The following is a 288,358-nucleotide window of genomic DNA, read 5'->3' on the forward strand; positions in this document are numbered from 1 at the left end:
ACAGAGGGATAAATGATTTCAGGTAAAGTATATTAGTTTGGAGGTTTGTCCTTAGTCCTCTTTCTGAAAAGTAGCCCACTTTAGGTGGGCCTCCAGCTCATACCTTTTTGTCCACAGTTCTGAGAAGGTTTGGAAAACTAACCGTTTGCCATTACTGACTGACTAGTTGCACTTTAGGTGAAATATAGTCCCAACAAAGGGACCTCAAACTGGTTCTTATGGCTTAAGCCTTGTAATCTATGACTGAAAAGAAAGATATAATCTTATTAAAAGAATTTCAGCATTTGCAAGGGGGGGAGATAGATATTTGTGAGATAAGACACTTTTTAAACTTGTATTTTGCCACTTTTAACCTAGTGGTTCTCAACTGGAGGGTGATTTTGTCCCCGAAGAACATTTGGCAGTGTCTGGAGATATGCTTGGTTGTCGGAACTCGGGGTTGGGAGGAGTGTCTAGTGGACAGAGGTTACAGGTGCTACTAAGCATCCAATAATGCAGGGCACCTCGCAACAGAATTACTGCCCCTGGTTGAGAACCATGGATCTAGCAGGTGAACTCGACTAGAGCATTTAGCTACCCTGTAAGTTGGGTTTGAGGGATAGGTGCCTTTGGGGGTGCTGGCTGAGTCTGCTGAAGGTCTGTTGAAGAGTTACTAGAGGGGAAGAATCATTTGGGACCTACAGAGTAAGGTATTTGGGCCCAGTTTCTCCATCTCCTCTCCCTAACTCTACCTGGATCTTGGTCTTAGCCCCAAGACACATGATACACATTTTATTTCTTCTTGTATCACCTATTTAGTGTGTGATGACTTCAAGGGGGGATAATCCCTGTGTCTGACAAAGCAATTTTTTTTTTTTAATGCAAGTATAATTTCTACCTCTGGCTATAAAATTTCTAATGTGGCCAGAACACTATTCTGTTTGTCAACAGAGGCATAGTAAGATTGATCTCAATCCAAATTAAATGATAGGTCAAAGAAGAAAAAAGCTGGAAACATTCTTTTCACTTCTATCAGTGAAGAATCAACTTTTGAACTAAAATTAGTGTTAAAGACCTTTTAATAAAATTTATAATTTAACAGACCTGACCAGTTATTCACGTTTATAGTGAATAATTATAATTAAATAATCTGCTAAATTTTATTTTTAAGTAGAAATGCATATAATAAACCATGTGTGTTTTGAACAAAGAGCTACTGCCAAATATATAAAAATAAATTTTGAAAGGATCACTAGGATTATTAAAAATGATTTGCATGAATCACACTCTTCACATTCTTATGGCTTAAAGCCATTTCCTATCTATATACTTCCTTCCATTATTCTTAATATCACTAGCATTTATAATAATGAATGTATATGTATGTATTCAAATATATTCAAATTCTCAGGAAAGCAAAAACCCACGAATAGCTATAAAAAGTACATCATTAAACACATTTTCAAATATTGCCACTTAGACATATTAGCTGATTTATTTTAGACTGTTGTTTCCAAACCTGTAAATGTATCAGAACCTGTGTAAGAATTGGGTGGCAAGGCTGGGAATCTCAAATTAATATAATGGCAACAAACTGCAAAGAGTTCTGTCACCTATTTGTGACCTTGTGTGTAGTTGCACTATTCATGCTTATGCTAAAGTAAGATTTACATGAAGAGGCCAGATTAAAGATACATTGGTAATGTTTGATACCCATAAATTCTTTAGGTATTGTAACTCTCCCAATCCCTTCCAATGAATAAAATTAGGTGGGAGGGGAGGGGGAAGAAAAATACATTAAGATGTGTTTAATAATCTTTTATCACAATAATGACAGTGATGTCAGTGCATCCAATTCAAATTAGGGAAAGGTTCCCTTTTTCTGATTCTTTGTGACGTGAATGGAGTAACTAAAACTGAGATTTTTAATTTGGTCCATAAGAAGCCATTCAACTCAAGATAAAGCAATAGAACCTACCAGTCTTACTGAATAACCTAATTGCATCTAGTCCCCAGAAACTTCCACATCAACCTAATAGCATACAAATGAATCACAGTCTTAAGTAACATTGCCAATAAATACGCTGAAGGACAGCTCTGAGAAAAAGGAATGTGGACTGAACGGGGTATGTAAGCATCCCAATTTCTATTTCTTCCCATTTCACAGTTTTCCTCTTTTTGATGTTGCCTAATAAACATGGACGTGTTTCATCCCCACAACACTGACTCAACTCAGGACTTTGAAAGGGGACACGTCACTGATAAATAGAAGGTTGCGTGGATAGATACTGTTTTGTTCTATGAATGACAAGTAGCTTCAGAAGACTGGTTTACAGGAATGCCATGTATTTAAAATAATGATAGGCGAGTGTTTATTGATCCTTTACAGTGTCTTAGGTATTGTGCCAAATGTTGTTAAGTTTATGATCTAATCGTAACAGCCACCCAATGAGATATGTACCATCACAGTTTCTATTTTACAAGTAAGTAAAATAGCAATTTTTCCTTTTACAAGTAAGGAAATCAGGGCACAGATAATTTCCCCAAATTTAAGTAGCCCATTAGTACTGGAGTTTCTAAATAATTAAAAAAAAAAAAAAAAGGAATAGAAAAAGTCACATGAAAATGGAAACACCTTGATTTGATAAAATTTTTAAAATCGAACACTACACTGTCCACCTTTCTTTTTTTTCAAAATTTTTATTCATTTATTTGAGAGAGAGAAAGAGGGAGAGCACAAGCAAGGGGAGGGGTGAAGGAATGGGAGGGAAGCAGAACCCCCAGGGGAGCTGGGAGCCTAAGGCCGGCCTCAAGCCCAGGTCCCTGGGATCATGACCTGAGCCAAAGGCAGCGCCTTAACCAACTGAGCCACCTAGGCTCCCCAGTGTCCACCTTTTTATCAGAGTATCTGATTTTCAGACAGCAAGCTATAGTGTCAGAAGAAGTCAAGAAGAACCCAAGATATGTGCCCACTCAGACTGTTTCCAACCCAGATTTGTATATGGGACAGAAAGGGCTAGGAACAAAATCATCAGCCCTATTTTCAGTAGGTACTCTATTTAACCTATTTAAATAGATTATTTAAATAATCTATTAAAAGTAATTCTAGAAATTTACATGAGGTCATCTGGCAGCAACGTACCAAGGGCATCGCTTGATAACACCCTTCCACTCCAACAACTTAAATCTGTCTGTGTTTTAAATTGATCAGGCTAGGGGCGCCTGGATGGCTCAGTGGGTTAAAGCCTCTGCCTTCGGCTCAGGTCATGATCCCAGAGTCCTGGGATCAAGCCCCGCATGGGGATCTTTGCTCAGCAGGGAGCCTGCTTCCTCCCCTCTCTCTGCCTACTTGTGATCTCTGTCTGTCAAATAAAATAAATAAAATCTTTAAAAAATAAATAAAATAAATTGATCAGGCTAAAGGAATAATGCCCAAAGCTCTCAGTAAGTTACTACACCCCTTTGCATTCATCTGCAGCTCAGCTTTGTCCCTTCAAGTTTTCAGTTACTCCACTGGAGCCACAAAGGAGAGAGCATAAAGGAAAGAGGTGAACAGTCCAGGGGAACCTATGGGGAACCGACTGGCAGTCCCTGGAATCACCTCTGCCTTTAGTCTCTTATGATTTTATCCTCGTTAGGGCCAGGTGTAAAAATCTAGCATGCGACAAGAGCCTCTTCTGTCAGCGGTGGCTCCCAGAACAGTGGCTGTCAACCCTGAGTCTCCAGGAGGAATTCAAACAATGTGGAACCACCCACAGCTGGAGGCTCTCCATCTGAATGGGGTGGTAGGGAGCAAATTACTGTTCCCCCTGGCACTGAAGGTTGGGCACTGCGCTATCCTGTCTCATTCAGCTCGTTATCTGTGGAAAGAACTTGGCAAACTTTTAATTTCTTAATTCACAGATTGCCCTCTTACTCTTAGCAAGTTGGAGAACTCTTGAAAAAAATGTCCTTGAGTTTCAAGAAAAACCAGCCATTAAAATCATTGGGAGGATTTGGGGAGAGATGATTTAAACTGGAAGATGATTTTTAAAAACGGTTTTAGCTGGGTGAGGGGTTGGGTTAAAGGGGGTGGGGATTAAGGAGGGCACTTGCTGTGATGAGTACTGAGTATTTTAGGGAAGTATTGACTCGCTGTATTGTATGCCTCAAACTAAAATTACACTGTATGTTTACTAACTGGAATTTAAATACAACTTTTAAAAAATAATAAAAACTGTTTTAGATGGACTTGTGGATTACATTAATGAAGGTATAAACATATCAACAACTTGTATTATGAATTTCATCTTTATCCTCCCTTATCAAAATTGTTCCTACTACTTGTAAGTCCTACTTAAAACAAATCCTTTTAGCTTTATGACTTATTATACTAATTAACAGGGGAAAATATTTTTCTTGTTCTTCATTCCCTTTACATTTTTTTCATTTGAATATGGTATAACAATGCTATATTAGTTTCAGGTGTACAACTTAGTGATTTGACAAGTTTATGCATTATGCTAATGGTCACCTCAAGTGTATCTACCATCTGTCCGTTATGTCGCTATTGCACTATTATTGACTGTATTCCTTAGGCTGTGCCTTTTATTTTCGTGACTTATTCATTGCATAACTGGAAGCCTATATCTCCTTCTCCCCTTCACCCATTTGGCCCAACCCATTCTCCCCTCCCCTCTGGCAACCATCCGTTTGTTCTCTGTTTTTAGGTCTGATTCTGCTTTTTGTTTATTCATTTGTTTGTTTGGTGTTTTGTTTTTGTTTCTTTGTTTCTTTTTTTTTTTTTTTTTTAGATTCCACTTATGAGTGGAATCATATGGTATTTGCCTTTCTCAGAATGATTTATTTCACTTAGCATAATACCCTCTAGGTTTGTTTTTAGATACACCAAGCATTGCAACTGTGTTGAGTAGAATAAAATGTTGTTGCTAATTGTGCTGTTCTGCAGGGCTGATAACATGCCATTTGCTTTATGTCAGTTTTTCCCTCCAGCAACTATTTCCAGTCAATGGTATCACTTTTATGTGTTATGTTCCAAAAAATAAAAATAAAAATTTGCAAAAGTATCTTCCCAAAATTAGGGAATTGCACATGTATTTAGCATCATTTACATACTAAATGGGGACACATCAATTCTAGAGTAAATAACAGTTTCAAAGGATTTTCATTTAATGGTTGTTATGTAAAAGGCATTTTCTTTCCCTTAAATGGGAGACATATTCATAGAAATAAACGTTCCTGCTAATTATTTTAAAGAAAAACAAAAATTTATTTTTAAATGTAAAATAAGATCAAATTGCTGTTTACTTAAAATGTTTAATGAATGTGAGAAGATGGTTCAGAACAAAGCTGGCCTTTTCCTGCTTTAATCTTGGTCTGCCTTCTGAGCGAAGGGGCTCTCCTACCCCTCAGGTCATTCCTCTTCAGGGCAGGGAATCAGGACAGACCCTTGGGAAATGAGCACTATATCTCATAACAATGAGAGTCCTTTCAGAGGTTACATATATTCTGGCCTTCTCCCCTCTAGATTTTATCTTCCCATTGGACTTTACATGTAAAAACCGTTCTATTTCAACAGCATTTTGCAGTTTCTTTCTTTCTTTCTTTTTAAAGATTTTATTTATTTATTTGACAGAGAGAGAGAGAGATCACAAGTATGCAGAGAGGCATACAGCGAGAGGGGGAAGCAGGCTCCCTGCTGAGCAGAGAGCCCTATGTGGGGCTTGATTCCAGGACCCTGAGATCATGACCTGAGCTGAAGGCAGAGGCTTTCACCACTGAGCCACCCAGGTGCCCCCATTTTGCAGTTTCTTAAATCACAAGCATCATCTCGTTGGCCTCACAAAAACAGTAGGGGACTTGTGAACCCTCTTCAGCAGGTCAACATTTCATGGGACTACTTCTCTCCAGCTGCCCAGAATGAGCCGACAGCACATTGCCAGACAGAAAAATGGTCAACTGTAAGCAAATTTGATAAATCAACCAAAGAAATTCAATTAGTTGCAGAGAGGCCTAGGACTCCAGGGTAGGAATGGACAGGAACAGTCAAGTACTGATCCCGACCTGCTCTCCTCATTTGTTCTGCCGAGGTGAACCAAAACAGGTCAGAGTCAAGAGACAGGTACATAGCAAAGGAACACTTTTATTGTATTCTACTAGTTAGGAGGGAAAAAAGTGTTTTTCTAGATAAAGAATATTTTAAAAAGACCAGTGGGTCTTTATTGGGTGATTACTACATGCCAGGCACTCTGCTACAAGTGCTGTGTACGTGGGTTTATTTATTTATTTATTTATTTTGTCCATTTAATTCTTATGCCTCCCACAAACCTGTAGAGTAAGAAGCATTTTTTTTCCTTTTTGTAATCACTTGTAGAAAATGAGGTAACTGAATCATAGAGAAGTCCCTTGCCCTAAGATCTATTTTCTGCCCAGCTTTATTGAGATCTAAGTGACATATAACATTGTGTGAACTTAAGGTATACAGTGTTGATTTGATACACACAGAAATAACAAACAGATTACCACAATAAGATTAGTTAACACGTCTATCCTTGTGTACGTTCTTTTTTTTTTTTTTTTAAAGATTTGATTATTTATTTGAGAGAGAGCATGAGTCAGAGGGAGAAGCAGACTCCTCACTGAGCAGGGAGCCTGATGCAGGGCTCAATCCTAAGATTGAGGATCATGACCTGAGCCAAAGGCAGACTCTTAACTCACTGAGCCACCCAAGCATGCCTATCCTTGTCTAAGTTCTAAAGCCAGGATTCCAACCCAGACAATCTGACTACAGAGAGTATGGTCTTAACAGCTAGACAGGCTGCCTCCTGATAAAATGTACTTCAAATATTAAAAAGAAATGAGAGTATTTTAAATTGTTTCTAAATATGCTTGTTAAAAAATTGAGTGACAAAGAGCCTTTATTTATATGTGAAATGTTTGCTTGCCACTACCTGGGCTCATGTAATTCAGAACGGCACTGCGACTGTGCCCAGGGCCATGCCAGACTGTGTACTTAATTACAGAAAAGATCTGAAGCTTAACACTGGGCACTGGTCAGGGGCCTCTGGCGAAGAAGAATTTCAAAAAGAAATAATAAGGGGGCGCCTTGGTGGCTCAGTGGGTTAAGCCTCTGCCTTCAGCTTAGGTCATGGTCTCAGGGTCCTGGGATCGAGCCCCTCACCGGCATCCCTGCTCAGCAGGAAGCTTGCTTCTCCCTCTCTCACTCCCCCTGCTTGTGTTCCCTCTCTTGCTGTGTCTCTCTCTGTCAAATAAATAAATAAAATCTTAAAAAAAAAAAAGAATTTTAGAGCTGGAAGGAAACATATAATTTAATCTCACTTTTTCATTTTATAAATGAGAACACCGAAGCTCAGATTAAGTGACTTTACCAGCTTGTACCCCGCTAAAGAGTAGCAGACCCAGGATTCCAACCCGGGCTTCCATCTGCATTCTCTCAGTTACTCGAAGCTTCCTTTCAAATTTCCATTTCCTTTTCTAATGTTTTAAGAAATGTCAAAAGCTAACGTCCATGTATTTAAGTACGTTTTTCTAGATTTATTTTTGCCTCTATTAAATACATTGGTAAATGAAAATGTGTTTGGATTTCCCAAGAGTACTTGAATTTCATGAGTTTTACATTTTCTACAAAGGGGCCTGGCTCGGCAATTTAATTTTCATGGACTAAGAGCTCTAATTAAAGCCTTCACCTCGACAAATAATTGGTTTTGAGAATAGGGGATAGGGCTAATTCAGAGATATGATAAGCATTCATTCATTTACTCAGACTTGTATTGCATGCCTATTATGTTTTAGGAACTATGCTAAGTACAGGTCATACAAATATAATTATTACATAGTTCTTTCCCTTTAGGAATATTTTTTCACTTTCTTTTCTATTAGCAAAGGATCTGATATATTCTTGCTGCTGTCAAATTAGGTTGATGTCTCCCCAAGGTATATGAAGAGTATTACTTGTGGTATGCTACATTTTGGATGGTAAGGGACAAATATTTCCAAAATATAGTTTTACGTTGATCTTACTGTATTTTAGAAAAATGAAAACAGCTCAGAAACCAGTATTTAATGGATGTTACAGCCTGGGACGCAGCTACTTATGCACACGATCCACTCTATGCAGACAAGACAACCTACAGGCATGATGCTCAGGCATGTTCTGCAACAATATGGATTTTTGAAAAGTACAGATGATATGGTTTAATGGCATAGATTCTGCATGTACCAAATTTCTATGTTCATCACTGCATTTTTAATTTTTTAAAATTTTTTATCTTTTTAATTTATTTGACACAGAGAGAGAGATCAGATGTAGGCAGAGAGGCAGGCAGAGAGAGAGGGGGAAGCAGGCTCCCTGCTGAGCAGAGAGCCTGATGTGGGGCTCGATCACAGGACCCTGAGATTATGACCTGAGGCAAAGGCAGAGGCTTAACCCACTGAGCCACCCAGGTGACCCTCATTACTGCATTTTTTTTTAATAAAATTTTTTTTTATATTTTATTTATTTATTTGACAGAAGGAGATCATAAGTAGGCAGAGAAGCAGGCAGAGAAGAGGAAGAAGGCTCCCCGCTGAGCAGACAGCCCGATGTGGGGCTCGATTCCAGGATTCTGGGATCATGACCTGAGGCGAAGGCAGAGGCTTCAACCCACTAAGCCACCCAGGTGCCTCCACTGCATTTTTTAAAAAGACGTATTGCATGGAGCACTGAGTGTTATACACAAACAAGGAATCATGGAACACTACATCAAAAACTAATGACATACTGTATGGTGACTAACATAACACAATAAAATAAATAAAAATACAAATGCTAAAAAAAAAAGATCGAATTGTGACTTCTGAAGTTGACTCTCATTTAGTATTGGAAGCATACTATATAACTTTTTTTTTAAAAAGATTTTATTTATTTATTTGACAGAGAGTTATCGCAAGTAGGCAGAGAGGCAGGCAGAGAGAGGGGGGGGAAGCAGGCTCCCTGCTGAGCAGAGAGCCCGATGCAGGACTTGATCCCAGGACCCTGGGATCATGACCTGAGCGGAAGGCAGAGGCTTAATCCACTGAGCCACCAAGGCGCCCCATATGTAACTTTTTTATGCTACTCATGCATAATGCCATTCTCTAAGCAATTTAGTTTTAGATACACACATTAGAATTGATTAGAGTTATTATTATTTATTATTTATTTATTATTATTATTTATCTTATTTTATTTGTGAAAGGTAACAATACCCTTTCTTGTAATTTTATGGTTACCTCGTAATTATGGCAAGTAATTCACTCTTTCATTTTTAACTCAAAGGTGTGTTCATACTATAAACAGTAAATGTCAAAACTAACCAGTAAACACAAGCCACGTTAACCGTAATTGTTTACTGAGTTGGTTGAGCTTCTAGTTAGCATCTGTAGCTTCAGTCTGCCTAGCCGGGCAATGGGCTTTCTGCTATATTCAAACCCTCTCCCCCACCTCCCTCACTGCTTCATAAACTCTTGAACAAAACACCAGGCTAGGTGAGGTGGAAAGGCTGCAACATTCTAGAGGAAGCTAGCGTCCTAGCTTTCCCAACTAAGAAACCCTGATACTATGATTTTAAGAAAGAGCAAGGGAGAAGGGGAGGGAAACAAGAGCAGACTCCCAGGCACAACCTCCAGGTCTGATTTAGTAGCTCGGGGCTGATTATGCTGCATTTAAAAAATTACTCATCAACATCAGAAAATTCAAAACTACTAAAAAAAAATCTATATCTATAGATATAGATAGGTACAGATATTGTGTAAAAAAAAAAAAAAAATCCCCACCTATCCCATTACTTAGATTGAACAGTTATTTCCTAGTTGGCTGTATATGTGCTTCATCTATTTTTGGGGGAAGGATTTTGGTTTGCTGAAATCCAGATCCGAACCAGTGCCATGAAGTGCATTTCGTTATTAGACAGGTTAGTTTTGTTTTTCAATGAAGAATCCCCCTTTCCCGTGATAACTACCACGAAGGAGTGCTCAGTCAGGCTGGCCCCTTGAGGCTTCTGGAAGAAAGCCCCTTGAGGCTTCTGGAAGAAAGCTCAGATTTAGAGAGGGGTACAGATAGCATTTCTCTTTCAACATACTTCTGCGCTCCAGGAGTTTACCAGCAGGGGTCTTTATGGCAGATATTAGACAGAATGCGGGTGAAAAGGCAAGAGCTGCCTGGATGTGCGAACCTTGGGGAGACACGAAACCCTACTCCTGAAGCAACTGCAAATTTTCTGTGCCCTCTTTCCCTGAAGTGTGTTAGAGAATATTCCGGCAATTAACAGTTTTTCTTTCGAATGGATAAACTTGTGGGAGCGCCACGTTGTACACCTGCAACCAACATAGTAACATTGTGCATCAACAACAAGGAAAAGTTTTCCTTTTCAAGCAGATCAGGAAATCTGCCCCCAGGCAGCATCCTCCTCTTGGAAGCTCCTAATGGGCATTTAATACACTCAAGGCTCTTTGGTGTGGCAGAAATTTTACTCAGTGTTTCCCAAGCTTATCTGATTATGCAGCTGGGCTTCTTTTCCCCCAGCAAATCACTTACTAACATCTTTTGGAACCCCAATTGCGGAGTGCATTGATCTATGCCGCTGTTATTCCTGCTTTTCTTTTCTTTTAAAGATTTTATTTATTTATTTGAGAGAGAGAGAGAGTGTGTGAGAGAGAGAAGGAGCATGAGAAGTGGGAGGGTCAGAAGGAGAAGCAGACTCCCTGCTGCGCAGGGAGCCGGATGTGGTACTCGATTCTGGGACTCCAGGATCAGGACCTGAGCCGAAGGCAGTTGCTTAACCAACTGAGCCACCCAGGTGTCCCTATTCCTGCTTTTCTTAGGTACACCAATGACCGTTTGTTCTGGCAAAGCACCTTATAATCACACTTGACAGTTTTTCCTCTCCCTCTTAAATCCTGTATTGTAAACTGGGATTTTTATTCCCATTGAAAGGTAAGTGCTATTAAGTGCACGATATGAGCCTGGTAACAAAATGCTGCCAGGGTTAGGGTTTAACTTAAAACCCTACATTTGAAGACTTAATTGGTAAAAATCCAAATAATCCCCAGCTACCTGACTGGGTTGGCTGTTGTCAGAGAAAAAGTAATTTCCTAATGATTACTCATATTCTCATCTCCCCATCCCCTGCCCCTTTGATCACATTTCTAAGCTACTTGTTAACAGCCTCGAATTTTGATGCTCTAAGGAATTGAAGAACTTAGGGAACTAGTGCCATTTCCCTTGAAATGAGACATGCTACAGATGAGTTCTCACTTTTTTCTTTGGTGATGATCATATAAACATTTATGAAAAATAAATGAGGTAAGAGACCATAAATCAAATATTCCTAATGATGGGGATTAATGAGGCTTCCACTCTGGAGTCTGTAAATGTGTTTTTGTTTTTGTCTTTTGGGGGAGTTCCTCCAAGCACCCTGGAGCTTTTTGCAACTGTTGCTCTCCATCTCTGTACTGCTGTGACCGCCACCATACAGGGATGCCAGGTGGCAGTGGGTGGCAGTGACATCACAAGAAATTCCAGGCACCCGAGGGAAGCAGAACTATTACTCAAAAGATGTACCAGTTTAATTCTGGAACTTCTTAGTTTCTCACCCTGGGTGGTAAAAATGTTGTCTGTGGATTTTCTCTGCACTCTCTGGGCAAGGGGTTTGAATGAACAATCTTATTTCAGCTGGGAAGAAATCAAAATGCCTACTCAATAAACAAGAATACCACTTCTCCCCATTCCTCCTAAAGCTGTGAGTTTGGTTCTTTGTCCCCAAGGTTTGAACTATGTCTATGTATAAGGCACCCAACTATGGCAATAAAGAAGTCCAACACCGCCAGAGAATTGTTGGGTGTATAATACAGGTATTATAATTGACCATGATAAATCTCATTGCTAAATTTTCTCATTAGTTAGCAGTTGCATGAACTTTCCCCCCTGCTCATCAGAATCTTCCTCCCTTATTTATTTATTCTCAGTGGGCACCGTGAAATAAAATTGGATTCCAACTAGGTGGCCTGGGCTTGAAACCCAGCTTCACTTATTAAGTGTGTGTCCTAACACAATTTACCAAACCTTCTCTGAGCTTTCATCACAAAATTATCTCAAGGATTATGAGAATTTCACGATCTAAAAAATATGAAAAGGTTCATCTCATATCCTGTACATGGGCAATTGGCAGATATTGGCTTATTTGCTTTCTTTTCTTCTTCTCTGCTTGTAGAGGATTTGTTTATCACCCAAGCCCATCGTTTTGGGAGGAAAATCAAGAATAAATGACTTTACTGAGTCTGTGGGCATTTCTTTGACCTGACACAATGATGTAACACTGCGAAAGGTTTATCCTAAAAAGCTCAGCTTCAGTTTGTTGGAGGAGAGAGGGAGAAGCAGCTGCTTATTTGCCTGGAGGAAGAACATGCTCAGCAGGGATCCTCTACCTCCACCCACATCAAGTGCTAGGTTTTCATTTTTGTTTTTAACTTATTCTAATTGGTCAAAACAAGAAATGGAAACTAAACATTTTCTTTTCTGCTTGTATAGACATCAAAGGGCTATTTCAAATCAGAAGGAGACTCTGGCCCATGCAAATGCTTGTGATCCTACTGAATGGGCATAATTAAAAAGACTGACTATAGTAAGTGTTGACAAGAAGGTTGACAAGGTTCCCTCAGGAGAACCTGAGATCCTCATATAAAATAGATAAAACATATTTTTCAGTTTGAAAAATAATTCGGTGGTATCTTAAGAAGTTAAACCTACAATCTCAGGGCACCTGGGTGACTCAGTCATTAAGCATCTGCCTTTGGCTCAGGTCATGATCCCAGGGTCCTGGGATTGAGCCCCACATCGGGCTCCCTGCTAGGCAGGAAGCCTGCTTCTCCCTCTCCCACTCCCCCTGCTTGTGTTCCCTCTCTTGTGGTGTCTCTCTGTCAAATAAATGAAAATCTTAAAAAACAACAAAACAAAACAACAACAACAACAACAAAACCAACCAAACAAAAAGCCCTCTCATCTCATCCAGCAGTTTTGCTCTTGGGAATCTACCCAAGAAAAATGAAGATATATATCCACACAAAGACGTGTATGTGACTATTCACAGAAGCATTATTTATAAGAGCAAAAGACTGGAAATAATTCAAATGTTTATCAGTTGGTACATAGACAATGGAATAGTATTCAGCAATAAAAAGGAACAAATGACTGATACATGCTGCAACAAGGATAAAATCCAAACACATGATGCTGAATGAAAGAAGCCAGATGCAAAAGTCATTGGATGATTCCATTTAAATGTCTAGAAAAGACAAATCTATAGAGACAGAGCATATTGGTGGTCACCTGGGGTATAGGGTAGAAATAGGGATTCACTAAAAATAGTCACAAAAGATTTTGAGGGGGTTGTCGGAAATGTTCTCAAACTGGATTGTGGTGATGATTAGATAATTATAAATTTATTAAAAAGTCATTACAGTACACATCTAAAATAGATTTTATAGTATGTCAGTTATGCCTCCATAAAGGTATTTATTTATTTACTTATTTTTAAAGATTTTATCTATTTATTTGACAGGCAGAGATCACAAGAGGCAGAGAGGCAGGCAGAGAGAGAGGGGGAAGCAGGCTCCCAGCTGAGCAGAGAGAGCCCAATGTGGGGCTCGATCCCAGAACCCTGGGATCATGACCTGAGCCAAAGGCAGAGGCTTTAACCCACTGAGCCACCCAGGCATCCCTGCCTCCATAAACGTATTTAAAAACAATGGTTATTGTTACACAATTCATGAGAAGATCTCTGTATCAAAAGCAGCAGAGATTGTGCAGAATATCATAATCAAGCTGTATGCCTGGTAATAGTCATGCATCTGACTTCTAGCTCAAATATCCAATATTCTATGACTCTGATTATAAATAACTCCAAAGCTCCAGCTTTCCAACTGAGTAAGGCATGGGGTAGTGAGCAAAGGGGAAGCAGAACTGGGTGATGTCAGCCACAGAAGAGAGGACACAGAGAGAAGGTGAGCAGGCCAGGGCTACTTCTGTTTATCCACATCAGGAGTGGAGATGGTAGGACACCTGCATGACCTGATCTTCTGGGACCGTGGACCCAATATGCCCAACCTGCCATTTTTCATCTTGGCCAGAAGTTTCTCTTTGCCCCACCTCTCCCACTCCTCCTTTTTCTTGATTTCCAACCTCCTTGGGCTGTCCTTTTATATCTGTCAGTCTTTCTGTCCTTTGTGCACCAAGGTGTCCTATCTGGCTAGACCTTCTAAAGTGTCTTAACCCCTATAGGCAACAGTTTAAACCAAGGAAAACCCTGTCTTTTAATCATTATTTTTCTAATACTTACAAAACTTAGGAAACTTCTTTCTAGGTCTCATTCACAAGCATATACTTAAGAAACTAAGATTATGAACTGGGAATTCATATTACTGAAGAAAGTGAATGTGGGTAAGAACCTCAAAGAATAGTGAAACATGACTATTTGGGACCTTGATAGCTTAATAATTCTCCCTTTCGCTTCATTCACTCCCAGTATTTCAGAGTAAAATTATCGAGAGAGGAAACACTGTAATCATGCAGATAAATGTGATATACTCCTAATACTGATGGTTGCACTTCTACAGGCACATAAAGAATAATCAGATTGGTGTGAATCAATTAAATATCAGATAATGTGTCATATAGTGCTTGTTTAAAGTAAAAGCCTGTTTAAAATCTACATAAGACTGAAAATATCCTCCCAAACCTGTATCTGCCAGTTGAATAATTTGGATTCTGAATTACATGGGTTTATTTTCTATAAGAAGCTTTAAGTATTTTACAAATAATAGCTAATAATTATTGATTTATTGTGATGTTCCAGGCACCTTATTTAATCTTCACACTAGACAATAATTACCCTCATTTTACAAGTGAGAAAAAAAATAGACAAAGAGGTTTTCAGCTCAGACTGACAGTTGATAAGTAACATAACCAGGATTCAAGTCCATGTCTTTCTGACTCCAAAGCCATTATCTTCAATCACTATACTGTACATCTAAATAGAACTCATGATGGTATCTTGCAAAAACTGTCATCCTCATTTTTAAAAATGGAGAAGCCACAGGGAACAGGGTGTATGATTCATTCAAGAATAGCCAACAAGTTGGTTCCCTGTAGATTTTTGTCTTTGAACCATATGGGCCTCCTCTTTAGTGCTTTATAAATTGTTCACTAGGCTATAAGACTCTCTTGAACAGGACTCTCTTCTTTTATAGGGTACTTACCTGAATTCTAGCTATAAGTCCCAGAAAGCAAGAACAATTCAGACTCTTCATTTTCTGGAAATCACTGGAGTGGCTGAAAATAAAAAGGGCCATTTGTGTTTAGCTTACCAGGTCATTAGAGATAATTAAGTAGCAGTTTTATTCAGTTTACATTTAATGCATAGATTCTGGCATTGGTCCCACTGAGAAAAAGACACGAGGCTATGGATCAATAACATTATCACATGGTGGATATATGCATATCTTTTAAGTTACTAAAAACTAGGCATTTTACTCAAGGTACATCATTACATATCAAATCTCCTTAAAAAATCTCTCTTTGGTATGTTTCAGGCTTATCTTCTTAATCTGACATCAGGCAAGAGTATCAGAGAAGAGAAATCCTGAGAATGGAATGAATGAATTACAGAGGAATATGCTTTAAAAACTAAACAACAGATGTTGGTGAGGATACGGAGAAAGGGGAACCGTCCTACATGGTTGGTGGGAATGCATGCTGGTGCAGCCACTCTGGAAAACATTATAAAGGTTCCTCAAAAAGTTGAAACTAGAGCTACCCTATGACCCAGCAAATGCACTACCAGGTATTTACCCTAAAGATACAAATGTAGTGATCTGAAGGGCACCTGTATCCCAATGTTTATAGCAGCAGTGTCTCCAATAGCCAAACTATGGAAGAATCCCAGATGTCCACCAACAGATGAATGGTTAAAGAAGATGTCCTGTATGTATATACAATGAAATACTATGCAGTCATCAAAAGAAACAAAATTTTCCCATTTGCAATTATGGGGATGGAACTACAGGGTATTATGCTAAGTGAAATAAGTCAATCAGAGAAAGGCAGTTATCATATGATCACTGATATGGGGAATTTGAGAAACAAGGCAGAGGATCATAGGGGAAGAGAGGAAAAAATGAAGCAAGAAGAAACCAGAGAGGGAGACAATCCATAAGAGACTTCATCTTAGGAAACAAACTGAGGGTTGCTGGAGTGGAGGGAGGTGGGAGGGATAGGGTGGTTGGGTTATGGACATTGGGGAGGGAATGTGCTATGGTGAGTGCTGTGAATTGTGTAAGACTGATGAATCACAGACCTGTACCCCTCAAACAGATAATATGTTATATGTTAATTTAAAATACTTTCCTTATGAAGATGTGACTGCTGCTCTATTAACTGTGCAGAACAACCCAGGCCTGATTTTGACGCTGATAAGGAGTTGCACAGGCAACTGGGCTCCTCAATAAATTTATTCTCCCTCAGTAACAGAAATCTCAAAATCCTTTAATTTATTTTGTAAATGAATACAAAATAGAATCATGATTTCCAGGTCTTGGTTTCACAACCGACAATGACTCCCATTTATTGAGAACCTACTACAGAGGAGGCACTCGCCTTGGCATTTCACATTTATTATTTCTCATCCTGATAACTAGGCAAGTTAGGGGTTCTTATTCTTACTTACAGGGAACAAAAACCCAAACACCTGAGGACAAGAGAGATTAGAAAATTCTGACTAAAAACTCACCTGCTTTCCATTGCCACTATCTTACCCTTCACTAAATCTTGGAGTCTCACCAAGCATTAGAGTAGTTTTGGCCACTTAAACAAACATTATCAGTGGCCTTACTGCGTGCCTAAATAAACCTAGGATATGACAACCTCCCCCAAATAAGACACAGACCTTTTTTCTCCAGGAACTCATAATTTAGTAAAGAGAAAAGGATGGAATTAAGTCATACAAGGAGTGACTCAGACAGCATGGGCCAGGGGAACCTGGAGAAGGCACAGTTATAAGCTCATGAGGGTAGCCTCCTCAAGTGAAGCCAGGCCCAGAACAGAAGGCATGGTTTGGCTTGCAAAGAAGAGTGGAAGAGCAGTCTACAAAGACTGGAACTAGGACCAGGCCTGATCCAGATGCATCAAAGAACAGTGAGGACACTCCCCTGTGGGGGGTCAGGGATGGGGTTTCTGCTAAGGAGCAAAAAGATTTGAATGTGACAGTGACTTGTCCTAGGGCAGCTTGTGGCACTAAGGGAATTCCAATCCAGTCAGGCAGGGCCCTGGGAATAGTTATCCAGGTGCGGCTTCCTGTCCTGGGTAAAAATATGTCTATTTTTTGCCCGCATTTAAGAGAAGAAAGAGAGTGGGCCGCCTGGATGGCTCAGTCGGTTGAGTGGCTGCCTTCGATCACGATCACGATCACAGGGTCCTGGGATTAAGCCCTGCATTGTGCTCCCTGCCTGGCAGGGAGCCTGCTTCTCCCTCTGCCTCTGCCAGCCGCTCTGCCTAGTTGTACTCTATCTCTCTGTCACATAAATAAATAAAATCTTAAAGAGAGAGAGAAAGAGTAAGTGTAATCCCAGAAGGGTCAGGGGACAAACACAAGGTTAGAAATCAGAATTTCCAGGTTTTGTTTTCATTTTCAGTCATTTATTCTCTGAAAACGCAACAGCAGAAATTACTGAAGCTCTTCTGAATAAGTTTTTCCTAACAGAGAAAACTATTCATCATCTCCCTCACCACACACACAGATTCATCCCATTCAAAATATGCAGATTGTTGGAAGATACCCAAGTATTCAAATTACTGATTTAGGTACTGAAAGTGCCCCCAAACTACCCTGTTTCATCCCCTTCCAGTACGTACTATGCTGGAGACAGGCTGGGTGGCAAATGATCTTTTAAAATTAGAACATTGTTGGGATTTTTTTTTAGGTTACAAGAGAGATGGTGCTAACCCTCTGCATAGTTTTCAAGCATACTTGCTAGATACAGTGTAATTTTTTTTACTGTCATAATTTTCCTCCTACCTGGACAACTTGAAAATTTTCCAATGTGTTTAATTACACAGTTATAATTGTGCAAGACTGGGGTGAGCAATTATTTTCGTGAGTTTTATGAAGGCAAGTTAGCCTCCCAGACAAATGTTCCCAAACTCCCGCAGTACTAATTTGGATTTTAAAAATTCATTTTACTAACTTGCTGAGCTTAAAAGATTTGGTGCTGATGTTCAGCTGTCTCAGCGCTACAGTTTAGAAGGGCAACTGAAGAACATCCCTCTGGGCTTTGGAAGCTGAATGGAGGCAGATCTAGACAATGCCCATGCCCCTGGCTAAGCTGAGCCTAGCAGAGCCCGTTTTATGAAAGACAGAGTAAAGGGATAGACATATATACTCCACAAAGGGATGACACACCCGTATACACCCATCCTACAAATGCATCTTGCTTTTACAGAGGCAGCAATATTAAAATCCAGGAATGAAAGGGACCAAGGGTAAAGGTTCAGAAATTGGAGATTCCAATTTACTCTTTTATGTCTCACTCAGGGCCTCCCAGACCCTTGAAGTTTTCTTTCATCCCAGCTGGGAAATAGTATTGTCCATATGGCGTGCCCAGTAAGGGCTGCAGTTTCTAAGTTGGGAAACACCAGAATAAGGTTCACAGGAAATTCTTGGAATTTTTTTTTTCAGAAGCTCTGAACCACAGCCTTTACCTTACAAGTGCTCTACAATGCCATCTTGCTTCCATACGTTTGTTCGTTTATTCCACATTTATTGGAGGTCTACTACAGTTACAGTAAATGTAGTCCCTATACTGAGACTTTTCGTAGGCCAGACAATAAAACTTGATGAGACAGTGTAGAAAAATGTGATATGATCATGAACTAGTTGTTCCTGATGACAGGAGGAGGACAGCAATGGCGAAGTCTTCCAGGAAATGGTGATGGCTATGGAAACGCTGGAGGATTAGGAAGTACAGTCCAGGTGGAGAAGAGGTAAAGCAGCTTTCTAACAGGAGAAAAGCGTGTCCAGAGGCGTGAGAAGATGTGCACGACCTTCACCAAAAGGTGAAGAACTGGAAGGTGGCAGAACTGGAAGAGGGATGATTGGCAGAATTTAGCTTTCAAAATCATTAGCTGGGCTCTGTTTTTCACAATATAATGAATCCGACTATTTGGACCTGTGGAATTCAGGAGCCCATTATTATTTTTACTTTATTTCATTTATTTATTTATTTATTTATTTATAGCATAAGCCAGGGAAGGGGCAGAGGGAAAGAATCTCAAGCAGACTCCGAGCATGGAGCCCCACCTGGGGCACAATCTCATGACCCTGAGATTGTGACCTGAGCTGAAACCAAGAGTCACATGTTCAACCAAGTGAGCCACCCAGGTGCCCCTCAGAAGCGCATTTAAAAGCCATTTCCTCGATTGGTAGTGAGGAAACATGATGGTAGAACTCTGAGGCAGAATTTCTACAGTGTATCCAGTTGGTGTTAAAACAAGAGCATCTCATTTCATTTCTCAAAGTGTGATCAGGAGTTTCAAGATCATTTTCTGTGTTATTCTGTTTTAACAATCAGCTGTCCTGTTCTCATATTCCATAATGCAAAGGTATTTTAACATGAGCGTAGAGGTCAGCTGATTTTAAAATCTGATCTCCTATTTTTTTGAGGAGCAAAATTTCATCTCCTATATCTTGAGGCATTAATTCATTTTCACTATACAGCCAAGAGAACTGAAGGCCTTATGATAAATGACAAAGCCAGAAAATTCAATGCCAACAAAGGATTAGATAGAAGAACTCCCAAAGCTTGGTCTGGATGAATCTTTAGGGTGCTGTGAATAGAAGCAAATATTCTAGAAGCTGAGCAGAGTATGTAGCGTTGGGGTTCAGGCAGCAGCAGAGCTGGGTCAGGGACTGACTCCGAGTGAAGATTGAGGGCAGGAAATAACCCTTCCAGTGAGTACTATAATAGTACCTGAGGCTCACAAACATGCAATGAACCATTTTCTCCTACATTTCTTCCTCTAACCAAGGACTCGAAATCAGGACCCCTGCGACCCCTTTCTTTTGTCTGTGACCCTCGGTTCCAGCTGGGAGATTGATTTTCTTCTCTGGAGCTGCCTTTAGTGATCATTTTGTCCTGATCCCATTGATATAAATATGACGAGGGTAAGAAAGTCTGATTTACACCTTACTGGGATGATGCTGATTTCTACTTCTCTTGCCAGACGCCCCCTCCCCCCTTCCTGGGCAGGTGCCCTTATTACAAAGTGTGGAACTTGAGGCTTATACAATTGGTGTAGGAGGTAGATGGTGAGAAGATGGATGCTCTTTAAAATAATAATAAATTATGTATGTAAAATTAAGGACAAAAATGAACAACTATTAAGGAAAGAAATCATAACAGATAATTGAAGGCTTGGAGATATGGAACTTTTTCTCAAATATTTTCAGGGCAATTATCAGTGATGCTTTACATAGAAATGCTTCCTGATCACACTCTAGTGTTCCCTCCACACCTGCAACACTCTACACATCTTGGTCATGCCCAGCATGCACAGGGACAGAGGAAGTGAGGAACCTGAAGCTTATGTTTCATTGGCTTCATGGTTCTCCCAGATATGGTATACCTGATGAAAGCTGCAGGAGGATGACTTGGCTACACATCCTGGTTTACCAGAAAGTCTCAGGTTATGTCTGTTACTCTTGCTTAAATTTGAATAATTCTCTTTTCATCCTGAATCAAACAAACAAACCAGTACTGGTTGGCACATTAAATTATGTGTTCACCCTATTTTTGTCAGTCACCTCTAGAACCACGCAAACCAGGCCCAGGTAGGAAGCTCTCCATTCTACCTTTGGCATCTTCATTGCCTTTCTGCCCCAACTGGACCTAGGCGAGTCTCTGTGTTCCAGTCTTAAAGTGGGGGTAATCACATTGACCTACTTAGGATGAATGGCAAGAAAAGCTCCTGTTGTGTGGGCTTTTTTTTTTTTTTTTATCTTCTTAAGTCACTGATATAAATTAAAACTTAAGAAAATAGTCATTGGTATGTAAGTCTTCTTTGGTTTAGAAACCCAAGAATCTGTAAGTAATACCATCTGGTCCAGTAGAATTAGTCCTCTCTGTTCTGCTTTCCTGAAGACCCACCCATCTTCTCACATAGCCTGCAGGGTGGAGCAGCAGGAAGGCCTGGGTCAAAAGATCACTGGGTGCCTGTCCTTTGGGTGGTCCACTGAGACGGAATGTGCTGGTGGACTAAGGACATGCTTTCCATGCAATCACTTCATCTTGGTGGGTCCCACTGTGTCCATTTATCCCTACTAGAGAAACACAAGCAGGAAGAGCAGGCAGAATGCTCCACCCGCACCTGGAGCTGCTTTGCATGGCTGGACCAGCCAGGACAACAAGACAGCTTCATCGTGGGCAGGCTACTGGATCCAACACACCACTTCAGAGCCTTTGAGTCATACGTCAAGCGCAAATAACCAGGCTTATTTTCCCTGCCAAAGTCACATGCAATGTCGAGGTAACATCAAAAAGTTGATTTAAAAGGCAGTTTCCTCTGAGTGCTGATTTAGGCACATAAACAGTGGCTTGGGTGAATGCCACTCTGTGTTTAAAGTAATTACACTTCAGCCCTGGAATGTGGTGATGGGGAAGGCCCACTGCTGCAAACAAAGTCGATTCTATCAGCAAACTCTGGAAAGTCAGCTGGCCCGGTTGCTGCTTCTCCCCGAATTTACTACTTCCTACTTGGGGGCTATCTCTGGAAAAGTCAGAACTTGAGGACCAGTGTGGGTACACAGACCAGATCTCTAAGGCTGGTGCCAGTTCGCAACCGACAATATGTCTGCAAGATGGCTTGGGAGCCTTGGCCTATAGGAGCTGCAGTTGCTCATGTTCAGTGGGAGCCCTTGGAAATACTGAGGCTCTTAGTCTCTGCATTACCCTGTCTGCCAGATCCTGCTAGGCTGGACAGCCACTGCTCAGCCAGCCAGAGAAATCCAGCTGGAGAAAGGCTGGTAGGTTTGGGGCAAGGCTTCCTGGTGGGGGGTTGGGTGACATCCTGAGGAGCAAAGAGATGATGGCTCTCGCTGCTGGTTCTAAAGGCCCTGTCTTGATGGCTTATGAAATGTCTGGTGTAGTCTAACTTCATCCTAAATAAAAGGACACAGGGGCTCTTTTATCCATTTCCACTTTGGAATCATACCTTTCTCTGAGAAAAAGACCTAATAATCACCTTTCTGCCCTGCGTCTTGGCAATGAATTCCCAACCCTGTGCCAAATTAGTGGAACTTTTCTTGTGTCTGGGAAGAATCATTTCCCTTTATCCTTACAGACTTCCTTCATAAGTTACTGCTGGCAACTATTTTCGTGCTAATTAGCTGCCCTTGATGGATTTATTTCAACCAGTTGTAAATTTTAGAGCAGACATTCCCAGGCCAACTTTAAAGTAGAAATCACAGAACAAGCTGAGTGGAAATCAGGTTTGGATGACCTCCACAGAGCAAGTCACACCAGTTCCCATGGGGTCTGAACACAGCGTTCTCAGGGATGCGAGTCAAAGTCCAGTGACAGACCTGGAAGAAATCTTAGGGAGATCTTTTAGTTTAGTCACTTCTTCTTACAATGAGGGACCTGGGGCTCAGAAAGTGACTGAACTTGCCCTGTCACACAGCTACTTACTAGTCACCTCAGAAAGTGAAAAGTCTAAGAGTAACACTAGGACTACAGGGGAAATTCCTGCTTGTCTTCAGAGACAACTTGAATACAGTTGTCATAAGCAAAGGCCTGGTCTGTTTTTCTCAAGATCGTCTTTCTTTTCACCTTCTAACTTTTTTCCATGGAATCATGTTGTATCCCCGAAGAAAACACATGGAATCCAGCTGATGTTTTAGATATTCCAAAAAGTATACAAAGAAGCTGATGTAATTTTGGTAGGTACACTGGACAAGCTGTTGGAAAGTACAAAGCTCCCCAAACATCTGGACTGATCTGTGTGGTAGGCTCCCATCATAAACTGTCCATTAGCTATAAGTCTCTATGCTCTGAGTCTGGAATATTCTCTGATTCCCCATCTGTCTCTGACCTTTTAGGAATAGTTAGGGAAGGTGGTGATGGCAGAAAGATTTGTTTTATGGGGTAATTGAGAAGAAATCTTTCTGGTCATATTTGGGACAACTCTTCCAAATGGCATTTTTTCTTTGTATGTTGGCCTCAGATGTATTAGAAGTGAATCAGAATTTTCTTTTTTTTTTTCTTTTCTTTTCTTCCTCATTTCCCTCCTCATTCCTTCCTTCCCTTTCTCCCTTTTTTCCTTCCTTTCTCTAACCTTCCAACTCCATCTCTTTATTTGTCCTTCTTGTCCTCTTCTTTCTTTTTTTCTCCTCCTCTTCCTTCTTCTTCACACCCCAAAGCCCAACTCTGCCATTTAACAGTCACCCACAATAAATGTTTGTGAAAGAGAGACTGTTATCAGTTGGTCACCTGTTGAGCCCTGGCCTCCTGTGCATGTATTAAAAATGAGCATTCCTTCATATTGCTCAGCTTTTATATAGACTAGAATTATTCACATTTTAATATAAAATATAAGATGACTCTTCATTTTACAGAGTCAAGATCAAGAAGTTTCAGTACAGAACTTTTTTTTTTTTAAGATTTTATTCATCTATTTGAGAGAGAGAGAGTGAGCAAGAGAGCAGAAGCTGGAGGAGGGGCAGAAGAAGAGGGAGAAGCAGACTCTCTACTGAGCAGGGAGCCTGATGGGACACTCGATCCCAGGACCCTGAGATCATGACCTGAGCCGAATGCAGATGCTTAACAGACTGAGCCACCTAGGCACCCCTTAGTATAGAACTTCTATCATGAGAAACTTCTGTTTTGAGTGCAGCTTTCTATGGTTAAATTTAAATGATGTCAAAATAATAGTCAGTCCCAAACCACCAGATGACTGATTATATTTTTGGCCACAGAATCAGTCTTTTGAAACTCTTTAAATATACGGAGTCCAAGGATCCTCTGGGCTTCCTTAATATTACTTTATGTATATCTGCATCAGTTGAAACCTTGTCAGTTCTTCATAAAAGATACATTTATAATTATATCATAATAATTATTTACTGATTGTGATGAACTTAACAATTTGCATTTCAATTAAACGATTCTGAAAACAAATCACAGGTAATCATCTTCTCCACCCAACGTGTTCCTCCTACAGACTTCCTCATTTCTGTTGGCCGCACCATCTACCTTCATGTTCAGTCCATCACCAAGTCTTGTCAATTTCACTCCCACATTATATTTTGACTCTGCCTATTTTGCTTCTCATCTATAAACTCCGGTGTGCCCAAGCCACCATCTGTTCTTTGCTGGACCACTCATCCCATAACCTCCCACCTGGTTGCTCTTCCTCCACACTGGCCTCTTCCCATCCGTTCTGCTCACAGCAACACAACAACCCTTGAAATGAGTGAACAAGGGCAAGCTGTTCCAAATTCCTTAACACAGGTCTAAATCTCTTGCCCCTTTTCTCTTGGATCCCTGAACTCTAGCACCTTTGGCCTACATACCACATTTCCTCCTTCTTCCCTTTATCCCCACTCCGTGTCTCACTAGTCTCTTTTCATCCTCAGATTGGTCTTAACTGAATGTCAATCCTCAGAAAAGTTTGGTACCTAAACTCATGTAGTTACCATTGTTATTCTTATACATAATAACTGGCTTTTCTCTTTCAATACTCTTACCACAGTTGACTGTGGATTTGTGTATTTATATTGTATCATAATGATATATTTTTATTGTACTATATATAATGTCTAACTTCTCCTGAAGACTATAAACTCCATGAGGGCAGATACCATGTATGTCCTAGTTCAGAGAGGCATTTAATACATTAATATGTATTCAATAAATGCGTGTGAACAAATGGATCATCATGGTAGTGCATTTGTACATTGCATTTTTTCAGTTTAAAGTGCAGGGGTATAATATGCCCCTAAATTAATAAATTTAACCTATTGACAAGATGACTGTATCCCCCTTTCACAGATAGTAAAGCAGGTTGTTTGTTTTTTTTTTTTTTAAGATTTTATTTATTTGTCAGAGAGAGGGAGAGCACACAAGCAGGGGGAGTGGCAGGCAAAGGGGGAAGGCAGGCTCCCAGCTGAGCAAGGAGCCCGATGTGGGACTCGATCCCAGGGCCCTGAGATCATGACCCAAGCTGAAGGCAGTTGTTTAACCAAATGAGCCACCAGGTGCCCCAGTAAATCAGGTTTAAAGAAAAAAAAGAAAAAATCAGGTAGGAAAAGTGGTTTAAGGTCCTCAAGTTCAGAGTTGCCTAATATAGAAAAACAATAATAATGATTAACATTTAATGCTCTCTTATGATATCCCAGCAGTGTTCCCATTATATTAATTCATTTAATCCCTATAACAAACCTGTGAGGTAAGTAATATTATTATCCTTTTTTTTTTTTTTTAAGGAAATGGAAGTTAGGCAACTTGTCTAAGGTCTCAAATATACACACACATAATATTAAATATTTTTTGGGTTGTTTTGTGTTTGTTTGTCTTTTTTTTTTTTTTAAACATAATAGGTATAGATTTATGTTGGTCATCTTACTGAAATACAGTTCTAACATACTGAGCTTTACCCAGCCAGGTTAGGTTCCATACTGAGGAACACTTCAGGTAGAATGATTTCCGTTCCTCTTGGTCATCATTCTCTTTCTTCTCTCTACATCCCCTGCCACTGCCCTCCCTACCCTCTCTCTTCTCTTCTCTTCTGTTCCCTGCTTCCCTGGGGCTCTTCAGTGGGAAAACCTCTGACAGAGCCACTTTTCTGCCAGGCCATCATATACAAGGTCAGTGTTTCCACATTCCAAAGGTAGGTAAAAATGTGTGTGGAAAGCAGGGAATTCTGCCAGAACAATGACTCACTGTATACATGCAAAATGGTTCAATAATAGGCCACTGCCTTAGCAAGAAAAATGTGGCCCATCCCTGTGGAAAAGAAGGGGGCAGGCCCACAGCACTCCTGGGATTTAGGAGAAGCCTCCTGTGACATACGGGAAAGACATACACTTCATAAACCACGTCCTGCCTTTTTATTTCATGGACATGAAAGGGTCAGAAAGGGATGGGCAGGAAATGTGTTCTTGCCATGTAATGTCATACGTATATAGAGGAAGCATGTTCAGCCCTCTCCAGGTTATTCAGCAATTAGCAATGTAAGTGGTGAAGCCTCTGGTCCTCTTGATTCTCCCAGACCCTTGTTTACTTGTTTGTTTTTTCTTTTTTGTCCAGATTCCTTTTCCTGGGAACTTGCACTGGGAGAAATGGAGGGTTAAGGTGGAACCGGGCTGGGCTGCTCCCTGTCTTGCTTTCTTCTAAGCTCAGGCTAGACTGCATGGAGATGACCTAACTCCTCTCTTGTACCTCAAGCCTGTGTAAACCCCACCTCAGGACCAGTTCCACTGCCAGCCTCCCATGCTGGTATAACACTGCAGCTGGGAGGGAAAAAACAAATGAGCCTTTGCAGATTGGGGCTCTCGTAAATCTAGGATCTGAAGACTTCCCTCGTCTTCAAGATGGACTCCCACTGATTTTGCTTGTCCTCAATTCCTTTTTCCTTTCCCCTCAGCAGCCGTTCCCAACCTATTCACTCCACTCCTCAACCCCCTTAGTCCAGTCTGAGCCAGTAGTTCTCAACCTGCTCAAGTCATTAAAATCATCCCACAACCTTCGAAAACTCACAGTGCCTCAGCTGCATCCCAGGCCGATGGTATCACATTCTCTGCCAGTGGGTCCAAGCATCCATGGTTTGAAGAGCTCCACAGATGATTCCAGTGTATAACCAAGGATTAGGCCCACTGCTTTCCAGCAGATTATGTCACTTTCTACTTCATCAGAAAATGTGAGGTTGTAAAGCACAAATCTGTCACAAGCTTTTCTATACCCACTCTGTTGCCCTTCCTTCCAGTCTCAGAGCTCGAGGCAAATGCCATCCTTTGTACATGTTGCCTACGATCTTCCAAGACCTGCTTTTGTCTCTAATTTCTTCCTTTCTACTGGGTCTTTCCCTTCAGAGGATAAGCAAGTTTAAGTCTTCCCCTTGTCTGATAAGAGCCCTGCATCTTTTCATCCCTCTGTCTCCAGCCTCACATCCATCCACTCTCCACTCAGTTCTTCATATTCTGCTAATATCTCCCTGAAAACCAAGCTTTCTCAGCCCGACCAGTTCTTACCCACCTTCCCTAGTCGGGCTCAGTCACTTTCCTCTCTCCATGAAAGGTTGCCAGATTCAACGGCTGAATCCAGACTTTTCTGCAAGCATTTAGTACTTTCAATGGACATTCTCTGTTTTTCTCTCTCAAACCTGAAGCTCTTTGAGGGCAGGAACCATGTGATTTTCATCTCTGTTAACATCAGCACCTGGCTTTTTGTAGGCATTCACCTGTGTTCGTCGAACTGATTCATACATAGTTCAGTTCAACAAGCACAGGTGAATGCCTACAAAAAGCCAGGTGCTGATGTTAACAGAGATGAAAACCCTCTTCCACCTAACTTCTTGGGCAGAATGTAGTGATCTAACCAGCTGTAAGTACATTTCATATAACCCAGCCCCCTTGCCTTTATTCCCATGAGTGACTGCCATATATATAACCTAGGGCAATTATCTGGACATTCTTTGGGCTTTAATGTTAAGCCAATAAGATCATATTTACCTGTTTAGGATAAACTTCTAAGTAAATCTAATACAGGATTCCTCTGATCAGCATGCCATACTTTTCACTCTTTTCAAGGCCATTGAGTCAACAATAATGATCATTAGTAGCCAGCTGAAATAAGAATGAACAGTTGTGGCTCATACTACATGTATGGTTTTAAGAAATTAAAATTCATACCCCAACATGGTCTGCTTTATTTTAGAATCTAGCACCATCTCTTTGCAGGGGCAGAGCTGACCTATCTCTGCAAAGCAGCTGGAACAGGCTGGGCCACGCCACTGAGATTTAAGCGGCAGCAGCTTACTAAAGTTTTCCTCTGCTTCCTTTTGTTTTCTGCTTAAACTCTGCTTCAAAAGTATAGGTTACTCCTCAGTCAGCCTTCCAGTGCAGAGCTCCCTCAACAGGGGAGCCAAATCCCTACCCTGCCTGATTAATTAGCTCAGTAAATTGAAGAAACTCCTCAGCCTTACGACCCTTCTCTCTACCAAGTTTTGTAAAATTCATAGGCTGCACGTATGCGTAAGCACAAGAAAACACCTGTGAGCAATTAACCAAATGCCCTTGATTTAGAGGCCTTGGAAATATGCTGATGGTCCCTAGACTGTTGGCACAGGTCTATAATTATGGGAGACCACAACCAAATCATCCCGACAGGCCACTTACAGGAAGGGTCATTCTTTGAAATATAACATGATGCTGCCTCTAAAAATAATTCTGCCTGAGATTTAGAAAGAAGCAGCTTTTATGAGGTGCTGCTTTATTTTTTCTTTCCTTCTTTCTTTAGGATTTTATTTATTTATTTGACAGAGAGAGACACAGCAAGAGAGGGAACACAAGCAGGGGGAGTGGGAGAGGAAGAAGCAGCTTTCCCACTGAGCAGGGAGCCTGAAGCGGGACTCAAACCCAGGACACTGGGATCAGGATCTGAACCAAAGGCAGATGCTCAACGACTTAGCCACTCAGGTACCCCGAGGGTGCTGCTTTAAAGGAAGGATGCATATAGGGTTTGGAAAGGAAATAGTGCCTCAGGCCATTTTTTTTGAAACTTGTACATAAACGTGAAAAGGGGGAAAAGAAACCACCAAAACCTATTTTTAAAAATGTACAGAATTATAAATCGTGTTTAAAATTATCCACTTAGAAAATGTTCACATAACTGTACTTTGGCCTAGAAACAATATCCACAGGGTACACACATTAGTCTGCCACCAAAAGTGTCCCATGAATATGTAAAAATCCATCTTGGGGAGCAGACAGTATACTGTAGAATTACAAACTAAAAAGTTTTGTTTAATCCTTTCTTTAATTTGCAAGAATGAATTCCTACCACTCTGAAGTGTACATTACTTTATATTCTGTGTAACTAGAATATTTAGAATTAAACATGATGTTATCGAAGAAAGCCATGGATTTCTAGAAAAAGTGTTCAGAAACCCTGAATCTCTAAAATCAGGAGTTCCTAACCAAGCATATACACACTTCAGGAGCTATGGGAATGCCTGGAATTCTAGGAAAATTCTTTGTGTGTGTATGTTTTTCAGGGTGGAGTAGTGGGACAGATCTATAGCAACATAGTCCAATGCAGTAGCCATACGTGGCTATTAAGCACTTGATAACAGTGGAGCCTCTACTGAAGTATGCTGTCAGGGTAAAATTCCCACTGGATTTTGCAGATAATGGTGAAATATCTCAACAATTATTAGAGTGACAAACATGGACGTTATAATATTTTGTGTGCACTAGGTGATGTAAAATACGTTATTAAAATTAGTCTCACCTGTTTCTTTTTGCTTTTTCAAATATGGATACTAGAAAAGCAGGAGCTATGTAGTGGATGTTACATTTCTTTTTTTTTTTTTTTTAAAGATTTTATTTATTTATTTGACAGACAAAGATCACAAGTAGGCAGAGAGGCAGACAGAGAGAGAGGGGGAAGCAGGCTCTCCACTGAGCAGAGAGCCCTATGCAGGGCTTGATCCCAGGACCCTGAGATCATGACCTGAGCTGAAAGCAGAGGCTTTTTTTTTTTTTTTTTAAAGATTTTATTTATTCTTCAGAGAGAGAGGGAGAGAGAGCGACCACAGGCAGACAGAATAGCAGGCAGAGGCTGAGGGAGAAGCAGGCTCCCTGCTGAGCAAGGAGCCCGATGTGGGACTCGATCCCAGGACACTGGGATCATGACCTGAGCCGAAGGCAGCTGCTTAACCAACTGAGCCACCCAGGCGTCCCGAAAGCAGAGGCTTTAACCCACTGAGCCACCCAGGCACCCCTGGATGTTACATTTCTATTGGATGGTACTGAGTCTTAGCTTTCGTGAGTTCATCAGGGTGCCCTCTTGCTGAGGGCAAAGAGGGCCTTGCTGAGTTCTAAATCCTCACGCTTGTCATTCATCTTCCAGACCCAGTTTCAGTGGACCTGGGGTAAAGCCCGCCAGCAAGGGCTCTGAGGCAGACAAGGCTCTCCTTGGCCTGCAATGAGAGACATGCTGCCTTGGAAACTCCTAACACTGCTAGTGTTTTCAGAGACAAATACTGACCCACCCATCACCTCTCCACGAGTACACGGATTCTGGAATCTCTCTGCCTCTGGTCTGGGCGGGACAACTACCCACATATCTGGGCTGTCTTCCTGGACGCTCCACGTAAACACCGAATATATTAGCACTTCTCACACCAGTCCTGCTCTTCTTGCACTTTTTGTCTGGTCACGGGCACCTCTGAATTCCTCCTCTCATTCCCTGCCCACGCCAGGACACACAAGCAGTCATTAAGGCCTATTGGTGTTTCTAATATACCCTTTTGTGTTTCTTTGTCACCCACTGCCTGAATTATTGTCGTAACCTCCGCCTCACCTCCCTTCCTCCAGATCTTCTTCCTCACCACGGTTGTTAAAGTTCATTTTATTTATTTATTTTTTTAAAAAGATTTTACTTATTTATTTGTCAGCTAGAGAGAGAGAGAGAGAGAGAGTGTGTGTGTGTGTCTGTGTGTGTGTGTGAGAGCACAAGCAGGGGGAGCAGCAGACAGAGGGAGAAGCAGGCTCTGCCCTGAGCAGGGAGCCTGATGTGGGACTTGACCCCAGGGATCATGCCCTGAGCAGAAGGAAGACACTTAACGGACTGAGCCACCCAGGTGTCCCATTAGAGTTCGTTTTAAAGGGACAGATCTGATTATAGTACTTCCGGTACAAAGATCATGTCATAACGTTTTCATTGTAGCCAAAAAGGCCCTCCATAAACTGTCCGAATCCCAGATTCATCTACGATTTATCCCCCACCCAACGTTCGCTCCAGCCCCACCAAATGTAATCTTCTTTCATACTCCCAAGCCTTGGCCCATGTGCTTCTGCTGCATGAACGCCTTTTCCTTGGCTTCCCTTTCAAGTCCCACAGTATCAGCATCTCTACCACATGTACTTCGGGGTCCTCAAGCACTCTCTCTCTCTCTCTCTCTCTCCACACACACACACACACACACACACACACACACACACACACATCTCCATCATGGCACATCTCCTGTTGTACTGAAGTATTTCACTGTGAGCTCCTCTGAGTCACTGTCTTGTCCTTGCTGCCTGGTACAGTGCTAAGAACTGTAGGAACGTATTTGACACCTAGACAAATGTCAAGTAATCTTGTTTCTATGGATTTTCCAAAAGTACAGTTCTCTACCCTCACAAGGTAGAGTTTGAAGAATCCTTGGAGATCTTCTAATCTCCCCTTGCATTGTCTGAAGGGCACATCAAGACCTTCAGAGGTGGCGTGAGTCATTATTTACTGAGTGCCCGCTACCTCATCTCATCTTCATGATAACCTCTGAAGCAGCCATTTCCATTAATGCCCATTTTACAAAAGAGGAAAATAAGACCTCAGTGAATTTAAACAACGTGCCAAAGTTCACACAGCTAGTTGCCTGGCAAGAGGAGACAAAAATTCAGGTCTCCTTATACTTGGCCTAGCCATCCTTCCCTTGTCTCACTGATTATTTAAAATTTGGGGGGCTGCTTGAGTTCTTCAACAGACACAAAGATTATATTTTTATAATCTACCAACAACGTGGTAGAATGATCAAATTAACAGCACAAAAGGACCTCAGAGAGCTCTAGTCTGTTGTTTCTCAAAATGGGGTCCTTGGACCAGGGACGTCAGCTACACAGGGGAGCTCATTATCAGTGCAGACTGGAGCCCCACCCCGACCTACTGAATTCAAATCTGCATTTTAAGGACATCTCCCGGTGATTCGGTGACTCGCGTGCACATTAATACAGGTGGGGTAGTGACTAAAAACAGTGGTTGTCAATCTGGGCAGCACTTTAGAATCTCTTGGGAAGGTCTTCAAAATCCCGATGTCCAGGTCGCACTTGAGTTTAAATCAGAATCTGAACTGGGGGAGGGGAGGTGGGCAAGCATCAGTCTTTGTAAATCTTGCCCTCGAAAGCCATAAAGGAAGAACTGAGTCCCTGCCACAAATCGATGAGATAATTCAGTAGCCTTCTCTCTGTAGGCTGGGAGAGGTTTTCATAAGGCATTCTATAAATTTCTGTGGGAAATTCTGGTAAAACAAGACCAACCAAAACAAAACAGAGCAGCAACAATGGAAACAAAACAAGACCCCACGATACTTAAAGGAAAATTTAAATTTAAAAATTTCTTTATTTCCCATTTGTGTTTCCTTTCTGTACCTCGATACAGTCCTTCTCCCTTTCCACCTCTCCCAAAAGATTCCTGGCCATGATTTTCTCTGGGGATCCTGCTCAGAGACCACAAAATGTGGGTTTCCTGTATCACCGTGCCAAGAAGCAATAAAAGACTACTCAATTTCTTCTCAGTAAGTGTATTGTCCTCGTACATTCTCCTACCCTCAAGCCCCAAATCCACCTTCTCCTATCTGCCCCTATTTAAGCAAGCCAGTGGATTTTGAGAATCTGACTCTATCTACACAAAGCCGCAACCATAGGTCAGTGGGAAAGTCAAGGTCATAACCATGAACCTGTTCTCCCAATTTTCTTTTCCATGAACTGACCACTTAAAAAACAAACACCTGTGTTAAGTTGGAAGACTTTGGTCTCCTAGTCCTGCGGAGTGTTTAACCATTTTTAATCCTGGGCCCAAGAGGAATACACTCTTTTTCAAAAGGAGGACTCAGCATTATTTCCCCTTTTTACATTAACTAGGATCATAGCACATACTCTGAATATCTTGACTTTTGTAGAGGATGTTATAATGGAACACTGGGCACATGGCATTGTATTTGGTCAATCAAAAGTGGTCAATCAAAAGTGATTTTTAAATTGTTTCATCTTTAACCCAGTTTTAGGGATTTTAACCATTCTGCTTCTAATTTGTTTCAATGCTCAGCCATAATTCAGAATTTGTTTAAAATTTTAAACTTTATTTTATGTTTATATTTAAAACTTTTCACTCTAAGGAATACAAAAAAAAAAAATTCTGAACAGATAGATGTCTTGCTGGTAATTGCCAACTGAGTATACTTATTTCTTTTTCCTCTCGATAGCCGCCATGTCTACACATGAAAGATTTTTTTTTTTAAGGTATAGAAAGAGCAGGGGATGGGAGCTATTGGTTTATTAGAGATTTTAAAATTTCTTGGAACACAGAAAGTAGTTGGAGGGATCGTATACTGGAAAAAGGGAGGCTGGGACCTTTACGCACTGACACCCATCAGCCCTGGGTCTGTAGGTTGGGGAGCTGCCCTGGGACTGACTAAACCTGTGTGTAAGTCACAGGAGGCATAGATGCCAATGCAAGGACATGTCAGAGCTTGCCCAGAACTGTCCACCTCCATGCCACTGCACTCCAAGGTGGCCTGTAGGGATGTGAAGCTGGCATAAAGCTGTCACTGAAGCCACGTACACCTGGAGGTGGAGAAGCAGGGACTCAGTCCTCCATCTGAATATGACATTCCTGCTTAGAACTTTCTGGGGCTTCCCCACTGCCTAACTCAAAAGAGGAATGGGAATGCGCTTCAGATCCTTTCAATCCTGAAACTCTGTGTGTTTGTGTGTGTGTGCGTGTGCACATTTTGGGGGATGAGAAGGTTCATAATTTTCATCATAGTTTCCAAAGGGTCGGTAGAAAAGTGTTTAAGAAACTCCAACCAAAAGCCCTAATCCTTAACATGGCAGTCAAGGTCCTGCACAGCCCAGACTGACAGACCTCTGCAGAATCCCAGGTCCTGCCTGTGCCCTCTTCTCAGTCTCCACCGCTCCGTGAAGGAAGACCCAGTCATGGAATTTCTCACCAGTCTTAAATGGGCCCTAAGCTCGTTAATACCTCTTGGATTTAACACACACCTTTCTCTCTGCCCAGAATGCCATTCCCCCTTGCCACTTCCTTGGCCCCTTCCCTACCTGGGAATTACCTTTTATCCTCTAAAACTCAGCAATAAAATCACCTCTACTGCTGTGCCCCCTTATCCTGCCTCCTTTCCTATTTCTTCCTCAGTGGTTTCCTGATCGGTCTATACACTGACATATGTGGAGCCTTCCCCTTGGGGTTTTCATTGTTCATGTGCTGGTTCCCTCCACGCATTGGTGAAATCTTGAAGGCACCGACCATGCCTCTCACCACCCCAAACCATCATCTGCAACAGCAAATCACACTCATTTTGATGCAATGAATAAAGAAGTGAATGACTTGCTTTATCAGCCTGGCCAATGGTCTCCTTGGATCTTACAGAGAACCTGAAGTTGAGAGGCTGGTACACTCAGAACCAGGTTCCTGTTCCAGTTGTTGGAATCTATCCTTGTCCAAATGTCATGCCTAGCTGACTCTCATACACTATTTAAAAACCTCTAGGATAAAAAAATAATCAGAACAAAAGCAGAAGACCTGATCATTGAAAATACAATTGATGACATCAAGCATGCAAAGGGAGGTTTGGAAGAGAGAGCTGGAGACATCTCCCAGGAAGTAGAGCTCTGCTGCAAAGCCCGTGGGCACGGCCTTCCTTGAGGAGTCTTGGATGAGCCTTCTCACCAGAGTACGTCTTTGCCACCACACAATAGAGCCAATGTCCCTCCTTCTCTCTAGACTCCCAAAAGCCAGGGCTTCCCTCAGAGCTGGGACCTGCCTCTACCTCTACCACCTACCATAGTGCTTGGCACATGGGAGGTGCTAACATATGCATGGCCTGAAAGAATGCATAACAGATACACGAATGAGTGGAGCTGAGCTTCACTGGACTTGAGGCTGAGAGGAAACTGGAGTCACCAGCTCTGAGTGTGTGGAAAAGGTGAATGAGGGCAAATCCCCGGGAGCACCCCCCAGGGAAGGGCCAGGCCAGGACCGGCTGGCAGGGGGCCAGCTATTGTAAGCTTGCCTGAACAGAGAAAGAGTGACTCTCTGGGGCAGGCACAAGCGGATGGAACCACCAAGGAAATTCTCAGAGATGAAAGGGAAAGCTCACTCAGCACCTAACATTTCATGAGGAATTACTATGTGCCAGGCGCTGTGCTAAGGACTTTTGGTGAATTCTCGCACTTCAGCTTCACAAAAGCCTCACAAGATGGCTATAATTTCTACTACATCCATGGTTCTGATGAAAAGGATAAGGTGTGTAGATAATAAATATCTGACCCAGCTTCTAGAGCTAGAGATGGAACTGGGATTTGAGAGGGGGGCAGGTCTGGTCACGTCTGTGTCGCTGAATCGCTGGGCTAGCGTTCCTGGTGAGAATTCCCATTCTCCTGGGGAAGGCCCTGCTGGGAGCCCAGCATGCTCCCTGCAGTTCACGGCTCTGGGACCCAGCTGAGGATCGTGGCCAATCCTCTTCCCAGATCACTACCATCTCCCTTTCCCAGAAAATGCTGTGTGGGAGAGAGTAAATAGCTGGGTTTGGGGCATAATGGCTTTCTTCTGTTTCGTGTTACTGGATTTGATGCCCAGAAAACTACCCAGAACCTCAAATAATTACAGTAAGTTGACTCTGCTTCCTTCATGAGGCCACAGCAGACACGCGGGAGCCCGGAGACACTGCAAAGTGAGTGCTGCCCCCGGAAGATGGGAAAAGGCAGGAGCCCAGGATCAGGAGTCTTGGGCAGAAACACAAGCGCAGCGTGGCACTTGGCAGAAATGGGGGTGAGGGCACCCCCTTGGAGTTTATGGACTTGTCGCATATTAAAAAATCACTTAATAAAAAGCCCCTTAAGGCATATGAGTAAGTGGGAAAAAATGGCAAGCCGTAAGACAATGGGGGCCATTTAGGACAGGAAAAGATTCAGTCCAGACAGTCTGCCGTCTGGAAGACCATTCGCTACCTGCTGACAGGGGTGGTCTCTGAGGAGGGGCCCGTATGTGGGAGAGACATTAGCCTGACTTGTCCTTTTTTGAAATGTTCCCAATACCACAATAATCATGGATTCGTGGGCAATGAAATATAGTAAAATAAATAAAGGTAGTAAGAATTATAAGGAAAACAGGTAAGTGAGAGATGAACCCTGTGGTCAGTCAAGATTAAAATGGGCCCTTCAGGATCAATGCCAATCCCTTCTTTGGTTGTCGTGAGGGATGAATGCCCCAGGTGCCCCCTCTGTGTTCAGTTGCATGCATAGTACACTTTCCACCACAAGGTGCCTACCAAACATCGATAATTTCATGGTGCGTTCTGAGCCAGAAGAGAAGAGGAGCTCCTCCACTCTGACGGTTTTATGGATTAAGAAAGGGACTCACACCCTTTTTCTGTCCGCCTCCCCAACCCCCCCAGAACTTCAGCCTTCCCACTTTCCAGCACTGGTTTCGGAGATTCAATCTTAAAGCTATTGGGATAGAAATAATTATGGACTGAGCCCAGGAGAGCCAGGGTCCCTAGATATTAGCCCCAGGCCAGTGTATCATTAGGGCAGAGGGGGTGGGAGAGGGCTGGGGGCTCGAAATAGTTCTTTGGAAAGGACATGCTCAGTGCCAGCCAGTGTGGCATGTGTGTAAGTGTGTGTTCGAATGTATGTGCATGTGTGTGTTTGTATGTGTGACCGCCTGTGTGTACGTATGTGTGCTTATAAGGGTGTGTATGGGTGTGCACAAGCATTTGTGAAGGTTCAGATGTATTACTGAATGTGTGTGAGTCTGTGTGTGTGAGAGAGTACAAGTATGTGTGTGGAATGGAAAGATCTTTCTTCCTCCAAACCAGAAGGAGGTGCTTCGAGGGGCTCAAAGACCTAATGCCACATTCTTGACTTTCCACAGAGGACTTGTGGGCCCCTCACTGAGGCAAAGGTGTGGTAGAGGATGGCCCCTGTTTTACCCCAGAGGGAACATGCTTTCCCAGCCTCTGGAAACTGACCCATCTCACTTCGGGCTCTACTACTAATTTTTAGCGAAGACACTGGTTTCTCTGACGCTCTGGAGAAAGCAGTGTGGAAAATGGGTAATTAACAGTCACTCTAGAGTAGCTCAGAATAGCCAGCATCAGCAGTGGGAAGGACACAAGTTCTGGGACTCAGAAGTTCTCGCTCCCTCCAACATACCCACTTTAATTGCTTTTATAGATGAATAAACTATTTTGTGATTCTAGGTGCTCTCCTTATCAATATGTCTCAAAACGTATAACATAACCCGCATGTTGTTACCAATCCTTGCAAGGCCCATATACTACCTCTAACTCTAGAGGCGGCCTTGCTATAGAAGAGGCTTCTTCCAGCTGCTGAAGAGAGTAAACCTTGTACAGTCTCCGTCTATCTAGGCCACTGGCGCTTCAAGGATATAATTCAAGGACTGAATCATATCGCATGCCAGTGTCAATAGTGAGCCGTGGTCTAGAAGGTTGGCATGTGTGGAGATGGAGAGAGCCTGGGAGACAGTAAAGGTGGGAATGAACGTTCAGAGCAGTATGTTCGCCGGAAAACAAGAACACGGAGGATGAGTAGAATAAGACGCCCTGTGGAATTCCCACTCGGCATCATCCTACCCAAGAGTTTAGTGAAAGCAATAAAACGGACCACAGAATCCTCTCTTCACCTCATCCTGTTCTCTTAAGCATTTAGCATCTAGTCCTCTAACTTCGCTTTCCATCTTTTAGTCGCTGTTTTCACTCCTGGCCCAATTGTTTCCCAATCGTTTCATCAAAACAGGTTGTTTTAACAGTATTTTGGTAATTATCTTCCTTCTTGCTTACCCTCAGTGTGCTAGCATTCCTTGGAGTGCTGCACAGGCAACCAGCGCCTCTCCCCCCAAATCTCTCTCTAAACCCGTATGAGACACTCACTCTAGAGCCATGCTTTATGCATCTGGGGAGTCCCAGCGCCCCTCACCTAACGGACACTCTGAACTGCTGAACTAAACCGTGAGCTGCTGCAAGAACTTTCCTCCAAGGCTCGCACCATCACACATATCGGCCCATACCCACTCCCCCCACCAGCCATCTAGCGGTCCCCAATTACTCTGGGGAGTAAGGAAGCTTCCTGACCAATGACAAAACCTGCATCTCTTTGGAATCATTCTGCTTTGCTTGTCCTCAGGACAGGTGGCATTCTCGTCCTCCACTGCCCTCCTGTTCACTCGCCCACCTTCCCCTGCTCCTCATGCCACACAGTTCATTCAGAGACCTCTTTGCACAAGAGAAATTGGTGCAGAATGTAGGGCACCTTTATAGCAAATAAACTTCATAAAGTATGCTGGAAACTGAGGATGCTGGAAACTGAGGTTTTTTTTTTTTAATTTAATTTTTTTTTTTTTATTGCTTGTGTGGCGATCACCAGATGAGTTGCTGGTTGTTTTAAATGCATTATTTTATTTAGTGTTTGAAAAAGCCCTGAAAGGATGTTTTCTTTCCTCACTGCAGAACTTGGAAAACAGACTGAGAGGCTTGGTTTCTGAACCCTAGTGGGTGGTTCCATGACAAGACCCTTGTTCCATAGCTCCAAGAAAATTCCTCCTTTTTCCCTTAGGGATGAATAAAAAAATATGTATTATAATAATTTTGTTCTATTTTTCTATCAGGGAAAAAGTTTTTTTTAATTATATATTTTTTCTTTTTCTTTTTCTTTTTTTTTTTTATATTTTTCCTTTTTATAAAAGGAACATTTGTTCACTGAGAACCATTTTGGAAATACAGAGAGGCAAAATAAGGAAAGAAATAATTTTTAACCCCACCACTCAGATGTAGCATGTCTAAATTACATGGATCTTTGAAGATATTTTTGATTGGAACATTTCTTGTGGGTTCATCGTGCTGTACAAGAGTTAATACTGGACTCAGAGGTCGATGTCAATAGAGTGGTCTATACCATTCGATCGTGTAGGTGTACCACACTTTAACCAAATGGTTAGGCATGAAAGGGAAGAAATGGTGTTCATTCATTTTATGAATGGCGAAAGGTTTTTCACCAAAATGTATTAAAGCTAAAACAAAAACAAAAACAAAAACACAAGAAAATTTCATTTGAGTCAAGAGTTGACAGGCTTTGTTTACCAGGGCAGGTGATAAATATTTTGGCTTTGCAGGCCATATGGTCTCTGTTGCAACTAGCCAACTAGGTCATTAGAGCACAAAAGTATCCATACATGATACATAAATGAAACAGCATGGCTATGTGTTGACCAAACTATTTATAGAAACTTAAATCTGAATTTTGCACAATTTCCATGAGTCATAAAATAGTACTCCTCCTTTTGTTTTTTTAAACCATTTAAACATGTAAAAACTATCCTTAGCCTGTGAACCACACAAAAATGGGGCAGGGTTATATTTTATTGACTTTTGCTCCAAATCATCCATTCATATTTAGAGCAGCACACCAGATCCACAGACCAAGTTACAGAATCAGTGAGGATTTGCTTTCCAATTCTTCCTTCTCCTGGATATTCACACACACACACACACACACACACACACACACACACACACGCACATAAGTATCTGGTTGAGCCAAAATCCTTCCTTTGTGGGTTGGCCGTTCAAAAATTCTCCTTCTGGGATCATCTGATTATCTGACCAAAGTAACTCACATTAAGGAGTGACTGTCAGGGATCAACCCTCCTCCTGGGAATTCCCATTTAAAAGGAAATGTACAGCTGTAGTGACCTAGATGCTGAGGGAGACATATCCAAGTAGGATATTCAGTTCTTCATTTAGAAAGTTCATTTTGAAAGAAAAAAAAGAAAGAAAGAAAGTTGATCTCGGTTTTATCTTGCCAAGGAGGGTTGGATAACTAATCTACCAGATGCTTAAAATCTGATTGTGGAGGTGGGACAAAGAAAATTAAAAATTCAAGTCAGAGGCTATTAACTGTCAAATGGATAGGTAAGTCGCACTTTAAGCTCTAGACTATCATTGCCCAGTGATATCAAGCCCAGACTTTTGGGGGCATTTCCTTGTATGTTGGTAGATGCAGATCCTTACTCCTTGCCTTTTGCAGCTGGATAATGGTTTCACATGTTCAGTGGCTCAAGGCTCTTCCCCAGCCAGAGTCCCTACTTTATGGTTTTATTTGTGCTACGGCATGCAGAAGCAATTAAAGAAAAATTTGTTTTTATTAACTGGCAACACAAGCTTAGGGGCAGTTCTTAAGCCTTTCACTAAATCTCTAGATATTTGTCAAGACAAAATGCCTTCATGAGTCTTTTAGTGATTCAGGCTAGGAGTCTCCCCACCACCTCTGAGCAACCACTGGACAAGCAAAGGGAAATAGGGCAACGTGTATCGACGCGAAAACATTTTCTGCAAGTCTCCTCTTACTAAGGAAGTGGAGAAGGGTTGGTGACCCAGACTGAAGTCACAAGAATCTTCTTTCCTGAGAAACACGTCTGAAACTCTGAGGCAGTAAAAGCCTCTTCAAAGGCACCACAGAAAAGTGCAACAAAAGCGTGGCGTCCCTACCTACCTAGGGTCTAAAAGCCAGTGGGGTCTCCGTTGGAGTCATGTTTGCTCACTAGCTTTCTAACCTGGGCAGAGGTCCCAAAACTGGAGCTCAGCTCTACCTGAAGCATAGGGGAGACCAGAAGGGGGTTCTCTCCAGGAAATGCCTGGAGATACCGTGGGGCTAGGAGAGGCAGCGCCAAGGTCAACATCTGGCCGTCAGACTGTTTCTGAAAGTTATCGTGAAAAATATACCTTCCCTCCACATCCTAAGACTTGCTGCCCAAATATCCTTTTTTTTTTTAATCACACAATTTTCATTTCAATAACAACTGCTAATAGGTCATTAAAATAATATGCACGTTACTAATCCAGGCTATTGGCACCGGTTGCCTGCGGCAAGCCCCTGACATTGCCTCCTGTATCCAAGGCTCCACTTCATCTGGGCTCCCTGCCTTTGGCAATGGCCGGGTTTTGATGGTTCAGAGAGAAGCAAATTGCCTAGCTAATTAAAATCTGTATTTTTAAAAACATTTTTCTCTTCTATTGTCAGGCAAAGTTAAATGGGTGCTACTTTCTTTGAGAAAGCCAAAAATAAATTCTGGGCTTAGATGGGGTAGATAAAATTGCGGTCTTAAATTCTCAATTGCAGAAAAATAAAGGCTTATCAGGAAGATTGTTATTTAGCTGTGACTGTGTGGGTGTAGGTATGATGCTATTATTAACCTCCTCCACAAATGGATGTGTCAGGGACTGCAAAGAAGGACCGAGAGTTTGGTGGCCAGTTGCCAGTGTGGTTAAATACCCATGGCACTCTTCACCCTTTGGTGATTGTTAATTCCACATCTGTTTCTGGCCTCTCTCCCCTTGGATATAGCACTCTGCAGAAGTCAGATGGATTTCAGAAATCAACTGCAAGGGAGTAGTCTGGATCCCTGTTGATAAATAAATTATGTCCCAATTACTGGTGGTGCTCTACTGAAATATGTTACTGAATGAAGCAAAAAAAAAAAAAAAAAAAAAAATTAAGCCCCTCAGCTTCAGCATATCTTCTTTTGCAATCCACTGTAATAATTCTGTGACTGTGTTCAAGTAACTCATTCCCTTTGGCAATTCAAAGGAGAGCTTGAGCTACGAAAAGGGATAAAATACAAACCAAACTGTTTCCTTGTTTATACCTTTTCTGGAGAAAAAGTTGAGATGCTGTAATTTTTATGAACTAGAATGTGATCAATGTCACCTTGAATTTATAAAGCACAGGGGCTTTTAGATTTATGATTTCAGAAGTCTTCTGACAACAGTTGGGAATCAGTGTGATAGTTGGACATCAGGCTGGCCAGAGGGAGCTGACATGGACACAACCATGACTCTTGGCTGCCTGCCCACAGCCTGAGGACCTGGCCGTCACTCCGAGAGGGGACTAGGCTCCAAAGGAAACCAGGGACAGAGAAGCAGGAGGGTCTCAAGCCCACGCTTGTCTTCGCATTTAACAGAGAGAATTTTACCTGGGAGGTCACTTATCATTCAGAACCTGAGGACCAACCTTGAAGAGAAAAGAGTGACTGAGAGAACGTTGTCTGCCTTAGAAACACAAAGAGATGTGACAGCAAGCCCGTGAGACTTTCCTACACTCCCCAGTCTGACAGCCTGTCTCATTAGTTCTCAGACCTCACGTGCTTCTGTGGTCAGCATGAAGGCAACGGAGAAAGGTTCGGCTTCTGGCGCCACTTTGTGTCTGTGACTACAGATTATAACCTTAATTTCTCTTTTTGTTTAGGTTTGGTTGTTTTTCTTTTTTCTTTTTTTCTCCTCTCTGCAGCAAAGCTGTTTTTCTCTCACTCTCGCTCTCTTTTAAAAAAAAAAAAATCCTTTATTGGCCAAAGAGGACAGAAAAGAATTGCTGAAGGAAATTCAAAGTAGGGAATTTTCCACTGGAAGAGGAGGATATGATATAAAAGGGCCTTTTTTCCCTTTTCTTCAAATTCCATATTGATATTAACAGGAAAAGTTAGAGGCAGTGGCCCCCTGTTTTCAGAGCCTTCTTTGTTTTCAAATCTCTGCCTCTTCTCCACTGTTCTCCAAAACTGTCCCCGGGTTTAGTGGGAAGCTGTCATCCTCCCTTAGAGACCACTCAGAACTCACAGTGGGTTTGCATGCTGGGTCCCTAGAACTGGAAGGATCATGGGGTCTTGGAATCTCTTCACTCCTTCTGTTAATAATGACTCAGATCAAATACTTAAAGAACACTCACTATGCATAGAATATTCTAAGGATGCATGCATTAACTCATTAGTTTTTCACACAGCCTCATGAAGTAGGCACTATTATTACCCTCATTTTACAGATGAGGAAACTAGGGCACAGAGAGGTTTAGTAACTTCCCTAAGATGGCCCCGTATAAGGTGTCCGAGATATCCTTGTGCTTTGCACGTTCCACATTGTCACCAGGTTTGCTGTATACACCCTAGATCTTCTGTCTGGTGCCCCTCCCTGCTCAGCCCATTCCCTTTGCCTGGAAAGCCACCCACCTCCAAACTCAGTATTGTCCAAATCCTGCCAATCCCTCGTGCTCCAGAGCATACGCTACCCTCTCCAGACAGCCTCTCCTAATGGTCTTCAGCTGGAGTCCATCTCCTCATTCCAAAAAAGCAAAGAACTTCCATTGTCTTCTGCGACCTGTGCCATGTTCTCCCCTGTATCCTTTACATGCCTCGTGTATCCTTAAAAACACAAGGTAGGCGCTCTATGGTATGAGGCACATCTGATTTATCTCCGTGCTCCCACATCAGCTAGCTCATGCCTTGAAACAGAGTAGACGGCACAGAGTAGATATCCGTTGCAGGATATATCACATGTTAGGAAAATCAATGCCTGAATGAATACGTACACCAGTGGTTATGTTACCTCACAAATGAATGCCCTTTCTCACAAATTGCAGTTAGGCTCATTGGCTATAGCAAATGTGTATTTATAAAAGGAATACTGACATGGCAGTCAAGTGCCATGCAATTTTTTTTTTTTGCATGTAGTGTCTACGTCGGCCACAATAGAGCAAGAAGAGTAAGGACCCCGTGGAGGCAGGCAGGGCGCGGCCTAGCCCGGCGGGACAGGGAGCCATGCTGCTTCTTGGCGTTCTCCCGTGTGAAAGAAAGAGCTTCTGTCTGGCCTCTGCTCCACCACCGCCCTTGCTGGGTCCCTGAACTTTTGAACCAGGGCAGCGGGGCTCTTCTCAGGATGACTCTGCCCTCCACCAGCATGCCCACACAGCAAGCCGTGTCCACAGGCCACAGAGGCGTCGCTGGTTCACCGTGAGCCTTGGGGCTCAGTCTCAGCCCAGGCCAACGCCCGCACGAGGCAAAACAATCCCGCTCTTGTATAACATAGCGTATTTAAAAAGTCATTAGTGAGGACACTTGGCACCTTTAGCAGCATAGTAATTTTATGAAGGAGTCTATGTCTCCTAATTTCCATGCAAGCCACAGGAGAAACAATCAGGCAGACAGGGGAATATGCACAAAATATTTTGATCTATGCGTTGGCCGATCTTACGTGGCAAGTATTGGTTTAAAAGAGAGGTTTAGATTGCCTTCCAATCCCAAACTTAAATGTTTGCAGATATTCACTGAAATCAATAAAGTGAGAGTTCTTGATTCTGGCTCTGCGTCAGATTCCCCGTGGAATTTAAACGTGTGTGTGTGTGTGTGTGTGCACTCACGTACACACACATACACCCCACACACGCTGGGCTCTCCCCCTGGAAGTTCCACAGTTCAAAATGCTGCATAGTTCTGTCTGATGTGAAGCCTGGGCTGAGAATTACTGTGACAAAAGAAGACATAAAAATAATAGCAACTCTCAGTCCCTGGTCCTGTCTCTCGCTGTTACTGCTTTTTAATCAAAAGGGCGAGAGAGGAACATCCGTAAGAACATTAGTTCTGCAAGTGGCAGGACTTCTATTTCACGGCTCCAGGAAACAGTGGGTAGCCAGGATTTCCACACCAGCAGACGTAAAACATTTTTCACAATTCCAAACCGAAATACACATGAACCCCCGCACACTCTAAGAAGGAGGAATTAGAAATTCAAGATTGTGGAACTCACATTCCGCTCACGTTCGAATACCATGAATTAATTATTGGCAATATTTTAGTAGCAAAAGAAAATCAGAATGTTGAAGATGCTTTTTTGTCTGAGACTTGAAGGAAAGCAAGTTACTTATTTTTTTTTTTTTTAAGATTTTACTTATTTATTTGACAGAGATAGAAAGTGATCACAAGTAGGCAGAGAGGCAGGCAGAGAGAGGGGGGAAGCAGGCTCTCTGCCGAGCAGAAAGCCCAATGTGGGGCTTGATCCCAGGACCCTGAGACCATGACCTGAGCCGAAGGCAGAGGCTTAACTCACTGAGCCACCCAGGTTCCCAAGCAAGTTATTTATTGAAAAATGTTAAGAAGTCATAGTCTAAACCAAATGGAAAAGTTAGTGTTTTCTATTCCACAGCATGGAATTGATCTGCAATATTATTTCCAGCGCACCCTCATTGACTGCCTTCTCCCCGAAACAGAGGGCCTTCCTCTTGCTTTCTTTGATTTGACGCTGTCAGGGTTCACCCTGTGTTCTCCTCCTTAAATATTCTTTTTCTTTCTGGTACTGTAGTGCAGGGGTGAATCTTCATACTGTTACAGATACATTCATCGTTCTGTTCACACTGGAAGCAAGTTTTGTTCTCAGCCTTTTTCATGTAATCCAACTTTACCAGTCTCATGTTCCATTATTCCAGAGTACCCTGTTCCCCTGTCTCTGTTCTGAGAAATCAGAGCTAATAATATAGATTTCCCGGGAACAAATGTGAGTTCAAAAGGATCTCTGGCAATAATACCCAAGCTTAAAACTCAAACCTGAAAAGGCAGAATTTCAGAGTAAGAGGATCGATGCCACTTTGCAAGATAGGTCTTTCAGAAACTCTCAATCATATTTTATAAGCGTCTACTAGTCTGCCTATCCCCAAAAGCCTGATCCACTGGTCCATGGGGACCCTGGGTATCCAGAGGGGGTTGGAGGATAGGGAGGATTCAAGAATACCCCAAACTCTCAGTTTCTAGCCGAGTCCAGCAGTCCCTTCCTCCTCTGTTGAGGCTGGATTATCCAAAGCTAACCCAACAGCCTATCATTCAGCTCTTTCTCTTCTACACAAGCTTGGGCAGTTTCCCTGACAACACCTTCTCTAAAGGAAGGAATGAAAATGCAAAGCAGTCAATTTTGATTTTGCTTAACAGCGCCGACCCGAAGTCCTGCTACCTGTAAATAGCAGGGACCCTTCCCACCATATTTTTCCATTTCTGAGTGTAATAGGGAGCTGAATTCCTGCTGTAAAAGATGATTCAAACATGCACGTACTTCCTGTTCTCAGCAAGACTCTGGACACAGGATAAGAAACGCCCGGAGTTCGTTCACGGTGCATGGATAACTTCATTCCGGTATTTCCATTTCACACGCCCTGCTTCGCTGTCTCCAAAAGTACACCTGTGTACACCAAGCCATTTGGCCCTATATTTGGTTTGGAAAGGATGGGGTTTCTATTCTTTGGAAGGAGGAGTGGAAGTTTTGTAGCAGTGGAGAGGTGGGCTTCTTATACGTGTATCAACCATATTTCAAATTACCATCTTCCATTTTGTACTGAAAATATCCAAAAAAGCGTCCTGGTATGCAGAAGTGGGAGTCAGGGTGGAAATGGATTAGTCTCTTTGGGAAAGAAGCACACGAGCTCCAGCACAGCAAAGAGAATCCACCGGACTTGCCGTCGGACAGCAGGAGTTCACTCTGCCCGCCCATGTGTGTCCTGACCATAGTCTCCTTAAGGAGGGGGGTGGGGACCCAAAGAAAAACTATCGTGAGGCACAACGGTCAACTGTCGGCTGGTAACCGACATAACCCTGAAAACAGTCACTTCTCTATTGTGACAGGCATGCTATCAAAAGCCTGCAAGGAGGGGAGTAGTTATTTAAGAGGCCGGGTGGGGGGACAGCTAAAGATTCTAGATCTATTTGGAAATTGTAATTTATTTGTCTTTGCTTTCATTTGTTCACAGGCTACAGGAAAAGGTGAATTACAAAGTCTCCGAAGGAAGACAGAGTCTTTGTTCGGTTGGGCTAGAGGCGACAGGACAAAAACCTCCTCATTGTCAGATGGGGAGATCCGCGCTGTTAGCCGGCAAATTGCAGAGGCCCTCTGCGCTCTGTTCTCTGGGTGACCTCCTTCTGGAGGTGGAGGTGTGGTGACACTGGCCTCGGTTAGGTCCCACTAAGCTGAGGGCAAGGCAATGAGATACCGTGTTTCAGGAGGCCAGGAAAAAGAAGAAGGTGCTCTAGGTTATAACTACAAAACGCACCGAGTATTTTTGAATCCTCCCAGGGAGGAAAATGGCATTCTATGCCTGCCACCGCACCCGCATCTCTGCGCTCCTGCACTGGTGCCTAAGCTGACTTGAGAATAAGTCCATAAAAAAGGCAGCGGCTTCCACCAGGAATGCACAGATTTTGTCTGTCATTGTGTTTCACATCTTTTGAAGAAAGGATGTCTTTTTAAGAAATTACCTCTGAGAAACGGAGTTAATTTTTAATAAATACTGTTTAAGAAACAGAAATTGTGGTTTCCATAACATTCACGACTTTGCTTTCATATGTATACATATAAAAAAATTAATCCCATTTGCTATAATCCAAAAAAACGTGTCAAGACTCTGAGGCTGCCTTACAGTTCCCATGGAAACCAAAAATGTAACCATCATGATGGAGAGACCTGTAGATTCTCAACCATTGTGCTGTTTGAAGAAGAAGAAGAATTCGATTTTTAATTTCATGAGGGAAACACATAAATAATTTTATATGAAGTTTCTTAAGACATGCTCAAATACCGTCTGATGCGTTCTTTGCTGTTTCCGGGGTAATTTTCCCCAGCAACTGCTGGCAGGGTTTTGAGAGCCAGGTTAGAAATATTTATTGAGCACCTATTATATATACAGAACATGATTCAGGGCTCCATGGGATAGGAAGGATAACACTTTATATATAATGTCTATATGTAATTAAGAAATCACAGACAGCAGTCCAAATGCCGTTATAGAACTCTATATCAGCAATAAGACATCTTAATTATATCTTGGTTGAGGGTTCCTCAGCCCATGACAGAGACCGCCAATCATATTTCCAATGGAGCTGAGTTTTAAACCAATTTTTATTAGAAATAATGATTTCTTCTTTGATTACAAAAGTGACATGTGCTAATTGTGGAACAGTTTGAAAATATTGAAAATTGCAGAAGTGAGAGTTAAAATCAGTTATAATTCTAATGCCTGTGCTTTTTGGTGTCTTCTCATCTAGTCATTTGTTTCTCTGGAGATACAGGTATAGGCAGTTGTGACTTTGCATGATGTACAAATAACCATGCAAACTGAAACCGTGCAAAGTCATTTCAAGAGTCAATGGGGAAAATCCAATTGTTCTGTGGCCTTTAGCGTTTTTTGTCAAAACATGAAGAACTCTCTTATTGTTGGTAATAAATGTGAAGGAAAATAGAAAATAATAAGATTCATATTTAGTATGCTATAACTTAAAATACTAGAAACAATGAAGAAGAAAATGTTTTACATTATTTTATAAAAAAAAAAAAAGGAACAGAAGTAGTTTGAATAGCACTTGCCTGTTTTGCATTGTGTAACTTACAATACAAAACAATCATTTCTAAGCTTTGGCAAATTGTCATAGTCTTTTCTCAATTTAGATCAGCTTCTGGTATTTTATCTTTTACACTTTCAGTGATGTGAGCTATCTTCAAGAGTTCCTTTAGTGTAAAGTTTTTGTTGTTGTTGTTTTGTTTTTTATTTTTGCCAGCACCACTTCCTCTAGGACATTTCGATCCCTTTCTTCCCAACCACTTTTCTCATTTCTGTCAGTTTTGCCTTCCCTAGGTTCCTCTGGCTCCATATGAGGGGTCTTTCCAACTGTGGTAGTGTCAACATTCGTGGGCAGCTATTTCTTTTATAACTCCACTCACACTGATTAAAATTCCCCTTCCACTTTTCATTTCCTTGCTGCACTTCCATCATTGTTGACCAATTCCCTCTTTCAGCGAACCATTTTTTAAAAATGCCATGTGGTTTATCACTGGAAGACAAGGAAGCAGCGCAATCAATCACACACTCTGCTTGTCTGTATGTGAACTGAATTAACAGGTGCATAGAGACCAATGACAGACAGACTTGGAAAGAAGCGATGTGATTGGTTGCTAATCCTGATATGCCTCTGTCATTTACATGGTGATTTGTGCTCGGAATTGCTAGCAGTGAAGTGTTACTTCAGGCAGTTCCTCACAATTAATATGCTGGGGTAACTGAAATTTAAAGGGCGTTGTTGAGACACCGCTGTTATTTAACATACGGTAATGGAAATTCACACATATCAAGCTTGTGCAAAGAGTGGTCTACCTGTGTGTATATTTATTAAATTATATTTTTAACGAGTCTGAGGTCATGAATATATAATTTTGTGCCTTTTTTTTTTTACTTAGTATTATTCATAGGATATTAACTAGTTCCAATAACTAGTCTCCAAAAATATTATGGAATAATGTAGGCAATTTGGAAAATTGCAAGAGAATGGTTAAAATGAGAACTTTGGATTGGCAAAGGGTGACTTGCTTCCTAGTGAGAAGCAGGATAGGGAAAGGCATAAATATAAAAATTTTTTGTTGTTATATCAAGAAGATTAATTTGGCTAGAACCTAGAATCTATGTTCTACTAAAAATGACAATAATGTGTGAAAGTCCATTTTTCTGGGCTTTACAAATGATGATAGTTACAGCTAACATGGATGAAGTACTTACGACCTTCTGGGTACTTCTCAGGCATTATCTCACCTAACTTTCAACCTAAGTTGCTGTCATCCTCATCGACACACTAGGACATGGGAGCTCAGAGAGGTCGCTGAGTTTGCCCAGGTCACACAGCCGTTGTAGCACAGCCAGCAAAGAGCCCCAGGTCCTCTGAGGTCTTGCTCCCGACTGCAGGCTCCACAACATGCTTTACAACAGCATGTTTTGCCTTTTAAACAGTTCTGCATCTATTCATACCACATGTGCTGCTGGGCAGCTTGTATGGTGTGCCAGGGGCTGGTGGGGGTGCCAGGGGCTGCAATTTAGCCTGTGCCAGTAGCCAAGCAGGATCAGAAACTTGCATACTTCCAGAAGGGGTGCCTTTTTCTAATTAACACAAGGCAGGCTACTCTTGGTCCTGCTCAACAAGAACAATCCTTGCCATAACGCTCAGAATTGACAGAACAGTTAGAATTGCTCCAATCTTCCTAACCCCTGTAAAAAACCCAGGCTCACATTGGGTAAGTGATCTAGCTAAGGTGAGAAATGAATCAGTGAGATAAAGACATAGTGGAGGAAGGGACTAGATTCTGGGCTGAGCAGGTTTCATTTGAGGCAAAAGGCAACAGAGGACAGAGAGCCATGCATAAACCAGGGTACATCTTTGACTCTGACAGAGTGTAATGGGAAGCCATGGCCATTACCTACAATAAATTGCCCTGGGCAGCTAGATGCCTTCCACCCAGAGAAATCATTTCTTTCCAGAATTTAGGTTCTTTCCTGCATTTGGAGCAGATCTTTGGAGACACCTTCATTTCCCTTGAGAGGTAAATATATAATCACTAGGATTTAAAAAGACTGAATCTGAAAGCAAATTTCCCTTCATCTCACTGCCTTCCATAATTGAACTTTATAGACCTCTTTTAATTACAGAGTTGTAATTACTGTTGTTACTATCTTGAGAGGATCCAGACCAAAGATTTTCTGTGCTTCTGAGCCACACTGTCTCTATCCTTACCTTCCAGAGAAATGCTGCCTAAAGCATACCCTTCAGATGTAAGGGGTCCATTGGAGTCTACCTTTCCTCTGTGAATTTAGCAGTTCTTCCGGGCTATACAAGCTTTATAAGAATCCTTGTTTGAAAAAAAAAATGGCTGGGTAAGATACAACTCAGCCTGCTTCCAAGACAGCCAAAAGATTACTAGGCATTTAAAGATGAAACACAAAATTCCAGGACACTGGCCCTGAGAAATGCAACTTGAAAAACAGGACTCTGGTCAAATGTTTGGAAAATTCTAGATACTCTACCTCCTCTTTGGAGAGTCACAGTACTCTTGCAGAATGCTTCCTCAGAGGTAAGAAATATTTTTGATTTTTACAAATTTCTTGCTTTCCATTTAGTTAGCTGAGATAAATTCAACATGAGTGAAGCCTTTTTTATTTTTCTCATTTATCATTTAATAATATCCTGATGAATGAGAATTCTGTGGAACAGAAATGCTGGACCATAGCCATGGATAAATTTGGGTATGAATAGTTAATTCTCTATTTAAACTCAGAGCTATTTCCAGTCCCCAAGCCTGGGGCTGGAGGGATAGTGATAGGAAATGCACCAGGAATGGCCAAGCTCTCTTTCTGAGGAAACAACAGCAGTTTGCAAACTTCAGTGGTGTTTTGTGTGTTTGAAATGAGGAGTGTGAGGCCAGGTGGCTGAGGTTCTGTTCTCTCTCACTCTTCAACCTCAGCAGCTCTGCTATTACCTGCTTTAGATACTGAGATTTCTTATAAGGTTTCATTAGAAAAATGTAAAATGTTCCACTGGCAAGACAAAAACACAGAAATTTAAAAACCAACAATAAAAAATAAAGCAAAATGGGTAGTAGTGTTTAAAAACCCATTCATGGGGGCACCTGGGTAGTTCAGACAAACATCTGCTTTGAGGGGCAAATGGGTGGCTCAGTGGGTTAAAGCCTCTGCCTTCGGCTCAGGTCATGATCCCAGGGTCCTGGGATCAAGCCCCACATTGGGCTCTCTGCTCTCTGGCGAGCCTGTTTCCCCCTCTCTCTCTGCCTGCCTCTCCACCTACTTGTGATCTCTGTTAAAAATAAATAAATAAATAAAAATTTAAAAAAAAATCTTAAGCAAAACAACAACAATGAAAACCATCTGCCTTGAGCTCAGGTCATGACCCCAGCCAGCGTCCTGGGATTGAGCCCAGGGTCCTGGGATAGAGCACTGCATGGGGCTCCCTGCTCAGCCGGGAGTCTGCTTCTCCAGCTCCCACTCTCCGTGCTTGTGTTCCTGTTCTCACTCTCTGTGTCAAATAAATAAATGAAATCTTAAAAACAAAACAAAACAAAACAAAACAAAACAAAACCCATTCACGAAGCCAACAAATCTAGAGGTAATAAATATTTTCTATGATATTCCATAGTCAATTAACCTCTCTGAGACTTGGTACTATGAACTGAATCCAAAACAACCATCCCCCCAACCATCCCTCACAACCAAAAGACTTATGTGAAGCAGTAATCCCCAGTGTCATGGTATTGGAGGTAAGGCTTTGGGGAGGTAATTAGGTTTAAATGAGGTCATTGAGTAGAGCCTTCATGATGGGATTAATGCCCTTAGAAGAAGAAAAAGAGACCAGAACTCTCCCTGTCCTGTGAGGTTACAGCAAGGACATGGTCATCGGCAAACCAGGAAGTGGGCCCTCACTAGATCGCAAATCTTCTGACATTTTGAACTTGGACTTCCCAGCCTCCAGAACTGTGAGAAATAAGTGCTTTTGTTTAAACCACTCAGTGGATGCGATTTTGTGATAGCATCCTGAACTAAGATACTCGGTTTTCCCATCTGTGAGATGGGAATAATAATGCTGTAAGGATCAAAAGACATTTTTGGAAGAAAAAACTCACAGCTCTATACTAGATTTAAGGTAGAAAGTGAGCAAGTAGGGGAGGATGGAAGAGAAAGTGAATACTTAGCATATTTTGGCTGCCCATCACCGGAATCCCCAACCCGTATTCTGGGGACTTCACCACTGTGTGGTTTGGGAGGAGGCTAATTGGGTGTTTGACTGGTGACTTTAATATTGGAGTGAGTGACATAGAGAACTCTGGACAGGTTAGGACTCATTTTAGTGGTGCTGGAAAACACTGTTTAGGGGCAAGAGTACAGCCAAGGCCTGTGGTCCCCAGAGAGGTGGTGCCTGAGCAAGGCTGTGTATGTGATAGGATACTAGGGTCTGTGAGCTCCCTTTGTTTGCTATGTGGATTCCAAGTCTGATTCTCTGACCTTTTCAGAGTCTGTGAGTATCCTTCTGTTTAATACCCTAAAGCTGAGATTAGTCAGAACTCTTCAAGCGAGAGCCGAGACAGGCACTGACGGTGGCATATCAGAGTTGGGGGGGGGGGGAAGACTACGGGTGTAAAAGCATTAAGAGATATAAGGCTCTCCACTAAAATTTGATTTAAAGGGAATGGGAAAACTAGAATCCCTGTCTGTGTCCCACCTCTGCAAATTATGGAAGATATTTCACCAGAGGTCAGCTTTCCCATCCCCCATATTTTATAATCTTCGTTCAATAATCAAGCAGAGACCTGTAGAGCACCTTTTTTATTTTAAAGTGCTCTATGTGCTTAGCTTTGTTAGTATTGAATGGAAATCCATCTCTTAAAATGTCTCAAATCAAATTAGAAGAAGACATATGACGCAGCAGAGTAATACAGACAGTAGGGATGCCAGAGAACATCACACAAAAGAAGGATATGTGTGGGAAATAGTCTGCTAGAATTCTTTTTTTTTTTTAAGATTTTATTTATTCATTTGACAGAGAAAGAGAGATCACAAGTACACAGAGAGGCAGGCAGAGAGAGAGGAGGAAGCAGGGTCCCTGCGGAGCAGAGAGCTCGATGTGGGGCTCAATCCCAGGACCCTGAGATCATGACCTGAGTTGAAGGCAGAGCCTTAACCTACTGAGCCACCCAGGCGCCCCAGTCTGCTAGAATTATAACCCAAAGAGCCCTTGACTACTGGCGACCAGGGGAGTTAATTTCTATCTTGCTGCAAAGCTAAGCTCCGCCGTTTTCTGATGAACGCCCAGAGGAGGAATAAGAATTCCACTGCCATTAAGACTGGGCAGAAGGACCCTCAAGGTTACCTTTATGGGCAGGCACAGTCGTGAATCTGGTGTCATTTGCACAGAACCCCTTAGAGATCTGGGGGTATCGCTTCCTCCTCCTCTGTGTTGCTAGAGAAGTCACCTCGCTCCACTTTTCAAATTCAATGTCAGAGGAAGCCAGCAGTGACTTGTCATGTCCAGCTTATCTGTGTACCTCTAAGAGCTTTAAAAAAAAAAAAAAAGCCTAAAACTGCTGCATGGCCTGTGATATTTTTATAAAGAATATGGGGAAAAGGCAGACAGTCCCATCGCCATATTGACTTGAGACCTTACGGTAGTGAAGGGTCTCTTTCTGCAATAGCTCAGTGGCTCATGGTGCTGAGTTGCTCTGGCCAACAGAGATTACTGAAATTCTTGGCTAGTGGCTCTGCCATTGGCACCTCCAGCCTGTGGAGCCAACATATCAGATGCAGTAAAAACAATGAGATTATGGTTTGGCTGCTGCCTTGTGCTGATGGCTTCTAAAGTTGTACATCGCCTGTCATCACCAGCAACAACTTGGTTGAGTTACTGAAGCAAAAAAAAAAAAAAAAAAAAAAAAAACCAAAAAAACCCCAACATAAAATCTTTCCACTGTTTTTAAACATTAGGTATACTCATAACTGGGTTGCTTTATAGTCATCTCCTTAATGACACAAGAACACCTGGAGGAGCTTGGAGGATGATGCTGTCATAGCAGCCGACAATAATGACAAAGTAATAATAAGAGTTTACTGAGCACTTACAATGTGCCAGGTAAGATGCTCTGCAAAGGCTTTCAAGCTTTAAAACTTATAACAAGCTAGATAGTGGTGCATAACTAGGAAATGTAGAGCTTGCATGTGCATCTAGGTCCTGCTGCCTCTCAGCCTTTGCTTTTAATCCCCCTTAGCCCTGCATCAGAGGTAGACCAGAACTTTCTCCCACATGGATGAGGATCACCATGTTCCAGCAGGTGCCATGAGGTACAAGCCACCTCTCTCTCATAGTACTAAACTCAAGCTGATGCTCTCTCTGCTCACATGGCACCTTTGTCCACTTTCCCCATTTCTGTCAAAGCTATGCCAAATTGGGATCACCCTGGGGTCATCCAATCAAATTCTCTCAATCCTTTTTTGGAAAGTTTACCATGTCCACGGAGCCCAGGCCCCTCATGCTTCATCTGGATTTTGTGATAATGCCCCATAGTCACCCAGCCTCTGTCTCTCCCTTCTAGGCTGAACTATATGCCTCTGCCAGGTGAACTTTCCAGAAGGGCCTGAAACATCAGAAGTGGCATTAAATGATGAATCAGGACAGCTCTGTTCTGTCTTAGCTCTGCCACCAGGTAAGTGACACGGGGAGTCACTTCAACCCTCCGGATCTTTGGATTCCTGTAATTACCAAGGGAGGAGTTGGAATTGAAGCTCTCCGAGGTCCCATTCAGGACTGTCATTATATCAGTGCGTGAATGAGTCAGGCCTTTGCTTTTACACTTGCCTATGGATTCTGTTTGAACTCTCAAGCTGGGTGCTCAAAGCCTTATAAAAAAGTTTTCTCACACCATTTTGCAAACTAGGCATTCCTCCTATCATCGCGTATTCATTTCCAAGTCCCAGCTTTTCTTCTTGCTATCCTTGCTTCTCAAAAAGTCCAAGTCTGGTGGCGCCAGGGGAGCTCAGTGGGTTGAACGTCTTAGTTTTGACCCAGGTTATGGTCTCAGGGTCCTGGGATTGAGTTCAGGTTAGGCTCTGCCCTGAGTGGGTAGTGTTCTTGGGATTCTCTCTTTCCTTCTCCCCCCGCCCCTCCTCCACACTCCCCTTCTGCCTCCCCTGCACGCTCTCTCTGTCTCTCTTTCTCAAAATAAATAAGCAGATCTTAAAAGAAAGAAAGAAAGAAAGAAAAAAGTCCATGTCCTCCCTCTTCACAATCTATACTTTATACCATCACCAAGGTTCTACTCAAGAACTATATCTTCCCCGACTGCTTTCCCGAGTGACCTCGGGCTGCAATATTTTAATTCTATACAGAATATATATACAATAGTAGGCCTTAGCCAAAGAGCCTGGACTCAAGAGCCAGCCTGCCTGGACTCAAACCCTGGCTCTACTCTTTACTAGCTGCTAGTTAGTTAATCTCTCTGTGCTTCAGTTTCACCACATGGAAAATGGAATCATAAAAGGGGCTACTTTGTAAGACTGTTGTGAGCATTCATATATGTAAGACACATATAGAGTTTCTGGCACATAGTAAATGCTATGTAATATCATCTATTATTATTACAACTAAATTTCACACACTTCAAATAACTCTTAGCACTAAATTGTTTCATGCATGTAGATATTGTCTCCCCAAGCTAATAGCAAGGATCTTCACTATTTTCTATTTTTTTCATGTCTTTGAAAACAATTGGTTCTTAATAAATGCTTTTAATGAACATATGAATTAAGTAAATGAGTAAAAAAAGAAAATGAATGAATTACCATTCAGCCTCAACAGAGGAGAACAAGGAAGAAGTGGGTATAAAGACAAATTTTATCTAATTCTGGAGGAAAGAGCCCAAATACACTAGACTTCTTTCATGTAACACGTAACAGTTTATTTAGTTTCTAAGGGTGCATGTCATACCGTTACTTGCTCTGTAGGAGGATGCTAGATGAGGAAAAACAAAATGAGAACAAAAATCAATCTAATATTAGTTCTATATCGATGGGGCTTTTCAATGTTAAGGAAGAGTTGGTTCATAGGAGGTATCTAATGATGGATAATATATTTCTTCAGCTATTTGGGAAGAGGAATCACATTTATTCATTGGGATAAACCAAAAGCTCGGAAAACCACAACAATGCATACGCAGGAGTTAAGAAACTATAGCTCTTGTTTTTGACAACTTATTTCTTTTTCTTTTTTAACAGAAGGGGAGAGAGGCAGGCTAAGGGCAGAGGGAGAGGGAGAATCCCAAGCAGACTGACACCCAGTGCAGAGCTTGATGCAGGGCTGGAGCCCATGACCTGAGCTGACACCCAAAGTCAGATGCTCAAAGGACTGAGCCACCCAGGGGCTCCAACAATATATTTCTTTAAAAAATGGTTTACTTTTACTACTAAATGCCTACATTTCAACTTGATGAGTCTGTTTCAAATCAGTAAGGGTCACCAAGTCGTGAAAAAAATATTAGCACAGAGTTGATGCCGCAGTGTCTAATTGTCCCAGTGGATGGACAGCAGAGTAAACCCCAGAGGATTGGTTCCCTGGGTGGGGAGGGAACTCAGAGCACAGCCACCACACATCTTCTTCTAAACAAACACCCGAAGGCAGGCAGCGGACCTACACCACAACTTGGAAGCATTTTGTTTTGGCAAATAAAGACATTCATGATGGAAACCAACAGAAGCAAGACCCTGCTGCTGTAGCCACTAGCTTCTCCTTAATGTCTTGGTTTCTTTCTGAATCTTTGCAGCCAAACTCTAAGATTTGGGAATGAGAATTTTTAATGGATTTATTAACACTACATAATTCAATATATAAGAGTATGAAATCCTCCAAAATGTATACGAGGGTCACTATGTTGAGAAATTATTATAGGATAGGAGAGAAGGTGAAAAACGGGTGAGGAATAAAAGGATAAAAATGTCCTTATTTCACCAACTCATCTTTTTACTTTTGTTTTATTGTGAGTTCTAAATATGTCCAGATGAAATGTGTTTATTTGGCCTTAAAGCTTCTCAATAATGGGGCATTTCATGAATGCTAAGCAATACAGATTTCCTGTAAAGCCACCAAGCTTCCTTAAGAAGTGCTCTGGAAGGAAAATCTCTCATACGTTTGTTACATTCCTCATCACCAAGTAAAATCAAATGCCAGTGCCAAGTCGGACAGGAAGAGGGTTGTGACATCCAGTTCCACATTCCACTGAAGGTAAGATGACATACAGATTGTGTTTTTCAGACCGAGCATGCTTCTTAGGGCACTTCCTGTTTGTGAATCAGTCTCTTAGGGGATCCAGACCAAGTACGCCTTGTGTGTGTGCTGGGGCAGCAGTATGGGACGGTGGGAAGGCTTGTCATGTCTTAATGCTTTTGTACAGCCTTTGGAAGACATGTGAGGCGTAGAGCCTTAGAACAGGCTGGTTACAACGTCTGAGGTGAAAATATCACAAAACCTCAAAGGTCATAGGTTCACTAGAGCTGGGAATACAATTAATCCCTTTGCTCACCACAGGGAAGATCAGATCACCTAATAGATCTACTCATCAAGTGGGATGGTCAGTGGGTCTCCATCTAAGCTGCCATGATGGACAAGGTTATTGATTTCATTCTGGTCTTCACTGATTTCTGACCTAACTCAAAAACAAACAGAAAAACCCCATAATTCTCCTGCCCTCCCCAAAATCCCAAACATTAACTCTAATGTCCCTTTCTCCAGAACATTAGGGAATATGACAGGCCATCTGAGAATGAAAAAGACTTCCACTTTGATCAGTAGAATAACATGTTCACAGATATTTACTAAGCCCTATCTATGCTGGGTGCTTGGGATAGGCAAGTGAGTAAGACACAGTTCCTACTGTAAAGGAGCTTATAGTCTACTAAGATGATCTTTCCTGTCTCAAGCGGAACATGTGTGGCCAGCTGAGGCTTCATATTCATAACAAGGGACTTTTTCAAAAGTCTTTCACCTGCTAGGGTTTCCATAAAATAATCTGCTACTTTATGTCTTTGGGGATTAAATTATTTTCATACTACATATAGCTGTCTGACTCAAGCTTCACACACTTAAGGGGGGGAAAAAGTCATTTCCAGGCTAGAATGATGTACACGTTTATTTTTCTCAACTGAACTTTTCACAAGCACTGGGTAGACTCTCTGAATCTCAAAAACACAGTAGAATGTGATGTCAAGAATTTGGCAAGTACCTAGAGAAAATCAACTGAACTTTAACTTAACACTTTATTGACTCCTCACCAAATGAAGAAAGGAAGAAAAAATACAGATATATAAACTTATTGATTTATAGCTTTTAAAATATTGTCTGTTTTTCTATAATGTATTTGTTCTTCTCTAAGTGTTTCAAATAGTTACTTAGTCCATATGGAAATGCACTGTAAATGTTTCCAAACAATGAGAATTCCTCTAGCTGGGGGGAAAGAAAGAGACAGAGAGAGAGAGAGAGAGAGAATGGTTATAAAACTTCCTGGAGAGGACTCACTTTGTTTAATCCCCCTCTAGGCTGTGAGTGACTTGAGGTTAAGGAATGCTTTACTCATCTTTGTCAACCGCATCTACTTCAAGGCCTAGGATATGGTAAGTGCTCCACAAATGTTTGTTGAATGAATGGATGGATGGATGGATGTCTACATCTTGAAGAAGGAGGTAATAGGTAGAGAAAGATGGGGAGAGGTTGAGGAGGAGGGAGAAACATTTATACAGCCTGGGAAGTATGGGAGGATGTGTGTTCAGGGAACAATGGCAAGTGACACTGACAGAGTTGCATGGGAAGAGGTGGTGGCAGAGGACAGTGCAGAGTCTCTCTGCAGTCACATTGGGAAAGATATCTTTCTATTCTATCATAAGGGACAGGTTATTTCTCTGAGTTGTCTTTTATTTAGTTTTTGAAGGCCACACTAGCTCAAGCTGCATCACTACATCTCCATTTGACCCCTATATTAATTTATGGGTATAAAGAAGTATGCCTTTTGGAGGTGTCATGTGCAGCTGAGCAGTCTGTGCACTGCACAATTCCAGGGCATACCCTTTGCATGCGGTACAATGGGTCGCAGCCCTATGCTCCCTTGAACTCCATCTATGCATAATGGAATACACTTAGACATTTATAAACATGCTGAGAAATACAATATGCTGGAAGATGCTTTTAACTAACCTCTTTACTTGTTCCTGAAGACCAAGCAATTCTTCCACTTTCCCCAGTTGTGAGAGTTATATTGTAAAAACAAATGCGTGTTTTGTATGCGTGTTGCTTTCACAGTCTAACTCTCGTAATTAAAGGGCACCTGCTTGGAACCATTCCATACTGGATGGAGTTCTGAGGCTGGAATGCTTGGGTTCTAATCCCGGCTCCGCCACTCAGTGTGTAATCTTGTGCAAGCTACTTTGTTTCTCTGGGCCTCAGTTTCCCTAGTTGCAAAAACAGGAGTAATAAGAGCTCCCACCATCTAGGGTTGATGTAAGAAATAATTGAAATAATCTGTGTAAGGTGCTTAGCACAGTGATTGGAACATAGGGAGTTCTCATAGGTATTAGCAATCAGGCTGCTAAAATTATTATTATTGTCAGTACTGGACTACCAGGTTTGGCCTGCTAGGCAGAACTCCTCCTGAGCCCCTAGAACTGGGACTGCCCATCTAGGGCCTTCCCCTTTCCAATGAGCAGGAAGATATCAACATTTTTCTCAGGTTGTTTATTCCACGAGAGTTAGCCAGACCATCACAAGCTGTGGATCAATCTCTCACAAATAGACACACACACTACATGTACACACACTTCCCCTGTACTCCAAGAACTGCTGACAACAATGCTAGAGAATAAATACATTGTGTAGGCAGCCCTCCCCATCTTTTTTTTCCAGATGAGTCTGTTCCAACATAATTGTTGGATTTGAGAGGAAAATGAGAACCGTGAGACTCAAAACATTTCATGGCTAACAGCAACAGAATGATGGTTTTTGGCAAAAGATGAGCACCAGAGGAGAGAAAGAAAACAAGTTTTGTTGTTTTTGGTGGTGGTGAGTGCATGCGTAAGTCAGACTGTAAGTAGGGTGGGAAATCTGTAAGATCTGAAAGGGACATGGAAATCAATGAGCAAGCTGATGTTGGAGGCATCTAGGGTCAGACAGACAGTTAGAGAGAGAAAACTCACTGGCAAGGTAAATACCAGAGTCCAGCAGTAAGAAACAAGGGATCAGAACACTTATTCTCATTTAATTTTTTACTCATTCATTTGGCAACTCGTTATGGAGTCCTGACTATGTGCTGGGATGTGTCAGATGCAGGCAATCAGTAGAGAACAAGGGACTCCCTACCTTCATGGAGCTTAGAGTCTACTGCAGACCAAAAGCACGTTCTCAGTGAGAAGCTGTATTCCAGAAGTAAGGGCAAAGCATTATGGAGGGTGGGGGTAGTGCATGGTCTGATGAAGTGTTTCGGAAAAAAGCTGGTGCTTTCTGGGAACAATAGAATGCCTGGGGTGCATCGTGGGAGTGGAGCAAGATGAACGTGAAGCAGTAAATGGGAGCAATGCCATGAAGAACTTCTTAGCTTAGGTTAAAGAAGTTGGTCTTGATTTTGAGAGTACTCTGTTTTGTAAGACTTAAATATTACCCAGATCTCAAGGACTAGAATCCAGGGGCGGGAATTGAGTGGCTATTTTCTTAAAAATGACATAATACATATGAAGAAAACTCCACTGGGAATATTTGTTGGACTGTCCTTCCTCCCCTCTGTTGTCATGAGAGCTGAAGGACTGTCCCTGCCTGTGGTGGAGCATTTGGCAAATCGAGCATCTTCAGCCCTTCCCAGCACCTCTCCCACTTTAGAGCAAACCTTGCAGCAGCCCACATGTTTGCTGTGGGTGAGTTTCATAAAGCTGTAAAGAAGAAAAGGAAGCTTATCATTTATTAGCTTCTAGTCGCCATGTTCCAATTCCTCAGCCTGACAAGATCCTCCAACCTCTTCCCCCTGCACTCATACAACCCCTGTGGATGGATCCTCTCTTCCAGTCAAATGAGTCTCAAGCCCTCCATGGATTGCCCTGCTTCAATGCCTCTGACTTTTCCTTTTAAGGTTTAGCCTCTCTCAAGGTATCTTATCTGTAAATTGGGGACCATCATAGCTTTATTCAGGATGCTACATGGATCATGTGTCTGAAAGTACCAAGCACAGAGCCTGGCATGAAAACATTGTTCAACACATGCAAGCAGTTGCCAATCTTAGGTTCTAAATCCTTATCCATGTGTCACCAACTTCAATACTGAAATGTTTTCAGGCCTGTGTATGAGATCAGTGTTGGGAACTGGAGTAGATTGGAGAGGGCACGACTGGCAATGAACATGCCAAGAAACAAAAACAAAAACTAAAACTACAAAAAATGAAAATGAAAACAACCAAAAAGCCATGCCTACAAGCTCATTTGGCTTAAGACTGCTATTTACTTTTTAAAGCCCACTTTTGACTTCTGCCTCTTTACTTTAGGTTATAATATCCTTCCAGTTGTTAAAAAAAAAAAAAAATCCTTCCTGTTGTAATCCTCTTCCGTCTACCCTGTGCCACTTGTTTTTCACTTAGTTCATATCCTTTGTAGCATTACTGATATCTCTGCATAAATTTTTTGACCTTCAGGACTGCTATGAGAAATTGGTCAAGCTACACGTATAAGGCATTGAGTGCCCGGCACATACATTTTAGCTTTATTGTTTTTAATAATGATAATGATGACAACAGATGTCTCTTAAATTCAGAGACCAGGTCTCTAAGAGTTCCAAGAATCTCCTTCCCACTTGTTGACTTGGCGAAGAATAATATTAACAATAATAATGACTACTGCTTATTGAATGACTACATGACAGGACCTGTTCTGAGTACTATATGTGCCTTAACTCATCTCTGCTCGTGGGAACTCTCGAGGTAGGCTCAACTGGTATCAGACAATATCATATTATAGAAGTAAGACAACTGAAGCAAAAGACATGTAACTAGCCAAGTTTGGCAGTTGGAAAGTGGCAGAGTTGGGATTTGAAATGGTTGGTTCTTCATTCTCTGACCAAGTTCTGTTCATCCTTGAAGGCCCAGCTCACGTGAACCTCCTCTCCAATTTCCCATACAGAATTGGCTGAGTTACTTCATCTTCTGTACTTCCAAGCACTTTGAATATATCTCCCCTACAGCAACATTCACACTGAACATTATTTACGGATTTATGAGTGTGTTTATGTGTATGTGAGTTTCTTAAGGAAGACTCTATAAATTATTCACTGTTGCATACTTAGCATAGGGTGTGGTGCATAAAATGATGGGCAAAAAATATGTGCTGAAATTTAATGAACTAGAGGACGTCGGTAAAACTTGATGTTCATGATGGTGGTAGCTATGAGAGATCAAACATGGTTTAATGGAAATGTCAAATGATAAGAAACGCAGTGCTAAGTTTTTGGCTGTATGATTTTATAATATTATTATTGCTGTCATCATTTTCTGAGTTGGAGTAGCTAAAATAAATCCTATCTAAGATGGCTCATTAATCAGAGGCCCCCAGTCCCTTTTAGTTACATGCCTTTCCACTCCATCCCTTTAGAGAAGTATCAGTTCATGGTAGATATGACTGCCCTGAGAAAGACACAGAAGAAATAAGAGATATGCTGAAACTTACACCACTTAGCAACAATTATGACTATTTCACCAGAGGTTAGACAAATAAACCAGAAGAATGATTAAAGGAGCCCCACCCCAATGTGAGCCAATGATCCATATTTTATTACAACAATACCTTCTGTAGTGTTTTAAAATTTACAATCCTCTCCTTTCCATTATTTCATGATTCTTATAATTCACTGGTTTAGGCAGAACCAGCTTAGGGGAAGGAAGAGATTACCTGATGTTATGCCAGTGGGAGATGGAATCAAGACAGGGACCTGTTTTCCATACAACATGTACAAAACACACCAAACAAGATGGTCAGAGAAACTAATTCGATATTGGGAGGTTGCTGTCCCTTGTGTGCACTGATCTGTACTCTTAAGACTCTGAAGACAGGGACGATTTTGCAGATGATGAGAAATGGAAACTCTGAGAACTGGGCCAGGAGACAATATGCTAAGGGCCCCCCCAAAAAAAGAAAAGATGGGGTTCATGAGTTTCAGCATAGAGAAATGTGTTAGGTAATGCTTACTTATTGGAGACCACAGAAAGAAGCTCTGTCACAGAAGGATGTCATATGTTGAATTTCATAGGATAAAAAATTTTTTTAAATATTTTGCTTCAAAAGGAGATAAGATAGGCATGTGTAAGGTGAGAAGACAGAGGAATTTTCAGTCAGTGTGTATGGCCTTGGCCAACTACATTATATTTAATGTTCATATGTGTGCTGTGAAAGAACTTTTCTTTCTTCATGTCACTGCTAAAAGAGACATCAGATTCTTTGTGCCTGTGTCCCTCATCTCAGTTCCCTGTTCCCATCTATATTGGACTTACTGTCAACCCTACAGGAATGTGGAGAAATTTAGAAGCAGGAAATGATTAGAATGTCTCCTTTGATGCCAGCACATAAGCTTGCCTTCTATTTCCTCATGCTTTGTCCCTGTGGTTTCTGCAGACTCTCTGGACTCTGGTGTCAGAAACCCTTCCTGTGGACAATTCTCCTGGGTCTTGAGCACCAAGCTTGCCCTGATCTTTGAATTATTTTTGAATTCCCTTTATCTTTCATATGCTGGCTGCCCCTTTCCCCATTGTTGACCATAGGGTTCAACGTGGACTTGCTTTGGCTTATGGTCACACTTATTTGTTGCCAACTGCCTGGTGCTGACAGGGATCTCCATTGTACATCTACTTTCTTAAACAATGTGTGATTATACCAGAAACTGACTGAAATAGGTGACGTTTTGGGACTACCTACTGATAGATTCATGTTTTCATGTTCACAAAGACACAGCTCATGTCCATGAGTTCTTGTTGGTTGAGACAGAGACACACAGAGACAGAGAAGGGAAGAGAAGAGAAGAGAAGAGAAGAGAAGAGAAGAGAAGAGAAGAGAGGAGAAGACAAGAGAAGACAAGAGAAGACAAGAGAAGAGAAGAGTAGAGTTGAGTTCCAGCCATCTGCAAATGAAAGATGAGGCAGAGACATAGCAATTCCAAAGTACAGCTGAATCCCATTTAAAAAATCATGTGAAAGCTCTGTATTCCTGCCATCGTGATGAAGAGGGAAAGCAAATGTCTGAAAGTTTCACAAAGCAAACATTTTGTGACCAGAAAACTTAAAGTTCTATAAAAATCTCATGAACATAGAAACAGTTTGATGGGAGCCCAGCAAGTCCATGAAGGATAGCCAACATAGGGAGGTCACCAGAGGGAAATCCCACTCCCCTCAGCAAAGGAGCATCTGTGGGAGGAAGTCAAAGTCAGGTGGGCTCCCTTAGCTGACGCAAGAACAAAGACCTGATGCACAAGGAGTGCAGACAAAGCTGTCTTTATATTCATAGCCCGTCTTTTAGAAAATTATTTCAAGTCAATAGATAATTAACCTTAATTCTTTTCTTCCAAATTTTTTCTTTAGATTGACTCTGGACCTTAAAATTAAATTTAAGCTGTTCTCACCAATAAAGAAGAATTAATTGAAGTGTTCCTGGTAGCCCTTTTGAGTGACTGGTGGGTATTATCTCTCTAGACTTCAAAAGAGTTACTTTTAGAGGCTTCATAGTGTGATGAAAGAAATCCAAATGGCTTAAAGCAACAGGTTTACATTTTATTTTAGTAACAAAAAAACCCGTATAGATCTAAAAATACACATTTTTTCTAGGGTAGTTTTAAAGATTCTGTGAATATTTATATTCTGTTTTTGCACATACACTGTTCTATGCTTGGAATTCTTTGGGACAATTAACTACCTAATCCAGAAAAGGGAACTAGAAAGGCCAAGCATGAGGAAGAATTATTATACCTTTCAGTGTGAAAAGATGAAGGCCGAAGGCAGAAAGGACGGCTATTTACAAAACCACAAAGGGTAGGGCAGGGAAAACACATCAAGGACCATCCTCAAAAATTGATCAAAGGCAGCTTTTGCATAAATAAAAGAAAGCATTCAGTCACATAGTGGCTATTAATTCTCTGGAAACTATTATCCAAAGAAATGCTCCAATCAGAAAATAAAAAATAGGTGGGAGAAGATGATGAATTTAACAATAACTAACTATTGTGGGATGCTGGGAATACCTCATAGAAAGCAAACTTATCTCCCCCATCCTTTCTCCCCTGCCTAACTGTTATTCTAGAATCAGGCTATTCAGTGTGAAAGACAACCAGGCCTGGGGCCTGAACTATAAATGGGATTCTTTGGTTCTTTTAGAGAATGACAGTCTTAGCAAGTGGTCATCTGCCCTCCACCTTACCTCCTATAAGGTAAAGTGGTCCGCAATCCCGAATTTAATAACATGGGAGTGAAAAAAAACCACAAGACATGGGGAGTTTCTTCAGTGTCATGACTTGAATACAAAAGATCAGCATGAGAGTGATTCAGCAGTAGAATCCTGGGAATTTAGTATGCCACCAGAATGTCACAAATACGGTTTATGCCTGATATATAATTCCATTCCATGGCTTCCCTGAGATCTGGCTCCTCACAATATTTGCTTTCTTATAAAGTATTTAAGAAGGGTAGGAAATTGATGATGGAGGAGAGAATACTTATTTCACCCCAAGATGTCTTCTTTTCCCCATCGCCTCCCTCTCTCCTTCTCCCTTGTCTGACATAGGCAGAGGAATCTGTGCCACAGGAATGAAATAATTCCGAGAGGTGGTTCCCTCAGAATCCCAACACCCTGGGTCACCTCATTGGCCTGTAATGCCTGCTCTCCTTCTAGAGAGTGACCAGTCCTGAGCGCCAGCAAGAGCATGTGGAAGCACCAATGGAGAACACAATAGGATTTAAGAAACCCGTAAACCCACCGGCTATTGCCTAGTCTGTCTTGGCTAGAACCTTATTCACAGAACTAATCTTTCTCAGAAATAACAAAGAGAAATGACCTCATTTGTAATTCTCGGCTGCATCCATAATAAAAGTAAGAGCAAAAGTCTAGGTAGATCCACCTCTATTAGATGATAATGATGGTGATAATGATTTTTTGTGGAGGAGGGCTGGCTATTGAAGAATCACACAAAATAACATAAAAATATGAAAAAAATGAGTCTTCTATCTCTCTCCAAAAATTTACTATTAAATTTCAGATAGCTCTGTAAGCCTTTGACTCCAACTTTGTATTGAAATGGAACAAAAGGACTCCTTCAAAGTGACAGCATTCAGCTTAGTTGATGGAAAGTTAAAAACTTTGAAATTAAAGATCTCCCTTTAAGGCCCTGGGGTTCTGAATTCAACTACATTGTCTTCTCAACCACCTTAGACATTTGTTTTAAATAAGCCTTTAGAAAGTAAACATTTTAAAAAAGGACCTCAAAACTGTTCAGACCAGCAAAATAAATACAGATTCCAGATGTTTCTCATTTTTCTACGTCACTAATTCAAAGTAAAAAATGTCTTGTTTATTGGACTTTTATTTAATCCTAATATTTTACATATCTCTCTTCTAAGAATCTCCTTTCCTATCTCTGCATCCCTTTCTCTAGCCAATGTCATCTCTGCAGTCATTTGTCATGGATGGAACTGGAACTTTGCAGCAGATACTAAGACATATTTAAACTTGGGCACAAATGAGACTTCATAATTGTATATAGCTGTTTTCTGCTTATATCTGTATCTGTAGGAAAAATCAGGGAAATTTCTTTCTGCCAAAATCTTTAAAAATTGGATATATGCAATGTTTTGTAAGTTGATTAGAGGTCAGGGAGGTCAATCACCTTTCAGGGTACCCTTCCAATCCTCTGACCTTCTGATGCCTGCCTTTGGGTCACCCAGCTGCCTTCTGGATTTTGCTTTAAGGGCTGATGGGTATTAGAGGAACTAATCTCAGATACTATTGGTGCTCTCCTAGCCCTACAGGTGGGTCTGGGGGAGGGATTTCTATACTTTACCATGTTCTTAATTTTACCTGGCTCCATGTTGGATTTCTAGCCACGGCCAAGGAACTAAGAGAGCAGAGAGCTGAAAACAGCGAATCTCCAATGGCAAATATAATGTAGTAGGGTAGGAATCATGCAAAGGAAAGACACTTTCTCCTCCTTACATGCTTGTTTTTAATGGGATGAGGTCTAATGTGACATTCTTGAATTTATAATTCTATTGATATAATTGTTTTTGATTATAGATTATATTTACTGAGGTAGGCACTGTGTAAAGTGCACCTGGATTATCTTCATTCTTTCTTACAACAATACCATTTTACAAATGATGAAACAGTCCTAGAGACTATAATACCTATTTGCTCATGAAATAGACATGCTATTGAGAAGAAATCATGTATATCTTTGAAAAGGAGGGGTGTCTTAAGCAAGGGCACTTGGGGGGCAGCATTTAGCAATCATTTCAGAATGACAACATAATTCATAGGTTTAGCAGACGATTCATAGATATTCATAGGGTTACAGCAAATTATATTAAGGTTGGAGGTGAAATGGCTGCTGGGAAAGCTATTAAGACTGGCTTCTGGAATTGGAGGTAATGACTACTGTACAGACCTCCGACATATCCTAAACACTACAAGAGAATACAAGCTCCTTTTGGACAACACAATCCTTTGTGAATGGCTTCAGAGGTGACAATACAACACTTCCAATCCACGTGAAAATATTAACTTGTAAAGAGAATGTCCTACAGATATTAGGTCTAAAAGGCAACCATCTTTAGAAGTTGGGCACCCTTTTACAGGTGTGTCTAGCGTGACTACAGAAGCATTCCTTCCAAAGGCTAAAAAGGGATTTAAATCAGTTAATTAGTTGACAACTTCTACTGCATACCTACTTTTGATGGAGTCCCATATTAGATAGCATTTAAATTGTCATAAAGACAGTAATTACAGGTTTTTAATGTATGATTTTGTGATGCAAACTTGAGCTTGCTAAATGACTAATGAAGGGATGAAGCTGCAGGAAGGAGGAAAAAAAAATCAGTGGAGAAAAGAAAGGATGAGATATCAAATCCACCAAATTTCTTCAATCCAGAGGAGATATTTTATGTTCCTGCATCCACAAAGCCTGTCTAAAACAGCAATTGTCAGACTTGTGTGTGTGTGTGTGTCAGAATCACTTGGAAAGTTTGTTAAAGCACAAAGAAGGGTCAGAGAGTTTGCATTGCTGGCAAGTTCCCAGGTGGTACTGGTGCTGTTGGTCTGGGGACCACACTTTCAGAACCACCAAAACAACTGGAGATCCTGCTGGACCTTTCCCAGTCTATATTCTAGATGTTTGTCCAGAGTCAACATATCTTTGGATTTTCTAAACTTGGGTTCTTTTGAACCAAGCTTTTCAGTTTCACATTTAGTACTTCTTACCTGATGAAATTTGGTACGTTTTCAATTAGAAGAGACTTCATGGGAAAAAACTGGATGTAAAGGCTGTGGAGAGAAAGATGAAGCAATCAAGAGAGGAAACAGAAAGTCCTCTATCATTATAATTCATAGTAACTTCTAGGTAGAGTAAACACCATTATCCTAAGGATATAGTCATTGTATTTTCTACATTACTTTTTATATAAATTTGCAGATAAAGAAGATCCAATTGGATCAACACAGTGACAAGTAAAAAAGGAAATGTCATGGTTTAGAATAAATTCTATTGAATAGAAGGTGATAATTATCAGAGATACAACTAAATATTCTAAACAGCAGTAATGTTTATTTTGACCCAACTATTGTTTGCCTAAGGTCAGGCATTATTATTATTATTATTATATATTTTTTGCATTACAAAATCTACTTCCTAATGTAATGATGTGGTCTGTTTATTTGACAATTTATTTATTTTTTGATTACTAAATAATATGTGGGACATTTTGAGAACTGTAAAGAAGTACCTGAAAGGCACATCTGCATGGGGTTTGTGAAAGTAAGTATGGAGAGAGAGCATTTTCAGTAAGAGCACTTTGTGAGTATTTTATCAGTATTTCCAAATAAAAAAGAAAATTCAATGCTTTTCTTTGGTCAGGCAGTCAATTTATACCAGAACAGGTCCCTTCACCTTAGCTTTTCGATTCCCTATCACATCAAGCTCAGTAGACTCAGGGATCCACAGGGGTATTGTTTTCACACTTCTTGATCTTCCACTGGGGCTGGCCAATTCGAAGCAAACACTATGCCCACTCCCAGGCGTACTTGTGGCTGGCCTGGCACACATGCCCAGCTGTTCTGACCCTGTACCCTGCTCTTGACAGTGGAGATAACTTGGTCCAGTACACTGCAAAACTTGCTTGTGGTGAGGGCCATTTCTGGGCCACTCACCCTCACTTCTACACAGGGACAAAGACAGTGGTCAATCATTTCTGGGGCTACAATACTCACTCCACTTCTCCTTTCTCTACCTCTCGTTTCTGGATTAAGGCTGATTACAGCTCATGCTTCTGCTGCTTCAAATCACTCTAAGATAACCCAAGAAGGTCTGACTTGTGAATGTGAAATATGAATTTGACCTTCTCTAAGTGAGCCCACCATTCTCTTACTGCCTAAATCGATGGAGGGCTTCCTGCAGACAAAAGGTGGCTCAGAAAATTTTTCAAAGTCAAGACTTAGAAAGGACCACATCGCCTCCATTGGACTATATACATCCGACATTTTTATTCTAGAAAAGACATCATGAACTTGTTGCTATTTTACCAAAGGCTTCTTCTTAACAATTTATGGCAAGTTCGTGCTTCTCAGCCCAGCAGGGCACGGTGTCCAGAGACTTGGATTTGTTAGCTTGCCTAAACTAGAAATTCAGGAACTTCAAGACATTAAACTTATTTCTAGTATAACTAAGTATTCATGTGTCAGCAAAGGCTATTCTTTTTTTTCCCTTTATTGAAAAAAACCTGCAAGTCTTTATTGATCTTCGAAGTTGACATAAAAGAAGTATTCAATATGATTTTTGCCCTGGAATTGCTTATAATGAGGTTGGACTGTAAGGCCTGGACATGTGGAATAATTAGAAACAATGAGAGAAAGGACAGAGTTTATTTAGTGTGAACCGTGAAGTACAGACCATCCAGCTGTATGATGTCAGAGTTGGGGACAGCTTTAGTAAAGAAGTGATTCAAGTAGATTAAAGGATGCATATGATTTATATAAAAAGATGGGTGGTCTTTCTCCCTGTTTTATTCAGAAAATGAATGCACTAGTTTATATAATTTAATACCACCCACTGATTATCTTTGCAGGGGTCTAGAAACCTCAAACTGGTCACCAGTGGGCCAAAGAACTTTTTATCTATCACTTGCAGTGTTTTGAAACATATTTGAATTAGTTGCCAACATTAGCAACTCGAATGATTTTACATTAAAGTGTGTAGATTTATATTTTTCTCTTAAAGAACATTGGACAGTCTGTTAAAACCTGGCATATATTTCTGCATGGTAACAATGAAGCAGATCTGAGTAAAATGCATCCCCATTCGATGGGACACTAACTACCCGGTCTCTACTGCCTGAACAAACCCTATTACTTCTCTCACCCACCGTGCTCTGCTCATGTGTATCACCTACGTGGCCTCTGTGGGCATTTGAGCTTGTGAGCCCTATTGTACCTTACCAGGGCCTCCTGCACAGGGGAGGTACGACCAGTGTTCCCCTATGACCAACTCAATCAAGGTAAGGGATCCTGTCCTCTTAGCCTTACTTTTGCAGGGTAAAGCAACTTGCACATGGAAGGACACTTGATAAAATATTGTTCTCAATCTACAGAGGAAAATATCATGGACAACACATGTGACGCGTTGAACGTCCAGTTCTGCCAGTACTTGGGTGATCACAAGTCCGAACGCACATTCTAGAGTGCAGGTTACCAGGCTGGGTTTATGTTCAAGGGACAGATGTTCCATTAACTCCTTCAGTTCATTTCATGTAGGGAGATCCATGCAAAGCACAAATTTGGAATGAGATAGCAGATGAGTTGACGTTGATTATTCTATCTTTCATAAAATGTACCTATTTAACAAAGAATTTTATTTAGACGGAGTTGTTCTTATATATTTGAAAGACAGTCAAGTTTACCTGAAGGTAGGCCTGTGTGTTCTGAAGCGGGGCAATCTATGTGACTATTTACTGTGCACAATCAATTTCTTATTGTATGCTCTGAGGAAATGTACAGAGCATCCAATGGTTGGGCAACACAAGCAGAATATATTAGATTTAGAATGAGTTTCACACTTGTATTGGAACAGTCATTCATTTGTTCACTTGGCCATCCCAAACATGTTCATTTTTTCAGCCCAGCCCTGTGGGCTTTGTCTTGGCCCTTCCATTAACTGGCTCTGTGACCTTGTCCATGTCAATTCATCTCTCCTGGTTTGGGTTCCTCAGATGAGCGAGTCATATTAAGTTATCTCTGAGGTCCCTAAAGATGAAACATGCCTCAGAGGAAGGAAATAAGTTCTCAAAGGAAGGTACCTAGACTAAAGGGAGACAATCTGTTCTGACTTAGAATTGGGCTGCAATCCTTCGCATGTAGATATCTCCATCCAGCCTGGTCAGTGCGCAGGCCAGGTATGGGGCTCTTACCCAGTTTGGAGCCACTAGTAAGGACTGCACTGGAGTTTCATATCTAGCTTCCCTTCCCCTTTGATTTGCCCTACAGTCCAATGGGAGATTCCTGGGATTTCTGGTTGTTAAATACTTAATCACTGATGCTCATGATCCCTTAAGAAGTCTTTGTTCCCTTTTTAGTTCTACCTCCTCTTGCTGACTAAGAGGATGGGGGTCCATCCTCCTTCTTTGAGGCCCCTGGGAGTGAAGAGGGGCCAACTTGCAATACCTCTTAAGATGGAAAAGTTATAGAAAACATTACCTGAAGCAGTTGAGTTGCTCACTATTTTAAGAAAAAGGAAACGGAATTCTGTGCTTTTTCCTTTTTTCTTTTTCTTTTCAAATTTCACCTTGTCTTAGCAAGGAGGGAGATTCTACTATAAAACAGTGTTGGGGAAAGGGAGCATGAAAGGACAGGGTCTCTTTATGGAATTGGAGTCTTGGGGCAGAGGCAGTGACTATAACTGTATCAGTCTTCTATTTAGAGCAGCCCCTAGAAGACCCCGGGAAGCTGTTGGCAGTGCTACCACCCTGGGCCTCATGGGTCTTTTCCTTTACACATTAAAAAAAGCAAAAGGTACTTATTGTAGAATAATTATGATATCTTCAAAATATAAGTAAATCCTCCAGATTTCTACCACTCTGAGAATTATACAGTTAACATTTTGATGTATATACTCCCAGCAAATATAAACATGTATATTATGTAGAGTTAAAAAATGGGATACTATCACAAATATTCATACAAATATATATGTATGAACATATGCATGTGTACACATTACATATACAAATATATTGTATATATACTCTATACATATTTATATCACATACATTCACTGTACACACACTTTTTTTAAATAGAGGGAGACAGAGAGAGAGAGAGAGAGAGAGGGACCTCAGAGATAACTTAATATGACTCGCTCATCTGAGGAACCCAAACCAGGAGAGATGAATTGACATGGACAAGGTCACAGAGCCAGTTAATGGAAGGGCCAAGACAAAGGGACAGAGGGAGAGGGAGAGAGAGAATCTTAAATAGACTCTATACCGATGTGAGGAGCCCAACATGGGACTTGATCCCACGACCCTGAGATCATGAGCTGAGCGGAAACCAAGAGTCTGATGCTTAACCAACTGAGCCACCCAGGTGCCCCATACACACACATATTATTTTGTAAACTTCTTACTTCACTTAATATGTTACAAAATTTTTTCTACTCCAGTAAATATAGAATTTCAGATAATTGGTAGTGAATGTATTATTCTCCATTGTACTGGCATATTATAATTTATTTAACCAATCCTCTATACTTGGGCATTTAGACTTTTTCTTTCCCTATTCCTAGTGCAGTTGGTAAGAAAGATTTTTTTTTTAAAGCTTCTGGAAGAATTCCACAAGACAGAAGAGGCACAAATGGATTGTCCTCCATGATGAAAAAGCAGTCATTCTGACATTCTGGGGACAGGAGAGAAGAAGGAGTACTGGGGAGGATCTGGGTTTCCAAGGGCCTGAAACCAGCCAGGAATCTGTATGTTAGATAGAAAAGAATCTATTTTCTTAAGAAAATAAATTCTTAAGAAATCCCCAAGGGCTTTTAAAACCAGGGCAATCTACTGTTATCCAATACTGGCCATCTATTGGACCATGCTGTGACAACTTCCTCCTGTGACAAATTGCTTTTTCTAAGAGACTTTGGGAGGGAAGTTACAATAAGTAACAGGCTATGTTACACATTTGAGGTGGCAAAGGGCAAAATGACACAAAGCTGTAGGATAAACTACATAAGTGTAGTAAAGAATGTCACGCTATTGAGGAAAGAGAATAAGAAGTACACAGTAAAGATGTTATGCCTCTGAGAGTCCTTGGCAGTGGGACATACTGAGCTTCCCTCTCCAGGGGGAAGATGGCCTCAGTCACTTTATGCTGAAGTTAGAAGGGCTTCAGGAACTTCGAGTATTTCGATATGCCCAGGCAGCTAACACAACAGTGAAATGAAAATCTTTACATGTTTATTGGCTAAATTCCAATTTACATTGAATTCTGAATTTCCAAATTAGAAGTAAAACTTAATGTACTTTTTTATATCCTTCTCCCTGATAGCCTTTCCCTCACCCATTTTCTCTTCTTTTCATTTATTCCTTTCTTTTCTCTGAGCTAAATAAAATACCTTTGCATTAGGTGATCCATTTATACTTGGAAAGTTACAAAAGGATCTGGAGAACAGGCTGAATCACACCTACGTAAGTCTACCTTGGTCTTCATTAGAGTCAATGAATGTTATCTGGTTGAATATTCTTCCAGATGTTCTAAGCATACATAGCACAAATGAATAAGAGCCCCTCCCTTTTTGTTTCCACAAATGGCTGCTTACTCTATGAAGAGTTTCTGGCCTGCTTTCCTCATTTAATATACCTCAGCAATCATTACATGTTCATACCCATAGAGCTGTAGCCAGCGACTGTAGCCAGTCCAAGTGAGTACGCATAACTTATCTAGCCACTCCTTTTTTGATGGGAATTAAGATTGTTCCCCCCCCTCCAAAAAAATTCTCCAACAGTATTGGACATATGTTTTTTCATTATGTGTGTGTACATCTATCTATCTGATAAAGTCGTAGGAATGGAATCTATGAATCACATTGTATGTTTTTCAAATACTGATAGATATGAGAGTATCCCTTTCCTTATATGCTAATCAAAATACTGTGATTGATTTTTAAATCTTTGTCCATCTGATAACTGAAAATTTCTATCCCATTTTAATTTGCATTTTCATATTGTAAGTGAAATATAGCATTTTTGAAGACCTTTAATTCCTATTCATATGTTCATTTTTACATTGTATTATTGGTTTCTTTCCTTTTTATTCATAGGAGTTCTCTACATATTATAGAAATTAGTTCTTTTCTATATAATGTACAGTAAACATTTCATCTGCATTGGCTCTTAACATTTTATGCTGTATCTCACTTAAATGTATTTCACTTAGTAAGTGAAATAAGTGTATTTCACTTAAACAGAAAATTTCGTTTTTGAGTAGTTGAATTTACTGACTTTTTCTTTTATGCCTTCTTTTTATTGTTTGTAGTTTTTTGGAGGGGGGATGTCATTATTTTTTCCTTCAAGAATTAAAAAATAACAACAACTCTATTCATATTTTCTTCCAGGACATGTACAGTTGCATTTTTTTACATTTAAGTCTTTGGATCCATCTGGAACTTATTTTGGTATACTCCTCTTCTCCTCAGATTTCCCTTCTCGTATTTTAGGTTTGGGCAAATTGCCAAGAAGTTGTGATGGCCTGTGCACAGCCCTTTCTTCTCTGGCACACTTCTTCACTGAGAGACCCAAGCAGAGAGTGAACTGCTCTGAGCCTTAGTTGAAAGGGGGAGTGGGGCATGGAGATTAGAGGAAAGTGTGACTGGGAATGGGACAGTCACAGGCGTCTTTATGCACTTCTTCCTGGAAGATTCAACAGCTTCTGGTTTAAAGTTTGGGAATGAAATTCCTGGGTGTATTCTTCAAGCCTTACTGCTTTAACCATTTTCTCTATGAAATTCTCCACAGAGGACAGAAAATGTGGAAATGAGATGGGATTAAAGAGAAAATAGTTTAGACATAAAGAAGAACTTATTGACAGAGAAGCCTACAATATGCTGGAAAGCCATGTGTCTTGAAAGATACAGTTGAACACTTGTCCTGGAATAGGAGTCCTTAAAACTCTTTATTTTTGGTTTTTCCAGCTTTCCCATCAGAAAACAGACAATTTTAATAAAGAGGTAGCATGTACATTAATATCTATAAGCCTAACACCATTAATAAAAGAGGTTGCAGAGGGTACCTGGGTGGCTCAGTTGGTTAAGCATCTGACTTTGGCTCAGGTCATGATCTCAGGGTCCTAGGATCCAAACCCGAGTCAGGTTCCGTGCTCAGTAGGGAACTTGCTTGAGATTCTCTTTCCTTCTCCCTCTGCCCATCCCTCCACTCGTGCTCTCTCTCTCTCACATAAATCAGTAAAAAATAACATCAAAAGAGGTTGCAGAAATATAAACTAGCATTATCACAGATGTCTTTTTGATAATTTTTGTAGCACATTTTAGAGTAAGAGTATTTCCATCTTGAAAGTTGAGGAAATTTGGTACACAGAGACGTAGACGAGCCCTGTCTCAGTACCACATTGTACTGCTCTTGGGCAAGTTACTCAAATCTCACATAAGAGACTTGATGATAAAATCAATTAGACAATAGTAGAAAATATCCAAACCAAGAACCAGTGGCTAATATAGAGAATTTTAACCTTCTGTATCGTGACCCTCAGAAAGACATACGTTTTACACTTTGATCTAGAATGACACTTTCATATACACACAAGACTGAAATTAAAGTTACATGAAACAGTATTCATCTTTACTTCATGCATTCTGGTTTTTGTTTGCTTTTAAAGCAGGCTCCACACCCACTGCGGGGCTCGAACTCACTACACTGAGATTAAGACCTCAGCTGAGATCAAGAGTCAGATGTTCTACCAACTAAGCTATCCAGGACCCTCCTATTCTGGTATTTTCTATTTGATTCTATTTGGTTCCATTCCATCCCACCCCATTCTTTTTCTTTTTCTTTTTTTTTTTTTAAGATTTTATTTATTTATTTGACAGAGAGAGATCACAGTAGGCAGAGAGGCAGGCGGAGAGAGGGGAAGGGAAGCAGGCTCCCTGCTGAGCAGAGAGCCCGATGCGGGACTCGATCCCAGGACCCTGAGATCATGACCTGAGCCGAAGGCAGCGGCTCAACCCACTGAGCCACCCAGGCGCCCCCATTCTGTTTCTTTTTAAAATAGGTGGCCAAAACACACTAAAGGGATGTGTCAAGTCTTTGACCCTCAGTTTGAAGAAAACTAGGCTAAAGGAAAATGAACATTCACCTGCCCCAACACATAAATTTAGGTAACAAATCATCATATATTTTAAAAAGTTTCCTTGTAATTCATGTAAGTGAAGCTAATAGATAACTGTATGATATATAAATATCACATATTTTCAACTATTTTTTTGTGTGTTTTAAAAGAACACAATGTGTTTGGGAACATTTTATCTGTAGAATCCAAATAGTTCTCTAGAACAAATTAAAACTCAGAACCTAGGTAAAATTTAAAGTCCCATATAACTGCTTCATAGCAACAGCTGTTATAACTTAGGAGTGGGTGATTTTCTGACCAACTGGACTACAGATAAATTCAACCAATTAGAACTCAACTATGCTTCCATCATTTGAGGAGTACATATAGCTGCTTAATGATATTGGTGACCAAAACTCATGAACCCCTAGCAATAACTTGGATCAATTGAAAACAGATTTTTTCCCCTGGCTATTATCTAAACATAAGCTAAGAGTTTGTTCATTTAAAACAAAAACAAAAACAAAAACAAAACCAAGGTCTATCATAAAAGAGAATATGACATAGGAAAATTTGTCATGTCAGACATAATAATAAAATATGCCTTACTCCAGAGTTGCCATGCGCCCTCATCCTCTCTCTTTCCTTTTCCCCCCTCTTCATTGTTAACAGAGGAGTTGTGCTGGGACCTTGGGGTCTCTTCCTCCCATGGCATGCTCTGGTTCTTGGTGATTCGTTATAACAAAGGGCGACCACCACTATCACCCCCCACCCAAACTCTATTTCTTGAAGACTGAAAACAAGAAGGGTTGTTTCTTTCAAAATATTTAAACACCTTTGAGTTTAGACCCCAAAACACCTTTGAGCAGGAACCCTACCATCCATTCTGGAACCAGTAGGCTAATCTGGTATTGTTCTAGGAGCATCTTGAAATTGACTAGGGCTCAACTACAGCTGCCCCTCAGTGGATTATAGTGGTAACTGGCAAGTTCACACTAAGTGTAGCAACTTCCAGTGAAGAAGTCATAATCAGTTTGGGAAAAATACATCATTTGACCATTTCATTTCCATTGTTTTGAAAGTTGCTAGACTTGTCCTGCTAGGCATTAGTGTCAAGAACTTTCATCTTCCTTGGCTCCACCTTCTCCCTGTGTATGTAGAGCAGAACAAAGGGAGGAGGCCCCACTGCGATGTCATCCAAGGAGCCAGAGGCCTGGGTTTTGAATGAATAATTACTTTTGAATTCTCAAAGCTTTTCCAAGGAAGTTTGCATTGATGACTTACTGACTTTACAAATAGAAACAAATCCAGGCTGGTAGCACAGGATTGGAACAGGTCTACAATGATTCCTGCTATGAAAGATAACTTCCTTGTGTTTTTTATTCTCTACAAACACATATGTAAGGGGCATATGCACATATTTTTTCCTATATTTTTATTTTAGAGAACATCTCACATGATGATAAACCTGTTTCTATAAGAGACATGGGTACCTGATTTTAGCAAATACAGACTTCTACATATAAGTAAAGTCACTGTAACTAGTAGGTGAGCTGCTTATTTAAACATCTGCTTTCCCTTATGCTTGGGAGAAGGCTGTTGCCCTGAGGCCTTTCAAAAAGGCCCTTGACCTCTCTTTCTAAGGCTGTTGTTCTAACTCTTCAGAGGAAGGTTGTTAATTATAACCTCTAAGCCACCTATTATCCTGAGCTACTGCAGTCCATAATCTAACAAAGTTGTTCTTGGTTGGATCTTTCTGGAACCACAGAGATCTGTGCTCAAAATGGAGGGGCCTCTGAATCTCCTTGGGTCCCCACAGGTTGCTCCATTTTACCTCCTCTCTTCTCAAAGGGGCAATTTCTTTTTCATCTCATCATTTAAAAGCCATAAGAGAGATTTTTTATCAAGAACAAGGTTTTACAATTTTCTTCCCACATTCATTATTATAGAGAGGAAAGTGAGGATCTGAGACAAACTGAAATCCTGTAGCGAGCACCTCACAGATCAAAGACACGAACAGGAATACATTTTCTTTCGCTCCCATGAGTAGACTATCCAGGCTTAGGAATTTATTTATTAATTTTAAAAGATTTTATTAATTTATTTATCAGGGAGAGAGAGATAGGGTGAGCACATAAAGGGGGAGCGGCAGGCAGAGGGAAAAGCAGGCTCCCTGCTGAATAAGGAGCCCGATTCAGTGCTCAATCCCAGGACCCTGGGATCATGACCTGAGCCGAAGGCAGACACTTAACTGACCGAGACACTCTGGCATCCCAGCCTTAGGAACCTAAATGCTTCAAAGTCATGACAAATATGAATATAGAACAAAGGAAGACTCTATAAAATGGAATATAAAACTTGAATATGACCAAAGTCAGCCTGTAGAGAAACGAGGATCTTTCCTTGGGGCATGGAGGGACATGGAGTAAGTAGTATAAATCATCACAAGAGTTATAATAAATGCAATCAGCATGTAGCTGCATTTCCAAGAAGAATTTTTCCATGATAAAAAGTTTAAACATTGGTTATAAAAGAATGGTTTTCAAGATGTAAAAGATTTAGTACCTAGAAAGTTTATAACTTATAATTCTAAGTTATTTATCTTGTAGGAATTCTGCAGATAGACTTGTTTTCAAATATCTCTAAATGTGCAGTTAAAAAACCTTACTATTAGTAAAGAAACCTGGACTTTCCAAGCTCAGTTATATCAAGCATTTCCAACAGCCCTCAGTATTGTCACAGACCTTTATCTTCATCTTATAGCTATCATTACTGAGATACACATTTAATCAAAGTTATTATAACAACCACTCTAGTCTTTTTTTTTTTTTTAAGATTTTATTTATTTACTTGACAGGCAATGATCACAAGTGGGCAGAGAGGCAGGCAGAGAGAGAGAGAGGAGGAAGCAGGCGTCCTGCTGATCGGAGAGCCCGATGCGGGGCTCAATCCCAGGATCCTGGGATCATGACCTGAGCTGAAGGCAGAGGCTTTAACCCACTGAGCCACCCAGGCTCTAGTTTTTTTTCTACTATGGCTCTAGTTCTTGTTAGTTATGATTTATATGAAGAAAGTGACTTTGAAACATATTTAAAGCACATATAAATATTTTTTGACACATGGAGAGGTGGGATTTTTTTTACTCCTCCCCTTGAGGGTGGCCTATAAGCAATATTCATTCTACTACTATGGAAATGACACTTTTTACAAAAAAAAAAAAGTTTTATAATACACTGCTAGGTCAGCAAAGGCCATGCAGCTTCCTCTTGGTTTTCATGGGATACTCACTCCTGGAGGACCTAGCCACTTTGTATGAAGTCTGGCTATGCTGAGACTGTCATGTTGGGGTGGGTGGGGGACCTACTTGGCACTTCGGCTAGTTGTGCTATGAGCTCCCAGCCTGTAATCAACATGAACCACTAGACAGGTCTGAAAGAACCTTTAGAATCAATCATTTCAGCTCCCAGTTATCAGGTCACCCTGAGCTGTTGGCTCTCCCTGGCTGAGCACCTTGACCTTATGTGAAGAGAAAGGCTGTCCTTACTATGTCCTCTCTGAATTCCTGACCCAGAGAATCCAAGGGCATCATAAATGATGGTTTTATGCCACTAAATTTGGAGGGCAGTTTGTTATGCAGCAACAGTAACTAGAATAATCCATAATCACTATAATGCAAATTGTATTTAGGTAATCTATGTTTAATTCCATTCAGCTTATAAAATCTTACGTTGGAAGCAAGACTTTACTAATTAAAATCTTCTTGATGATATGCCTTCCCAGCCCATTATGATTTAGCCATTGCACAGAAATTGCACTTGGATTCGAGGGCGGGTGGAGGGAGGGAGGAAGGGAGGAGAGAGAGGATGACCTGGATGTTCTTTAATAAGAAGTAAAAGGGAGAAGCTTTATCTAGGCTAACACTTCAGGAGTCATGCACAATCACCATGCATGACTGATTTGTGCTCCTAGTTATTCTGAACTATTTTGGCACCAGGACTTTCATGAAATTGTGACTCCAGTATGCATATACCTGGGCCAGCTTGAAGATCTCAGAGTGCTATGAAGCCTGAACAATGCTTCTGCCCTCTTCCATTATCTGATGAATGGCATCATGTATGATCCTGGACAGAGATAAATTTGTCTACCTGGGTGAGACCTATCTCTCATCTCCTGACCTACTTCCATTAGTCCCCAGATCTAGGCAATTACTGGTTAATATTTACATTCTGAACAAGAAAGCAAGATATTCATTTTTAGATCATGGAACCAATGGACCTAGGGGTTGGGTAGGATAGAGGTGTGGAGGTGAGTTACGGATATTTACTTCACACTGATCTATGCTCCTCAGATTCATTTTTCAACTCATCTTGAAGGAGAAATTTATGCTAGACTTGGGCCCTGGAAGGCTGATAAAACAAGCCAAAACAAGTCAAAGAGACTCTTTGATTTGGGCCAAATTCTACAGACTAAGAAAATAAAGTGAATTGGTAATGCTGGAAATATAGTTTTATAAAATGATTTAACACCAGGATCTTTCTACGAGATCAGATTTCCTAGGAAAGCTGAACTAATACATTATTAATTATTTTCCCAGTTGGGATAAGGTTACAAATGAATCTATAATGATTTTTTCCTTTTTCTTTTGAATGAATCATGATACTAAAAAGCTCAATTAAAATAGCCTGAAAGGATCATAGGCATCATTCAGAAGATGTTGATCTTCATTTTCACTGAATAAAGTTGGCATATCCATTAATATGGAAACCTCTCATCCTAGGAATGAGTCCTCTTCAAGACTATTTTCCTGAAACTCATCAGGTCAATGTTAGGTTGAAGTCATTAAAAAACCACCTAAGCCTATTGTCAAATGCAACACAGTCTTTCCTTACAAGTCTACTGCTGTTTGCCCACAGCTCTGTTACTTAAATGCATGATTCACAGCTTCAGACTCCGTTTCTACAAGACACATTTGTTTTCTTCTACTTTCTAAGCACAGGTAGTTTACAACACATCCTTAATCCTGGGCCATAGCAGGTTCTAGTACAAAGGAGGTCCCTTCCACTGTTGAAAGGACTTTAAAAATGAATCGTTTGCTTTCACTCAATTTCATATTCTAGCACTTAATGATTAAACATGCCTTTTCTGTAATAGGGTTAGGGTTAGAGGCCACAAGAAGAAGACCATATTGATAGTCTGGGAAAATAATGTTGTCATATATATAAAAGAATCACAGTTGGGGCGCCTGGGTGGCTCAGTGGGTTAAGCCTCTGCCTTCGGCCCAGGTCATGATCCCAGGGTCCTGGGATCGAGCCCCACATCGGGCTCTCTCCTTGGTGGGGAGCCTGCTTCTCCCTCTCTCTCTGCCTGCTTCTCTGCCTACTTGTGACCTCTCTGTCAAATAAACAAATAAAATCTTTAAAAAAAAAAAAAAAAAAAGAATCACAGTCTCGGTAGGTAACCTCTTTCCTCTGTAGTCACACATGGCTAGCTAGAGTCATCTGAATCTGCTGAGTCACCCCTGGAAGGCAGCTGGCACAAATGGCTCTTGCAGAAGAACTTCATCTGAGAAGAGTTATCTAGATTCAGAGGGCAAATATTCTGTATTCAGAATTAAGCTCAATTTTAATCACAAACTGTGACACTTACAATTGTAATAGCAAGTTGCTAACCCATAGTCTTATGATAGTAGGGGAAGGAACTTAAGAATATGGTCTTCATAGATGTCAAGAATTCGAGATTAATTTCATTCAATAAACTCTGTTTTTAAGGTACAAACATCAGATTATGTTTCCCCTAATAACAAGATGATAGATTGGAAACTTTATTCAGGAGGGACCAGGAGGAATTCTGGAGTTTAGAGAAATTTGAGCAGCATATGGAAAGGACCTTATCCTAGGACCCTGGATGTCTATAGAAAAGAGAGATCAATGTAAAGGAGTGGGATTCATTAGGGATCACCTGCCCACTTGGCCATTACACAAAACCCATTGGGGCTGAAAACTCTCCCCATGCTTCTTTTGACATGCTAATATCAGCCTAGATGAATATTACTACATTACTACAGTATTACATTTATGACTACATTCAGCCTAGATGAATATTAATTCATTTGCCATTCAATTCTTGTAGTTTGCTATATAAATTCATAGGACACTGGTATGAAAGCTTTTAAGACTTTATCAGATAGTGGGGGTGCATGGGTGGCCCAGTTGGTTAAGTCACTGCCTTCAGCTCAGATTGTGATCCTGAAGTCTCGGGTTCAAGTCCCACATTGGACTCCCAGCTCGGCGGGGAGTCTGCTTCTCCCTCTGACCTTCTCCCCTCTCATGCTCTCTCTCTCTCTCTCTCTCAAATAAATAAATAAATAAATAGATAAAGAGTTTATCAGAGAATATTCAAGTAAGTACAGAATTAAACTTAGTTTTATGTTGGGCTATGCCCATTTTATTGAATAGGTGAATGTCTGTTTTCTCACACCTAGATTGTGATATGGAAAACAATGATGCAAAATACAGATCAACACATACCTATTCTATGTCAACAAATGTATTGTAGCTTCCTAGTGTCTCTTACTGTAACTGAAGATGCAAAAGGATTCTAAAACATAGTCCTAATGATGAGTTTCAAAATATGAAGATAAAAGACTAACAAGTAACATAAAGGGGACAGAACAAAAAATAATGAATTACTATTTACCACGTAAATATTCTAGAAGCCTGAAAATGGCTATATAAGTCATTCAGTTTTTTCTACCTATAAACATAAACTCACACCTTTAAAAATTCCAGGGGTTGGTGCCTGGGTGGCTCAGTGGGTTTAGCCTCTGCTTTTGCTCAGGACATGATCTCAGGGTCCTGGGATAGAGTCCCATGCTGGGCTCTTTGCTCAGCTGGGAGCCTTTTTCCCCCTCTCTCTGCCTGCTTGTAATCTCTCTCTCTGTGTCAAATAAACAAATAAAATCTTAAAAAAAAAAAAAAAAATTCCAGAGGGGTGCCTGGGTGGCTTAGTCAATTAGGAATCTGTCTCTTGATTTCAGCTCAGGTCATGATTTCAGGGTCATGATTTCATGGTTGTGAGATTGAGCCCTGTGTTGGGCTCCATGCTGGATATGGAGCCTGCTTACGATTTTCTCTTTCCCCTTCTCTTTGCCCCTCTCCCCGCATTTTCTCTTTCTCTCTAAGAAAAAGTAAAGAAAAGAAAGAAAGAAAGGAAAGAAAGAAAAAAGAAACTTCCAGAAAAGGTGTTTCATCAGTCTGTGTAGCTCCTTTATACATGCAGTCTCAGGGAAGTAGTTGAACAGCTGGCAGGAATTAAATGTGCAGAAGGAAAATGGATGACTTATTTCTTTTTTATCAGAGAAAGATTAATGAAGGGGATAGAAAACATTCAAAAGAAGGTACTTGAGGGTACTGAAACTCGAGGATCTGGAGAGCAGAAAATTCAAGATAAAGTGGATAAGGAAAATGGCTGAAATGGGTAAAGAAAGCACAGAGGTCGAGGGAAGCTGGTTCAGGACAACTGTGAACAATGCCAGAAGGGAGACCAGCATGGTGTGGGAAACTCCAGTGTGCCTGAGCGTCGATCACCAGGGGAGCTGGTTTTCTTTAAAAAAAAAAAAAAAAAAAAAGAATTAAAGAAAAGAAGAGAAGGAGGGAAGGAAGGAAGGAAGGAGGTAGGAAGGAAAGAGAGAAAAGAAAAGCAAGTACTTAGACCCCACTACCAAATGATTCTGAATGGTTTGTTCAGGACGAGGGCCAAGAAATCCACACAATAACATGTAGATGAGTGCTTCTGACACAGTTAGTCCAAGGACTACACTGAGAGACATTCAGAAAAGATGACTGTTGAAGTCTTGCAGAGGAGGGCAAAAATTATGACCTTTACACAGAAGGGCGGGGCAGGGGGAAACAAATGATATTTTCCTAGCAAACTTACAGATCTTCTTTCTTTCCTGAGAGAGAGTTGGCACATTCCCTGGGATGAGAGATACCAAACTAAGTGAACCACGACTTGCTACGCTGTGTTTACACACAACTTTCTCTCACCTAGCAACTTCATTTATCTCAAACACACTCACGCTAAGAAATGGGGGAAAAAATGCTTCAGAGTGGACAAAAGTGACTTAAATCCATACATGGTTGTCATAAAATAACTCCTCAGGGACTGGCTTGAAGCCTATTTATTCTTGTTTTGGAAATGTCTAAAAAGCTGGCTCTTGGGTTTCTTAGCTCATAGCAGTTAAAATCATAAATTTTGGCAAGGAGAGGTATAGAAGGGGGTCAGGGGGTGGGGGACAGATGCTAGAGGCACAAACACAGGTGGCAGCAAGAAGTGATAGCTGATAGTGAAGACATCCTGACAGTAAAGAATATGAAAAGCAGACAAAAGAACTCATTTAGAGGAGGCACAAATTTTCCTCAAGTGATCAACAACACCTACGAGCTACTGTGTTACTCTTACGTTAGAGCACCCAATATTCATTTTTTAAAAGATTTATTTATTAGAGGGAGAGGGAGCATGAGTGGGGGGGGAGGGTCAGAGGGAGAAGCAGGCTCCCCCATGAGCAGGAAGCCCAACATGGAGCTCAATCCCAGGACCCCAAGATGATGACCTGAGCCAAAGGCAGACACTTAACCTACTGAGCCCCCCCAGGTGCCCTAGCAACCAATGTTCATAACAGTGATCTCTAAGTGGAAAAAATAAAATAAAATGACTAAATTATGTTTAGTATATTTTGTTGAAAAAGGCATGGAGAAGGGCACCTGGGTGGCTCAGTGGGTTAAGCCTCTGCCTTCAGCTCAGATCATGATCTCAGAGTCCTGGGATCGAGTCCTATATTCAGCTCTCTGCTCAGTGGGGAGCCTGCTTCCCCTCTCTCTCTGCCTATTTGTGATCTCTCTCTCTGTCAAGTAAATAAATAAAAATCTTTAAAAAAAAAAAAGAAAAAGGCATGGAGTTATGACATTTTTGAAGAATTCTTATTTAGGCTACAGTTGAGCTCTTGAGAGAGTCTGCTTTATTATATTATATACAGTCCATGTTATAATATTCAGCTATATTATATTATATTATATTACATTATATACAGTTCATATTATATATTCAGTTATTCATTAACACCTTACATGAGTATGGTATATTTATCACAATTAGGATATTGATACATTTACATACATTAGTATGGTATGTTTATCATAATTAAGATATTGATACATTTTTATTAACTAAAGTCCATACTTTATTCAGATTTCTTTATATTTTATTCATTTGCTCCATTATTACCTTACTTTAGTACCATGCAAAGTGCCAGGAGAAAATAACATGGTCCCTCAAAAAGCAAAATGCAAGAGTCTGGAAATGCAAGCATCTCAGTTAAGAAGAAAGGTCTGAGATCTCAATCAGGATTTGGGAGGGCTTATGTGGAAAGTTCTACTGAAGTCACTTGAGTAGTCACAGAGAGGGAAAGGGGGCAGCTCAGGGTGGAGCCAGGTGATGGCCTCACTCTCCAGGGATAGAGAAGGCATTGCTAGGTTATATGAAAGACGTGCTTCAATCCTTATACAACTAGGATGGACTATGAATTGGGAAATTTGGACATAATTATGGACTAAATCTTCTTTGAAATCAAAGTTTTATATAACGTTCCTCCTCACTCCCTTGCCCATCAAGGACCTGGTCTAAATGCGTAAATAGGATCAGAAATAAGAGCTGCTGGGAAGACAAAGTTGACTGAGCCTCCGTGTGATGAAGCAATTAAACAAATGTCACCAGAGAGCAAGTTTCAGCGCCGCAGGTTTGACTCTGATCATTGAGGCTCTCACCTGGTCATCATGTCCAATTTTGCAAAGTAAACAGGTGCTATGAAGTGTTTTGGCACTTTGAAGCAAAAGAAATACCTTCTAACTATTCGGGGATTGATACCAAAAATAAAGCACATGAAAAAACAAAATGTATAGTGCATTAATACACCAATCATTACACTGAGTAAACAAAAGCTTTCTAAATTTTACCATTGGTGTCCGGGGGCAGAAGGAAGTGGTAATCAAGATGGTGTATTCTGGGTTTGCTGTGATGTCCTGTCAAGCCTCCTACTAAGTCATAGCAGCAACAGGGTTAAACTTTAATTCATTCACTAAATGTATGGAACACCAACTCTAAGGAAGGCCCTTTGGTAGTTATGGGGGAGACACGAAGGTAAATGATACTTAGCCCTGTCTTTGAAGGAGCTTACAAGCACTTGAGGTACCAACAAATGACTACATCGGAAGGCAGGGAATGATTACAGAGTGCCTTTGCATATCTCCCATTCCAGCCTCTGAACAAATCACCCAGAGAGCTTTGGATCTTACATGGGATGTAAACTGAAACCAACATGTAATTAACAGTGATTTCAACAGCTTTATCTTTTCTTTAATACATCGCTACTATTTATCAGTTGACTTTTTAGCCAGGAGCAGATGGCATCAGTATCTAAGTAAAGCTAGAATTTATGAGGGCTTGGAATCAATCGGTTCCAAAGGCAGTTTCTATATAGTCCAGGTGTAAAAATCAAAGGCACGTGATTTATATATATATATAAGATATATACTTCTATAAAATATATCTTTATAATTATGTTAATATGCTTATATTTATGTATTTATTTTATGTAATGAATAAATCACATAATAAAGATAATAATATAATTATATAATAAAACAAATATTTATATTTATTTATATAGATCTGAATATAAATATATGTGCTTATATGTATAAATACTTCCTGGCACATAGTAGACAATCATTATTTACTTGTTGAATAATAACAGAACATAAAATATGGATTAAATTTGCTATGAACTACCTGAGTTGTCTATTTATGTGCATTAATTGTTATTACTTGAAACTGTTAAATTTATCAGAGTAGTTAGATAGACATAGTAAATAGAACTCTTCCTTGGAGATGAAATTCTCTCCAACATGTATCTGAAGATAACACGTTCAGCTAGAAAGTCAAGGGAATACACTTTGCCAAATGACAGCCATCAGGTGGCCCATAGGTGAAATGATGCCTAAGCTTTCACATCACTGCCTTTTTAAGCGAGAAAGCTGCCTGAGGAAAAAAATGCATTGGCTAAATAGTCCACGTAATGCAAACAATTAGCGTTTATTAGTGCAGGCTTGGGTGCTATTTTAAAAAAATATTTTAGGGGTGCCTGGGCGGCTCAGTGGGTTAAAGCCTCTGCTTTCGGCTCAGGTCATGATCCCAGAGTCCTGGGATCGAGCCCAACATCAGGGGCTCTGCTCAGCAAGGGAGCCTGCTTCCTCCTCTCTCTCTGCCTGCCTCTCTGCCTACTTGTGATCTCTCTCTGTCAAATAAATAAATAAAATCTTAAAAAAAATATTTTGGACTAGTTTTAGATTTACAGCTAAACCGGTAAAACAGTACACATATTTCTACATACCCCATACCCATTTTCCCCTATTAACACATTTATCACAATTATATTTATATATATTTATATATAAGATATTGATATATTTTTATTAACTAAAGTCCATACTTTATTCAGATTTCTTTAGGTTTTTCTTTTACATTTGCTTGTTTGTTTTTACCTAATGTTCTTTTCCTGCTCCAGGATTCCATCCTGGATATCACATTACATTTATCTCCTTAGGCTCTTCTTGGTTGGGGCAGTTTCTCAGATTCTCCTTCTTTTTTTTTTTTCCTAAAGATTTTATTTATTTATTTGACAGACAGAGATCACAAGTAGGCAGAGAGGCAGGCAGAGAGAGGGGGAAGCAAGCTCCCTGCTGAGCAGAGAGCCCAATGTGGGGCTCAGTCCCAGGAACCTGAGATCATGACCTGAGCCGAAGGCAGAGGCCTTACCCACGGAGCCACCCAGGTGCCCCTCTCCTTATTTTTAATGACCTTGGCAGTCATTTTGTAGAATCTTTTTTATTGGGTTTGTCTGACATTTTCCTTATGATTAGACTGTGGTTATGGGTTTTTGCAAAGAACACCACAGACATGGTACCATTGTCATAACATCATATCAAGGACATGTACTATCAACATGATATCATTCCTTTTTTTTTTTAAAGAGTTATTTATTTATTTATTTATTTGGCAGACAGAGATCACAAGTAGGCAGAGAGGCAGGCGAGGCAGGGGGGAAGCAGGCTCCCCGCTGAGCAGAGAGCCTGATGCGCGGGGAGCCTGATGCGGGACTTGATCCCAGGACCCTGAGATCATGACCTGAGCTGAAGGCAGTGGCTTAATCCACTGAGCCACCCAGGCACCCAACATGATATCATTCTTGATGTTGATCTTGATCACCTGGTTCAGGTAGTGTTTGAAAGTTTTCTCCACTATAAAGTTACACTTTCTCTTCTTTTCATACTGTATTCTTTGGGAAGAATTTACTGCACAACCCCATTTAAGGAATGTGGAGCTATGGTCCACCATCTTGAGGCCAGAGTTTCTACATAAACTATATGGAACGTCAGCATGGGACATTTGTTTGTTTGTTTCTTCTTCTTTTTTTTTTTTTTAAGGATTTTATTTATGTATTTAACAGACAGAGATCACAAGTAGGCAGAGAGGTAGGCAGAGAGAGAAGGGGAAGCGGGCTCTCTGTTCAGCAGAAGGGAGCCTGCTTCCCTGCTGGGCAGAGAGCCCAATGCAGGGCTTGATCCAGGACCCCAGGAACATGACCCAAGCTGAAGGCAGAGGCTTTAACCCACTGAGCCACCCAGGTGCCCTGGGACATTTTTTTCTTGTCCCTTTTATTTATTCAATCATTTATTTATATCATATGGATTTACGGATATTAATTTTGGGTTATAATCCAAACACAATTTCATTTTGTTGGTCAAATGTTTCTAGCTTTGGTCAGTGGGAGCTCTTTTCAATTGGCTCCTTTATTCCTTTGACATACCCTACTGGTTATAAGTTTCTGTTTTAGTTAGCACTTCTTTTTTTTTTTTTTTTTTTTTTAATGGCAGCTATCAGCCTTTTTTTTTTTTTTTTTAAGGTTTTATTTATTTATCAGAGAGAGAGAGGAAGAGAGCGAGCACAGGCAGACAGAATGGCAGGCAGAGGCAGAGGCAGAGGGAGAAGCAGGCTCCCTGCCAAGCAAGGAGCCGGATGTGGGACTCCATCCCAGGACGCTGGGATCATGACCTCAGCCGAAGGCAGCTGCTTAACCAACTGAGCCACCCAGGCATCCCTTAGTTAGCACTTCTTTACTGGCATTACAAGATGCTTCAGGTTCATCATATATATATATATATATATTTTTTTTCATCTTATATATTTTTGTCCTGTCCTAAAATCATCCATTTCTCCAAGTATCCCTGGTTCCTTTTATTAAAGAATGGTGTTAGAAACCAAAATCTGAGCACTAGCTGTATTTACTGTTAATGAGGTTTTAGGGTGATATTTTGATGTTTGGGTGGAAGCTTACCCTCATCTTCCTTGGGGTCCTCATTGTCCTGCTTCTCCCTTCCCACTGTATAGACTCACAGTCTGGTTAACCTCATTCCATTTCTTCTCTTAGTTATTCCTTATCAGCAACTCCTTCAGGGTTAAAGCAGCATTAGAAAGAGTCACCAGGAAAACGACATAGATTTTTGTGTCTCTTAGAACTAGTTAGTAGGCATCCGCAATGAAAATTGATCCATTCTTCTACCATTAGTCAGGTATTTCTGTTCTGATGCTTTTGGCTATAGCATCAGGTATCCACCACTTAGGGAAAGTGACCTTTCCTTACGAACAGAAAACTTGGCCCAAATAGCTAAAACAATACTGAAATTGTTAGCAAGTTCAGTGATCCAACAATGTCAACTAAGAACTTCTGAACTTTCTGCCATGTTACCTTAGTCCTTGTCCTTAGACTAGGTACTCTCATGACCTCCAGATGCTTGATGCAGGTGTAGGTATCATATCTAGATACATAGCGAATCTACTTCTTGCCTTTGTAGTATGAAAAAAAAACTTTCTATAAGCCCCCAACAGACATTTTCTTATGTCTCACAGGCCCAAACTGGGTCATATCTTCACCTCTAGATCAATCATTGGTAAATTACGTGGGATTATCATATTGCTTTAAACCAAATGGAGTATATCTTTGAGGTTTCCTGCGGGATAGATACCTAAATAAAATCCGGATTCTATCAGCAGAGAAGGGGAAGATGACTACCGGGTAATTCACCAAAAATGTGTGGTAGAACAGCTGAAGCATTATTACATTCCCTGACAATCCAGATTAAGTTGGATCTCCTTGTGTGTGTGTATGTGTGTGTGTGTACATGCACACATAAATAATACACACACACATACATACTTTCAGAATCATTATACATCTTCATAGCATGTCTTAACCAGGATTCATTGAAAGCAGAGCCTGAAAAAGGCTTACTTGAAGGTAATATATTTGGGGATTGATCTCAGGAAACAGAAGTGAGGGACTAGGATAATGAAATAGGGAAGGAGAAAAGCTGATAAAAAGAGATACTATTGATTTGGCCACTACTGATACTTGAACCTACTAGAATATTTTAAAGAGCCTTGCGAAAAACATCTCAAAACTGCCTATCCATGGGATAAAAGGAAGAGGCCATTAATTTATTATCTTCAGTCTCCCATTGATGAAAGGTGGCCTCATTAGTGTTAACCCCCTCCAGGCTAGATAATTGTGAGCTCTGAGTAGGTTCCCACACTTTGGCATCAGAAAAGCCCCAGGACAAGAAGCAAGAAGTAGCTATGGGCTAAGGACAGACACTGTCAAATTATACCTCTGTGAGGCTAGCCAAAGGCTGTCTGGAACCTGTTGCCACAGTAGTGGTTGGGTAAGAGGTAGGGCAGAGGGTGTGAAAAAGAGGAACAAAAGGAGTATCTGATGCATAGCATTTATCCTGATTATAATTATTCACCATTTGTAGTAGTAGTTAATATAAGTCTCCCCTGCCCCAGGCTGCAAGCTCTGTAAAAACAGGAATTGTGTGTGTCTGGATTACTTCTATCCCTGTGTCCTAGCACAGTGCCTGGCACACTGTAGGCATTCACTGAAACTATAGGAAGTGAATGGACAGATGGATGGATGTCACAAAATGAAGGAAAAGGTAAGCCAATTGCCAGACCCATCATTTCATAAAGAAAGTGTCCAGTTACAAACTCAAAATCAGCTCAGCCTCCCCGGGTATGGGACCAAATCCTCTAGGGCTCCCTAGGTTCCTGAACCCTTTGAGACATTTGGTTAGGAACAGGCTAGGTCAGAAGGAATACACTATCTAGTGTTTGGTTTGGAGAATACCTAAGGGGAGGTGTCCCTTTCTGCTGCATTCCTGAGTGTATTGATGTGGTTCAGGAGACCTACAGGAGTTCTCATTCAGACGTAGTTTCTATGGATATCTGGAAGTCAGTTCCTGAGGTTTCCTCAGTCCTCCTGGAACAGTTTAGTACAGACCAGGCCCCACCAATGGGCCATGGATCTATGGTGCATAAAGTGGCCATCTGATCTGACTTGAATCTCAAGTCAGAACAGTCTCAGAGAGTACTCGCTGATTCAGGACAGACAACAGAATCGGGTGTACTCCATGGCTCACAAGTGGCCACTCCACTGAGTAACACTACTTGGGGTGCCTCTTTGTTGTGTCTCTCTTCTTATACTGGTGGATTTATTGCCCTTTGTATATTGAAATTATATGAAAAAATTTCGGGGTAGGACCGTGTCAACCTCCATGTTTCAGTCAACTCTAATACTTATGGAAGCTGAATAATAAAGATGAATAACTATTCAATACCTTCATAAAACATTTTAACCACAAAAGAAAATGTTCCAATTTCTTTCCCATGTTGATCAGGCAACACACAATCCCCTGCTTTTATCTTGGTGTAACCCTGTATGAGAACCTGTCTGATTAAGGCCATGTGTCCATCTTGTAGAGTTAAGGGCATTTATAGGAAAGAATATATTTTAACATCCATTGTACAAATGCTATTAAGACTATTACCCTGAAATGACATTTCCTGTCACTTGGCTGGGATTTGTCTGTTTTTGACAGACCTGCTTCCCTTTTAAAATGCTATATAGACTTGTAACTTCAGTAGACCTCCAAGAGCAAATAAATCTGAGGGGTTTTATAATTTAGTCCCAGGAATATTTTTAGAAACGAGAAGAGCTTATTTGTAATGTGCTAGGACCTCTCTCTCTCTGACTGACTTGCCAATTCACTGAGTCAGGTCAAAAATTTTGGCAGCCTCCTCTCCTTGGACTGACATCACCTATGGTAATTGACCAGTAAAACTGACATCTCTGGACTTATTCCATTCACTTAGGATCTCCTGCAGGAGCCACTGAGAACCTAGGTCTGGTTTACAAGAATGACATGTTGTACCCCTTGATGATGGCAGGTACAGCCAGTCCTTTAAAGCAGTCACACCTGGCATTCAAGTATCTGTAGGCTTTCAGGCAATCTAACAGCTCACCTGCCTAAGCCAGATGCTTGAAGTTCTCAGACGGGAACTGTATGACTTGTATATGTTAGTGTTTTTGTCATACACTAATAATAAAAATAAAAATTAATAATAATGGGGCACCTGGATGACTCAGTTGGCTAAGTGTCTGACTCTTGATTTTGGTGAAGTCATGATCTCGGAGTCATTGGAGAGGGTCCCGTGTTGGGCTCCATGCTCAGCAGGGGTGGGGGGGTTGTCTGCTTGAGATTTTCTCTCTCCCTTTCCCTCTGCACCCACCTCAAATAAATAAATAAATAAATTGTACAAATGACATAAGGAACTAATGAAAATGATAAACAAATAACCCAACTAACAATGGGCGGAAGACCCACAGATGGTCAACGCTAAGCGACATATGAAAAAGATGTTCAACAGCACTCAAGATCAGGGAAATGCAAATCAAAAGTACAATAAAATGCCACTTCACACTTGTTAGAATGGCTAAAATAAAAAACACAAGAAATAATAAGTGTTGACAAGGATATAGAGAAAAGGAATGCACTGTTGGTAGGAATGCAAAACAATATGGAGGTTCTTCAAAAAATTAAAGACAGAATGTCCCTATGATCCAGTAATTGCATTACTGGGTATTTACCCCCAAATACAAAAACACTAATTCAGAGGAATACCTGTACCCCTCTGTTTACTGCAGCATCGTTTACAATATTCAAACTACAGTAGAAGCAGCCCAATGTCCATCAATAGATGAATGAGTAAAGAAGATGTGGCGCATATACACAATGGGGTATTATTCAGCCATAAAAAAGAATGAAATCCTGCCATTTACAACAATAGGGATAGAGCTACAGAGTATTATGCTAAGCGAAACAAATTAGAGAAAGACAAATACCATGTGATGTCACTCATATGTGGGATTTAAGAAACAAAACAAATGAATAAAGGAAAAAAAAAAAAGAGAGATTGAGAGACAAGCCAAGAAACAGACTCTTATCTAATGGTCACCAGAGGGGAGGTGGGGGCAGTGCATGGACGAAACAGGTGATGGGGATTAAAGAGTACACTTATCATCATGAAAATAAAATAAAATAAGACAATAAACAACAGTAACAATAATAAAGAGGGCAAGAGAAACCTTTTGGAGGTGCTGGCTATGCTGATGGCCTGGATTGCAGTGATGGTTCCACAGGTGTAGAGTTATCTCCAAACTCACTATTCATACATTAAGTGTGTGCAGCTTTTTCTATGTTAACCATCCCTCTATAAAGTGGTTTAAAAAATAAATGTGCAATTGCTGGGTCATAGGGCAGTTCTATTTTCAACATTTTGAGGAACCTCCATGCTGTTTTCCAGAGTGGCTGCACCAGCTTGCATTCCCACCAACAGTGTAGGAGGGTTCCCCTTTCTCCGCATCCTCGCCAGCATCTGTCATTTCCTGACTTGTTGATTTTTAGCCATTCTGACTGGTGTGAGGTGATATCTCATTGTGGTTTTGATTTGTATTTCCCTGATGCCGAGTGATATGGAGCACTTTTTCATGTGTCTGTTGGCCATCTGGATGTCGTCTTTGCAGAAATGTCTGTTCATGTCCTCTGCCCATTTCTTGATTGGATTATTTGTTCTTTGGGTGTTGAGTTTGCTAAGTTCTTTATAGATTCTGGACACTAGTCCTTTATCTGATATGTCGTTTGCAAATATCTTCTCCCATTCTGTCAGTTGTCTTTTGATTTTGTTAACTGTTTCCTTTGCTGTGCAAAAGCTTTTGATCTTGATGAAATCCCAATAGTTCATTTTTTCCCTTGCTTCCCTTGCCTTTTGTGTTGTTCCTAGGAAGATGTTGCTGCGGCAGAGGTCGAAGAGGTTGCTGCCCGTGTTCTCCTCAAGGATTTTGATGGATTCCTTTCGCACATTGAGGTCCTTCATCCATTTTGAGTCTATTTTTGTGTGTGGTGTAAGGAAATGGTCCAATTTCATTTTGGGTATTTACCCTAAAGATACAAATGTAGTGATCCAAAGGGGCACATGCATCCGAATGTTTATAGCAGCAATGTCCACAATAGCCAAACTATGGAAAGAACCTAGATGTCCATCAACAGATGAATGGATCAAGAAGATGTGGTATATATACACAATGGAATACTATGCAGCCATCAAAAGAAATGAAATCTTGCCATTTGTGACAACATGGATGGAACTAGAGCGTATCATGCTTAGCGAAATAAGTCAAGCAGAGAAAGACAACTATCATATGATCTCCCTGATATGAGGAAGTGGTGATGCAACATGGAGGCTTAAGTGGGTAGGAGAAGAATAAATGAAACAAGATGGGATTGGGAGGGAGACAAACCATAAGTGACTCTTAATCTCACAAAACAAACTGAGGGTTGCTGGGGGGAGGGGGTTTGGGAGAAGGGGGTGGGATTATGGACATTGGGGAGGGTATGTGCTTTGGTGAGTGCTGTGAAGTGTGTAAACCTGGTGATTCACAGACCTGTACCCCTGGGGATAAAAATATATGTTTATAAAAAATAAAAAATTAAAAAAAAAATGTAAATTAAATGAGTTGTCATTACTTTAGAATTAGGAATTTCCCATAAAAATTCACATGTTTGGCTTCATTGAGAAAATCTGACACCCCTGGGCCTGATATTGGCACATGAATGGGGCTCGGTAGTGGCTGCCCTTGGGAAAGAAGTGGGCGCTCCTGTGTGCAGACTGTCTATAGAAGGTGTCCATCAGCATCCCATTCAGTCTACTTATTCTGCAAAATCCCTACCCAGCCTCTGTTGGCAGGGAAGCCAGGTGGCACTTGTCACCGGTAACTGTCTGCCCAATCCCTAAAAACATTCCACTACTTATAGCCCCCAAGTTTCAAAGACAAATGTGTCTAGATTTACAGTGCTGAATCCACCCAAACTGGATACCGATTCTAAATCTGTGTGCAGTCCTGAGGTGATAAGTTACGGCAAAGGGGAGTCCACACAGTAAAGACCTACCTTTACCGGTGGTCACCTTAGTAAAGAATAGCTTTTTCTTTCACGTACATGTTGCATGAAAGCTCATCAACAAATTTACCTCAATGAAAGGAAATCCAACATAGAAAATTCAGAATTTACACAGAAAATAAATTAGTATATGTTCACTCATTTATTATATATGCACACACACAGAGCACCACTGTGGGCTTAGCAATATTCTAGGCACTGATCTGTTTAAACTATGACTTATATTCAATAGCATGAGAGATAATCAAATGAAGAAAAGTGGATCATAAATTCATAAGTATATTAGGATTGTGTCTCTGCATGTGTGATTTCTGATAGTTTCTATAAAGTTAGTGACAGAGGAAGCAAATATTTACACATATACTTAAAATGTATTAGCATACATTTCCATGATATATGTTAATATCCTTTATAGTATATGGATTTACTGGAGAATTTATTTATATAAAATTGATTTATTTGTATAATGTAGGCTCATTTGTATAAAGATTTTGAAGCCTAATGATTATCTGTATTTAAACAAAATTTTCTCTTCTACAATGAAACTAAATATGCCTTCAAGTCATTTTAAAAGATTATTTATAAAGATTATCTCAGCTTCAAGAAAGGCAAAAGTACTGAAGTTTAAAGAAGTATCCTAAGAACACAATCTGGGTCCGCTATTTGTCTCTAGGTCAGTTACCTGTAGCAAATGGGACAAGTCTTTTACTTGGAGTAGGAAGGGCAGGGATTTAGATACAGATGCTGGGATAAGCCAAGGATGTAGTAGGGGTCAGGGATGGGCAGAAAATATTCCAGGTGTTGAAAAAAGTGCACCTTGTAGATAAACCATGATGTTAGACCATTTTAGCGGGGACAAATGGAAGTTATTCCAATAGCACTCTTTAATCCAAGGGGATCTAGCACAGAGGAATGGGCTGTGGCAAATACACTGAGTGGCACCAGGGACCAGTCAAGTGGGAGGGAATTCAAAGCATTCATTATGCATGGTCTGTGCGCCAAGTACTAAAGGATGCAATATTATTATGCATCACAGGGAGGAAACTGAGGCTCAGAGAGGGAAAGGAAACCAGTATTTTGTTGAACACGGCACTGTACCATCCCGGACACGATGAAAACTGCCCAAGGTCATACAAGTAGTGAGTAGGAGAGTTGAAATTCAAATCCAGCTTTTCTAAATTCATGGCCGGGGCTCATAACACTCGCCTTGACCACTCTGCTTCTACCTCCACATCTTGAAGCTTCTTCCCAGGAATCCACTCAAGCTGGGATTCATGGAGTGTCTCTAAGCTGCTCTTTGATGAGGCAGGTGCTGGCACAGTCTCTCAGAACCCTTTCCCGAGAGCAGCATTGACACACAGGCTCAGAAGCCATTTTCATCCACGTCAGAGAAGCAGGAGCTACCCCCTGTTATATGATACTGGCTGGCTCTGACTGCCAACTATTTATTGAGTGAAAAGATGAACCAATACTAGGAGGACATCAGTACTTCTTTCAAAAGAAATGGTATTGGTGAACAGGTGAATTTAAGATGAGAAAGGGAAGGCATACATTCCTTGCTAAATGAACACCTCTGTGTTGATCATGTAGCTCTCATTATTAGCAGGCGTGGCAGGAGCGCCATTCTGGGGATGGTCAGGCCAGTGGACATGTTCTGGCTGTGGAAGAGCTGATGTTTAAGGCATGTTTCCTGTCTCTAAAAGGTTTATATTCTAGCTGTGGAAATACAGCACGCTAGAAAAAAAAGGTACGTGGCGACAAAGGGCCCCAGATGGAGAGTGTCAAATGAGCTCAGGGAAGGGAACATGGTCTTTGTTGGGATATACCCTTCCACGTCCCAGACCTGGCTCCCTAGGCTGATGGAGGTCTAGAACTGTCCAACCAATTCCTAAATAAGCCTTTATTGGCCTGACATGTTATACTATATGGTGATGATGTCATTAAGCAAGTCTTTCTTGATTAAGTAATAACAAAAAGCAAATTCAGCTTTGACTTCAGTTTTTTTTTTTTTTAAAGATTTTATTTATTTGTCAGAGAGAGCGAGCGAGAGCGAACACAGGCAGACAGAGTGGAAGGCAGAGTCAGAGGGAGAAGCAGGCTCCCTGCGGAGCAAGGAGCCCGATGTGGGACTCGATCCCAGGACGCTAGGATCATGACCTGAGCCGAAGGCAGCTGCTTAACCAACTGAGCCACCCAGGCGTCCCTGACTTCAGTTTTTTATATTCACTTTTACTTTCAAGTTTTTTGGAGGGAAGGGTACCATGCTCTTTACGCATCCACCCATCCATCCATTCACCCATCCACCCATCCTTCTACAAACCCATCCCTTCATCCATCGGTCCATCTCTAATATATCAGACAGTGAGCTACATGAAGGGATTCTAAGACCTGGGAGGCAGTAACTCTGCCTTCAGCACACACTTTCCCAAGGAACAACACTGCACCCACTTCTTTCCGAGGCTGCTTAACAATCATATCTGGAAATATGAATGCCTTCTAGAAAGAATGATAAGCTCTTTCGGTGGATTAACTATCATAGGCATGCATTACATCTGGTTCTCAAATGTTAATATGAATACAAATCATCTGGAGGCCATGTAAAAATGGAGATTCTGACTTAGGTCTGGGATGGCCAGAGTCTACAAATCTAATTAGCTCCAAGGAAATGCCCCAGGTCCTCGGGCTACATTTTGATAGGCTAGATTTGATAGTACATTACGATGACCTTGAGGACTTAGTAACACCAGAGTCCCTCTTCATAAATAGGAGGATCCACTTCTTTCCTGCTTCAAGGAAACATCTTTACAGAAGGGCTTCAGGCCTTCACTGAGATCTCCCTTCTCTTTCCCCACACATCCCCTTCCAAAAATTAAGAGTGTAGCCCAGTTGCTTTTCTATTTCCAAAGGGCGTCTTCTATTCTCTCAATGGCAAGCTGTGGCTTCAGAAATCCACTGAGCATTAGAAGCACTTGAGAATAAGGAGAGAGGATCCAGAGCTAATTACCCTAAGCCTACTGGGCTATGTTGCAGATCCACAGAGGCACCTGCAATTAATTTAGATGGCTACAAGCCATGGGACACCTAGCAGCTTGTGGTGATTAAGAATGAATTAGTAACCTGTCATTTAAAGGTCCCGGGGGAAAAATGGGGACAGATGCCAGATATGTATACATTACTTCCAGAGCTGGGCAATCACGAACATTCTCATTAATTTCTGGCAATGCTTCTTTTTAACTTTTCTGATTCTAAGTGGCACTTGTCCTTTGGAGCCACACAGACACAACCTTACTGATGCATTCACAAATAATGAGAATTCCTTTCTTTTGAAGATCCAGAAATCTTTAGGTGTCATTCTTCCGTAGAGGGAAAGAATTGGTAGTGACCAAGAAATTGGTAATGTTGGTCACACATTTCATTTTTTAGTAAAAGATAATTTCATGGCAACACCTCATTAACATTTCTGTGTTTTCAGGATGAATGCTGTATGATACTTATAAACTCTGGATTGATATGCAGTTTCTAGTTCAATTGCAAAAGACCCAAGATAGTTTTTTTGAGGGCCACAGAGTGCCAACAACTCTCCAGTCTCAGAATCTTTGAGAAATGTGCCCACTCTCCAAAATGCTTACAGATGTGACTCTTTATAATAAAATCCTCTTCTTGGCAGTATTTGGCATTTCCTTGGGACCATCACAGAATTATTCAGTGTGTTATATTAATGAGTAAGCACCACCATAATTAAAAACAAATCACATTTGGGTAGGACACTATACAAATGTAAGTTCCCAGGGGCAAGAAAAATGGTTCACTGAAATCACTCCATACTAATACGCACAGTGGGGCTCTCAATATATATTGCCAGAAGACATGTTTGGTTAGGGCACACTGGACTAGGATATGAATCATGGAATGACACTCCAAGACTATTACAGAATGTGCATATGATATAAACCAGAAAAGGCTGCATTTTAACCTCTGTGACTCATGCATTACAGCTTGTGGCTTCCAGAGAAGGCTACGGATCAGGATGGCATCAGGCGCAGGCTGAACAAACTTGCAGCCAAGAGAAACAGAAGCCTGGGCTTCCCGGCAGAGACCATGATGCTCAGCATGTCATATGTTACCTTAGATAGAATTATGTAACCTGTCAGTGGTAGGTACTCTGGGGAGAGAGCGGTCTGTACCTTTTTTTTTTCCTAGCATAAATATTTAAACTTCTCCATAACATCAGAGTCACAACTTACTTTCCTGGAATGAAATTCTAAAACAAATTGATAGCCAAACATTCTGGAATTTCTATGTGCCAACAGGTTTGTTTCCATTACAGAACTCTCTGAAGTTTTTGTGTCTCTCAATTTTTTACCATGACAATGCTTCCCAAGTCTCTAAGGTCATTGTCTCTGGGGCTCTGGTTCTTGGTCCACAAGGAAGGCACCAAGAGCATGCCAGGAATACCTATCATCTGAACTATCCATTTGAAACCTGCCTTTAAGGTGGTGGTATAATATTTTTTTCTTTTTTTGGCTAGCATTTGCTTTTGAGCACTCTTCTACCTGGGTTTCTCAAAATCAGTTCCTTCTGAAGATACCATCTCTATTTATGCCTCCTTATGACGAAGGTCTTTAATGCCCTCAGAAGTGGTAAGAGCCGAAGCCCAGCCTGAGAAGGAGACATCTGCCCATGAACTGTTCTCATCTTTATTCAATGACAGGGAAGATGATTTATAGTAGACAATTGTTTGATGGTTGCCCAAGACTTGCCTCATCTTACTGTACTAGCTCCCCAATGTTTTGGCGGGTCAGTTATCTCCTCCCCATTAGATGCAGTCTGTGACAGGGCTCTCAAACTAGAGTCAGGCTATGTGACAGTTCCCTCAGAGAGGTCTTCAGGAGTTGTGCAAGAACCACAAGAAAGGTGGTTTTTCTCTTGCCTGGTACACATGATTTCAGAAAGAACTTTCCACTTCAACAGTGGAGTCTGGAACTGCTGGGGCTGCCACATGGAGGCTGGGGATGGCAAACACACTAGAGGGCAGAAAAGAAATGAGCACCCATGACCTAGTCAGGGCCCCGTAGAAAACTGCGTTTAGAAGCAAATCTATCCCTGGATCTTGTTCTTTTGGAACCAATAACTCACTTTTTGGCTTAAAAGAATTTGGGTCAGGAATTCTACCATTTGCTACAGGAACCCCAAATGGTCAGATTTTCCTACCAACTATTTAAAATTGTTCATCATTGGGTCATCTGCCATTTATACTGAAATTCCAGTGAGCTGTCCCAAGAAAGACAAAAGGAGAGCTAACATTTTGAATTTAAATATAATCCCTTCCTCTCATTTTTTTCCACAACTTTTTTTCTTTCCTTTCTCTCCTCACATGTTTTGTCAAGCTGAAGATGCAAATAAGCACTACAATGAGTTGGTTAGGTCTTCTCTGCTTTATTTTCTGTGTCTGAGTGTATTCCCTGGCGTGCTGCCAGGGATAAATCATAGATGATTTATCAATTTGATAAGTAAACAATGGTGAGTTAGTTGCATTGGTTTTCAATGGCACACTACTACTACTACTACTGGCTAACATTTATTGAATCCTCTCTGTATGGCAAAAACCATACTGCTTGACAGAAACGAACTCATTCTATCTTTCAACCTATCTGGTAGGCAGTGCTGTGCTGGTAAACAAGCTCTGAGGAATGGGGAGGTAACCCAAACTTACAGAGCTCACCAGTTTTGGGGATATAAATACTGCCATCATGGCTGACTTTAAGCAGCCAAAGGTTTAACACTGGCTGGAAAAATTCTTGCATATTTAACAATCAGCCCTTGGGAACAGTCTGAAGGATTCCTGGAGGAACCTGAATCATGGAGAGACAATGTGGCTTACTCAGATCCAGTGGTTTGTAAACCCAGATTTGTCTTCCTCCAGAGCTCACACGCTCAATCTCTCTACTCCTTCCTAACCAAGAAGCAGGTTTTCACCATTTACTTTAGTAAAGCCTATGGGAATCCAAAGGCTCTTTGAATACCTTGACATACACAAGTGAAGGTAATTCAAATAAATAGCCTTTGCACTCAGATAAATTACTGAGACTATTTATTTTTATTTTATTTTATTATTATTTTTTAAAGATTTTTAAAAATTTATTTGACAGACAGAGATCACAAGTAGGCAGAGGCAGGCAGAGAGAGAGAGGAGGAAGCAGGCTCCCTGCTGAGCAGAGAGCTCGATGCAGGGCTCGATCCCAGGACCCTGGGCTCATGACCTGAGCCGAAGGCAGAGGCTTTAACCCACTGAGCCACCTAGGCACCCCTAGTGAGACTATTTAAAGAGTACTTGCATTTTCCATATGTTATGGGTAAAGAGCAAGAATTTATATTAAATATGATACCTGTATCAACCTCTTTGATCGTTACTAAATTCTTCTGGCTACAGAATGTTTTGAAGATATCTATGTCTCTTCTGTCTGGCAATGCTGATGAAAAATGAACAAATTATTTAAAAAGAATGGAGTACCAATTAAGAGTGACCTATCAACATGTGGCAGCTCTAAACTCTGTCCTAATTCAAGTGTTGCCATGTTTCTTAATCAAGAAACAAACCTGTCCATAAGTTTCCAGGAAGTTTGTGTGTGGGTGTTGAGCCCATGAAACATATTGACTTATAACCATGGATTTAAAATCATAGTGTGAGTGTGCGTGTGTGTGCATGTGTGCATGCGCATATGCGTGCATAAATACCAAATATTCCCAAACTGAGGAAAATGAAGTAAATTAGAGCTGGTAAGATGTCACGCACAGTAATTTCCTTTCATTACCCATGCAGGCTTGCCTACAAAGTCTTTCTTGGCTCACAAGTAAAGGATTATGCATATATTGTTTATTATTTCAATCTCAGCCTGAGAGCTGAAAGAAATAAACACTGGTGAACAGCAGATAATCCACAACTTTGCACAGCAGAGCTGAGTTCACTAGGTAACAGGCACGAGGGCACTTTGGAAAATTCAAGGCTTTATACAAATGTAAGGAATTGCTACTGAATAAAAACAGTTCAAAGGTAAAATTTCTCAACCGCCCGATTTACACTCTTTATGTTCAAGCTATAAATTTATAACAAAGTAGAAACTTCCCTAGCTAAAACACATAGAATAGAAAAGTTAATCACAAATGCGGTTCCAGGAACTAAAGATTTCGTATCTCAAGCAGCATTCATTTTAGTTTTTAGGAAACTGGCTCCCCTCTCCATCCCCTAACAAAAATATTAAGGGGGAAAAAAGTCTCTACAGAGAATAAGATAGAATTCGTTATGTGAATATAATGTAAATTCTTGACTTGAAAGAAAACCTTCTACCATGAAGAAGTCACTTTATTTAGGTAGTATAATCCTATTGAGATTAGACTTTAAAAATAGTTCTTATCCGTTGAAGTTACATAATAAAATATTTATGGATGAAGTAATATAGTGTCTGAGATTTCCTTCAAAGTATCTGAAATGGAGAAGGGGGCAGAGGGTATAGAGAAAATGAGATTTGGCCATGTGCTGATAACAGATTGAATCTGTGCTGATTAGATACAGGGAGTCTGTTTACTGGTCAAAGAATTTTTATGTGTTTGAAGCTTTGCATAATAAAAATATAAGAAAAACTCACCTCATGTCAATATTTGAAAGATCATAGAACATTTCTAGGGCTGAATACAAGGATATGGGGGAACTTGATTGCCAAAATACCCATTATTATTGACCTTAATGACTGGTTTGTGTCCATTCTAGTCCAGTCCTCTCTCACGTTGCTGCCGGAATTTTATTTCTAAAACTTAAATTAATTCATGGAATTCTCTTCCTCAAAAGACCTCTTTGGAGACCCCATCACCTAAAGGACAGTGAGTGATTCTTTCTTTTGTAACCCCACAGCACTTTGGAGTTATTCTCTCCTAGGAACCTCTTGTGTGGTATTGATCTTTATCAGCTTCCTGCTTTTATCTCCTGCAAGACTGTGAGATCCACAAGGACAGAGGACACATCTTTCTCTTTCTATTTTTAATACTTGGCACATTGTCTGGCATATGGTAAATGCTCAGTAAATTCTTGGTGAGTGGGATGAATGTGAGATACAGATTATATAAAAGTAAATGTTCAGAACAACAGAACTAGAACAGGTAGTTGTAATAATGATCAGACAGTTGGTACTTTTTTTTTTTTTTTTTGCTCTAGCCTTTCTGTATAACACATGAAAACTACTTATAATCAAGGCTTCGGCAGAAACAATACATACACAAGATACTTAAGTATCTTTTAATTGAAAAAAGGCAAGGGTGAATAAAATGCATATAATTTCTTAGCTGTTTTTAGATATACACACCTAAAGAAAATAGACCTATGAGGAATATACTATCTTCAACAAATAGTATCCTGGTAATACTGTCAGTACAAGATTGTCATGCTTTAGTGTCTAATCATAATCACAAAAAATCATAATCAACTTGTGTGCTTTCCCATGGGTAACAAAAGAAAGAAATGGATTAACTGGACTTCATCAAAATTAAAAACTGTTATTCATTAAAGGACACTATCAAGGGAGTGAAAAGACAACTCAGAGGATGGGAGAAACTATTGGCAAATCATAAGTCTTTTTTCTTTAGATTTTATTTAATTTATTTGAGGGAGAGAGAGAGGAAGTGCATGCACACAAGCGGGGTGAGGGGCAGAGAGGGAGGGAAGAGGAGAGAATCTCAAGCAGACTCCCCACTCAGCATGGAGTCAGACACAGGGCTCGATCTTAACCCTGAGATCATAACAAGCCAAAACCAAGAGTTGAGCACTTAAAAAACTGAGCCACGCAGGCACCCCTCCAAATCATTTTTTTGACAAGGGTTCAGTATACAATACAAAATGAAAGGAACTTAAGCAATTCAACAATGGAAAGGCAGACAGCTTAATTAGAAAATGCAATATCTACCTACAGTGGAATATTATTCAGCCATTAAAAGGAAATGAAATTCTGATATAGGCTATCACAAGGATGAACCTTTAGGACATCATGCTAAGTGAAATAAGCAGGACACAAAAGAACAAACATTGTATGATTCTACTTGTAGGACGTAGCTAGAACAGCCAGACTAGAAGAGTCAAATTCATAGACATGGAAAGTAGAATGGTGGTTACCAGGGCCTATAGGGTGTGGGGAGTTGTTGCTTAATGGGGACTGAGTTTCAGTTGGGGATGATAAGTTTTGGAGATGGGTGATAACAATGATTGCACAACAATGGGAAAGTACTTGACACCACTGAACTGTACACTTTAAAATAGTGAACTGCATGTAATATATATTTTCCACAATTAAGCAAAAAGAATGGAAAAAAGAAAAAAAATGAGGACAGGACCAGAATATACTTTTCTCCAAAGAAAATATACAAATGGCTAGCAAGCACATGAAAAGATGTTCAACATCATTAGTCATTGGAGAAATGCAAATCTAAACCACAATGTAATAGCACTCCACACCCACTAAGACGGCTACAGCGAGGAGCCCAGAGCATAACAAGTATTGATGAGGATGTGGAAAAAATCAGAGTATGCCTATGTTGCTAGTGGGAATGTAACATAGCACAACCAGTGTGCATAAAAGTTGGGCAGTTCCTCAATAAGATAACACAGAACTACCATGTGACCCAGTAATTCCCTTTTAAGGTATCTATCCAAAAAAATTGTAAAGAAGTGTTCAAACAGAAACTTGTACACAAATGTTTATAGAGACACTGTTCACAATAACCAAATGAGGAAAAAATTCAAGTGTCTATCAGTGAATGACTGAATAAAAAATATGGTATAGGGGCACCTGGGTGGCTCAGTGGGTTAAGCCTCTGCTTTCGGCTCAAGTCATGGTCTCAGGGGCCTGGGATGGAGCCCCATCAGGATTTCTGCTCAGCAGGGAGCCTGCTTCCCCAGCCCCCATCTGCCTCTCTGCCTGCTTGTGATCTCTGTCTGTCAAATAAATAAATAAAATCTTAAAAAAAAAAAACCAACATGGTATATCATACAGCAGAACATTATTCAGCCATAAAAAAGAACAAAGTTCATGCTACAACATAGATGAGCATACAGAACATGGTGAGTAAAAAAGCCAGATACACAAGGTCACACATATGTTTCTGTTTATAAGCTACATCCAGAAGAGTCAAATCCATAGAAACAGAAAGTAGATTAGTGATTGTCAGGGGTGGAGAAGAGGGAAGGATATGAGTGTCTGCTTAATGGATTTGGGCTTGCCCTCAGAGGTGATGAAAATGTTTTGGAACCAGATAGCTGTGAAACACATCACTGCGAATGTACTAAATGCTACCGCATTTGTAGTTTAAAATGGTTAAAGGGGGGAAAGTTTATGTATATTTCACAAAAATAAAAAATTATGCTTCCCACGTCCAACTTCCAGAGGTTCCAGTGTGGGGGTCCTGGTACGTATTCTAACAAGAACCCTAGTGATCTGATGCAGGTGGTTTTGGGAAAAGTACTTCGAGGAACATTGATATTCTGTTCTACAGATATTTAAATAACTTCCACGATAAAAGCCTCCTACCACATAATTTAGCAAGGAAAATGTCTCAGAGGCGTTGCACATTACCCTTCTAAAGTTCCTACTTTCTAAGATGAAAAATTGTTAACAACTTTAAATGATACATCTCCAGGGCCTGGTTACATAACCATGTGTACAGTCTCCCTTCTCAAAACTTATTCCCATAACCTCTGGAGTCACAGTCCCGTTAATTGATGAAGGCTCATCTCCCCTATGCCCTTGAAGGATGCACATGTTTCTGCATCCTAACAAAGGATCTCCTTTGACTTCTGCTCAAATCCATACATAGTCAAGAACCTCGAAAATCTGGTGGGTGTTTTCTTTCTCAATTTCTCTCTGCCTTCCACCTCCTACCTCTATCCTGATTTAATCCCTAGAACAACCTTAGGAGATATGTACTATTTTTATTCCATTCTACTATAAAGAAAATGAATCTTAGAGTGAGTGGTTGGGTGATTTATTCAGAATCATATAACCAGTAACAGTTAAAGTAAAAAAACAAAAACAAAAACAAAAAAAACCCGAACTTAATCTCTAGATCTCAAGTGTGGTGAGGGTATAAATTCCATAACAATAGAAACTTTGTGCCTTAAATAAAAAAAGAAAATAATGAGTACTGTTCTTTTCCCTGAATCCAGAAGAACACCTCAGTCAATGCTCAATGAAAATTCACAAACAAAACAGCATATAAATGATAGACAAATCTTTGAGAATATAGGAAATCTAAGAAAGAAAATCCAAGTTCAAGAATCTTGATCCGTACAGAGATATAACAGTTTGCAAATTACTAAAGTCAAGTAAAGTCACCCTGATTTGGAGGTCTGCCACCACTTTGTTCCAGGGAATCTTGTTAGGAAGCTACAGAAAACTTGTCCATGATCACTTAGAAACCGCTGGTTTAAGATACTTCACATCTATATTACGGACAGAGATTCTAAGAGTTCAGAAGGAAGGACTCCAAATTGGATTTCTTTTACTAGAGAGTTACTCTAAAATGGGAGATAGTAGCTTTTGTAGTGTTTACCTTAACATATCAGCCTAAGAAATACATATCTTTGAGTGTGGTGATTTCATAAACTTTCTCTTTCATTCTTGTTTCAATGTAAGTGCGTGGTATTTTAAAAATTTGCTCTGATGAGACATTTAGACACCATAACTGGCAAGATAAAATTTTTACTTTTGAATCATTCTCCTTTAAATTTTATTCTATTGGCAGCAAAGCAATGATTTGGTTCATTTACTTATAGAATTTATAATTAATTACCTATCCTAAAAAACTAAAAATTAAATACTCAAACTATTTGCACCCTGTGGTCTAGGAGATAAAATGGAATGATGAGTATCCGGATGAATAACAAAACAGAAAATGAGCTTAGTTTCCTGGACTATAATATCTAATTTGCAAAATTTCTTTGGCTTGCATCACCTTATGTAAGCTGTTCTATTGAATTTTCACTGAGCCTCTACTCTGAGCCAGGCATTGTGCTAGATCATAGACACACAAAGACAAACCAGAGTGTTCCCTACCATGATGGTCTCATAGATTCATATGGCAATGTTTCGCTATATCTAGCAGATCTCAAAGCCCCTGGAGCAAAACCTCATCTCAGATGTTTCAGAATCCTCTAAAATATGGCTCAAAATGAAAAAAATCTCTACTTCCCAAATTTATCTCACTACACATCAACATTTTCCTTCTCTCTGGCCTGACAACTGGAACATGGATTCCAAGAATAAGACAGGAAGTACGTTACACGCCAGCAAAGCTGCAGGCCAGCCTCCTCTTTGCTTCAATTTCCCACCCCTCCCCCCACCACTGATCTTTCCTCTTCTCTTATCACCCCGAAACTCCCAACTGAAGCACCAGAGTTGAACCCAGACTTTTAAGAGAATTCTAATTAAGAAACAAAACAAAACAAAACAAAACAAAAACAACACTGTTCTAACTATCGTCATTGATCTCAATGAAGCCCTCAGGACAGAACTGAAAGGCTCCAGGGCCCTCCTTTGGGAGGGTCAGCAGGTAAAGTGCGTTTTCTGTTGTAGTGTTCCAAGCAAATATTTTTCTTGCTAGTCACTGGAACAGCTGGTCAGGGATTTCCCTGTTTTTGTTAGAGTGAATTGATTTGGCAAGAAAAAGATGAATCTTTTCAATTCCCTCTCTCCTCCCCTTTCCCTCCACTGCCTCCTCTCCCACCTTCCCCACAACAAGCTGTACCTCAGGAAAGGTAAAAAGCTACTAAAGAGTCACACTGTGGTTATTCATCTGCAAATGACTCAGATGGCCGGGTTTTTTTTTTTTTTTCCTGTGTTTCTTACCACCAAGTAAGGAGATTTAATGGGGGGAAAAATCCAATGTTACTGGCTACACACTCAATGCCTCTGCCCTCCCAAGGCAACCACATTCCATTCCAGAACTTAATTCCCCAGAAGGAGGTCAGATTGGCTATACAGATGGTATGTGCCCCACCTTCAATTTGTTCTTCCGCCCCTCACCCCACCCAAAGTTCTTAATGATAGCCATATTTCTCCAATGCTAACCCTTCATTCTTCCTTTCATTCAACAAGTAGTTGTTAAGAATCCACTATGTGCCAGATATAGTGATGAGAATTATAATAGTGAGAAAAATGGGACAGCGGGTTACAGTCTGTTGGGGAAGAAGGATATCACTCAAAGTGTAACACAAATAAGAGCGTACACTGAGGTGTGTGTTGAGGAGAAACACAGTATTTGTGATGGTCTGCAGAAAAGAATCAGACCTGGACAGAGGTGAGGGGAGCAGTTCAAATCAAGAGAGCTGAGGTGCACCTGGGTGGCTCAGTGGGTTAAAGCCTGTGCCTTTGGCTCAGGTCAGGACCCCAGGGTCCTGGGATGGAGTCCCGCACCCTGCTGTTTGCTCAGCAGGGAGCCTGCTTCCCTCTCTCTCTCTCTGCCTGCTTCTCTGCCTACTTGTGATCTCTGACTGTCAAAGAAATAAATAAAATCTTTTAATTAAAAAAAGAGAGAGAGAGCTGAAGGCTGAGTTAACCGGGTGGAAAATGAAGCAGAATTGGTGAGATTGAGGTAGAGGATAGAGTTAAGGCCCTATGACAAGAAGGAGCTTGGCATAATTAGAGAAACCAAAAGCAGATCAGAAAGGGTAGAGTTCAGAGAAAGAGGGAGAGAAGAATACAAAGTGGAGCTAGAGGCACCAAAAAAACCCAGACAAACATAAAACAAATAAACAAAAAATCCTATGAGAAGTAGTAAGTGACGGGCACCTGGGTGGCTCAGCGGGGAGGTTAAAGCCTCTGCCTTCAACTCAGGCCATGATCTCAGGGTCCTGGGATCAAGCCCCACATAGGGCTCTCTGCTTAGCCGGGAGCCTGCTTCCTTTCCTCTCTCTCTGCCTGCCCGTCTGCCTACTTGTGATCTCTATCTGTCAAATAAATAAATAAAATCTCTTACAAAAAGAAGTAGTGAATTCAGCCAGGTCTCAGGATACAAGAAGAGGGTATATAATAAGTCAATTGTATTTCTACACAATAGCAGTGAACAATCTGAAAAAAATTAAGAAAACAATTTCATTTACAGTATCATCAAAAAGAATAAAACACTTAGGAATAAATTTAATTTAAAAAGTGTAACACACATTGAAAACTATACAACATGTTGAAAAAAATTAAAGAAGACCTACGTAAATGAAAAGGCATCCTATTTTCATAAATTGGAAAATTTAATCTTGGCAATACTCACCAAACTGATTTACAGATTCAGCCCAATCCCTATTAATGCCCCAGATGATTTCTTTCCAGAAATTGACAAGCCAATCCTAAGATTCATATGGAAATTCAACAAACTCGGAATACCCAAAATAATTTTTAAAAAGTTGGACAATAGAAAAAGAAAAAAACCAATCTAGACAGACTTTACATCCTCTACAAAGATTAGCTCAAAATGGATCACAGACCTAAATTTAAAATGCAGAAGTATAAAATTCCTGAAAAATAACATTGGAGACAATCTTGGGGATGGCAATGACTATTTAGACACAACATCAAAGGGATGATCCATGAAAGAAATAACTGATAAGTTGAATATCCTTAAAATTAAAAAGTTCTCCTCGTGAAGGCCATTGTCAAGAAAATGATCAAAGAAGCCAAGATTGGGAGAAAATACTGGCAAAAGATTGGCCTGATAAAGGACCGTCATTTATAATATACAGAGAACTCTTAAAATTCAACAATAGAAAAATAATGAACAGCTCAACTGAAAACTGGGCAAACGACCTGAACAATATCACCAAAGAAGATTTACAGATGAAAGCATAGGAAAAGACGCTCAACATCACAAGTCATTCAGAAATTGCAAATAAAACCAACAATGAACTGCTATTGCACACCTATTAGAATGGCCCAAATCCAAAACGGTGACAACAGCAAATGCTGCCAGGATGTGCAGCAGCAGAAATTCTCTTTCACTGCTGGTGGGAACGTAAAATGTGGCAGCCACAGTGGAACAGAGTTTGGCACTTTCTTACAAAGCTAAGCATACTCCTACCATATGATCTAATGATCACACTCCTTGGTATTTACCCAAATGAGTTGAAAGCACATCTATACAAAAACCTCTACATGAATGTTTATAGCAGCTTTATTTATAATCATCCAAACTTAGAAGCAACCAAGATGTCCTTTGGTAAATGAATGGAAAAATAAACTTAGGCACATCCAGACAATGGAATATCATTCAGCCTGACATTAGCTATCAAGCCATGGAGGGACAAGGAGGAAGGCTAAATATATTGAACTAAGTGAAAGAAACCAATCTGAAAAGTCTACGTACTATATGATTTCAACTATGTGACAGTTGGGAAAAGGCAAAAACTATAAAGCCAGGAAAAAGATCAGTCATTGCCAGGGGTTGGGGGTAGGGAGGGATTAGTAAGTGGAGCACAGAGCATTTTTAGGGCAGTGAAACTCATGTATGATAACATGATAGATATATGTCATTATACATTTATCTATATCAATAGAACATAAACTAACAACGAACCTTCATGTAAACTACCGTTTTGGTCCTTAGGTGATAATAATGTTTCAATGTAGATTCATCAACTGTAACAGTGTACTATTCTGGTGTGGGATGGTGTTAGTTAGGGAGGCTGTGCATAGATGGGACAAAAAGTATAAACAAACTCTCTGTGAACTTAAAACTGCTCTAAAAAATGAGGTCGATTATTTATTTATTTATTTAAAAGATTTTATTTATTTATTTGACAGACAGAGATCACAAGCAGGCAGAGAGGCAGGCAGAGAGAGATGGGGAAGCAGGCTCCCTGCTGAGCAGAGAGCCCAATGGGAGGCTTGATCCCAGGACCCTGAGATCACGACCTCAACCAAAGGCAGAGGCTTAACCCACTGAGCCACCCAGGGCCCCTCTCCCCCGCCCTTTTTAAAAGAATTTAAAAAATTTATTTCCTTGAGAGAGAGAGAGCAAATGAGAAAGTGAGCATGAGAGGGGGGAGTGTTGTGGGAAGAGGGAGCAGCAGACTTCCCACTGAGCAGGGAGTCCTTTGTAAGGTCCAATATGGTGCTCATTCCCAGGAACCCAGGATCATGACCTGAGCCAAAGGCAAATGCTTAACTGACTAAGCCACCCAGGCACCCCTACAAGGTCTCTTTAAAAACAAAAAACAAAAAACCCACCCAAATAAATAAGAAACACCATTCTGGGGGTGCCTGGGTGGCTCAGTGGGATAAAGCCTCTGCCTTTGGCTCAGGTCATGATCCCAGGGTCCTGGGATCGAGCCCCATGTCAGGCACTCTGCTCAGCAGGAAGCCTGCTTCCTCCTCTCTCTCTGCTGACCTCTCAGCCTACTTGTGATCTGTCTGTTGAATAAATAAAATCTTAAAAAAAAAAAAAAAGAAAAGAAAAGAAACACCATTATGTATCTAAGTCCACCATGCATTCTCCCTAATACTGCTAGGCTGGTTTCTGAATGATCAAATCTAGAAATTAAAATATTTCCCAAAATGCTTTTTAAATATGAGCAAAGATTAGAAAGAACATTTCTTCAAAGATGATACCTAGATGGGCCATAGACACATGGTAAAACCTCAACAACATTACTCACAAAGGAAAGCAAGTCAAAACCACAAGATACCACTTCACATCTACTACGATGATAAAAACTTTAAAAACCTAATAAAAACCTAAAACGGTAGATAATAGTAAGAGTTGACAAAGGTGTACAAAAATTAGAACCCTCCTATCTTGCTGGTGTAATTTTTAAATGGGTCAGTCCCTTTGGAAAACAGATTGGTACCTCCTCAAATAATGAAACATATTGTTACTATATAACCTAAAAATTGCTCTCCAGAGAGGAAGGAAGGAAGGGAGGGAGGGAGAAGAGAAGTTATGTCCGCATAAAGACATGTACATAAATGTTCATAGCGACATCACTGATAAAGGACAAAAATTGAAAATAGCCACATGTCTATCATCTGATGAATGGATAAACAATGTGTGGTGTAGCCACACAATCGAATACAATTTGGTCATAAAAGGAATGGAGCACTGACACAGCTCTAACATCGATGACCCTTGGAGACATCGTGCTAAATGAAAAAAGCCAGACACAGAAGAAAGTCACCATCATATAATCACATATCATGTGATTCCATGCCTATGAAATGTGGCAAATTCAAGAGGGACAGAAAGTAGATTAGTGGCTGCTTAGATCTGAAGTGGTGGGTTTGTGATGGAAGACAAAAATGTGTGAAAATTGTGGTGACGGTTGCGCATATCTGTGGATATACTAAAAACCACTGTACTGTGTACTTGAAGGGATGAATTTTATGTAAATCATATTTCATTTTTTTTTTTAAGTGGGGTTATAAAGGTAGGCAGATACCAGACTTTTCTAGGCTCTGGCAGCTGCAGAGGTCCTGGGTGTCCCTGCCTCAGCCAAGAGATGACAGAACAAGTTCAAAATGTCCTTTCAGCATCCCGAGGGTTGGAAGAGAAAACCAAACCATCCAGAATATCTAAACTGCACAGTCCATGTGTGGTGGGGAACAGCTGGGTTTCCACTGCCTGTGGATGAACAGACCACCGCCCTGGCCTTGCCCATAAGTGGGCTCTGTGTTTCCTCTCAAGGCTCACCCTGGGCCAGCCAGTATGACACCCAGCTGAACGACCATCCCCGGGGCCCACGCCCTCCATGGGGGAGTACCTGGCATGTGCTTCTTGTTTTATCTGGGTTCTTGTTCCTCTGTCCCGCTCAGCAGTTTTTATGGTCAGACTCGCCAGAAAGTGTAACCTTTTGGGTCATGCGAATGACATTGCTCCCAAGCTGCAGGGGAGCCCTTTGCCCAGCTGCTCTCTGCCCCACTTCCTGTGGTGGCGGATATTGATTTTTCTCATGACAAAGCAAGTATTTGCCCATTCTGGAAGGCTGAGAATTTAAATCCCCAGTTTTCAGGGAAGGATTGTGACACTGACGACCCCCTGTATGTAGGATGTGAGAGAAGGAAAAGCTGAATAAAGTGACTGCTGTGTGGGGAGAGGAGAGACTGTGGTATTTATACAGACCTGACAGGTATTCAAAGCAGGAGAGGTAGAAAGGTTTTAAAAAGCAAAAGCAAGCATATCAGATTGTCCTTCCAGGAAGAAGCCAGGGTCTAGGTTCTTCTTCAAAAAATGACCAGCCATCAAGAGCTTACTCACTCTCCAACCACCCAGCACTGTTGGGACTGCGTACTGAGCACTGATGGTCAAAGCCTTCATTGATGGGGGTCCTGTGACCAAACCCTTCCTCTCTTCAGCTGTGATGTGGAGTGGGAGATGGCGGCATACGTGGAGGAAGTGGGTTGAGCGTGTGGTTCAGGGAAAAGTAACCAGCTAGTAGCCTTTGAAATGAACTCGTCTCCAGCCATCTGAACTGCGTGAACAAGTCCCTGCAGGCAGACTGGCACGGGGTGTGTTCCCTGCATGCCCCCACCCTCACTGACGCGCCTCTCTGGTTGTGCAAGGGGCTGGCAGAGTTGCCTCACCCATGCAGGACACCAGGCGACGCACGTCTGCAAACTGGGTTCTCTCCCGACCCACCTGGGAGAGCCGATGCTGCTGTTCCTCCTCACACTTCCCTCCTATCGGTCTCACCTCAGCTGACAGAGGTACAGGGCTGGGCCCTGAGGAAAGGAGGCTGCAAGGGAAACTGAAAACAGGGGGAGTCGTGCCGGTGCGTGGAGACGCGGACACAGAGGCTTGACTTCAGGCAGGGCCCAGAGGCGCTGAGTGAACACAGCCTAGAGGAGAAGAATGGTGGCCTGGGAAAGGGCGTGAACCTGGGCCCAAGGCCCTAGAAGTGTCATTTGGAGAACACGACATTTATTGACCGAGTTCAAGAGGATGTTCCTTTTTTTAAAAAGAGGGAATTAGTAGGTCTCACAAACTGGGCAGAAATATCTAGAGACAATTATCTTGATGTGTCTCATTTGGTGAATGGGCCCAAGGTCACCAACATTTGGTGAGACTGAGCAGGAGGTCAGGCAGTGTGCAAAACAGAGAGGCCACCCTGATGGCCACGCATCGGGCTCTCACAAAATGCTGGCGTCTTACTCAGACTCTGAGCTCCTGGCCTCAGGAAAAATCATTTATGCAACTCATGTAAATGTAACATGAAACTGTTTTTATCCAACATTTTATTTATTTTTTTTAAGGCAAGTTTTCTGTAAATCAAACCACCCTTAGAGATAAATCCCATAAATACGGCTGGATACTAGCCAAAGGCCCTCTGGTAGATCAGTTCCCTACCATCAACTTGCCCTTTCCCAGAAAGAACTTCAGGCTCTCTTTGAAGCACAAAGAAAACCCAGGTAGGGCTTGGCTTTGTACATGTGACATTGTGATTCTCCTAAAGTGTACTCTCTTTGCCATTGGGTTGTACTGAGGTAAAGCTGAGAGCCATACATGCTGTGTAACCCAAGCATCTGGCAGACACAGAAGAGACAGACACAGTTCATGTTCATAAAAGACAGCCGTTTCCAAACTGTTCCAGGGGAACATTCTTCAGAGTGACCTCATAGCAGTGTTTCGGCCCTCAAAGGGCTTAATAACATTTACAGCATTTACTGCAAGCCTAATAAGAGCCAGGCAGCACGCCAGGCACTGGGTTAACAAAGATTTACAAAATGAGGTTGAGTGGGCCTGGAGATAACCTAGGGCTGAGCTCTGTCTTCTTACTGCTGTCACCGTTAGATAGCTAATTGTGGTTTTTAGGACAAAAAACAATGGATGATAGAGTCTACGAAAATATGGACTACGAAAATATCAATGATGTTGATATTTCCATCTGGAAGACTCAGAAGTAAAAACTTCCTAGAGATGTTTGCTTCAAGATTAAAGGTTAAGGCTGAAGAAAATCATAAAAGCTATAACTTCAGTTACGGTGTCCAGTTGTTTCTTAAAAGCAGTCAACAAGGATTTACTGAATATACACGAAGGTTCTGGAGTGATTTACAGAAGCTCGGGAAGTAGTTAGAGGTATTCTCTGCTGTTATGGGCCTGAAGTCATGGTGAAGGGTACCACACACACACACTCCAGCAGTCCAATAGATCAGGTAATCCCTGAATGGTACATAGGAAGTAACAGTACAGAAAACAATATAGGAATTGCAGAAATGAAGACTGCAGGTGTCTTCATGGAGAGCTTCATGTACCAGTAAAAAAAATTAACAATGTGCTTGGTAAAACGGCAAGATTCCTCAGAGTAGAGAGGAAGAGAAAAGTTATTCCAGACAGTAGTAGAGGGATGGCCAGGCATAAAAGGCAAGAAGGGAAAAAGTGGGTCCAGAAAACTGTGACTTTTGCAGGCTAGCCCTGGCAAAGAGGGTAGAAAGGCAGAGTATGGCTCCTATGCCTAGAAAAGTCACTTGAGCAAAGACTAAGAGCATCAGGGGTCACTTATGTTTACATATCTCATTACCCACGACCTTAACATTGATTTCTTCATTAAGGTGGGATCTGCCAGGCTTCTACGCTATAGAATAAGACAGATCAATAAATATCTTGAGGAAGATGCAACACACTTTTAAGTTTAATCACCATTATTAACATTTTCCCATAACTAAGTCTACATGATCAATGAAACAATAAGCCGAACCCTCATCTGCAGCATTTGCTGGTTTCTGCAGTGCAAACAATCCTACCATGGCAACATGAAGCTTCCAGCGTGACCCCACGAAAGGGGAGATGGTGCTGGGAAGAGATGTCCAGCAGCATGCGGCTGCATGGTGCGCCTGCCATCCCCCAGGAGCAGACAGAACAGTAATACCTCGGGAAACAATTAGAACCTGCTTGAGTTTAATATTCATTACCTTCGTTTGGAATCTAATCTATGCAATTGCAAGTTTACACAACTTAATTTTTCAGAGTGGCTTCGTTTAACAATGGCCTCACCAAATTGCTGAAAACCTAACAGTTGGCTCTTCCTGAGCCGGTAGGCGGGGATCCGGGCATGGCAGTCTGTACGCAGGGGGCTCACCCAACGCATCGTGTCACAAAGCTGGGAGTAAGCAGTTAAATCTCTCTGAAATCCTGTGGTCTGGCATTTGTTCCAGTCACAGGAAATGTGCACTTTAGCTAGAGGAAAGAGTGAAACGGACTGTGTGCCTTCTTCGTTATGAGGTGTGGCTGCCGGATGCCTCAGCCAGGAGGGATGCCTTGGACGATCTGTGCCGAAATGCGGTGGCTAGGAAGCCAAACCCTCAGTTAGACACCTGTTGCTTGCTTGGAGAGAAAGTTCAGTTCTTTTTCTCACCCATAAGGGTAGAGCAATTGCTAAGGAGTATGTAAGAAATACACAGATACAGACACAGGGACCAGATTGATAAAATGCCTGGTCCCATACCTCAGCTCTTTAGGGATGTGTGTGTAAATAAAAAATATATATAAATTTATATAAATATATTTTATAGAATTTATATATTAAAATGTCAATATATGTGTGTGTGCATTTGTATTTCACACTTCTGTAGCAGCTCTTTTTTTTTTAAAGGATTTATTTATTTAATAGAAAGAGTATGCAAGGGTAGGGGCAGGGAGAGAAGAAGAGAGAGAATCTCAAGTAGATGCCCGCTGAGCATAGGGACCAATGTGGACCCTGAGATCATGACTTGAGTGGAAATCAAGAGTCAGACGCTCCAGCAACTGCACCACCCACATGCCCCCGTAGCACTTGTTAAATGGGAGGAACTTTGCTATGTGCTATGTGTATATTAACTCTAATTGCCATAATCTCGAAAGACAGGTAGGTGTTATTGTTGTTGGTGTTGTTGTTGCTACTCTTTTCTTTAGGGATGTGTAAAATAGCATTGAAAAGTTAAGTGACTTGTCCAAGACCAAAAAACTAATAAATCCTTGGGATTTAAGCCCAAGGAATTTGATACCAAAATTAATGTGCTTTCAGACAGTCTGAAGTGTTAGTTTCCTTTCCCAGTTAGAGGAAAGGCATGAAAAGAAATACAAAACACCATGTTCCTCCATCTGTGGGCTGTTCCACGGGTGTGTCCCACGAGACACACTGTTAACTGCTGGGTGTCTCAAAAAGAATGACTGTGCTTGTTATAGTCAGTTTCTGAATATGAGAGGAGGGATGGGTGCTTGTACAATGGGAGAACCCTTACCACCACGTTAAAAGAGGAGAAAGCAACACCTTTTGCCCTGAAAGTTCTGCAGAGCCCTTCCTGGCAAGTGGGCATCAATGGCAGTGAGGGTGTTGACTCCGCACAACTTCTTGGTTACTCCTCCACTGACTGACTAGCTCTTCTGGAAGGTCCCTGTGCACTGACATGGTCCCGTTCTGCTCTGCTAGAAAAAAATCATAGTATATCAGAACTATCTCATGATTTCTTTTATGTTTTCAAAGTGAAGAAAAGCAGATTATCAGGGCCAGTGATTTCTAAACTTTCTAATTTTTTTTTTTTTGGAAGCAAGAAATTTTTCATTTTCCCCAAATGCAATCTTACACAGACATTCAATATATAAAAAAGGGGGAAAAAAAAAAAAAAAGGTGAGGTAGCTGGTTGTAGCTAGGTAGGGGACCTTGGTGCTCTGCCTTTTGGGCCCTTTTTAGTGGCTTTTGAGAAATCTCCTGAAATGCGGGGTTTGGGGGGTACGGATCGAAAGTTACAGATCTGGCTAAAACTCCTCATCTTAGCTGAGGGCTTGAGAAACGGAAAGATAAAGTGATTTTCTCAAAGCCACACAGCAGACGGAGGTGAGAATCTCCCAGTTTCTGGTGCTCCTGGTGGTTTGTGTGAATTACGTCATGGTATCAATAATGTGACTTTGGTGCTTTCTGGGGATCAGCTGGAGAGACACGACACTGGTGTCTGGAAGCCACAAAGGCACTCTCACCTTGCGGCTGGTGCTCCACTGGCCAAAGTGGGAATTCACCTGCCCAGCAGGGCACAAGCCAGAGGGCCTGGCAACTGCTGACCTGTGGGCCTGCCCCCGAGACTTGACAAAAGGTTCCCTCGCCATTTGCGGAACAGATGCTGAGACAGAGGATCATATTTTCCTGTAATGGAAGCTCCTTTAATGGATGCCTCACCCATCTGTCTTCTCTAAGGTAGAGCAGCAGACCTCCCTCTTTATCAGGCTGGAAGGTACTGTTTTCTTTATTGTCAGGAACATAAAATACACAGGGACATTTGAATGGGCATCTTTGGAATGCACAGAGAGTAGCTTCTCAGCACAAAGCAACTGTTAAATATTTTGTAGGGTTTTCATAATTCATGAAACCTGCTATTCCATGAAGATTTTTCTAGATACCCCATCTTCTGTAGGCTGCAGAGGAAGGAGAGAGCTACTTTCCTCAAGGGTCTGCCTATCTGATCTATTTGCCTCATTTACCCAAATATTTACATAGGGCTATCTCTTGATGACTAACTTTCCTGTAGTGACCTGTTTCCTGCCCCAACTCTGGAGGTTTTGGAACAAGCTGTTTAGCTATTTCAGGCCCTGGTTTATCAATTCATGTGAAGGACCGGTCTGCATGTTGTCATAAGGAATACAGAGTTGATGTTTACAAACCGTGGTGATGTTCTCAGATGAAAGATGTTCAGGGAATATAAAAATACTCCTCTGTGATGAGTAATGCATGATCTTTGCCAATGAGACTATTTACATGATGGGACAGTGGCTACTATTTTAATCGTATAGAGAGCCTCATTGAAGCCTCAAAGCGCTCTCTGACACTCAATCATGGCAAATGTTACTTAACCCTCACTTTAGAGACAGAGAAGGTGAAGCACAGTAATGCATGTGCTTTATCCATGGGCAGGGGTTCAGTTTTACTGTGGAAAAGTTCTCAGGGTTGCCTCTCTTCCAGAACATTCTCCAGATTCATTCACCTTGTCCCTCTTGCCAGGCATTTTGTAAAATATCCTGAGCCAAGACATCTTCCCTGGACAACGATGGCAAAGCTCACAGGAAATCCATTAAGTCTTTATGGAGGTCCTGGAAATAGAGAGATGAGAGACATAATCCATGTTCTCGAAAGCCTTATAAATGCCCTGGGAGAGGAAGGGCAGCGAGCGAGTGGTGAGCTGTGACAGCCGTGCATACAGAAGGAGAGTATCCAGGTGAAGAGTGAAAGGAGTGTAGGGACGATAGAAGAAGCCATGCTTTGTTAGTTGGCAAATGTGCTTTGTTCGTGAATCTTAATTTGGTTCCCTCAGACATGGTTGCTGGAGCAAAGATTTGAAATATTGAGAGGCTTATTCAGAAGATGAAGAGAGCACCATAAGGTGACAGGGAAGGAAAAGCAGTCATCACCATGGGCAACCAGAGCTTATTTCTGGGGAAACACGCACCTCCCAGGCATTCCTGCAAGGAGCAAGGAAGATGGGGAATTCGTGCCCCAGTTCCTATTGGCTGTGGATGGGGCCCTACTTCTGGAGGACAGTCATTCCCTGACATTTCTTGCCTATGTCATGGGTGACAAAGTAGGCTCCAGACACTAGAGGACATCTTCAAATAAAGAAGTGCTAGCTGTTGGAAGTCCTGCGCATTTAGGGATAAGAGTGAGGGCGGCAAGCAAGACAGAGTGACTTCTCTACCCTTTGAAGAAAATTACTGCTTGAGTGCAAAGTACTCATTCTCTACTGTGTCTCTTTGACCGTCTGGTTATAGACTGCTATTTATCAATTACAGTTATAGAAGACAGTCCCTATGAAGAGTAGGGACAAGGCTGGGGGAGGACCAACGTATGGCTTACTATTCATACTTGTGCAGAAGACACAGCTCACTCCTCTTGTCCTGCAGGTCTCAGAAGAGACGTCTCCTCCTTAGCTTTCTTCTTGACCCCTCCTGTGTCCTCCATAGGACTCTGAGCTCACCCCTCTCACAGCGCTTATAACATCCACTTGCACCTTTGTATTTACTCAACCATCTTTGAAAGACTCAGCTTTCTGAAGGCAGAATCTGTGCCTGTCAGAGAACATTGCAAGGGATGCATGTGATCTCCTCTTAAAAGGACAAACATAGGGGTGCCTGGGTGGCTCAGTCAGTCAAGCATCTGCCTTCAGCTCAGGTCATGATCCCAGGGTCCTGCGATCGAGCCCCACACCGGGCTCCCTGCTCCGTGGGGAGTCTGCTTCTCCCTTTGCCCCTCTCCCTCTCTCTCCCCTTTTTTTACTCTCCCTTTCTCTCTCCCTCAAATAAATGGATAAAATCTTTTAAAGAAAAGAAGAAAAATAATAAATCTTTTCTATTTTATGATGTTCCCTTTAAAGCAAGCATATGGGAGTGTGTGTGAATGTGTGCCATACTCCAGAAGAAGCGTAAGATGAGCCAAAAGTAAGGAGGTCAGTGATTGTGATGCAGGAACACAGGAGGGGGCAGAAGGGGGGAGGAGATCGACCAGGATAATACATTCTTGGGATTAAAGTTAAGCAGCAAGAAAGTAACATCATGCGAAGGGAGAAGACTCTTTAAAAACGAGCCTGAGGAGGGCACATGGCGTAATGAGCACTGAGTGTTATATACAACTGCTGAATCACCGAAGGACCCTCTGAAATGAATAATACAGTATATGTTAATTAACTGATTTTAGATAAATAAATAAATAAATAAATAAAACGTTAAAAAATAAAATTAAAAACAAAAACACAAGCCTGAGAGGAACGCCATGCTGTTTTCCACAGTGGCTGCACTAGCTTGCGTTCCCACAAATGGTACACAAGGAGGGTTCCTCTTTCTCCCCATCTTCATCAACATTTATCGTGCTTTTGATTTTCACCATTCTGACAAGCGTGAGGCGATATCTCATTGTGGTTTTCATTTTCATTTCCCCGACGATGAGTGATGCTGAGCATCTTTTCACCTGTTGTATCATTATATTGTACACCTGAAGCTAATGTAACACTGTGTTAACTGTACTGGAATTAAAATGAAGGAAAAATAACTAGAAAGTCATTTCCTTAAGGTACTTAAGGTAAAAAAATTTTTTTTTCTTTTTTTTTTTTTAGTTTTTATTTATTTATTTGAGAGAGAGCGAGCAAGAGAGAGCACAAGTCAAGTGAGGGGCAGGGGAGAGCGAGAAGCAGATTCCCCACTGAGCAGAGAGCCCAATGTGGGGCTCACTCCCTGGACTCTGGGATCATGACCTGAGCCAAAGGCAGATGCTTAACAGACTGAGCCACCCAGGTGCCTAGAAAAAAAAAAAATTTAACTCACTTTTATCAACTCTGCTTTTAAATTTAGGTCGTTGGGGCATCTAGGTGACACAGTTGAGTGTCCAGCTCTTGGTTATGGCTTGGGTCGTGATCTCAGAGTCGTGAGGTTGAGCGCCACATCAGGCTCCCCACTCAGCATGGAGTCTGCTTGGGATTCTCTCTCTCCCTCTGCCCCTCCTGCTCATGCTGTCTCTCTCTCTCTGAAACAAATAAATCTTTAAAAATAAATAAATACATTTAGGTAGTCAAATAGCTTGAATGAACATATTTTGTATTTAAATGCCTTTTAAATCTTTTCTGATTATGAATTTTTGCAACCTTATGGCAGAAAATTTTTTAAAATACAGAGAGGTTTCAAAATTATAGCCTTAATTCCCTGAGATAATCATTGTTTACACTGTGTTGTATTTCTGTATAATTTTTATCCAACACAGATCACATCTATAACTTATATTTTTGTAAAATGAGAAGCATACAAGAATTTGCATGTCATCGGTGCACAGGTGCCATGCTAATCTTCCTGTATTGTTGCAATCTGGGTACAAATGTTGCTGAAATATTGTACATAAAATTTTATATTACACGTTGCGTTTTCAATTTCTACTATATTTTAACTTTGCCCACAGCAGGATTTCTTTTCAGTCTGAGTCCTTCAGGCCAAATCTAATTTTCTCTAGTTGCTGGAGGAATTTCTGACATAGAAAGTATTTTCAATCCAGGGGGAGGGGCAAGCATTCTCTTTCCAAATCCCCAGGGGTACACTTGTGCAAATTTGTCAAACTTATGTTTTTAGGAAGATGCTAAGGTGTGGATGCTGTGACTGGTTTTAAATTCATGCCCCATTTCCTAGAGCACTTTTTAAAAATGTAGAAGGGAAAACAGTCATTCTCATTATAGTGCCACTACTCCCAAAACATCATGCCACAGATTTTATAACATCAATATGACGGCCAGGAACCTAAATGACAAAGCTAATTGAAAAATGTGAAATCGGGGCTCCTGGGTGGCTCAGTTATTAAGCATCAGCCTTCGGCTCAGGTCATGATCCAGAGATCATGCCCCACATCAAGCCTCACATCAGGCTCCCTGCTTGGCAGGAAGCCTGTTTCTCCCTCTCCTACTCCCCCTGCTTGTGTTCCCTCTCTCTCTGCTCTCTCTGTCTCTTTCTGTCAAATAAATAAATAAAATCTTAAAAAAAAAAAAAAGAAAGAAAGAAAGAAAGGAAGGAAGAAAAACATGAAAGCCTGGCTGCAGAGGCTACGTTTAAATTGGTCACCATTTTGTTCTTTCCCCCTGTCCCTGCTCTCTGGATTTATGTCTTTACATAAAAATAGCCACATGTAAAACCTGCTAAAAATGATATTGTTTGCATGTCATTCATAACCTAAACTTTTGAGGTTAAGCCAAGATTATTTTCTGGCATTTAGAAATAAGACATTTTATATATAAATCCATTTTTGATTTGATGAGTGGTCTTGGATAAATCAGTGTGAGGTGTGTTTAAGCCACTTTTAAAATCCTGCTGAAGAACAAATCTAAAAAACAACTAAACTAAGAACATCATTTTTTCACTCTGTATTTCCACGGATGAGTCATGTAAATGACCTTTAATCCTAGTACATTGAAAATGATTACTACAGTTAAAAACACTCATTCTACACTCCATAATTTCAATTGCATGCTAAATGAGTTCTCTGCACCACTCAGAGAAAAGTCTACATACATAAATGGGCTTAAACCAGATGGGGCCAAAAATATAATTTGTCCAGAGATAAGCCCTTATGGTAAATAAATATCACTTCTGCTCTTCACAAACTGGTCTTGGTAAGTTAAAGGAAAGTAGGGAAAAAGAACTTTTGAAAGTTCTTCTCATTTCACAATGTATAATAAGCTTCCCATGTGCCAGTTACAATGCCAAGAGCCTGGGAAAGAAGGGCTCTATGTTGGACTAGCTCGTCCCTGAGTGAAGGAGTCTCAGTGTTTTCTATAGAAGAGATGTGAGACTTAGACCCAAGATATATTCCAGGGGAAAAAAAGGAAAAGATGGGGCCACGGCTGGGATTGTGTCTACAAAGAACACAGAGCAACTCATTGAACTTGGCATCCCTGGGAGACTAATCCATCATATCATGGCATCTCTTTAGTGAAAATTTATAATTTCAGAACAGTTGGCCCCTGAGAGGCTCTTTTTGCCTCCTCCTCCTTCCTTCCCTTTTGGCTGAGCTTAAGACCTACTTCTTGGCTGGGGAACTTGAATTTAAGTTTCTTAGCCTACCCACCTCTATCAACAAATCAATGTTTTTCTTCCAAATTCTTTTCTAAATTTAAATAAAAATGACAGCAGTCCTTGTTTTTAAGGCTATATACTCTCTATTGGAAGATAAAATACATAAATATGTAAATGTCCCCTGGAGATTCAAATGCATTGTGCTTCATTTCTGAGGCATATCAGTATGATTATTAAAAGAACATTCAAGTGACACTTCCTTCAAATTATGCACTCCAATCTTTTTTTTTAATTTTAATTATTTTAAAAAAAATTTTTTATAAACATATAATGTATTTTTATCCCCAGGGGTACAGGTCTGTGAATCGCCAGGTTTACACATTTCACAGTACTCACCATAGCACATACACTCCCCAATGCCCATAACCCCACCACCCTCTCTTGACCCCCCTGCCCCCAGCAAACCTCAGCCTGTTTTGTGAGATTGAGTCTTTTATGGTTTGTCTCCCTCCCGATCCCATCTTCTTTCATTTTTTCTTTTCCTATCCCCCAACCCCCCATGTTGCATTTCCACTTCCTCATATCAGGGAGATCATATGATAGTTGTCTTTCTCTGATTTACTTATTTCACTAAGCATGATACCCTCTAGTTCCATCCACGTCATCGCAAATGGCAAGATTTCATTTCTTTTGATGGCTGCATAGTAGTCCATTGTATACATTATATACACCACATCTTCTTTATCCATTCATCTGTTGATGGACATCTAGGTTCTTTCCATAGTTTGACTATTGTGGACATTGCTCCTATAAACATTCAGGTATGCCTCCAATCTTATTTTAGCTCTTACATTCTATTATAGTAAAGGTACTCACTTTACTATGAATTGTACATAATATAGATACTGTGCCTCATGGTTCTACTTTAGTACATTAATGTATGTCCTTTCGTGATGTCAGTTTTTAAAATCAACCTTTTGGTGCTCTAGCTTACATATGGTAAAATGCACCTATATAGGTATACACTTCCATCAGAAGTTCACTCGGGGTACAGAACATTTGCATTACCTCAAAAAGTTCCCGCCGCTCTCTTTGTAATGCTCCTCACCCGCATCCACAGATAACCACTGATCTCCTTTCTGTTACCATAGATTAGATTGATCTCTTTTGGCATTTTAAAGTATGCATGTTTTTGTTCTTTTTTTTTTTGATCAACCTAATACTTTTGAGATTTATCTATCTTGTTGCATAAATGAATAGTCCATTCCTTTTAAGTCCTGGATTTAATTCCATTTATGGATCTAGCACACTTCGTATATTCATTTACCTCTTGGTGGGCATTTGGATTGTTTCCAGTTTTTGGACATTAAGAATCAAGCTGCTGTGAATGTTCATATATAAATATTTGTGCAGCCTTATATTTTCATTTATATTGAGTAAAATAGCTAAGAGTGGGGTTGGGCCATAGGGTACATTTGATTAACTTGAGAAGAAACTGCTTCTTTCCCAAAGTGGTCGCACCAGTTTACATTCCCATCAGCAGTGTATGAGAGTGCTCACTCCACATCTTACCTAATTTCAGCCATTCCAGTTGGTGTATGGTGGCATTTCATTGTAGCATATAATTTTTACCTTGCCAATGACCAATGAGGTTAAAATGTGTTTCTTCGATGAAGTAGTGTGTCAAATCTCTTGCTAATTTTTAAATTAGGTTGTCTTTTTTATTATTTAGTGATAAAACTTCTTCATACATCTGAAGACAGATCCTTTCACAGATATTGGTACTGTGAATATTTTTTTCCCCATTTTGTGCTTTGCCCTTTTCATTTTCTTAATGCTGTCTTTTGAAGAGCAGGAGTTTTGGATAATACCTTTCCTTAGAACCTGGCAGGCATATCTGTTTACAAGTAAGCTTTGCTAATGACTACAGTGAATATCTCTTAAGATGTAATACCAAGGGAAATCATGTTGCCTATTCCACAGTGACTGATAATGTGTCTGAGGCAAAGAGTCCCAGGGATTATCAAGCATAAAATTCACCAGGGGTATATCTCTCCAAATTCTGTGCTACCAGGAGTTTCTGCCTCAGTACCCATCTTCATTTCTTTCCTTTCTTCCCAACACTTCTCCACAAGAAGTCTTCCCCATTTCACAGAATGAATCAGCAGGACACAAACACTATTTCATCGCAGTGTAAGGGTCACCTTGACCTCCTTGTTGCACTGGGAGAGTAATATGAAAGTTGAGTCTGCTCTAGATTTCAGGAGTGGAAATCTCTGGTATATTGACTTAAAAAACTCAACTCTCTCTTTGGCTCTCAAAATCAGAAACCCATGAGTTTGTCCTCTCTTCTAAGAAAGCTAGTGGCCTGTGTTTCATTCACTTCCTGTAGAAAATATTTGTTAAAATGTACCATATGCCACATATTGTGTCAGAAAAGCAAGAAATATCTAGTATACCACATGTCAAATCTTTTAGTTTATTCTTGTGGAACAATGAGCCATCTTGACCATAGGAATTTTCTTCATTCTCCTGTGCTCAATGCTTGGCACATAAATATTTGTTAATGTAGTTAATGTATGAATGATTGTACACACCCATGCATGAATGAAGTGTCAGAGAAAGCTGCCTTGCCTATGTTTTCTTTTTTTTTTTTAATTTTTAAATATTTATTTATTTATTTATTTATTTATTTATAGATTTTTATTTATTTATTTGACAGAGAGAGAGAGAACACAAGTAGGCAGAGAGGCAGGGGGCAGGGGGAGGGGGAGCAGGCTCCCTGCTGAGCAGAGAGCCTGACTCAGGGCTCTATCCTGGGACCCTGAGATCATGACCTGAGCCAAAGGCAGAGGCTTAACTCATTGAGCCACCAACGCACCCCAGTTTCCTGTGTTTTCTATGAGACCAAGGTTTTCTCTAATGGGAAAGCTATAAGCAAATAGCTACGGCCATTCAAGGAAAAACCACACTATGGTAGCAGTGAAGCAATCCAGCTCTCCCAGTAACATCCTAGTTAGGAAGTCAGTCACAACTCAGAGTGGGGCTTCTACCATTTTTTTTCCTAATGGTTAAAATTTCCCAAAGTGGGAGAAAATACATGGGACCTCAGAAATGAGAAGGGTCACAAGGAAGTTAGTTTCTTCTTAGATTATATCAGATATAAGATTAATAAAAAGAAGAAAACTATCACTATAACACGTGATATTTAGTACAGTTTATAAAAGAGGTTCATATATATTTTCTTATTGGATCCTTAAAATACTCCTGGCAGGTAGCCACAAGGAGTGTCGGTACATTTCCCCATTATATAGAGTTGGAAGTGAGGTTCAGAGAATGAAAGTGTCTTGCCCAAGATTTTACAGCTACTTAATAATGAAGTGGACTAGTTGGATTCTAATATTCTTTTTTGCTGCCCTTGGAGGATGACCCCCTTACTTGATGGGGTGCCATGGATGGTATATCTAAGTGTACATTTCTCTTTTCCTCTTGATTTTCAAATAAAATTCCTTTTTTGTGCCATGAGAGGAGGTAAATTATCCTTACTATAGTGTATCTTTATGGTACACTCTGAACAGTATTAAAGAAAGCTCAATTTTTAAAACAAAGCTTTGATACAAAGCTTCACTTAATTCCATAGGAATGAGCCCCTTGGAAATCATGACCCCGTGAACCCTCAAATTCTTTTTTCTCTATAAACCCTATTTTATAAGAAATTAACTGGAACATGCAGAGAGGCTTTTTTTCTTTTACACAGATGAAACTTCCTTAATTGTTTTTATGTTCCAGTTGTCCAAGAGGAACTCCTTAGCTGAGGCACATCAGAAACTTCATTGCCTTGGGATGCTCCGAAGGACAATGGCACTTGATAGGTATAGACAGGAACTTAGGAGGAAAGACCACAGAGCTCTTCATCACCTTTGTTCAACTCTCCAAGGAACAAAGTGAGGCAGTGCTATCTGTGAGCTATCACATCAGGACATACTGGAAAACCTTCTTGTATCTGAAGAATGATTTTCAACGGCAAGCATGGCTGTGGGCAGCCATGACTGCTGTAATAGGATTCCATTGTCAGGCCACTGTTTTGTAGAAGGTAAAGTGTAAAGAAGGTAAAGGAAAATTCAAGGACAGAGGCTAGGTCATTGGACAAAATTCGAGATTCTATCTTCCCTGTCAACAGTTGAGAGCTATGATCAAGAAAAATACAATATAATCTCTTTCTCCAATAGCTATATTTCTGCATTTTAATTGGTGTCTATAATAGCTGCATGAAAGAGAAACACTCTCTTTATTAATGCTTCATTAAGAATTTTTATATTTATGTGACAATCTATATCTATATTCTTCGCTCGGAATTGAGGACTTTAGAGCTTTGATTCCAGCTGGTCGGGATTGGAAAACTCATTAATGCTGTGAGAATGACTGACAGCAAACTCCTCAGGGGAGAGATATGGTCTTATATGTATGGAAACAGTCAAACTGGATCGGTCAACTTTTATAAATAAACCACTGGAATATGTAATTTAAAAGGAGGAGAACATCAGTTACAGATTGTTTCCTTAACCGTCCCTGTTATTTCCCAGTTTCGAATTTTAGGCATTTTTCATGACAAAAATAATAATTAAAAGTATGCAACAAAGCTCCTCATTCAGTCCTTTATAACACAACATCTATCTGTAATGACAAAGGGAATTATAAATGACATTACAATTTGGAGGCAAAATTACAAGATCCTTTATAGTTAAGGCAATTGATAGCCATCTTGACCAAGTTCTAAATTTAAGTCACCATCTCTCAGTTCTGACTGGCATCAAGTTAAAACAGACAAGGAATTGTTTCCAGTGGAGAAGATTAAAATGCGATTATAAATACATCTATCTTCCTTTGCCCAGGGACTCTCCATCCCATAATACCATTTGCATAATGGGTTAGTTTATTTGTTCCCTTTTAAATGTTAAATTTGGAACATTTTATTCTAAGTGTCATCAAAAAATAAACACATGAAGTTCTAAGCCCACAGCTTTTCCTATCTATTTGAGACTAAGAATCTGTCCATTTTGTCTATATTTAAGGAAGCACAAACACTTTCTTATTTTTTTACACACCCAAGATGACAAGGATCTGAAGAGTTATGACAGACAAATACAAATACAAATATACAGACAAATGGAAGTTAGTATTTCACCTCATTCTCAAAAGACACACACACACACACACACACACTCACTCTGCTTCTACTTGAAGGTATCTGGAGGTTCCAGTTTGTTTGTACATTGGTTTCTGATTGCCCTACTCCTTTCCCATCTCTGATGTCTTTTCTTCCTAAGCTGTATTCTAGAGTAGACACTTGAATCGGTGCACGCTGACACTCTTTCCTCCTACGGGTCCCCCATGAAAATGGGCCATGTGTCTAACTGCCTGGATAGCAAAGAGTTAACCTAAAATCCAGTCCCTGCAAATGGAGACTCTATTATTCAACTCAAGTGGAACATGTTTTTCTTTTTTAAAGAGGGTATCTTGGGATGCATAACAGCTGAGTTTAGTCCTTAGAGGAGGGACTCCATGGCACAAAGTTGACCAGTGGTCAAACTTTTGGCAGGAGGAGAAACTTCCATGTTCTCCCAGATGTGAGCACTTTCCCCTCTGCCCAGTACGGTCTGGCTCAGAGCTAGGAGATGAAGTTAAGATGAACAGCAGCCAACATGCCCTGACGTTTAGGAGTGGTGATCAGTACAGTGACCTCCTGGAGGGTTAGAAAGTGCCACCCAGGAGTCCTTTGCATTGCAACAGTCACTACTTTGCAGCATCTCAGACACTTGGTGCTTCAAACTCTGCTGGTCTAAAGCTTCTCACATTGGATTTGTGTTAGCAACTGGCTTTTCCTCAAACTTCGCTGCCGAGGCTTTCAGTAAAGAGATTTTATGTCATTTAGTGGTAAAAATTCAGCCTCCCTGATGGTTTTCTTTAACACAGCTATTCGAGGAGGCAAGGGATGGGTCTCCTTGGAAACATCAGTAGCAACTCAGCTACTCTGTCTCCTGACAGCGATCTCCCTGTGTCATTGGCTGCCTATTTCCAGCAGCTGGTGTCCTGGCTAGAACTGAACACTGAAGACCACGCAGTAAGGAGGAGCAAATTTGCGATTAAGGTCAAGATGGGTGGTGGGAGGTAGGCCCAAGTGATAGTGGAGATTCTGTCCGACCAAGACCCTGTGTCCAGGGAGCATGAATACCTCCATTCAGGGTTCCAACAGAGGAGGGGCCCAATTATTCTAGATATGGTGGCACATCAGGGAGGTGGGGCCCAGCCATAGGGGGGGCCTGAGTGGCTCAGTGGTTTAGTATCTGACTCTTGATTTCGGTTCAAGTCATGATCTCGGGGTTGTGACATCTTTCCCCTACCTCAAGCGAGCACACACACATACACATGCATACACATGCTCTCTCTCTCTCTCTCTTTAAAAATTAAAAAAAAAATTTAAAAAGATGGAGAACAGAGACCCCGCTACTGAGCAAAGGTCTTGGCAGAGATAGGCAGGTCTGAGTAGCAGGAGACAAAGGTATGTCCCAGAACCAATACTCTGAAATGGGACAAAGGCAGAGCTAAGATGTGGCTTATAAGAATAGGAGTGGGGTAGAGTACCTTGGAATTTGGGAACAAGGTGAAAGTTTCATTATCAGAACTGAATTCAGACCACGGAATGAGGAGGAATATGAGGTAAGGCTCTGTTCCCATCTGACAGCACAACCTAAGAAAAAGAGCCAAAGAGGCATTTTTCTAGGAGAGGAGGTAGGGACACCATCGTAGTTGAATCAGAGGGTCAGGGACCCAAGGTACACATGTAAATTGCTATTGGTTGATGAGAGAGAAGACAGATTAGGGGGAAAAAAAAGTAGTATCCACAAGAACCTTCCCCACATGTTTTGCATCTCATATTGCTTCCTTTCTCTTCTTGTCATCATAGTCTTAATAACTGCCTTTATTAACAGTTTATCTTAAAAACTGTTGAGAGGAGGATGACTTCTGAAGAATGTGCTAGGGTGAAGAAGTGCTTTGAGAATGATCCCCCTCTCTCTACTCAGCTAGATCGTGCTTAGGTCACCTCCCGGGTTAGATGACAGGCGGAGACACTTTGGGGAGGGAGGCTAACGGCCCAGAGAGGATGAGCGTGATGTTGTATCACATACCGAGCACCTTCCATGGGCCAGGTATGAGGCAGGATACTTAACATACGTTATCTGATTTCATCCTGGCAAGGCAAGAATTATTCTTGTCATGTGCACAAATAAAGCCACTGAGGCTCAGAGAGGTTGTGTCACTTCTCTGATATCCACAGCTGGCTCCTGCTGGCTTTCCCTCCATTATAGGAGCTGAGAAAGCTGAAATTGCCTGCTTCCAATGAGGATTACAGAGCAGAGAGGGGTGTCAGCTGGGGAAATGCCAGGGACCAGACGTGAATAAATGAGGAAGGCAGGGGATGAATAAAAGGGTGATAATAACATAGAACTTCAGATATGCCTGAGCCCAGGTCAAAAACTGAGCTACTGTTTAACTGGATGATACCCAGACCTGACTCCGGGCCATTAGAAAAAGTCCTAATGATAGATGGGTGCTCCTTAGTTTAAAAATATAGATTCAGGAAGTAGCTGAGAACATTGATTGAATGGCTACCAGTTTTCTTGGAACATAATAACTTTCGCCCCTGCCTTTGCCAGCCAGATTTTACATTGTAAAGCCAAGCAGTCATTACAAAGACCTGGCATAGGGAATTTAAAGTAGGTGTTTAGTATGTGACAGATTTGTGGATCTGGGCTGAGAAGAAGAGCCAAAGGAATCAGTTCCTCAGTATTCTCTGATGAGTAATTTACGTGGCATTTTCTCGAAGGAGGTATCAGCCACCTAATATTCCTGCTGACAGAGACGGCTCCTCTCTTGGCAATCAGAATATGCAGCCTGTTTTGGTTATTGGAACCAAACGTTTTTTTAAAAGATTTTATTTATTTATTTGCCAGAGAGAGAGAGAGACAGAGAGAGAGCACAAGCCGGGGGAAGAAGCAGGCAGAGGGAGAAGCAGGCTCCCTGTAGGGAGCCCAAATGGAGGGTCTCCATCCCAGGACCCTGGAATCCTGTCCTGAGCTGAAGGCAGAGGCTTAATTGGCTGAGCCACCCAGGCATCCCGGAAACAACCTTTTAACCAAGAATGAGCTCAACAAAGAGTGGGTCAGGGTATTGTGTTCAGACAAATGTGGGTGAGCCTGTTAAAATGCAGAGTCCCAGGCCCCCAGAATCAGGACATTCTTCAGGTGACTCTCATGCAGACGGTCCTACAGGGATACTTTGAAAAAGTCTAGCAGAGATCCCCTTCGCAGCAGCACCCATTGCATTTGTCAGAGCTGAACTGAACTGGTCAGTCCTAATTTTAAGAGTTAAAAGTAGGCCTCCCCATCTGCCCATGAATGGGCATTTTTTCCAATACATATCAGTGCCCAGTGCTGGGGAGGAACAGGTACCCATTCCCAGAGACACTGTGGCAGCCAAGAGAGGAGCCCTCTCTTGCCAACTACAGTCACCTCACCACTGAGCCCCAATCTTTGCTTTTCTTTCATTCTGGCCACATGACCAGAAGGGGGGGGAGTACGTTCCAGAAATAAGGGATGAAAGAGGGGACATACAGGCTGTCCTTTCTCCCAGTTTTTCTCCCCACCATGGCTACTGGAGTCTACCCATTTGTGCTACATCCTGAAGACATTAGTTCTTTTTACCCATCTTGGAAAAAAAAAAAATGAACTATTACACAAACTATCAGAATGAGGTTGGGACTTCCTTGCTTAAGTCTGCTTTAAGGACAAGGATTTGCTGAGACAGAAAATTCCCCATTGGCAGGCTTGATGGATGATATGACATTGTCTCCTGGGGACCCAGTGATTTGCAGCAGCATTTCAGGCAACCCAAAATAAACCATCACTCTGCACAAGGGGTGACAAGCTTAATGTCTACACTCGTCATCATAATTCTGGTAGCAGAGCTTCCCAGACTCTAGGTTAACCCCTTTTACTTTGGCTGAAAAACCTGGAGCAGGAGCATGGGAGAGATCGTAAGATAATTGTTCTTTGGATGAGCACCTTTCATCTGACAATCTCTGAGTGCTTTATAAATATTAATTAAATTACAACAACACCTTACTATGCCTAATTATTATCTGTCCACCACCCCCAGCTCCATAACAGCCCTTTAAAGATGAAGCACTTGAAGGATAGCCTGGCTAGACTTCAATGTCTGGGCTTATCATAGAGGCAAAACTCAAACCTCAATGTTTTTCATGTCTAGAACTCTGTTAAAGCGGACTAAAATGATTGAAAGGATCACGTGATTCCCACGCACTTATACACTGTGAAGTACTACTACTAGAAGCATAAAATATGTATGTTGACTTTATCATTTAATTAGAAGAACTATTCTATTAATCTTAGTTTTTTTTAAAAGATTTTATTTATTTTATTTGATAGAGAGAGAGAGAGATCACAAGTAGGCAGAGAGGCAGGCAGAGACAGAGGGGGAAGCAGACTCCCTGCTGAGCAGAGGGCCCCATGCGGGGCTCGATCCCAGGACCCTGAGATCATGACCTGAGCCGAAGGCAGCGGCTTAATCCACTGAGCCACCCAGGCACCCCTATTAATCTTAGTTTTTAACCAATCTTTTTCCTTCTAAGAAATCTAACTTCTTACTGTTTCCATGTGTCCACCTATGAAATAGTGACTTAACAGGGTTCCCTAATCTCTTATATTATACTATCACTCTATCATAAGCCCTGATGGCTTATGAGGTGATGTGTTCTATGACCTACAAAAAGTATTCATCTTTCCCATTAATAATGGCGTACCCTCACAATTTAAAATGTGTTATCCTCATATATCACCCAAACCTGAAGGATTTCCATGATCAAAGCTGTTACTCATATTATCAGAATCACCTTCCTCTTCATATTTCATATTAATTCATGGCCACTGCCTGTATGATACTTTTATTTGAGTCAGTCACAATCCCCCCCGCCTTTTTTGAAAAGCTGGTACTAATACCACCACCAGGATTTATAAGTTAAAAAAAAAAACACCTGTAGTTAGAGACTAAATACTTTCAGTGATTCTAAAATCTGTCCCCGCCTCTCTTCTGTTTGAGGAACATCGGCTCCTCATTTAATATGTTTACCTGGAAACAGCTGCCTGGAGGTAGGTTAAAAAGCAGTGGGCCTTCTTGGAGGGACTTGGGACAGAGTTGCAAGTGAGTAAAGCAACTAAGTTAACAGTCCTTGTCAACCCGCTCTCCAGACTCACTTTGGACTCTTGTTCATGGAGGAGGCGGAAAGAAAGAGAAGATCCAGTCACGCCATCCAGAGAATCCCAAGCAGAGAGGAAAGGAGAAAGGTGTGGAGCAGGGCATATACACAGAAAGGTCAGAGATAATACTGTCACTGTAAAGGCCTGTGGGAAAATGGGAAAATTAGAGAGGGCAGAGAAGACAGATCCTTCAGAGTTAGCCACGAGGTACAATTGTGAAGGAAAGAAAGATTTCCAACTTCCAGATAAGACCAGCTGCAGGCATATTTGGTGGAATTGGTGGAGACATGATAGAGTATGTGTACCAAGATTTCTTCTAAGGTTCACAGAGAAAACAACGCCTGCTGCCAGTGGTAGCAACTCTTCCTACAGAGATCTCGTTTATGAGGCAAGGAAGAAACACCTACAAAGGAAGCCGCTGGTTAGAGCAAAAATCTGTAGTCATAAAGCATCCTTGGATTTTTTAGAAATCATTAAAATTCCTGAAACAAATTCCTGAAAAAAAACATATATGTAATGGGAAAACTGAGAGCGAAGGAGAAAGACCTGCACAAAAGACAGGCATGAACGCTCACTCGTTGAACGCTGAGCAGCTTCGGCTGTGTGTCCATGCAGCGCCCTCTTGGATGCTCTAGGCAAGGGATGTGTTTGGAGCACAAAGGAAACAAGTGAACTGCCTCTGGTTGGTGACTTGGTGAATGAGCCCTGGAGTCAGAAAAATGGGTCCAAATCCTAGGTCTGCTACTCCCCAGTTGTGTGCCTGCTCTGAAGAACTCAGCTTTCTCACAGGGCTGTGGGGAGAATTAAATGAGATTTTGCATGTGAAATGCTCAGCACAGAGCCTGGCACATCACAGAGAATGCATTCAGTAAACGCCAGTGCCCATCGCCCACGTCACAGGGGCCTCCCTACTCAGGCCCAAGGCTGATTAAAAAAATAAACACCATCAGGGGTGCCTGGGTAGCTCAGTGGGTTAAGCCTCTGCATTCAGCTCAGGTCATGATCTCAGGGTCCTGGGATAGAGCCCCAGGGTCTCTGCTCAGTGGGGAGCCTGCTTCCCCCTCTCTCTCTGCCTGTCTCTCTGCCCACTTGTGATCTCTCTCTCTCTCTGTCAAATAAATAAGCAAAATCTTTAAAAAAAAAAACAAAACACAAAAAACCCCAGCATCCAACTTCTCTGAGCATATACCCAAAGGAAACACTGCCTTCCCAAATGGCCACTTTGGGTGCCATGTCTGACTTGAATGTTGTTGCTCTGTTTCCACAAAATAATTCTGGACTGCCTCTGCTGGGAACGCCCTCAGGTCTTATTTAAAATATACACACATATGTTTACTGTTATTGATGGCAAATCTTGGTCCTTCTGGAGTGATTTTTTTTTTTTCCATTTAGAATTTGTCATTTAGAGCCAAATCTAATGAAGAAGGAACATAATCAAGAGGGGACAAAATTAAAGCATACATATTAATTGATTGTGTGTGTGTGTGTGTGTGTGTGCAGGCACACACCTTATAAATCAACCCCAAAGGCAATTCCAAGTGAGGATTTGTGTAAACATTGTGAAGAATGGTGGACAGTGATGTGACGTGCATAAACTTCCTGAACTCATTCCTTCAAGGGTGTCCTTTCATTTATTCTTGACTTTTTAAATACCATTTAACATAAAAGTCTCATTCTTTTATTATTATACATGAGCCATTGGTCTCTACTCACTTTTCCAGAAAGGGAATGCTGGGAAGGAAAGAGAAGAAAGGGCCCAAGATAGAAGAATGAGTATGGGAGGAGAGAGAAAGGCCAAAAGTGAAAGGACAAGTCGAGGCAGGGAAAATCAAACCAACTTAGAGACATCACAGAGAAATCAACCTTGTAGGCCAGAGACGTTAATTACAGTTTGCTTTTTAAGACATAACTCATGCTACTGTTTGTTTTGTGAAGGGGGAGGACTGCTTATAATGGGCCGCAATAAACTTTCCAGTTAAGGCTAAACATTTTTATAATTCTGTTCTGAGAAAGTGTGTTTATTAAAATACTTTAGCCTTGGAGAAATGGAACCATTTCTTAGAACACATATTTTACTGTTTCCTTCATATTTTGGACAATCGCTCACCACCTGTGCACTTTCTCCCCCTGGTCTCCTCAAGGCTCCCCAACAAGCAGGGGCTTGTGGGAAAGGAAGGAAGCAGCAAAGAGCTCTCTTATGTGAATAACGTGATTAGTAGAAAGTATAAAGGAGGCTTCTTCCCCGGTTCACAAAGCAGATTTTCTTCACAAGCTGGCAGAGCTCCCAGACAATTTGCTCTGGGGACAGACTCTGGCTAAACTGCTGCCAGTGCCACCTCTGGGGCCTCCAGATTGATGAGCTCGGGCAGCCACAGGGAGGGAGCACTGAAGAGGCAACACCAGGCAGGGCCATCCTGGGTCACCCAGCAGGAGTCGCAGCCGCAGCCAGCCACGAGCACAGAGCGGGGCACTGTGCTCTCCCATCCACTCACTGTCCAGGCTCTCTGGCGCTGAAACAGCAACGGGAAGGGCTGAGGGGCTACAGAGGGGAGAAGCTGGCTCCAGGGTCCAAGACAGAGCCTGAAGGGTCATGATGGAAGGCAAAGAGTAGCGAAGGATGTGTGGTTCCCATCTGCCGGCCCAGGGCGCAGGCCTGTTTGGGTGCTCAGAACAACTTGGAGGGCAGAGTAAGCTTGTTCTCAGGCACCAAGAAAAGAGCATCTCCTGACTTCCTGTCTGGTGCAGGAGGTCGGACCAAGCAGCGTCTGGGGAATGATCCTGTGGCCTGGATCTTGCATTTAGCATCATCACCCCAGCAATGCCTGGCCCCTTCCCCCCCACTTCAGCTCCCCTGGGTGGTGTTGAACACCAACACACATCCTCTGGAGTACTTCAAACTGAATTGGAAATTAACAGGCGTTCTATGATCTATAGTGTGTTGGTGGGGGAAAGAGGAGGGTCATCAGCTTCTACAGCTCCTGGAGGTTTTAGCTCAGCCAGACCTGATTTCTGACGGGGAGCCTTGTAAAAATGATTTTCCCCAGTAGTAGAGTTTTAGAAAGGGTTTATGGCCTTGAGTCATTCAGGGTCACTAACTGATTTAGCCCCTGCTGTTTCCCAAATATCCTCAAAAGGATTCTTGGCTAACTTGGATATTAACAGAAAAGGGAGGGCCCTATTTGCCTCTCAGTTCTCTTAAACGTCCACCAGTGAGGCCCTGCCCTGAGGCTACTATGGAGCGGGGACCTGGTGGTGAGGGTCAGCTGGCCGGTCCACTAGCTTCGGCTTTCTTTGTTCTTTCTATTGGTGGAACAACCTTACTGGGAGTGTGTGCATGTGCATTTGTGCGTGTACACCTCACCATACAACTAATTCCTAATTAGTTCCCCCCAAATTCAGGAAATCTAGAAGAAGGTAAAGAATACCACCGACTGAGAATAGGCATGGTTGGCATGCTAGTTCCTATTCCTCGTGATTTTTTCTATGCTAGTGTTTTGAAGTGAGATTACAGTATGTGTTTATTTTTAGAACCAACATTATCACTCCACAGCAGGTCACACATTCTAGCCTTCCATGTCAGAAAGTATAGATCCATGTTAACATTTTTAATGGTTTTTTAATCATCCAGGATAAAAATGTTCTGTGCCTTCTTTCACCGACTGCTTCTAGTTAGACATTTCAGGTGTCACTCGTCATGGCTGGTCAAAATAAGGGTCTTTGCATAAATATCACAAAAATCCTTGTCAGAGCATTCCCTTAAGATGGATTCTTCAAAATGGACCTGCTGGGTCAGCTTCCATCATCTTTAAAAGCTTTGATGCACCCTGTCAAAATTTTCCTACATTGAGTGTCTACCAATATTCCATCCTTCCAACAGCAAATGGAGCTGTCCATTTTCCTCCTCCATGTGGCCTTGAGGCTGGGCATGGAGAGTCTTATTCATCCTTCCCAGTCTGACGGTTATAAGTGATATCTCATTTGCTGGGGTAATTTGGCATTTGGGGCTTTTTCTTCTCCCTCTGGCGCCTTCCATCATCTCTTGTGGCTCTTTTCCCACTGGCATCTCTCTCATTCAATAATAAACATTAATGGAGCACTTCCTGTAGGTCGGCACCGTACCCAACATTCATACTCCAGAAATGGCATGATTTAAGGTGTACTGGGGGCAGGAGGGCAGCTTGAGGGAGCAGGAGAGAGCTTCACAGAGGTGGCGATATTTACGATAGGTTTGATGCAATGGTGGAACAGGTTATTTAATGCAGAAGATAGAGCATAAGCGAAATCAAAGGCCAGTGAGGAGGGAGGGAGGGTGGGTGGGATGCGAGACTGAGATGGACGGGCTCTGTGCGCGACACTATGCAGTGGAGATTTTATTCTGTGGCAACAGCAGATACTGAAAGGAAGGATTTTTAGGGGTGACTAGTGATAAGATTTACACACAGCAAGTTAATTCTGGCAGTAGTATAAAGGAGGAAGTAAAAAAAAAAAGAAGAAAGAAAAAGAAAAAAGAAACAGAGAGGCCGAAAGACCAATTAAATGCCTGTTGCAACTGTCCGTGTGAAGAAGCTGAGAGCTGGAAAGAAGTCAGGGGCAGTGGGACAGGAGCAGAGAGTTGGAGGTGATAGGATTTTCAGGACTGGTGACTGGGTGGGGACTCAGGGGAGATGTTCAAGAAAACCTGGAGCACAGAAAGTATGAGTTCGGGCAAAAAAGAAGAGACGGATTCAATTTTGAATACGCTACAGTTAAGGTGCCCAATGGGCTTCAGATGGATAGATCCAAGGGGGAGTCTCAATATAGATTTGGGACCCTGAGAGAGGCTGTGGCTGTGGCTGTAGATTTGGGGAAGCATCAGCACTCAGGATCCGCACACAGACTCTTAGGAGTCCCTCCCCTCCCCGGATCCAGGCCTGCCACCCTGTATTCAATGCTTTATCCTTGTCCCTGACCCAGAAGCCCTGTTCCCTTTACCCACAGTTGCCCATATTGCTATGAAAAAGAATGCATCTAATGTAGCTGGTTCATATAAAATATTGAAAATTAAGCTATCTTATGTTGCTTTTTAATGGATAAGTTTTTTTTTTTTTTAAAGGGTATTTGTCTAACACAAAGAAATGATTCCTTATTCGTGTGGCAAATGGGCTATTTGGGGGGGAAAAAAGCCTTTCTGAGCTCCCTCAAATCACACCAATAAAGCACTGTCCCCCCGTCTCGGGGTTGGGGGCTCTGCTTCCTTGCTTGAGATCCAAAATGCAAAAGCACTATCAGTTGTGGGAGGAAGGATTCCTAACTGAAGCTGGCCTTAAGACAGCTCTGCAACCTGAGACCTGCTCCCAGGAGCCACGTTTAAGCCCTGGGACCTGAAGAGGAGCAAGGGGTGTGGCGCCATGCCATCGGCTGCTTGGCTTCCCAGCTAGGATTTGAACAGCTCAATTCAAAGGACAGACAGCTGCTGTCTAAAGTTAAATAAAAACAGAATAAAACAAATCTGGGTAATTTTAGCCTGCCCTGTTCTCATCAGCCTCTCAATAAATCTTTACCTAGAAAGATGAAAAGTGCTTTTGAGAGTCTTACTGGGGTAGAAATGTGTCTGTTCTCGGCTCCCATTTTTCTGTAGCTGACAACCGCAGCTTATCAACCCCACAGCAGGACGACCTCGCTCTGACCTGACCAGAAATCGTTCTCTTTTCTTTTACTCCTGTCTACTTTTCTCACTGGCTCCCTTCGAGCCCTCTTGCCTTGGGATGTCACATCAGAAGTGACTAGTGCTCTCTGGCAACAGGGTTCTGGCTGTACCCACAGGATCGGGAGCTCTCCGCCCTGCCAGCTCCTTCAAAAGCCACCCCACATCCCCCCTCATGGTGTATCAGGAAGGAGCGTACGACAGAGACACCTCCCTGACCAGCACCAGTGAGTGGACAAACTAAACCTCTATTACATCAACAATAAGGACTTGACAAGAAAGGGGATACTTCAAATAAAGCGATATTCGCTCCATAGTAAATATCACTGTTGCGGGGTGCATGACTTCCCCCTTTCCAAAGATGGATACAGTTAGCTACACGTCAAGAAATTCAAGGTTTCTAAAATACACCAGGAATCTGAGAGAGAGAGAGAGAGAGAGAGAGGCAGCACAGAGGACATCATTGAAATCTATCTGCTCAGTCAGGGAACCAGGAATGCAGAACATGGGGAAAAATCGCCCCTATCAAGGGCTGGAATTTACACAAGATAAATCATAGCTAATGCTCTAGAATATTTCAAAAAGGCTATTTATTTAAAATGATATAAACACCCCAAATGAGGAAACTATGCAGAAGGGAATAGGGCACAGAGAGATTCTGAATTTCCGTTTCCGATCTCTTACTCAGCAATGGCACGACTTTCGGCTCAAGTTGTTAGCGTTTGGGGGCAGATAAAATGACTTATAGTATGGAGGAGGACAAGAGAAGCTCTCTGGAGCAGCAGCACCCTTAATGACAAGCCCCCTGGATAAATCGGTACATTTCTTAAAGATCAAAATGGGGGTGCCTGGGTGGCTCAGTGGGTTAAAGCCTCTGCCTTCCAATCAGGTCATGATCCCAGGGATCGAGCCGCGCGTCGGGCTCTCTGCTCCTCAGGGAGCCTGCTTCCTCCTCTTTCTCTGCCTGCCTCCCTGTCTACTTGTGATCTCTGTCTGTCAAATAAATAAAATCTTAAAAAAAAAAAGATCAAAATGGTCTCCTAATTATTTTTTAAAGATTATTTATTTATTTATTTGATAGAGATCACAAGCAGCCAGAGAGGCAGGCAGAGAGAGAGGGGGGAAGCAGGCTCCCCTCTGAGCAGAGAGCCCGATGCGGGGCTCAATCCCAGGACCCTGAGATCAACCTGAGCCGAAGGCAGAGGCTTTAACCCACTGAGCCACCCAGTTGCCCCTGGTTTCCTAATATAAGCCAACATTTCTGAAACTGTTGACACTTTCGATAGAAATTAACCTAGAAACAGCTCCCCAAAGTGTTCTCTTGACACACACACTACATGATACTACTTCTACCTTGGTTTATATCTTTAACATCCCCCCTCATTTCCCAAAATGTGTATCTGCCCAAAACCCTTTATAAAGCACAACTCCAGTAACATTTGGGTGGATTTTTACAAAGATGATTGTAAACGTGAGCTGCTTCTTTTTCTCACCCTACACACTTGGCACCTTCCTATGTCATAAATCTCGGTGTGACAGCTGCAGATCCAGAGTGACTATACTCTGTTGGGACCTGTGTGTTTGCCATCAGCATGGCAGGAGTCCTGCCAACGTCTTCTGAGACTCAACATGCTCTCTTGCCACTGTTCAGGCTATTGTTTCACAACACATCAGAATATTTGCAATCGAACAAGCTTAGTTCAGATAGGAGAATCAAGTGAGCGCCAACTAGAAAAAAAGTACCTCCCTACACATCTGCCCTGATTGGGAAAGCTGGTCACCAGAGGAAAAGGTTCTAGAAGAACAGTTTATGCAGTAGACCCAAAGGACTAAACACCTGAGAAAAATATACACAGACTTTGGCATGCTGCCCTGCTTTCTTCTGCATGCTAGGCCTTGTTTTCCACCCTTTTCTGCCTTCCCTGAGCACAGACAACTCTGGGACAGTGATTGTGAACATGGGCCACAGAGCTAGGCAGCCCCAACTCAGGGCCTGGCTTGACCCTTAACTTGCCGGGTTGCCTGCGTTTCTCTGTAACTCATTTCCCTCATCTGCAAAATGGGCTGCTTTGAGGATGAAATGACATAACAGAATGGAAGCCTTTTGCACAATGTCCTACATATAACCTGTCCCATCTGCTCAACTCTTTGTTCCTCGTTGGACCAAAAAGAGAGTAAGCATGGATGGGTCTCTCGAAACATAAAGCAAGAGCAACTTTAGAACCGAGTTCCAGTGTCTTCCTGTGAGACTTTAAGTGCTTTATGTATAAATCACCTCACGTAATCCGTGAGGTATTTAGAAGAGATAGCATGAGATGCTTTATCCTAGTGATTCCTCAACTTGTCATTTCCTCCCCGTTTGACTCTGGCCTTGGTGGACTGCTTACCTTGGCCAGTGCAATCAGCAAATGTGACACTAGTACAGACCTCGTAAGTGCTGGCACATTAAAGCGTGTACCTCTAGAATGCAGTTGCCTCCATGTGAGAAAGCTTTGCCTCCTTAAGGATGAAAAGAGCACAGGGAGCCAGTGAGGCCCAGCTGTCCCAGCTGAGCCCAGCCCCACGTCTTCAAGCTCTTCAAACTGAAGGTAACTGCATGAATAAGCCCGGGTAATACAGCCATTACCCTGTCAGCTCACAGCAGCATGAGAAACAGTCATCTGTTGTTTTAAGTCACCACATTTTAGGGTTGTTTGTTACTCTGCAATGACTAACTAAAGCAGAAACTGGTGAGTAGGGCGCTGCCCAACAAAAGATTCCAGGTGGCATTGCCCCTGGGACAGATGGTGGGAGAGAGGCTGCAAGGGCAATGAGGAAATTGTTTTTGGAGGCTGGAAAAAAGGCAACCCGTCTGGCTGAAACCATCAGCAATACTGTCATCTGCAGTAATTTGTAAGGTGAAAAAATAGACCTAATAAACATGTTGGTCTGGGTAAAGAGATTTCTGAGAAGAATGCTAAAAGCACCAAGGGATAAGTTACTCTTGCACAGTAAGGTACAGGAAGGGAGAGAAATGAGTGAAAGCAGGAAGCACTGAATTTGCAAGCAGAAGTGAGAAGAAGGAAGATTCAGGATTGGGTGAGTTGGAAAGTAAAACTGTTCCTCATTTCCATTCTCATCAGCTGGCAATGGATTCTCAAAGGAAGAGACAGTCTCAGGGTAAAGACTAATCAAGGATAGGAGTGTAAGACCCTCAATTAAGACCTCAAGAGTTCTCTAGGAAGTGCTGAGTAGGCCCTCTCAACTAGACAAAGGGCTTCTAAGATTTATAGAAGCCTAATCCCAAAATATCTCTGAGCAATCAAACTGGGCTGTCCAGTGTAGGCACATATAGCTACTGGGCACTTGAAATGTGGCTAATCTGAATTAAGATGTTCTACAAGCCTAAAATATATACCTGATTTCAAGAAGCTAGCATTAAAAAATATAAAATATCTTAATAAGATAATTAATGTTGGAATGATAATATTTTGATTATAATAAGTTAAACAAAATATATAACTAAAATCACTTTCCCCATCTTTTTTTTTTTTTTTACTATTAAATGATGACTCTTAGAATGGAAAAAAATACATATTTGGTTCACATTTGGGGTTTGCATTGTATTTTTATTTTATTTATTTATTAATTTTTTAAAGATTTTATTTATTTATTTGATGGAGGGAGAGATCACAAGTAGGCAGAGAGAGAAGGGGAAGCAGGCTCCCTACTGAGCAGAGAGCCCGATGCAGGGCTCGATCCCAGAACCCTGAGATCATGACCTGAGCCAAAGGCAGAGGCTTTAACCCACCGAGCCACCCAGGCACCCCTGTATTGTATTTTTATTAGACAGCACTATTGTAGAGAGGGACCAGTCCCCAAATGTACTCTGACTATGGATTATATCTAATGGAACGAACAATAATGAGATATGTAGAAAATCCATGAAGTCTTTAAATGAGTTCTATCAGATTGGAGGAATAGTTTATAATGATGGGGATCTCTAAACTACCTAATTTCTATAGCCAGAATGTAGGGTGAGAAAGCTAATTAGCTATAAACACAAGCTATTTATTCTCAAAAAGAAAAGACATCTCAGAATATGGAACCAAGAACCCAGAGGGGTTGAGTCAAGAGCAGAACCAGACCATAATCAAGGAACCCTGCCAGCTAGAGTAGGAAGAACCTGATATCCATGAGCCTAGGTCAATTTCAGAATTGTTCTGGACAAAGTTCTGCTATTTCTTCTTCCTATTACTCTATTTTTGAATGGGGATAACTACTGGAATTATCAGGTCCATGTTTCAACACTGCAGTTGGGTGTGTGATTTAGTTTATAAACAGAATTTAGAGGACATAAACAGAGTCCAAGGTTTGCTAGGATGGAAAGCAAACTTGATCTCTGGTTGAAGAGGAGCTACACACAAGAAACTCTTTCTCTGTCTGGACCAGATGCAGATGACAAGATCATGGACTACAAGCCTGGTGTGGTCACTGGATAAGACTTCAGGGGTTTTAGGAGAGAGGAGTATATTTTGCATATGGGAAAAATTTAAATCATTATGGCCAGAAGGTAGACTTGATGGATTGAAATATGATCACATACTACAAATCCTCTCATGAAGAGACAACACTTATTCCTCCTACCCTTTGAATCTGGACTGGTCTTTCTACTTGCTTCGTCCAATAGAATATGGAAGAAGTGATGTTGTGCAGCTTCTGAGCCCAGAACTCAGGAAGTTCACAGCTTCTGTCCTTGTCCTACTGGTACTGGGAAAATATTGTACTGTGATAAAGCCCACAGTGAAAGGCTGTATGGAGAGTCCTAGTCATCCCAACTGTTCTTATCATTCCTATTTGCAGGCCCAAACATGAGAGTATCACTCTTATTTGGGGGGTGGTTTGTTCTGCAGCAACAGATAACTGATGTCTATTTATGGTCTAACAGGGAATGAAGAGTTGAGCAGATGGTTCAGGTTTCCTGCCAGAGGTGTGACTTGGGATTTCACTGCAGTTGGAATGCTGTCACCACCATGTTCTTCATTACATGAGCCTCTCCAGAGTGCTGCTCACAACCTGGTAGCTGGCTTCCCTCAGAAGGAGGGACCCAAGAGAGGGAGAAAGTGACCAAAATGAAAGCCACAACATCTTTTATAACTTAATATCAGAAACACCATACCATCACTTGTCCTGTATCCTGTTGGACACCCAGACCAACTCTGACAGGATGTGGGAAGGAACTACACAAGATACTAATCATCAGGGACAGGGATCATTAGGGGCCATCTTGGAGGCTGGCTACCACCTAAACCAACAAATGAATAAAAGTATTTCACATACTAGTCTTTAAGAATCCCTAAGAAGCTAATTTTCCCATATCCTCTACTATTTCTCTATCCTATTTATTTATTATGGGTTCTTTTTTTTTTTTTAACAGAGAGAGAGAGAGAGAGAGAGAGAGATATCAGAAATAGGCAGAGAGGCAGGCAGAGAGAGAGGGGGAAGCAAGCTCACCACTCAGCAGAGAGCCCAATGCGGGGCTTAATCCCAGGACCCTGAGATCATGACCTGAGCTGAGGGCAGAGGCTTAACACTCTGAGCCACCCAAGCACCCTTATCATGGGTTCTTTACTATTTCTCTTTACTTCTCAGCTCATTCCATATCTGTCATTCCCCTCTCTAACTTTGTTAGGCCATAGCACATGGCATTCCAGGTCTTCACTACTCTGACTGGAAGCAACTGTGTGGTTCCAGACTTCCAGTCACTGAAGACTCAGTGTCAGTCTTCAGGTAGAAGGTTCAACGATGAGAAGAACGACACTTAAGACCAGTACTCCCAACATTTTTGGAGAAGAGAAATATAAATAAATTCAGCTCAATAATAAAAAATAATAATTCATTAATAATTCATTAATAAATAAATAATAATAAATTCAGCTCAATAATAAATAATAAAGAGCAGACCAGCCTGAAATGGGAGGAAAATAAGTCCTGATATTTGTTTGTTGCTGGTGACAATGTGAGGTTTCTGAGGAAGGCAGTCTGGAAATTTCTTGTAAGAGATATAAGATTTGTTTTACTATGTGGCTTAGAGATGTCCTCTTTGGAAACCACAACTTCCAAAAGGAAGAAATGAAGTTGTATTCTTTGGATCATCTCAGATGCTCAAAAACAAGGAATTGGGCTAACAGGACAGAAAACTGTTTCGTGAACAGTGGAAGGACAGTATTTAATCTCATTAACATTGAGTAGCATTTCTGAAATAAAATTATGTGAGAAATGGAGTAGGGCATATGGAAGCAAACACACATTGCTAAGATCAAGGTTTGAAAAAATCAAAAGTTATACAAATAGCTAACTGTTAATTAGGACCTCGGGGGTTAACATTTTCCATGTGAACACCATTGCCGCAGGAAGTCCACTGTCTGAGATGAGGAGGAAATGATCAGGCTTAATAGGAGCTGATCTCCATTAATCCAAGCAGTATCCTTTAGTCTTGGTTTTCTCATCTACCAAATATGTATCATGTACCTCAGTCCCAGGATCACAAAGGTCTGAGTACACTCTGTCTACCGGGAAAGGGTTCGCAACAGATGTGACACAGTGGAGGCAGTAGGGAATAAAGGGAAGCAACCTTGGCTTTGACTTTTGCCCCACCTTTGGGTTACACTCCCACCGAGTAGCTTAACTTCTTTGAAACTTTAGTTTCTTCAACTGTAAGTGGGTCCTTCTACCTTACCAGGTTCTGTCAGGATTAAATATCATATTATATGTAGAGAGGCTAGTAGAGTACCCAGCACACAGTAGGTGATCATTCGTCTTAGTCCCCTTCTTTTCTGCTGCCTCAAACCTCCATCTCTTTCATGCTCTTCCAATAAACACACAATAATGGAAACTGTTTGAAACCAGAAATAAGCAAGTTAAGGCCAGATTTCAAAGAAGGTGATACTTCACTAACTCGTTGCCAAATCACACAATAAAAATAGCTTGTGAGAGGTCTAAGTGGATGGGTTCTGATGCATTGCTCAAGTTAACCAAAGGGCCACCCAATGGGCTTAGGGTGGAGGCTGATCTGAGAGCTCTTCTCTAGTCTCTTTGGACAAGATCCATATTACAGAAGAATTTGCCTATAGATTAAAAATAGGAAGGAGGTCAAAATGTGAAGGCACCCCTCAGAAATGAGCTTATGACATGACTTATGAATCAGGGAACCCTGGGGTAAACAGCCTGGAGACTTTCCAAACTCTTCCCCAGAGTGGTTTCAAACAGGTAGGAAGAGTGGTAATTGACAAAACAAAGACCATCCCTAAAGGAACACCCCCTTTGGTTCTAGGTAGGCCCTGGGGAATATATGAGCTGAAGCCAAGGAAACGAAAAGAACTGGTTGTGATCATACCCTCATGAGTCTTAAGGCTAAAGTCTGTGTCCAAAAACACCAGCAGAGCTGAAGCAGAACACATGCTCCTTTAAAATTAAAGTCAGCCCCAAATAGCAAGGAAAGAGCAGGATGCATGGCTCCTGTTTGTAAACAAAGACTAAGATAAATGCTGGTTGCCAGACCTCAAAGGGAGGTATGACAAGCCACTTGTGAGAGAGAAGCCACAGGCCGCAGAGCAATCCCTTTGGTCTCCCTGGTGGTCTCCAACAGACCTTTCCAGAGGCATCACGGAAGAGCAGGAGAGCAAAGACGGCCAGAAAAGGGCATCTGCCTAAGCACCCTGCTCACCGCCCTGCACTGTCTTCTATCGGCCAGCATTCAAGCTAAATTCCATTGTCACGCTCATCACAGGCTGTGGTTAAATGCTTTGGAGTCAGACACGTAGGTCTGAACTGCTAGCAGCAAGTAAATGGTTAAGCCTCAGTATCTTGGTCTGTATGATGGGGATACCAAGAGTCTCCACCTCGGAGGTGGTTGTAAAGAATAAATGAGATCCTGTATATAAAGCTTTTAGCACACATCCAGTTCTCACGGATGTTAAGTGCTATTACTCCTATTTTTGCATTGTTTTAAATTTCATCCTCTGCTTTGTTATTTCATGCATGGCAACATTTTTCACCAGAACTGGGAGCTGTGCAGAGCTAAGCGACCACCGGTAACAGAGCTGGACATTTTCCAGAGTGGGGGAATGGCACTATTTATAGCAACTAAGAGAAGATGCAGCCATAGGGAAGAAGGGAAAAGGAAGAGCAAGTGTGGTAATGAGGCAACGTTTACACCTTTCTGCCTTGCCTCTGGGTCTGCCTCAAATCAACTGAGGAGCCAGCCTCCACCAGCAGGATGGGGCCCAGGGCTAACAGGCAAGGAGGTTCAATCAATTTGCTGAGGGCGCAGGTGCTGTTTGCAGCTGATACATGAAGAAGAAGGTCTCCTGAGAGACACCCAAAGGGACTGAGTCCCCACTTCCACCCCACTCCTCAAGCCCACAGGGTTTTGGGGAGAAAGCCTGGCAGACAAGGCACTGCCCCTGTCTTAGAGCCTGCATGGCTCTAGGTCAAACTTCTAGCCAAGGATCAGCACCTCTCTTATACAGAAAACCCAGGATTCACAAACAGAACACAAATGTAATAGTAGTGCGCTACTATTCCTTGGCCTCAGAGAGCTGGATTTTAAGGAAGCTTGGGAATTCCTGTTTGTTTTCAACAGGGTGTCATTTCCAACTAGAAGACAATATGGATTTTTTTTTAGCACCTCTATATACAAGCAGTTCAGGTCACCAGGTCACCCGAGGAGTCCAGTTAAAGTCATTGTACTAAATGTCTGTGGCTGTCTATTTGTTGGTGACACTGATAAGGGGGAGGAAAAATTTACTGAAGAAGAAACTGAGCGTGATGCGTGTAGTCCAGAGCCTAGCACAGTGCCCAGAACACAGAAAGTCCCAATTGCAGAATAAGTGGTTGCTGAGGTACATTTAAAACAAACCAGTCCATAACCTAGTACAGAAGGACAGTGTCTCCCCCCTCCCTTCCTCCTTCCCTCCATCTTCCTCCTCCTCCCCTCACCTCTCCCCAAAGCAAGCAAGAAACAACCTCAGTATTTGATCATGTTTTAAAGAGAGGTAATCACACAATGCACAAGTATTTTCTCTGAGAATTGATTCTCTGGTTGCTGACACACACGTTCAGTTTGCTTTTAAAAAGTAGACTTAAAAATTCTCATAAAACTCCATCTTGTTCTTTTCCATGTTCCCTTTATTACTGCCTTCTATCACACATGCATTATATTTGACTTTTTGCCACACTTGGGAACTGGTTATGACAAACTCTGTAACGGCTCATCATCTTCACTTTGGGGTTTTTTTTTTTTTCTAGTTTTACTAAGTTATATTCCTTATAAAGAAGTCAGTGGCCCCAAAATATATAAAAGTCTTCTTCTGTGATCCAGAGGGTGAACAAGGAACCATACTAATGTAACTGACACCTATTCACTATTTCTCAGACTGCTAAAAACTTCCTTCTAAACAGCTCATGGTACTGTCTTTCAAGAAGTCAATTGATGAGTTCTTGGAAAACTTAGAATAAAACAATGCATTAGAAGGGGGCCCATTTCTGGCCAGATCATCATCTGTGTTTTGAGGAATATTCTTAACAGAGGTGATTGTGTCTGGAGCACAGACCTTTATAAACATGCACATTACAAGTGAAAATCCAGAGAACACAGATGATATCAAACTCATCAGACGTGAGTTTCTTTCTGGCACTGACCACAATGGCTATCATATGGAACAGCCCAAGGCTCCCCCTGCCCCCAAAAGAAATCCTGAAATAGGTTCACCACCAGCAGGACCAATCCTCTCATTAGTTGAGGGTGGTTTACAGATGGAAATCACATTATTTAAATCCTTTGGTGATTTTGCTATGTCTAATATACTGACAGTTAACATTGAACACTGCCTTAAAATTCCATTTTATGAAAAACAAAAGGTAAGAACAACCATTCTTTTCCTACCTGCTGCTGTAGCCACCAGAAGCCAGGCTGCTGTTCCTCGAAGGGGGCAGACTCCAGAATCGAATCTTCGGCTCTCCCTCCTGGAACCAGAACCATCAAAGGAAAACTTTCAATTGCTAAGAGCAAGCAGATGGTTTGCTTCTAGCCAGTTCTTTCTTATTCCCATGGCTTGTGGAGTGCCAAAGTGGCGTGCCTATGAAAGGATGGATGTTTTGGGGGAAAGGGATTGAATTTGGGGAAAGGAGAAGAAAGAGTTCCCAAGGCAAGAGTTAGTTCATCCAATACCCTTCCTTCAAGGAGAGGAAAGCCCTCTTTTTCAGCTTTAATTTCTCATAGAAGATCTGCCACTGCATTACTCACAGGTAATTGCTACATTGCCCCTTCACAAACAGCAGACATACTTTTTGGGCCAGCCTCCAGATTCACGATGCATGCCCATACCTGTCCACAGGGATATCGCTGTGCCTGGGAAAATTGGGAGGGCAACAAGCCCGCCCAAAGGGAGGACCTTGTCTAGACTATTAATCAAGTTCTTGGGATAATATATGCCGCAAACGAAGATCAGAGGCTGGTGTGAGCCCCTCTGTCCATAGGGCATCCACCTCACTCATGGAATCACCTGGTTAGGGCTCGAACTTCTTCCAAGGAGATCAGCAGCTAGAGTTTGTCAAGCTTTGACTTGTTTCCCCAAAGAGGAAAGGAATAGCAAGGATTACTATCACAGAAGGAATGTGGTTTTCTTACTCTGGGCAGTTAATATAGGAGCGTCAAAGATGATAGATGTGCAATTACAGTTCCTTTAAGTTTAATATCATGAAATGTAGTGTTTAAGAAGGCATTTCAATGATAATCAAGTGTTATAGAAGCTTCACATTCGATTCATTCCCAGTTTTCAAGAAGGTAGATGTAACACAGTAGAGAGGACAGAGCAGAAAGGCAGAAACTGGAAAATCTTGGCTCTGCTATTTATTATTATGCCCTTGGACAGATTATTCAATCTGGTTTCCTAAGAAGTCAAATGAGAAGACTGGGCTGGAAGATCTGCACAATAATAGAATACCACCTCTCACTTCCACATCTATCTCACCTTGTTCTTGTATCAACTCTTCTGTTCTTCTTTGGGAAGTCACCCCTTCCTCTCAGCTGGTTTGGTTGAAGTTACATCACCCCCAGGCTTCTTTAGAAGTGGGCACATACTCGTGAATTAGAAGAACAAATACCGTGAAAATGTCTACACTACACAAAGCAATCTACACATTTGGTGCAATTCCTATCAAAATAATACCAGCATTTTTCACAGAGCTAAAACGAACAATTCTAAAATTTGTATGTAACCAGAAAAGACCCTGAATAGCCCAAGTAATGTTGAAAAAGACCAAAGCCAGAAGCATCACAATTCCAGACTTCAAACTGTATTACAAAGCTGTTTTCATCAGGACAGAATGGTACTGGCATGAAAACAGACACATAAATCAGTGGAACAGAATAGATAACCCAGAAATAGACCCTCAACTCTATGATCAACTCATCTTTGACAAAGCAGGAAAGAATATCCAGTGGAAAAAAGACGGGCTTTTTCACAAATGGTTTTGGGAAAAATGGACAGCCACATGCAGAAGAATGAAACTGGACTACTTTCCTACACCACACACAAAAATAAGTTCAAAATGGATGAAAGACCTACATGGGAGACAGGAATCCATCAAAATCCTAGAGGGGAACATAAGCACAACATCTTTGACCTCAGTCACAGGAACTTCTTACTAGACCATCTCCAGAGGCAAGGAAAACAAAAGCAGAATCAAATTATTGGGGCTTCATCAAGACAAAAAGCTTCTACACAGCAAAGGAAATATGGAATGGGAGAAGATTTTTGCAAATGACATATCAGATAAAGAGCTAATATCTAAAACCTATAAATAACTTCTCAAACTCAACTCCCAAAGAACAAATAATCCAATCAAGAAATGGGCAGAAGACATGAAAAGACATTTCTGCAAAGAACACATCCAAATGGCCAACAGACACATGAAAAAGTGTTCAACATCACTTGGCATCAGGGAAATACAAATCAAAACCACAGTGCGATACCACCTCACACCAGTCAGAATGGCTAAAATTAACAAGCCAGGAAACAACAGATGTTGGCAAAGATGCAGATGTGTTATATTGGAATATTACTCAGCCATCAATGAAATCTTACCGTTTGCAATGACATGGATAAAATAGAGTGTATTATGCTAAGTGAAATAAGTCAGAGAAAGGCAAATACCACTTCATTTATATGTGGAATTTATATGTGGAATATAAATTCACATCATAATCCACTTCATTTATATGTGGAATTTATATGTGGAATTTAAGAAACAAAACATTGTTGGTATAAACAATGGGAGCTGGTGCTGGCTATGGAAGACAAAGGTATGGGGAGAGATTCAATGGGGACTTCCAAGAAAGAATGCCATGGCCTTGATGATTGGTTGGAATGGATTTGGGGCAGGTAACAATGAGGGCAAGGAATGAGCCCAAGGGGATGCTCAGGGTTATGGTTAGGGTAGAAAGCCAACAGAGACTAAGAATTTGGAAGGACTGAACTGGGGGTAAGAATGGGATGTGGGATGATAAGGCAGCATTGCTCTTCAAACAAGCATGTACTGGATCTAGGGTCTATCTTGCCAAGAAAATGTCCTATCTCCTCATTAGTGTGCAGTGGGAAGGTTCCCTATAGTGGGGTTAATAGTATCTCCCCAAAACTCATGTCTACTCAGGACCTCAGAAATAACCTTATTTGGAAATAAGGTCTTGCAGATACAGTTAAGATGAGGTTATACTGGAACAGAGTTAACTCTAAATCCAATGAGTGCTGTCCTTATGAGAAAGAAGAGAGAACACAAAGAGACACAAAGAAGAAACCCATATGAAGACACCTACATAGATTGGAGTGCTATGGCTAGTAGCAAAGGAATACAAAATTGCTAGGAGCTACCAGAAGCTAGGAAGGGGCAAAGAAGGATTCTTCCCTAGAGCCTTCAGAAAGATCATGGCCGGGGCACCTGGGTGGTTCAGTGGGTTGAGCCTCTGCCTTCATCTCAGGTCATGATCTCAGGGCCCTGGGATTGAGTCCTGCATTGGGCTCTCTGTTCTCTCTCTCTGCCTGCCTCTCTGCCTGCTTGTGATCTCTGTCTGTCAAATAAATAAATGAAATATTTTTAAAAAATTAAAAAAAAATGAAAGAAAGAAAGAGCATGGCCCTGCCAATACCCTGACTAGAGGCTTCTAAGCCTCCAGATTTGTCAGAGACTAAATTTCTGTTGTTTTGAGCCACAGTCTGTGGCATCCCTAGAAAAATAATAAAGCCCCCCAAATCCCTTTGGCACACATTTTCTTGAAATTGCACTATTAGTTTAGTTTTTTGGGGGTGGGCTTTAATCTGTTTGATTGGAAACAATGCTATATCAAGTCAGGTTCACACATTTTAGGATTCACTCATAGCAAGGCCCTGTGGAATTGGAACATGGGTCTGATGACAGGTCTGAAGAAGGGAGGAATGTTCTTGGGATAATAAGCCAAGATAGGGTCTCACAGCAGGGTAAATCTAGAAAGTAGGGGTATTAGGTGCCACTGACATTCAATAGAATTCTGGAAAATAGAAAAATGGCTATTATTATCTCCATCTTACAGATGCAGAAACTTAAGTTTATAGACATTAGGCAATTGTGTGAAGGTTACACAGCTAATAAATGTTGGAGGCAGATATAGAAACCAGATTTTCTTAGTCCTACTCTCAGGATTTTCCATGGGACCATGAAGCCACTATCATGCTGTCTCTAGGGAATCGTCTTGGACTAAAGCAAGAAAGAAAAGAAAGAAAGAAAGGAGGGAGGGAGGAAGGAAGGAAAGGAGAGAGAGGAAGAAAGAAACAAAGATTATCAGCTATTGTCACAAAGGAGTTCTTCTACACAAGTAAATTTCCTATGGCACAAATTAAAAATATTCCTGTAAATGTTTGATTTTAATCATTTCACATGGAAGTCTGCCTTCAAAAACAAATTATACTAAAATGATTTAATCTCTTCCCATAGTATGGCCATTAATCATTGCTAATACCTTTGTTACAGTGTCTTGAGTTTTCAAAAGAAAAGGGTAGAAAAGTGCAGACACAGATGGAGGCAGAGTATTTGGTGGCCCACCCAAATCTGGTCACCACACTATCCATCAAGAGAAGAATCATGCAGATAAGGGATCAAAGTTTTCATTTACTAAGTGGTAAGTACATACTAGGAAATATACTAAGTGCTTTCATATGTGTTCTCATGCAATCTTCCAACCTCCTTGTGATATAATTTTTCCCCCCAAGGGAGACAAAGAAAAAGGGGGGAAGGGGCAGAGAGAGAGGGAGAGAGAGAATCTTAAGCAAGCTCCATGCGCAGCCCACAGCCTAACGTGGAGCTCAATCTCACATCCCTGACATCATGACCTGAGCTGAAATCAAGAGTCAGATGCCCAACCGACTGAGCCACCCAGGTGCCCCATGATATCACCATTTTTAATGCCCACATTACAGATGAGGAATCTATGGTTTTGAGACCTTTTGAGACCTTCTAGCATGTATCCTTACTCTAGAAACCTGACTGGTGATGAGTACCTACATGAAATACACACCTACTGACTGAGAATTGTGTCAATAAATATCCATGTTTAAATCCAAGAGTCAAGCCAGAGTCTTTCTGTGAGAACTCATGGAAAATGTTGTTTTCAACTGGCATGGAATGCTCTCAAGTTTCTCAGCTCAAATTTCTGAAAAATAAAATAACCTTCAAACCTGCCTTGGCTAATCTAAATCTCATGTCAACACTGCAAATAAACTTTTCATGTGAGTGCACTGTGATGCAGAGGAAAGGCCCTGGGGGCATCCTTCATCTTCTGGAACTGCTGGCTGGTGAAGGCCCCCTAAGACGCACAGTCTCAGGCATCTTAAAAGCCTACTCTTCACTGATGCTCGCAAGCTTGGTTCCACTGCATTCTTCCAAGGACCACCCAGGGCATAATCTAATCATCAGTCCTTTCTCTTTGAGGACAGAAGCATCATGGGACAAACACAGGCCCAGGAAGCCTCTCACACAGGAAGCCTCTAACACAGCCTATCATTGCTCAGAGGATCACTATATTTGACTAATGTCAACCAAAAACTCTCCCTCATTAGCTTCATTTCTAAGTTTCCAAATTGCTTTGCCAAGTGGTGAACACTGTACTTGGGTAAAAAGGGGGAGGACTGTGGCTATGAGAAACTAGTACCCATCATCCATTCTACTTTCTTTCTAGAAAGGCTTTCTTAGAAATCTAAGAACTATTTCCCCAGGATCCTTGCAGCCAGAATTTGGTTGGCAAATCAAAACTCCCAACTAGATGCACGTGTAGCAAATGTGAGGGAGGGACTCTTTTCCCTGCTGCCTCTACTGTTGCTTTTGGAAATAGGTGTGTGGAGGCAGGAGCTTTCTGCAGCAGTGTTCCAGCCTCCAGTCTCCAGATATGTAACTGCTGAGTGGAGTTTTCCTGATTGTTTCCCTGCTGCTCAGGGGATGTGTTCTTGAAGTCAACAGCTTGATCAGTGAACTTCTAATTGACACCCTGTTCCTGAATGCAGCAGAAGGTGGCAGAGGGGTTCCTCCCAGACGGTGGGATTAGGAATTTATTCTGGGAGTCATCTAGGAGTCCCAACCTAGGAGCACCTCTTCCAGTCCCTCCAGCAATGTTGAGATCTTCACAAAGGGGTTTTGTCTATGGATAGTTGTGAGCTGTTCTTCCCATGAGGGGGACTGAAGTCAGGAACCACATAGTTCGCCATCTTGCTGATATCATTCTCTACATATTTATCAGATAATTCAGGCACCATGACTCCTCATGCTTTGTTCACAATCTGTAGGAGGTCAGGTTTGACTCTCCAAGAATTTAGAATATGTTTGATTCCCTGTATTACATTTCTTTTTGCTTAAGAAAGCAAAGTGGATTGTTTCCCATGACTGACACCTGACAGACGCTCTAATTCAAACACAAGTCCTGATTTTTCCTGGATTGTTTCTAAAATTGTTCAGACCCTCATTAAAGCAGGGCTAATGCTGTTGTTTTCATTTACCTCTTACCTTAGGTCATTATTTCTGGATTTGGTGTTTAAAATAAAGGTAGACTTTTTAAATTGACATGTTTACTCTTTCCATATATTTAACAAAGATTTATTGAATGTCTTCTACATTTGAGGCATGGTGCTAGATACCCAAAGATCAAGACAACATAGCATAATGGAAATAGCGCACCCTCCTTACAAGTAGTTGATTTCTGGTTTTGTCCTTTATTTGTGTCTTATTTGTACCCCTCAGTTAGAATGTTAAGTATCACATGAGTAGGGAGCCCCACTATCTTATTCGCAATGACTTCCCCTGTCTTTCAAAACAGTGTCTAATGAATTAAAACATGCAATAAGTATTTATTGAAAGAATGAATGAAGCTTGCAATCAAATATCCCTGAAGATTATGGCTTAAAGAAAAATATTTATAAAGCAAAATATTGGTAATAATGTAGCATTCCAGTGTGCAACTATCCTAAATCCATTTAGCTTTCAAAAAATTTTTTTTAACCAGAACAGGAGGCAACATCACTAGAATCATTAAAAATCAACCAGATACTGTATGTCTCTTCAAAGTTCCTCCCTCAACTGTATCTCCCTGGTCACCAGATATAGCTGCACTGTGCTTATTTCTGTTCTTCAGACAGATTCTCCCACTTTGTAAGAATTTTTGTGGCAGGGTACCTGGGTGGTTCCGTGGGTTAAAGCCTCTGCCTTTAGCTCAGATCATGATCCCAGGATCCCGGAATCGAGGCCCGCATCAGGCTCTCTGCTCAGCGGGGAGCCTACTTCCCTTCCTCTCTCTCTGCCTGCCTCTCTGCCTACTTGTGATCTCTGTCAAATAAATAAATAAATAATCTTAAAAAAAAAAAAAAGAATTTTTGTGGCATTCCTGAAGTTTACTAGTCCCTGTGATTCTCAATGAGGGAATAAAAGGGAGTGAAAGACATAATTCCAACTCCCTGGTAAAGTCAGAGCCTGGGAACACCTACAGAGACCTTCCAGGCTGCTCTAAGGCACTTCAAGCTTTGTTCTAGAAACATGAAATGAGAAACCTCTTCACTGGCCCAGGAGGGAGTACATGGCCCACAGCCAAATGAGGGTGTGGGCTTCTGCAGTCTCCAGGACTCCATGTGCCCGGGCGGGTTCCAGAAAAAAGGGGCTGCATCCGGCCCATGTGCCATGACATAAGCCCCAGTCAACATTTCAGGCGGTCAGCAAATAGCTCTAGGGAACATCTGGATTTGAGCCCAAAATAGGTAAAGCCAGATAATTCTACTGGAGGCAGCCTCTCTTTTGTGTCACGAAAAGCACTAACCAAGTTCAGATTGTCATCTTTTGCTAGACCTGTTTTTCTTTTCTATACTGAAACAATCCCCATTCTCCAATCCCTGGAACTTCCAATTCCTTTAAAAAATAGCACGAGCTGAGGTTCCCATCACCATACTGCCCGCCTTCAGGTACACCCAAGGGAAAATGCAATTATAAAGCATGAACTGAAACAAACAAAATAAAACATAATACCAATTAGGACCAGTTCCTGGGGGAGAAAAAAAGTCAGTTCTACATATGCCCTAATCTCTGTAACTGATTTATTGGCTGAATGGTCCACTCCAGAAAGTATTTGGAGGAGCCCCATGCCAGAAAACACTCTAATGCTTTCCAGTTTTCAGTCAAGTGACTGGGAGTTCTCCTCTGACTATACATGCTTATTGTAACCTGGCCACTTTTCGGGACCCAGGATATAGCTTGTCTGCAGTATAAAAGCTACAATAAAAGCCAACTTGTACGATCAGGGAAAACATGATCTAAGGGAACTCAAACTGGAGTTCAAGTGATATTAACTTGTGAAATGTCTGTATCCTTACACCTCATACTCTTGCAAATAGTACCTAGTACTTTCATTCTTACCTGTCAAGTGCCGTATGTCTAAGAATGTAATCTGCATAGCGTTGTTTTATTTAAATGTTCATTGCATAATGATGAATCAAGGAAACACTCTCTGAAAATAAGATATTGGCCCTAGTAGGTGCTCCCTGATACCTATCCTCGCCCTAACATTTGGTCTTTACTTTTAGTATTGGATGTGGTTTCACAGGATTGTCTTTGACAACTGCACTTTCAACATACTGGTTGGAGAAACAATGCTTGACAATGGGCTATAATGTTTGCATTCACTGGGACAAAGTGAACTACTATCCTCGCCAATAGCACACAACCCACCACGGCAACCACGACCCTCCCAGATAACATCTCATACTCACCGGGCACTGTCTTAAGCACTTAGCATGTATTATCTCTCATAAGCCTCACCATATCACTTTGTGAGTTAGATATTATTATTCCATTTTACTCCTGAGGAAGCTATAGCATAGAGAGGTTCATTCAGGGGCATGCAGCTAGACGTGCTGATGCCAGAATTTGCACCTAGGTCCTGGATAGGACAACAGGCATCCCAATTTATATATGTAAACACAACGCAAGCTCACTCTCAAGCACCATGTACACTAATGGAGAATATACATATGCAAAATGGATCATTACAGCCCTGGGTTTTTAAACCAAAGGTTATTTCCTAAGTCTTAATTTTCTACAGAGTAGGAATACAGATACATAATAAAGCTACAAGAACATCGAAGAGAACAGACATCCTCCTCTTCATATTCTTTCCCACTTTATTATAAGTCTTTGCTCTCCACCTGGCCATGTACTTATGGTCCTATAAGTTTCATTTTCAGTGACCTTTTCAGTTATTCAGCCTCGATTGTTCTGTAAACACATATGTCGGTATCACCCTGCATCCTGGTGTTGGGCTCAGAAAATGTAGCACCAGATCTCAAAACAGTCTTCTCTTTCATTACTCTGCTGTTTCCCCCCAGCTTGTCACTTCTTCCATAGTTTTCTGGCTGTACCCACCTCCTCATTCTGCCAGGCCCACCCTGAGTATGGCTCAGCTGAGCTGTTCTATCAGCCTTCTCTCTGGCCTCTCTCTCTCTTCTTCATTGCTGAGCATATCACAACCCAAACTCCTCTGTCTGACTTGTAAAGCCTGCATAATCTTACTCCACCCTATCGAGTCAATTTCCTTTCCCACAAAGACCAATACATCGCCACTCAACCCGTCAGGCTGTCATCTGAGCCCACATGTCTCCACAGCTACCTGCCCACCTCAGATGACCTTTGCATTGCTCAGGTTGCTGACTCGCTAACTTTTAACCATCATTCATTCAAAGGCCCAGCTCAGATCTCAATTGTTTAAGTAAATTTCCTTCCCTGCGGCAGCACATATGGACCATGTCTTTCTCTTACCTCCTATTACACTTACAGATCAATAATAATATAAATACTAGTAATGATGGGCTAACATCTATGAATACTTTGTATGTACCAGGCCCTATGGGGATAAGTAGTTTTATCATTCCTGCTTTGCAGGGGAGTAAGCACAGGCACGGGGAAGGCAATACAACTCAGCTTTACATGTGACATTTGTCATTCAGCTCCTTTGTGTTACGGTGATCTTCCTAACACATTTCCCACTTCACTGAGACCAAAGGCTGGGATTCATATTTATCCTGTGTCTGTCCACACAACTAGTGGAGTCTGTGTGCATTGCAAGTTACCATAACTGTTGGCCCTTGGTACACATCTTTTAAATTCCTACCCTGCAAGACTTGCACCATGTTTGTACAATGCACAAATACATGCTAAAAAAAAAAAAAAAAAAAAAAAAACCCTTTCAAGTACAATGATGACTGGTTTGGGACAACTCATAGTCTACAAATGGCCGTATGTGATTCTCTACTACCCTTACGATATCCATCCTCTGCATCCTCTACATGCTTGAAACATCTTAAAGACGGGAAGCCACAGGGGAGCTGTCAGCAATCAATGACAAAATTAATTCGAAGTTTTGGAGGACTAGAGGGTAGGGGAGGTTGTTAATTCCATCCTGGCCAAGAACTAGGTCTTCCGTTTTTTATTAAAAATTAGGTTGCAGGGAGATTTTCCCAAATAATCAAGTATTTGCACCACAATACTATGAATTTTCTCTGGATCTTTTTTTTCTTTTAACAACCATGGTTATTATAGATATATATAGATATATTCAGTAAAGATAAGTACCACAGTAAGGATTGGGAAAAATAATGATTTAGACTAAGCTTTAGTATTTTTTCTTTTTTCTAATTTTATTTTATTCTTTTCAGTGTTCCAGAATTCACTGTTTCTGCACCACACCCAGTGCTCCATGCAAAACGTGCCTTCCATAATATTCACCACCAGGCTCACCCAATCCTCCTCCCAAACCCTCAGTTTGTTTCTCAGAGTCCACAGTCTCTCATGGTTTGTCTCCCCTTCCGATTTCCCCCAACTCACTTCTCCTAAAGTCATAATTATTTCTTACATTCATGATAGGCAAAATTTCCAGTTTCTCATTACCTATTCTATAAAGAACATGACATGTAAAAATTCACAAGATTCCTCTTTTCCTCTCATTTCAAATCAAAGCTTCAACAAAGCCAAGACCGTAAAGAAAAAAAATTACTTAAAAATTTTTTACATTCGTTCAACTGTAGAAAAAATACAACTGTATCTCGTGAATTTCTGAGGAAACTCTCATAAGCAATAAAGAACATTTTTTTTTTAGCCAACATATCAAGTGAGAAAACTTATCTCACCAAACTCAACCTACTTTTAGCTTATACTGACTACTGCTCACTTTTACTGATGCCAGCATTTTTATTCAATTGAAAAAAAAATTAAAGAAGAAGAAAGAAAACCATTTATATATCTTGTCTCTTTATGTACTTTTTTAAAGCTTCAGCTTACCAGGATTTCCTTCATTGCCAACTGAAGCCAGATACATGGCCCATCTGATCCTATAATAATTTCAGTTTTAGGGATAAGCTGGCTTGAAGAGCATTCTCCTGGAGAAGTTATATTTTCTCCCTAATTATAGAAAAAACATCAACTCACCGTGGAAAAGCTGGAATATATTCCCCCTTACTCTTTTATCAGTCTTTGCTCATCTAATTTAAAGTTTTTAGACCTAAGTAAATCTTTTTTTCAACAATTGGTATTAGCTTTTGTATGCAGTTTTTTAATCATATTCAAAACCTTAAAAAAATTTTTTAAATAATTTCCAGTTGCTCACTGCAAGTCATTCTGTACTTTTAATTGTGTGTACTCATACCAATTTACCTCTTGATCAACTGGACTGCAACTTAAAATAATTTTTTTTAAAGAAGGGGCCATGTAGGCTATATTTTCCACCTCCTGGTAAATCTAGAAAGGAGTTCCTACAGTGTTTGCACATAAACATCACATTAGGTGAATATGACATTCTTGAGACACAATCTTGTCTTCTAGAACAGTCTTTTAGCCATCAGGGTTGAGAATTCTGACCCCAGATGGATATTTGTCTCATTAATAACCTGTTCATTTCTGTCCAAATGCCTGAAAGATTCCTTAACCTGGAAACACAAACCTTTTAAAAGATACATATCTATTTGGGTCTATTAATTTTAATTTTATCTCAGATCTTTTTTGGCTCAGAAAAGATTTCTTCTGACAGATGTTTGACCTTTGTTTCCAGTATTTTGTTCCATTTTTCATTGGAAATAAATTAAATTCTTAGATAAAATCTATGTTTCTTTCTCTCAACATTTTCGTCTTGGTCCTTCTGTTCCTTATTTTGCCTTCTACTTTGCTGGTTTGATTTCTGTAGAGTCTTCTCTATATTTACAGCCTTAAATTCCTTAGTACAGCCTTAAATTCCTCTTACACTACTATTTCGCCTGTGAAAATCATCTTTCATCCCAATCTTTCTTCTGATGGCCCCTGATTCCTATCTTATGGTGGTTCTACCTTCTCGCATCTTTTTGAGAATACCAAAAATATTTCGGTTAAGATGTTTTTCTCTTTCCTGGAGAATTTATTTCCAAATATATAATCTTGCTTCAAGTTTTAATGGAGAAGCTTCCTGTCTCTTATCCTGCAGTATTCTTTTCTTAAGTCCCCTTTGGGCATCTTTCCATCTATTCATAGACAGAAAAGAGAACAGTATGTTCAAGTCTAGCACTTGCCAACAGATAGTACTGGTGAAGAGCCTTAATATGCCCTCATTTTCCTCTTGGGCACCAGCAAAGCAGATCTCAAGGGCAAACTCACCCACACAGTACCTACCTCAGTTTTCAGGGTCTACCAGATATTTAGCAATTGCAGCTCTCTGAATGGGGTTTCTCCTGCTCTCTCTGTTATAATTTCTGACTAGGATGAAAGAGACTAAGAGGCAATCTACTGGTTTTGGGTTTTGTTTTTGTTTTTAAAGAGGGGAGTACATAAAAGATCATATGTCCTCCCAGCATGCATTGTCTTCTGCCTTCTCCTTGCCTCTTCCCTATTGTGTGTGGTACTTTATATCATGCAATTAGCCATTCAAGAACACAAAACACTCTCTGCTTGTCTCCATCTACCTCTTCCTTGGTTGTGGTCTGCTAGCCACATATTTAAGTGGATATAGAAAAAAAGAAATTGATAGTTTGGGTAGGAGGCACGACTCTGGATTTGACTCTGGCTAGCTCAGAAGACAGTTTCTTACCAGTTGGAGCATTTGCTTTCCCAGCCAGTGCAGCTCCAAGGTCCTGAAATAGTCAAGTGCAAATGATAAGGGCAAGGTACCTGTTTTTTTTTTTTTTTTTCTCTTACAGCACCATTTGGGCTTCTCAGGTTCAATGGATGGTATGCATGTTTTATAAACCTAAGAATATGCTTCTCAATCCATCCCACTGATAATTACATTAGTAGACATTCCCTGTGGACCTCAGCGTGTGGCCTTTCTCCATCTTAAATTTACTATGTATTAGCCTTCCTTTTTTCACTTTTGGTATTGTTTCACTTTTGGTATTGTTTTATGGGTATTTTGGTGAAAAGTTTAGGAAGAAGTGTCTCAGATATCACCTGTCTCTGCTATGATGATCTGGAAAGTTTGTAAATGAAAATTTTAAATATTACTAGCTAGAATGATACAGGTAGTCTAAAATAGCATATCTATATTAGGTTCTGAATGCAACACAAGGGAAAAACAAAGACATTTTCTCATGCTACTCATAGATTCATGGGACAGAAAAACCACAAATTATGCTAATAGCACCATCATGGCTCATATTTTATGTAGAGAAGCAAAGGAAGTTACAAGGTTCAGAGTCGCCCCACCCCTTCCAGAACTTGGGAATAAGAATATTCTCTGAAGTGGAAAGCATTATCGACTTAGAATGGGTGAAATCAGCTTCCAGCAAAAGTGACTCCTGAGATTATGGTGTTTCATGACCCTACAGCAAGGAGAACAGCTGGCCGTCCAACTGAATCTAGAAAAACAAAGTATTTCAAAGAGTTGGATTGACCTGTCTGCATCCTTAGGGTATGAAAGTTGTTCACATAAATCAATTTATAACTAAGTAAACTACAAAGTCTCCTGACTGAGGAAATAATGTAAAAATATACACTCTGCTTGGAATCTAGGAAAAGGGGAAGCAAAGAACAGGACTTTGTCAGTGAGTCTCTAACACTGCCTAAGAGAAAGAGCATGTTCTGGCTAGCTGAAACAAGCATTGTCATTCTTTTGGCAGGTTCATCCCTATATTGGACAGGGGCATTATCGTAACTGATGATTTGTATTTCTGAAGTCATCTAGCTCCTTTACTCTGAGCCAGTGAGCAAGCTCTCACTTTCCACATAAGGTTTTCCCTCATTTTAGGAAAAATCTGGGCAGGAAGGAATGTGGCTCTAATCCTAAATGGATAACAGAACCTATTTTTCCTGGAGTTCAGTGCTAACATCTTGACTCTAAACTCTTTGATATGGTGAAACAACCCATGCTATGAAAAAAACATTCCATGTGATTTATTTGGGGGGGGGGCTTTCTTATATCCACATGTCTTCTGTGATCCCTCACTTCTTTCTAATTTAATTCTAAACTTTTGAATATGATACTGAAGATCCTTTCCAAATTTATCCTCCACCATTCCCCAACACAGGCTACTTTCCAATCTGGCCCATCTTGATGCCTTCCCAAATGCCCATACTCATTCCCTTCACCCTGCCTTTGATCATATTTTCCTTACTTAGAATTTCCTCTCTTCCTTTCCATTAACCAAAATCTCCTTGGTTCAGGGTAAGTTCAAGTCCACTCATCTCCATGAAAACCTTTTCAGCTACACCAAGCCACTGATTTCCGCAAATCAGCTGTACTATGTAACATTCTCAGGCCTAACTCTTCTGTGCCAGCCCTAAATCACCAATGGTAGATTCCTCTCAAGTTTGTCACTACTCCGTCTTCTTCTGTGCTATCTAAGCTTGATGAAATTTTATTATGTAGTATTTAACTATTTGTGTATGTGCCTAGTCTCTCACATTTCTAAGGGCAGAGAAATTTCTGAAATCCCCTCTCTATCCTCACTCTGATAATCACAGGGATGATAAGGAATAAGCACCCCAGCATTTACCTGAATTGAAGCAAAATGTAAATCAGTCCACCCAGATCTGAATGTGGACAACTGTGTGTCTCTCTGCATCGAAATTGTGAGTATTCTAGGTTTTTCCTGTGTGAGACCAAATGGTACAGTGATTAAGAATCTGGTTTCTGAGAAACCTGGACTCTCATCTCTGCTTGGCTATTTTTCCTACACATTTTTCTTAGAGTCTCTAAGCCAGGATTTTCTCACCTGTAAAATGAATTCATTGGGTTTTGGTGAAGATTAAAGGAGATCGTGTAAGTGACATGTTTAGCATAGCACCTCACATGTGGAAGGTGCTGAGTAAATGTCAACTCTTGATTAGTAAGAAGAGTTCCAAAAGGATGCCTTCATCTGCATCATTCCCTTGAGAACTCTGGATGGCTCAGAAATAAGAGAAATTGTATTATACAAGATCTTAAGGCATATTAGGATAAAAAAGTAATGAAAGCATCAAAATTATTTCCAAGACTAGGAGTATCAATCCTTAGTAATGAGTGGGAGACAAAGATGCTCCTGTCTCAGATGTGGGTGACTGGGAGCAAAAGGAAGGGATGAGGGAGTGGGAGGAGTACTGCTCCAGAAAGGCAGAAAACTCTCTGAGATAGGGCCAAAAGCCTGGGCCCTAACCTGGGGCATCGGTCCAGAATCAGCAAGGAAGGTGCTTAGGGACATTACAGATAGTGTCTTCAAGTGAAATGAGTACTGGTTCCAACCTGTTCAAATGTCCTCAGCTGAAGGTGTGTAAAACAGGAAGAACAAGACTACCTCTGAAAGTGGGAAGAGCTATGCTCACTTACCATTCTAGGTGCTGATCAGAAGCTGTGATCACTGGACAAAGAGTCTGTCAGGTTCTGAGGCAACTGGTGCAGTCGAGGAGCAGTAGTAGTGGTGGCCTCAGGAGGCTGGAGTTGGAAATAGCAGAAATAGCAGAAACCCACAGCTGGCTAGGTAAAGATGGCCCTGCCCTGAAAGGGCTATGACTTTGAACCAACAGAAAACTGAGAAGAGGCTGAGAGTCAGCCACATGGAAGTGTGAGGTAAGGCCAAGTCCTGATTGTCCCTCATGGGATGGCCCCAGAAGACCCTGGCTGTGAACAATTATCCAAGGCCTGGGGAAAAGGAGCAGCAGCAGGGCTGGCAGAGCCATAATCCTAGGCCCTCACATCTTTCCAGCGCCTTCACGGCTGGCCTAGGTACCCTCATTAGGATGCCCTCCCAAATAATTTAACTCATTACACCTAATTTTAAAACTGTTTTCCTAAATGCTTAAGGGTATTAACTAATAAGTGGTCTGGGGTAACCATTAGGTCTTGTCATATGTAGGGGCAAATGTTCTCTTCAAGAAGCATACAGTACATTATTCTTAATTGAATCTGGTAACAGACTTCCAGCACAACCTGGGGATTAACTTGCTAAAGTGGTTAAACAAAGATTCCTGGCGCCTCAGTGCTTGAGGACTAAGAACATTTCAAAGATTTACATGACTCAAGTCAAACCAGAAACCTGGGTGAGGGGAAGAGGGCAGCTTTGAATTCTTGGCATGACTACTTCAGCTATGAGTCTAATTTCAGGTGAACTGGGGACAAGGCTCAGAAACTGAAAAGAGGGTATTTCTATAATGGCTAAAATCATCCCTGCTAAAAGCAGTTGAGTGAAACAAAAGGGGTCTCTAAAACACCCAGACATTCTGAAGTTTCACATATGTGCCTTGGTGTGTCACTTCAACCTCCGCTATGATGTATCTTAGGAAGCCCCTTTGAATCTGGTAAACTGTGTCCCTCACTTATGGGAAACATTCTTATATTATTTCTTGGGTAATTTCTGTATATAATGTTTTGTTTTATTTTGTTTTTAACTCTTCCTATTTATATGCTGGAACTCTTTGAGGGCTTCTGTTGGGTCCTTATTATTTATCTACCATTTTCCATCACTGTTGTTTTCTTGGTTTTTGTTGTTCTACCTGCTGGGGGGCAGGGTTCTCTATAATTTTCCCTTCTGAACCTTCTTTTAACATACACATTTCAAAAATTTCATCATCATATCTTCATTTTTCAAGAGCTTTTAAAAAAAGCAATAGGTGGATGCCTGGGTGGCTCAGTGGGTTAAGGCCTCTGCCTTTGGCTTGGGTTGAGATCCCAGGGTCCTGGGGTCAAGCCTTCCTCCTCTCTCTGCCTGCTTCTCTGCCTACTTGTGATCTCTGTCAAATGAATAAATAAAATCTTTAAAAAAAAGCAATAGGTATTTTATAATGATAAAAGAAATAATTTATTAGGAAGACATAATCACAAACATGTGTGCATTTAATAACAAGATACATGAAAAAAAAACCTGACAGTATTAAGAAGTAACAGTTCCAAAATTATACCAAGAGACATTAACACCCATTAATAAGCAATTCAGAGCAAAGCAAGACATCTCCATAGACACAGAAGATGTGAACAACAGTATTAATCACCATCTAATTGACATTTAAGAAACACAATATCTAACAGCTGCAGAATACATATTCTCTTCAAGTGCCCAAAGACCAACCATATGCTGGGCAATAAATAGGTCAATGAATGTTAAAGGGCTGAAATACAAAACATTTATTTTTTGGTCACAATGGAATTAAATAAAAAATCAATAACAATATGGTATCTTGGGATACCCCAAATGCCTGGAAATTAAACACCTTTCTAGATGTCTAAATAATTCATGAGTGAAAGAAAAAAATCACAAGGACAACTAGGAAATATTTTCAGCTAAATCAAAATGAATTAAGCTAAAATAGCTTTAAAATGTGTATGTTACATAAGGAAGAAATGTTTAAAAGTCAGAGAATGATAAAGATTACAATAGAAATTAGTGGACTAGAAAACAGGCAGATAAAATAGAAAATTATCAAAGCCAAAAGCTGGTTTTCAAAAAGATCAACAAACTTGACAAATCCCAAGCTAGACTGATTGAGAGTAAGAGAGAAAGAATATAAATTGCCAAGATGAAGAATAAATGGGGAGTTATCACCACAGGTCCTATAGACATTTAAAGGATAAAAAGAATGATATTAAAATTTATGCTAATAAATTCAACTATTTAGATTAAATGAAAATTCTTGAAAAATACAACTTACCAAAATTGATACAAAAGAAGCAGAATATTTGAATAGCCCTTTATCTGTATAAAAATGGAATTTGTTATAAAAGTCCTTTCAAAAATAAAACACCAGGTGCAGATGATTTTAGTAGTAAATTCAAAGCATTTAGTAGTAAATTCAATGCACTTAAAGCCTTCATGGAGAAAGTAATACCAATCTTATACAAACATTTTCAGACTACAGAGGAAGAGGAAATATTGCTCGGCTTATTTTATGAGGCCAGCATAACCCTAATACCAAAATCGGACAAAAATATCACAGAAAAAAAAATGAAGAGTATAGACTTTAGTCTTCATGAGTATAGACAAAAAATTCTTAACAAAATATTAGTAAATTAAATTCAGAAATACTTTAAAAGAATACTACATCATGTCCAAGTGGATTCTATCCCAAAATGCCAGGTTGTCTTAACACTAAAAAAAACAAAACAAAACAAAACAAAACAAAAAAACAAGTATAATCCACCATATCAGCAGAATAAAGAAGAAAAACCATATGACCATTTTAATAGATGCAGAAAATCTATTTTAAAAGTGTAACACCTATTCATAATGGAAGAAAGAAATTATTTGTGACCCATATCAAATACTTGTATCCAAAATATATAAAGAATTCTTATAAAAATCAATAATAAGACAACGTACTTTTAAAAATGGATAAAAGATTTGAACTCTTTACAAATATGATATGCATATAACCAGGAAGCACAGGGAAAGATGCTCAAGTTCCTTATTCACCAGGCTAATGAAAACTAAAACTACAATAAAGTTTTACACACCCGTTAGAATGACTAAAATTGAAAAGCTGTCCATATCTACCACTGGTGAAGATATAGAACAGCTGGAACTCTCATAGACAACTGATGGAATGTAAAATCTTACAATCACTTTAGAAAACAGTTTGACCATTTCTTGGAAGGTTAAATATGTACCTATCATACAACCAGCTATTCCACCCTTAGATATTTACCAAAGAGAAATGATAGTATGTCTACACAAAGATGTGTATTTTCATTGCAACTTTTCTGTAATTGCCCCAAACTAGAAATGTCCAGATATCCATCCATATTGTGACTGGATAAACAGATTGTGGATATCCATATGATGTAATACTACCCAATCAAAGGGGAAAAAACTATCAATACATGCAGCAGCATCAATGATTCTAAAATCATCATGCTGAGCAAAAGAAGCCAGATACCCCCAAAAAAGAGTACTTGTAGGACTCCATTTACTTAGAATTCTAGAAAGTGAAAGTTAATTTGTAGTTTCAGTTAAAAAAAAATCATGGTTACCTGAAGATGGATACAAAGGGGTGTGAGGATGGAATGGAAGAAGTATTTGCAAATGACACTACAGACAAAGGGCTGATATCCAAGATCTATGAAGAACTTCTCAAACTCAACACCCAAAAGACAGATAATCAAGTCAAAAAAAGGGCGGAAGATATGAACAGACACTTCTCCAAAGAAGAGATACAGATTGACAGACAGATAAGGGTTGACAGACAGATAAGTTCACCATCCTTACCGTCAGGGAAATTCAAAACAAAACCATATTGAGATACCACCTTACACCAGTTAGAATGGCAAAAATTAGCAAGGCAAGACAACAAATGTTGAAGGGGATGTGGAGAATGGGGAACCTTCTTACACTGTTGGTGGGAATCAAGTTGGTGCAGCCACTTTGGAAAACAGTGTGGAGATTCCTCAAAAATTAAAAATAGAGCTACCCTATGACCTGGCAATTTCATTCCTGGGTATTTATCCCAAGATACAGATGTAGTGAAAAGAAGGGCCATCTATACCCCAAAGTTCATAGCAGCAATGTCCACAATAGCTAAACTGTAGAAAGAGCCGAGATGCCCTTCAACAGACAAATGGATAAAGAAGATGTGGTCCATATATACAATGGAATATTACTCAGCCATCAGAAAAGATGAATACCCAACTTTTGTATCAACATGGACGGGACTGGAGGAGATTATGCTAAGTGAAATAAATCAAGTAGAAAAAGTCAGTTATCATATGGTTTTACTTACTTGTGGAACATAAGGAATAGCATGGAGGACATTAGGAGAAAGAAGGGAAAATTGAAGAGGTGAAATCGGAGGGGGAGATGAACCATGAAAGACTATGGACTCTGAGAAACAAACATAGGATTTTAGAGTGGGGAATGGGTTGGCCCTGTGATGGGTATTAAGGGGGGCAGGTATTGCATGGAGCCCTGGGTGTTATACGTAAACAATGAATCTTGGAACACTACATCAAAACCTAATGATGTACTGCATGGTGACAAATATTACACAATTAAAAAAATTTTTAAAAAGGGGGGGTGTGAGGAAATTTGGGGGAATGATAGAAACATATATTTTCTTGATCATCACAACAGATTTGTGTGTGCATACAAATGTCAAAACTAATCAAATTTTATATCTTAATATATGTAGTTTATAGTTAATCAGTTAATAGTTCAATATATTTTGAATTCAATATATAATAGTTAAATATATTTTAAAACAATGAAAACAAAACCAGAAACATCTATTCTCATGGTTCATCTCCCCCTCCAATTTCCCCCAACTCCCTTCTCCTCTCCATCTCCCCATGTCCTCCATGTTATTCCTTATGCTCCCCAAATAAGTGAAACTGTATGATAATTGACTCTCTCTGCTTGATTTATTTCACTCAGCATAATCTCTTCTAGTCCCGTCCATGTTGCTACAAAAGTTGGGTATTCATCCTTTCTGATGGAAGCATAATACTCCATAGTATACAAGGACCATATCTTCTTTATCCATTTGTCTGTTGAAGGGCATTGGTTCTTTCCACAGTTTGGTGACTGTGACCATTGCTGATATGAACATTGGGGTACAGATGGACCTTTTTTTCACTACATCTGTATCTTTGGGGTAAATGCCCAATAGTGCAATTGCAAGTCATAAGGAAGCTCTATTTTTAATTTCTTAAGGAATCTCCACACTGTTTTCCAAAGTGGCTGCACCAACTTGCATTCCCACCAACAGTGTAAGAGGGTTCCCCTTTCTCCACATCCTCTCCAACACTTGTTTACTGTCTTGTTGATTTTGGCCATTCTAACTGGTGTAAGGTGGTATCTCAATGTGGTTTTGATACTGAGTAATTCTTTCAATTTCTGGTGGTTCTTGGTTGATTGGAAGTTTTGCCTATGTGGCAGGGAATTAGTTTGATATTACAGGTAGATTTCATCCTTGGGTGATCTAGCAGAGATCCAGCTTTTTTTTGTAGGAGGATTCCTAAATTTGTTTCTGCAAGCCAAGTCTCTTGAGCTTGTCCATTTCCCTAAAGAGGAATCCTCCAGCTTCCTGCTTTAGGTGTGTAAGCCTGGCTGCCAGCAGTGGGGGGCTACATTGGATAGGAAACTTTATCATTCAGTATGCAGCTCTTCCTTCCTGTTTATGGACCCCCTACCTCACTACCACCCTATGTCCTACCTGAAGCCCCCACACCCTGAGTCCTTCGGATCGCACCCCTTGAGGTAGGATTCCTGCCTTTGACTGTGATGGGGAAGGCCAGTTGCAAGGTGAAGGAACAGAGTAGTTTTTGCTAACCCAGTTCGCCTATTTTCAGCTCTACCTTCAACCCTACTGACAGGAAAACTAAACTCTTAACTTCTCCAGTCTTCCTCAGGTTCTCCAGCACATATTACTTGGCTTTCAGCACACATTCCACTTTCTCTGTTCAAAGTTAGATATCACTGCATCTGTTTTCTGTCTTCCCAAAATTTATCTTCTCATTGACTATTGTCCCTTCTGTTCTCCTTGTGCTGGGTTCACAGAGGCTATATTCTTTTACAGCCAGTAAAGTTGAGGTTTTAGTCAGAGCAGAGATAAATAGGGGTATAATTGTTCTCAACTAAAACCCTGGGAAGAAAATGAAGACTGTATTTTAATAATGAAATACAAAAGGCTATTGTGGGCAACCAAATCATGTATCTTCTGGGAAGGCCTGCAATGTGCCCAGTGGAGTTGTTGGTTGTTAGAAGCCCTGAAGCCAGTCTATAAGCATCAGGCCTCACAGACACTCCTCGCCAATCCCTATTTTAAGGCCATTATTCAGAGTTGCTGGCACTGTCAACACCATGTCTTATTTCAGTTTTTCCCTAGTGCCTCCCAGGACCTTTCTTGTGGATTCATTCTGGGCATTTATTTTTAATGTGGAAACAGCGTGGCCTTTAGAGGCAAAAGAAACAAATACTTTCAGTCAAGAGAGTAGTGTTATTTAGTAAACAGCTAACAGAATGGAATTGAGAACACTCATGAAGAAAAGAGCTAGCTGAAATGCAGTAGGAAAAGTTGCCATTTTCATGTTTCCAACTTGCCCCAAACCAGGGAATCCTGGAAGCAGTGCATAGCTGAAATACATATATATACATGGAAAATATTAATTTCATTTCTATAATACTCTAGCAAAGTAGGTTAGTACTATCATATTTTATAGACAAAGAACTGAAGCCACCAAGTGATGAAGCTACTTGCCCAATGTCACTAACAAGTCATGGCACAGATGGGACTGGAAGTCTTGGCCTCTGGGTTTTTAGTTTGTTTCTTCTTCTATGAATCATCCTTTACATTTTTTTTTTTTTTTAAAGAGACTTGACTTATTGGTCCTCACCATTCCTTTTCCAAAGAAGGTTACACTGATAGACCAAATGCAGAATGGCCCAAGACCAAGCTTTTCCTCATCTATGGGCACATTGTTCTGATGAAGCAATTCAGAAAACACACACACTGATATCTAGCAGTAACCCTCGCTCTCTCATACCAGGAACCGGGTAGGCAGGGTTCATCTGGTCTCAATGAACACTTGCTGCACAGAAGCCCTGAAGAAGGGGAAAGCCCCAGCCCTAAAGCCCCAGACTCACGAAGGTTCCACCTCCTCCAAGAGCCTGTCCAAGCAGGCACATGACCAAGGAAAGCCATACCAAGGGAAGAACTGCTGAGTGAGATAATCTGTACCCCTATCACACTTACAGGGCTCCTACCTGTGCATTAGTTCGTTCGCACTCACAACCACCCCATGAGGCAGGTATTCTTAACATCATTCCACCTACAGAAGACACAAGGACCCTGAGGTTCAGTGATATCACATGATTCTTTGGATCACACAGCTAAGGAATAGCACAGCCAGGCCCAGAGTCCAAATCACCTCGACCCACACCCTATGCTCTTCTCTAACATTCCACAGGAAAAAGTCTGTGACAAGGGATCCATTGCTTTGAGACCCTCCCTTCCTTCCTTCCTCTTTTTTTCCCCCCTTCCTTCCTTTTTTAACAGAATTTCTTCCCATGAACTTTATCATAAGAATAGGAACAGTTAATATTTATTGAGTGTCTGCTGTGTTCAGGAGTTGTGTGTAGTGGATACCTTACATGGGGTTTCTCTTTACTGTTATTATCTCCAATATGTAGATGAAAAAGCTGGGGCACTGAGAGGGAAGCAACTCAAACTACGTCACCAGCTACTAAAATGCAGAGTCTAGAATTTAAACCCAGGCAGTCTAGCTTAAGAGTCAACACTTCAACTCATTACCACCTTCTTTTCCTTTAATGCAAAACAAGAAGGAAAAAAAAAAGAAAGAAAGAAAGCTTGATTCTTACATTGACCAGGAAACTGGTGGTAGGCAGAGTTTTTAGGAAAACACAGTTCTCACATGTTCAGACCTCACTAGTTTCAACCCTTGACTGGTGAGATTTCTTTATCCTATCAAACATCTTAAAAGCTCTGATCTCTGTTATTGGGGATAAGAACACAAATTAGCTTTAAAGCTAAACTCTGTGGACACAACTGGCAAAAGGTTTCAGAGATGGGAAGCTTTTTGACACCGTTCATTAACTTCCTCTGGGAAGAAACAGAGGCAGTGGCAGCATCTAATCATAATTCCACTGTCTCAAACCAGGCCGGTCCAGTGGTCAGGTACCTTGCTGCGTTCTGAGGGTAAAAATAAAACAGTAAGCAGTTCTAATTCCTGGACCAAGAAATTTCTCACAGAAATTCTTTGAACAATACCTGTCCCAATTGTTGAAACAGGTGTGCTTTATCTTTCTGGGAAAGGTTTTCATAGATCTTGTGTGGCTTAACTTAAATACATGTGTTTGTTGTCAAAATTTGCTAATCCCGTTGGTTTCCCATAAGAAGGGGGGGAATCACTATACAGCATTGGGGGACTTTGGGTCTATCAAAAGGAAATTTGATCAAGGGGGTTCCACTAGCTTTCACACAAACTGTGTGGGGAAGGACTTGTTTCCTCACCATTTATCATGAACAAATACTTCCACTGTAAATAATAATAATAATATTAATAATAATTATAATAAACTACTAGAAAAATACAGAGTGAAAAAGAAGCATACAATATACGTGCCCAATTTTTTAACATAAAATCATTTTATCATATTGTCATAAGGTTTTTAAATGTTTCATTCTCAATTTCTATACTAATCAACATCTCTAGGACCTATGCCAATCGGAGGACTCTACTTTGAATAGCCTCAGTTTATAATGTGTGAAAGAAACATACCAAGCAGGGCACCTGGGTGGCTCAGTCAGTTAAGGGTCCAACTCTTGGTTTCAGCTCAGGTCTTGATCTCAGGGTCATGAGATTGAGCCCTGCACTGGTTTCTGTACTCATTGCAGAGTCTGCTAGAGATTCTTTCTCCCTCTCCCTCTATCCCTCCCACTTGTGCTCACTTGCTCTCTCTAAAATGAATAAATAAATCTAAGGGGGGAGAAAAGAGAAACATACCAATTGTTTTTACTATAATTTTTTTGATTTCTTAAAGTTAACTCATTATTTTCATGAAGGTAGTTGGATATGTGGGGGCCCACATCCCTTACCGGCTACAAAGCTCTGCATTGCTGCTTCTAGAAAGCTTTTTAATAATATGTATCAAGAGCCATAAAATACTCACATTCCTGACCCAGTAATTACATGTCTATGAGTCTACCCTAAGGAAATAATAGCACTTAGGCACAGAGGTGTTAATTGCAGGTTTATTAAAAAATAGCCAACCTTGGAAATAGCATAAAGTCCCCAAATAGGGGGAATCGTGGAGCAAATTATGTTCCATGCTGCCCAGAGAAGTTTCTCTCCTGTGACAGACTAGGCCAAGGTCCCCTATGTATGTCCCACCACAGTCCACCTGTGCTTCCTTTGTGTCACTCACTAGTAGGACTTCAACACTTACGATGGTTTCTGGCACATAGTATCTGCTCAATAAATGCAGACTGAGTGGAGGAAAACAGTATGTACGAATGGACTGGATGACTTGGAGAGATTCTCGTGATATGACATAAAGTGAAAATATTAGGAGCTAACAGAAAAACAAGAGTAGCTAAGCTCCTCCTAAGTAAACCATTTTATGCCATTTAGCAAGAACTTGTTAGAATAGTGTCGGGAAAACTAAAGCACTATAGAGAAGCATTAGCCGAGACTTATAAAAATGGAGAAGATATGTGCTACGGGGTGTGCTGTGAATTGGGTAAGACTGATGAATCACATACGCTATATGTTAATTAAAAAATATTCAAGTCAGCAATTGCTTTTTTAAGGTATGTCTGAAATAAGGAAAAAAGCAAGGGACTTTGCTTGGGAGGGTTGGTGCAGTGTTCATGGAGGGAAGAGAGAAAGGAGAAGTGCCCGTTTGACTTTTCTATTCAACAAGGGAGCCCAGTCTTCAACCTAAAGAGGGCAGAACAATGCAGAGGGAATTTCAGTTCCAGATAGGCAAGGAGCTAGTGGCCTCAACAATCCGAACCTGTATGAATTAGATTCCAGGGCCTAAAGGAATTGCAGAGTCACTGACAGTGATTATAGGAAGCGATTATAGAGATTATAGGAAGCACCGAAAAATAAAATAACAGAATGCTGAGGACGATGCAGGATTTTTGGAGAAAATAATGTTTGCTCTTTGTTGCTTTAGAGACCAAAGGAAAACCAGAGGATTTCAGTTGGAGGTAAATGGACATAAGGGTCAACATAAGGGGAAAACCCTTCAACCAGTTACAGACACCATTCAGTGAATGCTTCCCTGTGCTGCCTTGTATGCCCCAGGCACTCCGTGACCTGACAGAGATGATGGGGAAGGACTGGGCTGGGGTGTTTATAGAAGACCTCTGCCATCCTTGCTAACTCAAGCTATCTCATTCTCTCTGGCATCCCAAGCCACAAAGTCACGGCCATGATTTCAAAACCCGTGAGCCGGAGTATTTCTGTAAGACACTCCCCTTGTTTCCATCTCCCGCCCTCTGTGGAGCTTAAAACAGCTGCAGACTTCTCACGAAAAAGACCAAGAGTACATCAAAGCATGGGAATCAGAAGGCAACCAGGGGGATGGTTGCTCAGGGAAAAACTGGAGAGTACACAATCTACCCTTTGCTCACACCAGTAGCAGTTCAACCAAGAAAGTCAGGATTCAGACTAGAACACAGTCCAGGTTCCCTTTCAGTTCTTTTTTTCTCCACCTTGTTTATCTTCTAGTTTTCCTAATTATAAATCATCAATCATCCAATTGGTTCTGGAATTGCATCACTAATGGTCTGGAAAGATAGTACTGTGGTATTGACGGGGTTTAGAAAGACCAGGAAAAACTGTCTCCCAAACTTCAAAGGATTTACTCTTTTAAAACACACCAAAAAGCCCAAGAGATAGCAAGCAGTTTAGACTAAAGACACCAAACAGCTTGAAGATAAGATACATAATCTCAGAACCTTCTATGGAAGCTGTGAAAATGCTATCAGGATCATCTCCAAAAAATGCAATTTACTGTGAAAGTCTAATCAGTCATTTGGCAAACATTTCCCTGGACAGATAAGAGATTAGAGCGGGTGAGGGGAGATAGCAGAGGGGCTTTGCAAGAAACAGGGGCAATTAATTACTGGTATCGATTGCTCCTATCATAACAATACAGCTCTCTCCCCTCTTCAAAAATTATTAAAAATTAGGACATAGGAAACAAAATAGGTCAAAGAGCAAACAGCTGAATTTCAAAACAAAGGACTCAAGTTAGTCCTATGGAATGCAAGTCTGCTTTTTACCCACTTTATCTGGCCCACATTCCAAGACATCTTAGAAAGGTTACTAAACAAACAATCATGTCAGAAGCCAAGCATATCTCAGAGCAAGCACAGACTGAGTTCTCAAGGTCCTCTTCTATACCGGAGCCCATGATTCACTGAACATTCCGGATTTCATCCATTTGTTCCATATTAATAAACATTTGTTCTATGTCAAGGCACTCATGCCTTTTATAAATCAGCCATTTTACCCTATTAAAAGCTCCCAAGAAGGTTATTTTTTTATTCACAGATTAAGCCCTTCATTGGAGGAGCTATGGTAGAATTTTTCCAACTCCCCACACTGGGACCCACTGTAGGACCAGGGTGTCTTATAAAGCACAATTCACTGGTGCTGTTTAAGAATGATGGATGTTTTGGGGTGCCTGGGTGGCTCAGTGGGTTAAAGCCTCTGCCTTTGGCTCAAGTCATGATCTCAGGTTCCTGGGATTGAGCCCCGCATCGAGCTCTCTGCTCATAGGGGTGCCTGCTTCCCCCCCCTCTCTCTGCCTGCCTCTCTGCCTACTTGTGATCTCTCTCTCTCTCTCTCCTGTCATATAAATAAATAAATTAATTAATTAATAAAATCAATCTTAAAAAAAAAGGATGGATGTTTAGAAAGTGTGCAAGGAACATCTCTTTAACACTGTGCTACATCATTAGCTTCAAACAGACAATAAGGGTCCCAAATGGCTCTCATAGATGTAGTACAAAGCAAAAGACCTGGAATCACAGGGACTTGTAGCTTCTCGAATTTGCTTTTTACAAAAATGCTTTGTTGAGCACACACCCACCTTTCTTTTTCTCTTTTTTTTTTAAAGATTTTATGTATTTCTTTAGAGAGAGAAAAAGTATGTGAGCAGGGGAGGGGCAGAAAGAGAGGGAAAGAGAGACTCTCTAGCAGACTCCATACTAAGTGAGGAGCCCAATGTGGGGCTTGATCTCACGACCCTGAAATTATGACCAGAGGCAAAAATCAAGAGTTAAATGGACATTTAACCAACTGGGCCATCCAGGCACCCAAAAAAACCCCTTTATGCCAGGTTTTATTTTTTATCTATTGATCATACGCTTGGGTGATTTACAGTCTTTTTTTTTTTTTTTAATTGTCTCTGAAGGTTTTCAATCATCCTTATAGTAAAAACTCTTAAATACGTGAAGTTTTCAAAGGAGCTGAGGTGGCTCATTTTTGCAGTTTTTGCAAAAAACTGCTACTTTTCAGAGTGGAACAGAAAGAATGATGGACTTCCCCTTGAGCAAACAGCCCCCCTCCCTCCAGGAAAAAAGTCCAGCCACAAGTCCTCATACAACAAGACGAGTGGGATTGGCAGAGGCCCACTGGGCCACAGAGGGCAGGATGGGCTGGAGCTCTGACATCCAGGGGGCCTGCAGAGAGGGTGAGTCAGTGAGAACAGGCAGGAAAGAGGGAGAGGAGAGGAAAGACCTGATGGGGAGGGAAGGAAGCACCAGGTGTCCTAGGACAGATGATCTGGAGCTCAGTCAAATAGGCCAAAGACTGGACAAACTGGCTGAATCAAGGCAGGCAAGAAGGCCAGAGTTCAGTGGGGTCAGGCACCTGGGGCACATCCCATGACTCCAGGAGCCTGGGGGACCAAGAGTCAGAGGGCCTGGGTCTCAAGTCGGGGGCTGTGTCTGTCCCACTCACCTTGTGCCATAGCGGCCACCTTGTAGCAGGTCGTTAGGGTAAGAAAGAAAGGGATGGAGGGCATTCAGAAGCGCAAGCCAGGAGGTCTGGTTATTTAGGGGCTAACATCAACCAGAAAGTTTGGGCAACAGCAAAATGACATGAAACTGAGTCAACATCCCTGGAAAATACCGGATACTTCTCCCCAATTAGATAAGTGGGAAGTGAGTTCATGGCCCAAGGCAGGAAGGAGGCAACAGAACAGGAAGAGAAGTGAGAGGAGGAAGAGGGAAAGGGAAGAATAATTTTTTATTTTTGCTAGTTATTCATGGAAGCCTTTTTTTTTTTCTATCACTTATTTCCCAAAAGGCTCTTGATAAAGACACTTGCGATTAAAAAAAAAAAAAAAAATCACGTTAACATGACTCTACTCCAGGCTAGACTCAGACCTTATCTAGGAGTGGCTTATGCAATCTATGAAGAGATGCTCCCCTAAGATGATGAACTAGTCGGAAATAAACTCCACACCCAGAGCCCCTGCAAATCCAGTGCTTCCAAAGCTTTTTACCCAGGAGCTGCCACCTTCCTTGATCCTTAGTGCCCAGGTCTACAGGCACAGTCAACCCACTGCATCAGCCTGTTTCCTGCTCGTCCAGACAACAGCTGGCAGATCAGGCCCAGGCCCAGGCCCAGGCCCGAGATCTCGCCTGAATTTTGATTCCTCATCTCCCCGCACTGAAGGCAAGGCCCCTGCAAATCCTGAACTTCGCCTTTTCCATCTTTGCGTTGATCTGGCCCTGAGAAAGCGGCCCAGTGATGGCAACGGAGAGCTCGCATCAGCACTTGGCTTCTCCTTTAACTCCCACAAATCCTGTGAATCTCAACACTGAGCCTGTTGGTTCCTGAAGCGGTTGTCTGCTGGGCATTCCCTGCTCCTGCACCCCAGCTAAATCACCCGGCCCTTTAGAGAAGGTAAACAGCTCGTCAAGATGATACAGATGAACAGAGGTAGGGCTCAGAGCTAAGAATGCTGGCACAGTGTCAGGGGCAGGCTACCTCTCAGTGGATAAATATGCATTTCAGAAAATTTCAAAACTCTTCTGCAAATGCAAGAACTTATAAAACATAGTATACAGGCTCAAGAAGGTTATGGGTTTTAAAAATTCAGCTCAGGCTATCACCACAATGACCACAGCCAGTCAGGCATAATTACACAAAAGATCCATCATGGGGATGCTCGTGTGGCTCAGTTGTTAAGCCTCTGCCTTTGGGCTCAGGTCGTGATGCCAGTGTCCTGGGATCAAGCCCCCTATCCTGGCTCCCTGCTCAGCGGGAAGCCTGCTTCTTCCTCTTCTACTCCCCCTGCTTCTGTTCCCTCTCTCACTGTGTCTCTCTCTGTCAAATACATAAAATCTTAAAAAAAAAAAAAAAAAAAAAGATCTATAATGGTGCCTTTAAAAAAAAAAAAAAATCACATCTTTGGGGACTGGTAGAAGGAGCTAGAACAGTATGACTCAAGCTGTGTTCTCCGGAAGACGGGCATCTTGGGATGTGAATTAGTGTGCCTTGACAAAATAGTTCACGATGCCATTAGTTTAGGATGCATCCTCTGTATCCCCCTCTTGGTATTCCCAGTGCATTTAAGCTATTTCAAGCTCTATAATGTAAAGAAACCCCTTACATCTGATTTGACCTAATCTTTTCTAATCTTACCTGACCACTGTTCTCTTTGTCTAGAGTATACCTATTCATTCTGAGGACTGTTTGGGAAATTCTGAGCCAGATTTAGTTCATGGATTTATTTAACTCCTGATTTTTAAAATTTAATTTAATTTAATTTAATTTAATTTAATTTAATTTAATTTAATTTGATTCAATTGCTAGCTAGAGTGAAGCAGGGCACTGGCTTTACCCAGTTCAGCAGATAATCGTAAACCTTCTGTCCTTGGAACTTCTCTGACATGAGCCTTGCATAGAAGTGCATCCTTATTCAGTGCGTTGTGTTTTTTTTTTTTCTTTTAATTTCCAGAATTTAAGAAAAGGATGGGAAAGTAGTTACAACACTTCAAAAAGCCTTCCTCTGAAGTCCCTCCTAGCTTCAGAGGACTGAGGATGTCTGAATGGGAGCTCTCACTGCTCATGAAGAATTTGTGTCCAAAAGCACATCATTCGGGGAGTCAGAACATCCCAGGCCCCAGCTGGAAGAGGTCCTAGAGGTTGGCCAATCGATGTGGTCATCTCCTAACCAGAAAGCAGCCTCGGGAGGGTTGGCAGCCACCAAGACCACAAGCTACTCAGTGGTGAAGCAGGGATTAGAACCCAGATCTTTTGGTGCCCCTGCCAGGAAGTGTTTCCTGTCCTGGAAGTATCAGCTTTTCTCAGAAAGGAAGAGATCCATCCTCTTCATTCTGAAAACCACAGTGGAAAGACAAGAAGGAGCTATGCCACAATGCGAATACTGCCTGACAAAGAGATGACATTTTGGTCTTAATTCCGTTTTTCTGCATTGGCCAAAACATCTTCAAAGGGCATCTACTGCTTGTATGCCAGAAAACAACATTCCTTTAAAAACGAAGGGGAAAGAAAAGCAGAAGGTAAAGTAAAGAAGTACCCTGGAAAGCATCCTCTACGTGGCTCCTAGGGGTTGATCAAAATAAGCAGAACTAATAAAACGCCATGGCATTTCCCTATGCTGGGGAGGCACCAGGCTGTGAGCAAGGATGACTCACGGAGGCAGTGGGGAGACCCCCCCACTAGCTGCCCGTGGGCCAGCGGCTCTCCCTCAGAGGCCCTACGTTGCTGTGTCTTCACCCACAGACTGGCAAGGAGCAGAGCCCTGCTTCCCTGTCTATGGTCATTTCCTCTTCAAGCCCGTGTCTCAAGATGGGCTTTGAATGACTCCTCAATGATTTCCAAGTTCACATTCACTGAGCACACAAATCTAATTAGAAAAATTTTTTCACTTTGTTTTTTTCCTGTACTTTTGCTCTGGCCTCCCACCTAGTAGAAACTTCTCTTCAGCCTGACGTGGTCTGAACACAATACTTTTAGAGATTTAACCCTTGTCTTGGAGATTTTATTTGACAGAGAGAAAAAGAGACACAGCAAGAGAGGGAACACAAGCAGGGGGAGTGGTAGGGGGAGCAGCAGGCTTCCCAGTGAACAGAGAGCCCGATGTGGGGCTCGATCCCAGGACGCTGGGATCATGACCAGAGCCGAAGGCAGACGCATAACCAACTAAGCCACCCAGGCATCCCATTCGTAAATTGTTTATGTATAAAGCACATAGGTATGTGTTTGTGTGTGTGTATTTGCCTTCGTGCTTTCAGGCTGCTATACAGAAATATTAGAGACTGGGAGGTGTATAGATAATAGCCATTTATTTCTCACAGTTTTGGAGCCTGAGAAGTCCAAGATCATAGCTCCAGAAGATTCTGTGTCTAGTGAAGGCCCACTTCCTAGATGCAAGTCTTTTTGCTGTGACCTCACATGATGGAAGGGGCAAGGGAGCTCTCTGGGGTCTCTTCCATAAAGGCACTAGTCCCATTCAGGAGGATGCCCCCTCATAATGTAAGCACCTCCCAAAGGCCCCACCTCCTCCTACCATCACACTGGGGACAAGGTTTCAACATATGGGGGAGAACGCAAACTTCCAGTGTCCAGCAGTGCGCATGTGTGCTATTTGAGCTTGACTCAGATTCTTTAGTGCTAAAGGGAATGACTGGATAATCCTTTCAGCCAAATAACATGCATTCAGTCAGTTCTGGAATCTCTGTTCACTGAAGCTTTCCAAAAACTGTTAAGTCCACTGTTATCTGAAAATACCCTGAATCTTTAGAGAAGCATCATTCTTCAATGTAGCAACTCGGGTAGGTCTTCAGAGCCACTCTCATTCGCTTTGTTATATGCCTCCCCATTCCCAGGCTGTCACTCCTTCCTGCCTTCAACCCTCCCAGTCCCAGAGGGTGTGGTGTCCCTCCCTCCCTTGCTTAGCCAATGGCCAACAGCTATAGTGTTTCATCTCCCTGTGGGCACTGATCCATTAATTACTTCTCTTGGTCACTGTATCTTTAATTTTCTTCTTCTTACCAATTCTTCCCTCTCAGTTTATAAGCTTTATATGTTTACTTTGTAACTTTATAAGCTTTATAAGTTTATCCAGTTTTCACCCATCTTTTTTTTATTTTTTTAGGTTTTTTAAAGGTTTTATTTATTCACTTAAGAGAGATCACAAGTAGGCAGAGAGGTGGGGGGGTTGGGGAGAAACAGGCTCCCCACCCAGCAGAGAGCCCAATGCAGCACTAGATCCCAGGACCCCGAGACCATGACCTGAGCCGCAGGCCAAGGCCCAACTCACTGAGCCACCAAAGCGCCCCCAGTTTTCACCCATCTTAAAGAGAATGGCTCCCCCTTGACCACACATGGTGTTCTGGCTATTGCCCTTCCCTCAAGTTTCTTGGGTGGTGAGACTGTCCTCACTGTCTCCATTTTCTCAGTTCACATCTACTCCTCCCCAGGACTATCCTGGCCTCTACCCATGAAATCACTAAGAAGGTTGAAGAGAAGGCCAACAATGACGAGGCCATCCTTTCTCGTCATCGTCCTGGACACGAATTGCTCATGAGCATGACAATGGCTCAGGCCTCCAGATCCTCTCTGCTCACTTGGCTTCCAAGACTGCACAGTTCGTCTGTTCTTACACTCCTTGGACTGTTCCTGCTCGGTCAGTTTCACTCTCCATCTGAGCTAGCTGTCCCTCCTGTGCACGTCCCAATCGCTCTCCATGGTGGACCCAGATGATCAATTCGCACCTCAGTCTTTCTTCCCTTCTGGGTCATGAGCTTCCCAGGAGCGGATCCAGGGCTCCCCTCACCTTGATGTCCATAGTCTCTAGGACAATGCCTGGCATGAGGTAGACAGTAATTCATGGAACTTTTCCATTTGGGATGCAAACTGGTTAGCTGGTAGGTCAGATCCAGTCCACGGTCACCTGGTTTATTTGAACCATATGAGAGCTATTTTTGAAAAATATCAGTGTTTAAAAATCAGGAGACCTCATGTAAAAATCTGAAGTTTTGGAATTTCTTAAGAAGTTTAACTATCTGGAAACATTAGGTTCAGGTTTTTCTGTGGTACTGACCTCACTCACTCTCAGCCTACATCACTCCTGGACCCTGGAGGGAGCTGGCTCCCTCATTTGTGGGGCAGGCTCTTCATTTGTGCCCAAAGAGGTGTCTGGGGGTGGGGGGACTTTTTGATTGGGCTGCACCTGGAGGAGCAGCCAGAGGCTGTCCAAAGCAGGCACATGGTTGTTTTTGCTTAAAAGTGAAGAAATGGTCAGAGACAGCCTTGGTTGTCCTAGAACAATTTAGGGTGAGCAAGAAGTCAATCATAGCCAGTAACTTCTGCTCTGGTTTTCTGTCTTTCTAGATTTCCATTAGTATCAAAATCATTATACCATAGATCCTAGTTCAATTTTTGAAATTCAAAACATTTCATCTCAAATTTCCTTCCATATCTTTTCCCCTAGGGAGCTGTAAGGGAAGATGATAGCGACATTATCATCTCCAAATTCACGCTGTCACCACTGCTCTCTCATTTAATGCCTAACCTCACCTCTGGGACAATAAGTCACAGGGTCTTGGCACAAGACATTAAGGTTTATAAGTATACTACTGAATTTTCACCCCAAGTATGATTGTTTTCACCCAAAACAGACGACAATCACATGCACAGAGACATATCAAGAGCTTTCTACATCTGAAGTGTTAACAGCCTTATGAATTTTAATGGTTCAGAATAAGTTTATTTTTCACCACAGGCCCAGATGGAAATCGCTGCCATCCGGAGTAGCTGAAATCCCTGGGTGAGATAAAGCAAAAGATTTCTAGGCAGAGGAAATCAAGATTGGACCTACTGGTGTTGCCATCTGTTCCTCCGAGCTGACCTGAGAACTGGGAGGCTCCCTCAGGGCCTGAAGGATCATCCAGCTGTAGTTTTATGTTTTACTTGGATTGCATTCTGCATTGCATGACTGTCCCTGAATTCCAGGCTTGCCAATCATCCTACAAGGTCTGCTCCTATTAGACACCTCTACTATATGCTTTTTAAGACATACTGACTTCCTTATAACTGACTCTAATTATAATAATTTGATGACTTTTGGGGGGATCACTGTGTGTACTGCTAATCATGCCCACATCCAGGTTTCAGATCAGGGATGACAGAGCCTCTGACCATTTTAGAGGGTCTGTTCTGGGAGAGCAGGCTGGTGTTTTCTTTGCTGCTTTGGAACTGTTCTCTTGGAGCAAGCAACAAGCAGGAGAAGATGTGCCTTAGTCTGATAATCACAGAAACTGTGAAGGAGAAGTTCATTGTACTCTGAAATGCCTTTTTATTGGGTAGAATCTCCAAATCAGCAGCCACACGCCCTTTGGTAGAACTGCCCTGAAGACGGGTATTTGTGTTCTCCACGAGAACCTCCCACTGAACAATGGCCAGATGCCAGGCCCTGAATGCCACAGGGAGAGACTCACCCTTCCCACTCTCCCTAATCACCTTGCCAAAAACACCCTGGGAAACTCCCTCTGAAGTCATGCATATCTTTTCTGGACTGTGACCCTGCCTGGGCATGACTGTGGTCATCAGCAGCTGGGTACGGCAAGTAAGGGGCAGACATCTGTTCCAGAAAGATGGCACGGACAGCTTGTCCTTCTAATGAGGCTTCAAAAGTGGCGGCTCTGATTTAAGCACAGCAGCAGGGATCTCTGAGGGCAGACTGCATACACTGTTGGCCTACACCTTGTCCCACTTACCTGCTGCCTGCGATGACAGACCGTGACTAGTCTGAACAAGCCTTCTGAGACTTACTGAACTCCTTTTTCTGGATGGTAACCTTCCTTCATGTGTTTCTCGGTGGGACAGAATGTCAAGATTATACCTACATCAAACTGGGGTGAGGCAACCCAATTCAAAAGTGGTTTTTTTTTTTTTTTTCCTGAGGCTTGTAACCTGGCATTATGTCTCATTTCCTGCCCCAATTTTGTTGCATAAGCGGGATGATATTTGGGAGTTCCTGTTTGAAAAAGAGAGCCTGGCTTGGCCATGGTTGGTAGACAAGCCTGCCCTGTGCTCCTGCCTGGCCAACCTTGCCCCTTACAGAGAGAGGGGGTATAGTCCAACGGGTCCCGTATGTCATTACCGTGAGCAGGGAGCTCTCACGGTTCTTCTTTCCCTGCCAACAGATAACCAATTTGTATTTTAGCATGTATTTATACCTTGGATTGAATAAGAAGACCAAGCCAATGATAACCCCTCAGATATGCCAACCAATTAATTTCAGCAAACACTTACTGCTCACTAGCTGTGTCCCAGACACTAAAGTAAGATAGAATACATACAGTCCTTGACCTAAGGAGTTCACAGATTCACTGTGTGGAATTGGACACACACACACACACAGCTAAACACAGGTTAGCAAACTAAAATATGGAGGTAAATATTCCAAAAGCAACCCAGAGATATATAGCAATGAAAATATTTTTTACACAGTTAAATACATATGAAGAATAAAGAACGTCTAACATATATCTATTTGGAAATCCAGAAAGAGCTCCTTCTGGATAGAGGGAATAATGAAAAGGTAATATTTAAAGAGATAATAGCTAAGGATTTTCCAAACATCAGGAATACTGAAATCTTCCAAATAGAATAAATAAAAGGAAAGGTGCAAATAATCCCATTATAATAGAATAAATCCCAATATAATAGAATAAATAAAAGGAAAGGTGCAAATAATCCCATTATAATGAGATCTCTGGAGAGATAATCTCAAAAACATCTGAGAGAGAAGACACAGTATGAAGGAAGGGCAATCAGAAGGAAGCTAGCCTCCCTACAGCGATATTGGAAGCCAGAAAAAACAGGGAAGTAATATCTTCAAGTAGTACATAACTGTCAACCTAGCATTATAAGCCCTCAAAAAAATAATAAAACAATTTTGGCTGTGATAAGAATTGTAATAGAGTTATAAATAAGGTGATCTGAGAAAGCTAAGGAAGGAAAAATCAATTCTGCATGATAGTAGTAGCACTGAGGGGTGGTGAATGGAATAAACGGTATTTAACCGGATTTGGATCCTGACAGATAGTAGGATTTAGATAGCTGGGGGATAGGTATGCAAGGCAGTGAGCTATAGGATCCTTTGTTCAAATGAGGAAAAGGCCCTACCTCTAAGTCCATGAGGTTCCACCCACAGTGCCCAAAATGCAGGCTGGAAGCACTAGGGCTGGAATGCCAGCCCTCCCTTGATTCTTCAGCCTTCCCTTGATCCCTCACCAAATACATGGGTGTCTTGATGTCCTGTAGAGAGGTTCTCTAAACAGAGCAATCTGAGTAAAGTCCTCTAGAGGTATACATGGATGTTCTAGAATGTTCAGATGATAGAAAATAATGGAAAGTCTCTAGTTTCTGCAGTCAGTACAGAAAGAACACTTCTCATGGGGCGCCTGGGTGGCTCAGTGGGTTAAGCCGCTGCCTTCGGCTCAGGTCATGATCTCAGAGTCCTGGGATGGAGTCCCGAATCGGGCTCTCTGCTCAGCAGGGAGCCTGCTTCCTCCTCTCTCACTCTCTGCCTGCCTTTCTGCCTACTTGTGATCTCTCTCTGTCAAATAAATAAATAAAATTTAAAAAAAAAAAAAGAATACTTCTTCCTGGTGTTCAATCTTGTACATGGATTATGCAAAAGAATACCTATCTCTGTGGGCAGAAGAGACAACAAAATGAGAAAGCTAATTCAGAGTTTCAAGGCTATGAGGCCATTCTAGAATACAATGTATGTGATTTCCAAGGGACCTATCAGAATTCTGAGCCTAAGGAGGTCAAGCTCAGTTATACAAGTTCCTCTGCTTCTCCTCATGCCCTGACAAGGCCTTGCGGTTGCTCCCTACAATCCCTGTGGGCACTCTGTTCATCCATACTTTGCTGCTCCATACCAGGGGAAATGCAATGAGTTAGAAGCTACCATAAATCCTTTCCACCCTCCTTGCAAGTCCTGGGTCTCTGCCCCATTTGCCTAGTCATATGGGGACAGAGTATTAAAAAAAACAACAATGAACAAACACTGGAGGAGCCAGCTACCTTTTCCAAAAGTACTTCTTTACAGGCAGTGTAAAATTTCCAGTCCTATGTCAATGACCAGAGCCTGCCCAAACTCTCCCAGGAACACAGGCTCACGACATACTTCCCTAAGATGGCCCTTCTCTCCAAGGAGTCAAGTATCATTTCCTCCATATATTTGTCTTCCCCTCAGTCTTTTCATTAAGGGAATGCTCCAAAATCATCTTAATACTGTTAGGATTTGGCACAGTGCCTGCACTCATGCCAGTCTGAGGTTTAATCCCTCTATAGTATAACTGCCTTCCCTAGAGCCTTCACTTGAGGGTGAGGACCATTGTTCATTGACAAAATCCACAGGGTCCGAGGCACTATTGGAAACATAGTAGATTCTCACTAAATTATTTCTGAAAGAATAAGTAAAGTTATAACTGTGTTGCATGGCTTCTAGACCATCTAATTCAACTTTCTTTGGATATGCCCCAGACTCAGAAAACCATGAGATCCAGAACCAAAGCAGGCGACCCCAACCTCCACATATAGGAGTACAGAGAAGCACTGGTCTACTCTAGCAATAGCATTTCTGCTCTTTTCTTTTTTTTTTTTTTTAAAGATTTTATTTATTTATTTGACAGACAGCACAAGTAGGCAGAGAGGCAGGCAAAGAGAGAGGAAGGGAAGCAGGCTCCCTGCTGAGCAGAGAGCCCGATGTGGGGCTCAATCCCAGAACCCTGGGATCATGACCTGAGCCGAAGACAGAGACTTTAACCCACTGAACCACCCAGGTGCCCCGCATTTTCTACTCTTTTCTTCCTTATATTATTCCTTTGGGTAGCAATGGCCTCTAAGTCAATTTTCAAGCCCATCTCTACTCGTTCCTCTTTCATGGGGTAAATTTTCCCAAAGAGAGAAATGAGAAGCAAGTACATTGGGAAAACTACCCAAGTCACTCCCGTGATCCCTCCCTCTACCACTGCCCTGACTCAAGTCTCTGCTGCTGTGCAGATCCTGTTTTTTCCCCAGAAAACGTAAGCATGTCAGGAAAACTGACCATATTCTACAACTCGGAGCACAGTGTAAAGCACACAACTGATTTCTGTGAGACAATGTAGAAATTAAGACTGAGCTCTGCAAGACTGAGACCTGACTGGGACTGAATCTTCACACAATTACTCGGTTCTGTGGCAGTGGGTAAATACCAAACCTCTCAATGTTCTTGCCCCAGTATCTCTAAAATGGAGGTAGTGATGTTATCTGCTACATTAGGACTGGTGTGAAGAGTAAATGAGAAAATATGTTACAAATATCTGGTATGGGGGCACCTGGGTGGCTCAGTGGGTTAAGCCTCTGCCTTAGGCTCAGGTCATGATCTTGGGGTCCTGGGATCAAGCCCCACATCGGGCTCTCTGCTCAGCAGGGAGCCTGCTTCCCTTCCTCTCTCTTTGCCTGCCTCTCTGCCTACTTGTGCTGTCTGTCAAATAAATAAATAAAATCTTTAAAAAAAAAAAAAAAAGAAAAGAGCAGAAATGCTATTGCTAGAGTAGACCAGTGCTTCTCTGTACTCCTATATGTGGAGGTTGGGGTCGCCTGCTTTGGTTCTGGACCTCATGGTTTTCTGAGTCTGGGGCATATCCAAAGAAAGTTGAATTAGATGGTCTAGAAGCCATCACACTATTGTGTGAAACAGTGAGAATCTGGGCGGCTCCTTCCTTAGGTGCCAGCCTGAAAGTATCTCTTTATTTCCCATCTGATTTGCGTGTCCCCATAGCCAGGCTGATTTGTGTGAGGATTACAGCTGGGCCCCCCAGAGAGCCCTCAGGCCCACCTACCTCATGGAGAATCATATGCCAGCTTCCTGGGTCTGCAGAGAGTTCTCCTCCCTCTCCACTTGGTCATCAAAGCCAGTGGTTGGGTCTAGGTTGAGGGGTTTGGATGCTTCCTCTTCTGTGACCTCAAAAATGAGTCCCCTGTATGCTTATAGGAAAGCCGCAAGCCCATGAGAAGGAGAATGGGGCAAAAAAATCTGCTGAAATGGAGGTGAGAGTTTTTAACAAACCACCAACCCCCCATGATTATAAAATTCTACACAGTGAGAGCTTGAAGGAGCCTTATAGATCAACTAACCCAATCATCTGGTTTTTGAAATGTAGAAAATAGACCCACAAGGATTAAGGGACTTGCTTAAAAAAGATTTTTTGACACCTGCTAACTAACGCCTTCTTAGAGACTCCTTACAGCTTCAAACATAATAGGGAGAAGGTGAGAAAAGAATAGCTTCCCAGGTGACATCATCTCAGGTGCTCTTTGCCTCTGTACACTCAGCAGCTTGCTCAAAGAAGGTTCTATACATGCTTTCTATTGATATGAAGAAGTATGTACCTAGCAGAGGATCGTCCAGTGCTGTGATTTTGCATTTGTGCATAATTAACTCAATAAATATGTATTAAATAGTGATTATTATGATAGTGAGCAATTCTTATATTTACTACATACCAGAAATTTGAGGGTTTTTAAAAGATATTTATTTATTTATTTATTTGAGAGAGAGGGATCACAAGTAGGCAGAGAGGCAGGCGGGGCGGGGTGGGGGGGAAGCAGGCTCCTTGCTCAGCAGAGAACCCAATGTGGGGCTTGATCCCAGGACCCCAAGATCATGACCTGAGCCTAAGGCAGAGGCTTAACCCACTGAGCCACCCAGGTGCCCCCTGGCAGGAAGCAAAGCTGTGCAGAGACTCACTGAAGCTTGATAGTCAATTGGATGGCCACAGACCCTCACCTTCTTCCTAGGTCCATTAAACTGAAAAATAAATAGTCAACGTTGAGCTACCTCCAGGCTCCTGATGTAGTTCAATGATCATTACATTATCTCTGAAGCTTTCAAGCACAGTGCATTGTGGTGGTGGTGGGGGGGGGGGTTACTTAAAGGGAACATCTCTGAGGAGTGGCTTTATCTGAGGCCAGATGGGAATGGACCAGGCTGTGGGCTCCCTAGAAAATGACACTGACAGCTGTGAGGACTCAAACATGAAAATGCCTCCACACCCCAGCAGTTGCACAGGGGGGTTTGCTAAAGCAAATTAGAAAAATTTTTAGAAATCTGGAGAACAAAACTCTAAGGTAGACTGGGGTTCAGCAACACTTTGCCAGAGCCAAAGGAGAAGCTGGCTCTTATCCTCACCACCTGAAGGAGAAAGGGACTCTGAAGTACTTAACCCAGATGGGCTATGAGTCCAAATTCCCTTGCTCTCTCCCATTCTTCATCAGCCCCACAAATGCAGGCTGGCATTTTATGAAATAACTGACCACTTATATTGCTAAAATGGAATTGTAACATATTACCCAGGAAAAACTGAGCAGGAAACTGAGAGGAAAAACTGAATTGAGGCATAATCCCAAATCATATCATGGCAACCCTGTAAAACAAACAACTCTTGGTCCGTCAACATGGGAATATGCCTCTCCCCTCCCTGGCCTCTGCCAGTCCTCAAGAGGACACTCAAGGGGGTCTGATGGCCACAAAATGATCATTAAGTCCCTTGATGGTGGGACCAGCACTGACAAGGAAAAATATTCTGTCAGATAAAAACTCACAGCTTGAAGGGGATGACACATTTTCTTCCCTCTCCTCCCTAAACATTCACACACGAAGCTTTCTCCGTGAAAGCAATCATCTTTGCTATTCTCTGCTAGTGGGAGGTAAGGCAGGCTCTAGCATTCTGGAAAATGTGGAAGAAATGCTTCCCTGTTTGTTTTCTAAGGGGGAGACTGCTTCCAAGGAATTCAGGAGAGAGATTTTGCATGGTTTCTCTTGAAAGATGGGGACAGAAGTCCTATCGAGACAGGCTTTTGGAAGAGAAGGGCGAGGCATGATGTGCACATAGAAAAACCAACTACTGGTATGTCATTTGGAGTTTCAGACTCATCAGGTCCACAAGGGCTACACAGGCACTGCAAACTGGTAAAGGTGCAGCCTTTGGTTTCACACAACACAGGTTTTTATGTTCATTATATTTTTGGAGGCAAAAGTCCGTGCAGCTTTTGGCAGTCACAAAGCTTGCCATATGCTGAGAATGAGGGTTGAATTACATGCTGCCTAATCCTTTGGTGTATCACAGCTGAGTCACATGCATTTTGACACTCAGAGGATATAAATAGAAAGATCTGGGGAGAAGAAATAAGAAATCCATATCTTGGATTCTTCTAAACTCTTCTTGCTAGCATGTGCCATTTTTCCTAGCAGTCTTGGCTGCGATAAAACAAAGTCAGAAGAAGAATCTTTGTTCAAACTTTTGAATATCTTTGACACCCTGGATTGGGAGGGTTTGGTTGAACGAGCCAAGCATGCTTTATTTCTTAGAACTAGGTAGAATATCCTAAGCCAGGGCTGGGGAGAAGGGAGAAAAGCTCATGGGCAATGGGCATCAGCTTGAAGTCCTAGGGAGCTAATCCCATTCTGGTGCTTTCATGAGCTCATTAGCATGGGCAAGCCAGAGTCACACAGAGATTCCTACACCAGGAGTTCAAGCTCAGAACGCATCTAGGTAAAAGGCCAGATACTGCTAATTTTTCTCTTTTGTACTCTGTGGCTTCCTGACAAAATGATGCATAACTTTGTCCACTTTCTTGCTGTTCTTTTGAGGTGAAACATAAAGTTTCACCATGTTTTATACCAAACTAATTACACTAGAGAAGTCGGGCATAGAGTTACCCTGAAGGAGGCTGCCCCAGAGGAGAGACAATTGACCAGCAACACTTAGTTATAAGCCACAGAAATTAAGTGACCTGGGATAGTCAACATGTCAAATATGCCAACAAATATTTCTTTAGCAGTCACTAGAATAGTGTAAATTTAAAAGGCGGACTTCCTGCCCTGGGGAGCTTATAACATGCGTTGGGGTGGGAGGAGGAAGAGATAAATATTTAACAACTCGAAGACAGTGAAACTTGAGGCAAGTAAGGCCAGAGGCTATCTAGGAGTTGGCCGGAGTGAAATCACAGGCAGAAAAAGAAAAAAAAAACCTCAACGGATCTCTAGTCTCTTATGTGGAAGTCTCAAGATTAGTCTTTCTTTCTGGATGTCTAATTAACTAATACTATACTTGGCAATTGCTAAAATTATTACTTCTCCAGGTATAGAAACCCTTGATACAGCTTAGAAAAAAAAGAGGAGCCTGTGTGTTTGTGTGTGTGTTTGAGTGTCTGTGTGTGTTTGAGTGTCTGTGTGTGTGAGAGAGAGAGAGCAAGAGAGAATGAGGGAGAGAAGAAAAAGGAAAGGAAGGGAAAGGTGGGAAAAGGAGAGAGAGGAGGATTAGGAGGGAAAGAAAGAATAAGAGAAAGTAAAGGAGGGGAGGAAGATAACTGAGGGAAGAAGAGATAACCAACTTAGGTCATTGCTCCCCCAAACCAAAACACTAAGCACTTTAAGCCAATATCAGAATTATTAGTCACTGCCATCCACACATGCTTTTAGGTTATCTAAATGCATGAGAAGCCTTTAATGTGCTTTACAGAACAAGCTAAATTAAAATGATTCTTGCACCTGGAGCCACGGGACTCCCCCTGGGTTGTCTGATGCAGGAAGTTCTGAGCACTCACACAGGGAGAAGACAGCAAGCCTGCCTCAGGGCAGGGCCTCAAGAACCCTGACTTTTCAGGTGCTCAGAAAGAGAACAGAGAAGTGTGCATCTGAGTGGATAGAGATAGGAAAGATTAATTATGCCACTAAGTAGTATATAATTATCAGGCACATTTAATGCAGTGTATATTTATGGTAATTTTCTAAAGCAATTTTACATTATTAAATTATTCCCACAACTAAGATTTTTTAAATTTTTTTTTCAAATTCAATAGTTCTACAAGGAGCTCCATGTACCTTCTTTGAAGATTTTATTTATTTTATTTGAGAGAGAGCATGTACGAGCAAGGTAGAGGGACAGAGGGGGAGGGAGAAAATCTCAAGCAGACTTCGCCCTGAGCAGGGAGCCTGATGCAGGTCTCCATCTTGGGCCCTGAGGTCATGACCTGAGCTGAAACCAAGAGTCAGATGCCCAACCAACTGAGCCACCCAGGAGACCCTCCACATACCTTCTTTACCTTAATTCCACCACCAATATAGGAGAAGGGGCAGATTATATCGAAGCTCTAAGCATACTGGATTAAATTCAGACATTCATAGTCTCTTGCTCGCTCTCTCTAGTGTGCTGGAGTGTGCGCTCTCTCTCTCTCTCTCTCTCGGTTTCTCATAGTGCTATGATGATACAGGGAGTAAAATTGGATCAGCGTCTCCAGAACAGGGATATTTCAGTTCAACTCCCTTCCTTAAATAAAAAAATAAAATTTTAAAAGAATGGAACACAGAAACATAAACTCTGCCATAATGAAACTAGAAGACAGATGACAGCCACAACTCTAGACCATAGGCTCTGAGGAATGGATGCCGTGAGAGTGGCATTAGGACCTGAGGAGAGAGGTAAGGATGGACATGTCCGTCATGGGACATTGAGGTCTCCAAGAGGGTAGGGTGGCCCAGTGATCTCACTGAAGTGTCAGGAGTTAGGAACATGGGCAGGGCCAGAAGTTCCCCTGAGTCTTATTCCAGACTGTAGAGCAGAAGCAAAAGATATGGGGAGAAGCAAAAAGCAAAAGAGATGTGGAGAGAAGCAAAAGATGCCACTAAACGTCTAAAATGTGCAGGACCTCCCTTTCAGTGATCCAACCCAACATGTTAACAGTTGCAGAGTTGAGAAGCCCTGTGCTATTCCCCAGATAGCACAGGATCCAGGGAAGCCTGGAGCCATATGCACCTCTTGCTGGCCTGGAAAGGGAGATTTTGGATCCCTGAGCAGAGCTTTACCCCTGAGGGTGTTCTCAGGACTCAGTGTATTTGATGGGAAGTCTTTCGAAACAACATACTTAAACTGACGTGGCTGCTACCCCGACTTCATTCCCTACCACCATAACATAATAGTTCTTTAGTAAACAACTGGCTTGGGGAGAAAAGCCTCTATTCAAAATTAAGATGATCAAAAGGAAATCGACATGCAAAAAACTTGAAAGCCATTGATTTCGAGCCTGAGGTTTAAAATTTGAAAGACCTGGGCTCCAACACTTCAGAAGTCTTCCTGGCAGCTCTGTGAGAAAATAACTAGCTTTTATCAAAGGTTGAGCCTAATGAGAGGCAATCGTCAGGGGTTGGCCAAGAGAAACAAGTTTTCAGGAAGCCTCGCCATTTGAAGAGCTCCTATTTGTGGCCAGGTTCGCTGAATCTGCAGGTTGTCACGTAGAGTCTCTGCCTCTAGCCCAGGAATCTGTGGGGATGTCTTCCTAGGTCTGAAGACAGGAGAGCAGGATGCAAATGCCGAAGCTGCCTTTATAGCTGTGTTTTTGTTTTTGTTTTCTGCTCCGGAATGCTTGAGATCAACTCTGTGGTTCAAGAATGTCCCTTTTAAATGTCCCCCCAAGAACTTTCCAGTAAACCTGAGTCATCAAAATGCAGTCCAAATATGTGTGGAGGCCTGCCTGATGCCCAGTTTGAAAGGCTGTTAAGGGCCAGTTTCAGGTGACTCCAGTCTATAAGCTCACTGCAGGGAAAAAAGGGTTGGCCCTTTCATTCGAGTTATCTCTGAAAACCAACTCTTTCCCATGTTGCCTCAACTGCAGGCTTGTTTCATGTTGATTCTTTTGAGCCTCCATGACAGACAAGGAAAAAAAGTCACCAAACTGTAGGGTAAGAGGTAATAAGGAAAAACCCAAATTCTAATGCGCAGCCTACATACTGAGAATTATAGTCTTTTTTATTAACATATAATGTATTACTAGTTTCAGGGGTACAGGTCTATGATTCATCAGTCTTACACAATTCACAGCCTTCACCATAGCACATACCCTCCCCAATGTCCATCATCCAGCCACCCCACCCCCCCAATCCCTCTCCACTCCAGCAACCCTCAGTTTGTTTCCTGTAGTTAAGAGTCTCTCATGGTTTGTCTCCCTCTCTGGTTTCATCTTGTTTCATTTTTCCCCTCACTTCTCCCCCATGGCCCCCACCCCCGGCCTTTGAATTCCTCATATCAGTGAGATCATATGATGATTGTCTTTCTCCAGTTGACTTATTTCACTTAGCATAATACCCTCTAGTTCCATCCACATCATTGCAAATGGCAAGATTTCATTTTTTGATGGCTGCATAAATATCTATATCTATATAAATATAGATATAGATATATCTCACATCTTCTTTACCCATTCATCTGTTGATGGACATCTAGGGTCTTCCACAGTTTGGCTGTTATAGACATTGCTGCTATAAACATTGGGGAGCACATACCCCTTTGGATCACTACATTTGTATCTTTGGGGTAAATACCCAGTAGTGTGATTGCTGGGTCATAGGGTAGCTCTATTTTCCACTTTTCAAGAAACCTCTATACTGTTTTCCAGAGTGGCTACACGAGCTTGCATTCCCACCAACAATGTAAGAGGGTTTCCTTGTCCCTGCATCCTCTCCAACATCTGTCATTTCCTGATTGGTTAATTTTAGCCATTCTAAGTGGTGTGAGGTAGTATCTCATTGTGGTTTTGATTTGTATTTCCCAGATGCCAAGTGATGTTGAGCACTTTTTCATGTGTCTGTTGGCCATCTGGATGTCTTCCTTGCAGAAATGTCTGTTCATCTCTTCTACCCATTTCTTGACTGGATGATTTGTTCTTTGGGTGTTGCATTTGATAAGTTTTGTATAGATTTTGGATACTAGCCCTTTATCTGATATGTTGTTTGCAAATATCTTCTCTCATTCTGTCAGTTGTCTGAGAATAATTTTTTTAAAAAACATTTACCAGATACCTATTCTATGCCAAGCATAGACCTGGTGATCACACCTATGTCACATTTTGACATCCTAAAATCTGGACATTCTACAGGTTGGTGTTGACTCCTGGTCACATCACTTGGTCTCTGACCTTGACCAAGTTACTTTACCTTTCCGGGCCTTAGTTTCCTCACTTGGAAAATAGGAGTGAATTCTTATTTTATTGAGTTATTCTGCTTGACACTTCACACTGTTGACTTAACGATGGCAAATGATTGTTGCTTTATTTACTTTTTTCATTGTGGTAAGACATACATATCATAGAATTTGCTATGTTAACCTTTTTAAGTGTATGGTTCAGGGACATTAAGTACATTCACATTGTTGTGCAACTAATCACCACCATCTACTTCCAGAACTCTTTCCATCATTCTGAAGTGAAACTCTGTACCAATTAAACAGTAACTTCCCATTCCCTCTTCCCCCAATCCCTGGCAACCACCATTCTACTATCTGTCTTTATGGATCTGACTACTCTAGATACTTTATATAAGTGAAATTATACAGTATTTGTCCTATTTTGTCTGGCTTTTTTTCCCCCTGCAAGTACAAGTTCATTTGTTTAGTTGTATGACCTATAGCCACTTTTTGATACCATTCTGCTTCTACAAAGCATCTTAAGCAAAATGTCAGTTCTCCAAGACTTTCTAACAATGGCCTACTTCATTCACAACTCTTCCATGAGAAAAGTGCTAAAAATGCATGCCGGAAAGGTTCAGGTCACCATCCTGGGAAATATGATCCAACTGATCGGTCTAACACACCACTCTGATATTTAGAGTAAGGATCATAACCCACACTTCCAGCTTTACCTAACTAAATTAAAGTGAAACCCAGGCCATCTGAATCCTCAAATAAACAATTGCTTATGGGTGTATCTTCTGGATCATTGAAGATTTAGATGCATAAGGATCAAAACTTTAAACAATTAAAAAGAAAATCTTCCTTAAATGAATTATATACTTCCCTATATTTTTTTTAACGGAGTATATTAAACAGTTTAAGGTTTACTTCATGATTCAGGATCATTACAGCTAATATCAATTATCATATATGCTTCAATACATTGATGGCCTTAGGATCTACTGACGTTTGTTGACTCTTAATCCATACACTAAATAGCCCTGGAGCACTATTTTTTTTTTTAATTTTTTGTTTACATTAATTAATAGGGGTTTTTTCCTTACTTAATTCCTTGTTATAACCTCTCTACCCAGGTCCTTCCTCAAACATTACTGTCATTGCCAAGAGTAGATTAAAATTTGTAGGGGATTGAAAACCATGCTATTGAGCAGGGGGGACGGGAGAGCTTTTTAAGAATACAAAATGACAAATACAAAATCAGATTCCAAGTTGGACAGTGGGAGTATTCCTGGAAGACATCCTGCTATGGGTCAGCTACTAATGATTTAACGATACACAGAAGTGACTGTAAAATATACAAATATATTCCAATAAACCCTAATTTACTTCAGTTAGCTGGAGCTCAAAAACGCCTGCAGCCACTCCAGCGCCATGTAACAGGAGATGAAAGGTGCTGGAGGGCAAGTCAGAGTGGCAACAGGCAGTCCCAACCAATTGTGGCCAAAATTACCTTCACAAATTTCACAAAACCTTAAGATCTGGTGAACACATTTCTGGGGTTGCTTACTACAGATCTGCCTCTGTAGTGATCAGATGTAGTACTACTCTCTTCTTGCCTATTATGAGCTAAAAAACCAGACAGAGCTTGAACCAGAGCTATGTATGAAGAAAGAATGAATGGGCTCTGAATTAAGATTAAGGGCATCTCCTTGCAATAAAGTATAAGGACTTCCATGCATAAAAGTTGAGACATGAGCATAAATTGTCTCTGGTTTATCTCTTATTTCTAGCTGTGTTTCACCAGGTGAGGAAAAATGAACCAGTCTTTTTTTTTTTAGGGTCTTTTTTTTTTTAAAGGATATTCTCTTAGGATGATCAATTTTTCATATAATTGAGGTTAAAGTAAACATGACTGTATGTGGCTGGTATTCTTTTCAGTTGTAAAAATTCAAGACTTGGCCTCTTAAGGTTTCTAATAAAAGACAAAAACGGTTACTTATGTCTCCTCTTATTCCTCTTTAGCCAGCTTTTTCTTTTTAATTTTTTTATTTTGAAATACATTAACAAAAGTTGTAAAAATAGTTCAGAGTTCCCTGATCTCCTTCAGCCAGCTTCCCTAACATTCCCATCTCACATAACCATACTACAGTGATCAAACCAGAAAATCACCATTCATATACTACTACTCACTAATATTCAGATCAGTGGGCAAATGGCAAAATTCAAATAAGATCTTGTTCAGGATCTACTCCTGGATTCCATGGGTGTTGCATCTAGTTGTCACATCTAAGTCTCTTCTAATCTGTGACACTTCCTTATCCTTTTCTGTCTTTCATCGTCTGGACACTTTTGAAGTGTACTGGTCAGTTATTGGTGGCATGTCCTTCAATTTTCATTCATTTGATGATTTCTCATAATCACTTTTTTTTTTTTTTGTAGAAAGCCACAGAGGTTTTTTTATGCCCTTCCCAATGTACCATGTCAAGGGGTACACACATCTCTACATCATTACTGGTGTTGGAAATTTTGGTGATTCAGTTATGATAGTGGCAGACAGATTTTTCCACTCTAAAGACATTATTTTTCCTTTGCGAATCTTTAGGAGTGAAACTTTGAGACTAGTCCAGTAATCTTTATTTCTTAATGGAATTCTTAGTCCTTATTTCTCCCCATAAAAACACATTTGCCAACCTTGTATATGGTAATTGTGTACAGTTATTTTTGTCTTCAGTGTTATAGTACATACTCAAAATAGAGTTTTCCTGTAGTTTCGTTGGTGTCCTAACCAGGCTCAGTGATCTGGTTATTCAAGGCTATGGTTATTTTTAGGTTTCCTGTGTCAATAAAAACTGCTTTTGTAAATGCTTTAGAGCAATCTATGTATTTCGTGTAGAAATCATGAAGTTAATAATTAACATGGGCCCCAAGGGTCTTTAAATTTGAGTTCCAGGCTTTAGTACTCATGTTTCATCCTGGGAAAAGTCATTGAACTCACCATTCACAAAGGTCAAAGCAGAGGAATGACCTCAGGACTGCCAGGTTTGTGTTCCAGATCATTGTAAATTCCTTTACCCTTTTGTTTGCAAAAGGAAAATGGAATTTTCCCACATTTCATCTGAATTAATCACATTTAACAGCTCTTGGGGGAGCTGTTAAAATCACAAGTTTCCCTTAACTGCCTAGGGATCTACTCCTGAGGTATTATCTATGTGCATGTGGTCAGGCCTGAAAGGGAGCTGGGTTTCATTCACCGGTGGGCACACCTTTACCAAAGGCAGCATTTCTGCCATTCTCTGTCTTTCCAATGTTGGATCATTAAGAACTGATCAATTTGAATGAAACTGCCATTACTGTGTCTTAATTTCAATATTTTCTGCTCTATCTTGTCTTCTTTTGATATTCTAAATCAGAAGAGTTGATGTTATTTTAATTTAGCACCATTATCAAATTAAACAAGGGAGTATCTTACTTTGGTAATACCCTCCAGGGATGGAAGGGAAGTAAGGAAGTATAAGCCTTATTCAGATCACATAGCTTCTAGGCACCCTCACAAAGCAGGTGCATTTGAAAGGCATACTTCCTTTCCACATAAGTAATCCCACCAAGAAATCCACACTGACATCTAAAAATCAGCCTGCTTGCATATGACCTCTATTTGTTATTAGATGAGATTAAGAAAAATTAAGCCATCCTCAGGGTTCCCTTTACCCCGAACTGCTAATAAATCCATCTATAATTTGGAAAAAATAGATAAGGGGAAAATAGCTAACAGTCTATCACAGACATCAGGTAAAATTCAAGGTCTTGCTTGTATTACAGCTATATTTCTGTACACGTCAATCTATGATCCTTCGGTTAAAGACCATGAACTATAAACTCAAGTTCACTTTTCACTGCAACATTGGTTAAGAAAGAGAAGCTACGAATGCAGGCATTAATCATCTCAAAAACCTTTGGCAAGTGTGATGGTTTCTCTGAATTTGGTATAAAAGAAAATGTTTTGAGCTTTTCATTTTCTATGCTAGCTGGTATTACTGGTAAGTTTTCCACAGCCCTTTGAGGAGAGACAGAGTGAGTTGGAAGCATGTTAATATTAATGTTTCATAGAAGTCTCTTGGAGCCCCTGGCATACCAAAATTGTTCAATGTTGAGTGAAACAGAGAGTCTATTTTAGAAGGATTGCCAGCTTGAGTGACCATTTTTCTATTGGTAAACTTTGAAAATCCCTTATCTGAGGCAATGGCTTAACCATTAATAAGAAAAACACGGGCTCCTTCTCTAATTCTACAGTGCCCTTGTTGAACTTGGCCAATCACAGGTATGATGGCTCAACGCCCACTAAACCATTCCAACACCATTCTGGGTTAGATGTTGAAAACAATAATCTCAATTGTGTGTGTGTGCCTGTGTGTGTCTCCCTCTATCTATCTATATACATACACACACCTATATGTCAGCATGTACATATTCTCAAACACACACACACACACACACACACACACATACACACACACACATGAGCTGTTTTCTGCATGTGTCCATACTCTATACATGAATAGCAATGTCCTTACTAGCATAATAAAAGTCTCTTTCAGTTCTTCTCTCTCTTCAGTTCCCATTTCAGAGCCACACCACAGACTCTTTGTGCTCTAAGTTCACAGGAAGCATCCCAAGCATTCTCACAAATCCTGTGGCTTGGCTTATGCAGCTGGGAATAAAAGGTCCCTTGAATACAGATGGCAATGTTACATTCTAACAGCTGCCACCCAAGGGTAGTGAACCCCTGCAGTTCATGTTTTGTAGCACTACTTTCTGTGCCAAGGGAAAGATAAGAGAAATGTTCTTACTGGGGACTCCTTTTGGTCTGATTTATGAGAGGAAGGAACAATTCTTTTGATGATTCCCTGTGGCATGCAAAATGTTTGACTTTGATTTTAGTTCCCAGGAATACGTGAGCTTCTATACAAGGTCATGTCTGAATTTTGAAGCTAAAAGAATTGGAAAATGGTTCCAATTCGCATGGAGATAGCACTTTTCAGGTTTTAGAACCGATCCACAACTATCATGTGTACCCTCAGCAGCCATGGGTTAGATCCTCTGCTATTAATGGATACCAGAAAAGAACATTTGGGTAAGGTCACCAGGGCTTAGCCAGAGCTGGAGGAAGTGAGTGACTATATTTACAGTCCTAGAATGAAGCCTATTTCAGCTTTCCACACAAAGGACGCTTTCTTTCAGCTTTTAACATGTCACTAAGGCGAGATGGGTAGGTTCTGAGGACTCACAGAGGGATTTGTTGCCAAATTGTAAATCCAAACTCACATGTCATAAATTTCATGACTCTATCCCTCATTCTACCAGAACTGCCTATGGCACGGAAAGTCTTCGGCCTGGTATAATCACACTAAATACAAAGCATCTACAGAATTTCACGGAATGAGAGAATGGATATTGAGCTTTTTTTTTTTTCTTTCCTCTTGAACTTTGTGCATTTAAAACAGGCGTGCATACTCAGGAAGCTAAGTGACAGAGGAAGTTCCTAGTGGCGTAGACACAGAGCTTTTCATCCCTAGCTGGTGGGTATAAACCTAGACTGAGTCTGTGGTGATCAAGAGTAGATTGATGGGTTATATGGGTTTTTTTGTGAAAACAGTACCTTCCGGTTGATAGTTACTATTCCACACATCATTACACTGACTGTCACAAAATCCCACAAGTGAAAGGGAACTTGGAGACAATGTAGTCTAACTTCCTCATTTTACAAATATCAAAAATAAGACTGGGAAAGATATATGACTCACTGAAGGTCATGAAAGCCAGGGATGTCAAAGCTGGGAATAAAGTCAAGGTTTCCTGATTCATATTCCAGTGTTTGGTCTCTTTAAACATCTATGACACTTTGTTGAATGGTATGAATTATTTCTCTGAAATGCATAAGATGTCTTTTTGCCACATAAAGTAGTTTACTTAGGTGGAAAATGAAGCAAATATTGTATAACGTGTAAATAGGGGCTGGGGGAAAAACAGCATTTGTAGTAACCCAGCAGGAACTATTTCTGAATGGCCACACTGCACATTAGAGTCACCTGGGGGAGAGTTCTGGTTATCCAGTGTGCTGCAACAAACTATCACAAAATTCAGGAGTGGAAGACAACAGTCATTTTCTTGGATTTCACAGTTTTGAGGGACAGGAATTTGAGAGAGGCTTGACCCAGTCATTCTTCTATTCCATGTGGCATGGAACTGGAATGACTTGGTGGTATTTAGCTGGCAACTGGACTGGCAGTTCGGAGGATGAAAAATGGCTTCACTCACTTGTTTGATTCATTGAGGGAATATAAGGGAGTCTGGACTCAGCCAGTCCCTCTCTTCCCATGCAGTCACTGGGGATCTCTACATAGTTTTTTTACATGGTAGCTCAGCATTCAGGAATAGATAGAAACTGACATTGCTTTTAAAAACTAGGCCCAGAGCTGGCCTGATTTTGTTTCTGTCATTCTCTATCAGTCAGAGTGGTCATAGACAACCCAAACCCAAAGGGAGAGGAAATAGATCCCATCTCTTGGTGGGGGGAGTATCAAAGGCTTTGTGGCCATCTTTAATCTACCACAACCCATCCTCTAACCACTAATTATTTCTATTCCTCCCACATACAATACACACTCCCTCTTACTCATGACCTCCAAGAGCTTTATCTCATTAAAGCAACAGGCTGAGATTGGAGATCTTTTAAATCATGTTTAAGGAACAATATGGTTACTCAGATGTGATTCTCTCCATCTGAAGACCTGTCAGCCAAAAAGCCAAGTTTCCTATCTCATATACCCAACATAAATGATCACACTGAAATAGAAAATCACAGGAGACATTCAAATTCAGAAGTGGGAAAAAGGACAATAAGACCCACAGAGAAGTACCTTGTCCATAAGTATGAAATACAATTGGCCACAAGTCATGAATTCCTTGAATGGGTCCTGATTTAACTGGGTCTGGAGTAGAGCCCACATACTGGTATTTTGCACAGGCTCCCCAGGTGATTCGAATGGGGAGACAGAGCTGGAAGGACTGACCTAGGGAGTTCATCTGGCATTTTTAGTTTGGAAAAAAGGGGAAATACTTGAAAAGTTTAAGTGTGCTCTCATTTCTGGCAGCATCTCATCTTTTATAAAAATGCAGATTTCTGCCCTCAGACTAGATCTACCAAACTCAAAATCCTTGTAATAAGCCTGCCACCTTCTCCAATGATTTCCATGCTATTAAAAGTTTAAACCCATTGGATTTGCCTCTCTATAAAGCCAACTACATTTTGTAATTTTTTTCTTTTTTTTAATTTATTTTTTATAAACATATAATATATTTTTATCCCCAGGGGTACAGGTCTATGAATCGCCAGGTTTACACACTTCACAGCACTCACCATAGCACATACCCTCCCCAATGTCCATAACCCCACCCTCCTTCTTCCAACCCCCCTCCCCCCAGCAACCCTCAGTTTGTTTTGTGAGATTAAGAGTCACTTATGTTTTGTCTCCCTCCCAATCCCATCTTCTTTCATTTTTTCTTTTCCTATCCCCCAAACCCCCCATGTTGCATCTCCACTTCCTCATATCAGGGAGATCATATGATAGTTGTCTTTCTCTGATTGACTTACTTCGCTAAGCATGATACCCTCTAGTTCCATCCATGTCATCGCAAATGGCAAGATTTTGTTTCTTTTGATGGCTGCATAGTATTCCATTGTGTATATATACCACATTTTTTTTAAAACCACATCTTCTTTATCCATTCATCTGTAGATGGGCATCTAGGTTCTTTCCATAGTTTGGCTATTGTAGACACTGCAGCTATAAACAGTCGGGTGCACGTGCCACTTCAGAACACTACGTTTGTATCTTTGGGGTAAATACCCAGTAGTGCAATCGCTGGGTCATAGGGTAATTCTATTTTCAACATTTTGAGGAACCTCCATGCTGTTTTCCAAAGTGGTTGCACCAGCTTGCATTCCCACCAACAGTGTAGGAGGGTTCCCCTTTCTCCGCATCCTCGCCAGCATCTGTCATTTCCCGACTTGTTAATTTTAGCCATTCTGACTAGTGTGAGGTGATATCTCATTGTGGTTTTGATTTGTATTTCCCTGATGCCGAGTGATGTGGAGCACTTTTTCATGTGTCTGTTGGACATCTGGATGTCTTCTTTGCAGAAATGTCTGTTCATGTCTTCTGCCCATTTCTTGATTGGATTATTTGTCCTTTGGGTGTTGAGTTTGCTAAGTTCTTTATAAATTTTGGACACTAGCCCTTTATCTGATATGTCGTTTGCAAATATCTTCTCACATTCTGTCAGTTGTCTTTTGGTTTTGTTAACTGTTTCCTTTGCTGTGCAAAAGCCTTTTGATCTTGATAAAATCCCAATAGTTCATTTTTGCCCTTGCTTCCCTTGCCTTTGGCGATGTTCCTAGGAAGATGTTGCTGCGGCTGAGGTCGAAGAGGTTGCTGCCTGTGTTCTCCTCAAGGATTTTGATGGATTCCTTTTTCACATTGAGGTCTTTCATCCATTTTGAGTCTATTTTTGGGTGTGGTGTAAGGAAATTGTCCAATTTCATTTTTCTGCATGTGGCTGTTCAATTTTCCCAACACCATTTATTGAAGAGGCTGTCCTTTTTCCACTGGACATTCTTTCCTGCTTTGTCGAAGATTAGTTAACCATACAGTTGAGGGTCTATTTCGCGGCTCTCTATTCTGTTCCGTTGATCTATGTGTCTGTTTTTGTGCCAGTACCATGCTGTCTTGATGATGACAGCTTTGTAATAGAGCTTGAAGTCCGGAATTATGATGCCATCAACTTTGGCTTTCTTTTTCAATATTCCTTTGGCTATTCGAGGTCTTTTCTGGTTCCACATAAATTTTAGGATTATTTGTTCCATTTCTTTGAAGAAAATGGATGGTACTTTGATAGGAATTGCATTAAATGTGTAGATTGCTTTAGGTGGCATAGACATTTTCACAATATTTATTCTTCCAATCCAGGAGCATGGAACATTTTTCCATTTCTTTGTTTCTTCCTCAATTTCTTTCATGAGTACTTTATAGTTTTCTGAGTATAGATTCTTAGCCTCTTTGGTTAGGTTTATTCCTAGGTATCTTATAGTTTTGGGTGCAATTGTAAATGGGATTGACTTCTTAATTTCTCTTTCTTCTGTCTTGTTGTTGGTGTAGAGAAATGCAACTGATTTCTGTGCATTGATTTTATATCCTGACACTTTACTGAATTCCTGTACAAGTTCTAGCAGTTTTGGAGTGGAGTCTTTGGTGTTTTCCACATATAGTATCATATCATCTGCGGAGTGATAGTTTGACTTCTTCTTTGCTGATTTGTATGCCTTTAATTTCTTTTTGTTGTCTGATTGCTGAGGCTAGGACTTCTAGTATTATGTTGAATAGCAGTGGTGAGAATGGACATCCCTGCTGTGTTCCTGACCTTAGCGGAAAAGCTTTCAGTTTTTCTCCATTGAGAATGGTATTTGCAGTGGGTTTTTCATAGATGGATTTGATGATATTGAGGTATGTGCCCCCTATCCCTGCACTTTGAAGAGATTTGATCAGGAAGGGATGCTGTACTTTGTCAAATGCTTTTTCAGCATCTATTGAAAGTATCATATGGTTCTTGTTCTTTCTTTTATTAATGTGTAGTATCACATTGATTGATTTGCAAATGTTGAACCAACCTTGCAGCCCTGGAATAAATCCCACTTGGTCATGGTGAATAATCCTTTTAATGTACTGTTGAATCCTATTGGCTAGTATTTTAGTGGGAATTTTCGCATCTGTGTTTATCAAGGATATTGGTCTGTAGTTCTCTTTTTTGATGGGATCCTTGTCTGGTTTTGGGATCAAGATGATGCTGGCCTCATAAAATGAGTTTGGAAGTTTTCCTTCCATGTCTACTTTTTGGAACAGTTTCAGGAGAATAGGAATTATTTCTTCTTTAAATGTTTGATAGAATTCCCCCGGGAAGCCGTCTGGCCCTGGGCTTTTGTTTGTTTGGAGATTTTTGATGACTGTTTCAATCTCCTTACTGGTTATGGGTCCGTTCAGGCTTTCTATTTCTTTCTGATTCAGTTGTGGTAGTTTATATGTCTCTAGGAATGCATCCATTTCTTCCAGATTGTCAAATTTGTTGGCATAAAGTTGCTCATAGTATGTTCTTATAATTGTCTGTATTTCTTTGATGTTAGTTGTGATCTCTCTTCTTTCATTCATGATTTTATTTATTTGGGTCCTTTCTCTTTTCTTTTTGATAAGTCTGGCCAGGGGTTTATCAATCTTATTAATTCTTTCAAAGAACCAGCTCCTAGTTTCGTTGATTTGTTCTATTGCTTTTTTGGTTTCTATTTCATTGATTTCTGCTCTGATCTTTATGATTTCTCTTCTCCTGCTGGTTTTAGGGTTTCTTTCTTGTTCTTTCTCCAGCTCCTTTAGGTGTAGGGGTAGGTTGTGTACCTGAGACCTTTCTTGTTTCTTGAGAAAGGCTTGAAACCCTATACTCTCAGGACTGCCTTTGTTGTGTCCCACAGATTTTGAACCGTGTGTTTTCATTATCATTTGTTTCCACGAATTTTTTCAATTCTTCTTTAATTTCCTGGTTGACCCATTCATTCTTTAGAAGGATGCTGTTTAGTCTCCATATATTTGGGTTCTTTCCAAATTTCCTCTTGTGATTGAGTTCTAGCTTCAGAGAATTGTGGTCTGAAAATATGCAGGGAATGATCACAATCTTTTGATACCGGTTGAAACCTGATTTAGGACCAAGGATGTGATCTATTCTGGAGAATGTTCCATGTGCACTAGAGAAGAATGTGTATTCTGTTGCTTTGGGATGAAATGTTCTGAATATATCTGTGATGTCCATCTGGTCCAGTGTGTCGTTTAAGGCCTTTATTTCCTTGTTGATCTTTTGCTTGGATGATCTGTCCATTTCAGTGAGGGGAGTGTTAAAGTCCCCTACTATTATTGTATTATTGTTGATGTGTTTCTTTGATTTTGTTATTAATTGGTTTATATAGTTGGCTGCTCCCATGTTAGGGGCATAGATATTTAAAATTGTTAGATCTTCTTGTTGGACAGACCCTTTGAGTATGATATAGTGTCCTTCCTCATCTCTTACTATAGTCTTTGGCTTAAAATATAATTGATCTGATATAAGGATTGCCACTCCTGCTTTCTTCTGATGTCCATTAGCATGGTAAATTCTTTTCCACCCCCTCACTCTAAATCTGGAGGTGTCTTCAGGTTTAAAATGAGTTTCTTGTAGGCAACATATAGATGGGTTTTGTTTTTTTATCCATTCTGATACCCTGTGTCTTTTGATTGGGGCATTTAGCCCATTAACATTCAGGGTAACTATTGAGAGATATGAATTTAGTGCCATTGTATTGCCTATAAGGTGACTGTTACTGTATCTTGTCTCTGTTCCTTTTTGATCTACTACTTTTAGGCTCTCTCTTTGCTTAGAGGACCCCTTTCAATATTTTCTGTAGAGCTGGTTTGGTGCTTGCAAATTCTTTCAGTTTTTGTTTGTCCTGGAGGCTTTTTATCTCTCCTTCTATTTTCAATGATAGCCTAGCTGGATATAGTATTCTTGGCTGCATGTTTTTCTCGTTTAGTGCTCTGAATATATCATGCCAGCTCTTTCTGGCCTGCCAGGTCTCTGTGGATAAGTCTGCTGCCAATCTAATATTTTTACCATTGTATGTTACAGACTTCTTTTCCTGGGCTGCTTTCAGGATTTTCTCTTTGTCACTAAGACTTGTAAATTTTACTATTAGGTGATGGGGTGTGGGCCTATTCTTATTGATTTTGAGGGGGGTTCTCTGCACCTCCTGGATTTTGAGACTTGTTCCCTTTGCCATATTGGGGAAATTCTCTCCAATAATTCTCTCCAATATACCTTCTGCTCCCCTCTCTCTTTCTTCTTCTTCTGGAATCCCAATTATTCTAATGTTGTTTTGTCTTATGGTGTCACTTATCTAATTCTCCCCTCGTGGCCCAGTAGCTGTCCCTCTTTTGCTCAGCTTCTTTATTCTCTGTCATTTGGTCTTCTATATCGCTAACTCTTTCTTCTTCCTCATTTATCCTAGCAGTGAGAGCCTCCATTTCTTATTTCACCTCATTAATAGCTTTTCTGATTTCAAGTTGGTTAGATTTTAGTTCTTTTATTTCTCCAGAAAGGGCTTTTATATCTCCCAAGAGGGTTTCCCTAATATCTTCCATGCCTTTTTTGAGCTCGGCTAGAACCTTGAGAATCGTCATTCTGAACTCTAGATCTGACATATTACCAATGTCTGTATTGATTAGGTCCCTAGCCTTTGGTACTTCCTCTTGTTCTTTTTTTTGTGGTGAATTTTTCTGCCTTGTCATTTTGTCCAGATAAGAGTGTATGAAGGAGCAAGTAAAATACTAAAAGGGTGCCAACAACCCCAGGAAAATATGCTTTAACCAAATCAGAAGAGATCCCAAATTGTGAGGGGGGAGAAAGGGGGTAAAAAGAGGTTCAGAAAGGAAAAAAAAAGAAAAGAAACAATTAAAAAAAGAAAACAAGAAATATATATATATATATATATATATATATATATATATATATATATTAGATAAGCTTGTTTAAAAAGTTAAAAAAGAAAAGGGTAAAAGTTTAAAAAAATTTAGCAGAAGAGAAAAAAAGAAAAAAAAATGAAAAAGAAGAAAAAATTAAATTAACTGCAAGACTAAAGAATCACAGGGAGAAAGCCATGAGTTCCGTGCTTTGCTTTCTCCTCCTCTGGAATTCCGCTGCTCTCCTTGGTATTGAAACCGCACTCCTTGGTAGATGAACTTGGCCCTGGCTGGATTTCTTGTTGATCTTCTGGGGGAGGGGCCTGGTGTAGTGATTCTCAAGTGCCTTTGCTCCAGGCAGAATTGCGCCACCCTGACCAGGGGCCGGGCTGAGTAATCCGCTCGGGTTTGCTTTCAGGAGCTTTTGTCCCCTGAGCGCTTTCCATAGAGTTCTGGAGGATGGGAATGAAAATGGCAGCCTCCTGATCTCCGGCCCGGAGGAGCCGAGAGCCCGGGGCCCCACTCCTCAGTGCGCCCTCAGAGAACAGCGCCCAATTATTCCTGTCTCCATGGCCTCCGGCCGTGCTCCGAGTTCACCAAGCCTGCGACCGGTTCAAGGTAACCCCGAGCTGGGAGCTCACTCCTTGGCTCCTTCTCTGTAGCCGGCTTTCCCGTTCTAATACCTGTAAGCTCTGCGACACTCAGTCATCCCCGGTCCTTCTGTGACCCTGCGGGACCTGAGGCCACGCTGACCCCGCGTGGGCTTCACCCCAGTTTAGCCTCTCGAACGATGTCCCTCAGCGGAACAGACTTTTAAAAGTCCTGATTTTGTGCTCCGTTGCTCCGCACCTTGCCGGGAGCCGGCCCCTCCCCCCAGGGTCTATCTTCCCGTCGCTTTGGATTCACTTCACTGCCAGTCCTACCTTTCAGAAAGTGGTTGATTTTCTGTTTCTAGAATTGCTGTTCTTCTTCTCTTCAATCTCCCGTTGGATTTGTAGGTGTTTGCAATCTTTAGATAAGCTATCTAGCTGCTCTCCTGCTAGCTGAAGTAGTCTCAGCCTGCTACTTCTTTGCCATCTTGACTCCTCTCCCATTTTGTAATTTTTTAAAAGAATGTAGTGATGTTGCACATCCTGCAGTGGGTGATAAACGTTTAACAACCAGATCTTCAGGAAAGAAAAATGCTGTATTTGTAGTGAATGCCAATTTCTCTGGTGTAAATATGCCCGTAGTGGTTATTTCATGTGCAACATGATATCACAAACTTGCAAAATTCCTGAACATATAAAATGACCTCTCATGAGACAGCACTAGCTGACTCTAGTGTACCATGGCTCACATTTGACATGAAGCGAAAAACCACAGTGACAACACAGGACCAGAAGCTTCAAAGGAAGGCTATCTTGAATAAAAATTCTGGTTCTGCAACTTATTTGTTGCATGACCCTGGACAAGTTAGTTTTCTAAGTCCCAAGTTTTGCATAAGTAAAGTGGAGACAATAATACCACTTTAATGGGTTAAGTTTCCCCTCTTTTTCCCAATCATGTATTCCCAAAGCACTCCATATTTCCTCTATTACAAGACATCCCATATTCACACTGACTTAATCACCTGCCTTCTTCACACTACTGCGAGCTACATAAAGCAGAGCCCTTCCTTGCTTTTGGACTCCTATCTCCAGTGATCAGCAAAGTTCCTGGGATTATAGGAAGGGCTCAATAATCACATGTTGACCAAATAAAGGACATTATGTGTCCTATTCTTCCCTTCTACACCCATGGCACACATTAATAACAAATCATAATACTTGGCTACTAGATGACAAGTTATTTGAGAAAATGGCACTGTAGGGAGCCACTACCCAATAAGCTGGAACTAGCACTTCCCATGAACCTATTTTCCACCTTGTCATAAACTCTGCCAATAAAGGATCCTGAGCCTCAAAAAAAAAAATAGAGCAACCAGGGCTCAGAAACCAACTACATTAACTGCTCTGCTGAAAAAAAAAATCATGTTTTATAATTTGGATAGGACTTGGACGGTAAGGCCTGAAGAGGAGGAGAGGAAAAAGAAGATAAAGGAATAACTGGTAACCATTCCATCCTCCAGAAGAGTAATTCCAATCCACATCCAATTATCCTGTGGTGATTTTGGTCTCAGCCAAATTTGGCTCTATCAGCTCTAAGCTAAGATAGTGGGATGAAACAAGGGGACATGAAGCCAGGCACCAGATCTATCCCTGACACCAGCCTCTGAGCTCAGGTCCCCATGGCCAGTACAGGGTCCACAGGGGAATGTAGCAGAGAAGCCTTGGACCTCAAGAGAAAGCTCTCCGGAGGAGACAAGCCCCCTTTCAGAGGAGAGCGATAATGGTCCTAAACGATGGAATTCTTATCTGTTCTGCAGCCACATTTCACAGTACCTGGCATCTCTTTTCCTACTTAGTGTAGCTTATCTGCTTTAGAGATTATATACCATGTGTACCATCACTCAGGAAATACTGAATTTTCAAATTTCCTAGGCACTGCGTAAATAAAGTGCAACACACACACACACAAACACACACACACCTTTGTATTGAGGAGTTTGCAATCTGCTTAGGAAAAACAGCACTTATATAAACAACCGCATGTAAGGTTGAAAGTGATGTTTTATTAAAGAACTTCCCAAATAATCTTCAGAGAATTCCAAGAGAATGGGATCTAATTCCAGCTGATGGCAGGAATGGGGGCTTGGAGTTGGTAGGAGAAGGCAGAGGGAGTACAGGTGACAGAATCACATGGGCACATGGGTAGGTCAACAGAGAGTGAAGGATGCAGCTGAGATGCGGACTGAGTAGGTAGAGGGAATGGCAGGGGATGTGGTTGAAAAAATCAGGAAATCTTAAATGCCAGGCTATGGTACAAGACAGGTAAAAGATTTTTAAACATGAAAAGTGATAGTTACAGGGTGCCTGGGTGGCTCAGTGGGTTAAAGCCTCTGCTTTCAGCTCAGGTCATGATCCCAGGGTCCTGGGATCGAGCCCCGCATCGGGCTCCCTGCTCCACAGAGGAGCCTGCTTTCCTTCCTCTCTCTCTGCCTGCCTCTCTGCCTACTTGTGATCTTTGTCTGTCAAATAAATTAAAAAAAAAAAAAAAGAAAAGTGATAGTTATGACAAATGCGTCAGTAAAAAACACCAGGCAGTAATGAGTCACAAAGATAGCAGAGGAGACAATTATAATAATCTAGAAATGAGGGCTTGATTTTAAGCAAAAGAGTTCACAGACTTCAGACCAGATTTGGAGAGCGAGGGAAAAAGTCTATATGAATCTGAAGTTCAGGGACCAGGTGGCAGGAAAAACCATCCGTCCATTCATCACATAATCATTACACGCTTGCTCTGTGCCAGGCATGGCTCTCAAGAGTACTTAGTACTGAATAAAACATATACAATCCTGCCTTATGGAGTCTATAATCTAGTCAGGAATTCAGAGCACAGACAATGGAAAGATAAAGCACCCAATATCCCAAGTGGTGAGCTCAGATGAGAGGATCACCTGCATGGAGGCAACAGGGGAAGAAGTGCATGAGGTGGGGAGTGCTCCGGGGAGGGATAGAAGGGTCATCAGCACATATGACATTGGAACTGGACACACAGAACCCTGGGGTGGGTGTGCAGAGTCAGTCCTGGGAGTCCTGAGGGGCCACGGGGTCCAGTGTGTGAGCTGAGGAACAGGATCAAGGTGACAGAGGATAGAGAGCTGCTAATAGACAAGTTCATGGGGGGATACTGGAGGTGAAGATACTTGGAGAGGGCACAAGACCAGGGCAGGGAATGAGGTCAAGCAGCAGCATCTAGTTCAGCCTCACCATCTACTGCACCAGAGCCAGGGGAAGCACTGCTTGGCACCAGCAAGAGCAAAGGATAGAGAGCCTCAGGCAATAAAAGGAGGAAGGGGCAGGGCCAGATGCTGCCCAGGCTAAAGTGGACACAGATGGCTCTGGTGGTGAGGGAAGTGAGCTGGAATTCCCTATTTCAGCTGTTTTGTATGAAAGCTAGTCCTGCCCAACTCCAAATGCATGATGTGTTCACAGAAAATGCTGACCTTTTGTTCTCCCATGAGTGAGCAGAGCAGGGATAGAGAAGGGAGTTGTTCTGGAGAAATCTACCACTACATTAAAGGTTCAAAAAGGCTAGGAGTATGATGACAGCTGCTTTTTCTCACACTTTTCTTTCCTGTTCTTGGAGACACACTTTTCCCATAAGCTTTACTGATTGTTGCTAAAGAACAACACAACACACGCAAACTTTTAAATCTGGAAGAAAAAGAAATAGAAATTCCTCTTTGGCACAGCGCTTTAGACGACAACAAAGCCATGAGGAGGAATTTAACGGCGTGACACGTGTGGGACTCCCTGAAGAGGAGGCGTACCAAAAGTCAAGTATCCTTAAAAGAGATCATTTCTGGAATATATTTAGGGAGCCACAGAAGGTTAACAGAAATGGTTGCCTTTTTCTTTTTTTTTAAGATTTTATTTATTTATTTGAGAGAGAGAGAGAGAATGAGAGAGAGCATGAGAGGGAAGAGGTCAGAGGGAGAAGCAGACTCCCACTGAGCAGAAAGCTTGATGTGGGACTCGATCCTGTGACCCAGGATCATGACCTGAGCCTAAGGCAGCTCAGCCAACTGAGCCACCCAGGCACCCCCAGTGATGGTTGCCTCTGCCTTTCAATGGAAGCACCCTGATGCACAGACTGTGATTTCCATACAACGCAGATTAAGAATCTGAACTTAAATGATACCGTCACATTTTTTACTTTCATTGTGCTATCGGAAATTCTTATAGAAACTGGAGAAAACAATGTCACTAAGTACTTAGCTGGTCTGTATCCACATGTGGACTTGGGGGGTTTGTCTCAGTTCATAAAATATCTTAAAACCGTAACATCTTATTTTAAGCTGATAACAACTTAAATTTCAATTCCAAAGAATTCCTAAACTTTACATTTTACTTCTCCTCCCCCTCACAATTTAGGTTATCACTGTTACAATCTACATATTTTTCATATTGTGTAACTAATAACAGATTCTTGTAGTTATGGTTATTTTTACTACATTCATGAATGTAAGCAAATTATGCACTACCCATTACCATATCACACAATCTAACTTTGACTACATATTTTCCATTACCAGTGAGTATTTATGATGTTAATCTGTGGGGGCTTGCGGGGAGGAGGAATATGGTCAGCGTATAGCTGCTCCTCTTAAGTTTCTACTGTGGTCTTTCTTGGTCTCTGTGGTAATAGGGGATGCTTCTGCTTTACCTCCATGTTCTAGGATGCTACCTTGTTCATGGATAGTTATTAGTCATTGTTCTTGTGAGGGGAGTGAAGTCAGGAATGACCTATGTCGCCATCTTGAAGACATCCTCTCCGCACAGCTCCTGTCCCCCTATGAAGCAAAAATGTTCTGTTTCCATATATTTTCTGAAGTCTAATCAGTAACTTTAACTACTGTTCTTTCCCATCCCAGAGGATGAGAGAGAATGCAGCAGTCTTTATCTTCAACACTTCATCAAGGTTTACTTACCTTATTAATAAAATCAAGCACTATGCAGTTTGTACCCAATCAACGGCTACCCAATTTTTCAACTTCTAAACAATATGAAATAGAATTTACTGATGTAAATTGTCAAAAGATAACCTGAGGCATAGTAAAAATTTCAAGAGTTTATATGAGCAAAAATCAATTCCAGCAGGGCAGCACCGAACAAGAATTTGTTAGGAGCACTCTACCAACAGAAGCTCAATGGAGAACTTTACAGAGAAAGGGCAGAAGCAAAGTAAGGAAATTATTGACTGGCTCTATGTTTAAGTCAAGTTGGCTGTTTGTGATTGCTTGTCCTCAGCTTTCAATGCCATAACTTTGAGGCATTTACGGGCTTAGGTTTTGGTTTGCTTATATAGGCCACCAGGCATTAGAGTTACCTCAAACTAACAGCCCCCTTGTTTAATTACTTTAACCATACATAATGCTAAAATGTAATACTCTTTCACTCACACATTATTTCACATAAACAAGTTCTTTCCCTAATTACATTGGAAACATTTTATACTCAAGGGTTATACATTTTACTTTTTAAGTTTTCCTATATCAAGCCCCAAGAGAGTGCTAGATCATTTTTACACAGGGAAGTAGCCCAGTTCTCCAGATGTAAGTAAACTTATCACTAAATCTTTAAGAAGTAGCTAATGAGAACAAAAAAGGAGGGCAAAGAAGTTAAACTGGTAAAATTGGTGAAGCAGTCACCTCTCCTCCCCCATTGCTGATATGAAAAAAAGGGGAGGGGCTTTGTCAGAACCATCCTCTAGTTCATTAAGATGGTAGGGACAAAATACAGAACCTTCAAAAGAGGCCTAGGATACAGTAGGATAAGTGATTTTCAGAAGATTCTGAAAAAGATGTGTTTAACGATCTGGAAGGGGTGTCCACTAAGAAGTGAAGAGGAAAAGAAGGAAAGTTTCTCTCAAGTGGAAGGAAAGTCAGCCACCTCGGGTGCTCAGTTCGTACTCCAGGACAAATGCTTGTGGTCCTACTAAGTAGTAGAAGGGGCCTGGTCTCAAGGTCCACATGCAAGAAGAGTTATAGTAGAGGTGATAAGCAGTCCCCTCCATGGCAGGTGGACTTTCCAGGCCAGGAGGGCTGCTGGGCATGGCTTCTTCATACTGCAGTAGCCATGTTGTGGCCAGATAAGGAAATAGCCACTGAGGCACCACATTGAGATATGAAACTTGGAGACTTGCAAAGATGTGAGGAGGAGGAAATTCTTTGGAATGATTGGTTTATCTTGATCTTATAAAGTGACCTATCCTGAAACTCAAGGGACTAATCAGGTCAGGATAAGCTAAACTTCAGAATTTCAGTGGCCTATCATAACAAAAGCTTCTCGGCCACTCATACCACAGTTTCCAAAGCAGGTTGGCCACGGGCTCTGCCTGCCGTGTTCACTCAGGCAGCAAGGCTGATAAAGGGTTTATCTCCCTATACACTTCAAAGCTCACCCAATGCTGGGAAGGGAATTATAGGAACTGTATACTGGCTCGTATATGTTCCTCCTGGAAGTGATGCATGTCACTTTTGCTCACATCTCATTGGTCAAGGTAAATCATGTGGCCAAAGCTAATTTTAGAAGGGCAGTGAGTACAGTCCTATCACGTGGTGGCAGGAGTGGGGAGCTATTTGTGAACAACAGTAATGAACCCACTGATACCATGGAAAATACCAGTTTCCCCCCAAAGCATTGATCTACCTATTCAGCATGGTGAAAATCTTTTCTCCAGAAGTGTAACAAAAACTGATTGCCTGCTTGATTTCATACCACCATTGACTATCACCAAATATTAAATGAAAAGATTTGGATTTAAAACATGTTTTAATCTTATTCGTAAATTTTACGACAATAAATGGTTAAATTGTAAATTCTCCTTAACTAATTCTTCCCAGAACACTCTAAGTAGGTAGCCCTCTTGTCCACTCTCATTTTATCCTGTAATTCCCTTCATAGACTTTACCAACATTTGTAACTACTCATTTTTCTATGTCCTCATTTGTTTAAAAATTTTCAATAAGTAATATTGGTGTAAATCTTGTCCTAATTACAGAAGATCTAAAATATAAAAATATCACTCTCTAAATTTGCCATCCTTGGCTCATTACATACTGGTAGAGTACTCAATAAATCATGATTACTACCAGGCTGATGAGGATAGTAAATATAAGGGAAAACAGTTTTCTAAGGCCATTTCATGGAAAAACAAACAGAATTATGTATGTCACTGAAACCTGAATTATTCACTAAATGAATTAGTTTATGATGAACTTGAGTTACTTAAAAAAAAAAAAAAGTTTTACACTCAATATCCTCCTGTAAAGGGTACAAGAATAGACTTTGGTCATCCAGGTGCTGCAGACCCAGCAAAATCTCTCCGTTCCCTATAATGACTAGAAGTATCAAAAGAATATTGGGGAGCATGGGTGGCTCAGTTAGTTAAGCATCGGACTCTTGACTTCAGCTCAGATCATGATCTCAGGGTAATGACCCCACCTCAGGCTCCACATTCAGGGAAAAGTCTGCTTGAGAGTCTCTCTCCCTCCTCCACTGCCCTTCCCCTGACTTTCAAATAAACAAATAAATCTTAAAAAAAAAATTAAAATACAGAAAACCCACATCAGCCCTGGAAAGCAGGAAAGAGTATCATCAAGACTTCATTGAATTTCTAATGGGTTGCAGATAGAAGCAAATTAAAGGAAAGCCCTGGGTGGTGACTTGGAAACTTCCTTCTTGAAAAGAAGAAATAAGTGAAGGGAACTTGTACCCAAATGTTCATAGCAACATTACTCATACTAGCCAAAAGACAGAAACAGTTCAAGTGTCCATTAACAGACAAACGGATAAACAAAATGTAGTGTTCATAAAATGAAGTATTATTTGACCATAAAGAAAATGAAGTATTGATACATGCTAAGCATGGGTGAACTTTTAAAACACTATGCTAAGTGAAAGAGGCCATTCACTATGTGACTCCATTCATGTGAAAAGTCCAGAATAGGGAAATCTATGGACATGGAAAGTAAATTAGTTGTTGCTTTAGAAATTGGTGGGGGGAAGAGGGGAAAATAGCTAAAGGGTACATGTTTCTTTTTGAGATGATGAAAATGTTTTAAAACTGGCAGTAGTGACGGTTGCACATCTCTATGCATAGACTAAAAATCATGGAATTCTATACCTTAAACGTGTAAAGTACATGGTATATGAATTATATTTTAACAAAGCTGTTAAAAATTAAGGAGGAAGGGAAGGGAGCCTCAAGAAACCTTAGCGATACTTCTAAGTCTGGCTGAGGGTAAAAGGCAGCTGTAGGATAGATGAAGCCAGCTCCCTTGAAACCTTCCTGATGCAGATGAAGAGCATTCGACAGCAACTACACAGAAGGCCTGGGGCCAAGTACAGCCAGAGCAAAGAGGAAGCGTACCAATCCCGGCTACCTCTCTAACGCTGTGGAACTCTTTCTGATGTGTAGGCAAGAGGCAGGGAAGAAGGCTGGGCCAAAGAGCAAACAATGTTCAGAAGCTGGCTTCTTGTGCAGTTGCTTTAAAAAACAGGGCAGAAACTACTGGAAAGAGTCTCACTTGGGATTGACCATGGCCTGAGTCTTTGGCCACTATTTAACAGTCTTTGGCTAGTGTATGATGACACAGATGTGTTACCTCCATTCACACAGTCCCCTGGTTTGTGATCAGAGAAGAGGTTTCTAATGATAGCCAGGCTCTAAGGGATCTTTGGCTACATAATTTTTCCAAACCCTTAGTAAACGTCTAATGTGTTTGTTTTGAGGAAGTTCTGCATGTCAATAATCATACCTAAATCTCTTTCCTACTCATAATTCCCAAACCTAATTTATTTTTTCCCACTCTTTCTCAATTTAATGGTGGCAATTTGGGGAAGCTGAGAGGAAATACCACACCTTTAAGGAGTTCTTTGCCTTGGACTGAGTCTTGAAGGGCTTTAACTCCTCAAAATCGTCTTTCAACTTTTGAGCCCAAAGGCAATCAGCTTTTCCTACTTAAAAGCTCCAAAGTTCTAGTCTCTGTTTTCTTCTTTTCTTTCAAGCCAGGCAGTTATTACTTGGGATTTTGCTAAAACCTTACAAAATGTAGCCCCTGTCAACTACCACCCAGTACTCACATTCTTTTAGTCACTTTCTTCTCATAGAACTAAGAGCTCAGTGCCCACTCCCCAGCTATAAAAACAGTACGATATGGTTTAGCTTGGGGTTATGGTAGAACCCTCTTTCTTTACCATTTCTTGCATTCATACACGCTAGCTGTCATGACATTTGCATCTGAGTGGCTTTACATAGCCCAAATTTATTTCTCTCTCATATATAGTCCGGTGGGCAGTAGTGGGGCTCTGCTCCACGTAGTAATTCGGGGACTCAGACTATAGAGCCTGCCATTTCAGCTGTGGTTTACAAGGCTGCCGTGGAAGGGGCACCTGGGTGGCTCAATGGGTTAAAGCCTCTGCCTTCAGCTCAGGTCATGATCCCAGAGTCCTGGGATCAAGCCCCATATCGGGCTCTCTGCTCAGCGGGGAGCCTGCTTCCTCCTCCTCCTCTCTCTCTCTCTCTGCCTGCCTCTCTGCCTACTTGTGATCTGTCAAATAAATAAATAAATAAATAAATAAATATTAAAAAAAAAAAAAACAAGGCTGCTGTGGAAATTGTCTGCAGATCAGATAGAGCTAAGGGGTCATGGCTTTGAAGTGCAAGAACTTCACTGTCACCATATTCTGTTAGAACTCAAGTCACGTGCCCACGCTGACACCAAGGGAAACTGCAAATCCAGCAAGAGAACCAAAGGGGCACGGAGATGGCTACACGGTGTGTGAACTCATCCTATTAATTCCAGAGATTTTCAGATAGGTCTCAATGAAAATATTGGCAAAATCTCTAGATTTTCAATAAGAGACAGTTAAATTGAAAAAGAAAAGTGATACAGAAAAGTTCAAAGAGACAAGGGTGACTACAGACATATCAAAAAAGTATACATACAAAAAGAAAGCAAGGGGGCCTTCCTAGCATCAGATTAAAGGTAACAAGGCAATTGAAATTAAACAGAAAAAGCACTTGAGGAAGTGATCTGCATCAGACTCTATAAAGTGATAACTGGCAGTGTAAGAAAAAAGATGGTCTGATGTATTATACTAGTAAAGTGTTCAACAGTCTGCGTTTTTGTTCCTGGTAGATGAGGAAGCCAAAAACAAAGATATGGGGTATTTGAACAATGTATTGAATAAATTTAAACCAAAAATCACTCCCTTAAGTAACTGTTGGTCTAAATGATCAAAACCATTGTGTGATTTATATTCTTTAGGCCTCAGGGAACAGAGACTCACTCAAACGATCAGTCTGTGGGTGGTTGAACTGGCGGATGGACTTGTAATACACGGAGTACCAGGGAAGTGGAATCTAACAGAAACACACCAACAGGAGCAAAGCTAGAATTGGGGGTCCTCCAGCATAGGCAGGAGGTGACCTAAGCAAGGGGCTGGCAGACTCACCATGTGGCTCTTGCTCTAGTTCTCCAGCATGAACCAATTCAGCTGTCTTCCACGGGCTGTTTCTTCCTGCACTCCACCAACTGGCGTCCTCTCTCTCCGTATCTTGCCTTTATCTCACAGTTTCTGCTTTTTTAATGAATGTGCTAATTGCTTTTATAACCTCTCCATTCCTGCACTTCAAGACGGCTTCCATATTGTTCCTCGGGCTGTCTCTAACTCTGAGGATTTTTTAGTTCAAATTCTTAAGAAATGGAATCTCATTAACTAGCACATCCTTTGTTTAGGAGACCCCACCTTCAGTCCCTGGCCGGCCTGTGGACTCTTGGGGGCCCCTAAGTACTCCGCACCCAATAAGCAAAGAGAGAGGAGAGTATAAAACTGGATACCTGAATGCTGCCCTTTCTGAAAAGACAGGGGCAGACTGCAAACTGGATAATAATTTGTTTAATGAACAAATGAAGAAACTGCTAGGATCAGGCGTTTGGCTAGATGATATACACATTGTCTGCGACACCTATAAAATACCATGTCGTTTTCCAAAATTCACATTTACAGACATGGAGTGAGACACACGATATAATGGTGATTTAAAATATCCGATTGCAAAGCAGGATTATTCTGTTCTCTGAAAAATAAAGTATTTGTATGCATAAGAAAAAAAATCCAATAAGATATATGAAATACGAACACGTTCAGTCATGGTATTCTCTCGGTAGCAGGTTTGGGGTAATTTTAATTTCTTCCTAAATCTTTCCGAAGTGTCTGCACATATCTAATATTAAGTTTATACTGGTATTTTTTTTTTTACAATCAGGATAATAAAGCTATTTTTATTATGGGATGGGAAGCCTTAAAATATGCATACCTTTTGACCTAGTAAATCCATTTCAAAGAACTTCTCCTAAGAGAATAATTGGAGTTATGCTCAAACATATTTTTATAAGAACACTTAAAGGGTTCTCCCGCCCTTTCTAAAAGGAGAAGCTATTTAACCTTTCAAGGCTCCACAGTTTGTCTATAAATGTGGCTGAAAAATGAGCCTTTACATTTCCTTGACTGGTCTGAAGAAAATTCAGTAAAACAAGCTAACCACTGGTTTTGAGACCAAATAACCTAAAGATATAAGCGAAAATACCCCCATGGCATGGTCAGGGAAACAGACTCAGTAAATGCTCGATTCTTTACAGAGAAAAGCAATTTTTCTCATGCCAGTATCAGGAAGACATTTCTTTTTCCAGATATCAAGTATTCCTAAGCTTTTTTTGTTATGAAAATTCGTTTTGGAAAAGAATTTGAAACTAATTTTTTCAAAAGCATAAAAGACACATAACAACAATGTGATTCTCCACTGTATACTTAATACAAATTCCTCCTCCCTCCATCCCAAGATGTGTATCAGAAAGCTTGAGATGTGACCCATGATCAGCATTTTAACAAGCATGCCAGATGAATTTTATGGCAGTGGTTTTAAGATGACACTGTGAGAAATACTGCCTTAACATGCTGTCTCAAGCACAGACATTTACATTTTAACAAGAACCAAAGCCTCAGCTTAGAGGAATGAAGTTGATATCAATTTCTGGCAGCATAGTGGAGAAAAAAAAAAAAAACACAAAAATCCTGCATAAGATGTCTTTTAGCATCTTTTTAAACTGTTCAGAGAGCAAAACTTTTCTCTGAGACCAAAAAAAAAAAAAAAAAAAAAACAACCAAGAAGCCAGGAGAACCAGAGCATATAGGTTCACTTTTGCCCTGAGGGATTTGTCAAACCCAGGGGAAACTAAGCATTAGTTCTTATCCACAAAGGGGTTCAGGGTAGAAGAGACAAAGTTCTTTATAGAAAGATAGCGGGGATTCTAAATAAGAGATCTCCACTGAAGCTGGGGTTCATCAGGGCTCCTCAGTTAAGTAGCCTAGGGAAAAAAACTGCCCTCATTGCTAGATAGTGTAAAGAAAAGTACCTTTCTCAAACTGTGGGGATGGTTGGAAGGAGAAAATGTCCCCTTGGGATATCCTTAACCACAAGCCATATTTTATGTGGCTTATGCTATCTAGGTCATCCCACATGTCTTAAGGTGAATATTGGGATTAAAGCGGTTTGGGGTTAGTAGTTGATCAGGAGCCAGACAGAAGCAAAGAGAAAATTCTCTGGGATGGAAACTATTTTGGGGGCACCTGGCTGACTCAGTCAGTAGAACATGCGACTCTTGATCAGGGTCATGAGTTCAAGCCCTAACTTGAAAATGGAGTCTACTAAAAAAAAAAAAAAAGCCACACAGGAAACCATTTTTGACCCACATGCAAAAAACTGGCAAAGATAGTTTTCAAAATATGGGCTCATATAAAAATCCCTCCTATATATACAAATAGAGAAGATGTCAATATCATACTATCCTACTGTATTGACAAATCCTGATGGCTTGGTCTTTAACATATAAGCACAATTTCACCATCTCCATCTTCACCTCCCTCACCCTAATTCAAATTATCATTATCTGTCACCTGTATTATATGTTTGGGCTCACAATTTTAGATATATGTGAACAAAGAATTCTAAAGCATGATCTTAAAATGATTTTACAAAAGCATCAAAAATGTAGAGCTATACATCCAACCAAAAAAAAAAAAATGTGCAAGGCCTCCATAGGAAAAATTATAAATCGTTATTTCAAAGATAAAAAATAAATAAATATAAAGCTAAGATCACATTATGAATTGGTCAATTCAATACTGTAAAGAGGCCATTATCCTAAAACCTTAAAGTTTGATGCAGTAAAAATCAAAATCTCAAAAGATTTACTTTAAATTTTCCCTTTTGTTTCTGTGTGTATGTATGTATGTGTGGGTATATATATATATACACACAGCTTGTCTAGTTATATACATATACATGTATATAACATGTATACAGTTATATACATTTACATGTATATGTATATAACTAGACAAGCTGTATTTAAAATACATGTGGGAAAAGGAACCAATAGTACTGAGGGTCATCTTGATAAAAAAAATTGGGCTGGAAGTAGAAGAATGTCCCCAATCAGATGTCAAGAATTATTACATAGCTATATCAATTAAAACACTGGAATATGAATCAGGGATAAATCAGAACTGAGTGCACCTGTTGTTTATGGCAGAGAGGGATCACAGAACAGAAAAGAAAGGATGGACTTTTAAAAAAAATGGTCCTGGAGTATTTGGTTACCCATAAGGAAAACCAATCAAATGGCATCTCTTCTTCACAGCTTATGTGAAAATCAATTCCAGGTAAATTAGGAAGACTCGTGTGAGAAAGACAATACTTTAACATTATAGAAAAAAATAGGAGACTATCTTTGATTGTGAGATAGAAAAACAGGATGCTAAAAAGCATCAGCCATAAAGAAAAGCCTTGGCAAATATCAACTATATTAAGTACTTCCGTGTATTGAAGGACACCAAAAAGGAAATAAAGATGTAAGCCATCAACCAGAAGAAGGTATTTGTGACAAATACAACAGATAAAAATTTAATGTCCAGACTACATAAAGAAATTTTACAAATTAAAAAAAAAGAAAAACAGTCAAAGCTTGAACAAACATTACTATACAGAAAATATACTAATGAACTTGGAAATAGGAGCTTACCTATAGTAAGAAAAATGCACAGCCTCTTCAATAAATGGTGCTGGGAAAATTGGACAGCCACATGTAGAAAAATGAAATTGGACCATTTCCTTACACCACACACAAAAATAGACTCAAAATGGATGAAGGACCTCAATGTGCGAAAGGAAACCATCAAAATCCTTGAGGAGAACACAGGCAGCAACCTCTTCGACCTCTGCCGCAGCAACATCTTCCTAGGAACAACGCAAAAGGCAAGGGAAGCAAGGGAAAAAATGAACTATTGGGATTTCATCAAGATCAAAAGCTTTTGCACAGCAAAGGAAACAGTTAACAAAATCAAAAGACAACTGACAGAATGGGAGAAGATATTTACAAACGACATATCAGATAAAGGACTAGTGTCCAGAATCTATAAAGAACTTAGCAAACTCAACACTCAAAGAACAAATAATCCAATCAAGAAATGGGCAGAGGACATGAACAGACATTTCTGCAAAGAAGACATCCAGATGGCCAACAGACACATGAAAAAGTGCTCCATATCACTCGGCATCAGGGAAATACAAATCAAAACCACAATGAGATATCACCTCACACCAGTCAGAATGGCTAAAATCAACAAGTCAGGAAATGACAGATGCTGGCGAGGATGTGGAGAAAGGGGAACCCTCCTACACTGTTGGTGGGAATGCAAGCTGGTGCAGCCACTCTGGAAAACAGCATGGAGGTTCCTCAGAATGTTGAAAATAGAACTGCCCTATGACCCAGCAATTGCACTATTGGGTATTTACCCTAAAGATACAAATGTAGTGATCCAAAGGGGCACATGCACCCGAATGTTTATAGCAGCAATGTCCACAATAGCCAAACTATGGAAAGAACCTAGATGTCCATCCACAGATGAATGGATCAAGAAGATGTGGTATATATACACAATGGAATACTATGCAGCCATCAAAAGAAATGAAATCTTGCCATTTGCGACAACATGGATGGAACTAGAGCGTATCATGCTTAGCGAAATAAGTCAAGCAGAGAAAGACAACTATCATATGATCTCCCTGATATGAGGAAGTGGTGATGCAACATGGAGGCTTAAGTGGGTAGGAGAAGAATCAATGAAACAAGATGGGATTGGGAGGGAGACAAACCATAAGTGACTCTTAATCTCACAAAACAAACTGAGGGTTGCTGGGAGGAGGGGGTTTGGGAGAAGGGGGTGGAATTATGGACATTGGGGAGGGTATGTGCTTTGGTGAGTGCTGTGAAGTGTGTAAACCTGGTGATTAACAGACCTGTACCCCTGGGGATAAAAATATATGTTTATAAAAAATAAATAGTTAAAAAAAAAAAAAAGAAAAATGCAAATTAAAACTACAGTACAGTAGTATTTCATGCCTACCAGAAAACCAAAAATTAAAAATTCCTATTTTCAACAGGAAAATAGGGACTACAGTTTTCTCTGAAGGGGGAAGAGCCTGCAAAGGACTTTAAGGATAATGACAAATTATTTTTCAAACCAGATGCTTGGTATCATTATTTATTTTATCTTATACATGTTTTGTATACTAGTTTATCTTTCATTTGAAACCACTTTCTGCTATGATACACTCTTCAACAAAGTGAATCTCTATTAGGGTATTTCAAATTTTATAAGCAATTAGGAGAAAGATTTAAAAGGGATTTTGGGCATCTGGGTGGCTCAGTCAGTTAAGCATCTGTCCTGGGCTTAGGTCATGATGCCAGGATTCTGGGATGGAGTGCCCCCCCACCAACCCTGGTCTGGCTCCCTGCTCAGCCTGAAGTCTGCTTCTCCCGCCTCCCCTCTCCCTCTCCCTCCCCACTCCCAACTTGTGCTCTCTTGTGCCCTCTCTCAAATAAGTGCTCTCTCTCAAATAAATAACATCTTAAATAAATAAATAAAAGGGACTCAGAGAACCTTCTTGTCCCCCCAGCCTATGGGCATGAGGAATGTCTGCCTTGCCAGAGACAGTTCTCTCCCTCTTTTTAAAACCCGGAGTTCAGATACACTCTCCCACTCTCCTACAGACTTTTGCATTCTTGCATTCTTTCCAAGGCTATAGCGGCCCATTTTACTCCAGTCTTTTTAAATGAACACAGTTTACCCGTGCAAGTTTGCCAAACACAGATGTAAGTGCCATTTAGCCTCAGCAGAATTTACCCAGACCTCAACCACTGAGTTTTCTGGTTACTCAAAGGCCCTCATTTTGGCCCCATTCCTTGGCTCCTGCCTTTTGCTCAGCTCAGGGGTGGGTAACCTGGCTGGGCCACGTGTTTTGGCCCCGCCTCCTGCATTCCCCTCACCCCCAGCCTGGTTGTCTGACATTCATCCTCAGGCCTCATGACCCAGTGACCTCCACAGACAAACACCCTCAAAAGGAATAAGTCCAGCCCCATCATGCGCCTGCATCACCACCCCAAATACTGTGGGAAGGAAGTGTGAAGAGAGCAGCTGCTTCAAAAATCACTCAAATATAGTGATTTCGTATTAGTCTCACTCGTGTACCTCTGCCAGTGTTCCCCATTCCAGCCCTGTTGACATTAGCAAATTGAATATGACCACTGGATGTTCCAAACAACGGAAAAACTCTCTGGAGAAACTGATGACTGTTTTACTGTTGGCGTGAGCTTAGGGTAGGGCGGGCATTCCAGAGAAGTCCTCCAAGACACCACCTGATCTGATCCTCTTACTCTCAGAGTTCAAGATGTTCCTCACTGAGGGACCTTGCGTTTTACAGACTACTGCCCAAGGAACTTGTTGCTACAACAAAAACTCCCAAACCATGGAAACTGTTTGTAGCCGGCCAAACCCAAAGCGCAACTATATACAAAGTCTAAAAAATCAAGTTGCCTTAATCTTGCATTTTTGGCTTATTTTGCCTGGCCACATCCTCAAACCAAATGGGTTGAATTACTGGATGAGAAATAAGTTTCATCCGTGGGAACTGTTGCTATTGTCACAGAAAACAAAGGAAAGGGGCTTCCCTGCCATGTCTTGGAGGAGGGGAAGTCACTGTTTTAGGATCAAAGGTAAGACTGCCGTTCCCGCCACAGGCAGAAGAGTGAAGCTGGTTGCTTAACTAGATTCCCTGTTAAAAGGTCTCTCATTATTTTCAATTCTCTTTTAAGAAACCATGTCCAGGGAAGCTTTTCTAAAAAAAGTTTGAAAACGTGAATTTAAAGTGTTTAAGATGCATACAATTTTACTCAGTAGTGCCAGTTCTGGAAATAATTAGGAAAGTGCCCCCAAAGAATTATCTGCATGGAAAGTTAATGCTGTATCACTTTTAACAGTGAGGAGAAACAAAAACAAAAATAAAAAGACAACTTTATATGCCCCACACAGGAAACTGGCTAAATAAATTACTGTATGGAAGACTCCTTGCAAAGCTCTACAGGTCCCTGGAGTAACCGTAACTCTCTCTTCTTTACATAATCTTATTGTCGAATGCCCCATCATGCCCAGTGCAGGCAGCAGGCTCTCCTGAGTTAACCCACACACTTACACTCCCACTAGGTGAGTCGTATGCTCACCAAGAATCAGTTGTGTTCGTTCCCAAACCTGTTTATGCTAATCGTTTTGATTATAATTATGTAATTTGATTAAGTAGTAGGTACATCAATGAAATGACAAAAAGATTTTTATTTCTCCAAACTCTGGACTGAATGTTTTTAAAAAGACTGGATTGTGGCGCCTGGGTGGCTCAGTGGGTTAAAGCCTCTGCCTTTGGCTAAGGTCATAATCTCAGGGTCCTGGGATCGAGCCTCGAATCAGGCTCTTTGCTCAGCAGGAAGCCTACTTCCCCCTCTTTCTCTCTGACTGCCTCTCTACCTACTTGTGATCTTTCTCTCTCTGTCAAATAAAGAAATAAAATCTTTTAAAAAGACTGGATTAAGTAAGCTGCCAAAACAAAACAACAAAAATAAAAACAAAAAAACATTGAATTAAGTGACAACAGACAGCTGTAAAATATTAAGGGAGAAACTGTCATGATGCCAAAGGCTTTTTTTTTATGGATTGGCAAATATATTTTCACCTAAATACATGGCTTGGGATAGGTTTTAAGTTAAAAGGTTTCAGGGGCACCTGGGAGGCACAGTGGGTTAAGCCTCTGCCTTCAGGCAAGGTCATGATCTCAGGGTCCTGGGATCGAGCCCCGCATTGGACTCTCTGCTTAGCGGGGAGCCTGCTTCCCTCCCCCCTCTCTGCCTGGCTCTGTGCCTACTTGTGATCTCTCTCTCTGTGTCAAATAAATAAATTAAATAAATTTTAAAAAGATTTCAGTTACTCTGATCAAGTTGGAGTGGACAGAATCTACTAGACAATGATATGGTAGAGTATTAGTCAGCTATTACAAATGAGTATGCAGAAGAGTAGGTGATAAAATGGAAAAACATTTGTGGTACATTTAGTAATAGGTACAGCAAATAAGTCATAGAAGAATATATTAAATATGATCATGATTTCATTTAAAAGTATACATTTATGCATAAGAAAAACTCTAACGGACATATTCTAAAATGGTACCAGTGATCATCTCTGGGTGGTCACTCTGGGAAGGTGTGGCTGGCTATGGGATATCATGAAGGCCATATTTAGCAGTCTACAGGGGGATGGAGGAAGGTGAACAAAACAGAGAAGTCTGACAAAATAAAAGATGCAGAGGGATTACTAGCAGCTTTCTGGTTCCATTTTCATTGCTTAGTGACGGGTTCCAGCATTTTTCTGAGGCCTGGGAACATTCTTGGCTATGGTTCCCTAAGACACCCATATTACTAATTCCTCATTTTTGCTTAAGCTAGTTTTCCTAAACTTGGTTTCTGTTACAGCAGCAAAGAATTTGCTAATAAATAGACTTACTTTTAAAAACAAGGGCACACACTCACCTAAAATTTGGGTTATCTTGGTCTCTGAGAGTTCATTAATAATACCATGCCCCCGATGCACCATTATGAGGGAAAGGTCCGTTCCCTCATAAGTGTTCATCTTGAATCTGACCAGAAAAACCTAAGAAAGTGTGAAAGCCCTTCTCAAGGTCTGGAAGAACCACCCAGGATGCCCCCAGCAACTTGAGAGCAGGGCCTATGGCTTGTCAAGATGGGACCAAAGCACTGACCAATGTCATGGGTCCTTGTTTGACACCAATAGTTCATCCTCATTACATGGGATAGGCATGTTGCCCTGGGCCTAGGATTGAGGCTCTCTGTAGTTAGCCTCGGTTGGGCTTAACTGACCCATCTGAACTTCACTAGGAATATAATAAGCTGAGTGAATTCAGTATTTTCCTTGAGAGTTGTCCTTGGGGCTTCTCCAGCAGAACGAGTGGGGGACCTTATTCAATGCTGACTCCTGGACCTCACTCCAGGCCTACTGAATCAACTCAGCTGTATTTTTATAAGCTTTTAGCAGGAGTCTGCTGTGCATTAAAGTTTGAGAACCACCGTGCAACCAAAGAACATTACCTCATCTCTCAGGTGTGACTCTATGCCATTAACTGGATTCTGCCCCTGGTTCTGACTTCAATTTGCTCTGTGATCTTAGGCAAAACCATTAACCTCCCTGGACTTCAGTTTCCTCATCTATAACCTGGACGGGGTTGGAGAAAAGATTATCCAAGATCCCTCCAATGTGAAATACTTCAATTTCTATGATGTACGTGATCTTTTTTTATTTGAAATGTGCCTAAAGTCACTTCAGGCTCACAGGGGGGCTTCAATTGTTGACCGATTGCTAAATAGCAGGTATAAATATATGTAGTACCTAGCAGACTTGAAAATAACAAAGAATTAACTACATACATGTAGAATTTCAGAGTTTCTGTTCTTTGTCCTAAAATGGCAGTTTCCTTCTGATTCAGCTTAAGTCCTTAGATCATTAGGACAAGAAGATATTTGGCCATTTTCTACCAGAAGATATGAGGCAGGATAGAAGAATGACATTAGGGGTTTTCACCCTGGTTTTAGAAAACCACTTCCAAGGTGAGCCAACATTAGGACCAGGGTTAAGGGTGGGAAGGGGTTGTGTGATTTATTCATCAGGTAGAATGGTTCCAGTCCAAATTCAACATTGTAAAGGGAAAAGATTGATACCCAGAGAAACGAACGACTGATTGAAGGTCAGCCCACCAGTGTCAGAACTCTGTCATCCTGACTCCTTGTCCAAGGGCCTTGATATATCATACCACCAAAAGCCCAGTTCCAGGGTTACCAGAATTTTCCTGAGGATTCAGGGCTTTCCAGCATCAGAGAGGTACCACTTGAAAAACTGTTGTTTCCTGGGTAAACAACAGCCAAGAATGGGCTAGTAACATTTTCTTTCCTGTGAATATAGGGAAGATCGTGTAATATTTCCCTTTCTAGGTCATCTTCCAAGCCCCCAAGTATGTAGAGCAAAGGCTTTTTAAGTTAACCCCATCTGGTTATCTCTATCTGCATACAGTGGTTTACACAGAATGACAGGGCTCCAACTCTGCTGCAAAATACCGATTAGGGTATTTTGGGCACACAGACCTTGCCCACAGACCAAAGAGCTGCGCAGCAGGTGGAGAGATACCTGCCCTCCTGTTAGGGGTTCAACGCTGTCCCTTATTAGGTGACTTTCTGATCTCGGGCTCCTGCCCCATCTCCCTCCAGAGCTCCGTGTATCCCAAAAAGGATAAACTTCAGTGCCTTATACAAAAGTGAGCTCCTCTTTCCTTCCTCAAGTTTGCTCAGCTTTTGTGTTTATTTCTCTTTCAAGGCAGCTTTGTCTTCCTATCAGAGATTTGAGGTTGTAGAGACAGCTTTGAGGGTCTCCTCTTCCTCCAAGCAAGCATTGGGAGCAGCAAGAGTAATGAGAGCAGTAACAACAACCCTTGTCATTGGCTATCACGAGAGTCGACCGTACGCACATACGGCGCCATGAGTATGATCCCCATTTTCACCTCAGAGAAGGTAAAGAAGCTGCCCAAGGACACACAACTAGAGACTCAGGGTGCTGGTACAAAACCCAGGTGGGTCTCAAAAGCCCCAGTGTCCCACTCTGCTGCCATGCCTCCCTACTCTTCCTTCATCTGTCCCTAAAATTCAACCCTACCTCTTCCCAGGCCATGGGGACCCTTCCTCACACCTATCCCAGCTTCTGGTCTTTCTTTGTTTCAGTCTATCCTTAAAGTGACAGCCAGAGATATCTTTTTAAAAAATTGCTCTGTGAGTTCTTTCCCTGCTCCACCATCCTCCACAGCTCCCCATTTCCTCCCCAGGAAAGTAAAACTTTCTTATGTGGGCATTAATACTTTCCATAGTGTGGACCCAAGTCCCTTTCTAACCTTAATGTCACATTAGCCTGGTTTTTTTGTTTTGTTTTGTTTTTAAAGATTTTATTTATTTATTTGACAGAGATCACAAGCAGGCAGAGAGGCAGGCGGGGCCGGGGGGGTGGGGGAAGCAGGCTCCCCGCTGAGCAGAGAGCCCAATGGGGGGCTCAATCCCAGGACCCTGGGATCATGACCTGAGCTGAAGGCAGAGGCTTAACCCACTGAGCCACCCAGGCGCCCCTTGCCTGTTTTTGTTTTTTAAAGATTTTATTTACTTATTTATGTTTATTTTTTATATTTTATTTTATATTTATTTATTTACTTGAGAGAGAGAGCACATGAGGGAGGGGAGGGGCAGAGGGACAAGGAAAAGCAGACTCCGCACTGAGCAGGGAACACGATGTGGGGCTTCACCCCAGGATCCCAAGATCATGACCTGAACTGAGGTCAGACGCTTAACTGACTGAACCACCCAGCTGTCCCACATTACTCTGTTTTAAAAAAAAAAATTAAAATAGAGTTGACATATTAGTTTCAGGGGTACAGTGGTGATTTGACCATTCTATACATGATTTTGTGCTCACCACAGAAGTCTAGGTACAATCTCTCACCAAGGTTATTACAATATTATCAACTCTATTCCTGTGCTGCACTTTTTTCCCCATAACTTACTTTATAACCAAAAGTTGGTACCTCTTAAATCTCACATGACTCTTGCCCACGCACCCAGGGTTTCACTTTCAAGTCTCAGGGCTTGCACCAAACTCCTATGACATCGGGCCACCACTCTCCCTGTTCTACTATCTCCATATGCTGAAATTCCTTCCTGCTGGACAGCATGACCAGTGTGCCACCTTCTCCTGGCAGTCTTCCTCAGCTCCCCACCAGCAGCAACTGCTTCCTCTGCTGACCTCCATCAGCCTTTGTTTGAATCCCTCTATTGCCTTCTGTATCCTTCACTGGTTGGACCTTTAGGCATATGTCTCAATTCTCTATTAGACCATAACATTGTGAGGCATAAACTGAGTTTTCTATTTTATCTCCCATGGAGCTTCATTCAGTCCCCACCTGTAGACAGCACCATCTTAGTACCCTGAATCTACCACCTACCAGCTGCGTGACCTCAGGCAGGTTGCTCAAGCTTTCTGTGCCTATTACTTCATCTCTAAAGCACAATGATCATTCTCTCATGTCTCCTAAATTCTACAGGAATCAAATGATCTCATAGAATTAAGTGAGCTAATAAATATAAGAGCTAGAATAGTGCCTGGTATACAGAGGGCATTCATTAAATGTCAGTTATTATTAGTTCTATATGTATGCATCAGCACTTATAAAATACCGACTTCTACTTTACATGTTTTATGTAAGCTGGCTTCACCAATCAACTAAATTCTGGTTACTAATTATCATGGTAAAATATATTAATAATAAGATGGCTATTCATTGATACCCTAATTCTAACATATCATTCTTATTTTACTTAAATAAAGTACTTATTAGATATATCACTATTATGTGAAACTAGCATAAAATTTCAAACCCTTGTAAAATCCATTCAAATTACTAATGGCCTATAATCAAGAAATAATTGCTAACTCAACAGAGCAAGATTCCCTGACATTTGAAGCATAAAAAGAAAAAAACAAATTCAATTCTTTCCTATTCCCCTGTATTTTGCCTTATGCAATAAAACCTCACAACTCTACCTAAGTTGATTCAACAATTTCACTGATTTTGACAAGAGCTGACCTAAAGTTTATTCTGGGAGAATCAATCAATATAAGTAGAAGTGGAATAAAAATTCTAAGAAAACAGAAAAGAGAAAATTTCTCTTAGGTAGATAAAAACACTTTGGGACCACCTAGTTAAAGATTGATAACTTGACTGGATTTGAAGCACTTGGCGGGGGGGTGGGGGGTGGACAGGGGGCCCTGTTAAGGCTATCATGATGGCATTATTTCAGATTATTCATCAGGATCAATTCAAGGAGAAACAACACTTTAGAGCCTAACTCTGATAACAGCAGGTACTCAAAAATAATAAACTTATACTTTGGAAACAATATTCTAAGGATCAGATGTGTTTCTAACTCAGACTAGTATCCCAATTTTTAATCTAGATTAGTGAGATTTCACTAGTCTAGATGTACCCAAACTGAAAGATCTAGTACATCCAGATGGTGGCTAATGTCTACCACAGAGGAAAGTACTAGAGTTAATGTTTATTGAGCACTTACTATTTTCAAGTAACTGGGAGGGATGAAAGAGTAAATAGTTCCTCAAAGCGGCAGCCCCACAGACTAGTGTGGGAAATGCACAAAGATAGGTTGATATTAATACAGTTAATACATCGCAGAAGGAAGCTTTGTGTGAGGAAGACGGAAGAGGGAGCGGTTAATTCTGACTCAGGGAATGAAGGAAGGGTAAGGTTTCCAAGAGCAGAGCTGAGGCCAGGGCATCAGCAGACAAAAGCACATGAGCAAGGGCAGACACAGAGGAAAAGGGCTTGCCCAGGGAGCAATGAGCAGTTTGCAGTGAGTCGAGGGTGTGCCTATTTGGGGTGGGGACAAGCAAAAGTGTGGGAAACAGAACCTGAGAACGGGGCTATGGCCACGCTGTGTAGAGACTTAGTGACCATATCCAGGAGCTGGGTTTTTATTCAGTAAGCACTGGGGAGCAATTGACATTTTTTAAGCCAAGCAGTGAGCAGACCTAGATTTGGGGCATTCTCTTAGGCAGCAGCGGGTAGGACGGGTTAGAGTTAGGAAAACCTAGAGACTGGTGAGAAGGTTCTGGGGTCCACTGTTCCTGATTGGGACTCTTATACCCAATCTTCCAGTTTACTTGCTGTCTTCGGAGAGAATTATTAGCCTGTAAGATATGACTTTTTGAAACTAGAAAAGTATAAACTAGGCTCGTCATTATTCCTTTGGTTCAAAAAGCTGGTTATCACCTGTTTTAGTGCCCTTTTCATAATCTAAGAACTTCTAGTGAGTAGTTAATGTGCAAAAAAGATATACAGATTGCTCAGTTTATAAATGTTGGCCATTTTAATTGACATTGGTGTGACATGTCCAATGTGCCTTTAATATATAGATAATGAGAAGATGTTCTTAAGAGAAATTGTCTATCTATACATAGCTAACATTCTTGAGTAAGGTGCTAAGAGCACTCCACCACCAGGAATAGAACTAAAGAAAATTAGTTCTGCCTTGTCTACAGACCATGACTTCTACCTTGAGGCAGTGTGCCCTGAAATGAACACCCACTTCCGCTGGTGTGCCTGGGAGGGATCCTGGGTGGAGGAGCACAGTTTGACTGATTGTTCTTCTTATCTCTGGATGGCCCAACAGTTTAAACATAGGACCAACATCTCTACCTCATGAGCAAGAAAACCGACCAAAGATTTAAAATGACCAGTTTTGAGATACACACCTCATCAGTTCTAAAGCTAAGAGAAAATCTTCATCTTTAGAATTCTTGTTGGATGTCTCCCGGTACATATACAACTTTCTCCTAAGGTCATTTGCCTCTTTATATCCTAGAACATTCCGTGTTCAGATGCTTCCAAACTTTCTCCCAGGACTTCACACTTTTAAATATATCAAACATAACCAATTTATTAGCAAAGCAAATTACAAAGTACAATGCATTGGTGCCCTCACTTTTGAAGGAAGGCAAAAAAAAAAAAAAAAAAAAAAAGATTACTATGTAAAAGTTGTTTTTCTCCCCCTATACAAATCATCACTACATAAAACATATACTTTGCAAGTATTTCAAAATTTCTGAAAACTTCACATCTCTTGCCTCAAACTCTAAGTCTGAACCTGCCTATAATATTGTGGGGCTGGGGAGAGGCATCTGAACTAACTTGTTAATACTTAACTGCCCCTCCTATAGCAGAAGCCCTGGATACCTTTAAAAAAGGGGGCCTGAAGCAGTGCCCTGCAATGGGAAAACTCTCTCAGGATGTGTGCACTCCATCCTTTGCTTGAAACTCCTTATTTTGGCTCAGTTTCCTTCCTGGTAGACACCTAGAACCACCCAAATCTTTCATATTGACGACTCCCTGGGAAGCCTGCCTATGATCCAGCCTCCTGCTGCAGATAAGATATAATCTCCCAGACCCTACTCTGCTCGTCACTGACTAACCCAAGGGCCAGCTCTTCCCCGGTCCAACCCCTTCTAGAAGGGGGAGTTGCAAACAGTCACAGCAAAGGATAAACCCTCCCAGCTCTACACATGATGTGGCTTAACACTTCGTCTTCACTAGAGGAACACATAATAGCCACTTCAGCACAACTATAACTAGAAAACTGGATTTGCATATTAAAAAAAAGGAGGTGGTTGGAGCTAACTGATGAGTAAGACCCTTGTAGCTTGCCAAGTTACCTATTAGCGTCCAACTTGTCCCACTGGCTGGCCGACTAACTTGGCCTATGGGTTCCCCCAGTGCAAGATTCTCATGACTCACCTGAACTTTTACAATTCAGAGAGCTGGACCTGCTACCTGGAAAGTTTTCCGACAAGCAGGATGTCAATTTGTGAGACCGAGCGCTGCCTTTGCCCCTGGATGTGTCTGCGTGCTAGACGCGGAGACAGAACTCAGGCAGATGGTAATTCCGCAATCATTAACTTTGGGCAGCTGTGTTCAGCCACCACGAGCTCCCTGGCAACACGCGCCCCACAAGCCCACGGATTATACCGATAAATAGTACAAGACCGCTCACAGGTTGTAGGCCACGGAACACATGTTTAATTTCTTCGGGGTGGGGAGGGGAGAAAGAGAAATTTGACAAATACCTCATTTCCTGCTGTATAACCAGATGGTTATGAATCATGTAAAAAATCCCTTCCACCTCCATGAACAAATATTTCGTGTTATTTACAAGCTAATGGTACATTGGTGACTGTGTAAGTGCGTAAGAGATGTCTGGGCCACGGAACAGAGTTCTCAAGTATGCAGAGAAATACAGAACCTTAAAAAAAAATCTTTATCTTCCAGGTGTTCTGAGTCATGTTTATTAAATAGTTATGGATGACCCAACAACGACGACGGCGGGTATTCAAGCGCAATACCCAGCACTGTCCTGGAGAAAGGAGGTTTTCCAGAAGTGGGAACCCATCTTTTTCACTGTGGTTTCACCCTCTTATTTAAAAACAAGAAACATTTAGTGATGGCTTTGGAAAGAGAAGATGAATGTTTTTTTGAAGGGGAGAAAGGGAAGGTGGTGGGAGGGAAGGAAGCAAAGAACTGGAGGGTTCTCTGCCAGCCAAGGTGCCTGAGAGCTATGAACAAAGCTAGGAAATGCTGGAGCTTTCTGTACCACCTCTGCCTCTCCCTGGGGCGGAGAGCAGGCCCTCAGGCTCCCAGCCTCTGAGGGGACGCGTCACCCTCCAGCACAATCTGGCACAGAGCGAGCGGCTCTGGCGTTGTCCTCTTTGGCCTCCTGACAAGAATGTTCGCTCACAGATCCCCAGTTATCCTGAGTCCATCTGGTGCGTCGTGAGGCTCAAAAACAAATGTGGGAGCCTCCCCTCCTCCCGCACCCACCCTCTCTCTCAGGCTCTGACCTGCTTTCCTGAGCACTCGGGGTGAAGCCCGGACTTGTCCCAAGGAGGTTGCTCCGGAAGGGAGCCTCTAAGCGCACAGTGCAGTGCCTCTGCCCCCTCAGCCCGCCCCAGGGGCCGAATGAATCAGCCTGCAGTCCCTGACAAACCACATTGGAACACCACTCGGTCTCACAGATCCTCCATCCTGGCCACTCGCCCCACACTGCTTGGTTCTTATTCCAGTCAGAGACTCGATTTTACCGAAGGACGAGGCTCTGCAAGGTTGGCAGCTCGCTGTTGCTCACACGAGTCACAGAAGAGCTGGGAGGAGATACCAAGGGCGGGGGTTTCCTTTTTATTTTTATTTATTTATTTTTTTTAAGATTTTATTTCTTTGTCATTTGTCAGAGAGAGAGAGAGAGAGAGCAGAAGCAGGCATTGTGGCAGGCAGAGGCAGAGAGAGAAGCAGGCTCCCTGCTGAGCAAGGAGCCCGATGTGGGACTTGATCCCAGGACCCTGGGATCATGACCTGAGCCGAAGGCAACAGCTTCACCGACTGAGCCACCCAGGTGTCCCAGGAGTTTCCTTTTTAATGTTCTGCCATCGAAAGGCTAGGTTTAGATTAGAACCAACTTTAACCCAGCTACTCTTCAAGGAAAAATAAAGCCAGGGAGTTTGGGGCATCATGAGGGGAAAAGGAAACATCAGTCAGCGTTTTATGTCACCAAACAGACACCTTTTCTGACACAGGTGTGACAGGTCCAATACAATAGCATGCCATCTGCACCAACTGGCTTGACCTGAAAGGCGGGTTCAAATGCCAAGGTGGCTGGGGGAGGGGGAGGGCACCGGAAGAGGAGAGAGGGGAGAAGTTCCTACACTTTCTCAGGGCAGGAATCTGGCACCTCAGTCTTTCCTGAACAATAGAGTCACTGTGTAAGTCCCACATCACCCAGGGAAGGAGAAAGCCAGGAGGCCCCACGCTTTGTAACCCACACTGCTTCTTCCTCGTTTCCTCACTGATTCCTCACTCTCGGGGCTAAGGATGGGCTGCGCTTGATGTCCAGTTATAGTAACTGTCCACACGTCCTCTCCTCGATTTCACTCCATTGCAGGAAGTAGCCAGAGTGCCACTGGAGGCTCTCTGTGTCTGGATTTTATGACAAAAGAGGATTTATAAACAGAACTTAAGAGCTTTCCTGAGAAAGAAGAATCAGCCTCTCTTCAGGCAGGAGCCAGGGAATTATTTGCACGCCAAGCAAATAGCTCTCGAGCTAACAGTAAATGACTCTGGGGACGTGTCATTCACTGACCCTGGGAATTCACCAAAGACACCTCTGGAATTTGAAAATTGCTGTTAATGACATTAAATTGTGAGGGTTACAGATTCTTCCAGAAAGGGATGATCATTAGAAATGTATGGGGTCAAATGAGGTTCTGATGAACAGGCCCTACCAGTCTGAATTGTTTTTCTTATGTCCCTTAAAATGATCTGAGAATTCATACACTCAAGCTAACTGTAAGTCAGGCCAATATTATGAAGTGAAGTTAAAACCTATGCTCTTCTCACCTCCCCCTTAACAGTATACACTGCATTGGTCTGGTGCTTGAAACACCTACCACAGGTTATTGCTTTGGGCTGAAACATTTACATATGTAAGAGTCTTCCCTCAAAATGAAAATAGGCTGGGAAGGGACAGCACATCAAGCCATTATGGGCTGAATTTTGTCCTCCCCCAAATTCGGATGTAGAAGTCCTCGCCCCCCATATTTCAAATGTGACTGGGGCTTAGAGATTGGGTCTTTAAAGGGAGAGTTCAGTTAAAATTAGGTCATTAAGGCAGGCCTTATCCAACGTGACTGGTGTCATTATAAGAGTAAATTAAGACACAGACATGAGGGGCTCCTCGGTGGCTTAGTCGGTTAAGTGTCTGCTTTCAGCTCAGGTCACGATCCCAGGGTCCTGGGATGGAGCCCCACACTGGGCTCCCTGCTCAGTGGGGAGTCTGCTTCTCCCTCTCCCTCTGCCTGCCTCTCCTGTGCTTCTGCACTCTCTCTCTCTCTGTCAAATAAATAAAATCTTTAAAGGAAAAAAAAAAAAAAAGACACAGACATGTACAGAGGAAAGACCAGGTAAAGACACTGGAAGAAGGCGGCCACCTCTCAGCCAGAAAGAGAAGTCTCAGAGGAAAACACCTTGATCTTGGACGTCTAGCCTCCAGAACTGTGAGAAAATAAATTTCTATTATTTAAGCCACACAGTTTGTGGGTCTTTCTTATGGAGGCCCTAGAAAACTAAGACACAGGCTATTTCCACTTAAACATGAATTACTGATAGTAGAAAAAAAGCAAGCTCTGTAAGTTCTACAGGAACAGAGATGGCAAACCAGTCATGGCCCTTGGAGGGACGTGGGGCACAGTGTTTAAGAGCTTGAACTTTGAAATATGCACTAGCTATGGTAACCTAGGTAAGCTACTTAACCTCTCCAAACTTCAGTGGTTCATCCATGATGTGAGGATTATAACTGGACCCACCTTATGAAAGTCTTAAGATTAAATAAAATACAGAGCAAGTGCACAGTGTTTGCAACATGGTGAGTCCTTGTGTACTGGAATTATGATAACTCAAGAGGGGCCAGGAGCAGATGTCTGAGAATGGAACTCGGTGGAGCCTGGGGTGGGAAGTTGACAGAAGAGTGGTGCACCAGAGAGTTGAGAGCCCTGGATCAGCCCTAGCCCTACAGCTGATAGGGTTTGAGAAATGACTTTTCCACTCTGATCCTCAGTCTCTTCATCTATACAGTGAGAGGGCTGGGCTACATACCAAAAAATTTAAGGGAAGAGGGAGCTGATAGCCACCTCAATCTCTTCTCAAAGTGGTCCTGGAAGAAAGAAGTTCTTTATTCTTCCTTTCCACAGATGTCAGTAACAGATCAACTTCAGAGTTGGGGGGCGGGGGGGGTGTAAGTGTAAGTTTTTACTTTACTATACTTTACTCCTGTTTTTGTTCCACCAAATTCCTATCCCTGTAGCACGTACCATGATTGGCAAGTGATCTCAGGACTCTGGAACAGCCCCCAGACCCTTATCCATTGACCTTCATTTGAGTCTCCTCTCTAAACTTTCCTATCCAGGAAACCAAGATTTCCACATCCCAGGGCAACATTCCCCTTGGTCCTGGGAAAGCAGAAGAGCATGCATGGCTTAGACCTTGTGTTACTATGAAGAAATACACAGAATTTGTCCTGGCGATGAATTCTCTGCCAACATCAGAACTTAGGAGCCTTAATCACAAAATGACTACATTTAGTTGATGAGAATTGACGAAGCTTTAATCAGAGCACGCATGTAGGCAGTCCTTGCTCTGTGCCTACCAGCTGTCAAGATACTGTGCTAAGTGAACACAGGAAGAAATAAGACACCATTCTTGCTTGGAGGGAAATTCACAGAGTATTAGATAGTTAAAAAAGAGTCCATCATCTTACCATGCTCCTTAAATCAAATGAGCCATGGTATACTGCTATCAAATACTGATATAAGCCATCATGAAAATAATTAAACTTCCTTACCTTCCAGAGGCACCAACTGAACATTTCTCACCTATTCACGAAAGACATAGAGCACTTCTCCAGATTCTAGGACTCAGACACATTGCTAATAACAGGATACTTCTCAAGTCTGGGGAGCCAGAAAGATCCAGGCCCCCCGCACACTACTTGGGCATAATGTTATGAATGGATCTATAAATCAACAGAAAGATTTGTGCCCTTCAGGTATCTGGTCAAAACAAGTACTCGAAATATGACTCTGCTATAATCTGGCACCCAAGCTGAGCCCATTACTAGAATTAACAGGACTGGAAAACATCAAAAGGAGGGAACTAACAGGTAAATCCCTACTGAGTGGATATTGGGCATAGAAGTAACTTAAAAAGAGTGGTTATAAAATGGGAACACAGTATTCTAATTCCAGAGTCCATGAGTCTTACACACTTGTGCATAGTCTGTAAGTCATGCTTCTCATTGCCTTGATTACCAAAGGAAGAAGGAGGATTGAAGACCCTCAGAAAGTTCCACCCGTCTTTAAACACCGTTTGAATGGAGAGTAAGGGACACATTCCCATTTTACAAGGTAAAGTTTAAAGATTACATGGATGACCTTCATTGTCACTTGTCCTGTGGTTATGAAAAAATCAGCAGCCCTATGTATCTCAGAAGGAAACTAATGCAACGCTTAACATTACAGAGAGCAAGAAAGTGCCAGAGCAAGAGCAGAAGGAGGGAAAGGAAGGGAAGAGGGGGAGGGAGGGAAGGGAGAGAAAGAGAAAGGAAATGCACTATAAAATGTGGTATTTGTCAAGCTCTGTCAATAAACTGACCTGTGTGCATACAGATGAACCTGGCTGGCTTGACAATGAAGACCCCAGCATAGAACTTCTTGGAAGATTCCCCATGCAACAGGGATCCCAAGGCTCTCTGGTGAATGGACTGCTCCAAGAAGGATGCATGATCAAATACTTCCCGCAGCCAGAAACCACTCAGAGCTGCCTCACAAATCCTACTTATATACTATAATGAGTTGTGAAGAATATGCTTTACTTTAATTCTTGACTACACAGATCATTTAAATGCCTAAATGCATGAAAAGACTCATGAGATATGGCTTTAAAATATATTTTTAGATTAAAGGCTTTCCAAAGCTGGAAAGTTTCAAACTTGCAAGTAGGTTTCTTATGAGAAAATGAAAATAGAATGCATCCAAAAAAGTGGGTCTGTATAGTAGTGAAAAACAGTCCTTTCTGCTTTGCAGATTTAAAAATATGCACAGTCAGTGGAAGGAAGGTGCTGTTTTTAAGGAAAGAATAGCGAACACTAATGGGTGATGTTTATTGAGCATTTACTATGCACATTTGCTCTTCTCAACAATTCATGAAGCAGGTATCATTTCCCCATTTTACAGATGGAGGCAATTGAGAAATAGCAACATTAAATCCCCTAACCAAGGTCACAGGATTAGGAGGCGATGAATGATAACTAAGACCCAGAGCAGCCCGACCCTAGCACCCATTCTTGCAGCTATCACATCGCATTGTCTCCCTACAAGGAAACCATCTTAACTTTCCATAATGTCCTGAAATGAGCAGCGATTCATCTACTTTGGAGTAACTGAAGTATTTATGGTGCAACAAATTCTCTTTTACTTTTTTCTACGCCTCCAGGATTTCCAAAGTTTGGCCTCTTGTCAGCTGCTCAGCAGAGGAGGAACCTGGAACCTTCCATCCATTGTATCTTCTCTCTAGCTGGCGCTAAGAACTGCCTCACCCTGCAGGCTCGCCTCAGCTACTAAAACCCACCTACTCCCTCCCACACCAAGGAGGGAGCTGTCTGGAGAGCCACCACAAGTCTGATGAGTGCTGAAGAGGATAGTGTCCTCGGGCAAAGAGGTGCCCACTAAACATTCTCCCAAGAAATCTGGGGTCATGGGACCCCCTGGCCACTGCAGAAAGGAACAGACAGAGCTTTTCCACCCACAGATGATATACATGTGGAAGAATTATCTTTCAAGCATGAATGAAGCACATGTAAGATCTCAATCTTTCTGTCATCTCTGTCAGTTGTGGTCTTAAAGATGGGCTAATGACCCACTTGCTCATTCTCTTGGCTAGCAACCTGGGGGACATTCATCAACATTTCATGCTGTGTAAGGGATGAGAAAGTAAGTCAGACTTCAGGCTACCAAAAGTATGGCATCCTGGTAAACAACCGAGTTGGAAGGAGGATAAACAAATTCCATCAGACGGGAACATTGTCTTGTTGACTGCCTACTCCTCCATGAATGTCGATAAGCGCAGGGGGGCCACGGAGGAAGTGTAGGAGGAATGAAACTATTCCCCGCTCTAGAAAAGTACCATGTGATGCTCACCTAAGCCTCAGGTGCCCCCTCGTTCTCAAGGTCTCATTAATTACATCTTAGGTGAGTGAGATTTACACTTGTCTAGTAGCATTGATATAGCACTCAGCCGGTTTGCTGTCAGCTTCTCTTAACTATATACATAAGGTCAGGAGGGAGAGTGGTTATACATTTGTTATCTATGGCTACATAGAAACCATCCCAAAACATAGAAACTTAAAACAATGGCAATCATTTAGTTGCTCACGATTCCGTCATTTGGTCAGGATCCAGTGGGGACAGTTGGTCTCTACTCCGTATTGTGTCAGCTGTGGCAGCTCAACTGGGCCTGGGTGGCCCACTTCCAAGACGGCTCACTCACAAGGCTGGCAAGTTAGAGCTGGCTGTGAGTTGGGATCTCAGTGAGGGCTGTTGGCCAGGGCCTTGGTGCTCCTCTACCTAGGCCTACCTACATGGCTGCTTGCGCTTTTTCATAGTATGGCAGCTGGCTTCCAAGACCAAATATTCCAAGAAAACAAGCCCTAATATCAAAGCACTTCTCAGACTTTCACTTGTAGTACACTTGCTAATGTCCCATTGGTCAAAGACAGTTCCATGACCAAGTCTAGAGTCAACGTAAGAGGGAGCTTCACGAGAATATGATTACTGGAAGTCATGGGGCATTGTTAGGTTACCAAAGTGACAGCCTACCACAGAGTATGATCATTTTTGTTTCCATTAGCAGAGAAAAATTGAACATCGATGTTATTCATCCACTTGCATATGTTTTGTTAGCCAGAAACTTGATACTAATCATTTCCCAAGTTTTTAATTGGCTTAGGAAAACTGTCAGGAAACAAACAAACTCTATGAGAGGAAAAAAAAGTGCCCTGCGTATATAAAATCAGGAAAACAGAAGTTCTTATTTTAAAAAACTAAACTATCTTGTAACCACAGGAAAGAAAGGGGTAGGCACGTGACTAGGGAAGGGGGAATGATTGCGTAAACTATGGCATGTTGGTTGGCAAAAAACACACATGACATAAAGCACACACAAATTTCATAAGTAATAGAAATGTCACAAGTTAATAAAGCCTCTTGAAGAAATAACAAAGACTTTTCAGGTAAAGCCAGAGAAACAAAAGTAAGAAAATAATTCAATTTCATAAGCAGCATTTCAAGTGGACTTTTAAAGGTTTATTAATTTGACCAATATTCCATGTTTTTATCAGTGATGAGATTATTAAAATAGGGAAATGACTAATACTTTAAAGGACTAGACCAGAATTCAAATTAACTTAATAAATAGAAGAAGTTAAGAACTAAAAGTACAACTTCCATCTTTGTTAACTACCATTAATGGTTTTTGAACCGTTACATTGTTCCAAGTTTATATTACAAACTCTGTGTATATTTGTCTTCACAAAAACTTAAGCCACAGAGTTTTAGTCACTTGTTCGAGGTCACACAGTTGGTTAGTGTGGGAGACAGGATCTTAGCCTGATCTGTCTGCTTAATCAATTTGTTAGATAACAGGGGTTTTTTTTGTTATGTAAGTGGATATGTAATGTAAAATATGTAAATGGAAATTTTTTTTCATTGACTCTATGAAAATGGAAAAATGTATTCCTATAGGGGGAAAAGGCACTGACTAAAAATGCAATAAAACCATCACTTGGAAGAATTTTGAAAAAAGGAATTTTTAAGAAAATGATAATAACTCTTAAAGTAATTAACCAAATCAAATACTGAATGTTTAAATATCAAATTATGAACATGCTTCCCTGTGGCTAGATGTATATGAGAGTCTTTTAAAAGCAGTAAGCTGTTACTTTCTTTATTCCAAGTATTCTCTTTTAAGCCCCCCAAAAGGGGGTGCCTGGGTGGCTCAGTCATTTAAGCTTATGCCTTCCACTCAGGTCATGATCCCAGAATCCTGGGATCAAGCCTACTTCTCCCCCCTCCTCCCCGCTCTCCTGCCTCTGCTCTCTGTCGGTCTCTTTGTCTCTGTCTCTGTCTCTGTCTGTCTCTCTCTCTCTCTCAAATAAATAAAATCTTAAAAAAAAAAAAGTGTCCAAAAAGTTATAAATAAAATACCAAATTCCGGTCAAAAACTTGAAAATAATTTGTGCTGTAAAGTCTTTATCTTAGCTTATTTGCTTACTTCCAATGGGTCCCTCCCCAGTTTTTTATTAACTGGGGATTCTGCTGTGCTTGGGCCAAAAATACTAATATGCTGCCCTTAATTGGTCCAGTTGCTTGACATGCTTTTTAAATTTCTGATGCTAAAAAAAAAAGAACTCATTTTTATGTTTTTCCTTAGAACAAAAAGGGTATGTATGGAGATTGACCATTACTGCAGTAACAACAGAAGCTCTATTAGACATGATTAAAAGCCCTGGCTTCCTAATTTATTGCTTTCTTTTTACTAAACTTGGCATTTCTTCACAGCAAGGAAAATGACTCAATAGTGCTATAGAATTACCGTGGACCACAGCCCTAGGGCATATAAGCAGGGGAAGAACATACAGGACCATGGGGCAGGTCCTCCAGTTCATTTTTCTCAGAGCTCTGTTAGAATTAAAAGTCCAATTTTGGACTCAGTAATTTAGAGAAGTAGTGGGAAGCTTGGAAAACGTCCAGAAAAAGAGTTGGGAAAATTATTAAAAGGCCAAGGAAACAGATCTTATGAGAAATCGAAAAGAACTAGGGCTATTTATTCCAAAAAAGAGATGCTTACGGTGAGATTAAAGATCTGTCTTCATGTCTGGGTCGAACTATTAATATTAGAGGAGTGGCAGTGGCCCCTGTGAAGGGGCGTCAGGCTCAAAATGAGTTTGTATAAACTGGAATATTCTAGAACAGACTGCTGAGAAGAGGACTGACTAAAAACAAACAAACAAACAAACAAAACCAGGCTAAAAGCATCTTTTTCTAGTGTTGCCCAAGATTAGGTTTCTACTTAGCCATCAGCAGCAGGATTGGGTCTGTTTCTGGGACACTGATTATTCAGAGTGCTGTGAGATTCAGAGGCTAGGCTAGAAAAGTAAGACCTCTGGCTCCATGGCCCCTTGTTTTGTTTTCAGTGGACTCTTTCAGTGCAACACTAAGTATTTGCTAATGGTAACATTCTCTCAGTAGACCACCCGGGGTCTGCGAAGGCATTCAGGTTCCAGATTCAAGCAGCCATAAGCCGAAACTCCATCCCTACCATTTTATCAATTTGCAAATTCTTGTTTCTCCAAACTCTTGTTTCCTCAATGGTTGGATGAGGATACTACTACTTGAACTTAATTTAGTATTTACTGCATTGCACAATCTACTGCAAGTGCATTCTGAATGCCGGGCACTTTAGATCCTAATATAACAGGTATGTGTTGTCGTCTCCATTATATAAATGAGGAAACTGAGGCCCTGGAAGGTTCTGTGCGTGCTAACTAAGACATAAGGCGACGGAGATGTGGAGCCAGAACTGGAACTTCGTCTCTTTCTGGCTGCATCTCCTGCGATAGGGAAGGGGAGAGGAGAAACAAGAGGACTCCCTCAGGGCAAAGCCAGGGTTCACACAGAAAGCTACCAAGCGCAGGACAATAAGTGAGTTGCACCACCAGGGCCTGGCACCTAGAACCTGTCACCATTTCTGGGTGCCATTAAAAAGACATTTCCAGGAGTTAGCCGTGAGCACATTGCATGAAACCCACTGTGATGGGTGTGTTACAAGGAGGAGAGAGGGCTGCTTACTTCCTCAGACCTAAACACTCTATATCTTAAGTAGATTTCTAAGGGTACAGAAATAACTCTCTCTGCTCCTGACACCAGGAAGTCTTGAGTGTCACCTGATTTCTGCTTCTTCCCAACTTGTGCCAGCATGCCTCTCTGTACCTACAAATAGCTTTCTATTCATTTAAAGTCTACAGGTAGAAACAGAGCAATTCTGACTCACCGTTAGGCAGTTCCAACCCGGTGCTATTTGCCTTTCCTCACCCCATCACCAAGTTAATGGGTTGCATTAACGGTGATATTTATAGACAGCGGATTGAACCCAAAGGCAGCAGCAATGCCCATCCCATTTAGAAAGAGCCTTTTCACTGTGATTTTCACACTGGCAGTTCTGCTATTTCCCCATGGCCCTGATCCCAAAGTGTTTGCCAAATAGTACCTGTGTTTCTTTCCCTTGCATGTAAGAAGTTTTTGGCCATAGGGTTGGAAGGAAGAATGGGTAATAGAAGAACATCCACGATAGTGTCCCTGATGTCTTATATCCTGGTTTTTACATCCTGTCACCCTTGGAATAAAATAAGAAGTTGTTCTCCGGCCTGCGGAGCTCTTCATGATCTGCCTCTCCTCCAGCACACACTCAAATACAGACGCGTATGTACCAACTCCCGTCTCTCTGCCCCTCAGTCACTGGGCTCCAGCCACTGTGGCCTCTTTTTAGCTTTTGAAACACAGTTAGCACACGCCTGCCTCAGGACCTTTGTACTTACTTTTCAGGTGCCTGGAACTCCCTTCCATTATGTAGCCTTATGACTGACACCTACGTGTAGTTCAAGTCTCTGCTCACATGTTAACTGAACAAAGTGAACTTCCCTGGCCATCCTATCTGAAACAGCACCTTCAGTCATTCTTTATCCCTTTATTCTGCTTTATTTTTCTTTCTAGTGCTTATCTATTTGGCATTATATTGTCATTTGACTACATACACGCACACACTCAAATGGAAGCTCTATGAGGGTAGGTATCTGTTCACTGCTATAGCCCTAACACCTAGAAGAAATCCAGACCCATAATAAGGTGTATGACAGATAGCGACTGAATGATTAGCCTCACAATTGCTTTGTGAGGCTAAACTAACTTTTAAGGTATAATAAAGACTTTAAAAGTTCTGTGTATCTAGTATCAGCCAGCCTCACAGGATATTAAAACCAGGAATTTCAATTTTTAAATCAAAAAATTTATTGGTATAAGAGTAGCCTCTGAAAAAATATTGCTTCTCGACGTAGAAGGAAAATAAATTGATACAGGTAAGGAGAGCAAAGGGAGAGAGAGAAATAAAGAGGCTGAAAGATCTAGTGAGTACTTTATCTAGTTAATGAGAGAATTGTTTTAATTGAAGGCAGAAGCTAGACCTCTTGCTGTTTTGAACAACATCCAGATCTTAAGCTTATACAGAAACATTCCAAACAGTGCTAAATTTCAAGGCAGGGTGTTTCATAAGTCATTACAAACACACTGAAAAAGATAGTTGGTGGGCCAGAAAAGAGACATTTAAATCTAGTGTTTTACACTAGAAGAAGGAGAGCTCACAGCTTTAGAAGTCAATAGAAAAATATAACGAATAGAAAAACATAAGGATATAGAAATAGAAAGAAAAAATATAAGAAAGCAGAGCTCACTGCTTTAGAAGTCAATAGAAAGATAGAAGGGCTAGAACCCACATTCTCCCGCTGGCTGATTTTCTCCCAAAGGTGCTTATTTCCTCCAGTTGCCTTGTCCTCTAGGCTTTAACATTCACAAATTGTCATTTCTTTTCCGAAGGGAAATTCGTTTTCATCTCTGAACCTAAGCCAGCATTTGCCAAACCGCATTCTTCATAATATGTAAGGTGTTTACAGATGTTCTCAAATTAATATAGAATAGGTATATAGTACATTATAGACCTTTAAGAGAGAGAGAAAGATAGACTGTTGGCTTCCTAAACTTAACGATTTATAAAGCAGGAAAGACCCTGAGAAGCCATGCAAAACAGAAATTGTGTATCTTTGTATAGCTCCGTACTTCTAGAATTTATGTGCCCAAAGAAAATTAGGGTTTTTTTTTTCTTAGAATTTTCTCACAGACACAATTGCAAAAATATCTCCATTTTTGTATCTATACACACACAAGATAATCACTTAGGCACTGACCCTACATTGTTTGTATATGAACAGAAATATACAAAAAGATTACATATCATAGGTAGACACTTATGTTGCAGGACGTGCAGTTTATCTAGCCAATTGGGGGAATGGTCATGTGACGTGATGGTAGACTAAGCGCTCCCGCAGAACTAAAGTTGCAATTAGCTGGCAGGAAAGAAAACAGGGCAGCAGGTAGAGCATGCACACTATTTAATCCTTTGCCTAGCTCCTATATTCTAGGAACTGCTTCTACCCTCTCCCCCACTGCCCCAGGGGTTGCAGGAGGAAGCACCATGTCTCTGTGCTCTGGGGAGGCCCTGCCCACACAGCTGTAGTAGACCAGGACATGGGGTGGGCTCTCTGTTAACCCTGGCCAATTAATTTTGGATCCAAGATAGAAAGACCTTAAGAAAAAAGAATAAACGTGGCATTAAAAGAGATGCTGAGACAAGAGCTGGAGAGAAAGGAGGTACTCTTGGAGAATCCCACCCGCCCCCCACTCTCCCCGAGGTTCAGCTGGATCCCTGACTTGGGATTTCCCTCCAACCCACCAATACATTCTCTCCCTTCTCCTTTCATCTTACTATTTTTGCTAGAATCAGTTTGGGCTCCTTCCTGGCAGGTTAATACACATCAGTCTTACCAACCTACTTGTAATAAATGCTTTCAAATTTCCGACTGTTTTCTAGAAGTTCTTCACGTTACTCATAGATCATACTTCGCTTGTTAAATCTCTCTCTCTCTTTTTAAGGACCTCTTAAGCTTTTTTCTGAGGAAAGTATTTCAGGTAATTTATTCTTTTTAGTACACAAGTTATTTAGCTGTGTTAAAGCCCATTGTTGTTGCGGCTACATTTCAAAAACATAACTCCAGATGGAAATCTATGTTTTGGTTGGTGAGGGTGGAGAGTATCAGAGAGTAATTAATAATCTAACTTGATGGGGGCGCCTGGGTGGCTCAGTGGGTTAGGCTTCTGCTTTCAGCTCAGGTCATGATCTCAGGGTCCTGGGATCGAGACCCAAATCGGGCTCCCTGTTCAACAGGGAGTCTGCTCCCCACCTCCAGCCTGCCTCTCTGCCTAATTGTAATATCTCTCTCAAATAAATAAATAATAAAATCTTTTAAAAAATAATAATCTAACTTGATGGTAACCATTCACCTTAAACAGATTTTAAAATTGGTTCCCTATAAATGAGGCCAACACAAAAGAGCTCTTGAATAAGCAAATAAGCTTAGTGGGACAATTACGGAAGGATTCAAACCTACAAGGAATCAGAGAATTACAAACTAAAATAAGGCATCAATTTCTATCAGCAAAATTATACATATACGCAGGCACACACACATATGGATGCTTCCTTTGGGGAATGATCTGGGAGTATATACAAAATGTTATATAAATGCACATTCCCTTTCATCCTCAGTGCAACTTCTAAGAAAATGGGAAAAATATTACATATGAAAAGATTACATTCTTAAATATGTGAAATACTATTATTTTTAACAGTAAAAAATGGAAACAAGAAACTAATGTTCAGCTAGAAGGGAATAAATAGGTATAGTATAGTATATTTAATTGATAAATTGTTATCCAATAACTAAAGTGATAGTTAGGAGATAGATAGGAGACTATGTAGGCAATTAAAAATTATTAACTTTGTATTAAGAGCAGTCCAACCTTGCATGTATGGGGTATTTACAACTTTGTAGAAAGAAGTGTATTTTTTAAAGTCTAAAAGAAATATTCCAATTTGTTTAGACTGATTTATTGAATGGTAATGTATCTACTTTTCAGTATTTTTAAACTGTGATTGTATTATTTTTCTAATTTTACATCTTCTAAATGAAGTAAGCCTAGAAAACCATCATACTTCAAGAAACCAAATTTTGATACTAATATACAGCCAACTTGATTTAAAGACTCAGGAGAATCTTTGAAAAAGCATCTGTGAGAAATGTAATTAAATTACTGATCTAGATCTTGTATGAGTCCTAGAAAAAGTGTTACAGTAGAGAATATTAAAGCAGGGTACACAGTGTTTTAGAAGCTGTGCATTGAGAAAATATTTTTAAGTGTTCACCAATGCAATTCTTAGGTGTGGTAATATAGTACTCCATATAGACATGGGTATTAGATTATTTCATTTTTATAAATTATACTGTTAAATTTCCTTCTGAGAAAAAACAAACATGCCACTTCATGTTATAAATTTAAACATCTACTCTTTTGCATATTATTACTATATTAGACTTTATTCATGTACATGAGAAAGATTGGAAACAATTCCCCCAACGTGTAACAAATACTATAGGTAGGCCACTTTGAAAGACATACAGGGGAGTTACTATTCTCTTGATACTGCTATTACTGCTATGTGCTGTGATTGAAATTTAACATTCTGAGGACAAACTTTGTGCTCCCCCACCACTCTAAGAAAACTCTCCCTACCCCGCCAAATGTCATTACTTAACCTCCCTTTGCCAAAGGCAATGAATGGTTTTTTTTTTTTTCCTCCCCATCAGCATGGAGTCATCTATAGCATTTGGCAACATCATTCGTTTTTTAATTATGTTGTATTTCAGGTGTTGTTCTGTGTACTTTCAAGTATGATCTCACTTAAACCTCACAACAACTCTATGAGCAGATACTTTTGACAGACCTCTTTTAAAGACGGGGGAGCTGAAGCATACACAGATTAAGTTGGCCAAGACAACCCAGCTAGTTAAGTTGTGGGATCTGAGTTTGCATTCAGCCAATACTATTTGAAAGTCCATGCCCTTGTCCAACAAAGGATCCAGGTCAACACATCCAAGCTGCTGTACTACCTGGAGTGACTTCCTGTTGCATGAGGTCCTATGTGTCCTTTGCTACTTTCTTGGTGCTGTTTCTCATGAGTCCCAACTGATGCATAAGCCCAGGGCCTAGTCCTGGAGTTAAAGATCATTTTCATGACAATGAAGGCCCAGCCTGTCTCTGAAAAAACACCTGTAAAACGTTCATTTTTTTTTCATGTTCATGTTCATGTTCACATTCACATTCATGTTCATATTCATGAACACCCCATGTTCAACCAACGGTATAATTGTTACTGTTTTATTATATGAACATAGTGCTGTATACTCTTGAAAGTGCTTCAGTACATTTTTTTGTACTCAAACTCTTCATGTTCAAGATCAAGTTTATTATATTTCTCCCCAACAACTTTCGGCCTCCCTATTCTTTCAGGTCATTATCTTCCTCCCGTCCTCAAACCCGAATCATCTTTAATTCCTCTTTCCTCCTTAGTCTCCACATTTGATCTGCTACATGCTCCTATAGGTTCCACTTTCACCAGGCCTTGGGGCTCCTCCCGTCCTTTCCATTTTCCCAAAAGGCAACTAACCTTCAATGGCTCCCTACAGCTACCCATTAAGTGCAACTTCCTGAGTCAAACACTCAAGATTTATGTCTTCAGCCTACCTTTCAGCATTAATTCAAGTTAATCCACTATGTGTATCCTATACTCATTCACATTAGACAGCGTTTATACTCCTCTTTAAGCAAAGGGAACCACTGGGGTTTTAGACAGATTAAATCACACACATTTTGTCAGTGTCAGACATTTCTTAATGGGTGACTTCAGAGTAATTTGACCTTCGAATCCCTAATAACATCTTGAAAATATCAGCTAAGATTATCTCATCAAAACAACAACAACAAAAAACCCCAGTATATCATGTAACTATTCTCCATAGTCAAATTCACAAAGTAATCCCCATATTTTAACCCAGAGAGCTGCTCCTTCCATCCCACATAGCAGTAGAAAAGGAAAAGAGAAAGTTACAGAATACGGTTGGGCTATTGAACTGTGAAAATCCCCTTTAACTGTTCTCCTTTATCCTAATAAAAGGGTATAGTTCCCAAATAGAAATCCGTGTGAGTCAGAAGAAATGTAATCTTGACACTGGGGGTGGTTGGGCGTGGGTATGAACAGATTTACCCTGAATGGAGAAAGCAGTAACAGAGTGGTGAGACAGGTAGTACGTTTTTTCTTAGACTTTGATTTGTTTAATATCTTACTCATATGAATCATCTTTAAACCTAATTTTGGCAATAATTTTTAAATTCTGCATTTTTAAAGACGTAAAAATTACCTTATTTTCTATGGTAAACGCCATAGTTTTACTACACAACCAAGGTGCCAAAGTGCCCCCTAGTGGCAGGCTATCATTATTGCAGGTTCATACTTAATCCCCTTAAGGGTTCTCCAACTTCATCCTTTCCTCAATCTGGAGAATCCCTACAGCTTACAAAATGCTATTTTACGGGCCTACTTATTCTAATTTTCCATCCACCTTTTAAAAATCCCGGGCCACCTAGCTGATGCCCACTATCTCCTGGTAGTGCTTTGTTTCTTTGTCCACAAAAGCACGGGAAGAGAAGGAACGCTATGTTTCACCTTGATGTAAACAGGTTACTCCATGGCGTGAATCAGTTCATGACTCTGCTGAGGATTTCGACAACAGAGACACACACCAGGCCCTTCAGGATGGAAGGGGGTGTTGCTGGGAAAGGTGAGGGAGGGGCACAAAACGGAGTGTCTGGAGAAGTTAAAAGATAACTTGCCCATCTCAGTGTTTTCTTTGGTTAAACCATTCCTTTGGTTAAACCTTTCCTTTGGAAAGGAATAGCTTTAGTGCAAGCAAAGACATTTTGGTGAAAATGACAAAGAGCCTTAACAGGAGGATAGGCACTTGGACAGGAGGAGGTTGGGAAGGAAATCATCCCTCCCGGGTGGCTGTGCACACCACTGCTACTGTCGGCACTAGTCAACTCTTCTGCAGTCTGTCCTGGGAAATGTGTTTAACCTAGTTCTCAGCACATGGCACTAAGATTTTTCCCTTTATTTGCCTCAGGCTCAGAAGAGCTACATGACCTGGTTACAGTTTAACACAAGCCATTGACTAAGTGATTCCTCTAATTTCTTAAGGGGGGAAAAAGCCTGTGGTAAAAATCAGATCCTAAGAATCCAATCTAATGTTAACTAGGAAGAAGATCTCTGTTATACCCAGCATCTAGTTTAGGAGATCTGTTCGAGACACTTGTTTATTTGTCTGTCTGTCTGCCTGTCTGTCTTTTTTAAAGATTTCATTTATTTATTTAAGAGAGAGAGAGCATGAGCAAGGCGAGTGAGAGAGAGAGAAGCAGACTCCCGGTTGAGCAGGGAGGGAGCCTGATGCAGGGCTCAATCTTATGACTCCAGGATCATGAGCCGAAGGCAGCACTCAACCGACTGAGCCACCCAGGTACCTGGACACTTGTTTTTCTAAGACGAGAAGGAGGACTGGACCAGGAAGACCAAGCCATAAAATTTTATCCTTTCACATCCCTGATTCTAGCACTGACTCAGCTATGCAGACGCCAGAATCCCAAAAGATGCTTATACATCATACTGGTTAATTCCAGGAGAGAAAAAAGGGAATGTAGCCAATGACTGCCCTCTTATCTTTTCCTAGATCAAACCTGGTAGAAGTCTAATAGTTTCTACTATCATAAGGTGCTGAGACACTCAGCACGGTATCCCTGTGTCTCTCTACCACATAATGGAAGGATATGCCTACATCACTTCAATCCCAGACAATAGTTCCCTTTTTGGAAGAAATTTTGCAAACTTCAGAAACCTACTTCTTCATTGGACTTCCAAAGTAATCTTTTAGAGGTTGTTTGCAAATAGGAAATAATGTGGATTCTACCCCCATTGCCTCCTAAACCATCTCTTCTACTTTACATGGACAGTATTTGGTTGGAAGAACCAAATGGAAAGAAGTGGAAACCTATCTTTCGCCATCTGGTATGACCAGTTACTCCTTGAAGCTTCCCTGTCCAACACAATACCATTAGCCACAGGTATCTACTGAGTTTTTGAAACATGCCTAACCCAAGTGGAGATGTGCTATACATGTAAAATCCACAACAGATTTTGAAGCTTTACTTAAAAAAAAGAATATAAGATATCTCATCATTATTTTTTCCCATTGCTTATGTGTTGAAATAACATTTTGAACATATTGAGTTAAGTACGTCATATGACTAACATTAATTACACTTGTTTCTACCTTTTTAATTTGGCTAATAGATCACTAAAAATTACATACTTAATTTTATTTCTACCATCAGGTCAACTCTTCTTGCATTAGGATCACTCAGAGCTTTTAAAACTCGAGAACACTCAAATCAATATACCTGGGCTTGGGGCTCACAATGGGTGTTTTTTATTTTTTTGAAAGCTCCCAAGGTGATGCTAATCAACAGCCAACATGGAGAGCTACAGCTCCATGTTCTGGAATTCTATGATTCTAAGACTCTCATGACTACTCGTGCAGGTTAAAAGTTCAGAGTTGTTTTTTTCCTGATTCTGTATAATCAACTTTGTCTGTGCTGATCTATCTCTCCCTAAAGAAACAATGAAATGTTTTTCCAGCCATGCAAGTAAGAACTTTGTTTGTTTTATTTTTTAATGAAGTTCACATGAATCCAATACACTGCCAGGGTTGGGGAAAAGATGCAGTGAAGTTGGGATTTTAAAGTTGATGAGTAACATGTAATCTTTCCTGGGGCTGCTTCTTACACTTACCTTTTTCTTCATGGAAGCACCTGCTTTGTTCCTACTAATAACAAGGAATGCATTCACAGCACTGCTAGACTTGAAAGTGCCTGTGAATCACTGGGGAATCTGGTGCCAATGGCAGATAAGGATTCCGCAGGTCTGGGGTGGGGCAGAATCCTGCGTTTCTAACTGGTGTTCAGATGAGGCTGCGGCAGCTGGCTGGTGGCCAGGTGATGCCCACCCTTCTTGCGAGAAACAAGGCATCAGGGCTTAGGGAATTAACTAAGTTTCACCTGGGTGGGTGGTGCTTGTGCACAGTTGCCCAACCACACAAGGAAGTGGGCAGCGTATTGACTCTTTTCTGCAATGTGCTCAGAGCAACCTTGCTCTGATTTGCCCATTGAAGCACAGTGACGTGAACACCTATGTCCTCTCTCTATTACTATGAGTATCCTGGGAGAGAGTGCATCTTTATCCCATCCATGAGACTCAACTCCCCAAGGCCTTCTTCCTTCGGGCCTCAGGGCTGGAGGTGGAGGCTGCAGGCTTGGAGATGGGTGTTTGAGGAGGATTAACTCCATGTTTCTCTGGACCTCTAGGCATCCACCAACAGGGGTTAAGATGGGAGTCCCAGGAAGCCCAAATTGCTCCATGCTCTCCAGCCGCTTTGCCACCAGCCACCACTGCCTCACTTGGATCCCGCAGGAATACTCACATCATGTTCTTTATCCCTGACTGTGTCTGTGGCCACAGAAGCTGGCTCCCTGGTGGGCCCACGTCTCCGATTTTCTACTCCCCAGAAGATTCTACTCATCCTCCATTCTGTCTCCATCTCTCGATCACAAGGCCCTCCAGTGAGCCTTCTGGCTCCACAGTCCTTCTTTTGCAAAAGTGATTCCGAATGTCCCTTCCCCCAGGGCTCCTGCATGCGAGCACGCCTCCCCTGCGGGGTCTCATGTAGCAGTCCTGTTTGCCCCTCATGCTTCCAAGCCCTGTGCCTGGAGCTGGAATGGGTGTCCTCCCTGTCCCCCTACCCAAATATTGCCAAGATACCACCGGCCTCCCTCCTTGCTAAAACTCCCCAGCGTTCTCTCTAATGCAATCCCCTTCTAGCCCTCACTGCCTCGCCTTGTTGCTGTGGCCCCTCCGGGTTCCTCCTGCTCACAGTCCTCCTATACCACTTCCCTCCCTCTTCTTGGTGATTTCAACACACACAGATGGAGCCTGCAACCATCTGTCCTCTCAGTCACTTGAACTCCCCTCCCCCCACCACATCTTGTTTGACCTCTCCCCTCAGTCAACCACACCCAAGGACATACCCTCCCAAACCAGTAATTTCAATGTCTCTGATTTAGTTAGGGTGGGATCAGTGCTTTGTAAACTATCACAAAATCAAACAAAATAAGTACACTCAGAGCTTGTTTTTGGCTCATGGTCTATCACTCTATTGGGGTTGAATGGAGAGACTTTCACGTGAGGGGCAGCCACGCCCCAGGAACTCACAGTCCTTGCCTGCATTCTCAGCATCCAGCTGCCTGTCAGAACCGAGGGAGGGTATGGGAATTGCATGGTGGGGGTGGGAGGGGGGATTTGTAGGCCAGACCTGGAAATGGGGCATCACTTCCACCTCCATTCCATCGGCCAGAAGTAGTCACTGGCTATATCTAACTGCAGGGAGGAATAAAAAAAGGTGGTCCAGCCACGGATGGTGGTGAACCCCCGCCCCCCACCACCCACATGCTCACTGCCATTCACCCTTTGACCACTCACCCCGTAATCCTCCAGTTCATTCTGCCGGGTGCCCCAACTACAACAGGACTTCAGCCATGGGGACCACAGATCCATGGATCCCACCACCTCTCGCCATTCCTTGCCCTCTTCCCTTTTTCACCTGCTTCAATTACCTGATCAATGATCATAAGGCCTCCCTTGTCCCCTCTAGCTTCATCACTTGGCAAGACCTCAGCCCTAGTTAAATCCAGAAATTGCCTGCACCTGAACAGCTAAACAAGACTGGGGAAAAGCTCAGCCACACTCACGGATCCCACTGCAAGTTCAGATGAACTGCTCTGCCATCGTCAATTTCAGGTGATGACCTTCCCATCGATTTCACTGAGAAAACTGAAGCCATCAGAAAAAAAGAATCCACAGACTCACCCACTACCCCCTCACTGGCACCAGTGTGCATGGGTGCTGCCTTCACACCCAATTCAGGGATGGCCCATCCTTGCACCCACCCCCAACCCGTGCTCTCAATCCTTCCCTTCCCACCTACTCAAGGGCATTGCTCCAGCAACTCCTCCCACACCCCAACCCCACTCTTTGGCATCAAGAATCCTTCCTTTCCTTATCCTTCAAACAACACACACATCACAACAAAATACTATAATCAATCCCATTGAATAAGAAAAAGCAACAAAAACCTTCTCTGGACTTAATTCTCCTCCTCAGCTCTCCACCATTCCTCTATTCTGTCTCCAAGCTGGCTTTAACCTCCACACAGCAGACTGCCCCAGTCGGGGTAATTCATGGCCTCCCCATCAGGAAACCCAGGGGCTACTTCTCAGTCCTCTACTCGGACCCACAAGCAACACCTGGCCCAGTGCCTCTCACCTCACCAGCCCTTCCTCATTGTTCTCTTTTGCTGGCTCTTCCTTGTTTCCCAGACCTCTTGGGGAGCCCCAGAGCTCAGTCCATGCACTTTGTCCATTTTGCACTCCCCAGCCACCCCAACCAGTGCCTGGCATTAAACACCCCCATACACTGACAACTGCCCACATGTGCCCTTCCATCCCAGAGACTCCTGCTAACTCCGAGTCCAAGGCCTCTTGGACATCTCCACATGGGGGGACAGACTCAAATGACCCAAAGCCAACTTCAATATTCCTTTCCAAACTGGCTTCACCCACAGTCTTCCCATCTTACAACGGACTGTAGTCTTTTCAGTCTCTCAGGCAAAAGTAAACAAAAACCAAAACACAACAACAAACTCAAAAAACAAAATTTAACAAAAACCTTGGAGTTGGTAATTCTACTCTTTCTCCTACACCCAATTCAGCCTGTCCAGGAAAGCCTGCTGGATTTTCCTCCAGAATATATCCACTTCTCACCATTTCTACTGCCACCATTTTAGTCCCAAGTGCCAAGAGTCTCCCCTGGATTTTTACAGAAGCCTCCTCACTTGTCTCCTCCTTTCCTACAGTCCATTCTCAATGCCGCAACCAAAGTGATGCTGTTACAATACAGGTCCTATCCTCCCCAGCCTGATCCCCCAGTGGCTCTCAGTCTCAAAGTCCAGAAATGTCCTTCAAGACCTGACATAATCTGGCCATTTTCCCTTCGACCTCATCCCGCATTACTCAATCTCTCTTACTGCACTGAGACCACCCTGGTCTCTTTGTGGTTCTTCAGATACACCCGATGTGCCTCAGGGCTCTTGCACTGGCTGGTCCCTCTGCCTGGAATGTTCCTGACCCAGATACCCACCCAGGAAAACTCCTGCACCTTCTTCAAGCACTTGCTCAATGCGTCTCCTTCACTGTCTCATATAAAATATGTTTAAATAGCATTTTATCATATTCTAACATTTTATGACTTATTTACTATGTTTAGTTTTTACTGCTTATCTTTTCCCATTGGGATGTGGGCTCAAAGAAGTTAGGGATTATTTTTTTAAGATTTTATTTATTTATTTGGAACACAGAAAGAGAGCTCACAAGTAGGCAGAGAAGCAGGCAGGGAGAGAGGGGAAGCAGGCTCCCTGCTGAAGAGAGACCCTCGATGCAGGGCTCGATCCCAGGATCCTGGGATCATGACCAGAGCCGAAGACAGAGGCTTCAACCCACTGATTTTACTGATACATTCTAACACCTAGAGCTGTGCTCAATAAATATTTAATGAAATCAATCATATCTCCATGGTCTTTACCCCAGTAGGCACTTAATAAGTTTTCGTGCACAGGTAACTTAAACCACTCTGCCACTTTTTTTTTAGAAGGGTTGTACTTTATTTGAGAATGTCTAAAGCTCTCCAGCAGAAAGCCATTTTAAAATATTTAAAATACAGAAAAACCAGAAAAGTGAATGGAACATTACTTCATGCAAATGAAGTCCCCAGCAGAACCATCTTTCACATGTTTGCATTTGTTGTTCGTTTAAAGCTGACAAATTAGCACCAAGGTCTTAGTTTTGTGACTTTCATTTAGCCATTTGCTGGGATCGATGTCCAACATCAACACTCTCAGCCTTGTTTTTCATGCCTCTGCTCCCCTAACCATCTCCTGACTGAGTCCCCTTAATACCCACACTGAATACAAAGAAAAAAGGGAGAAAGAATGAGAAGACAAGGTAGTACACCAATCCAATCGTGCTTAACTCAGCTTGAGTTTCATAATCACCAGCAAGTTTTGTTTTGTTTTGTTTTGTTTTATGAGAGAGAGTGCATGAGCAGGGAGGTGGGAGCTGGGACAGAGGGAGAGGAAGAGAGAGAATCTCCAGCTGATTGCACACTGAGAGTGGGGCCCCACACGGGGCTCCATCTCACGACCCTGATATCCTGACCTGAGCCAAAACCAGGAGTCTGATGCTTAACCAACTGAGCCACCCAGGCACCCCCACCTGTAAGCTCTCTAACACCATGGATGCTAGGAACCCACCCTCGACTTACTGAGTCAGAGTCTCCAACAGTCAGGTGACCTGCAGCCCGGTCGAAGCGCTACCCAATGAGGCACTTCACGTTATGCCATTTCATCTTCAAAACCCACAGAAAGTAGGTATTTTCGTCTTCATTTTATAGAGGATGAATCTAAGTCTCAGAAAAGCTAAGAACTTGTCCAAGGTCACACAGCTATGAAGCGGCAGGATGAAGTCTCAAATTCAAGCCTTTCTAAGCTATACTCTGTAAGTAGACACCCCCCCGAGACCTAAAGCACCTGGCAGACTCAGGCCATGCTAATGTCCTGGGGGAGCCCAGATGTTAGTCACTCTCAGAAATCCAGAGACGCCCCTTGGAGTCAGTGACTCAGGGACTGCCTACTGGGCACGCACTGGGCCCAGCAATCTGGCTTACCATCCCCGGGCCCCAGTACTCGGCATTACCCTCAGTCCCTGTTCCTAAGCCCTGCCCTCCAGTCCAACTCTGCATGAGGTGGTCCGCCTTGCTGTAGGCAGACCCTTCACTAAAACCACATATTCCTGGCCCTGGATTCCCCATCTTCTTGCTGTATCTTCTCAGTGAGATTCTGATCCTTCATCTTGTAGAACCCTCTACCCCAGTTCTCAGCCTGAGGCTACCATATTATGCACTTGTTTATTTGTTCATTCACAGAGTAGTTCTTCTTGTTTGTTTCAAGTTTTTCTTTAAATTCCAATTGGTTAACATAGAGTGTAATATTCGTTTTGGGAATAGAATTTAGTGATTCCCATCACTTACATGTGATACCCAGCGCCCATCCCAACAAGTGAACTGCTTAATGCCCATCACCCATCTAGCCCATCCCCCACCTACCTCCCCTCCAGCAACCCTCAGTTTGTTCCCTGTAGTTAAGAGTCTTTTATGGCTTGCCTCCCCCCCCCCTCTTTTTTTCTCTTCCTCTATGTTCATCTGTTTCGTTTCTTGAATTCCACATATGAGTGAAGTCAAAGGGTATTTGCTCTTCTGTGTCTGACTTATTTCACTTAGCCTAACACTCTGTAGCTCCATCCATGTTGTTGCAAAAGGCAAGATTTCATTCTTTGTAATGGCTGAGTAATATTCCTCTGTGTGTGTGTGTGTGTGTGTGTGTGTGTGTGTGTGTGTGTGACATTTATATATATATATCACAACTTCCTCATCCATTCATCTGCTAATGAACATCTGGGCTTTTTCCATAGTTTGGCTATTGTTGATAATGCTACTATAAACATTGGGGTGCATGTACATCTTTGAATCAGCATTTCTTTTTAAAATTTTTATTAAAGGTGACTAATCAGGGTGCCTGGGTGGCTCAGTCATTAAGCAGCTGACTTCAGCTCAGGTCCTGATCCCAGAGTCCTAGTATGAAGCCCCACATCAGGCTCCCTGCTCAGCAGGGAGCCTGCTTCTCCCTCTCCCTCTGCCTGCTGCTCTGCCTACTTGTGCTATTTATCTCTCTGTCAAATAAATAAATAAAATTTTTTTTAAATAAAAAAAAAATAAAGGTGACTAATCTTTACTATTCTAGCCAGGATTGTTAAGAGAGACCAAGTTGGCAGATGATGACTACATTTATTGTGGTGAGCACTGGGTAATGTACAGAATTGTCAGATCACTGTATTATACACCTGAGACTAATATAACATTGTATGTCAACTGATCTTCAATTAAAAAAGCAAATAACCGGGGCGCCTGGGTGGCTCAGTGGGTTAAAGCCTCGGCCTTCAGCTCAGGTCATGATCCCAGGATCCTGGGATCGAGCCCCATGTCAGGCTCTCTGTTCAGCGGGGAGCCTGCTTCCTCCTCTCTCTCTGCCTGCTTCTCTGCCTGCTTGTGATCTCTCTCCGTCAAGTAAATAAATAAAATCTTTAAAAAAAAAAAAAGCAAATAACCAAAAAAAAATCTATGTCAAACGAAGTGAACAGTTTGGAAAACAGGCCATATTATACCTCTAAGTATCTTCTTAAAACTTCTATAATGATTGAGAACGAGGCACATGTAATATCCAAACCAATGTAAAGAATTAAAGCCACTAGGACTACGAGTCGCTTGAGCACCCACCAAGAACTAAAAATTAGCAAGCTTAACAGTCATAGTACCTTCATGAAAGTTAGGGCAGAGACAATGAACAGGTCAACTCACACCCATGCTTCCATGCCTGTATCTACTTATTTGTTGCAACGGCCATTAACTCCTGCAAGAGTTCCACAAATATTTATTCACATATGTGTATTACACATATGTGTAAGTGCTTTGAAGAAAAATAAGAGGATTCAGCTTGAGAGATTTACCTGTGAGAGGCTGCTTCAGAAGGCTTTGTTGCAGTGGGTCATCAGACGGCAAGGAGCCAGCTACAGGAACGATGACAAGAAGGGCACCAGAGGAAGACGGGGCAAGATGGACACGTCTGCAGGACAGGAAGGAGCTCCAAGGGACAGCAAGATCGCTGGCAGGCGCACGGCTGGGTCACCATGGAGCTTTCTGAAGCAAAGACAAATGCGATATACACATTTTATGAAGAGATACTCCGTTTAGACTGACTGGCTCACACAAAGCCATGGACACTGAAATGGGGCAACAGGAAAGAAGAGCAGCAAGGCAGGGGAAGGCAGAAACAAAGCCCTGCGCATTTCAGACTCTTCAAGCAAAAGGCAGACATTTGAACGGCACTTTCTAAATTGTGTTCTGCAAGTTATTTCATTCATCTTTTCAACAAACGTCTAGTACATGCTTATGTGGTGACATACACTGTTCGAGACTCTGGGGAGCCGGTGGCAAATAAGAACCCCTCCCCCAACCCTTCTCTCCTCACTGAACACACTCTGACTGCCCGCTTGGGATTTGTCCTTCCTTGTCTTGCCAGATGCCTCCTTGGGGTTCTTTAACTACAGAATGGAGGGACGCCTGGGTGGCTCAGTCATTAAGCATCTGCCTTTAGCTCAGGTCATGATCCCAGGGTCCTGGGATCGAGCCCTGCATCAGGCTCCCTGCTCTGCAGAAAGCCTCTTTCTCCCTCTCCCACTCCCCCTACATGTGTTCCCCCTCTCACTGTGTCTCTTTCCATCAAATAAATAAATTAATAAAATCTTTGAAACAATAAAAATAAATAATACAGGTATTGAGCTCTTACTATATGCCTGGCAATATTCCAAATAGTCAAATGGATCGTCTCATTTTAACCTCACAATGACACTCTGAGGTAGAAACTATACTGTCATCCATTTTACAGATGAGAAAACTGAGACTCAGAGGAGCTGAGTAACTTGCTCAGGATAACACAGCTGCTATGTGGCCGGGCTGGGATTTGGTTCTTGCTGGGGTGTCTCCAGACCTCACGCTCATTATCAGTGCATTATACCGTGTCTTGACACAAACTGCTCTTGACCATCAGAGCCCTTTATGGCCTTCACATAATGTAAATTTGAAAACTCCTATTCTGATTCTTTTCTCTTTCAACCTTCCCATTAGACAATAGAACACAGATTCAAAAAAAAAAAAAAACTGCACAAAGTGTACGCAGGGCTTAATGAATTGGTATAAGGTGAACGAACACCTTAGCAACCGCCATCCCCAAGTCAAGGAGTAGAGCTTTGCTTGCCATGCCTAAAGCCCCTCAATGTGTCCTGTGCCTTCCTCTTCACAAACATACACACTACCCTGACTTTGATTGGAATCATATCCTTGTGTTACTTTGCAGGTCCATCATGTAAGCCTGCATCCCTACATACTAGAGTCTAGCATCAGCCATTTGTAAATTTCATGTGTCTTTGAAATCTTTTATCGTTTACAGGTTCCTTCCTCCACCCCTTTCTTTTGCCTACAACTTCTCTGGAAATTTGACCTGTGGACCTCCTACCTTCAGGACTTTGCTGATTGTACATGCATGAGTTAGTTCCCCATGTCCCCCTGTCCTACAGATGGGCAATTGGATTCAGAGGAGATTCAGTCCTTGGTCTGATCTTTTGCAAGAGTTTGGTGTTGATTTGTTCTCTCCTCAATTTGATGTCTGTGTGTCTCTTTGGGATGGCAGCGGCTGTTTGTGTTCTAATAATTCAGAGGCGTTTGCAGAATGGTAATATTCTACTTCTAGAATATTCTAACCTTTGTTTTCTACCATTAAGCCATCTGTTGGAACACTTTTATAAATATAGCTTTCCTTCATCTAGTATTTGGTTACTCGGTGATACATTTCACCTAGGAAAAGCAGAATAAATGATTCACTTCATCTACCATTTTCACAAAAATAGTTGGTTTTCCATCATACTATAAAAGGGATCAATTTTTAAACTATCTTTATGAAGCCATGGATTTAAAGCTATCTGATGATTTCGAGGAGGCCAGGTGGCTCAGTCAGTTAAGCATCTGACTTGGTTTTGGCTCAGGTCATGATCTTAGGCTCATGAGACTGAGTCCCACATTGGGCTCCCTGCTCAGCAGGAGTTTGTCTGGATATTCTCTCCCTCTGCCTCTTACCCCACTCATGTGGGTTCTCTCTCTCTCTAAAACAACTAAGTAAATCTTTAAAACAAACAACAAACTAAACAAAGTTATTTAATGGGTTCCAAATGATTAAAATTTATTATCCTTTTTAAAGCTCAAATTTCCCCCTTCTAGGTCACCAGCAGCCTCTTCAAAGTTGGCTCCGGAGTGTTTTTTACCTAATCCTGGTGGTCTTTAATGGCTTCTCCACCCTCTAGTATGACGCCCTCTAGTATGTTCCAGGCATATGTTATTCATTTCCCACTCAAACCTGGAATTAGCTATTTCTCTAGATTCCTTTGGGGGAAATGACATTTCAAGACTACGATCTGGGCTCTAGAGAGCCTCATTTACTCCATGATCACGGTTTCCAGGCCTTTTCTGTGAGCACAGCTAGGAAATAGGTGTGTGTGCATGCACACACATACACAAGTACCCACTTTTTGTATGTCTGTTAGACTCAATAAAAAGGGTGCTTTGGTAATATTCTACATTTTTTAAAAGATTGTATTTATTTATTTGACAGACAGAGGTCACAAGTAGGCAGAGAGCCAGGCGGAGGCGGGGGGTGGGGGAAGAAGGCTCCCCCCTGAGCAGACAGCCCAATGCAGGGCTCGATCTCAGGACCCTGGGATCATGACCTGAGCCTAAGACAGAGGCTTAACCCACTGAGCCACCCAGGTGCCCCAGTAATATTCTACATTTTGTCCCTCATTTTGCTTGCCTAGACTCATGGCATGGCCCTCTGAGAGACTTTTGGTATGAAGCCCATCCCAGTATTTTGGAGGCTCTGGGGACAAAGAGAGGTGTTGTTCTTCAACTGGAGTTTAGGGACCAAGCTCCTATTTCAATGTTTTCTTTTTTTCCCTTTCACACATTCATTCAGAAAACTCTCTGCTCATCCATACCATTTTACAAAGTGTATTTACGTTTTCCAAATGTCAAAATTTCATCAAATAGTCCTTTGGGAGACTGTTTCAGAGGTAAGCTGCTACAGAAAAGAAGAGGAAATATTATCCTGCAGGCCAGCCCACCTGCCCTTTGCTCTAGCTCTGCGAGCTTGCTAGCAGCAAGTCAAACTAAAGAACGAGCTGCACAGATTGCTAACAACACATCCTCTTACAAAGGAAATTAACAAAAACATGGCCCTGAATCCAAATTTGGCTTAAGCACAAGGCTGTAGAAGGACAAGTACAAGGGACTTTTGAGAGCCACTAGATTAAGAAAGGATTTAATCTATAATGAAAAGCATAAAAATAGGACAGCATATGCAAAAGAGTCAAGGGCAAATATGCAGTTTCCGTCATCCTCCCCAAAGGGAAAAAGGAATTTGCTTTAATACTTGTGTGATCACGAAGACAGGTCTAATGTTTCAGCTAGTGCGTGGCATAATACGTGTGAAAGTCCTTTCCATGTCGCATTACACTCTGCAAATGAACAAACTATATTATTATTAAATATTATTTAATTAAATTCAAAGATCCTTTCAAAATCATCTTGACCAAGTCTATGTGTCTCTACATGCCCTTTTATAATGAAAGGCAAAGGAACATCAGAGCATCAGGCTGGCTGCCTCTGAGTGCCTGCGGGGTGGCCAATATTATGACTCTGTGATTATCATTATCATCATAAAAAGAGAGATCTAGAGGCTGAAACAGGGCCAGCCTCCCGGGCTTCCCACTGACAAAAAGCACAAAGTCAAAAATCTTCCTGTGCTCGCAAGTCCACACATGCCTTTCGTTGTTTACCAGAACTCGGGCCACAGGGCGTTCAGATAGAGGTGCCATGTCTCGGGAAAAGTTCCAGAAAGTCTGTTGCCCTGAGGCGGGGTTCTGGGGGCCTGAGCACAAGGAGGGAATGCATGTGTGCTGTTTCAGGGAAACTGAAAATGAATGAGAGTTTTTGAGAGGCAACCAAGTGAAGGGATGTACATCTCCCATGGGCCTCCAACTGTGTAGGTTGGTGTGTGGGAATCCCAGCCACACTGGAGGTAAATGAGAGCTATCCTCTCAAGGAGGTGATTCTTCTCAAGAGGGGGACAGAATGATACGCACCTGCAAAATAGGTGAGGGATGCTATAATTATGTTTATGGATTATGTTGGAATAATATCTTTAAAGATGCTTCAAAAATTATCTTCTCTAGATCTGTATCTCTCTCTCCTCCGTGGACCCGAGTGGCCTCTTTTCCAATCCATGTAGATCTATGCTTCACGTTAGGCTAACCACTCCCAGCCCTCGCACCACACAATGAGTTCTCACTGAATTTGTTCTAGTGCTATTGAGAAAGAATTGGCAAATGTACTGCCCCAAAATAGGAAGTGTAATTATTCTGCTTACACAATTTACTTAGATTTCCTCTGCTGTGAGAGGAATAACAAATGAGATGGTCGAATTGAAATTTCTGACTCATAAAACAGAGCCCTTTCCTTTCCCAAGTGGAATGTCATGATCGAAGAGAAGCCCATCAACAAATGCCTAAATTTTAAAATGTGAATTTCGGAGATAGGTTGCCTCAACCTCAACTACAGCCTTCTCTGAATCTCTTTCAGTCTCTCTCTCCCTTGGTTCCTCCCGCTCACCCACCTTCTCTTCAGTTCAACTCAGTGTTTCAGGAACATTCAAATTCCTTCTCTAGAAAGGAGCATGAATGTACTATCAAGGATGTCCCCATTGGTATGCAGATCTCCAATGTCTAAGCTCCAGTATGATTGGACCCTTGAATCCCCAGAGAATGGGAGCCTTCCTGTCACTTCAGAAGAGCTGTAGCTCTCTGAGGAAACACCAGTGCTGGTGCTTAGGGGCCTCAGAATTCTGTGTCTTCTCAGTCTAGGATCAGAACCCAAATCCAGCCTTTTCTCAGTTCTCTACTTATGTCCCTGGCACTTCAAATTCTGGCTCCCTGCCCCGCTGTCATGCTTCCAACTTGCCTTCCTTTCCACGGTCCATGTCAGTGGCCGTCAGGAGCAACTGCCTATTTCTGACTCTAGGATTTCTTGGGTCTCAGAGCTCCCAGTGCATCCCCTCTTCCCTGCCCACTCCTGCCTCCTGGCCATGAGCACCCTGGCTGCTCAGCTCTAGCAGGATTCAACCCTTGCAATTCTAACAGGAATTAATGTACTGGATTGTAACAGCCAACTATGTTTAAAGCTGCTTCCCAGTGATGATGCCATGGGCTCCAGGTATGATGGGCTTCTGCTATATAAGAGAACATAAGGACACACAGAGCACAAGTATGCTTTGGCACGAAAGGAAGGGACATGTTAAATGGGAAATCAAACTCTGCTCCAAAGAGATAAGTATGGAAAAGACTCTTTTGGCTTCAGGAAGATTTTTCAGTGTATCACAGCAAGAGAAGACTGTCCTTTCAAAGTTAAGAAAGAAATTAACCAGAACCATTGAGGACTTGTCATAAGTTCATTGAAGTGATACTTACATGAAGTCTGCAAACGTGGACTTTAGTTGAAGAACAAGGTATGTAATATATCATCTTAGGAACATGTTGGACAAGAGGAGTCCATGTACTTCTTTGTATGAGGAGAAAACCTCAACTATCCAGAACCCTCGGTCTTGGGGAACAGGTCAGACCAAGAAACTGAGAAGGAAGTGAATGAGCTCTCTGAAGGAGCAGCTACAGCCCTTGGGATGTTTCCTAAGGGCCGCTGGAAAAGGGACAGGACACAGAAGCAAAGCAAAACAGGGGTCATTTGTGGAAGGGAAGGGTAGGGGAAAAAAGGGAATCATGACAAATGTCAGACACTAGAATTGACCTCAGAAAAGAGAATCAGCCAGAAAAGTTTAAGACTGAACAGCTCCTAACAAGTACAGTCGAACAGTCTCAAGGATTATTTGCTAGGTACTGTGCCCTTATGTGCATTTCAATATCCTCATCTGCAAAATGGGGCTGATAAGAGCACCTCCATCAGTTAAGGTTGTTGGTTCACATAATAGTCACTCAGCAAACATGAGCATCATAACTAAAGCACTTACGTCACCACCATTCAGAGCTAGACCATCGACATATAACATTGCATTTACACAAATGACACTGTGCTTTTGGGGTTTATCCTCCAGCATAGGATCTAGTGGAAAGTGATGAGCAGAAATATACAAAATTACATAAAAAGACACTATACTAGATCAGGCTAATCTCTATGTGACTTGAATAGGGCAGGTGCAAGAAAATGCTCTTTGAGAATAAATAACCGATTAACCTTGTATTATATTAGAACTCGGATGTGTTTACTGTTAAAATTCTGAAGAGAGTTCTAAATTACACAAAGTTAGGAGCACACAACATATACTTTTAGCTGGAGAGAAAAATGCCAAAGGGATTCATACACATAAGGGATCCTATTTTGTTACTCAAAAGGCAAAGAGTCAGCTGTATAAGGAGCCAGTATGACGGCCAGTACAAGGATTTCCAGAAAGGAGCCAAGAGGGAAAGATCCAGGAAAAGATCAAAGCCGAATCTGGAGACCAAGACAAATTGCCAAAAGTCTTGCCTGCCATTGCAGATTGCTTTTATGAAGCAGCTCATGAGTTTGACCATGGGGCATAGTAAAGGACCCACCCATGTGTTAGTCAGGGTTCTCCAAAGAAACAGAACCAATAGGGTTGGTACATATATGGAGAGAAAGATTTATTTTAAGAGATGTATTCCTATAATTATGGAGGTTGGCTAGCCCCAAATCTGCAGGGTAGGCTGGCAGGCTCCAGAGCCAGGAAAATGCAAATGTTGCAGAATTCTCCTTCCTTCTGGGCAGATCAGTCTTTTTCTCTTAAGGTCTTTAAGTGATTGAATGAGGCCCACTCCCATTCTAGAAAGCCATCTGCTTTAGCCAAAGTCTCTGCACTGAAATGTTAATACCAACTAACAATAACTTCACAAAGACATCTAGAATGATGGTTGACCAAATATGTGGGTATCATGGGCTAGCCAAGTTGACGCATAAAATTCACCATTGTAATACGCTCTCTAATGATCAGGAGGCAGCCCTCTGAATCCCAGCACCTAGACGGAGGCTCTGGAAATGATCAAATTCTCTAGAAACAATCTCAGGAATAAAAACTAAAGAAGCTCCTGTCTCCAAACTCCTGGTAGGGCAGAAATATCCTATGAGCATGGCAGTTTCCTGAACCATACGTGTGTATCTCAAATCACCGGTTCTGGTATTTCAATGCAAGACAGTATGCTAAAAAAGGCTTAAAGAGACTAGAGAAAAGCTCTCAGCATTGGTGATAGGGTAATACTTTTTATTTATCAAAAACTAATTTCTAAAGAGAATGTTATCCTTTAACATTCAAAAAATTCCCACGGGGAGGAAAAATGCCCATGAAACCCACCTCATTTATGGCTACTTGCCACTTCCCAGCCTGTTTAGGCTTGTGGGCTTAAGAAAGTAGACAGGTTGACTCTGTTGCATGTTCCGTCTGCAGTGCCCATCAAATAGGACCTCCAATGAGTGGAAATTATTTTGGAAGAATGAGGGTATCATATATTTACTTTCTACTGATGGAGCACATAGAAAGGCAGAGTATACAGCAAAATATCTTATATGTATTCAAATTCTGAGTGAAGTGAATGATGCAAAATAATTTTTAGTGAATTCTTTCATTGCTTGGTACCTTACTAAACAGGTAATTTACTAATCGAGGGTCTACTGGGCAGTTGCCAGAATATTCTATTTATCTAATATCATTTAAAGTCACTCTGTGGAAAATCGGGATTTTATCCAGAATATAACACATCACTGCCTCAGACCGTGCAAGCCTTTCATTCTCATTTTGGCAATAAATGTTCCCAGTGCCTGAGAAACTGTCAGTTGAACCTTAAGGAAAGCTTATGTAGAATTGTGGTCTGGCATCCTGACAGCAAATGTCAGAGCTTCCTTATGAAGATAAAACCTTTTTAATCTTCAGAATAAGCACTCACCAAGTCCTACTGTATATTCTTGAAACATTGAAATGTATTCCTCTGTCTTTCTCCATGAAATAAACAGGGTGGGGTAAAGCTGATAGGAGCTGCCTTTGGATCCTGAGCCTCTGATCAGGAATGCAAAGAGCCTACTGCTCTACCTCATGCTGTCAAGTCAAAGGCTGCTGATAGGGCAAGGGAGGGAGACTTCCACCCTGGGGTAACCGACCCAGTCTGCAGGAAGGTGACCACCTTTATGTTCAACAGGTCCTCTCTCCCCATGTGAACAGCGAATGGCAATGCAGCTCAACCAGGCTTCATCTGTACATAAAAGAAAGAACCTGGACCCCAGAGGAAGTAATGGGTTTTCAGTACCCTCCACAATCCTCAATGTTCTTTACATAGTTTGGAGGTGTTCATTCTCATTTGTGAGTTATTTTAATGGTTAGAAAGTATACCCATAAAGGGCACCTGGTGGCTCAGTCGTTAGCATCTGCCTTCGGCTCAGGTCATGATTCCCAGGGTCCTGGGATTGAATCCCTCCTCGGGCTCCCTGCTCTACAGGAAGCCTGCTTCTCCCTCTCCCACTCCCCCTGCTTTGTTCCCTCTCTCTGTGTGTGTCAAAAAAATAAATAAAATCTTAAAAAAAAAAAGTACCCATAAATATTCAGGGCACCTTATACTTTTTCTACATAATAGCTAACTCCTTGGGGAAACTCTCCTAGTGCAGTTATTCACAAACTGTGTTCCAGAAAGCATTGTCACCAGAAATCAAAATCACTTGAGGGAAGGGGGAGGAAGGATTCTGAGCTTAATTTCAGAAAAATATGATTAAACCAAGTTCAAAAGTTCTCTATGGTGGGACTTCTCAGAGTCCTTAACATGATAATATGGGCTGTCATTTGTGTGTTTTGTGCATACACTGTGGGGTGATGTGTGTATTGTGTGCCTGTTGCATGCATTGTGAGTGTGTGTGTGTGTGTGTGAGTGTGTCTTGTATCATAGAACTTATGTTTTTCAGGTATGTGCAGAATATACACTGGAAAATGCTATTTATTTAATCTTAACTTTTCAAATGTACTTCTTAAGCTTTATTTTTGTTTTCTGCATTTAAAAAAATCAATATACTTTAGGGCTAGATGAAACAGTTTATCATGACACTGCAATTTCTTGTTTATCAGAATTTTTGGTAAACTTGCATAAAGGAAAATTCTACTAAATACATACAATTTCCTATCAAGTCTGTAATCCTCTTTTAAAGTGTTCAGCTAAAAACTGAATATATTAGGCCTCATACTAGTAATAAATAAAATGCAGGGTTTTTGTAAAATTCAAAGAGGAAATAAAGCACTAATAAAAGAGTAGTGATCATACTTCAAATATTGCTATACACAACATAAATTAGAGCATTTAAATATAAATGCAGAATGTCCATACAATATGTTTATTCACTGTACCACAACTTGAATGTTGACATGGCACAATTCCTAAAACTTTAGTCATTCTTAAGCTAATTTCCAAGAATTAAGTGCCTAAAGTAATTTTAATATTGTATCCAATATCTTTCTCTTCATATCTTGGCATATTTTTCTTTCACTTGAACTTGGTTTTCTTCTCAGCCAATCCCACCCATCCAACATTACCTGAGCAAAGATGGTGGCATATAAAGGCAAGTCATGATTACCTTTGTTTAACTACAGAAAATCACTCAATGTCTACTTCCCATCACTCAACTAACTTTGTGGTTCCAAATCTGGTAGTCTAATAAGGTTCAACCATTCTTTTCCAATATTTCAAAGGCTAATGGAAAGTGCATTAACTATAACATCAAACATCTTTGCTTTTAGCCAAATTGTATTAACTATAATTGTTCTGTTGCTATTTTAAGCCAATTAGAAGCTCTGCATAGCTAATTAATTAGAAATAGATAAGAAGGGGCACCTGGGTGGCTCCGTGGGTTAAAGCCTCTGCCTTCGGCTCAGGTCCTGATCCCAGGGTCCTGGGATTGAGCCCCACATCAGGCTCTCTGCTCAGCAAGGGAGCCTGCTTCCTCCTCTCTCTCTCTCTGCCTGCCTCTCTGCTTACTTTGATCTCTGCAAATAAATAAATAAAATCTTTAAAAAAAAAAAAAGAAAGAAATAGATGAGAAAATGAATTATTACTTAATAAATTCAGTTAAAATGAAGACAAAAATCATCAAAACATGGGGTATATGGAGAAAAGATATGATGAAAATGTTTAACATTATGGAACTAAAAATGTCCCACCTCTGCTAGCAATGAAAAATATTTACTGGGAATCTACTAGTGTCATATACCATGCTAAGTAAATTATATGCATTATTTCATTCAATCCTCCACACACTGAAACAGGGACTATCTTAATAGTTAAGGTAACAGTCTCAGAAGGGTTAAAATTTGCCAAGGCTGTACAGCTAATAAATAGCAGAGCTGAGATTTAAACCCACTCTCTTATACTACCCTGATAAGGAGACCATGTTAATTCTCTGTTGCTGAGTAACAAATTACTCCCAGCTTTGCAGCTAAAGCCACATCCATTTATGATCTTAGTTTCTACAGGTCAGGAGATAGGCTCAGGATCTTTAAGAACTGCAATCTAGGTGTCAGCCCCACTGCATTTTTTTCTGGAACGTGGGGGCCTTTTCCCCTGCTCACATGGTTTTGAGCAAAATTCAGTTCCTTGTAGATGCAAACCTGAGATCATGGTTTTCTTGCTAGCCCTCACCTAGGGGCCACTCTCAGCCTCTACAGGCTGTCCACAGTTCACTACCACGTGATGGCTTACTTCTTCAAGGCCAGAAGGGCCACCACATAACAATAACATAAGCACAGGCGTGACTATCCCATTACCTTTACCATATCTTATTTGTTAAAAGCAACTCATAGGCTCCACTGGCACTCAATAGGAGAAAATTATGCAAGAGTGTGACTCACTGTGCTCATCTCAAAATTGTGCCTACTAGAGGTACCAGTGTTCTGTTCTTAATTGTTTTATTTATTTAACTGATAATTACTGTTTTCTGCATAGGGGTCGATATGACATGGGACCATCAAAGAGTTCAAGTTGGCCACAGCTCATACAGTTGACAACAAGAGAAATCAAATGACAGATTCAAGTTGGCAATCTGGATCCTCAAATTCTGTCAAAGCTGCAATTTCACTGGTAAATAATTTGAGATCAATGTTAGATAAATTCCCAGTGAATGAAGAATATTATTTTGGCAAACAACAGTTACAACTAATCTTTAGTTTGTTAGTGTGAACTTTATTCATGGTAGGTGAGGACCATTTAAGCACTGAGTTTTTTGAAACAGTCATTAAGCAAACTGACACTGAGCTACCACTTTATTGCTGTTGAACTGAATGCCCAGAAAAAGGTTATCAGGACAAACTCCAAAACTGGTAAGGTTACAGTGACCCAGCTGCTTATAGGCATAGCTACTGGTGAGATTGTCAAGGGGTACATCCTTCTATAAAGCAACATTGTCCTGGCTTTGCTAGTCAAGTTCTCTTTAGGCTTCCCAGCAGGATATGTGCACAAATTACTAGCAGATATAAAGATTTATTAAAGAGAACCATGGGAAGTTTCAGGAAAAGAGAATTGCCCATCAGCCACATAGATACACAGGGGTCTCTGCTGACCGACTGCAACATCCCACAAACTTCATAAACAATCAGGGCCATTTGCCCACGCTTACTCTAGACAAGATCATAGCTTTAAGCTGAGTGGCTTTTCTTTGATCCCCTTATATTTATATATTGTTTAAATGGGGGACCTGACTGGGTCATGTAGCACTGCATGGGTTGGAGGAATTTAATGGATACAATCCCTCCCATCTTCCCAAGCATGATTAGTTCCCTTACACCAAGCCCATACAGCATTGCCTTCAGCTTCTGAATCTGGCTCAGGTCCAGTAGGTAGGAACCAGTTAATAGGAAATTCTACTCCCTGAGAGAATAGGAACTAAATAGTGACTATACCAATGGCAAAAAGTTGGAAGGCCATTTTTGTAAAAGGTGGATGTGTCTATGAATGGTCTTCAAAAATGTAGGAATATCCCCTTCAGCTCATGTGGTTCAAATAAAATATCAAACATTATAAAAATATTTAATCTTTTTGGCTCTTTGAGGGTCTTTGACTCTTAAGAATTTGCCCTAAGGAAAAGAAAATACCAGCAAGAGAGGAAATAAAATGTATGCTTGAAGATATGTTATGGTATTGTTTATAATAGCTCCAAATCAGAAACAACCTAAATGTCCAGTAAGAGAGGTTAAAGACCCCCAAATAATCTAATAAAATAAACACTAATCAAATAAGCAAGTAAATATATTGTATGCTACTAAGGGTTATTTTGTGTTCAAGTCCTAACTCAGAATGTGACCTTACTTGGACACAAGGTAATTGCACATGGATTAGTTAAATTGAATTGAGGTTGTGCAGAATACAGTGCGCCTTAATCTAGTGTGACCGGTCTCCTTTTATGACATAGGAGAGAGACACAGAGGGAAGACAGCCATGTAAAGATGGAGCCAGAGATTGAGTGACGTGTCCACATCTATGGAATAGCAAGGATCGCCGGATGTCACCAGAATCCAAGACAGGCATGGAACAGATTCTCCCTCAGAACCCTCAGAAGGAAGTGACCCCGCCAACACCTTGATTCTAGACTTCTAGCCTCTAGAACTGGAAGAGAATACCTTTATGCGTTTCAAACCTCCCAATTTGTGGGACTTTGTTATGGCAGCCCTAGGAAACTAATACACATGCTACATACACAGAGAAAAATAAAAATAAGTAAGAGTGTGGAGAGGGAGTATTGGGTGGGGAGCTAGCTCTTTATAAAGATTACTCAGGGAGAACCACAGCTAAGATGGTATTTGAACAGAAACTTGAAACAAGGAGGAACCAGACAAGCAGATCTCTGGGGGAGAGCCTATCAGGTTAGGACACAGCCAGGCAAACCTCCAAAGGGAGAGCAAACTGGATGCCTATGTGCCTAGAGAAAGTGGATGCTGGTCAGAGGGGTGGGTGTAAAGGCAGTGATGGTGCCTGAGGGCTTTTACTAGCAGAGCAATTGGAATATTTTTGAGGGTTTTGGATAGAACAGTGATTATCTAGTTACTCTGCTGAGCATAAACTGTCATGGGGCCAGAAAGGAATCGGGATGAAGGCCCATTCAGTAGCTATGGAAATCATCCCACCAGAAGATGAAGGTGGTTTGGGCCAGGATGGTTGCAATGAAGATGAGATAGAGAGGTGAGTTCTTTTAGGTTCTAAGTTCTAGCACAGTCGAAAGGCAGAGCTGGTAGGTTTTGCTGAAGGACTGGATATGCGATATGAAAAAGTCAAAGAGAGGCGCCTGGTGGGAAAAGTCCATTAAGGGTCTAATCCCTGGTTTCAGTTCAGGTCATGATCTCAGGGCTGTCATCTCAGGGTCGTGAGATCAAACCCCATGTTGGGCTTCATGCTCAGGAGGGAGTCTCCTTGAGGATTCTCTCCCTCTTCCTCTGCCCCTCTCCCCAGTTCATGCATGTGCTCTCTCTCTCAAAAATAAATAAAAGAAAAGAGGGGCACCTGGATAGCTCAGTGGGTTAAGTGACTGACTTCAGCTCAGGTCATGATTTCCAGGTCCTGAGATAGAGCTCCATTTCAGACTCCATGCCCAGTGGGGAGTCTGCTTTTTCCTCTCTCTCTGCCCCTGCCCCTGCTCATGCTCTCTCCCTCTCTCTCTCTCTCAAATAAATAAAATCTTTTTTAAAAATTAAAAAATTCTTAAAAAAAATTTTTTTTAAGATTTTATGTATTTGACAGAGAGAGATCACAAGTAAGCAGAGAGGCAGGCAGAGAGAGAGGAAGGGAAGCAGACTCCCTGCCAAGCAGAGAGCCCGATGCGGGACTCGATCCGAGGACCCTGAGATCATGACCTGAGCCGAAGGTAGCGGCGTAACCCACTGAGCTACCCAGGGGCCCTAAATTTTTTTTTTTAAAAAGTCAAAGAAAGCCTCAGACAAGGTTGAAGATCTGTGTAGGTCAAGGATAGAGTCGCCATTTGCTGAGATGGGAATCTGGGATGCAGGTTAGTTAGGAGTTTAACTTGGACCTATTAACTTTAATACATCCATGAGTCATAGAGATGCCACAGAGATGGCAGATAGGCAGGATTTGGGGTGAGTAGCTCTGAAGATAGAATTGGGGAGTTGGCAGTAGATGGATGGTATTTGAGGCCATGGTAATTGATGGAATCACTTGGCAAGTGAATACACCTGGAGAAGACAAGCATCCTGAGGCCTTAGGACTGAGTCCTGGGGCACCTCCCACTGTTGGAAATTGGAGAGGTTCCACAAAAGAGATTTAGAAGATGCTAAGGAAGAGAACAAAGAGAGAATGAGAGAGATATCCCAGCAGCTAAATTAAAAAAAAAAAAAAGTATTGAGAAGGGAACGGTGAATTATTATGCAATCATTAAAAATAATGTATTTTAATCTTAATGTTACAGAAATAGGGTGATATAAGGTGAAGGGAAAAAAACTAGGGCTCCAAAGTACATAGAGCAAAGTGTTAATTTGTTTCAAAGAAACCTATGTAGGCATAGAAAAATAGAATGAAAGGAAGTATAGCAATGCAAACAGTTAATTCTAATTTTTACTAGAGGATGACGTTTGTTTTCTGCTCTTAGAGTAATTTCCAGGTTTTTGCTATGAACTTATATTTTAATAAATGTATATATGAGATTCATAAAATCATAATAGCAAAGAATTCAGCATTCAGTTTTTCAAAAGTTAAAAATATGTAACACTTGAAAAGACTTTTAAGCAAAACAGTAAAAACTGTTGATATATTATGTGGTTAAGTGGTTTTGCTTGATTTCAGTTTGCTTTTTTTCTCCCCCCAAAAAATCAGGAAAGTATTAAGATTTTTTTCACTTGCATTAGAATCATCTCTCCTCAGAAAGGAGCAGTATAATTAAAATAGCATCTGATTATTTTTAATTCACTTAAATAATCATTTCTACAGATATATAGAGGATGGGTTTCCATTTTCAAATGTTAGGGCTTCAGTAAAATAAGTCAGACAGAGAGAGACAAATACTATATGATCTCACGTCCATGTGGAATCTTAAAAAACCCTAAACTCCTAGAAACAGAACAGATTGGTGGTTACCAAAGGTGAGGATTGGAGGAGGTGGACAAAATGGGTGAAGGGAATCAAAAGGTACAAACTTCCAGTTATAAAATAAAAAAGTCATGAAGATATCATGTACATGAAGATACAGCACAGTGACTATAATTATTAATACTGCATTGTATCTTTTGAAAGTTGCTAATAGAGTAGATCTTAAAAGTTCTCATCTCAACAATAAAGAAAGTTTTAACTATGTGAGGTGAGAGATGTTCAGGAAACCTAGCGTAGGGAACATTTTTGAAGTATAGACATAAAGCAAATCATTATGTTGTATACCTTAAACTTCTACAATGTTATAGGTTGATTATATCTCAGAAAAACTGGAAAATAAAATAAAATTTAAAAACCAAATAAGTAAATAAATAAATAGGAAAAAAAAGTTAGGGTTTCAATGTAACCTTAAATCTTAATAAGTCTATGTCCTGGTTTTCTCAGGTTAAATGAGCTTGATGGACCTTCCACGCTCCCCAGCATGGTTGTAAGACTATTGGAGTAAATTTAGTTGGTACAGACTGTGGTCTTGCCCCTTATCAGCGGCATTCTAAGAACCCCCTACCCCACCATGGATGCCTGAAACCACGGATAGTTTTGAATTCTATGGTTTTTCCTGTACCTATAGATACCAAAATTGAATTGACAAATTAGGCAGAGAGATTAACAACAACAATAATAAAGTAGAACAGTTACAACAATATACAGTAATAAAAGTTAGGTGAAATGTTGTCTCTCTCTCTCTCCCTCAAATGATCTCACGGCACTGGACTCAATCTTCTTTTTGTGATGAGAAATGATGATGAAAGAAGTGATGAAATGTCTGCGCCGTGAGATGCAGTGAGGGGAGTGACACAGGCCTTATGACATCCTTCGCTGGGGCCCACCACAGGCCTGGGGACAACACACACTACTTCCACACTGCGGTTGACCGCGGGTAAGTGAAGTCGAGGAGGGCAAAACCACAGATAAGGTGGGCTCCTGGAGGGTAGTTGTGAGACTAGAGATGTGGGGAAATTCACCGGCCTCCTCTAGGTTGTGGCTTCAATACCAGCAGCCAATGCTCACAGCAATGGGGGACTTAAACCTGTCGATTGGCTACCGGTGCCCAGAAGTGGCCACACTAGCTCCACAGATGGTCTCAGAGGACACAGACCCTGCCTGGCTGGGGAAGGAGCTAATGGTTTCCAGCCAGACCCCAGAAGTGCCGGTTTAATTTCTGAAGTTGGTAGTGAGACAGGAGCCATGTTACCCTGTTATTAGCCCAGTGCAGCCAGCATTCAAGCTGAGTTCGGCCCAGTCAGAGGCCCTGCCTGGGCATGTGCTGAAAGCCTCTTTGAAGTGCAGAAAATAACATTTTATTTCTCCAAACACCACATGCAACTGAGGGCAGTCTGGACTCAGCAGGCCAAACGTTTTTTAAGCAGTTTATCACTGATCGTTTTAGCAAAAGGCAGGGCAGGGGAGAGAAGAGGTTGATGAGGAGAAGGGACAGAGGCAGTTATAAAGTTCCAAACACAGCCTTTTCCTCTGAAGTTAACTCCACGATAAAACACACACACGACACAGGAGCAAACAACACACAGAGCTGGCCTCTACTCTAGGGTTAGGAATAAGGCTGGGCTTATGTGGGATACGCTAGAAGCAGATGGCTTTTCATCCGGGAGCAGGGTAAGAAGCAGAAAGAGATAACCCTTTTCTGTCTCCTAAATACCAGGTGCCCCTAAGGAGGCATTCTCCCTACCTGGGAAAGAGAAAGCATCTGTCACGTGATTAGCCTCTTGCTGATGTGCACGTGTGAGTTCACCAATCCGAGACCCGACTCACCTCCTATTTCTGTAAAATGTGGGCTAATCATACACACAGCCAGGGTGGCTGTGAGGGCGAAACACTGGATGGCCAGTGGGCTTTTTGGCTAACATTCACTGTGTCCTGTCCACAAGGTCACTGCCCACGTTTCCAGGACCCTGTTACCTCTGTCTGTGGTTGTTCAAGAAGCATTGAGTTCCCTCCTCCCCACCCCGTGACCACCTCCCACCCTCCAACTCAGTGCTAGACCTTCAACCCCTTGACAGTAAGGGCAATCTGCTCTCCTTCCTCCTTCATCATACTTCTCCCTCCGGCGGCTCCTTGCCGGCCCCCTTCCCACTTGCATTGCCCAGCCCTTGGGAATCCTGAACCAATCTGCAATTCCTCTTCCTAGAATCCCTCCCCAAGAGTTCGGATCACATGTGAAACAAGTTTAGCCATTGTGCAAATGAGTTCCGTGGCCAAGTTCCTAACACAGTCTGGTAAAAGCCAAGGGTGGGACTGGGAAAACAAAGTCAGCCTGACAACCCCACAGCGAGTAGGAGGGTAGGAAGGCTGTGTGATCCAGAGGGAAACACACCAGACTAGGAGTTGGACGACCTCTGGCCCAGTGCTGGAAGCGCTGTGGGTCACACATCTCACATCTGTGGGCTTTAGTACCCCCACAGAGGAGCAGGTGGGGAAGTCAGGACCAAATCAAGCATGGCAAAAAGAAGGCACAGGTGCCCTTGTGTACTCACCCCTCCCACATTCAAGGCAAACATCCTTGATCAGTCAGTCCTTCTTTCCTGCAGAACCCAGACTACACCCAGCACTCCAGGCAGCCACCGTCCCGTAATTGGAGTTGGCACGGGCGACAAAATCTCTTTGGTCCCCTTGAGCTACAGTCTAAAATCTCCCTTAGTATTTGAACATTCTCTGCTTCTGGGACATGAATTTCCTCAAAGTACAAGTTTGCTGATTGATGAGCATCCCCAGAAAACGGGGCATCAGGGCTTCCTAGAAATCAGCCAGACACAACTACAGCCTAGTACCCTCTCATACTGCAGCTCTGGGCAGACTCCAGGATGGAGGCCAGCATGCCACACAAAGGAAAACTGATCCTAACTGTAAGCCACATCGGGGTGAAGCTGGCCCCAGCCCGTGCCCATGCAGTGTGGGATGGCCCTTTAAGGCTCAACACTGACTTTTTCTTAGGATTTCCAAAGAACATATCCCATGAGCCCCATTTTACCGTGGATAACCAGACTAATTCCACAGATTCTGCTGGGCTAAGTTTTTCCTAAGTTGCTAGCTTCAGTGTCTGCTTTGGCCTTCTGCCTTGCCTGTGAAGCCCTGGCCCAGTCTACTGTAGATTCCACACTCTGTGACCTTGACTAAACTCCATCTCTGCCTCCAGCCATCTTGGACTGACGTGGTACCTCTTTCCCCGCCAGACCCAGAACTGCCCTGGGTGGCCTCATCTGCCCTCGGCCTTACATCTGAAATGCAGCCTCGAAACGGAGTCTCCCCAGATGCAGCTGACTTCTCACCATTTTCCCCTTTGGCATGCAAGTGACACCTAGCTCTGGGCACCCCAGAAATGGTAACAACTCTCCTAGCCCTGCTGTGCCCGGGAAATAGTGTTACCTTTCCTCCTCAACAGCCTTCAATGCCATCAGTAACTCCATTTTCTTATCTACATTCCCTTACTTGGCTTCTCAGGACCTCTGTGACCAGCGAGTCCCACGTACTTCCCAGTACATCCCTTCCCTGAAGCCATCCTGATCTTCCTACTGGGCCACTAGCCCCCAAGGCTTCTTCTACTCTGGGCTTCCAGACACCATGTTCCTCTGCCAGGAACTTCCTATCTTCTTTTTCAGGCCCCAAATCTACCAATTCTTCACAATCCCACTTACATCCAACCTCCTCTGTGAGCCTTCCCTAGCCTATGCCAGCCTGTTTTTCTCTAACATTTCACTTTTTGCACCCAGCAATCTAGTACTAAATTACATATTACTTCACAGAATTCACAAATGTTTCATCAGTGTCAGCCTTAACATCTCAACCAGTGTGAAAGTTTTTTGAGGGCAAGAAGCTGCCACATGACCTGAGTAGATCTCACTGGTAACATCACAGCAGATCAACAAACACAACAAATACTGAACACCCCTTCTATGACAGAATGCTTAGTAAATGCTTGCTAACTCTTGGTTCTAACCACTGGGCGAGTCTACTGAGATGTATCCCTCTAGTCCTTGCCAATTTATGTCCAATCCAGACCATAGCAGATCCTCCTGGTCCTGAATTAAAGAAAAGGCTAAAGTAAGACAGAGCCCAGGAAAGTATCTGCCTATTAGGCTTCAGCAGTGGTTTTGAAACTTTTAAGTATGAGGAGACATCTGGCATAGTTTCTAGAAGAGCAGATTCCCCAGCTGTACGGACACAGTCTCTGAATCACAGGGTCTGGGGAGAGACCTGAAACGTGCATTTTAATAAGTGGCCTAGGTAATTTGGAAGTTGACAGTTCATCACCCAGAGAAAAAATGGGCTATGTTTTCCAGAGACAATCTGCAGTGGGTGGGCAAAGTTGATTGGGGTGGCCTGTGGCTGAGAATTTCCTTAGCCTTTTCCTTGGTTATGGTCCAACCGTGGTTACCAAATCTCTGAGACATTCCGCCAAAAGACCATTTGGCCTCGAAGGATCATTTTTATCTGCAGTGATCTCCCTCCCAAAGGGCCTCTGCCTTTGGCCTGTCCTCACCGGAGGAAACCAGGCAACAAACCATGCTCACTTAACCAGTTGCAGTGTGGGGTTTACAGGCCTTTTTAACTCCTGCTCTGAATCAGAATGGAATTATGAATAATTTGTCTGAGGCCTGTCTCATCTTGTTTGAATCTTTCTTCAGCTCATAGTTTTCGTTGTTCGCCTTTCAAGCACTGATATGCCTGTTGACATTAACAGCTCCAAGTCTGGAGTACTACATATGCAGCCTTACACAGAACCTCGCTTCTCAGAGCTGACCTCTCAGTACGCTCTCATATTTATCACCCAACATGTCAGCAGGAAGGAAACAAGGAGGCTTTGGGACAGGCAGGGGGCAGAGGCCGGTAGGGTGCCTCAACTCCCTTAGGTCCTGCTGGTACCTTGGCTGAGTAACTCTACTGTGTGTCCTAACACGTTATATACAGATGCCTGAGGCCAAGTCATTTTTCACAATAACTTCTGAAGCATTATTAACACCCCTCCTGTTTATACATGGGGATTTTGCATGGTAAACAACTGTTCACAGAAAGAAGTGAAGTTAAAAAAAAAAAACAAACAAACAAACAAAAAAAAACCTTGCCCCAAAGCAGATTTAGTTAAACCATCAGGTTCAAAAAGAAAGAACCTTGTATAAATGATCCTCTAAGCCTCACTTAGAATCTCTATTTCAAGAAAAGCTGGAACCAAACAGGAGAAATAGTCTCTTGAGATTTCCCCTGAGGCAGTGAATGCCCCCCACCGCCACCGCCCCGTGGCACCCCCAGGCACAAGAGACAGCCTAGAGCACCATCAGTGTTTCCTCAGAGACAAGAGAATGGAATCCAAGATGCTCTGAAGAATAATAAAAGTCACATGTTCTCTTGCTTCCTCCAAAACTTGATTCCCACCCTGGGAGTCACAATAAGCATGTGCAATGTTTACTGAAAAACTAGTTCTCATTTTCTTGCAGGGGTTGGGGGGGTGGTATTGGAGACCCAGGGGAGGGTCCCAGGGTAGGAAGAGCATGAGGAGATGAGAGAAAGGAAATGTGTATCTACCCATTTTTGCAGCTGGGCCTTTTCATCAGCCTTCACACTGGACCCTTGCTGCAGGCCCCTAGTCAAGGCATCACAATGGTCTCTGTGGCTTGTGTTCAGGTCTCTTCAACTCACCCCAAACCTTAGGAGAGTCACCTATCGGACAAATGAATTCATTGAACTTCACTAAGCCCCTTTTAAATCATGATTCCCCCTTTGAAATAATAGCACATTAAAGGCTATTGTTTGGCATTAAAGTTCAAAATGCATTCCCTTTTATCACCATTCAATAAAGGGTCAGATATCGAGTCAATAAACCAAAGAGAAGAGCCCCCACGTGGGAAAGGGCAGTCAGGTGGGTTCTGTGGGCTCATGCCAAACCACAGAGTACAGCTATCAGGAGTAGGGAGAGGCAGTAGGGGCAGGGGTGAAGGGCCTGGGGTCCAGGGTGAACCAGCCTGGGTGCACGCCCTGTCTCTATCACCCCTACCCATCTCACCTTAGACAGCTGACTTGACCGCCCATGCTTTAGTTTCCTCCTCTGTGAGGCGGTGATACTCATAGGAACTACTTTAGGGGATTGCTGTGAGTATTAAATTAATTACTTACATAAAAATACTCAGTAGATGTGTCATAAGGGCTTGACAAATGTTATTACTGACTTATTATTATTTTTAGCAAATGTTATTACTGACTCGTAAAATCAATGTAGGATTTAGTCCTCATGATGGGTACCTTCTGAAAATGTTAAAGGCGACATTGGCAGCTTCCTGACATGGTGAAACAGGCAGTGTGACTGGGCTGGGGCACAGTATTCACAGCCCACCATCCCCCTGCCCCCCAGTCATGCTCAGACTGTCTAAGGGAAACATGCTATGGAAGTATCTCTTGATCTCCCACCTTGGCAACGTGAGCAGAAAGCCTTTCTCTACTCGTGCTCAGTTTTCATTCCTGAAAGAATAAGACCTTCTCTGAAGGTCTTAAGTGTGGAGTTCTTAGGGCACCTGGGTGGCTCAGTGGGTTAAAGCCTCTGCTTTCAGCTCAGATCATGATCCCAGGGTCCTGGGATCAAGCCCTACATCGGGTTCTCTGCTCAGCAGGGAGCCTGCTTCCCCTCTCTCTCTCTCTCTCTCTGCCTGCCTCTCTGACTACTTGTGATCTCTGTCTGTCAAATAAATAAATAAAATCTTTAAAAAAAAGAAAAAAAGTGTGGAGTTCTTACCTTGCAGAACTAATCTGCTAAGAAAACAACAGTTCACACTAATAAAGTACCTACCTTAAGTTCTTAAGTATGTGTTATATTCATTATCTTATTTTCTCCTCACAACAACTCAATGAAGTGGGTCCTATTTCCATCTCCATTTTACAAAGGAGGCTGAGACACAGAATAGTAACTTGCCCAAGGTCAGCAGTTCACCAGGAGGTGAACTCAGGGTTTTCAAATCTAGCGCCTCGGCGACAAAGCTATTTCTCACCTTCATCTACCATCTCTCCTTCTGACTCACCAAAGTTTTTCATTTTTTTAATGGCTATTTGTTAAGAAAGCCAAATGGACAATGAAAACTGTTAATAAACATTCATCTTAGGAAAGTTGTATCCAGGACTTAACTATGTACCATGTTACAAATTATTCTACTAAGGGCAGAGATGAAGGGCAGGGGGCGGGGGGGAGGGTGGGCAGCAAGGAAGACATCCAGCCTCCACCCCATGAATGTTCAGTCTGCTTGATGGCAGGAGGTATGAGGGAGAAAGGCCATGTGAAGTAAAAGTAGCAGGATATAAGGAAAGGAAGGGGCACCTGGGTGGCTCAGTGGGTTAAGCGTCTGACTCTTGATTTTCGCTCAGGTCATGATTTCAGGGTCATAAGATCGAGCCCAGCATTGGGCTTTGCACTGAGCATGGATCCTGCTTAAGATTCTCTCTCTCCCTCTCCCCTTCTCTCTCCCTCTCCCTCTCTCTAAATACATATATATGGAAGGGGGGGAGGAAGAGGAAGGGTACAGCAGGTATGGAAGGGTGATGGGATCATATGACCTCACAAGAAAGGTCAGTGTGACTTCTTGGCTTTTGTGGCACACTGAGGAAACTGACACTCAGAGCCCTTAAAGAGTTAAACCTCAAACACTCAGCAAGCCGCAGCAGAGGTAAAAGTCTGCACCTACAACTCTGAAGCCCACGCTCTCCCCATTGCATCATACATCTCCCTAAGCCCAAGGAGGTGTTGAAGGCCATGTCCTGAAGAGCCTTAATGTCACCCTAAGGAGCTTGGGCTTTCTTCTCTAATGGGTGGAAGTATACACAGTGCCCCCTCGGCTCTAAATTTAAAAGCCTCAGCCAGGAATTTCTGAACAGGAAGCAAATCCCACTGGTTTCCCTCCGGGCATCCATATGTACCCCCAACCCCCCGGGGCGTCCAGTGAGCCAACTAACAATTTCTTTCTTTTATGCAAACACGGCAGCTGGGTTAGCTGCACCTGCAGCCCCTGCTGGGTCACACACGATAAAAGGATCAAAGCCTGGAATATGACTTCAGACTATAATTTAAGTTAATTAAGATTTTTTTAACCTAAATTACATTTTAACATTTCATAATAGAGCTGTCAAGATTCTATCTATCAAAACTCTATCAAGCAAACAAAAGAGGATAATTATATTTTCAGACACAGGCAGTCATCACTCCACTTGGTTTCTTATAAAAAGACTCCCATCTTCCTTCACATTCTCATTTTCAAATGCTCTTCCTCTTCCTTACCCACCCTCAGAATCTGAGACTATGCACTCTTAAACAAGTGGAAAATAAACCAAAGGAATGTGTAACTCAGGGAATGAAAGTGTTTCTCAGAAGCAGCAACTCTAATTAGAACTGCATCTAAAGGAAGTGTCTCTTAGTTGGTCCGAGCATCCTGTCTCACTAAATAGACTCTGATTGGGGGGTGGAGGAAAAGCAGGATATTAAACTCCTCAAATCAAAGAGAACAATGAAGAAATGACAAGCTTCCTACTAGAAGCTGAATTTGCTTTTATCCTGTTCCATTAAGATAGGAGGTCTGGGGGTGCCAGGGTGGCTCAGTGGGTTAAAGCCTCTGCCTACAGCTCAGATCATGATCCCAGAGTCCTGGGATAGAGCCGCCCCACGTGGGGCTTGCTGCTCAGCGGGGAGCCTGCTTTCCCCTCTCTCTGCCTGTTTGCCTGCCTACTTGTGATCTCTCTTTCTGTCAAATAAAGAAACAAAATCTTAAAAAAAAAAAAAAAAAAAAAAAAGACACCAAGGGAGGAAATACTGACTGTATTGGGTATTGTTGGATGTCTCCTACTCATCCACTTCACCTTCGCCCTTGAACATAATGAAAGAGTCATGCTGTTAGGGCAAAAATGACCTTATTAATAATCTCACTCACTCTCTGCCAGTTGGTTTGATTCAGGACTGGGTAGGTACACAGTCCTCAGCCAATCAGTGCATGCGATCTCCACCACCACCACCACCCCCCCCCCCCCCCGCTTACCCTAACCCCCCCCCCGCCCCCCACTGCTGCAGTCTAAAATAGACCATGATCCTTCTTCCTGGAAAAAGAAAGCCCCATGCACCAAAGCTCAGGTAGAACTTAGGGGAGACAGAGGCACTGACTGAGAGTTCCCAGCAGACTGGTTAGACATTTAGGCTTTGGAGTAGGACAGAATTGAGTTCAAATCCTGACTTGAGTTCAAATCTGAAACTGCATTACTTGGGGTCGCCTGATGCAACCCTTCTGATTTCATTTTATTCCTCTATAAAATGAGATTAATGATCATGCCTACTTCGTAGGGATGTAAAATTTGAATAAAACCATGGATGTCTAGAGATTAGCATGCTGCATAGTCACAGCCCAAATACTCTGACACAGAGCAAGGAGGAATAGTCTTTCAGGGGCTCCAAAGAGAGGGCCCTTTAGGTAAACAGCCATGTCAAATGTTCACATATGCGCAAAGGCGATGCCCCACCTACTCAAACTATGAAGTGGTTGATCAGGAATTGGTCTGGGAAAAGCTGACCTCTGGGGAAAGATCTAGGCAATACACAGCTTTCTCATCTGAAAAGTACCTTGACAATGCTCAGGATGATTGTGGACCCAATGAGGGGGAAAAAAAAGAGTTGATCCTCCTAAGGGGGGATGGGGAAGGTTTTATTAACTGCGACGTTAAAAAAAGGGGGGGGGGGGTAAAGAAAGATCTGCTCATCTCCTATAGACTTTTGGAATCCTGAAAGAACAAAAAGTAGCAATTTCCCACTCCAGCTGGGCAGAAGTGACGCATTGCACTGTCCTTTACAGGCCAAACTCCGAAGTTTCTTTTAAAAAGGAGAGACCTTATTTACCCCAAAAATACAGATGTCGTGAAAAGAAGGGCCATCTGTACCCCAATGTTTATAGCAGCAATGGCCACGGTCACCAAACTATGGAAAGAACCAAGATGTCCTTCAACGGACGAATAGATAAAGAAAATGTGGTTCATATACACTATGGAGTATTATGCCTCCATCAGAAAGGATGAATACCCAACTTCTGTAGCAACATGGACGGGACTGGAAGAGATTATGGCTGAGTGAAATA

The 288,358-nt window shown here is 41.6% G+C and overlaps 2 long non-coding RNA genes across 2 annotated transcripts; one reads left to right on the plus strand and one right to left on the minus strand.

The window, feature by feature from the left end:
• Positions 1–15,269: 15,269 nt before the first annotated feature.
• LOC309866995 lies at positions 15,270–150,904 on the minus strand. Its single transcript, XR_014312912.1, has 3 exons — positions 150,822–150,904; positions 68,778–68,840; positions 15,270–15,343 (listed from the first exon to the last, which is right to left on the minus strand). It is a non-coding gene; the product is annotated as an uncharacterized lncRNA (long non-coding RNA).
• A 59,458-nt stretch (positions 150,905–210,362) lies between these two features.
• LOC309866988 lies at positions 210,363–278,912 on the plus strand. Its single transcript, XR_014312904.1, has 3 exons — positions 210,363–210,597; positions 274,056–274,190; positions 275,518–278,912. It is a non-coding gene; the product is annotated as an uncharacterized lncRNA (long non-coding RNA).
• The last annotated feature ends 9,446 nt before the right edge of the window (positions 278,913–288,358 follow it).

This window comes from Mustela nivalis, assembly GCF_964662115.1.
Source record: "Mustela nivalis genome assembly, chromosome: 6".
Taxonomy (NCBI): Eukaryota; Metazoa; Chordata; class Mammalia; order Carnivora; family Mustelidae; genus Mustela; species Mustela nivalis.